General features: G+C 45.3%; 5 protein-coding genes and 1 non-coding gene across 12 annotated transcripts; 3 read left to right on the forward strand and 3 right to left on the reverse strand.

The window, feature by feature from the left end:
* Positions 1-19,698: 19,698 nt before the first annotated feature.
* On the reverse strand, positions 19,699-69,933 carry Maco1 (macoilin 1). The gene is made up of 11 exons (XM_020158762.2): positions 69,628-69,933; positions 53,405-53,546; positions 51,903-52,029; positions 47,249-47,372; positions 45,431-45,609; positions 43,522-44,023; positions 28,744-28,902; positions 27,176-27,358; positions 24,568-24,688; positions 22,027-22,201; positions 19,699-20,156 (listed from the first exon to the last, which is right to left on the reverse strand). The coding sequence occupies exons 1-11, from the start codon at positions 69,705-69,707 to the stop codon at positions 19,954-19,956; spliced, it is 1,995 nt and encodes a 664-aa protein (XP_020014351.1). The 5' UTR covers positions 69,708-69,933; the 3' UTR covers positions 19,699-19,953.
* On the reverse strand, positions 35,801-35,932 carry LOC141425340 (small nucleolar RNA SNORA51). The gene has a single exon (XR_012450400.1). It is a non-coding gene; the product is annotated as a small nucleolar RNA SNORA51 (small nucleolar RNA).
* A 2,691-nt stretch (positions 69,934-72,624) lies between the features above and the next one.
* LOC109683063 (RH-like protein) lies at positions 72,625-109,993 on the forward strand. Of its 4 annotated transcripts, none has more exons than XM_074080959.1 (10): positions 72,625-72,740; positions 88,697-88,883; positions 93,393-93,543; positions 95,039-95,201; positions 96,375-96,541; positions 98,186-98,323; positions 99,354-99,454; positions 103,183-103,262; positions 106,779-106,852; positions 109,735-109,993. In XM_074080959.1, exons 2-10 carry the CDS (start codon positions 88,717-88,719, stop codon positions 109,759-109,761), a joined length of 1,068 nt encoding a protein of 355 aa, XP_073937060.1. In that variant the 5' UTR covers positions 72,625-72,740; positions 88,697-88,716; the 3' UTR covers positions 109,762-109,993. The 4 variants fall into 4 exon arrangements, with proteins under 4 accessions (XP_073937060.1, XP_020014297.1, XP_020014299.1 ...); XM_020158708.2 differs by lacking the exon at positions 72,625-72,740 and adding an exon at positions 78,984-79,171; XM_020158710.2 differs by lacking the exons at positions 72,625-72,740; positions 109,735-109,993 and adding exons at positions 78,984-79,171; positions 104,027-104,143.
* Positions 109,994-112,184: 2,191 nt separating this feature from the next.
* On the reverse strand, positions 112,185-137,454 carry Tmem50a (transmembrane protein 50A). 2 transcript variants are annotated; one of them, XM_020158761.2, is made up of 7 exons: positions 137,289-137,449; positions 135,162-135,265; positions 133,161-133,273; positions 124,672-124,739; positions 122,213-122,305; positions 118,516-118,576; positions 112,185-112,641 (listed from the first exon to the last, which is right to left on the reverse strand). In XM_020158761.2, the coding sequence occupies exons 2-7, from the start codon at positions 135,252-135,254 to the stop codon at positions 112,596-112,598; spliced, it is 474 nt and encodes a 157-aa protein (XP_020014350.1). In that variant the 5' UTR covers positions 135,255-135,265; positions 137,289-137,449; the 3' UTR covers positions 112,185-112,595. The 2 variants fall into 2 exon arrangements, with proteins under 2 accessions (XP_020014350.1, XP_073937061.1); XM_074080960.1 differs by lacking the exon at positions 112,185-112,641 and adding an exon at positions 112,648-117,824 and having other exon boundaries at positions 137,289-137,454.
* Positions 137,455-144,861: 7,407 nt separating this feature from the next.
* Rsrp1 (arginine and serine rich protein 1) lies at positions 144,862-148,639 on the forward strand. Of its 3 annotated transcripts, none has more exons than XR_012450042.1 (5): positions 144,862-145,057; positions 145,248-145,815; positions 146,338-146,891; positions 147,120-147,739; positions 148,198-148,266. XR_012450042.1 is itself a non-coding variant. In XM_020158759.2 (5 exons), the coding sequence occupies exons 2-5, from the start codon at positions 145,290-145,292 to the stop codon at positions 148,309-148,311; spliced, it is 873 nt and encodes a 290-aa protein (XP_020014348.1). In that variant the 5' UTR covers positions 144,863-145,057; positions 145,248-145,289; the 3' UTR covers positions 148,312-148,639. The 3 variants fall into 3 exon arrangements, 1 of the variants encoding a protein (XP_020014348.1); XR_012450043.1 differs by having other exon boundaries at positions 147,659-147,739; positions 148,198-148,216; XM_020158759.2 differs by having other exon boundaries at positions 144,863-145,057; positions 146,338-146,489; positions 147,659-147,739; positions 148,198-148,639.
* Positions 148,640-150,501: 1,862 nt separating this feature from the next.
* On the forward strand, positions 150,502-159,557 carry Syf2 (SYF2 pre-mRNA splicing factor). Its single transcript, XM_020158760.2, has 8 exons — positions 150,502-150,549; positions 152,830-152,908; positions 153,149-153,253; positions 155,235-155,360; positions 156,067-156,184; positions 156,537-156,627; positions 157,600-157,698; positions 158,824-159,557. Exons 2-8 carry the CDS (start codon positions 152,882-152,884, stop codon positions 158,987-158,989), a joined length of 732 nt encoding a protein of 243 aa, XP_020014349.1. The 5' UTR covers positions 150,502-150,549; positions 152,830-152,881; the 3' UTR covers positions 158,990-159,557.
* The last annotated feature ends 127,899 nt before the right edge of the window (positions 159,558-287,456 follow it).

Consider the following 287,456-nt stretch of genomic DNA (forward strand, 5'->3'; position numbering starts at 1 on the left):
ATGAGGCACAGCATTGCTGATGACAGTGAGGACAGACAGGTCACACACCTGATGCTGCCAGCCTGCTGGAAGACAGGGCTGCAGAGGGAACAAAATCAACCAAGACTTTCTACGCCCTTGAAGAGCTCTTGGGCCAGAGAGACAGACAGTCCAGAAGAAATGACTGCATAAAGACCACAGTGGGGCTCACAGTGCTTGGGTGGGGCGGACAACTCCGTGTGTGTGTGTGTGTGTGTGTGTGTGTGTAGCACTGTCAGTCAGAGGATGGATTCACCTAATGTAAACTTCACTACCTTACAGTGTTCATTCACTAAAAGACAGTATTTAGTGTATTCACAGTGTGGCATAACCATCCCCTTTCTAACACTATCACCCCAAATTGAAACCCCAAACTCTACTTTCTGTGTCTATGGGTTTACCTGTTCTGGACAGTTCATATAAACAGAATTATATGCTATGTGGCCTGTTGTGACTAGCTTTTTATGTGGCAGTTTTCAAGGTTCTTCCATGTTGTAGCATGTCTAAGTGCTCCACTCCTTTTTATGGCTAAATAATGTTCCACGGTACAGATAGACCACATTCTGTTGCTCCATTCATCAGGTGATGGACATTTGGGAAGTTTTCACTATTAGGTCCCATCATTTATTGAGTCCTTTTCCATCCCAGGCATTGTTTTAAGAGTCCCCAGCCTTGTATCGGTTAGCCCCGTATACCAATCCGATGAAGGAGGTCCTGATTAGACCCCCTGTATGCAGCAGAGGAAGAGATGAACTTGGATTTGCCCCTGTTCCATGAGGACTCAGCAATAATGAGATTCCCTTCCCTGGTGGAGCTGCCAGAGTGACACCCTCAGGAGGCCAGTTCCCTCAACTGCAAGACAGCATCTTCCTGAAGCCTGCAGTCTCCCATGAGCCCAGCCAGGGCTCATGAGAAGTGGGGCTGCTTATTACTGCAGCAGAGCCTGGTCCTTCCTAATGGGACGGCCCTCCCCAGGACAGGACCTTACAGCCTCCCTCCGTGCCCTGGAGCCCGTCCTAGCTTGCATATGCACACATGCTCAGGGTATTTTTAACATAATTAGTTCTATGCCAAGTTGGATAAAAACCGAGAGCACGCTGCACAGCTTGAGTTTCCAAGGATTGCCATGTACATTTTGGGAGCTAATTTTCATGAAAAACAAAACAAAACAAAAAGCCTCTATGCTGTGGCTGAAACCTCACCCATCGTCCCCTGCAGTAGCCTCATCCACATGGTTGCTTCCAGATAACCTGTGGGCTCCTTGGGAATAATCCCTCAGCTCAACAGACCACTGAAACCCACTGCAAGTCTTTGTTTTTTTTTTTTTTTTCAGTACTGGGGTTTGAACTCAGGGCCTTCACCTTCAGTTACTCCACAAGCCCTTTTTTAGTAATGGTTGTTTTTTTGAGATAGGATCTCATGAACTATTTGCCTAGAGCTGGCTTCAAACCTAGATCCTTCTGATCTCTACTTCCCGAGTAGCTAGGATTATAGGCGTGAGCCACCTGCGCTCCGCCCAGCTGCAAGTCTTTATTGAGACTTTACCAGCTACTGGTTGAGCACTATCATCAATTTTATCCTCCTAACCACCCAAGACATAGGTATTATTATCCCCTGACTTTCCAGATGAGGAGCCTGAGGCTCAGAGAAGGTGAGCGTTCTCCCAACACCCCACAACAGGTGGGTAGAAGAGGGTGTTAAACCTCTAGTGCTCATGATCCACTCATTGTCTTTGGGTCCCCAAGGTTATCTTGATCATCTGTGGCTGACTCCACAGCTACCCATGTCTCCAGCTGAAGTTTGCAGTCGGGTCTTTTAGGTGACGCACCATGGGGCAGCAGACAGAGCCCAGGATTAGAAGTGGGAGTCCTGGGTTCAAGTTTCAGACCCAACTTTAGCTTATTTCATGGTGTAGGGCAAATCCCTTCCTGTGTCTTGGCCACAACCATGGAATGGGACTCTTGGGGTTCTATTAGTGCTTCCCAGCATTGGCTGTGCATTTCAACTCCTAACAAACTAACAAACTGGTGAGAAACAATCATTCCTAGGCCCTGTCCCAGACCTGTGAATCAGTTCCGGGAGCACAGCCTCCACGGGAGGTTCAGAGGTGAAGTACAGCACTAGGACCCTTGCCTCTAGAGACCCTCTGAGAGCTGGGCCTCTGCGAGTTCATGAAGCAGAAAAGCCAGTCCAGGAACATGCAGGGCAGTCTGAATCAAACACCAAAGAAAACAGTCTCTGGGCAGTATGTTCTGGAAGAATCTAGAAGGGAAAGAAGTTGGGTTGGACTGTGAAGCTGAACTAGCATTGATTCATTTTCCCCTTGGAAGACAATCACATTTCCAGCGAAACCCTATTTCCCGAATCTGAGAGGCATCCATGACTGCGTTCTGACTACTGACGTGGGTAGAAGAGTGGAGTGGTAGTTCCAGGACTTCCCCCTTCTGTGGTGAACTTGGGAGTAGGGTGCATGATGGTAGCATTTATGGAGGGAAGGAACTTGGATTCCTGAGGCTGCGTGGAACAGTTGTGACTCTTGCTCTGCATTGTAGGGCTAGTAAGGAATAAACTTAGATTGTGTTAAGTCACTGAGATTGTGGGGCTGTTTGTTATAGCAGCTAGAGATACTTATCCTGACGAATACAGTTTGGAGGAAATAGGAGCTAAGCAGGCTCTTAAAAGTTGAGTTAGGTGACGTGACTCATGCTTATAACCCTCGCTACTCAGCAGGCAGAGATCAGGAGAATCATTGGTTCAAGACCAACCCAAGCAAAAAGTTTTCAAGACTCCCATTCCAGCCAATAAAAAGTTGGATGTTGTAGTACATGCCTGTCATCCCAGCTACACAAGAAACATAAATAAGAGGATCATAATCCAGGGCAGCCCTAGGCATAAATGTAAGACCCTATTTGACAAACAGCTAAAGCAAAAAAGGGCTGGGCCAGGCACTGGTGGCTCACTCCTGTAATCCTAACTACTTGGGAGGCAGAGATCAGGAGGATCGTGGATCAAAGCCAGACCAGGCAAACAGTTTGCAAGACCCTATCTCGAAAATACCTAACACAAAAAAAGGACTGTTGGAGTGGCTCAAGTTGGACAGCACCTGAGTGTGAGGCCCTTAGTTCAAACCTCAGTATGACAACAACAAAAAAGGTTGGGTCTTGTCTATTTAGGAGGCAGGGGAAAAAAACAAAGACCCTCTGAACTAAGCTTTGTCCTACCCATTCTGAGCTGTGTGGCCCTGGGCCAGTGAACCACACTTCTCTGAGCCTCAGAGTCCTTGTCTATAAAATGGGTTCAAAAGAGCATAGCCCTGCTGTTATCCCCGTATCATTGTCATTCCTGTGTATGTGGCAGCCTCCATGTGTGCCTGTGACCCTCCGAGGGCTTCTCTGCCAGGGAGGCCCAGGCCCAGGCCTCACAGAGCAGGGGAGCCGACATCTTTGGGGGAAGTCCTGGATCAGAGGTGGATGGAATTGGTGAATAAATACCCCAGCTTTCTCTTCCCTCAGTTAGGACCAATCTGAGGCACAGTCTACCTGTTTCCCAGATGTCTCTAGCAGGATGGAACCTGGTCATCAGTGTACCCCAAAATGCTTTCTTCCTTTCCTGACTCACTTTCCCACTTCAACACTCTGCTCCGTGGGACCACTGCCCACTCTTGTCTCTCTCATTCTTGTCTCAGAGTTGGCTTCTGGGGGTTCCCAGCCCAGAGAATCCATAAGCAACCTCACCTCTTACACATGCAGTGAAGTCTTGTCTCCCACTGGCCTAGGAGGCAGGCAGTGGGATTGCCCACTTCATTCTACAGATGGAGAAACTGAGGCTCAGAGAAGAGCAGGGATTTGCTTAGTCCAAATCACCCTTAAGCAGAAGATCAAAACTGGGTTGTCCACATTCAAGTCTTCAGCTTGGAGAGCCCCGAATTTGCTGGGAGTGGGGAGGGTGGTCTCCACCACACAGCCTGCTCTTCTGACTGGTCAGGCTGACACTGGCCCTACAGGACCTGGAACAGTGAAGGGCAAATGGGCTGGTGGTAGGAAAGGCTGGTTATTAAATACATCCATCACTTGGCAGGCTTGGCCTCATTCTGTCCTGGCAAAGCCAGTCCTGCCTGGGGCTGGCTTGAGGGGCAGTGTGAATGGGACACTGACCCAGCAGGAAAGGGAGGTGGGGGCTGTGCAAGGCCAGGAATGGCCAGGGTTGTCTGAGGTCAGAGGCAGCTCTGGGTGTCTGTGTCCCTGCAGCATGAAGGCAGTCAGGATCCCAAGGGCAGAGAAAGGAGGAGGCAAGGCCAGGGTGATGTGCCCTTGGACAAGTGGCCAAGAGGGGTCCCTGCCTCAGGGTCTCTACTTATAATTCCTGCTGAGCCATGGATGTCCTGAATCCACAAGATCCTAGAGGAAAGGGGTTGGATTGGCACAGTGGCTATGACATGACATGTGGATGTGGTAACAGGTGCCACACACTTGCGTCCCACTCCACCCTCAGGGCACATGGGGGATGGCTAGGGGCCTGAGTTCTGAAGGGAGGGAGGGAGACCCAGGCTAGCATCCACCCCTGCCCCAGGTGCCTGTGCACTTTGAAAGTCGCCTTTACTTCGTTAACTCCAGTTTCCACATCTATAAAATGGAACGAATAACAGTTCATCTCGCAGGACGGACCTGGCAAGGATTCAGTGTAAGGTCATGCCTAATGCACTCAGCATAGAGCCTGGCACGCGGGACACGTATTAATTGGTAGCAATGCTGGACACAGCACCTACTGTGTGCAGGGCGCTAGGCTGAGCTCTTTCCATGAATTACCTTATTTACTTATGTATGTATTTATTTTTACTTTTTTGTGGTACTGGAGTTTGAACTTAGGGTCTTGTGCTTGCTAGGCAGGTACTGTACCATTTAAGCCATGTCCCCAACACTTTTTGCTTTTAGTTATTTTTCAAACAGGGTCTTGTGTTTATGCCTGGCCTGGCCTGGACTGTGATGCTCCTATTTATACTTCCTGCACAGCAGGGATGACAGGTGTGCACCACCACACCCAAATTTTTGTTGGTTGAGATGGGGTCTTGAGAACTCTTTGTAGGGCTGGCCTTAAACCACAATCCCAATCTCTGCCTCCCAGGTAGCTGGGGTTCTAGGCATGAGCCAATAAGCTTGGCTCATGAATCACCTTTGCAAACACCTAGTCAGGAGGATTAGTGTTAACTCCCTCTTGCGGGTAAGGAAACCAAGGCTCAGAGGGGTGAAGTCACTGGCTCAAGATCACATAACTGCTGGGTGCAGAGTTAGGATTTGAATCCAGATCTCTCTGCCATAGAGACTTGATAAGAAAATACCCCTGGTCTTTCCACTTTTCTGCCCCCATATGTGAGGGTAAACACCCACTAACTCACCTCTTTGGTCCTTGAAGAAATACTGCTGGGTGAGGCTTTATTGGAGGCCCACAGAGGGCAAGGGACCAGCTGGGGCTGCAGAGCAAGATGGTACCAGAGTGGTACCATAGTTAAGTAGTTATCATGTTTATTGTACACAGAGAGCATCCTGGGTTCAAGCCCCAGTGGAACCACAGCATGGTTGTCTAATATTAGCTGCGTGCAGTGGCTCACACCTGTAATCCTAGCTACTTGGGAAGCTGAGATCAGGAGGATCCAGGTTCGAGGCCAGCCTGGGCAAATAGATCATGGGACCATTTCCAAAAAAGCCAGAGCAAAATGGACTGGAGGTATGGCTCAAGTGGTAGAGTGCCTGCTTTGCAAGCGCAAAGCCCTGAGTTCAAACCCCAGTCTCACCAAAAAAATTAAAAAGAAAAAATTAAGATGGTACCAGAACTGGTACTAGTAGCCAGTACCTCTGGCTCTCTGGCCAGGCCTCAGCCCACCCACGCCAGATGACTCAGGACCCCAGATGTCATTTTCAGCTCTGGTCCTATCGCCAATCCTGTCCCCACGTCACCTCTTCTTTGTAGAAGGGCTCCAGGCCCCACAGGATCTTCTGGACTTTTCCTCCTGAGGCAGCTGAGGTGTGAGATTAAGACCCCATTCTCTTCTCTTCTACCTAGAGGTAATTCGCCTAGAACATGTTGAGCACTTTAAAAACGTGGTCGCGTTGCAACGTCTGGGTTACCATGGTGACCTCACTTTGAATTTGCTTCCCGGGGGAGATGGTAATAATTAATACATTGCTTACTGCTGGCTGCCCACAGCAGGTATAGGGGATCAGTGTGGAGTCTCCCAGGATCCACTTCGCAGGGGAAGCAGTGCCTCCAAGCAGGGTCCAGTGTTGTAAAGGTGGCGACAGCCGTTCAGTAGCCCCGCAGCCACTCTGTCAGAGCTATACAACATCCAGAGCTCCCTTTCAGTGATGGACAATCCAAAGTTCAAGGGAAAGCCAGTGACTTGTCCAAGGCCACACAAGGTCACTGCAACAGCATTGGTGGAAGGCTGTGTACCGAGCTTCTGATGGCTCTGGCGGCTGCCAAGGTTGGGGACACCCAGCTGTAAGACTTCTCCTCATCCCTACCTTCGTGAGCCATTCTTGGGGTCAAGCACCACTGCTCTGGGGCAGGACTTTGCAATACAAGTGCCCCATGGCGGGAAGACCTTTGCTCTGTCCTTGAACTCTTGTGCTAAGTGGGTTGAAACCAGGCCGTAAGGAGGAGTGAAGAGGGAAGAGGAGAGGCTAGATGGGGAGAGGAGCCTTAGGAGGGAGACGCAAGGGAGCTCCAGCAGGCTTAGGGCTTCCTCAGCCATCCAAGGGCTGAGCTTCAGTGGAGGACGCTTTCCTTCTCCCCGCCATTTCCTGGTCTCCTCCCACTCCAGCCAGCTCTTGTACAAAGAGTAGCAGGAAGACCCAGAGTGGAAAGAACAAGGAATCTCAGTTTGGATCCAGACACGGTCCACATTTCGGGTGGGGAAACTGAGGATCAGAAAGCCTTAGAGAGGCCCAGAGACCCACAGCCAATAGGTCAACCAGGGTTTGAACCCATAGCAGTCGGAAGGAAGCATCTGCATTTTTAACCATTACCCATCCCACTGACACATTCTCTTTGGAGTTGGCTGCGGGGGGCAGCCATTCGCATGATTCTAAGCTGGAGGGCAGGGTGGGCCTGAGGTTTTCCAGGGCTGGTGAAGGGCAGGGAATGAGAAGGAAAAACAGGTTGGCTTGTCTGCTGGAAAATGGAGACTGTGGCTCAGGCAAGAAAGCAAACTATAAATTTGGGAACTTCAAATTTGAAATTGGTTTTAGAAAAGGGGTGGAGAGAAGAGGAGAGGATGGAAGAATGTCCAAAAATTGGGCTCGAAACGTTTTTTTTTTTAACCTAAGTAAAACAAACCCCTGACTTTAATATGCTGCCACCAGGTGGCGGTGTAATGTGGCTGCTATCAGAGATTAAACTATTAAAATAAAAATTTTGCTCATTTTTTCAAAAAAGATACAAGGCTTCAAAGAATTAGATTAACATATCATTTAACCTGATTTTTAAGAGTTAAGATATTCTAGGGGGAAAATGCCTGATCTACAATTTTGTTCAGTCTTCCCTGATCCTTAACTTTTATTTGGACACTCTGAGGATCTGTCGTCCCCTTTCTGTCTGGCTCTGATCAACAACTAGAATCAATCCTAAATGCCAATTGATACACTGGCAAGATCAGGGGAAACAGAGTCACCTCCCCTCTGTCACCTCAATTACCCCAGCTCTGGAGGTTGCAACTACCATCCCAGGTAGCCTCACTTCTGCACAGTGGACTTTACATACATATATTGAGGCTTTCCTCTTCCTCCTGGTGTTTAATTGTTGACTACCTGCCATACCAGAAGGCCAGTCTGGTGAGGCAGAGACCACAGCTAATTTGTGTCGCTGTCTAGGTCCTAATCACGCCTGGCAGTTTGTTGAATAAATGACTATTTTATAGCTGGGGAAACTGAGGCTTCTGGCAGGAAATAATACTGAAGAGAACAACTGATTTTGCCAGGCTTTGGTGGCTCATGCCTGTAATCCTAACTACTTGGGAAGCTGAGATTGGGAGGATGGAGGTTTGAGACCAGCCCTAGCTGGTCCCCCCATCTCCAAAATATCAGAGCAAAATGAGAGGTGTGGCTCAAGTGGTAGAGTACCTGCTTTGCAAGTGCAAAGCCCTGAGTTCAAACCCCAGTCCCCACCAAAACCAAAATAATAACTGGTTTTGTTGTGTGCCTGCAATGCGTCAGACCACATTCTAGGAGGTGGCTGCCGTGAGGGAACACATCCAGACAGGGAGCAACTGAAGGAGACATGACAGTCACATTCAGTAGCTGAATGTGGGAGCTGAGGGCCAGCCTCATTCATCCAAGCACGTATCTATGCCCAGTGTTTATGGATTCGTAGTCCCTGCGGTCTGTAAGCACATAGAGGGAACAGCTGTCCACCTGTCTCCCCTCCTCACTCTGGCGTACACATCACCTGGGAATACAGGGCGACAGCCTCACAGGGAAGGCTCCCTAGTAGTGCTCCCTGCATCGACCCCAGATGGCCTCCACCAGCTTGGACTTCCATCCTCACACCTGCGGTGTCCAGGCCAGCAAGTCAGCTGAGACTCTCCTCCCATCATTGGCTGGTGCCGGCAGAGTGTCAGTCCTTGGGCCAATCAGGGTAGCTGATTGTGGGCTGACTCCGCCCCACAAGCCCGGAGGTGTTAATTGCACTCACTGGCATGGAAGGTGAGGTGTGTCTCCTTGCAGAGGAGGACGAGGATGAGTGCACCTGGCTAACCAGTGTCTTCTCCGTCCTTTTGCCCAAAGCTGAGAACCTGCAGGTGAATCCCCAGCAAAGGAGGGCTGGAGGCTCCTTGGCTAGCTGGCCAGCCAAGGTCTCACTGAGAAGGGAGGTGAGGGAAGGAGCCAGGCACTCCAAAAAGAGAAGCCAGAGCTGTCACAGCCAAGAGGAGCTTAGTGAGACATGGGCTCCTGGGACAGAAAGAGGACACTAAAAACTAAGGAAATCTGAAGTATGGACTTCAGTTCATAATAATGACCAACATTGACTCATTAATTGTAGCAAAGGTACTATCCTAATGTGATACAATGTTGCAAACAGAGAAACAGGGAGTCTGCAGGACCTCAATTTTTCTGCAAATCTAAAACTGTTCTGAAATCAAATGTTTATACAAGGTGGGGATGAGGGTGGGAGTGGTGGCAGCAAATGCAAAGACCCTGAGGCAGCAGTGGGCCTGGTAGGATTCACAAGGGGAACTGCTCCAGGGAGAGTGGAGAGAGGTGGTTAGCGATCAATTGACTACAGGCTGGCAGGACTGTCTCACGACTGTGCTATGCTCTGAGATGGAGCCACTGGAGGGCTTCATGCATGACAGTGGTGTCATCTCACTTGGGTTCTAACAGCACATCACTGTCTGCCCTGTTGAAACTGGACTGTGTGGGACCAGTGTGGAAGCAGGTAGACCATGGAGGAACCTTCCACAGAAGTCCAGCAAGAGAGGATGGTGGACCAGACCAGGATGGGAGCAGTGGAGGAGGTAAGGACGCTCTGGAAGTACTTGGTAAGTAGACCTGAGTGTATGCTCAAAGTTAGATGTGGGGTGTGAGAGACAGGACTCACAGAAGACCCAGGGATGGCCCAAGCAACTGGAAGGACAGCATTGCCATTAACTCAGATGGGGAGATGGTTTGAGGGAAACAGGCACTCGGCTTACACATATTGACCGAGGTGCCCATGAGCCAGACATCTGAGAGGAAATGTCGAGAAGTATCTGGAATTTCTAAGCTGGAGAAGATGAATGTGGGAGCTGTCAGCAAAGAAGCAGAAATGAATACCTGAAAGCTGGGGTGTGAGATCACCTGGGAGTGGGAATTCAGATGGACACACGTGTGTACACAGCTCACACACATGACCACTGAAATGCACTTAGATTTACATGCACTTGCTCATTTCATCTTTGGTTGTAACAAACTCTCAGCCCTCCTAAAGCAGCTGTGGGATTAGTGAGGTGGTGGGTGAAGTAAGCTTGACTGGGCCCAGAGCCCCCAGCTCTGTGACCTTTGGAGGTCACTGTCAGAATTGGGCAGATGAGGAGAGGGAGGCACTGGAGGTTAGGTTAGGTATGTCGCCAAGCTCTGTGTACCGAGAAAACTTGGGGGTGGGAGCAGGGGATGCTACAGTTCAGCCCCCCCGTCTACACTCACAAGTTCAGCTCACTGTCAGTCAGCCATCTGTGTGCGGAGCTGCTCACTGGGTTGCCCACCACTGGGTCTGAAATGCCTTTGCTGGTCCAGTGGCCTTTGGCTCTCAAGGACACTTGGCTTCCAGTGCTGGCTGCTGGAGTGAAGGGAGGCACTCTCAGGTGAAGAAGTATTTTAAGCTGTCAGTTCTACCTTGAGCCCAGCTATACAGAGGCCTGGGAAGGTGGCACCATGCACTCCCAAGCTATTTTTTGATATTTCAGAAAGCCAGGACCAGGCTGCACAGGTGGCTTAAAAGCTAGATTCTCTTGCTCTTCCTCCATGGACATGTCAGTTGGTTAGAAGTTCCATGGTTAGTTATGCCCTGACTCATGCAATAGTGTTGCTAAGTCTTCTTTGCTGGCAAAGGTGCCTCAATCATGGAGCTTCTGGGAGAGGAAAGTAAGGAAAGGGGCTTTGGTGGCAGAAGGGCCAGGACTCAATAGCTAGTATTACAGGTGTAAGCCAATGGTGCCCAGCTGTGGTTTTCTTTTTTGCAAATGCTCCTGGCTTCTGCATGGAGCTCTGGAGGGGCCACCACTCTGTCTTTCCCCATGAAGCTGAATGTCTTAGTCCATTCAGGCTGCTGAGAAAAACTGCATAGGTTGGGCAGCTCATGAATAACAGAAATTCATTTTTCACAGTTCTGGAGGCTTTTGAAAAGTCCAAAAAGGGCCATCATCTCCAGGATCTGGTAAGATCTCTTCCTCCAGGTATACTAGAAGCAGTCTCTGCTATTTCCTTTATAAGGGTACTGAGTCCATTCACAAGGGCTCTGCCTCCTGACCTAACACCTCCCAAAGGCCCCTCCAATACTGTTACCTTGGGGTTAGGATTTCAACATATGAATTTGGAGGGGGGAGACACAAATATTTAGACCTTGGCAGGTATTGAGTCTCCTACCTGGGCTCCTGCTTTCCAACCCAGGGTTCAGTCAAGGGGAAGGCAGATGACTCCAACTTGGGCTCTATCTTAGTCATTTTTGCCCCCAAATGTCAATGGCTGACACCATCGGCTTGGGTATGGTATATTTCTCACCCAGCTGTGGCCCGACTGGGACGATGGTTTTTCTGGCAGAGGGAAACAAGAGGCTAACCTGAGCCACCTGGGGCCAGCTTCTGCTTAGACCTGGCTTTCCTGAGGTCCTCTCACACTGCACTGACCAGTAGCAGGGTACAAGGCCTGTTCTGTTACTGCAGGGTGGAGGCACAGCCCTCTCTGTGGGAATGGAGTGGATCACTGGGAACAATCATGCATCTACCGCAGCCTCCTGGGAGGCTGGGACCTGGACTCGCTCATTCCAGGGGCAAACCAGCCCCATGAAGAACTCCTGCCTGGGAAAATGCCCCAGTGGCTGGGTGCTTCAGCCTTCTGGACACCCCATGTATACTTACCCTATCCTTTTCCACTTTGGGCTTAGACTGGCTGCAGTTTCTGTGACTAGCCATATAAAGACTTCAGATCGCTAGAGGAGTGGCTCAAGTGGTAGAGCGCCTGCCTAGCAAGTGCCAGGTCCTGAGTTCAAACTCCAGTACCACCAAGAAAGAAATATTAAAGTTAGAAATGTTAGATAAAGCTGAAGTGGCAGCTACTTGGGAGACTAGGGCAGGAAGGTCACTTGAGCCCAGGAGTTCAAGGCCAGCCTGGTCAATAAATCAAGACCCTGTCTCTAAAAGACAAAACCAAACAAAAATCTCAGATAAGAGAACACATGCTGAGCACAAATGGAGGTGACTTCTCACAGAAGTTTTTTGTGGAGATGGAAATGGGAGAGTTAACAGTTGACTCTGGTAAACATCAGTGTGACAGATGTGGCTGGCATGGGAGAATTAGGAAAAGGGCCTGAAGGGAAGCCTGGGGCCAGAGGAAGAAGAATGGACCAAGGGTCTCCATGAGGAAGGGGGAGTCAGACACATCTCAGTCTGACCAGCTAACAACAGCAGCATTGGCCCAGCTCCAATCTCAGGGCCATGAACACCCAGAGTAACCCTCTGAGGCCCCAGGCCCAGCCAGGATAGAGGTTTCAACCCATTAGAGACCCTTGGGGAATTAAAGCAAACAGTGAACAGGCTCCTCCCAGCCCAGTTAAGTCAGGCTCTCTGGGGTGGGCCCGGATATGGGCATTTGGAGAGCTCTCAAAGTGATTCTGATGTGCGCCAGGGCTGAGACTCTGGGCCCTGCTTCTCCCCACTGCTGCAGTGGGGGGACAGGGATGCTGACCTGACTTGTCAGCTTTTCAGATTTTTGAATAGAAAATCCCCAACCCTTGGCCAGATGTGATGATATACACCTGTGATACCAGCACTCAGGAGACAGAGATAGGAAGATGGGGAGTTCAAGACCAGCCTGGGCTACCTAGTGAGACCCTATCTCAAAAAAGCAAAACAAAACAAAACAACCAAAAAAAAAAAAAAACCTAAAACAAACAAAACCCTTAAAAAACCTATGTGAACTCTCTCAATTTTTATTTTTAATTTTTTTGTTGGTATTGGAGTTTGAACTCAGGACCTCATGCTTGCTAGGTAGGCAGGTGCTCTATCACTTGAACCACATTCCTAGCCCTTTTTGTTTTATTTTTGCAGATACAGCCTTGAATTTTTGCCTAGAGCTGGTCTTAGGCTTGATCCTCTTATCTATGACCTCTTGAGTAGCTGAGATTGCAGGCACAAGCTACCACACCCTGCTCATTTGTTGAGATAGGGTCTCTCTTTTTGCTCTGGCTGGCCTTGAACCAAGATCCTCCTGATCTCTGCCACTTGAGTAACTGGTCACACCATGCTCAACAAATCTCTTTTTCTTTTTTTTTTTTTTTCTTGCGGCACTCGGGTTTAAACTCAGGACCTCAGGCTTGCTAGGCAGGTGCTCTTATCACTCGAATCACTTTGCCAGCCCTTTTTAGTGATGGGTTTTTTCAAGATAGGGTCTCACAAACTATTTGCACAGGCTGGTTTTGAACTGTGATCCTCCTGATTTCTGCCTCCTGAGTAGCTAGGATTACAGGTGTGAGCCACTGGTGCCTGACTTCTTTCTTTTTTCTTTTTTTTGGGTGGCACTTAGGTTTGAACTCAGAGTCTTGAGCTTCCTAGGCAGGCACTGAACCACTTGAGCCATGGTCCCAGCCCCCAATTTTTAAATGTTAGATCAAAGTATGAAATTCTACAGGGATCAAACAAAATATGTTTGCAAACCATTAAGTAGGAACCTAAACTCTCTAGGTTTGAGCAGTGTTGGCCTGTTCCCACCAACTTGGCCTGTGGAAGTCCCTGAGCAAGTGACAATAGCTTCTGAATGTGACTGAGGGCTGTGCTTGGGCTGGGGCTGCCTGAGCCCAGACACACTGGGCCCAGCTCTGGTGACAGGTGCACTACAGAGATGACTAGCTAAGTCCTCACAGGTGACCATCTATTCTTTGGTCCCAGTCTTGCTTTCTTGAACATTTGGCCATCTGTGACCCCACTAGATCTCCATCCCCAGAGAGATACCCCAGAACCAACAATTGGGGTGCAAGTGCCAGATGGGGGCTTTCTCTCTATCCCAAGTTGCTTACCCCAAGTTCCTTCTTGGGTCTGTTTTTCCTTCCTTTCTCCCTCCCTCCCTCCATGCCTGCCTCCCTTCCGAGTTGTTTTGACTTTTAATTACATTTAAAATGTTTTTATAATCATTTTTTTAATTACAAAGTAACATTGAGTTTATTTAGAAAATTTAGGGATATATAGTAAAGTATAAAGAAGAAAATGAAACCCACCTACCATTTTTAACTATAAAGATTCCAGGATGTTCTGAAAGAAAATTCCTGCTTCAGAGCAAGGGAGGCCTGAGGAACCTTCTCCAGAGAGGACTGTTGGTTGCACTTCTAGAGAGCCAGGACATCCAACACCCCCAAAGGTGAACCACTTGACCTTTGGTACTTGTTAGGACGGGCTTTGAGAACCCGCCTCATTTGTGACATCTACTTTTCCTCTTCCTAATAACAAAAATTAACATTGCAGTTAGAACTAAATCTTTAGGGATGAGCTCTGCTATCTCATGGCCCTGGTGGCTAGAGGTGAGAGGCTAGAGGCTTTTGGTTGAGGCTGAATGTGCCCTCTGGTGGCAGCAGGTGAGGATGGCTTCCCTCAGTGCTGTGCCCAGGGCCAGTAGTTCATTAGTGGTTCTCAGAGTGGAGCCCAGGACCAAGCCTGACTTGGAAACTTGTTAGAAATGTATCTTTTCCAGCTCTACCCAAGACCTCATGCATCAGAAACTTGGGGGTGGTGTTCAGTGATTTGTGTCTTAACAGACTATGTTAGGCTGTTCTCACAAACCCTAACATGTGAGAACCATCTTCCAAATCAGTATGGGCCTGATATCAGATAACAGTCCAACTACATAGGCATCTTTGATCGAGGCTCCCCAGTCAAGCAGTGGGGAGGAAATGTGAAGAACAAGGGTGCAGAGGTGCCAGGGCTAGGCCAGATTCTCTTTTTAACAGTCCCTGTCACAAGCATCTCAGCTTCCTATTACCCCTAAGGTGTCTAGAAGTTGTAGCACTGGAAAAGAGTGGGAGAATGGACTAGCTCCCAAAGTAAACAGGCCCAAGCTGCTTGGACAGGGTTTAAAAGGTGCCATCGCATTGTGCAATTAAGCCTGGGATTCTTAGGAGAGAAATTAGAGCATCAGAAGGTGACTCCAGGACCTGGGAAAGGCTGGAGATGTAGTCCGGCGGTGGAGTGCTTGCCTAGCATACACAAGGCCCTGGGTTCCGTCCTAGCACTGCAAGAAAACAAAATACTTCTCTGACCCAGCACATGGAAAACCCATCCTGAGACATAGGACTTGGACCTCAGACAAAGGCAGAGGAACTAAAGACAAATGTGGAGATGAGGATAAATTAAAAATGTCCAAAGTAAGCCCAAGGAAGGAGGGAGGAAAGAAAGGAAGTGTGATCCCCTTTGGTCCAATGGAAGGAGCTCCTTGGAGACATTACTGGAGGAATTCCAGATCCTTTCCTGGAGGAAATGCTTGATAACTCAATCACTTTGAAATGAAAAGTCTGTACACTGACTCTCAGTGCAAGGGGTCTGGCTCTGGGGAAAGTCAGGCCTAAGGCTCCAAAGGGGTGAAGAATGGCTAGGTCCCCAGCAGGTTTCCTGTAGCGAGGGTTCCTAAACAGAGAAGTGACTGCTCTCAGTGCATCCAGCTGTTCAGAAAATCTTTGCACCTGGCTAAACCAAGCAGAAAATTTGTAGAGAAAAATCTGACAAGAAAATCAAGGTCTCAGCAAAAACCAGAGGCAGGCAGATGGGAGATGTCATCGCAAACATGCCTCTCCTTACAGAACAATTCAGCTGAGACTTGTCATCCCAGCGGTTCTACTGCAGAGATGCTCTGACGCACTTAAGATTATATGCCCAATCTATTCATTGGTCATATTCTTTCAGTATTTATTGAGTACCTTAGCGGTCATTATTTTGGGTTCTGTGGTCACAGCAGCAAGTAAACAGACAAAAATCTCATCCCTTATAAAGCTTAGATTCCAAGGGTGGAGAAACATAATAAGTCATGCAAAAGGTGTAAGGCTTAGAGATCTTCATCTCTTTCATGTCGCCCTCATCAACTAAGCTCTTTTTTGGGATAAGAGAGGCACTGGAGTTTGAACTTAGGGCCTCATGCTTGATAGGCAGGCACTCTACTACTTGAGCCACTCCACCCGCCCCTCAACCAAGCTTTTAACTCTAAATTTTCAAAGCCTGAGGGTTTTTTCTGGCCTAGAAAAGAGAGGGTGACACAGGTTAGGAAAGTCAGCTTAGGATGGGGCTTCTAAAATAACATGCTGCCTCATTGCCTGGAGACCTTATTAAAATGCAGGGTCTGATGCAGGTGAGGGGCCTGGGGAAGAGCCTGAGATCCTAACGAGGATGCTAGGGCTGCTGGTCTGCAGGTGCCAGTCACATGTGAGTAGCACAGGTTTAGGAGTCAGGTTGTGGGGACAGAGGTGGCCCAAGGAGCAGGAGTTCTTAGCTAGGTCTGTACATATCTCAATTGCTTGCTGCCAATATGAACTTCCATCTGGGGGAGGCCCCAGATAGTTTTCATGTTTTTTTGTTGTTGTTGCAGTACTGGTGCTTGAACTCAGGGATTACAACCCTTTTTTGTGAAGGGTCTTTTTCAAGATAGGGTTTTGCAAACTATTTGTCTGGGCTGGCTTCGAACTGTGATCCTCCTGATCTCTACCTCCTGAGTAGCTAGGATTACAGGTGTGAGCCGCCGGCCCCCCAACTTGGTTTTCAGTGTTCTTTGCATCATGTCACCTAGTCTCCATAGCATCTCCTCTAAGCAGGCAACGCTGCAAGGAATAAGACTCCTCCTAGGTGAGGATAACAGCTCCTCAAAGAGGTAAAGGGCACAGAGCCAGTGGTGGCAAAGCCGGGAGCAGTCTCTTGGCCCTGTCTGGAGGGCCTGGCTATGCCATAAGGTGCTGTGTGAACTAGAGAAGGGCAGAGCCACTGGACGTGGAATGCCTTTAGTAAGTGCTGCTCCGCCTGTGAAAAAGCTGACAGTCACAGACAGCTGGGCATTTACAGGTCTAAGGCCTAAGTGAAACAGCTCACCTGAAAACAGGTAACTAGTTTGACTTCACAGACAGGGGGTTGCTTCTGGGCTACTTCTTCAGCTCCCTCTGGTGTGTGAATTTCACCAGTAGCAAGGGATGGCAGCTGTTAGAAATGTTCAGCTCTCCAGGTGGCTTTCCAGAGCCCTATTAATACAGCCAGGTGAGCAAGGGCAAACAGGATGCCAGGAGCAAGCACTGTTCTCTTCCTTCAGGCCAGGGGTCCTAAGGAACCATTCATTCTTATTTTATAGTACTCTTAGAAAGGTTATCATGAGGAAGATGAACACAAGATAGCTATTCCCTTATGTAAAGTTGGGTGATGTCAATAAAGAGATTATTTTGCCAGTCAAAACACACTCAGCCTACTGTATTTATTTTTTTATTTTTGGTGGTACTGGGGTTGGAGCTCAGGGGCCTTGCACTTGCTAGGCAAGTGCTCTACGACTTGAGCCACCCCACCAGCCTGACTCAGTCAGTTCTACCTGTAAATATTTAACTATCTAGAATAGCAAACCCTGCTTTATGTGATGTAATAAATTATAATGAATTAAGACGTGGAGACACTTTATGATGGGCCTAAAATAACAAAGACAACTGGAGATTCCCTTGGTAGAAAAGACTGTGCCAGTGAAAACCTGTAGGCAGACATATTATTTCAGGCAAGGTGAAGGCAAACACCAAGCCAAGCCAAGCCAAGCCAAGCCAAGCCCAGGCTTTTCCCTGGGGAATTCTACAAATGGTATTAAGTGTAGTATGTCTGCAAGAGACTTACTGGCCAAGACTCAGAAAGGCTATCCAGCAACAAGGACAGAGGGTAAGTTGCCAAAAGCAGAAATTTCCAAAACCAGAGCCAAGATTAATTCTAACAATGGCCAAGAGAGGAAAACGTGGGCCAAGAGAGGCAGCTGCCTTCTCAGATGAAAATAGGCCTCTAAAGACAAGGGAGGCAGATGGAAGTAGTCATCAGGGAGGTCAGTTCAGGGTCTGAAGCAGGTAGGAAACCTAGAAGAATAATGGTCACTAAGTAGCCACAGATCTTAGAAAAGGGCAAGGCATCGTGAAGGAAATTCGCTCTCAAGATCTTCTCACCACCTAGCCCCTAACATGCTTTTTTTTTTTTTTAGGAAAAGGTATATCTGAAAGTAAGATAGCCTTGTCTCTAATCGATGCCAGAGAAGAGGAAAGGCAGGGAAAGAGAAAAAGAGATTAGAAATCAAACTTCATGGAGAGCCTGGATGGGTTCCTCTCAAATCTGTGTCTGTATCCTGCCCAGTGGACCTGCCATGGGGGAGGGGGAGCACTGTCACCTGCCATAGGGCAGAGATGAGAAGTAGATAGTAGCTATCTCAGTCCCACTCAGAACAATCTACCTTGTTGTGCCCTCCTAAAAAGTTAAAAAGGCAGAAAACTAGTTTTATCAGTAAGAAAATGTTTATTCTTTTGAACCCCACAGTGGGAGGAAAAAGAATGCAGCCAAGACCAAGTATTTAACGAAAATAGTGTCCCAAAGGCAGCAAAATGGAGGTAACCTCAACACAAAGTCAGTGACAATTTTCCATGTTTTTGCACAAAGATGAAAAAAGTCTATGACAATTCTGAGTAACACTTTCGTGGTGACAATCACACAAGATGATTCAGAAAGGCAAATGGCAGCAGCATGCACTCCTGGCTAAAGCTACAGCTTGTTTTTAATCCCAACACAAGGCCTGTGACTAAAAGGATGGTTCTCTTTAATACTTCTATTTTACTGACTTGTCTAAATTTGCTTTAAATGAGACATACATGCCAATTAACAGGATATTTTAGAACTATGTCCTTCCAGATCCCGTGGCAAGGAAGCAAAACCAATTTATTTGGTTTCTTAATTTTTTCCTGGTTTCCAAATACAATGTTGCTTTGCCCCTCTCTCCCATCCCTCCCCCCACCCCACCCTGATTCTTAAACACTTCCAAAAGTTGTCTGTGCAAACACTTTTCTACCAATGTATAATACACAGTTGAAATCAACATCTTTGTGCAGAGTTTTGAGTTTAAAAATCTTAAAAAAAAAAAAAAGAGAAAGAAAAACAACCCTCATTGGCATAAGAGCTGAGGAATAGTCACCCCTCTTTTAAATCGTCACACCCAAGATGATGAAAGGTGAAGAAAGCACAGTTAAATGAAATGAGGGGAGGAAAGAAAAAAAAAAAAGCTCGACCACAACTTTTACCAGACACCATTACAGTCTCTCATATACAACACCACCCAGCAGCCTCCTCAAGGTACTTGACTGGCGGCAAGCACGGAACACAGTGAAGTTTTCTGGAGAAGTAATGAAGAGGTGGCATGGTGGTAAGGAACAGCCCAGTTTCCCACCAGCTGTACAGCAGGATCCGCAGTGAGCTTGATACAGATTGAAGACAGATGATGGAAAAGGGGGAAATAGTTTAAAATGACCAAGTTTCCTCTTGAAATGTCTTTTCCCAAGGCACTGCGAAGAAGACTGCTACTCGCCATTTGCTAGGACTAAACACACCTGTGGGAACAGAAGTATTTCAAACACAACCCCCAGTACATTCTTACAGCTAGTCTTATCACTTAAGTCTCTCTTCAACTTAAATAATGCTCCTTGAATCTGCTTGGTCCTTGGAGGGGCGGATTTTGTTTTCTGTAAAATCGGTAATCATCTTTAATGCAGCTATGAGATCGAAGCTGTGTGAGGTTAACCCTTTCACTCTAAAAACTAAGCTTCCTTATCATCCCATGTGAATCCAATGTGCAGCTTTTGCTTCCTTATTTAAGAACAAAACAAAACAAAGGGCTGAAAAACAAAAACTATGCTTTTTTCTTTCTCTAAGAGGAAACTATGTAAGAATACATAAAAGGCAAAACTGGCTACTTGAAATCCAAGAATGGTTTTAATGTGTTGGCCAAAAAAAATAAACTTCAAAGTTCTGTGAGGTCGTCTAAAAATTTACAAGACAACTGATGGGCAGTTCTAATCAGACTTGGATGTTATCTCCCCCCCTTTTAAAAAATGACAACATATACAGTTCCACAAAATACAATATAAACTTTTTTTTTATCTTGACTGCCAAAGATGCTGTTTTTGGAGGCCTTCTAGTAACCAAATGGGCAATCTCAGAGCTGGACTTCATTTCTTCAAGGGCTGGTAGACAGAGGCATTGGGATCAAGTCCAGAGGGGCTGGTCTCCACAAATTTGGAAGAGTAGTGGGGAGAAACAGGGCTCAGGGGGCTGGTGGCAGCACTGTACGTTATGCTGGGCATGACGGCCATGACTTCGGCTATCTTCTGTTTTAGGTCCTTGATTTCCTGGTCTTTCTGAAGGACTTGCCCTGCAATATTAAAGACCCACTATTAGCAAAGAGGGAGGGCTCACCCAGCCCTCTTGGGCCAACCTGTGCAGACTCAGTTCAGCAGCAATAATTTCATGTTTGTTGGTTTATAAGAGCAGGCACAGTTTTCCTGTAAAGGGCCAAACAGTAAATATTTTGGGCATTACACTTTTTCAGAGTCCCCCCCCCAACCATGGAAACTGTAAAAACCATTCTTAGTTCATACTGGTACAAGAACAGGTAACAGGTCAGATTTGGCCTATGGGTGTTTACTGATCCTTGGCATAGAGGTAAAAAGTGATTGTGTCTTGTTCTGACTGGAGTAAAGAAGTCAATTTTCTAGGAACCCCATTTTGAAGGTGGCAGTCTCCTCCTGACAGCCTAAGAGGGGTGCTGGTTTTGAACTACAGCTCCACCTCCTTTCTGGGAGGATGGAGTGTCAGACCCAGAAACATAGAACCTCAGGACTGCTGCCCTGGGGGCAACTCTCAAGTGACCCAGATTACCTATCCCTGCTTCTTGGCACAATGTCCTTCCTTTGCTCAGTGCCCTGTGCAACTGGCTCACACTTAGGCAACATTAGCCCATTCAGCCTTCCCCGACACACCCTCCCTCCCTCACTGCACTTTTGCTTTCAGGTCCCATCAGCTTGGGCTGCTACAGGACCCCTTCCCCTTGTGTGCTTCTCTTGCTTTTCCTGCCTGGCGAGCTCTTAAGCTTTGTTTCTACTTCTTCAGCACAACTTTCCCCAATCCCCCTATCAAAATCATCTCCCCCACGAACTGTTTGAAAGATTTTTTCATATAAAATTCAGTAGTCTAGTTAATTAGCCTAATCAACTTCTTGAACAAAATTCAAATTCATTTTCCTCAGGTCCTGCTATGCCTCTGTTTAGAAGCCTTCTTTCCACAGCCACTCATGTCACTCAGAACCTGGCTGCTGCTATTCCTGCCCTGCCATGCAGGTTGCAGTGCCCCCTCTGTCACCCAGGGCTTTATGTGCACTTGCTGCTCTTTCCCCAAAGTGATTTATTTCCTCCAGCTTTTTACAGGAGCACTCACTCTCTTCCTCTAAGTCTCTGCTCTTCAAGGAATCTTTCATGAGTGCCATGTGACAAGGGCAGCTCTACACACTCATGCTCACACCCTCCTCGCCAACTGCTTTATTTTCATCACTGCACTTATTGTCATCGATATATTCTCCACTATCTTATTCATCATCTGTCCTTCCCAGGGCCGTATCCCTGATCCTCAGAGATTCTCAAGGAGCCTTGCACATAGTAGTCTGAGCGATCATCTGCCAAGTAAATGGTCTGTCCTCCAGATACTCCTCCCTCTGTCCAGCCAGAGCCAAGCAGCAGTGAAGGCATTAGGCCCTGCCTCACCTCCCAGCCTCTACCCACACTCTGTCTTCTGTGAGGAGGTCTCTTGACCCTCACCCCCACTAGGCTGCTTCTTCACTGGGCCAACCCCTTTTCAACATTCAGGCCCCAGTTCAGACATCAGTTCTCTGGGACATGGTCCTCTCTGACTCCCCAGACTAGTTCAGTCCCTGCCTCCCTCTGTTCCCAGTCACCATATGTGCTGCTATGCCAGCACCTTTTGATGACTCTGCAGTTCTCTATTTCTTCAGCAACACCATGAGCAACTTGAATATATAAACTCATGCTCTTTTCTGTTGCCTTGCACTTGACACTCATTTCAAAATGAATTAATGTGAGGATTCCTACATCTCAATGTTGGGCACTTATCAAACCATTTGAAGAGAATCCTGAAATGCCCTTTTGTTCAGAGCTCTAAGTAGAAGTCTGCTCTCTGCAGCCCTGTGCCTGCTCATTTCTGCCATCCCACCAAGCCCTCTGCTCTCCTACCCTGGGCAATCTCCAGCTGCCGCTTTGCGTCTCCCAGTGCGGAGAACAGGTCCAGTTTGATTCTTGTCTCTGCGCTTAGGCTGTTCTCCAGGTGCTGTGTTTTGTCTTGCATGGCGGAGAGAGCTGACATTAACACCTCGGTGTCTTTCTCATTTTCTTTATACTTCCGAAGCTCCTATCAATATCAGCAAAACAGTAATGTTACAAGGTAGTTTTGGCAGTGATGTCTATAAATTAGTCTAAAATCACAAATTAAAATCCACTATTCTTGCCCTGGCCACTAGAGCAGACAATCTTGGTGCTTCATGGGTTTAGACCTCACTCCTTATAGTTAGCAAGGGCCAACTATATTTATATAGTGATACACACATCCGAAAGCATTTATGAGTCATAGGTTGACTGTGTGGGGCATATGGCTAGATGATAATGCACTCTATCTCCAACCAGTCACTTTCTTGCGAGTACAATTTAGAACCACTGGTTAGCCATTTGTAAATGCTGCTCTAATGTTGTAGACAAACTTGCCAAAACTGTTCTCTCAACCTGCAATAAAAATTGTAAAAATGTTCATTATTTTGGCAGGGCAAACTGTAAAAAAGTCCATTTAAAACAGATGGTAATATAGCCAGTAGGTATATATTTGAATTTTTCTTTTAAGATATCCAGCTGGGGGCATGGCTAAAGTGGTAGAGCACCTGCCTAGCAAGCACAAAACCCTGAGTTCAAACCCCAGTACAGCCAAACAACAACAAGAGAGATATCCAAACTTACTATAGGGAATTTAGAAATACAGAAAAGTTCAAAGAAAGGTGAAAATTACCCATAATCTCAGCACTGAAAAATGTGATACATTTTCTTTTAGCTTTCTTTTTTGTGCATTTACATATCTTTTAGCATAACTAAATCAATACTATTTGTACAGTTTTAGACATAAGTCTTTAAAATATCAATGTAAACTCAACTATTATTTGAAAATTTAAAAAACATTTTTTTGAGACAGGGTCTTGCTTTGTAGCTCAGGCTGGCCTTGAACTTATTATGTAGCCGAGTCTGGTCTCAAACTTGTGATCCTCCTGCTGCCTCAGCCTCCTGAGTGCTGGGATTATAGGTGTATACCACCATGCCTGGCTGAAAATAAGAATTTTAATGGCTGTATGATATTCCTGAATGTATACATACATTTAAAACAGATGTCCTATTAAGATTTTTTTCTACTTTTTGCATTTTTATACCACTATACCAAACGTCTTTCAAGTCACTAAAAATGAATAATATCAATCATTGATGAGATCTTTAAATATTTACCTTATAGCTGGATTCCTAAAACAGGAAATATTTTAAAAGTACATGATCTTTTCCAGAAAGTTACATTTCTACTAGCAATGTATGAGGCCTATTTTGTAGCATCTTCACCAAGACTGATATCATTTAAAAAATCTTTGGTCAAAATCACAGGAGAAAAATGATTTTTGATTTTAATCTACATGTCTTTGATGATTAATGAAAACATATTCTTCTCAGTCATTTGTATTTCCTCTGTGAATTATCTGTTCACATCCTTTGCCTCTTTCTCTGCGTATCTGAGCACTTAGCAATTTTTATGAGCTATTTCTATACTAAGAGTATTATTTATAGTTGTTGAATATCTGTACCTTCCCTGTATTTTTTTCATTTGTGATCTCTTACATTGCTTTTATGCTTAGAAAGTCTTTCCCTGTCTCAAGATCAAATAAATACAACTGCATTTTCACCTCTTAAAAAAAAACAAATAAACAAAAAAACTGTTTTCTCTTTCTGCGTTCAACCCTTGATCTAGAATTCCTTTTTGTGCATTATGAGGTGAACTTCTAATTTTACTTTCCCCAGCTGTCATCCTTTAACTGACTCACCCTCACCTTTTCCATCTATTCTGATGCCACCTTTATTGTACACTTCAGATTTTGTCTCAAGTTGTCCATTTTACTGTACTGACTGATAGTAATTTCTTACCAGTTCTACACAATTAAAGTTACTGTAACTTTACAATGTATGACATTAATTTAAATGTCACTTTGAAGAACTGATGCCAAATACTTGGTTAAGGTGCAGATGGCCCCAAACTGGCTAGGTCCACAGTCCTGGCACCTTTCCTCTTCACGTACTGCTCAGAACCACAATTTGCAAGGCTCAGAGCAATCCAGGAGTGTCAGTTCTCTGACAGTGAACACAGGGGTAAGACTAAGGAGAAAGATGTAAGTTCCAAAGGATGCTGAACTATAGCCTGAAGAAATTAAATGAATCTCCAGTAAGCCAAATCCTGGTGTGAAACATGGCAAGGGCTTGTCAACATTTCTGACTTGTATTACAATCTGACCATGTTAAGGAAGACTTGAATGAGCTGGACAAGGTTAAAGCTTTTGATCTTTTTGTCACATACAGATTTTTAGATGTGATGAGGTTTGGTCAGTATTAAAGGGCACTCTCTCCGCACTGAAGCACAGAGCATGAATCTAAGCTGAGAGAAGAAATCAAGTAGGAGAGGAGCCTTCTGTGCCCTATTACCTGGACCTTCAGCTCCAGCTCTCTGATCTGGTCCTCTTTCACCTTCATGTCCATTGTGAGCTTCTTGCCCTCTGCTTCCAGCTCTCTGATCCGATTCCGTAAGGTTTCGGTGCACTCTCCCCTTTTGGGAATGGAAGAGAGGAAATAAAGGGATTTAAGAGACTATGGGTTTATCCAGTCTGTATCTGTGAGGGATTGGTTTCCAAGACCCCATGGATGCCAAATCTAGATGGGCTCAAGTTCCTTACATAAAATAGTGCAGTTTTTTATAACCTATAGACATCCTCCCATATAAAGCTATGTAAAACAGCTGTTATATTGTACTATTGAGGAAATAATGGCAAGAGCAAAAAGTCTGTACATATTCAATACAGACATAATTTATTTTTCAAATATTTTCTAACTGTAGTTGACTGAATTTATTAAGTGGAACATGTAGATACCAAGGGTTGACTATACTTATTTTGTAGGACTGGTATTTTTCCTATATTCCAAGGCTTGTCAGGTTTTTACTTTTGGCTCAATATGTTCATCCTCTCTATTCTTTGATAATTTCAACAATAATTGAAAATAATTACCATTAATTGATTGTCTGTATGAATCAGGCCCTAAGTTAGGTATTTTACTCATACTACCATCAGTCTTTTTAACAACGAGCGGTACCTAATCCTGTTTTCCAGATGAGAGAACTGAGGCCATATATACATATAATAGTAATTCAAGGTCTCCTAACTTTTAGGTCACAGAACTGGGATAAGAACTGAGGTTTTCTAGCATGCTTCCCTTCAGGCCATGGTGATTTGAGACAATGCACACAACATGGAACAGGCAGAACTAAACAGGTACTGCCTCCAGCAGGGGGTGACTGACTTTTAAAAAAAAGCCCTTATTTTCTCATTTTCGAGGGTCTATGCATTGAGAATTTCACTTTTCTTTAGTTATGAAGCTGTTGCTGGCCTGGGGCAAACAGAAAGGAGCAGCATTATACAGCTGTGCAAGGGCCACAATAAGGATGAGCTAAATCTGAGAATGGCTGTGGTCAGTCCAACATTTCAACTGTGGAACTGTTTACTGCCAAGGTTCCAGTAACAGCTTGATGAATAAAGTATGTGTCCTCTGTTTACCAAAGGACGGTCCAGTGAGAGATTTAAGAGTAAAAACAGGTTAACATTAGTGATGGTCAACAAGGACCCTCCAGGGATGAGACCAAAACAAGTAAGCTCAACTGGAAGCAAATGGTCATAGGGCAGATAGAGAACCTAATTCTCAGACATGGGAGACTCTAAATGTTATGGTTAAAGAATTGCCAAATCCTCCTCAGTGGAGTGATCAGGCCACAGTGGAGCCATTCAGGATACAGAACCTCCTACAAGTGCAAGTGCTTCAAAAACGTTTATACATCTTCCAACAAACAACCTCATGTTGGAGGCAGGCTAGTCACGGGCTAGTCACTGTGAGTCTTAAATAGATGCATGTGTGCCATGCAGGCTCACACACCTGCAGTCTAGAGTCTGTGGGTCGAAAAATGCTCATGGGGGAGAAAGAGTTCTCACTACTCACTGTTATTTCCTAAAGGGTGAAATGATTATTCGCTAATTGTTCTACAAATGCCAGAATCCCAAAGAAGGCTATCAGCATGGCAGAGGTTGGCAGGTTGGTGAGTAAATTACTTGTTTAATATACTGAGGGAAAATTCAAGGAAGAATTATAGTTGAATCACACCATGTAGATATAAATTAGGACAAAAATTTTAAGGGAAATAATTTATCCTCACTCTGCATCTGCAAACCCAACCATGTAAATGGACATCACTAATCAAAAAACAAACAAAAAGAAGGTAAAGTAGAAGCAAAAAGACGGGGGGAGGGGGGGCCTCGTCAACATCTTCTCTCCTTATTAGAAGTCAGGTGGCAGTTATAGATCAGTTTTTGGAATACCTGCATATAAGTCACTTCCCCAGTCTTCCTGACTCCACAGATTTAATGGTATCTAATGAGACTTTTGCTGTCCCTTTTCTTCTTCTCATCTGACACTTTACTGATAACCCAACACACATGAGCAGCTAGTCCACAATGTTTTACCAAGGTTTTCCCTTTCTTCCATTTTAGATTAAAAACTCAGTAAAACCTCTATCTAAGAAGGGAGAGCAATGATAAGTCCTATAAAGGGAACAAAACTGCAGATGGAATCTCTCAAAGCATTTAGTGATCACTAGTCTTACCAAAAGTGATTGATCTGTTAAGCAGCACTTGGTGTTATCGTTCCCTCACCCCACTCTGCAAGTGAGGGTGCAGAAGGATGAGGTTATTATGAGACAGTGCAAGCAGGCACAGATGAAGTTGAAACAAGTTAAATAAAACAGTACTTAAAAGCAATCCATCAGGGTTGGGGGTGTAGCTCAGTGACTGTGCTTGCTTAGGATGCATGAGGCCCTGAGTTTGATTTTTAGCATTGCATGAAACAAACACAAACACAAACACAAACACAAACACAATCTATCCATGCATGGCTATTGTGTGTCCAGTCCTGCCTATGGCATCAAATTCATATGTTTGTCTTGGGACCAGGGAAGCCAACCTTGAATTAACACTCAGGTGACATGACATACCTAGATGCAGCAGCAAATGCAACAGCCCGGGCAGCAGTGGCTTCTTCTAACTTCTTCCTTTTTTTCTCTTCCATTAACTGTTTTTCTACAAAACTTCGGGCTTCCTGCTCAGCTTTTAGCTTTTTTTCCAACTGGCTGATATTCTGCTTGTCTTTTTGTTTCATTTGGACAGCATTATGTAACCTATATGGAAACAATTGTCATATATAATCTTACAATTAAAAATACCCCCTCTAAACCTTGAGAAACATGGCTGCTGCTTCTTCTTTTAAAAAAAAATTTTTTTTTTTGTGGTACTGGGGTTTGAACTCAGGGCTTCACACCTGCTGGGCAGGTGCTTTACCATATCAGCCACTATGCCAGCCCCTTAAAATCATTTTAAGGCGAAGTAAACAGGAGGTATGAACAGCAAATCATAAGTATCAACTTCCAGTTGCCTTGGGAAAACACATGGCCACTACTATTTAATAATTCCTAACTACCAATAAGCAAGCTGTCTCATAAGACCCAGAATCGGACCTACACTCTGCTGTTAAGATAAGAGACCTACTGCAGATAATCTAGCATATACGATATAAGAAGTTTCTATCAGATGGCAAGATATTTGTAGAACTAATTCTAGTGACCTATGGCACCCAGAAAGAACTTAGGTGTGACCAAAGAACCACTGATAGGACTAGTCTCACTGAAAGTGAAATAAATAGAGGTTATAGGGGAAGGGAGACCTTTGTTTTTGTGAATACAGCCATGCTGCAGTTTTTCCTTTCCAGTTTTGAGATGTTTCCTCAATGTCCCCATATCTAACTCTTACGACTGTAAGTCACCCAAAACTTTACATGTCAATGTGAGGTGAATTTTACCAGCACGTCCCCTAGGGATCAATGCTAGAACCACCACAAATTTTGGTTAGAAGCAATAGGGAATTTTTTTTTTTTGCCTATAATGCACTAGCTTTGGGTTAACATTTGTCCAAAATGTGTGACTCTTCTTTTAATGGGGGAAAGCCCTGAGCCTATAATAGTAATCACTGTGACAGACAAACATTGCTTAGAGATTAAAAAAAGGACAGTTCCACATTGAATAAACAAGCAATTCCAGAATGAATTAATAGAAAGCTTAAAAGAATTCACCCAAAAGAGCTGCTTTTTGCCTGCCTCTTCAAATAAAACTAAAGTTCAATGTCAGTTTTTAGTTTTGGGAATCAAAGAAAATATAGTCTGATCCTCTGAAAATTTTCCCTCAAAGGAACAAGATTTTCAAATTGTAGCAAAACTACTTATCAATCAATTTTACTTATATAATCACAAAGCTCAATAACTATTTTAAGTTGTTAAATAATAAGTTAGTAAAAGAGAGAAGACAAAATAGTATTATTAATAAACTGTTTTGTTGCAATGAAGTTTTTATAGATTTTATAAAACATGTTGAATATCTGATATTTTAAACATTTTATTTTAAAACTTCTCTGCTAAGTTCCTTTGTCACCATGAATCTTGTGCTCCAACCCTGGAAACAAGACCCAGCAAGGCCACGAGGCTGGATGCCAAAAGCCTGCAAGGTACACATACTTGTTTTGCAGCAGCTCGTTCTCTTGCCGGAGCTGGCCCATTTCTGAGCGGATCCCTCGTTCAGTGCTTGAGAGGGAGCTGATCTGACTGCGGAGCTCTTGTTCCACCTGCCTGCTGGCTTGCAGGTCAGCCTTCAACTTTTTAATGTCTTGTTCCAGCCTACGAGAAGGAGAAAGGCAGCATTTTCACCTGGGAGAGGGCACCCACAGGGGCTTTGGTGAGGAACCCTCTATGAGGGATGCTGGACTGTTAGGTGGATAGCAGAGGGCCCCACTGCACCCTTGTCTGCAATCTGCCTGGTTTTATTGTTCACAATTCTTCCCGCTAGGGATAACTATTTTTTTTTTTTGGCAGTACTTGGACTTGAACTCAGGACCTTCACCCTGAGCCACTCTACCAGCCCTATTTTTGTGAAGGGTTTTTCAAGACAGGGTCTTGCAAACTATTTGCCCAGACTGGCTTTAAACAATGATCCTCCTGATCGCTGTCTCCTGAGTATCTAGGATTATAGGTGTGAGCCACTGGTGGCTGGCTAGGGATAACTTTTGATGTCCCCCAAATGTCTGTGACACTGACAGGTGAAGTTGAAAGTAAAGAAGGAGGGAACAGCAGGGTAATTAAGGTCCCTTCCCCACTGATGACTTTTCCATCCCCCAGCAAAGGGGTCTGTTAAAGCAATTAGCTTATGACCTCCTACTTATTGCTTTGAAATACTTTAGATAGATCAGACTCTACCGTCCTTCCCACCATGGACCTAGAAGAAAACAGTATCTGTGTCAACTGCCTGAAATTGCTAGCCGCCTCCTAAATAACGTTCTCACTTTTGGTGGTCATGGCAGAAGACTTCATTAGACTCAACAACAACAGGGAAAAGAACAAGTTACATGCTCTAGAAACTGTAAGAAAATTGTTTCTGAACTTAAGCCTATCTTACTCTGCAATCTCACTCCTTGCTACATCTATTTCCTTTAATACAGAATTGTTTCATTTTAAGTGATGTGTACTAGGGACCTATATATGCACAGGTAGTAAAGGGTCAATAAAATTTTAAACCAAGTCCTTTTCTTCATGGGAAGGCTTTGCAATTTCACTAGAAGACAAGAAATAGGTAATTAAAATGATTAAACAATAACACCAAGAAGGCTATGAATAAATACACACTAGGGAGGAATAATAAGAGTTACTACTTAATGAGAACTGGTGTCCCTGACACTGTTCTATAGCTTCCAATGGTATGAACTCATTTAACTGGCATGGCCACAGGCCAACTACAATCATTATTCCCATTTTCTAGGTGAAGAAATCTAGGCTGGGAAAATCTTGCAGCCCAAGATATCCCAGGTAGTATCCCGCAGCCCATTTTCTTCCCCACTAGGCCAAACTAGCTGCTTCATTCATGGCATGGGATAGGCAGACGTGCTTCCTGCACTCTGTGGAAAAGAGACTGGGAAAAGAGGCTAGGAATAGACTTGGCCCTGAAGGTTGGATAGGATTTGGAGAAGTAGAAGGGTAGGAAGGGTTATTCTAAATGTGACAGGGACAAGAGGCATGCTTGAAAGCTCAAAGGCAGGGATGGTCACAATATTTGGGAACAAGCTCTCAGTCTGGCCTCTGAGGAAGTACCACCACAAATCCTGCCCCCCGCTCCCCCTGCAAAACCCCCCCCCAAAAAACAAAACCAAGGTTTTAGGGCTGAAGTTGTGGCTCAAGAAGTAGAAAGCTTGCTTTGCAAAGTGGAAACCCTGAGTTCAAACCCCAATCCCACAAAAACAAACAAACAAAACACACAGGTAGGTAAACATCAATTTATTGTGATGAATTTTTGTGTGTGTGTGCTGAGTTATTGAACATAGGGACTCACACATGCTAAGCACATGCTCTACCACTGAGCTACATCCATAGCCCCTGATGAAACTCTTGTGCATGTCACTAATCCAGCATCCAACAGAACCAAGATTTCTGGAGGGCAACAACAATCTCTCTTTGGAACTGTCAGCTCCATAAAGTCCTTATGGATATGTTTTATTAAGCACTAAATCCCCATGGCCTACCACAGAGAATGCTTAATGTTGTACGAGCTCCCCTAGAAAACCAAAGAGCAGCTTTATTCCCCTAGCTACCATAGATAGCTTAAAATCTCAAAACCCCAGTCATGAAACACTGAAGGTCATCTTACAGGTGCAGTTACCAGTCCCCTGTCCAGTGACTGGGAGCATGGCCTAGAAACCTTGTGTTCTAGAAGCCCTGCCGGGTTTCCTGACATGGCTCACTCCCCTGGGAAAGATCACAAGTTGACATCACGCCACATTTTCCCTATTGACAGGGTTATTCCAGTTCATTGTAATCTCACAACTGCTCCAAACAATTACAGACTGGCATTTATACCATTGCCACACTGTCCCTTATTCGCCTGCAGTAACCCAAGGGATGTATTTCAATTCAAGTCAATGCTGTCAGGTTTATTAGGTAATTTATTTTCTTGAGTTGTCAATTTCACAGTCAATGGGTTGCATTTTTGGTAGAAAAGGTGAGGTTTTTTTTTTTCTTAACATGGTTTAGTAAAGGGATCTGGCATCAGAGGTCTAAACTCAGCTCTGATGCCAATTCTGTGACCCTGAGCAAGACATGCACCCTTTCAGGCCTAAGTTTCCTCATCTGTAGGTGCCAATCTCTGAAACTGCTCTTCATAGGTATAGGATTTCAAGGCCTGACACACTTACAGATGGCTGTGCACTTCTTCAGTCTACAACCTCAGCTGTGCCACATGTGGATGCAGAGAAATTGCCTGCCCTCCACAGCAAAACAGGGCCACAGTTGGGAATGAAAGCAAACCATAATCTGCAGAGGCTAGATGTCAGTAAGTGAGTTATTGCTTTCTTTCATCTTCAAATCTTTAAAAGTCTATCTTCTTACTACCAAAATGTTAGAACAAAAATGTTTATTCTAAGCAAAATTTAGAGTTCCTTGAAAATTTTAAAAATTCAAAGAGCTATTGAGACCAAAATGTGTAAAACATTACTTCTGGAGACCACAGAACACAACGATACGCCTTAAAGTCTATGAAAATGCTGTTGCAGATAAATACCACCACTAGACAGCAATAATAAAAGGAAGGTTACAAGAATATGTTCACTTGGCAAAAATTCGTAAGTTACACACTTCAAGTGTATACTGCTGTGTATGTGTTATACCACAATAAGAAATGGATTTTTTAAAAATAAATAATTTACTCTCATAAGACATAGAACTAAAATGCTTCAGGATTTTCCTAAATGCTACCATCAACTTTGTCACATTCTAAATTACTGTTTTTAAAACTGCTGCAGCAAATCTGTGAGTTAGCAAATCTGGTAACTGAACCTTTTAAGATGCAGCTTCACAAACATTCATCTACAGGAACACTGCCTAATCACATATAAGATAACTTACAGTACTACCTGGTAAAATTCTCACAGTCACAATTTCATGGGCAATTTCTCACTGCCTCTTTACAGAAAGCATTAAGTTAATCTTGACAGCACATTGTATGTTTTAATCTTTACTAAGGTAGGTGGAAAAATGATTTACAACCTCATATTAGATTTATCTGTTTTTATTGCAAGAATGATATCCAGTCAGTATCTAAAATAGGATACAAAAAGTTTAAATATGTGAGTAACTCATAATCCTCTCATCTAGACAGAGCCACTTGGTGGCTACTTGCATTTGGTGTACTTCTCCTCTGCATGTCTTTTTCTATTTTTTCAGATATGTAAATATATTTCATGTTGGTGGCAGACTACCATATATACAGATTGTGTATTATAACCACATTGTCACACTAATCAAACATTTCCGTGAACAATTGCTATAAAATATTCCATCATATGCATGTTCTATACAATCCTGTTTCCTAAGACAGGGTTCAAACCTAAGTCTTTTCCTATACAATTAAATACTGATCAGTCACATAATAGCTTGCCTTCTTGAGTAGGATTAAGGAGAAGATAGGATCGGGGGAATAGTTAAGGTTTGGGGTGAGTAAGAGAGATCCTTACTTTGACAAATCTGCTTCAGGTCAGCTTGGCCATCTACTTGGGGACCCAAGGAAATGCTGCTGTAGATGGGTCCCAACTCCTTCCTGTGAGGTAGATAATGTGCTGGGTTCAGAGGGAGCTTCACAGCTTCCCTAGATGTTGAGTGGTATCTTTTCAAATTATCAGCACAGGGAAATGGTTTAGTGTAAAACTTGAAGCACTAACAGTGAGGGCTTTAGGGTCCCATGAGGAGAAGGAGTTTTGGATACCTCATGTACCTGGATCTTGAAGAGTGGGTGAGATAGAAATATAGAGGTCTCTTCTTCCAGAATGGGTCGTGTAATTAAAGGCAGTCTGGCAGCAAGGAGTGGATCATTTTGTTCTGGTGTTTAATTTCCTGCATATGTATCTATCTTATTTCTAAGAAGACTTCAAGTTCCTTGAAGCCAGGAACTGTGCTATAAAATTAGAAACAGGGACTGTATTTCTAAAATTTCTTCCAATCCTTATAGAGCATGCCAATAATCTTCACCCTGTGTCTATCTCCCCAGTGCTCAAAATAGAACAGGGCTGGTGTTATGACATAGGAGGCTCTGCAAACAACCTATCTAAAGAGGGCTTTCCAATTTTTAATTTAAATAAAATTTAATTGAGTGACTGAACCTACACATTTACTGAGTATTTAACATTGCTGAGACGGACAAGACAGACCTACTGTACATGTAGGTCCTCACGCTTTCTTAATCATTAACTTTGAAGAATCTTCCCAAGAATTTAAATCCTAGAAGAGTGCTAATGTAAAGGTTTTATCAGTCTTTAGTCTCAGGCTCAGCAGATTAAACCCAGGACTCTGGTTCTAGGATATGGGCACAAGAAGTCTGTTGTATGGTGTGCTCTATCAGTATCTTAAGTGTAGAGGCTCTCTGGGGAATTGCATAAACCAAGAGGGATAAGATTGGGAGCCAGCCAGTCCTGGTAATTAGTACTGTGAAATGCTCATTTATAGCCAGTTGTCTTTTTTTTAAGCTTCCAGTTCCATGGTAAAACCAGGCTTAAGTATTTTAGAATCTCTCACCTACTCATGAAGTGTTTCTTATCTTGATCCTGTGACCAACAGTTAAGGGTTAAGGGTTAAGACTTCTTACAGTCTAAATCCAGCCCGAAACCCACCTCTTTGTTCAGACTCACTCTTGCTGCTGCTGAGCAGAAAATAGCAGAGATTTATGTCTTAGTCATAACTCCAGTCATATAGCTCTGTAGCTCCATTCACTTTTACAGTTCAAAATGTAGTACTGACTTTGAGGTTTTTCATTTTTTATTTTTCCTGTTAGGTTTACTTGGGAACTTTTGGTAGTTTAAACTCTTTAACCTTTTCCTTGCTGTATATGAGGAAAGCTAAAGCTGTTAGTAACTTCTTAATCTATGAATACTAACACAGATTTTCATGATGTGAATACCCTTTCTAATCAGTATTTGCTTTATGGTTCTATATATTTGGTAACGATCACTTAATATTTTTCATATTTTAAATAAAACCACAATTATTTATACAAAAGAAATGTGTTCCTGGGCAAATCTTTTAAGGACAGCAGTCAAAGTAAACTGCAAAAGGTTTTTACATCATTTCTATATGTATTTGACATATAGATCAATATCTGTACAAATTTAATCTTTTATATTCTGGCAATGTGTGATCATTGAGAAAATATTTGAAATTTTCTTATGAAATATATATACCGGCATGAAAAATTCCTTCAGGGAAATTTTATGTTCCTTTCAATTTTTACCAAATTGCAAATTTTTAGCATGGATGTGAAAGACATTAAAATTCTAACTTTGTGTACAAAATGAAAATAATTCACTAAATTTGCCCTTTTTTTTTACACAAAATAAAACAAATAATGTCTGAAGGAGATAGGGTAAATGGGTATCCGCTTATGAAAAAGGCAGGTGCATGTGAGAATGTATGAAGAACAACTGCTTCATCTTGCTAAGTACCTAATGGCATTGGGATTCCCCTGGTATACGTTACTCATATAAGACAAGACTTGTAGTGGGACCACACAGCTGAAATTTGTGCTCATAAATCAAAGCTCTGTCCCCAAAGAAATACCCATCACCCTCTTGTACCAACCTCCCCTCTGACTCCCAGGTCATTCACACTATCAGGCCAAGTAGCAAGGGTCACCCACAGCAAGGTGGATCAACACTGGCTTGAAGTGAGGCCTACACTGACTTGAACTGCTCCAGCATATTCTACAAACCACAGCTTTGGAAATACCAAAATGAAGCTGCCTCAGGTCTCACTATGGTGATTATAATTGCTTACCAGGTACAAGTATCCAAAAACAGACAACAGACTGATGACCTGATTATTAGGTTAAACCCATGTTATAAAGCACCTTATGTCTCTACTCCAGTCTGTTAGACATGGAAGGCAAACATAATAATTTCCCTCAAGGAATACAGAGAGACAGAAAAAAGAATTCTAGAGACTTTCACACAACGGTTTTTCAGGGAAATAAGACTTTTTAAGCTCTTTAAGAATAAAGTTATAAGTACCAACAACTAGAATTTTTCATAAGGTCCTTAAAAGAATGTGTATTAGATTTGGTAGTTTGTATCTTTTAAAATGTTCGTATCTGTTGATGTAGCAGTTGGAGATGCACATAAAGATGCACTTGAGTATTCAACAGAAGAATGGCTAAATAAGCTATTATTTATTCATGTATCTGATTGCCATTCAAATTAAATCATTAAAAACTTACTGAAGGAGAATATTCAATACTATGGGAGAATGTTCATGATACAGTTAGTAAAAAACACAAGTTACAAGACATCTTATATATATTTTCATAAACGTGTATATGGATATATACAGCTGAACTCAGTTTTGTTAAAACATTATACACAAGGGAAAAATTCTGAAAAGATATATACATACATATAGGGGTCACCTCTTCATCTTCAAAATCAGACATAATAAATATGCAAATATCTGTTAACATTTTCATTATCATTTTATTTATTTTTCTCCTACCCCATGTCTCTCCATTCACAATACAGATCAGGCCCAGGGCCTGGGCTGAGGTGTATATGGGGTAGATTTACTTTGCCTTCTCTTTCTATACAGTCAGTATAAGAACACAGCCTGTGGTAAGCACTAGGAGGCTGAAGAAAGTCACTTTAAAAGAGGAGGCTGTTAACCTGCTTTCTATAGCTGCTGAGTGTTCCCTATTACTCTTGGATCTGCCCATGTCACAGGCCAGTTTCAGAAAGCCTTAGGGAAACCCACCTCTTAGTTCAAAACCTATTTAGGTCACTCCAAAGAAGGGGAAGTCAACTTTCTGAAGCAGGGAATGCTTCAGGTTCTAAATCTATGCCAACTACTTGTTATTCATCAGTTTCTACCAAAACAATCATTTTTCAAACTCTAGAGTCTAGAGCTACAGCTTCTCATCTGTTATGGCTCTCTATGGAAAGCTCTCTTGTCTGCATGTGACACTGGACCTGTGCACACAGAACTCTACCACACATATAATACAAGGGTGCTTGAGGGGTCTAGATTCTAAAGTAGCATGCCTGTGAATTCTGTGAATAATCAGGGGCCACATCCTAAATTTTGATATAGCTTATGCTCCAAGAACATGTCTTCTGGACATGGAGGAAGTTACCAGTTCTAGCCACAGTTGGCCTAAATGGTTCTCTGCACTGCAAAGACTGAAGAGTGACAAAAGGCCCCAAACTTCTTATCCCAAGGCTATCCCCTTCTCCTGCTAAGTGGTCTGAAAGCACACACTTAAGTTCGGGGATTCAACAGGAAAGGGGTGGTCTATAACTCTGGGGAGGCACTGTCAAACTGTGCTTGCTTTCTAGGAACACAGGAAACTGAGGAAGAAGAGAAAGCAAAAATGTCCCATCTGAGACAGCAGATCAGTTCGAAGGATTTACCAGGTATTCCCTAATAGAAAAGCCCAAAGCCTTTGCTATCTGAGAGTCAAGTTTTGATTGGTGGGGCAAGAGGGTGGGTAGGAACAAAATACAAGCACAGTAAGAAAGGTCAGGAGCAGAGGTTGCAAACTAGTGAACCAATCTGGCTCATAAATGTGTTTTGTTTGAAACTCTCCCAACATGATATAAAAAAAACCCAAATGTTTCTTTACCCCAGAGATTTCACAAATAGCTGTCTATTTTTGGCATCTCTTCAAAATATCACAAGATTTGGCAACATTGGGCCTATAATCCCCCATGGCAACAACTGCTGCCCCCTTTGGAAGAGTTTACATCCCAAGCTCTTGGGGCAGCCGGGGTAGGGGGAGTGGTCAGGTGCAACACTGAATGCACCTGCAAATGATGCCAACACAGACCTCAGAGCACTCACCTCTCCTGCTGCACTGATTCCTGGGCCTGTCTGGCTTTTGTAGGCGTCTGAGTCTGCATCTGCTTGCTCTAGAGAGTGTGTATGGCTGGCTGAGCATGTGCATATGCGCAGTGGTCCTTTCCAGTTCATTAGTTTTTTGTTTCTGTTTTGAATCTACTGGAACACTAACAAGAAAGATAAAATGTACCTTATGATGGAGGAGAGTTGTCCTAGCCAGCCAGAAGAAAAGGTCTAACAGGTCCCTAAGAGATTGGCAATGACTAAAATATGCTGCTAGCAAAGTATCCAAAGGGCCAGTTTCTAAATGTTAGAGTGAGTAATATTTCAAGAATATGGTTCCTCTTCCTCGTGGTTACCTCCCCTTCAAGTAATCCACCCCTAATCCCCTTAGATGGAAATCTCAATTGACCATGTGCCAGCAGAGGCACTGACTCAGAATTTAACACAAAGCCTTTCTAAGCTTTGCAGTAGTTCCTCCTCAATTCTAGTGAGGAAATTTTCAGTCCATCTAGGTTATCACTGTTTTGAAAGAAAAAACTCTGAAAACTCAATCTGACAATGTTTCTTATGTGAATGCCCAGTAACTTATAGGTTATTTTATTTTTTATCTACACAACCTTCCTGTTTGACCACCTGGATATGGACACATTAGGTAAACTGCTTGTTTAAATTCATTTATTCCTAGTTTCTATGACATGGTTTTTAGGTCACAAAGTACCCTTGTTTAAGTGGTACTTTGTACTTCTATTACTACATTTCTATTCCAGAATATTATAGTTTTCAATCCTTGCAATGGTTAAAATAAACACACACCACATTGTGAATTAATATAAACAAGAGTTAACTAAGTAAAACTATAGGAATCTAAAAAATTATGGACATAGCAGAAAATGATAGTAAATCAGGTTGCTCAGACATATGCCAGACAAACAAATCAAACACATTTCCATGGAGGCTAAAACCACATAAACTTTCTTAAATAGATATACGATTTGTATTATTTTTTCCACTTAATAATTTCCAAACAATTTAGTAGCAGCTATCTCCAACATATTTAATCTAGTCTGACCCGAACTCCTAATTGTCCAGTTTTCATAGTAATTTTTCTAAAATTTCACAGCTAGCAATGACACCATTACAAGAATTCACTATTACCCTGTAGAAGCAGAAAGACTTGTTTTGGTGGCTGTCACTGGTGGGGGCTCAGCAAGTCAATTAGCAGCAGTAGGTGGCATGCAGATGTTCCTTAGGAAAGGCGGCAGCAGAAAGCCCCCAAAGCCCAGATCATTGCCTCCCAAGATCAGATTTTCTTCTGCAAACTATTCCCGACACATAGGCAAAGTACATTCAAATGGGAAAGAGAACAAAGGAATGTATATTTCTCTCTCCAGCACTGGACATCATCTACTTCCTCACCTGGGGGAGTTCCTTAGAGAGAAGGTGGAACAGAAATACAGAAATGAGCTTGCTCCAGCTGCCACAAAGAGGATGGATGGCCACAAGCCACACAGAGAGAGGGCCAGACCCACCAGGAAAGATGAGCAGCATAAGGCAAACAGATTTCTCTCAGGTTCTTGGCTGACAGAGGCTTGTGCCTCAATTCCTTGGCCCTGGAGCACAACCCATCCACTGCCAGAGCAAACAGCTTATTTAAGAACCCTCAGTCTTGGGTTGTACTTGAGAGAGAGCGCTCTATGCCAAATGCAACAAAACTGCTAATCCTTTAGCCTGCAGGCTTTGAACTTCAGGACAGTAGCAGTTCAGGTGTCACCCTTGACCTGCTTATCTCAAACAGGGACTGCTGACAACCACACAGACTGGTCACTAATATGCCACAGCCCAGGACAATGAGGATGAAGTCAAATTGGAAAGTGATTTTGATACAGTTTAAGTGAAAAAAGGAGAACACAAAAACTATACATACAGTAAGACATGAGGTAAAGATTTGGGAAGCTGGACTACATTAATACTTAAAATTTCTGTTCTGCAAAAGATGGTACAGCTGGGCTGCTAGTTCACAAGAACCTATCTCAAAAAAAAAAAAAAAAAGAAAAAAAAGCCGGGCACTGGTGGTTCACACCTGTAATCCTAGCTACTCAGGAGGCAGAGAACAGGAGGATCATGGTTTGAAGCCCACCCGGGCAAATAGTTTGCAAGACCCCATCTCAAAAAAAAACCCTTCATAAAAAAGGACTAGTGGTGTGTAGGTGTTGAGTTCAAGTTCCAGTACTGCAAAAAAAAAAAAAGAAAAATCACAAAAAAGGATTGGCAGAGTGGCTCAACTGGAAAGAGTGCCTACCTCTAGCAAGTATGAGGCTGAGTTCAAACCCCAGTACCACCAAAAAAAAAAAAAGACTGTCCAAAGAATAAGACAAGTTTCAGACTGAGAAAATATTTGCAAAAAAGACTGACAAAAGTCTGTTATCCAACTGGGCATGGTGGCATATCCCTGGGAGGCTGAGTGAGGAGGACTACAAGAGCAAGGCCAGCCAGGGCTATACAATGAGGCTGTGTCTCAAAGAAAAAAAACAAACAAACAAAAAAACCAAAGGCTACCATCCAAAATATGCAAAGACCTTTTTTTTTTTTTTTTTTCTTTGCCATTCTAGGGCTTGAACTCAGGGACTTGAGCTTGCTAGGCAGGCTCTCTACCACTTGAGCCACTCTGCCAGCCCTGCAAAGATCTTTTAAATCTTTAAACTAATAGTAAGAAAACAGACAGCCTAATTAAAAAATGGATCAGAAAGATAACAAAGATGGCAAATAATATGAAAAGGTGCTTCACAGTGTACATCACATATACACATTTTGCAGCCCCTCCACCATGTTTGCATGAGAAGGAACCTAAGAGACCATATGGTCCAGTCTTTTCCACCAGAAGATGGCAAACTCACTCTCTAGCTAGCAACTCACACATGTCAGGTTTATTATGATGGTGGTATAGCATCTGTTTACAGCAGTTTTATTTATAATTGCCAAAACTTGGAAGTGACCAAGATGTCCTTCAGTAGGTGAATGGAAAAATAAATTATGGTACATCTAGACAATGGAATATCACTCAGCCCTAAAAACAAATGAGCTACAAAGTCATGAAAAGATAGGCAAGAGTTTTACATTATATTAGTAAGTGCAAGAAGCCAGTTTGAAAAGGCAATGATTCTAATTATATGACATTCTAGAAAAGGCAAAACTATAGTCAGTAAAAAAAAAAAAAAAAAAGTAATCACTGCTTGACAGAGGCTAGTGGGAAGAGAGGGCTGAATAGGATTTTTATGCATTATACTATAATGGTCATACTAGTAAACTTTGTTTAAGCCTGTAGAATGTATACCCACCAAGAGTGAATCCTAATGTAAACTATGGACTCTGGGCCTATATAAATAAGTTCCTAAATTGTAGCAAATGTTCCACTCTGGTGGGGAATGTTGAAAATATTTTTAAATTGACCACTAGAAAAAAATTTAAACAAACCAGGCTGGCAGTGTAGCTCAAGAGGTGGAGCACTTGCCTGGCATGGTGAGGCCCTGGGTTCCATTCCCAGCACACCACCAACAAAAACATTTAAACAAACCTTACTCTGATTTATGCTGTTCCTTTCTGACATTGAACTTAGTTAAAATAACTCCTCTTCCTTGCTTTTTCTGCGTTTGGCTAGGATTTTTGCCATGTTAGGAATAAAAACATCTTTGGCTACCAACATTATACATCTGTTTTTTAAAACCTTGGATAAAGAATTAAAAAAATAAAGCTGGGAAAAGCAGGGTAATTTTGTAAGATATGTATTTGTCAAATCGAAAGAGAAGTTTGGACTGGTTTTGGCAAGTTCCCAAACTTCCAGAGAAGAACCTACAGGAAACACTTATTCCCAACTTCCCCACCTTTGCCCCTACTCCTTTAGGTGCAATCTCTCTGGCACCTTCTGCTCCACATCATCTGACCTTTCTGAGAGACTAGAGCCCTTCTCTGTATACTCAGTTCCTCATTTCCATGTTATTCATTTATTCTACAAACATTCACTAAGAACTTTATTTTTATAGAGAAGCATAAAAATGAAGAGACCCCTGGTTCTACCCTCTGGAGTTCACAATCTACTGAAGGGAAAAGATCCTTAAAGCAAGCAAGTACTATATAAGTGGGGTCAGCATACTTTTTCTGAGTAAGGCCAGAGAGTAAATACTTCCGGCTTTACAGGCCACACAGTACCTATCACAGCTACTCAACTCTGCCACTATGGCACGAAAGCAGCCACTGACGTCATGTACATGAATGACAATGGCTATGCTGCAATAAAACTTATATTTATAAACACAGTGGGCCAGATTTGCCCCGTGTATTGCAGTGTTTGCTAACCCAAGGATATATGCATCCTAGGGCATATCCATAGAGCTTTGTAGGAGCTTTGCAGACTGCTGGCCCCATCACACGGAATGCCGTCAAAGGTAACCTGGATAGTCACACCAACCTACAAGAATTCTTGAAAGTCATGGACTAGTAATTCATTTTCCCCCTAAAAGTCTCTAGGTTGATTCCTCAAAAACAGTACTTCTCAAACTGGGGTCATGGAGTAATAACTTTCATTACCATTTTGCCTTTCCCTTCAAAGCCCTTTTTCTGTGTATTAGAAGATAGTTTAATTTCTCCTTTCTTCATGAAACATTATGTCAGTAATATTCTCCCATATTCTTTAATAAGGCTCAAAAATATGACTATAATATCTGTATTAAAAGTCCACAAATAAATTATGATTTATCTAAATTTCTCCTGCTGTTGGAATATTTAGATCATCCTTTTATATTACATTAAAAGTTGAAAATACCCTTATGGAAGTTTGTAAGACTAATCAAATATACTATTTTATATTTATTTGTTTGACAACAAATAGTTCTGTAAAACAGAGTAACTCTTGGGACTCTATAGGTCAAGGCAGTGTACACATTGGTGACCACAGGAAGAGGCACATAGCCCAGGAGTAGGCAAGAGGCACAAAAACTGTAGCCCCATGCCTCATTCACTGATTCTTTGATCTTTCCTAAAGACAGATCAGGTAGTAAAGTCAATCAACATTACAATTGGGGCCCAAGAATAAGCTTTGACTGCTCTTTCTGCAACAACCAACGGAGGAAAGCTATTTTGACTTGACTGCTATTATTAAAACCATACAGGAAAAAGAGGTTAAATTACTTGAGGCAGCTGTTTCATCTATAGCATCTAGTGGATTTGTGGGAAATTTCCTTTGAAATAGAAGGTTCTTTGATAGGTCTTTCTCCCCTGGGTATCTGGAGGAGGGTACTCTGCTGAGTTTCCTCTGCAGCACATAAGTGGGCAAAATGAATGTCATAATAAACGGATGTGGATGCCACCCAGCATCATCAGCAGTGTGCTTCTAAGAGTAGTATAGGGGCTATGAAACCACTAGAGCTTATAGTAGTAGAACAGAAATATACTTCCCTTATTCCAGCTGCCAATCAGAAAGTTAAAACAAATTAATAATCTAGTTCATAACACTTATAATGCTAGAAACCCTCCCTCCTAGAACAAACTGTCCTTGGCCTTTAAGCGAGCCAAAGGAAGTGGAATATAAGATAACTTACTGGACTGGGTGAGTTACAATTGCCCTCTTGAGTTACCCGTAACAAGGAAAGCTTCAGTTCAGATCTCAGTTTCCAGAGTAAAGATCTGAGGTAAAAGCAACATGTTTGAGTTTGCCTAACATAAGTCATACAAAATTCAGCAAAATTAAGTCTGAACCAGTCAGTGTGATACACATTATGCTTTTAATTAAAGATGAGAAAAGTAGCATTTCTTATTAAAATCCACACCTAACACTGTGTTTGTCTATGGAATTTTTAGAAATATGTTATTACTTTTCAAACCTAACTTTTCCAGAGTAACCTATGACTAATTCTCATCCTAAATACAGAAAAATGAAACAAAATAAACAAGTACAAGGTAGAAAAATCAACTTTCTTATCCCCTCTTCCCGCCCCCTGCCAATCTGTATCTGCTTGACAGAGAGTTGCATGAACAGGGCACAAATTCTTCTTTTTTGTGTTTTGCCAAAAGAACTTTGGATATGCAAACATAAAAGCACAAGACTAAAGAAGTGCCCTTCAATACCACCTGAAGAATCAGGTTGCATGTAAATTTGTCAAATGTGGAGAGCGATCACCATTACCTCTTATTCAGAACACCAGAAAATGTTAACTCAATGTGTCAAGATAATGACACAAGATAGCCAACAAACCCAAGGAAAACAAACACCAAAATGTCACAGTATCTGACCAGGAACAATTCCTACAGGCCCACAGAGGAGTGTATGCTTTTTAAAATCATGTAACATTTACTGAAAAGCATTGGTAAGGACAGAGCATGCACACTTACCTTACCAGTGCATCTGGTTTGCTTAGCTGGTTATTAGGAATACAGTTTTCCATTAAGTCTTTGTGTGTACTTGGGCTCTTGCTAGTGCACTTCTGCTTCTTCTCATTTTTACTAGATGAGGAAGGAATGCTCCCATTTGTAGCACTATGACTTCGAGGAGAGGAGTTCACAACTCCACTGGCATTTTTGTAATTTTTTGAGGAAGCAGTGCATGAGTCCTCTTTTAAGAGATTTTCTGTACTTCCCACAAGATCATTATTTAATCTTTTACTATTGATATGGTTTTCCATATACTCAATTTCTTGTATTTTAGAGTCTACAGGTTGTAGAATATTGTTGTTATTTATCCCAAGGTTGTGTTTTTTGGCATCCTTGTCCTTTTCTTTCCCTTTTTCTCGATACTCTATCTCTGGCAAAGTTGTGGACAGTTTTTTGTTGGCTGGGATGCCTCCGTTGTGGTGTATAAGAATTGAGGACTCCATATCAGGTAATCCTTTGGCTGCTACAATACCAAAAACAAACCAACAAACAAAAACACCACACCGGAATATTTAGTTTTTTAAAAATGTAAACTAAGTTGATTCAACAAACTATTAGCTAGGCTTAGAAATTCACTACATTAATTTATAAACTCATTTAGAAGAAATAGCCACAGCACATTATGCTAACTTAAGAAGCAAATACAGATACATTTGAGAAGCTGCACATTTAGAAAATCATCATTTATGAACATAAATCCATTAAAGGCTTGGCCTTAAAATAAGATTAGATTTTTATAATTAAGGCATACTTATTATCAGTCAAATCAAATTTGTCAGTCACTGGAGTGAGAGGACAAAGGCAGATCAGTCTCTTAAAAGGCTGTATTTTAAAAGATACCTGGAGTAAACAAACTGCTAATCATTTTACTGAAAACAAAGAAGTTATTGAAATAAAAGAAGTGTGATTTCAGGATATAGGACATCTATCTTTTTTCTCATCTCCAGTGTTGAAGTATTAAAAAGTCTGTTTCATTTACTAGGCTACTTGTATAAAATTTCCTGTATTGGTTCTATCCATTCCAATTTGTTAAAGGTCTACTAGAGAGATATTTTTGTACCACCCAAGAGAAAAAGTTTCTGACATATAATAACTAAAAACATGATCTCAAACTTCTAACTCCCAAATCCAGAAAACTACTACTGTCAATTCGTCTTTATTGGTTAAATGGCCATGACAGAGGTCCTATTAGAAATGGTTCAATTTATTCACATTATATTATATGAAACATGACAACAGCAAACATTCCGAATCTTTGCTCTATAGGAAGATTTTGACTTATAAAACTCAATTCTACCTTGCTTCTTCCCTTACTTCAATTACAAATTTACAGTTCCTTTTTTTTTGGTGATACTGGGGTTTGAACTCAAGAGTCTCACGCTTGCTAAGCAGACACTTTACAACTTGAGCCCTCCATCAGTTGCTCATACTCCATCAGTATGAGGCTCTGAGTTCAAACCCCAGTACTGTAAAAAATAAACAAACATAAAAATTTCATCCACATTCTGTATTTCATGACCAAACAAAACAATGGTCCTGAGAAGGAATGTCAGAAAACAGGAGAATCTAAAATCTGGCTGTTTTTCCTGACAAGAAAATTCTGAAAGACATTTTACATGTTTCCTCTTGACCAAGGAGACAGGTAAGAAAGCTGAAGCTTAGAGATATGACATGCTCAGCAACAGAGCTATCAGGGGACAGAGCTGAGATTTCAACAGTCATCTGTCCCAAAAGAGAGCTTGTGTTTTGTATTTTTTTGAAACAGGATCTCACTATATACTCCAGGCTAGCCCTGAATTTGATCCTCCTGCCTCAGCCTCCCAAGTGCTGGCTAGCTTATTAGGCTGACAGCTTTAGGGTAAAGACCTACCTTCCTCGGCCTCTTTTTCTTGCTTTTGTAGCATCTGCTGCTCTGGAGGGAGGGCCTGTTGAAGAAGTTGCATATAAAATTCGTTCTCCTTTTGCACTTCCTTTTGCTTCCTTAATCGCATTTTGTAGCTCACATAACTTTTGAAGCCAAAGCCCAAAGTCACCACAGGGTAACCAATACTAGAAAGAAGATAATCCAGCCAGTAATTGAAAGCTTAAAACAAACAAGACATGTATCAAGCTAATGAGGATATCTACAACTTTAAAATCAGAAAATAAATTCTTAGAATTAAAAAACAAATTTTAATTGATGATGAAGATAGCATTCAATAAATGTCACATCTAAATGACATTTTTGTTGTCATTCCACATTTTCATGTGGAAATTAGAAGCAGCTGCATTCAGAACAAACCCCCAGGGAACAAGAGAACTACTAGACCATAAGAGAACACTTCATATCAGACTCTGGTGTTCTTTAAACTAATTCAAAGAATCACAACAGTGATTGAACATTGAACTGCCTTATTATGCATTAGAATTTAAACATCTTTATGCTTATAAGAACTAAAAGGGTAGAGATTTTATGGGTGGCCACAAGTAATCATGCTAACTGATAAAAAAAATCAAAAGGAACTTCAGTTTTTAACACCAAAAGTTAGGGTCAAATTCAGGTGACTAACTTAATCTTCTTACTGCCTAAGTATTGTCAGCAATCCTATTACTGGAAAATTAATTCATAAACGCTATCACACATAAATTCAAGAATCACTTAAATAAACATAGGATAATCGGTGCCAGCATTTGGATTGTGCCACCAAATTAAAACAGATGTATTTACAACTCTAATCTCTGGGATAGAAAGTAGAAATATTTTCATTCACCCCATCAGACTGCCTAATACTGTTTCAAAGCCTCTGTAAACATTGAAAAAACCCATACAAAGCTTTATTAACATCAAACATCAATTTATAATTAGTCTACATGTGGTCTCACTACAAATTTATAGTGACAAATTTTAGTGATCAGGTTTATTTAATTCGTTTATTTGTGAAAAGATTAAAAATATTGGAAACAAGATTTCTTTTTTTTAGTCAATTCCTGTTTTGCTATAAATATTAGCAAAAATTGGTGTTTACAAGAAACATACATTAAATGGTGATTTCCATAATACACATAAACAGAAATCAAGCTCATGTTCATAAATGTTTCTGGCTAAAATTAAAGGAAAAATATCTCAATATTCATTTACATTTCTTAAGAAGAAATAATATTCCTTTAAAAATTATTACTTCTGTAAAAGGGCTAAGGAAATTCTGAGTTCTTTTAAGCTTCATAAAATAGCCATATAGCTTCATCAAGACTTTTTAAAATCATTATCAATTACAATAAAAATAGTTAACATTTACCAGACACTTTATGTGCTTGGTATTAAGTTAAACTCTTTACATGTTTCCTCTTGACCAAGGAGACAGGTAAGAAAGCTGAAGCTTAGAGATATGACATGCTCAGCAACAGAGCTATCAGGGGACAGAGCTGAGATTTCAACAGTCATCTGTCCGAAAAGAGAGCTTGTGTTTTCGTATTTTTTTGAAACAGGATCTCACTATATACTCCAGGCTAGCCCTGAATTTGATCCTCCTGCCTCAGCCTCCTGAGTGCTGGGATTACAGCTGTTCAACACCAAACCTGCCATAGGGGTTCATGCTTTTTACTAGCAAGCTTCCTGGGCTCATGTACAACCTCTAAGAAAAAACTCACAGTTGAACTTGCCATTCTACATTGATATGAATTATACATGAAGAATATAGATAATACTTACCAGTGAGCAGCAAATGGACGACAAAGGTCTACATGGAAATTTTTGAGATCTTTAAATCTAATTGCTGCTTCAATATAAACAAAGAGAATCCAGAGGGACACTGTAGGCAAACACACTCCCCTTTCTGTGGAAAAGCAGCAGAGAAACAAGCATCAATGATACGTTAACACAACAGATGGGTTATGGGAGACTGACTCAACTTTAGTAACTTTCATTAAGACTTTCAACTAAACTAAACTAAAAAGAAATTTGATCCAAACTGAAAGCTTTTATATGACAAACATTTTCACAGAATGACTGACAAAAACAAAAGGCAAACATTCTGGCAGAAAATACTCAGAATATATGTGAGGCAAACGTGATAACCACTATACTACAGAAACAACTAAGCAAAAGATTCATAGTCCTGACAAAGAGCTCCTACAAATGAGTAAAAAGGCAGCTGAAGCTGAGCATGGTGCTGCATGCCTGTGGTCCCAGCACTTGGAAGACTGAGGCAAGAGAACTGCTTGAACCTAGGGGCTGAGGCCAGAATGAGTAACAGAACAAATAAAACATTAACAACAACAACAAGAACAACAACAAAAACCCTGGGGTTTGGGGACTGAAGCTCAGTAGTAGAGTACATTCTTAGCATATGCAAAGTCCTAAGTTCAACCTCCAGCACCCTCCCCAAAAAAGAAAAGAAAAACAAAAGAAGAAAATTTGCAAGTCATAAAAGAAGAAATATAGATTGCTAAAACATGAAAAGCTGAGCATGGTGGTGCATGCCTGTCATCCCAGCTACATGGGAGGCCTTAGGTAGTAAGACTGTGGTCTAGGACAGCCTGGGGAAAAACACGAAAACCTGCCTTAAAAATAACTGAAGCAAAAAGGACTGGAGATGTGGCTCAAGTATCAGGGTGCTTGTCAAGCAAATGGGAGGTTCAGCGTTAACACCCCAGTACCACCAAGGAAAAAAAAAAGAAAAATGTTCAACTTCTTATTGATAAGGAAAATATAAATTAAAACAATCAGATTCCTTTTTAAAAATCTATTAGGGAAAAATGTAAAAGATAATATAGTATAGAGAGGGCATCTGGAAAGTTTTATTCTAATACTTGACAATAATACAAATTGTGACAACCTTTTTAGAAGACAATTTGGCAGTATATTTAAATTTGAAAAACACATACTTTTAACCCAGAAATTCCACCTCCAGGACCTAACCTATGGAAATACAAAAAAGAGGCCAGGAGGCAGTGGTTCATACCTATAATCCTAGCTACTTGGGAGGTGGAGATCTGGAGGATAGAGATTCAAGCCCAGCCTGGGCAAGAAGTTCGAGAGACCCCATTTAACAAATTAAAAAAAAAAAAAAAAAGGCTGAGCATGGTGGTTCACATTTGTCATCCCAGCCATGTGGGGAGCATAAATAAGAAGATCATGTTCCAGGCTAGCCTGGGCATAAAACAAGACCCTACTTCAAAAATAACTAAAGGGGAATAAAAATGAATATGAAAAAGAATATTCACTGTAGTATTACTTGTAATAACAAAAATTTTAAATTAATTTAAATGTTCATAGACAGATTTAATTATAATAAATCTATACAATGAAGTCTGATGCACATTTTCTAAAGAATGAAGATCTGTACAATCATGGAATATTTAAAAAATAAAATTCTTAAGTAAAATGAGTTGTAGGTGCTAGACACTGGTGGTGCTCACACTCTGTAATCCAAGCTGCCTTGGAAGGTTGAGATCAGGTGGATTATGGTTCCAGGCGAGCCCAGGCAAATAGTTCATAAGACACCCCCTCACTCCCTGTCTCCAAAATAATCAGAGCAAAATGGACTGGAGGTGTGGCTCAAGTGGTAGAGCACCTATTTTGCAAGTGTAAGCCCTGAGTTCAAGCCCCAGTCCTACTGAAAAAAAAAATTAAAACAAAAACAAAAAACCAAGAATGAGTTGTAGGATTAAAAAAAAATTCTGACTTTTAAGTACTATTTGAAAAAAATTTTTTCTTAACTCCATGCTCGTACTCTTTTTGTAATTAAAAACAACTTTCAAGGGAAGAAAAAAGAACTTTCAATAGAATAAATAAGATGTAAAAAATGAGAAATTTTTCATTGGCTTTTATTTTTGGCATTTCTAAGGTTTGAACTCAGGGCCTCATACTTGCTATGCAGGTGCTCTACCACTTGAGCCATGCCCCCAGTCCTTAATTAGCTTTTAAAATTAACATCTGGAGACTAGGTTCATCTATATTAGGATATGACTAATAACGAGTTATTTACAAATGTGCACTACATAGACATGAGGGCAAGAAAAGCCAATGACCCAAAGGCTTTTTGTTATGGATCTATGGGATCAAACTAAAGAAAAAACACAGATGTCTGAAAGCAGAAAGAGCATTTAGCCTAACCCTCTTATCTTGTTGACAAGAAAAGTAAAGCCCAAAGTTCAAACAAATTGGGTTCAATTTCTCAGAGATAGTACTGAATTGGCTTCTGAGGAAAACTCAACTACCTTTAAGCCTAGTCCCTGCATTAAGTCTACCCTGGAAGCTCTATGAAGGCAGCTAATGACCTCAATCATTCTTATGGACTTAACATGCAGAAAACAGGTATTTTCACAATATAGGAAGAAAAACAGCAAACCACAATATATTTTTCATTATCACTTCAAAAACTTCTATTCCCTGCTTTCTGTACTACTTTATTATAAACATAAGCAAATTACAGAAAAAAATAGGAAAAATTAGACAAAATACCTGTATTTATATGTCTATTAAATAAATGAAACTACATTGAAAGCATTTTTGAGCAAGAATAATAATCATGTTGTAAATTTAGTTTTATATCCTGGCTTTTAATAGCTATAATATAATTTCATCAACCATTCCTCATATTAGGTAAGAATTTTAATTTTTTAACTGGAAGAATAATTAGCCCAAAATTTATATAAGTTGCATTCATATTTGTCAGGCCCAATAAGAATGTAGTTTTTTGTCTTATTTTGTTTGCCTTTTTCAGCACTAATTGTTCCAAATTAAAACATATTTTACAACTTAAGTTATTTTAATGTGTATTTCTGAGTCTTGGGCTGAAGAGAAGCCAGGATCACTTTGTGACACCACTTCACTGCTGCCTGATAGGTTACCCACTGAACTAGTTACTAAGGTTTCTATTAAGAATTACATGGTCAGTTTCTTCTCTACTAAAACAATATTAAAGAAATATGCATAGTTCACTAGCGTATTTGAGATGGAAGTCTCCCTTCAACATTATTCTTTGTCTTTACGTGACAGAGAAGAAACTGGGACCTAGAGAGGGGGGTGAATGTAAGTGGCATCTCACTTGAAACTGAGGCTCAGGAGAAGGAAATAAAAGCAAAACTTGATACATATTATTAGACAACAGACTAAATCAAGTCAGATACAAGAGAGTAAAGTATGGAGAAAACCGTGCTCACAATGGAAACTCTGAGTAACAGGGCTCAATTGCGTCTTCTTCATGGGTCAACATCACCCTCTATGTTCCTCCAGAGAGCTTTAATTACTTGTCATTCTCTTGGGGGTCAAAATTCTACAGGGCCTAAGAATCAAGTTTCCTGTAGCTTTGCAGACAAGAATTACTATGAGAGGCCATCCTCAAATCCCGGTGCATGTCATGTTCAGGTTTTCACAGTGGGTTGGAACTGTCAAAATATCTCATTTGATCTTGGTTTGAAATTAACAGTGCAGCTCTAAGAAGAAGGGAAGTGACTGTGAAGCCCTTCGCTAGTTAGAACATACATGAAATATAGTACACAGAACCACTAAAAACTAGGGAGAGTAGGATGGTGAGAATGCTTAAAATGCCATATGAGGAAAAGCATATGAAATCAGAGATGTTTTTGCCTACAGAAAAGAAGATATGACAGGGTTTTCAGAACTCTAAAATATGGTAAACTGGGAGGAGATTACACTCATTCAGAATGTTCATCTTGTGGAGGTTGAATGTTTTGGTTTGAGGGGATGGTCCATAGACCCCTTGAAACTATAGGACAAAGTTTTGTATATTCCCATACATTTTTCTAGGAAAAGCCTTTTTGGATTCTCTAAGAATCAGTGAGCCCCGAAACAGTTAAGTCATACTGAGTTAAAAGTATAAGGAGGACGCTTTTGGCTCAGTATGAAGAACAACTTTCTATTATAGCAGCCAAAACATGGTATACAGTGAGTGGCAGAAAATGGCAGATAGGTTCCATGTAGGTACCTGTAGGTTTTCTCTATCTGCCAGGGATGCTCTGGGAATTATTGTGTCAAATTATGCAGTCACCAAAATGACCTCTGACATTCCTCTCAATACTGAAATGCTATGAATATTTTTCTCATTTGGCACATGGCTGTCTTCAACTATTCCAAAACAGCAATCACTTCAACTTAAAAAAAAAAAACAAAAAAAAAAACCAGAATATTTTTGTAACAAAAGTTGAAATGCCTACAGTAGAGATATCAAATTACAAAAGCTTAGGTTTTTCATTCATATAATGAAAAAAATTACATCTGTAGGGAAAGGCAACTTTAAAATGTCTACATAAACTCAACTCTAGGTAATTTTTTCAAAGAAATCGCATTTTGAAAACTTGAGTCGCGATTTCTGTCCACGTAGGAAACCATTAGGACTTACCTGTGTGCCACACGTACTGAACCCACACATATGTGCTAGCAGCGAAAAAAAGCCATTGTATGGGAATGAAGAGCAGACATATTATATTTGATGTAAACGCTACACAAACGAAAAATACTGAGAAGGCCTAAAGGGAAAAACAAAACAAAATAAAAACATACCTTAGAACTTGTTATTTTCAAGCATAGGTTATTAAAAGCTTACTGAACAAAATTACTGAACACAGAACAAGTTAACAAGGGGAAATTTTAAACATTTAAAATCTACCATATGAAAAGCAGTGTTAATTCAACATTAAAGAGTAATATTATAGTTTTTAAATCTGAAGACAAACTGGACCAGAACAAACTGAGGCTGGACCACAGTAAACTCATATGGATCCTAAAGTGGGTCACCTGAAAGAACAAGAATTTTCTCTCTTTTTTTTGGTGATACTAGGGTTGAACTCAGGGCCTCATGCTTGCTAGGCAGGTGCTCTACTGCTTGAATTATTCCACTAGCCCAACTTATTTTCTGTCAAAAGTAAGTTGAGTTTTTGTTTGGGGTCTTCAAAAATAATTTTATCAAGAGAAATGCTAAATATTATAATTTCATATTTTATATAGATTGTTCACCTGAAATATAATAAATTAATCAAAATAAAAGTGTATCTTTTGCCACTGGAAAAAAAAAAGAATTTTTAACACAGAAAAGCTCCCTTTTTCTTCCTATCCATTTCCTAAAGAGTTTTCATGGGGTCTTTGAGGTCAAAACTATTCTCATAATAGGATTAAGGAGTTATTTGCCTTTTGTACACTCGTTCACTAATAAGTATGATGGAATTGTCTAGAAGTTACATTACATGTGATATCAAAATACACTGAGTTCAGAGGCAGTTATGAAGTCTAGCTACTTTCTATGGACATTAGAGAAATTTGAATAAATGGAGCCACTCTTCTACATTTTTTTTGAAAACGTGGTTATTTTTCATCTAAAAATATACTTTATACTAACACGTGAAAATGTTATTTTTCACTGAATTAATAAATATGTATTTGTATATTTTGTTTTAATTTCTAGTCTAGAAAATACAGATAGATGTAACCCACATTAACAAAGAATGTAAAAGGGTCTGGAGATCAAAGTTGAGAATCATTGCTCTAACTTTACTTCAGTAGCTAACCTAGTAGTAGGGACTCCAGAAGCACTTCAGAATAAGACTCGGCAATTATTGCTTCCTCCACTACTATCTTCTCCCTACCGTAGTCCTCCACCCAATCCCTTCTTTCCACTGGAATGAGAGAGGAGGGAAAATAGAACAATTCCATCAGTGAGTAGGTTTAGACAAAACAGCTTAAGAGGCCAGTTTCAGTCCATAGACCCTATCAACTCATCCTAATACCATCACCTTAGTATCATTAATAAACTCACTTGAAACAGGTTACTATCGGCTATTGAAGATTTTCTAAGAAGAGTAATTAAATCTCTCATAGTTGAAAAGCATGTATTATTAGTATACATACCAGTCCCTGATATCTGAAGGAATCAAAGACGCTTCTGAGGAATAGCCAGAATGGCCACAGGTATTCAAATCTGAACTCCAGAACAAAATCTGCCAGGAGGACAAGTGCCCACACTACCAGGAATTTCAGGTATAAAAATGTGCTGTAAAAAAAAATTAATTCAAGGTCATTTTTGAAGAACTAGAAATAGGAAACACACTGTTTCTGTTTAAAAGGGACAAAAAAATAACTTCATTTACCACGAATACAATGAAGATAAAGAGATGCTGCTGTGGCCCATACAATTTTTAAAAGCTCTGGTGTTCATTCTGAGACTCGCAACTATCAGCTATGATGACCAGAAATGCTTAATTCCATTTAAGATGGAAAAAAACCATCTAAATCTTACCACTATTTTAAAAATGTTCTAAGTGTCTAACTTTAAAATACTGCAACTCTCAAAATTACAGCTTTCAAGCTGTTCTTCATTAGAAGAAAATGTCACAGTTGAAAGACTTCAAATGTGCTGCTTCCCCACCCTCTACATCTGCTTGAGAGTCTTTGAAATTCTTGATGCACACCCATACATGCTTGAAGAATTCCATCTTTTTTCCCTTCTCCCCTTGCCTCTCTACATAGAATTCATCTGCATTAACTAAACAAAAACCAAATGACTTCCCAAAATAGTCAGAAACCAACTTAGAGAGCAAATGCCAATCACTACCAAGGACTCTGAGAGCACAAAACTGTCCATTAAAGAAAAAAAATCTTTAAGCACACCAGCCTTATTCCAGCTAAAATGTAAATGTGTGCTCCTTGTTTCCCCTGGACTTATGTTAAACAGACACACTATGACAAGCCAGTGAGGACACATATGTAACCAACGCACTAAGCTCAAAATGAGGTAAGGACATAGATGAAAAATTCTTTTTCATACGATCTGAAAGTCTATTTTTCCAGCTCATTAGTTGCACAATGAATAACAGAAGCCTTCTGATCCCACCTATTAATAAATCCCTATTTCTATGTTCCCAATTCTACCAATTCTGGAGCAGGTCAAATTTAAAGTGTTAAAAAACGTGTTTAAACAAGGTGTGGTACTCTATGCCTATAATCCTGGCACTGGGGAAGAAGGCTGAGGCAGGAGGATCAAAAATTCATGGCCAGCCTGGGCTACCTAAATAGCCAGAGAGATTCTGCCTCAACCTACCAAGAGCCGGAGGTGTAGCTTCATGGTACAGCACTTGCCTAGCATGTACAAGACCCTGGTTTTGATCAACCAATATTTTGGTAAAAGCTAAAATCTGCATATATACTAAAAGTAAAGTAATATGTGAAAGGATAAGTGAATTTTATAGCATATTCATATGGAGAAATACTATTCAGCACTAAAAAGGCAGGAACTACTGATATAGGCCACATGCAGGAAACTAAAAATTATCCCAGAAGAGTGGCTTACACCTGTAATCCTAGCTACTTGAGAAGCTGAGATGGGGAGGATGGCAGTTTAAGGACAGCGCAGGCAAATACTTCGAAAACCCCATGTGCAAAATAACCGAGCAAAATGGACTGCAGTTATGGCTCAAGTGGAGGCCCTGAGTTCAAACCCTAGTACTGAAAAAAATTATTCCAGAAGAAACTGGACAAAAACACAGAATGTATGATTCTACATAAATAAAACTCCAGGAGATACTAACTAACCAAGAAAGTAGAGCAGTAGGTGCCTTGGGGGACAGAGAGGGAATGAAAGGGGGAAAGAGGAACCTTGTAGGGGTAGTGCATATGTCCTTTAAATTGGTTCTATTGATGAGCCCTCTAGGAACAACTAAATATGGGCAATTCATAGCACATCAATTAATACCTCCATAAAGCTTGAAAAAAAATAAAACCTTGACAAATCATATAGTACAAGCTTAAACAAAAGAACTATGGACTCAAGAAATTAAAAAAGTTTCGAGGGCTGGGGGTATGGCTCAAGTTCAAACCCTGACCAAAAAAAAAAAAAAGGTTCAAGTAGGAAGATAACCACTAGGACAAAACCAGAAATAAATATTTCTAAGTAAAAACAGATATTTACACACAACTAAGTAACTATGAAAACAACCAACATAGTAACAGTCAATGTTGTAAAGCAGATGTTCTCAAAGTGAATCCTGAGCAACAGAGCTGCTTCTAAGGGAAGTGAGGTAAAAACTATTTTATCATCTTAATAGCAAGGTGCTACTCTGCCTTTTTAATTCTAATTCTCTGTACATAGTGACCTTTTCCAGAGGCTACATGATATAATTATATCAAACATTAAATGCAGAAACAGACAGGAAAAGCCAGCTGCCTTCAGTAAGTCCATCATTAAAAAGAACTGCAAAAGCAGTAAAAAAAAAAAAAATTCTAAAACATATAGTTTGAGTTGGAGTCAGTGACTACTACACCTGTAATCCAAGCTACTCTGGAGGTGGACAACGGGAGTTCACGAGCTCCCATCTCAATCCATAAAAGCTGGGCAAGGTTGTGTCTGCCTGTCATCCTAGCTAGCAGGAGGTATAAAATAGGAAGCTAGGGATTCTGGCCAGTCGGGCACAGACATGAAACCCTGCTAGAAAATAACTACATTTCAACATCCAATACTGATGTGCTGTGATCAAATTAGCTGTTTGAATAAATAAATACCAACAAAGACCAAGATTTTGGGCCAGGAATGGTGGTGCATACCTGTAATCCAGGTAAATGGGAGACCACAGGTAGGAGGACTGAGGTCCAAGACCAGTCTTGGGCAAAAAGTACAAATTGGAAATCAGCCTGGGCTACTAGTAAGATTCTGTCTCAAAAAAGTCAAAGGGGAAAAGCATGAGGCTGCAGGTTATCTCAGTGGTAGGGTGCTTGTCTAAAGCATACAAAATCCTGAGGTCCAGTCCCAGAACTGCCCTCTCCCCAAAAAAGGCACGAAAATACATTTTTTCCTGATAAATCCTTTTTCTCATGGGACTATCTCTGGACTGTTGGTGAATGAAACATGATGGGTACCTCATGTCTAGTCATTATCATTCCCAGGTGGAAAGGAACAGTTCTACCAACTGCTTTCTGCACAAAATGCCCCCAAGGCATGGCAGGCTAACTGGCACCACTCCATTTCAATATGTAGATAGCATTATCCAAAGAATGGCAGCCTGTTGAATGCTTTTTAATAATTCAATCATTTAAACCTAAGGCAATATAAAAATGATCATCTTTGTTAAGTGACTATTCTTTTTCAATTCTGTAACTTTAAGCGTGGGGGGGTTATTTTTTATACATTTCGTTTTCAAGCAACTTTCATAACTTTGATGTTTCTTGGCACCCAGTTCTTCCTGGATCTCAGTAAGAAGTAAAGATATCTAAGGAAATTTGATCTTCACAAAACATATGCCATACCCTAGGTTCTCCTCAGGCTTCCCCTTCAGGTGGCCCACCTTTAAAACCAAAAGAGACAACCTAATTAACAAAGCTGATTTTCTCTAGAAGTAATCTTGAATTCTATTGAGTCATTTCAGTCTTACAGAGTTTTAGAAAGATTAAGAAAGCTATCTGACTCGGTATTCACTTAGCTGTCTATCTCAGTAAAGCATGCCTCTTATCCTTCTGTAGGTTCCTGTACAAAAGTTAACAGATGGGTAATCTGAAATGACTGTTCATCAGTGTAGAAACCCTGACTGATTCCTGTCCATTCATATTCTGAGAGATTTTGCCAAATTAAAAAAAGATGATATTCTAAAGGGGGATCTAAGCCACTAGGGTGCTCTAAAATATTTATTTTAAACCATGATGAAAATGATTAAATATAAAATATTTGGGGGCTGGTGGAATGGCTCAAGTGGTAGAGCTCCTGCCTAGCAAGTGTGGGGCCCTGAGTTCAAATCCCAGTAACACCAAATAAATAAATAAAATAAATACTTTTATCCATGTGGCTTATTATAGAATTGCCACTCACATCATGCTATTTTAAAGATTCTTATTCCAAATAAATTTGCTAATAATTATAAAGTATCTTGAAAAATGTATAAAGCATAACTGCAAAAATTATAATTTCCAAATTTACATAATTAGAATAAGGACAGACCAATAACATCTTTTGACAGTCTTGTAAGCTTCTATTCTAGGTGCCAATGAAATAAAGAAAAGGCATATGCAATTATTAGACTTAAAGTAGATACTAGCTCAAAGGCATATGCAATTATTAGGCTCAAAGTAGATACTAGCTGTAAGGGTTTTTAATTCTATTCTTAGCCAAGCCATTTACAACCTTTTCCTACCTGAATCCTTTAAGATTCATCTATGGATTAATCACCTATGATTAGTGAAAAATAGTATTAAACATTCTTCTTCCAAGTGCAGAGCACCTTTTCTCCAGTACCCCAGCTGCTTGTTGCCTAGGTCATTTTCTAGAGCCCATATAACTACCATGGAATGACTACCAATCCTCAGTGCCTGACCTTTTCCCCAGGTAACTATGGCCATTTAGTTCACTTGGTCCTTGCCACAGAAATGAGTCTGTGCTAGTAGCCATCTCTCTCAATCCTAGCTTTCTTGTCCTCTTGGTAATGGCAACCGTGAATCACTTTTAGCATTCAGTATGTGGTACAATACAATACTTCCTACACCTAGCCCCTTTGTCTTCTCTGTTACCCAGGACCTTTCCCTACTAGACAGCGCCTCTAGAGTATTTGTCCAGCTCCTCATCTGGCTTGCAATCCTACTAAAGTCCCACACTAACTATTTGTAATTACAGTCTTGCTACTCAAAGTATGGTCCACAGACCAGCAGCATCATATTCATACAGGAATTTTAAAGAAAAGCAGAATTTCGGGACCCACTTCAGCCCTATCTAAGCTTGTGTTTTAACCAGGTCCTAGGCCATTTATGCATACATTAAAATTTGAGAAGAACTGGTGCTATGCCATGGTTTTATTTGAATGTCTTCTCTGAAACTCATGTTGAAACTTAATCCTTAAATTCAAATATTGATGGTATTTGAAGGTGGGGCTTTTGGAAGATAAAGTCATCAGACTGGGTTCCCCATGGGTTCCCCATGACAGGGCTGGTAACTTCATAAGGAGAGGAAAAGCCAAGCTCAGTGGTTTGTGCCTATAATCTCAGCTACTTGGGAAAATGAGGCAGGAAATATTGAGCTCAATATCAGCCTAGGGAACATAGTGAAACCTCATCTCAAAAAAGAAGAGGAAGAAAGACCTGAGCTGACACATACTTGCTCTGTCTTACCATGTAATACCCTCCACCATGTTATAATGCGGCAGGAAGAGCCTTACCAGACGTCAAGCAGATGCTGGTATCATGTTCTTGGACTTCTCAGCCTTCAAAACCATAAGAAATAAACTTCTTTATAAGTTGCTCAGTCTCAAGCATTCAGTTATAGCAAAGAAAATGGACTAAGACAACACTCTGTCATGGAATTTTCACTGAAGTCCACAAGGTCTCAGAAAGAAAACTGTCAGAACAGATAATCAGTACTCATCTCCAAACTGTTGCCTGTCCTCCCCTCAACTGTTCAGGGTTAGTTCTTCCATTTTTCTCCAATTCTTTCTGACTCACAGAGAAGAGCTCTCCATAAGTAAAGTTAAAACTAAATGAAGCACTTCCATTGCTAACTCATCCTTAAGCACACAGCATAAGCATCCCATCACTTCCTCAAGAAAGTACCCTTAATCCCAGGGTGAATGCTGGACCCTGCTAGATGCTTGCATAGGATCCTGTACTGTAAGAACATTTAACCACTATTATAATTAAATATTATTTTGTGTAATTCACTGTTTACATGTGAAGTCCACATAAGGAAATGAGCTGCCCACTTATAAGTGTTACCCAACTTATGCCCTCACTGCTCAGCATAGCACCTGGCACCCTACACTACAGGAAATCAACTTTTCCCGCTTATTTGTTGAGTGAATGGCGTGTCGTGCACAAGAATGTTTAGGGCTGACAATGAAGACAGAAGGCGAGGTGGTGCCCAGGTGACTTGGAAAGGTATCTAAACAAAGCAACAAATACAGCAACAAAAACACTGTTTTGCTGAAATGCAGTTTCTGTATGAAGGATTACCATGCACCTGCTCCCCATCTGTTCTGTTTTTCTCTAGGAAGAAACAAATCTAATCCATCTTGTTCTATATGCCAAACTATCATTCCCTTTGACCCACCTGCCACTGGCTCTGATTACAGCAATGGTTCTAAAGTGTCTTCTAGTAAGCCAGACAATAAAGATACACAAAATGTAAAACCATGCCTCTCTTCTCAGTTGAATGAACTAATATTTTAAATCTTTGTTTTAATTTTTAATATAGTAAATACTGATAAGTATAACTCATATAAGCCAAAATTGTTTGAAGATATTAATCATGTAAGACTGTAAAGAGATCCTGAAGCAAAATAAATAAACTGAGAAATGACAGATGATAAAAAGTAGTGGGCAAGCCTCAAAATAAAATGGACCAAAACCACTGCTGCCTTCTCCTTCTGCAAGTATATCCTGTATAAAACCCAGAGTAGGGGAGAGGCTGAGAAGATCCAAGCTGTTCCACATTTCTCTTTTCTATTCTAGGCTTCCCTGAGACTACAGAGGGAGCCTTTCAGGAGTCAATTACACACACACACACACACCCTGCATACCCAGGCTCACATGCGTACATACACAGCCACTGCAACCACAAATCTAATAGTGTGAGTATATATAACTTAAAGGAAAAAAAAAACCTAGAACAAAAAAGCTTTCATTGTGGGCACTGGTGATTCACACCTATAATCCTAGCTGCTTAAGAGACTGAGATCAAAAGAATCACGGTTCAAGTTCAGCCTAGGCAAATAGTTTGTGAGACTCATGGCCCCCCCACCCGGCAATTTCCAAAACAACCAGAGCAAGAGGGACTGGAAGTGCGGCTCAAGCGGGAGAGCACCTGCTTTGCAAGTGTGAAATGCTGAGTTCAAACCACAATCCCACCAAAAAAAAAAAAAAAAAAAAAAAAAGATAGTACATTTTTATAAAGGACTATGTAGACAACAGAGATATCAAGGACAGGTATTGTATCCTCATGCAAGTGGAGAGTTAGGAATTTTAGAATTTCTGCTTCAATAACACTTTTTTTTAGGGGGCACTGGGATTTGAACTCATGGCTTCACACTTGCTAGGCAGGAGCTCTACTGCTTGAGCCAAGCCTCTGGCCTCATAACATTTTTAGCTGTGGGACAGAGAGAAGGAAAGAAGCAAAATAGGAGACAGAAAACAATGTATAAGTTGTTAAAAAAAAAAACTATGTTGACATTGTATAAACATTAGAAATCCATTTATAAGTGAATCAAATATTTCTATCAATAGCAATAATCTACTTAATCATATCTCACATTTATATCACACTTCTAATTTTTCCAAATGCTCTCATATTAATGATCTCATTTTATTCTCCCAACGGTGAAGAAGGCCGAACAGTCACTGTCATTTTACAGGAAAGAAACTTGAGGAACAGGGAGCTAACAGTCTCTAGGGCACTGTTGAAAGCACTCAAAAAGAGATGCCAGGAGAATGTAGAGTGCTCACTCTGCACGGAACCTTGTGCTGCAGCTAAATTGAATGCTGTGAATCTCTGTAAAGAAGTGAATATGTAAGATAAATCCTATTTTTGTTAAGAAATACACATTCTTGTTTATATCGAAGAAAAGAGAAGCCACATTTATTTATAAATTAAATTACTAAGAGCTTTTATGTATACGTGTGTGTGTGTGTGTGTGTGTGTGTGTGTGTGTGTGTGTATGTATATATAAAACTTTTTTTGGGGTGGTACTGGGGCTTGAACTTGGGGCCTCACACTTGCTAAGCGGGCACTCTATAGCTTGAGCCACTCCACCAGTCATGTATTATTCTTCTTTACTGTCAAATTGCTTTAATTTTTTTAAACAAGCATGTGTTATTTATCCTGAACCATTTGAGCCACTTGGCCAGTCTGTCCTGAACCATTTGAAAATAAAAATTGCATACATAATGCTCCTTTATCCTTAAATTTCTCTAAAACAAGGAAATTCTCTTATATAACTATAATATAATTATCAAAATCAAGAATTTAACATTAAGCTGGCAGAGTGGCTCAAGTGATAAAGTGCCTGCCTAGTAAGCATGAAGCCCTGAATTCAAATCCTAGTACCACAAAAAAAATTAACATTAATATAGTACTATTATCTGAACTCTAGTCCTTATCAAATTTCAGTAATTACCTCACTAATGTCCTTAAAAGAGGTAGATAAATCAATCAATTGATCAATCAATCTCGGTCCCAGATCACATATTCTAATTTTTTAATTTAACAGAGGAAAGAGTCCTATTTTAAGAAGGAGAAAAAGATTAATGGCATTGGCCAAGACACTCCTGCAGGTTTTTTTTTTTTTTTTTTTTTTTTTTTGGTGGTACTGGGGTTTGAACTCAGAATGTTGCATTTTCTAGGCAGGCACCTCTACCACTTGAGCCACTCTGCCAGCCCCGCCAAGACACTCCTGATACTTCTTCCCTTGGAAAATGAAAATGATGCTAGCTCTATATGTAGTGGAGAATGAGAAGATCATACAAATTATGACACATAAGCACCACAATGGATGAGGTGACACAATAAACAAAAAGAGGAGACTCCGGAATTAGATTTGGGTCTCCTTCAAGCAATAAAACCTCTGCAACCTTAGTTTCTTCACCTGAGAAACAAACTAATACCCTTACTAAGACCAAATAAGATAATGAGGATAAAAATATACTAACAATACTAGTAACAGCAAACATTTTTTTGAGCAATAGGTGTTTATTGGGCATCACTTTCCAAGATCCCTAGTGGATGCCTGAAACCTTGGATAGTGCTGAATCCTACGTATACTATGTTTTTTCCTATACGTATATACCTATGATAAAGGTTAATTTATAAATTAGGCACAGTAAGCCAGGTACCAGTGGCTCATGCCTGTAATCCTAGCTACTCAGGAGGCAGAGATCAGGAGGATCTCAGTTCAAAGCCAGCCCAGGCAAATAGTTCATAAGACCCTATCTCAAAAACCCTTCACAAAAATGGGCTGGTGGAGTGGCTCAAGTGGTAGAGTACCTCCTTTGCAAGCATGAGACCCTGGGTTCAAATTCCTGTATCATGAAAAAATACTAATAATAAATAGAACTATAAAAATTACTTCCTGGATAATTTATGAATTGTTTATTTTTGGAATTTTCCATTAAATATTTTTTCATCTGCAGTTATCCATGAGTAGCTGGAACTATGGAAAGTGAAATGGGGGAAAAGGGACTGTTATATCTTTGTAACTACCCCATACAATAGATATTACCCTCATGGCACAGATGAGAACACCGAGGGTTAAAATAGGTAGATGACTTGTTCAAGATCACACAACCCACGTCAGAGACAGTATCTGAATTCATGTCTTAGGACTCCAAAGCCACATGCTTATCTATCACATTTAGTAGTCTCATTCTGTTAGGTGCTCAATAAATATTTTCTTTATAATTCCCTCTATGTGTTTATGTAAGTTACATAATTCTTTAATTCTCCAAGAGAGCCAAGGTTTTATTCTTTAAAAAAATAGCAGATGTGCCTTATGAGAATAAACCCTCTGTATCTTAATTCACAAACTTCCAATTTATAAACTTAATTTGTAAACACACTATGAAACACTGCATACATTTTTAAAATTAAACCTTTTGTTTTGTTTGTAATGCTAGGGATCAAACCCAGGAACTTGCATATGCTAGGCAAGCACCTTACCATTAAACTATAGCTCCAGCCTTTAAATTAAATTAAACATTCTCTATTGAAATAACTATGGCACAAAAGATGGAACAACTCAAGTCCAAGTTACAACAATATTCGCACTTTTATAATGGACATCATTTCAGAGAAACATGTATTTTTATTGTACCTAAAAAGACAGAACTCATTTTTTAATAAAGTCACAAGTACAACGAGCTACGAGCAATACTTCAGTGATCTTTGAAAAAAGTGAGAAACCAATTCATTACATCTGAGAAGGACTCAAGCTTCAGTGTTTCTCTCATCTGAAACAGGAATTCTTGTCTTAACCATGAACATACATTCTCCCCAGTTTTCAAGTATCCTTGCTACAAGACAGGCAGAGTATTCACTTCAGTAGTGAGCCTCTTATTTGCTCTTTAAAAGTGTATGAAGATGAGCAAAGCAATAATATAATATAATTTAAAAACAGAGCAAGATTAGCTCCAGCCACCACTTTTGTGCTGGGATCACAAAAGCTCAAATGCATCAGTGATACACATGGATATATCTAAAGTTCACTAGCTGCACCATACCAATCCACTAAATGCAAAGTCTCTAAAAAAGAAAAGGCAACAGAAGAGTTAGGGTGAGGAATGTGTTACTTCTGATGTCACAAGGCTATGACTCAAAGTAAGCACGTTGTCCTGCAGGGCAGCAAAGAAAAGAATACAAAGGAATAAAGGCCAATGCTAAGAAAGGGCTAGGTTTCAAATGACAGGTACCTTAGAAGTCTGATGAGCTGAGTTCAATCTGATATCAATTAAACTAAATGTCAAATTAGAGATGTTCAGTCTCAAAGAATATTATCTAACAGTTTATTAATTTTTTTTAGTTTCCATTGCCAGGACACATGTGCCTGAAGGTGAGAGAGATTATGAGGAAAAAGTCTAGCAAAAGTTAACGCGTTTTACTTGGGATGATGAAATCAGGAGGATCATAGTTTGAGGCAGCCCAAGCAAATAGTTAGCAAGACCCCATCTCTAAAATAACCAGAGCAAAATGGACTGGAGGTGTGACTCAGGTGGTAGTGTGCCTGCTTTCCAAGTGTGAAGCCCTGAGTTCTAACCTCAGTTCCACCAAAAAAATAAAAGTTTTGTTTTTAGGGCTGAGGTATGGCTCAAATTATAGAGGACTTGCCTACCAAATACAAGTCCCTGAGTTCAGTCCCCAGTACTGGATGATGATGATGATGATGATAATAAATAATAAAGATATTTGTTTCTACTGTCAGTATGTGCCATTTTATTTATGTAGCTTGTTAGGCAGTCATCTTTTTCTTCCGGACCTAATTCTTGAAAAAGGTCCAAGAAAAATAATTAAGCCCAAATTGAGTAAGCCTAGAGAATAAAATAATCAGTATACTGAAGAACACACTAAATCTTATGAAGGATGATAATATAATTACAGTATTCCACTTAACTATGTTTGTGAAATTTCTATCTGACCCTATAGACTCCACAAGATGATGGCAGACTAGAAAAACCCAAAAGGAAAATCTAGGAGAAAGGGCCAAGAAAAAGCCTCTAGAAATGTGTTTCCAGAACACATATTAGGTCCATGATATACATACACATAAATGGTAAGAAAGTAAAATAGTAAGTTACCAAGTCTACAATTAAAATCAATCTCTAGGTTTATCATGGCTCAAGAAAGGTCATTAGGAATCAATGTGAAGATAAAGGGAATATCACTAATAAGACAGGAAACTTCTAAGCAAATAATCTGAAATGGATCACATTCCCTCCTTTACTCCTCAACCAGTAGCAACCAGTTAAAGGGGTTTTAAAACACCTAATAAAACTAACCTGCCAAGGATGCTCAGACAACAAGAATCATACTGAAGGTTGGAGGAAAAATCTTTTTTGTAAGGGAATATACACTGGCAAAAATTAAGCAAAAACATTCAGTGTGAGGGACTGTTTAAATGTATTTTGTAGAAACCTCAAACATAAGGGTTTAACTAAACACTTCAAGTTTTTCATTATACTCAACCCTTCAACACTCCTTTAAAACAATACAGACTCTGTTTCGTGTCAGGTCCAGCATTGTTGAAGTTAAAGCCTATCAAGATTACCGCAATGCTTTCAGGCTAAGATTGCAACACCGGTATCTGGAGTTCCAGTTGCAGAACACATGTATAATCAAGGTAGCTAGCCTCTGGTGATTTTAATAAGCATAGCCCAAAGGGGTCTAAAACCAGGCTTAGACAACATCATTAAGGAGGCAGGACCAGCAGCCAAGTGAAATCTCTGGAGACCAGACTATTTAGACAAGGGTCTGAAAAAGGAAATTGGAAAGATGAGAAGGATGCTAAATTTGATCATTTTTAAAAACACTTCCAAAGAGCTCCAAACACCAGAGAAGTCTTTTTGAAATAAAGATGGACAAAGGTATCACATACTCTAGAGTAAGCCTGAATCCTTACATCTAGTTTTAAGTTGTTGAGCTGTAAAAAATGCAACTATCAGGTACACAACTACACAAGTTTTAGGCAACACTATACGCAGAATTCAGCACAGGGAGGAGTCCTAAGTTCACAGTGAAGGGGTGTTTCCTTTAGTTACCAGTAACAAAGATACAAAATAGTTACCTGACTTTTAAAACATGACTGAGTTAAAATTTTTATTATACTCTTTAAGTAACAATTTTAACTGTAGACATAAAATATACTTTTAATATAAATGTTTCTGCCTCTATCTTCTACTTATCACATTTTTATCTCCTTCCTATTACAAAGTCAGTAATACTTAGGAAGAAGGGAGCAGGGAATATGGCTGAGTGAGAGGCGGGGAGAACTACACAAAACCCATCAAGGCTCAAACTACACAGCACCAGCTCCACATCACCTGGAGAATTACTGCCTGCAGTTACAGGTGGGAGTGTCTGGTGCATGTATGTGAAGGCAGCCTCGGGGAAAGAATCACTGCCAGGAAATCTGAGGACCTCAGAGGGGTTAAGGATAATTCTCATTATTAATAACTTGTTTTCAGATCTCTCTCATTTGAGTTAGAAAGCACTCCCTCAATTAGTGGCAACTGTTTACTTCAAAAAATAGCACAGGGCAAAATATAGCTATTAATGTGTCAAGTGAACCACTAAAACAGAAAGCAAAATTTGGTCCAACAGAAAGATTTTGACTTGAATAGAACTCAAAGTTCTTTGAAATCTCTAAGCCACTGTACAAACTTAAGAGAGTACTACTATTGGCCTACTAGAATGGAAACTCCTTGAAGACAAGGAGCTATGTCTTACCCTCTATCCTCCATAATTCCCTAAACAATGTAGATTTTTTAATGAATGGAATGGATTAACTTACATTCATTTATTCACTAATTTGCTCATTCAACATTTGTTGAACACTGCCTGCCTGTTCTATATCAGGCTCTGTGTCGCCTTAGATTTTAAAGATCACTATTCCTGCTTCCTTTCTTTTATTCTTGATTATTAACTTGACTGGAGTAACATTTCCATAGCGTGCTTGACTTTTCAAATGATGAGCATACATACAAATACAGATAACATTAATATAATGTCTAAGATTAACTTTTCTTGAATCTTGCCCCTGGAACAGAATTCCATCACAGTTCTGATACCAGTAATAAATGGTACCATTTGACAATCACCTTAGCAACAGTTTCTGGACTGAAGCCATGACTAAAAGCATCTCAGCAACAGGAATTTTTTAAGTACAACCAAGCAGCAACTAGCTCTATGTTTTGACAACTCAACTTTTGTTTATAGTTGCACCAAATCTTATAGTCTTTCTTGCCTCCTTAAAGAGTAAACCACACATGCTAAAACTGTGATAGCAACGTAACAAATAATATTTGCATAGCATACTAGAACTTATAAAGAGCTTCACAAACTGTACATATCTGTTTTAGACCTCGAAACTCACTTAACAGATGGTAGAACTAAGACTCAAAGTAGTGGATGCCCTGCCTGCCCAAAGTGGCCAAGCTGGGATTTGACTGTGAACCTAGGTCTCCTGCAGGCTGTGGTCTAGTGCTTTCTTCACCTCAGCTGCCTCCTTCCTATGCCAAGGCTCAAAAAGTTGTCTAGGCCAAGAACATGAACCCGGTAAGCCCATGAAAGGTTAGGATATGAAACTGTAGACAGTGATTATCAAAGTTGTCAACACAGCCTCGGAAATTAAAAACAAACAAACAAAAAAAACCCCTCTCTGTTTAATGAGACTACATTGGCCAGATGTTGAGAAACAAAACAGGCAATACATTGTGTGAAAAACAATTTAGTATAGACTTAAATTTGATTAACAGAAATTTGATATTCATGAATTCTCAAACGTCCTAATTTATAACTAACCCACTCATTCTGTTTGCTTTAGAAATAACTGGAAATTTTCCAACTCTCTTTAAAAACAGAATGGGAGAAAAGATATCTGATCTTGTTCTTCAGTCCAAAACTCCTGTAACACAAACTAAGAGACATGAATTGAAATGCTCATTTGATCTATGATGCTCCAACCAGGAAAGCCTGGTAGAAATGTAATTAGCTTCTTTTATTAACATTTAACTTTAAGAATGCCAAACAGAAGAAAGCAAATTTGAACTCAAGCACTGTTTTTTTTTTTTAATTTTACAGATGAAACTCTGAATAACTTGCATAGTGTATTTACGATTAACATCCGTGGAGCAAAGAAAATTCAAATTCTGAAAGTCATCAGTAAAATGACAGATTTTCATTAAACAGTGAATTCACTTCTTATGTTAATTTACACTGATTGCATGGCTACTGTGGTGCAGTTAGTAAACTGGGGATTTTTTTTTTAATACAAAAAGAAGGTGAAACGCAGCAGAAAGCACGCAAACAGTATGGGGCTCTCAATCTTCTTGCTATAAATGGAGGTACATCATCTTATGTTACCATAAATAGCAGCCATTCAAATGCCAAAGTTGTCCTAAGTATACCAACTCTGTTTAGTACACTCTTTTCCTATGTTACTATTAAAGTACAGTTTTTCAAATCTTTCCAATGGCTAAGGGGAAAAAAAAACCCTTCCCTGTATTCATGAATTTACAGTATATGAAACTTGAAGACACTTTCCTCCCACCCATTAAATTTGTAGCAAAACGCTTTTGCCTTTACAGTTTTACTTAAAATGGTCAGATCTGATTAACTCAGCATGTATTTTTGGTCTGTTTTACTCACTGCTGTATCCTGGTTGGCTAGATGGGTGCTTGGCACATAGTATTTATGTTTGCTGAATGAAAGTAGTTTTCCTATGATCTATGGCTCATTACATAAGACTATATCCAAGAAGTTTTTACTGTAACTTCTTAATGCTTCTAAACTTGAAGAACCCCCCCCCCACAATGTTTACATCAGTTAGCTGCCTGTGGAAAGCAATCATTCCATATGTGTAAACAACAACCATGTGCAAGGTGTACAGTTATGTTAAGACAGCTTGGCTGTCATCAGCTACCTCACATATTTCTGGAAGTTCCAGGGCTAGAGAGGCTGAATTGTAAAGCACCACGGAGGGCCCAATTAAGCTAGATTCTCATGCTGAGAATTCTCCTTTGTAAACTAATTACTTCTCCACTAAAATTCTTTCTTTACCAAGGCAAGTACCATTTAGAATGAACACTCTTGAGAAAACCAGAAAATAACAGTCATACACAAAATCGGCTTGGGGAAGCTAAGACAGTCAGAGTTGCCCGGTGAACCTGTTGTCCTTCTCTCCAGGACTGGATTCAATTTCTATTTAAAGGGACACTGCTTTCCTTTGGGGGAGAAAGAGGGCGGGCACCCAAACCTAGGTTTAGAGAAAATCCCTTTTAAGAGAAAATTATCTGCTTGTATTTGTCAAAATAATGTTTGTTGAGAAGCTAATAGCAGTCCCAGTCTGGAGCAGGGCCACTAGGCATGATTTGGGGGTATCAGCTTCGGCTCTCGATGCCAAGTCCGAGATCCCATAAGGGAAGTGGAAGGAGAAAGAGAGGGCTGCGTTGGCCCCAACTCGGCCTGCCGGGAGCCCCCCGGGGACCGAGGGGGTCACTATCAGCTCCCAACTTTGGCACGGTCCTCGCGCCTAGGGCTCCGGTCGGCAAACTCCCAGGCCAGAGTGAGGCCCGGAGCCAGCGGAGGTCCATCGGGAGCAGTGAGCGCAGCCCGGTAGCACGGACTTGGGGCCCGGGGGCGCCGGGCGGGGAGGGGGCTCACTGCTCCCCCCCAGACGACCGACGCTGCCAACGGCGGCGCCGCGGCCCTGGAGCCCGCGCCCGCCGCGCCCGCCACGCCCCGCGCCCCGGGGCGGACCCCCAGCGGGCCGGCCGGCGGCTCCCGGGCAGCGCTCCTCCGGAGAGCCCCCGGCGCGGGCGTGCGGCCTAGTCGGGGTTACATAACGGAGCCGGGCCCCTCCGGAGCCGGCCGGGCCCACGCCTGGCGGAGGGGCGCCGCCGCTCACCTGCCATAGATGCCCTCAGTGATCCGGTTCCGCTTTAGGGGGCGGCGGAGCTTACTGCAGTCTGCGTTCCGCCGCTTCATCCTCCCGCTGGGGGGCCGGTGCCCGCACCGCCGCCTCTCACCTCAGCCGCCGCCGCCGCCGGCCCGCCCCGCGTCGGGCCTGGACTCTACCCCTGGGGCCGGTCACACAGACATGGAGCCAGCACCCGGGGGGGAGGGGGTGGCACGGTGAGGGGGGGCTCAAAGCCTCCTCCGCCTTCGGAAACAAAGAAATGACAATTCCGGGGCCCGCCCGCCCAGCACCAGCCAGCCGCCTGTCCCGCCTCTTTGGCCCCGACGGACGACCCGTGGGGCCAATCAAAGGCGCCGCTTTGCCACTGATGGCCAATCCTAGGGCCCGCTGAGGCAAAACGGACTCTTGAACCCGCCTCATTGAAGGACAGAGGCATGCGCCAATCATAATGGTGTCTGGACGCGTGGCTGGGCCTATCAGAAAAGATTTAAATAGAGGCTTATAAATAGGCCCTATAAATATAACATCTTATATTATGCCTTGTTGCGAAGGTGCGCCTCATGATTATTGGATTACGACTCATTGTGTGATAATCCATACCGAATGTACACCGTGGTGTATGGCACTGTAGGCTCCCGTGTAGCATGCGTGAATCGGAAGGCCCAGGTTTGTGGCATGTGGGGTTTCAGCCCTGACATGTGCTTCAGTCAGCAGCGTCATTATGTAAGGGAGTGTCCCAGGAGCAGCGCTGAGGCCCCGTCTGCGGGCGCCGGAGCGTTCGGCCAGGCCGGCCGCGTGAGCGTGAGACAGGGGCACGAATGACAAAGCAAACCCCACACGCATACACACACACACACACACACACACACACACACACACCTTGACACACACACACACACACACACACACACCCTGACACACACACACCCTGACACACACACACCCTGACACACGCACACACTGTCAGCTTCCCCGCGACGTGGTGACAGCGCGACAACCAATCGGAGGCGGTGGAGGGTGGAGCCTCTGTGGTCCCGCCCCAGGGTTGCGTCACGGGGGTGGGGCCGCGACATCGCGCGAGGCTGCTGGGGGTGTGTGCGGCGGCGTTCCCCGGCTCCACGTCCGCAGGTTGGGCGGGCGGTGAGTTCTGCAGACGTAGAGTCGGCAGGACTGCGAGGGCGCGGCCGCTGCTCATCCGCCGCGGGGCGTATCTGCCCCCAGGGCCGGCGGCAGCACGGCGGCTGCTCTGTGGTACCCGGCTCTGGCTGGGTTGCCCCAGGCGTCCCCGGCTACCTTTCTCACTGGACGCTTGCTCAGTGAGCACTAATTTTGACCTAGGCACCATGCTGGGTAGTTTACCAGAGTTTGCTCATTCCCTGCTCTTAACTCCCTCCCGTTGGAGGCAAAATAACGATTAGGAAAGACAACAGAGATTTTTTTTGGAAAAAAGAATAAAGAAGAATGTATGTCATTAGAGAAAATTAGGAAAATGTAGGAAAATAACCGGAGGGGACAAAAGCACCCGTGGGTCTCATGATCTTAACACAACCATTGTTATTAGCATTTTACTGTATTGTCACCCCCCACACACAAGTTTTCTCATGGCTGATAGTATTATTAACCACTGTTATTAAATAGAAATTTCATAATCTTTATTTAGTGTAAGTACTTACGTGCTATGCACCCTTCATAAATATTTCTGATAGTTGCAGAATGTCCTAGCAAGTGACTTCATCTCAACAGCATTGGAGAAGTTAGTCTTAGCATTAAAAAAAAAAAAGACTTTCAGGAAGTAGGTGTCATTTTGTTTTGTCCTGGGCCACAGTACGCCTCTCCCTGTACTTGGGATCACCCTCTTAATCAACACCCACCCCAAGGTAGAATCCCAGTCCTCAATCACTGTCCCCTGTTACTTTGTCCTACTCAACAAACTTTCAAAGATCTCCCAGTGCCTGGAAAAGGAAAATCTGTTCTTTATGGCATCCAGACCTGGTCACAATAGAAAGTTACCCTCATCTCCCAAACCTCCCAGGCAAGCAAGCCTCTGCTTTTAAACCCAATGCAACTTAATCTTCCTCCTTCTTCCTTTGCTCCCACCCAGAGCATCTTTGTCAGTGCTGCTTCTTGGGTGAAGCTATCCATCAGGCACAAAGCTTCTTGGGGATGGGATTAATGCACTGTTCAGAAAAAATGCAGTTCAGAAAAATGGCAAAGGTTCCTTCTGCTTTTTCAGGCCAGGGTTGAAATTCCAGCTTGGCCACTTACTAGCTTGGACAAGTTACTAAATCTCTCAGAGCCTCTGAGTGCACCCAGGTTTGTGTTAAGGCTTGGAGGATAATGAGTGTTCCGAGCCAGGCATGCAGTATGTAAAGCAAGTAACTTTTTTTTTTTCTTTTCTTTTTGAGATAGAGTCTCACTATGTAGCCTGGAACTTGCTGTGCAGCACTTGAACCACACCCCTAACCCTTTTTGTGAAATTAGTGTATATTAATTGTACAAAGGGGTTTCACCATGCTGTTTCACACATGCATATATTGTACTCTGATTGGATTAACCCCCTCTATTGCTCTCTCTTTTCCCATCTCAACTCTGATTTTTCAACATCTTTCAATGGGTTTCCTTATACCATCTTCATACATTCACCTGACTACTCTTAACAGTACACTTGACTTGGTTTTCATCCCTCACCTCTATTCCAACATGTTGATAAAGTGACACAGAGTGGACAGGATAAGAAACTCTTTGAGCCCATCATTAAGAAAGAACATGAGTAGAACACTGCACTTGGAGCAGCAGAAAAAGGCTTCAGCTGTCAAGACAGGTTGGTTCATGGAGGAAGGTGTAGGCAGGACCTAAATCAATATGGTTGGAGACTTGAATGCATTACCAGGGAGATACATGGTTAAATCCTGTCTCCAGACTCCATGGGAACACCAGACCTAAATATCCCTCCTTCCCGTGACTGCAAGCACCCAGATTTCCTGGGCCAGAGACCGAAACAGTCAGCAACTCCATGAGGCAAGAGGCTGAATCTGTGATCTTTTCCACTCCCTGCCGTGGCCCTGTTAGGGCAGTGCCATGACACACTGTAGAATGACCAGGTGAGTGACCCAGAGGGACAATGACTTGGGCACTTAGAGCATGTGCCTGATCTCTGAAGCTTACAGTCTAACCTGCTATGAATAGGTTCCAGACAAGGGCTTCCTGTACTGTGGCAGAAGTATATGATTCCTGGAAGAGATGGGAAGGTATCACCAGGAGTTACTGTCAAGATCTAGGGTCATGTGGAAACAGAGACAGGTCAGAGAGAACCTCAGGGTGATGGAGGAGAATAAGCAACCCAAGGGTCTGGAGGCCTGAATTCCAGTGTCAATTCAGGTGACAACTCACTGGTGTCATTTGTTGAATCCACCCTATGGTACTGCTTACCCTGTGCCAAGATCCCTCTGGAGCTGCTTCTAGCCCTATGTTTATAAGCAAGTCATGGAGCTTCATTTTACAGAAGAGAAAACGGAAGCCCATAGAAAACAAGGTCATACAGCTGATGTGGTAGAGCAATTTAGCTCAAGCAAGAGCTGATCAAGAAGGGCTGGTAGAGTGGCTCAAGAGGTAGAGTGCCTGTCTAACAAGGGTGAGGCCCTGAATTCAAATCCCAGTACTACAAAAAAAAACAAAAGGAGCTGAGCAAGATCCAGCCTTGAGACTATAGGCATGTGCTGTGGAACCCTGGGTGACTGTTGATGGTTAAGAGTTGGTGGAATCTAACTGGGGTGAAAAGATGTGATGGTCTTCTTGCCAAGAACCCAAGGACAGGCCAGAGTAGGACTGCCTGCTTCATGTTCTTTTCTTCTCCTCCAGATCACCTCTTTTTTCTTGACCCATCATTATGGAAGCCCTTTGGGACTAGCCAGGTGCCAGCCTTTCCCCTCTGAGCCCTGAGATGGCCTCTTGGACTGACCTGAGGCCAGCCTCCTGCTCCCCACACTTCACCACCAAGCAGCAAGCAAGCAGAGGAGATGGGCAGTGGTCATTGCACTGATGAGAAAATAGAAGGGAGCCAGGGGCTGGTGACTCAAACCGATAATCCTAGCTACTCAGGAGGCAGAGATTAGGAGGATCTAGGTTGGAAGCCAGCCCCAGGCAAATAGTTCTTGAGGTCCTGTCTTGAAAAAAACCATCACAAAAAAGGGCTGGTGGAGTGGCTCAAATGTTAAGAGTGCCTACTTAGTAAGTGTGAGGACCTGAATTCAAGCCCAAGTGCTGCCCCTCCCCCACCCTCCCCCAAAAAAAGAAAATAGAAGGGAAATAATTTGCTCTCATTCAAAAGACCCATGTAGGAATTTAGGCCTGTCCCTCCTAGGACTTACTGATGAGTGAGTAATTGGGATTTGTACAGCTTAGCTCCATAAGCCTGGAGAGAGCTCATGCTTCACAAATAAGGAAGCAGCCTTCCCACCTCCTTTATCAACTTGAACCCCAGCTCCCTTGGGCTTTGTTCCTCCACAAGTCACAGCAAAGCCCAGACCTGAGATGGCTAACCCTTGTATGCGTACCTATATTCCTCAGAGAATCCTGTCAATGGAGGACATTCGCTGTAGTGTTTAGAATGGGGATAGTTTGGAAACAGCGCTGAAGTCCCACAAAGAGGGCTGGTCAAACAGATCTTCATGTGCCATTATTATCATTATTATAATTATTATTATTTTATTGTTTTATTATTCATATGTGCATACAATGCTTGGGTCATTTCTCCCCCCTGCCCCCACCCCCTCCCTTACCACTCACTTGCCCCCTCCCTCTCCCCCCCACCCCCTCAATACCCGGCAGAAACTATTTTGCCCTTATCTCTAATTTTGTTGAAGAGAGAGTATAAGCAATATATTATTGTTATTATTATTATTTTGTTGGTCCTGGGGTTTGAACTCAGAGCCTCCCTTGCTAGGCAGGCACTCTACCTCTTGAGCCATTCTGCCAGTCCTTTTTAATGTTGGGTATTTTTGACGTAGGGTCTTGTGAACTATTTGCCCAAACCACAATCTTCCTGAGTAGTTAGGGTTACAGGCATGAGCATCCAGTACACGGCTCTTACTGCGTCCTTACCATGGAAGTCATGTAACATGAAGGATGATTACCCACAGTACTTACTGTTGCAGTCACTGCTCCAAGTGCCACACACATTTTGTCTTAATCCATGTTACTGACATGGCATTACAGATGAGAAAACTGTGGCACAGAGGAATTAAATCACTTGCCTGAGCTCACACAGTAAGTGAAAGAGTTGAGATTCAAACCCAGGCAATGTGCTATGAGAGCCAGGGCTCTCAGCCACCGTGCTATGTGTTGTAGAAGGATTTTCCTGGCTTGGAAACTGCTCCTACAGTGTGTGCTGTAGAATCCATTGGGTGGGTTGGGAGGAGGCGTAAATCCACTAGGAGAAAAACATCTGGAAGGATACCTGCACAGAAAGCTGTGGCGAGGCAGCAACATCCCGGCATGTCTGTTCACATGTCCGCCAAGAAGCAGACATAGAGCAGAAGAAGCCGGGGACCTTGCAAGTTTCACCCCCAGGGACCTGCTTCCTCTAACCAGGCTCCACCTCCTAGTTTCTCCCACTTTTCAGAAACATCAGGTGATGACTCCATCATTGGACTAACCCACAGATGAAGTCAGACACCTAAGATTCAATCACCTCCCAAAAGCTGACAACCAAGCCTTGAGCACATGAGCCTTTGGGGGATATTTCAGATTCAAACCATAATAGTAACACTGGTTTTTTAGAGAGATGAAAGTCATAGGAACTTTATGGAAGCTGTATGCATTTCTATATTTTCAGTTTTCTATGTAAACACACCAAGTTTATGTGATAATGTAGGATAATAATTGCTAACATTTATATACTTTAGAGATGAGGAAGCAGACTCAGACTGACCATCTTGCCCAAGATCACACAGATGAATTTCAGAGCCAGGATTTCAACCTTGGTGGCCTGACTCCAAAGCTCATGGGTGGTAGATGAATGAATGATTGACTGAGCCCCACTTTAGCCAGGCGTGCCCAGAGCACATGCCTGGGATAGAATGGAGGGCCTACTTGCCTCATTAGAATCTGCCCGCTGTGCTTGACTCAGATGAGGAATGCAGAAAAGGAATGATTCCACAGAAAAGCCATGCATTCTGACTTGCTTTGCCACTCCTGGGGGAAGCTCTGCCACTCAGACCAGGATGCTGTGGTCACAGCAGCCTGTGCCTACTGCCATTTCTGTAATTCAGGTTGCCAGGTATGCTTACCTGCTTTTACACTTATAACCATCCTGGAAAAAGAGCACAGCAGGTCATCTTATTTGACTCATAAGGAAATAGAGACCAGGGTGGTTTAGTAACCTGGGAGGCAGAATGGCAAAGTAGTTGACCGCACAAACTGTGGAGTCAGGTGCATCTGGGTTGGGCCTCAGCTCTGCCATTTATTAGCTGTGTGACTTTGAATGCTTGCATCACCTCTCTGAGCAGCAGTTTCTTCTAGTAAAACAGAAGTGATGGTGCCTATCCTCACAGATGTGCAGGAAGATTTAATGAAGTCACGTGTGCCAGTGCCTTGGCATTTCAGAAATGGTCGCTGTTATTCATTCAACAAATACTGAATACCTACCATGGACTGAGCACCTGATGCCAAAAATACAATAGGGACGACAACAGTCAAAAGTCCCTGTTCTTAAGCCAGGCATGGTGGCCCATGCCTTTTATCCCAACTGCTAGGGTAGCTGAGGCAGGAGGATCAGGAGTTTGAGGCCAGCCTGGCTACACAGTGAGATCTTGTCTCCAAAAAAACCCCCAAAAGTCTGTTCCCATATTTCTCAGATTCTCCTATGGGAAGACAATTAGCAAATGCACAAGTAAAACTATATACTGTGTCTGGTGATAGTAAGTGCTGTGAAGAAAACTGAAAGTGGGGAGAACTTAACCAATACTCATGGGGGAAGGAGTATTAGTGCTGCCTCGATTTATTTACTTATTTATTAGGTACTGGGGATTCATTCCAGGGCCTTCTGCTTGCTAGATAAATGCTCTACCACTTGAGCCACATCCCCAGACTTTGGGTGGTTATTTTGTTTTTGAGACAGTCTTGCTAACTTTGCCCAGGCTGGCCTCAAACTCACAATCCTTCTACCTCCACCTCCCAATTACAGGGATGAACTACCACAGCCATCTTTATTTTATTTTTGAGATGGGGCCTCACTGTCTTGCCCAGGCTGATCTTGAACTTGTGGGTTCAAGAAATTCTCCCACCTCAACCTCCTGAGTAGCTGAGGCTACCAGCTATGCTTAGCTATGCTGACTTTTTAAATAGAGCAGTCAGGGCTGGGTACTGGTGGCTCATGCCTGTAATCCTAGCTTCTCAGGAGGCTGAGATCAGGAGGATAAAGGTTTGAGCCAAGCCCAGACAAATAGTTCCCATGATCCTATCTCAAAAATACTCAACACAGAAAAGGGCTGGGGGAGTGGCTCAAGTGATAGAGCTCCTGCCTGGCAAGAATGAGGCCCTGAGTTCAAACCCCAGTTCCACAAAAATACATAAAATAAATAGAACAGTCAGGAAACTTCCCTGAGAAGGGGAGTGAAGCCAAAACCTCAGAAGGTGAGGGCGGGAGCAAGCAGGTGGCTGGTAAGAGGCGCTTTTCAGGTTTAAGGCAGAGAGAACAGCAGGTTCACAGAGTGCTTTTCTCCAACATTTTATTATGAAAAGTTTCAAACATATACATAAAAGGTTGATGGAATTGTACAGTGAAAAGCCAGGCCTTTCCCAGCTAGGTTCAACAGTTAACATCTTACAGTGTTTGCCTTTTGAACATCTGCCCTCGCCCTCCTGCATTTCTGTTACCAGATGACCTGCCTTGTAGATCTGGAGATAGAACACCTGGAACTGTCATCAGAAAACAGGGGCCTCATCAAGTCAGAGGGGATGAGCAAAAGCTCACTCAGACAAATATGCTGGAGAGGTCAACTGCAGGGCTTGACCCTTCACTAGCTGAATCCTTCTGTTCTGCTGGGGCGTCCTTCCTTCCTTCCTCCCTCCCTCCCTCCCTTTCTTCCTCCCTCCTTCCATCCCTTCACTCCCCTCCCTCCTCCTTCCTTCCCTTCTCCCTCCCTTCCTCCTTCCTTCCTTCCTTCTTTCCTTTCCTCTCCCTCTTTCCCTCCCTTCCCTTTCCCTCCTTCCTTCCCTCTCCTTCCTTCCCTCTCCCTCCTTCCCTCCCTCCCTTTTCTTCCTTCCTTCCTTCCTTCCTTCTTTTCTTCCTTCCTGCTTGATGTACCAGACTTTCTGCAGGACACAAGGACATGGACCATAAGGGAAGTTAGCCTGAGGGTCAGAACTAGATTCCAGCCCCCTAAATCCCATGCAGACTATCCCCTGCTGAGGAATGGGGACATTGAAGCAGGTGGTCTCCTAAAATGCGCTGTGGAACTCATGCCCCAGAGTTCCAGGTAACCAGAGGTGGGGACAACTTCAGCCTAGAATGGAATCAGAACCCCTCTAGGTTTTCACTAGACTAAGACCCAAGCCTCCTTTCTCTTCCCCTACTTATCCTTAAAGTGCTTAGAAATGAGTAGATTTAGATACAACTCTAAATTTGGGTAATATTAACTGTGTAACTGAGCAGTCAGGCCTGCATATGTCTTGTCTACCTCCCTTCCACACACCCCCCCAGGACTTAGCATCATTCTTTGTCTTCATTCATTCACACATATATTCAGTATATTCTCTTTTTTTGGTGGTACTGGAGTTTGAACTCAGGGCCTCATGCTTGCTAGGAAGCTGTTCTACCACTTGAGCCACATCTCTAGCCTTCAATATATTCTTTAAAAGAACTCCCTGGGTGCCCTCTGTATAATGGGGTAAGATTTTAAAGAAAAGTGTTGCCAATCTGAAGTCCTCTCTTAGTTTCAATTTCCCCCTTTGAGAAATAGGAATGTTGATTCATTCCCTCCCTCACCCCCAGTGCTGGGATGGCACCCAGGGCAGGTGCTCTACCACTGACCTTCATTCCCCAACCCCCCCACCGCATCCCTGCCCTTCTTACAAGGACATGGTGAGGATGTACCAAAGGACCAGGTAGAGGATCGTGAAGTCAGGGTGTCAAGTGAACAGAATGCCCTCCCTTCAACTGAGCCCAGTAGGAACTTACAGTAGGAACCCAGCAAGGACTTGCTGAATGAAGTAACAATGTCCCTCTGCTCCATGTTAACTCCACAGACAGGCCCTGGAGCCCACTGTGCAGCCTGAGATAAGGCCTTAGGCAGATGGGTGTCTCTCCTATCGCTACCTCAGTGGGTGTGGAGGACACGGGTGAGGCTTAGTGCTGGTGGAACTCTGCACAGAGACACACACAAGATGGGCTCCAAGTACCCACGGTCTGTCCGCTACTACCTGCCTCTTTGGGCCTTGACGCTGGAGACAGCTCTCATTCTCATCTTCACCTTCTTTGCCTCTTACGACATTCCCTTGAGTGATCGGGAGCAATTCATGGGGACTTATCAAGGTGAGGGTTCACTGGGGTAGGGTCACAGAGGCAAATGGGGTGGTGGGTAGGGGAGGTCTGTGGTTCCCCAAGGAGTTATGTGCCTTTCCGCAAAGTTCCCAAGGACAGGCATTCTGCTCCTCCCCCTCCATAGATTATGCCAAGACCCAGATCTACTATACAGGCTCTCCTTTAGGAGGAGCTTGGGCATCCCCTCTTCCATGAAGCCCATCTGGATTTGTCAGCACAGACAAATCCAAGTGGGCTTTTCTGTGGTCCCTGAATTCCCCATGCCAAATGGTCTTCATAATTGTATGCTTCTCTGCCCTCCCCCACTGTTCTCTCTTGTGGCAAGGACTTCTGTGTGGTCATTGGGTTGGGGAAGGGGTGTTTCCTTTCTTCTATCTCTCTTGGTTTTTTACTGTACCCTTGCCTACTCCCCTTCTTCCCCTGTAGGGACTGGGAAATCTGCATTTTGTGCAAACCCAGAGCCAGAAGGAATGGCTAGAGGGGGTGTAGAATGGTGGTTATTTTATATGCAGCTAAAAATATCTCCAGGCTGTGATGAGAACAACTATATACAAGACAGATGTCCACTGTGGTGCGACTTTGCTTCTTAAAAAAACTTGGGATACATCTCATCCAGCTGATAGGTTGCTTGTGATAGTGGATGGGGGTCCTTGGGGGATGTCCATGGGACAGTGGAGAAGCCTGCACCTGGTTGAGAGCTTACATGTTCCTAAGTGACTTGAACCAGATGCTTAACCAGAAGCAAAGGGAAGGCAGCCCCCCTGGCCGAGGCAATGAAGGCAGAAATGACGTAGGGAGGAAGCACTGCCCAGCTTCGTGGGCTGCCTCAGCCCCAGACACAAAAGAGCTGAGTATAATTTTCATTCATTTTAATTAAATTCTTTTAAACCCAATACAATATTTATTCAGATTCAGTGAATTCCCATGTTCCTCCACTCCATCATCTGTTCTATCCAGTGTAGGGTCCAGACACATGAAGATTAGAGCTGATATTTATGGCATACCTACTGTGTACGGGGAAGTATTCTTGAAGCTTCCCTCCCATTGAGCCCTCACAACAATCCTGTGAGGTGGGTGCTACTCCATTGCTCATACAGGAATTGAGGAATCAAGGCATGTGGACATGAAATAATTTGCCCCAGGCTATTCAGATGGCAACAGCACAGCAGGTTTACAGTCAGTCACTTGTCATCTAACCAGTAGGTGTGGGAGCCACTCACCCAAGCCTGTAGACTGGCACCAGGATCCATGTTCTTCACATCGTGCTCCTAACATAGGTTTATTTATTTATTTATTTTTGGCAGCACTGGGGCTTGAACTCAGGGCCTAAACCTTGAGCCATTCCACCCAGCCTTTTGTGTGTGTGTGTGTGTGTGTTGGGTTTTTTTTTGGGAGGGGGATAGGTTCTCACAAACTGTTTGCCCAGGTTGGCTTTGAACCATGATCCTCCTGATCTCTGCCTCCTGAGTAGCTAAGATTATAGGTGTGAGCCACCAGCGCCTGGTCACTAACAAGTTTAAACTACAGAGCAGGATCTGCAACCTAGGCAGGAAGGCAGTGGAGACAAGGGAAGCATCTGGAGGGAGGTGATTGCCCAGCCAGGTCTGGAAGGCTCAGGAGAAATTGACTATGGGCCCATCAGGAGCCCTTGCGGGTGGAGTAGGCTGGCAGGACTCAGCACTGTGGTGTAACCCCTGCATAAGAGGGAAACAGGGTGTGGTGGACCCACGGGGTTGAGGAAGGAGCTTGGCCTGTGTTCTGCTGAATGACAGGAAGCAGGAGTGTGAGGAGCTTGGATGTGGGTTATGAAGAAAGCCTTTCCAGGGCTGGGGGAGGGACACTGCTTGGGATGTGAGACCCACATGGACGTCCTAGTGTCCTGTCAGCCAGAGGCCTTCAGACTGCTGACTGTGCACGTCATGTTTTGAGCAAACCACAGTTCTGTGTTATCCTCAAGTGTCAGTACACTCATGCATTTTGTACATGAAGTCTGGCGCAGCGTGTGAGCCTGTGGTCCCAGGTACTTGAGAGGCTGAAGCAGGGAGGACCCCTCGAGCCCAAGCTGTTCAGTGCCAGCTGGGCTACCTAGCAAGAACCTGTCTCAAAACAACAGCAACAGTGGGTTAGTATGTTATATTATAGTACATACAAGTCTAAAATTTCAAAGGAGATCAAAATGAAATATAGGATATTTTCAAAGTACTAATTGCTATGGTATCGGTGTCCAGCAGAATCCATCATCACCACTGACGACAGTCAATGCTGCTGCTTCTTTTTTTTTTTTGTGGTACTGGGATTTGAACTCAGGGCCTTCACCTTGAGCCAGACTTTTTTTTGTAAAGGGTTTTTTTCAAGACAGAGTCTCGAGAGCTATTTGCCTGGGCTGGCTTCAAACCCAGATCCTCCGGACCTCTGCCTCCTGAGTAGCTAGGATTGTAGCTCTGAACCACTGGCACCCAGCAAACCACAGTATTCTTGTCTCCACCTCCTGAGTAGCTGAGATTACATATGTGAGCCATCATGCCTGGTCCTCCTCCGAATCTTCTTGACCATATCAAGCCTTGCTTGAGTTCCTGTCAGATCTGATTGGATTAACAACTTTTAAAAATCTGAATGCCACTGACAAAGGGCTTGTACAAGGAGAAGTATGGCTCGACCCTTTTTCTTTCTCTTTTTTCCCACCTGGCTGGCCATTATCGTTTTGCTGCCATCTGGGCTTCTTTTCAGGAGTTAGTCCATTTTGGGAAAGTTAGTTGAGCTAAACTGAGGTAACTTAATCTGTCAATGCACTTGATCTAATCTAGTCCATATAAACTGTGGTAGTTTACTCAAACATGCCAATTCTAAAAAGATATTTTTGAGACAATCAGTAAATTTGAATATAGCCTGAATATTATATGGCACTTAAGACTGCTAATTTTGTTAGGTGTGATAAAAGCATAGTGGGATTTTTTTTAAGCCCTATCAGTTAGAGAAGCATATTGAACTGGTGTAGTCTCTGGATTTGCCTTCTGCCAGAAAAAAAGAGAAAGAAAGAATGGAGGAGGACAATAATAAATTGGTTCCAGGTGACAGTCTTTGAAGCCTGGAGATGGGTCCGTGAAGTCACCATGCTATTTTCTCTGCTTTTAATTTTTTTCATATACTTAAAATTCTCCATAGTAGCCAAAATTTAAAGACCCTGTCATTCTTTGCAATGAGATAAATACGAAAAAAACATGTATCACCCCTCCTCATGGCCCAATATCCCCCAGTATTCCCAGGAGGACTTTGGGATTAATCTGAATATTAAATAGTTGCAGTGTTGCAAACTTCCCCAAACTCCTGGATCAGTGGTTCTCAAAGTGTGGTCCCCAGACCAGCTGCTGCCACATCCCCTGAGAATTTATTAGATTTTACTATGCAAATTATAATTTATTAGAATTTATTATGCACACCACAGAGAAGAAGCTCTGGGGTTGGGGGCCAGCAATCTGTGTTTTATTAACACTTTTTAAAGCATTGTTGGCAGTAGTGGGGTTTGAACTCAGGACCTTGCTAGGCAGGTGCTCTACCACTTGAGCTACTCCGTCAGCCCTGAATGTGTGTCTTACCTAACAAGCCTTCTAGGTGATGCTAATGCACGTGGAAGTTTGAGACCTACTAGAGCTAGATCGATTCATCTTGCTTCTGCTTCTTCTCAGCTGTGAGACCTTGAGAAAATGACTCAACCTCTCTCTGCCTCTTTGCAACCTCTGTCATAATGGTAGTACTTACTGCATTAAGTTATGGAAAGGATTGAAATAATTAACATATATATTGATACAGTATCAATGTTATTAATAAGCTTTCTTTTTTAAGATTATAAATAAATAAAACTAGAAGTGCTAATATATTTTTTCTGTGGTACTGGGATTTGAACTCAGGGCCTAACACTTGTTAGACAGGTGCTCTACCACTTGAGCCACACCTCCAGCCCAGAGATACTAGTGTTTTCTTTCAATAACTCCTGTGGATGTCTGGTATCTTCTGAGGTGTGTTCCTTGGTCTACTGACCTCTGGTCTGGGTGACCAGCTATGGTACCAAATGTGCCAGCAGAGCAGAAGCAAGAGGCAGACTTGAGAGCTATTTAGGAGTTAAAATCAGCTGTACTTGGTGAAATAGAGGGAGGGGTCAGGAACTTGTCCAGATATGTGACCGACTATGCCAATTCCTGAGATGAAAAGCAGAAAGACAGAGCCCAGGTGTGGGGCAAATGATCAATGATGTCCATGCTGGGCTGGGAGTTGAAGTGTCTTTAAGATGCTATGGGAAGCAGAATGTATCAGTTAGCTATGGTTGCATAACAACTATTCCTAACCTCAGTGACTTAAAACAGCAACCATTTAATTTATTCATGACCAAGGTTCTGTGGCTCAGCAATTGGTTGGGTCTCAGCTGAGCAGTTTTCCTTTTGTCTTTATCGTCTGTAGCCCGGACATTTGACTGGGGCGGGGTGGCCTCACTGGCATGATTCCCCTTGCTGGCTAGCACCTAGGCCCATGATTCCAGCAGGCCAGCCCAGAGTTCTTCACATGGGAACAGAAGAACTTTCCACAGTGAGAGGGCAAGACCCAATGTAGGGGTGCTTGTCAAGGCTCTGCTTGTGACATGTTTACTGATGTCCCATTGACCAAAGCCAATTATAAGACCAAATCCAGGGAGGAGGGGGTCTATGCCGGGAGGCAGGTTTCACTGGGAGTCATTTCTGGAACAATCTACCACATAGGGTCTGCCCTAGAGCTGCCATGCAGGGGACCATCCTGAGCCCTGTGCTGCAGATACCACCCCAGTCCCTCTGCCCTCCACCCTGAATTCCTCAGAGGCAGGAAGAAGGGCTATGAGAAGACAAGGGGTTTCTCAGGGGTACAAACCCTGGCACCTCTCACATCTCAGCCTGGGGCTGCCCCTCTAGGAAACCTCTTTTTCTTTTCCCAGGTTGCTGGTGGAGTGAGAGTGGGGTGGGAGTAGAGGCTGCAGGGAAGGAGGCAGTGTGGGCTCTGTGGATGGCCCCCATGGGTGCAGAGGTCCTACCAGCCAGAAGTGGGGAGCACAGAGCCTGGGACCAACTGGGCATAGCTTCAGAGCTGTTAGTGCTGAAGCTTCTGCAGGCCAAGGAGAGGGGCAAGAATGGGGGAGGCAGATCCAAAATGGGGGGTAAGGGGAGGGTTACAGCGGACTGGAGGAGGCAGCTGCCTGTTCAGATGAACTCAGAGGACTGAACTGTAGTTATCCAAATGAACTATTGGCAAGGGAACCAATAGGCCTGAAAGGGAACAGTCTTGCCTAAAGTTACAGCTAATGAATGGCAGGTGCTGGTTAGTGTCTGCTAACTCTGTGCACCCTGCTTTGGGCCAAGTGATTTGCATGAATCCATAGCAATTGTTTTCTATCCATTTCACAGACAGGAAAGCTGGCACACAGAGGTAGAGCTGGGCTCTGAGCCCATGCTCTTTGCCTTTACTGTCCCAGTGCTGTCTGGAGAAGCAGGTGGATAACCATTTACTATCTGTATGGCTTGCGCTGTTTACAGCAGCTTTCTGTGCCTCCCTTTCTCCATCTGTAAAATGGGGAGAATAAATAGCACCCACTGCACAGGTGTTGAGGGCTAAGGCTGTGAGACACTTAGTGCCTGGTAGGTGGAGGTTCCCCATGTGCCTGCTGGTGTAGTGAGATGCTGATGATTGCCTCATCTCCTCCCTTCCAAGTTAGACCTTTCTCCAAGACCTGAGGCTTTCATAACTTCCCGGAAGGCCTGGCAGGCTGTAAAATTCCTCTCTGCGCCCAGCCCCAGGGGCTCCTGTAGCATTTCCTCTCCTTATCACTCCTCAACACCTTGCAGTCCTTTAGCTTATCAGACTGGAGGCTGATGCTGTGCAACTGAGCCAATAAAGGCCTCCTCCTCATCCTTTGACTTTTTGTGTGTGTGATATTGGGGATTGAACCCAGGGCCTCAAGCATGCTAGGAAAGAGCTCTTCCACTTGAGCTATGCCTCAGCTCTTTTGTTTTTGTTTAGTTATTGAGACTAACTTTGACTGGGCTGGCCTCAAACTCAATCTTCCTTGCCTCCATCTCCTGAGTTGCTGGAATTACAGATGTGCATCAACATACCCAGCTCCTGAACTCTGACTTTTTAACCTTTAGGGCCCCACCACTGCCCTCGTGTTGGTTACTGTCCCCACCCACCCTGCCCCCTCCTAGAATATTCCAGAAAATCAAACCCAATTCCTATGTGTTCCAGATGGGGAAACTGAGGCCCAGAAAGGGCAAGAAACTTGCCTAAGCCTCCTTAGCATGGTGAGGTTAAAATGACAACAACAACAAGAAGCCAGCTAGAGATAGCATAGTCTATTGGAAGCCTAGTTCAGAGCTAGGTTTTATTGTAGGTGTGCTGTGTGGCCTTGAGGAAGTCACAGCTATCTCTGGTCCCCTTTGGAAAAATGGGAAATAAGTGGAGGAATCTCCCTACTCATGAAATCTTCAATAAGGCTGGGCCCTGTGCATACAGCATTGCTGCAAAGTGGCAGATGCATCATTTAGCAACAGTGACTAACAAAAGATTGGACTTGAATATTTTGAGTGGGGCATGCAGTTTCCAATTAGCTACAAGCCTCCCTACTCCCAAATGTGCTCTGCCCTTCACATATTTCCTGCTTGGTTTCTGAAGGAATTTGAAAGATCCCAAAAGGAAACTTTATGCAAAATGTGCCCTGCCTACCCCACCCAACCACCATTGCCACACAGACGCAAGCAGGAGATAGAAGCATTTCCTGTACCTCCCTCCACCACATCAGGGGAGAAAGCACAAAGAGGTGATCGAAACCTTCCTACTGCCCACTTCTCACCTGCTCCTCAAATCCCTAGATCCCACTGTGGTCCTCAGGGGCCTCCTACATCCGGGGGTTGTCCGATTGATCTGAGAGCATCAGCACTTACCCAAGTCCAATGTGCCAGACCCTGGAAGTGTGTATTCTTCAATGGTAGTGAATTTAAATAGACTGTGTATACACCAAAGGGACTTTCTGAGACTCTGGAAAGGTTCCAGTAATGGGAGCTTCCTGATTGCCAGCCAGAGCTGAGGCCAGAGGCAGGTGAGTTCTTAGTGAGACGATGATCTCAATGACAATGACAAATAAGTGTTGATGGAGCATTCTCCGTATGCCAGAACTTGCACCAAACAGCATTATGCCTTTCAGCTCTCCCAGCACCCGCAAAGTGTCTAATTGCCCCGTTAGCTGATGAGGAAGCAAGCAACATAAAAGGCTTTTTATGTTGAAAACATAAAAACATGTTTTACATGTTGAAACATATAAATTTATAGGTCAAAAATGGTCGACCGTGGGCAGTTTAATAAGGTTTAACCTTGTTACAGCAGAGATCAAACAGAAATGGATGAATTCCATGTTTTTTCCTGATTTTTAACAAAAGCCATTTATGGTGTACACACTCATTGTAGGAAATTTCAACATGGGAGAATGAATTAAAGTAAAAAAAATCTATCAAGCCCAGAGACAACATCCAGGGGAGGAGAAAAACCCTCCAAGATCTCTCTCCAGGCATTTGTACGTGTGTGGAGTGGTTGGTGTTTATTGCTTTACGTTCTGAACCCTTCATGCTTTTTCCCACTGGGTTATGGCAACCTGATTGAGGAGAATGGTAACTGTTCCCAGCCAACAGATGGGAACAGGAAGAGGAAGGCATGTGGAAGGTAACCGCACACGCTCCAGCACACTTTCTAGGTTGGAACTTGGGCTCTGCCAGAGGGACAAGTTACCTAACTCCTATGGGCCTTGTTTTCACGTCGAATGATGGTGATGTAACAGCTCATACTTCAAATGGTGGTGGTGAGGACCAAAAGACACGGTCTATGTAAAGTGATTCAAATACTGTGTGTTAGACTTTTGTTGTTGTGACAGATGCCTGAAAGGAAAAGTTTAAAGGAGGAAAGATTTATTTGGGTACATGGTTTCAGAGGTTTCAGTCTATGGTCAGCTGGTTTCGTTGTTTCTGAGTTGTAGTGAGGCAGGACATCATGGAGCCAGGGCATGGCAGAGGAAAGCTGTTCACCTAATGATGGCCAGGAAGTAGATAGGAGTAACGGAGGAGACAGGGTGAAGATGTATCCTTCAAAGCATGCCACCAGGGAACCACTTCCTCCGACGAGGCCCCACCTTCCACAGTTCCACCATGATTCAAAATGTGAGTGCAAAATTGGTTTTTTGGGGTGGGGATAGGTCTGGGGTTTGAACTTGCTAGGCAGGTGCTCTACCACTTGAGCCATACGTCCAGTCCTCGATTCAAAATCTGAGCATTCATGTTTTGTATCTGTCAATGGATTAAATCATTGATTATGTTCAAAACCCTCACAATTTATTGGTCTCTGGAAATATCTTCACAGAAACCTGGAGGTGTGCTTGACTAACTTAGATGTCTCTCAACCCAATCAAGTTGACAAATAAAGATTAACCATCAAGCCAGATGCAGGTGGCTTATACCTGTCATTCTAACTGCTCAGGAGGCAGAGATCAGGAGGATCGTGGTTGGAGGCCAGCCCTGGAAAATAGTTTGCAAGAGCCTATCTTGAAAAAAACCCATCACCAAAAAGGGCTGGCAGAGTGGCTCAAGTGGTAGAGCACCTACCTAAGAAGCCTGAGGCTCTGAGTTCAAACCCCAGTGTTGCCAAAAAGTAAAATTAAATTAAAAAGAAATTACTTGTCATGCACCATTAGCATATGGTAAACACTTAATAAGCATAGGCTGTTATTAAAGCTCAGAGAGGTTGAATTCTAGATCCAAGACCACACAACTAGAAAGTGCCAGTTTGTCTGGTTCTGGAACACAACCTGCTAGTTATTTTTCAAAACTGGAAACACATAAGTGCTCCTTCTTCTCCCTGCCATCAGGTGGGACTTTTCCTCAGCCTCCCCTGCTCAGGCTCTGAAGATAGGACGGATGAGGGCCACCCAGGTGGTCCTGGTACTGTGGCAGGTAGCTAAGGTAGAGAGAGCTGTTTTCTATGAAGAGAATTTGGTTCATGCCAACAGGAGCTCTGGGCCTGCCTGTGCCTTCTCTTTGCTGTATATCTTGGGCCAGGCCACTGCTATGGCCTACTTACATGCTTGACCAGGCAGTGGAACCTGATCCCCAATAACTGTGGCAATTACCTTTACTGAGCATCCATCATGTGCCATGCACAGGTCCTGACACTCTGCAGTCGGTCATGTCATTATGCTTCCTAACAACCATTGCTACATTTCCCGAGCACTCATGTGCACCAGGCACTGGCTGAAGTCCTTAGCCAGCATCAGTTCAACCCTGTGTGATATGTGTGTTATTCAGATTAGAAAATTGTGGTCCGAAGAGGCAAAGCAGCCATGTAAGCACCCTGATGTGATCTCCAGTGTCCTAGATGCTATTCTGTCATACTCTCACTTCATACCTCTCCCTCTTGTCTGCTTCTTCCTCCTCTCTCTCTGCACCCCTCCTCCCTGTGAAGTCCTCCAGGATTTTACCATCATGGCAGCCCTGGGCTTGGGCTTTCTCCCCTTGTCTTTGCGGAGGCTCGCCTGGAGCAGTGTGGGCTTTAACTTCTTCCTGCTGGCCCTCGGAGTGCAGTGGGCAATCCTGCTGGACGGAGTCCTGGACCAGCCCTTCTTTGGGAAGGTGATCATCAAACTGTCCAGGTAACCGATGTCAACGGGGGCCCTATGGGACCTTGAGAGTGTGGGGTCTGAGAGGCAAGAGTCCTTTTTTTCTAGCACTGATAGATGGAATATTTAGGACATACTCATTTTAAAAGATTATGCATTGCTTATCTAAAATCTAGCCAGGTATTTTATCTGACACCATTACTCCGTGGTATCCCAGGCTTCCAGATCTACAGCCTTCCCTGGATCCTCCTCTTTATTATTGATTATGATATATAAAGTTGCACAATCAACAAAGGTTCATAGAAAAAAGAGGTTAAGCAAAAAGAAGTAGAAATGTCACACCAAGAGAGACAATTTCATGAAAAGAAGGAAGGAAGAGCTGGGGATATAGCTAGTGATAAAGCATTTGCCTAGATGTGAGAGACTCAGGGTTCATCCCCATACCGCCAAAATAAAAACTAGAAAAAGGAAGGAAGTACTCAGTTTTTAGATGCTGGTAGACAAGATATAGCCATGCATTTATTTTCTCGTTCTCCTTCTCCTTCAGGGCCTTGCACTTGCTAGGAAGGCACTTTATTACTTGAGTCATGTTCTTAGTCCTTTTTGCTTTAGTTATTTTTCAGATAGGGTCTCACACTTTTTGCCAGAGCCACTCTCAGACTGAGATCCTCCTATCTCCACTTCCTGAGTTGCAGGGATTACAGATGCTCATCATCATCACACCTGGCTTATTCTTTGAGATTGGGTTTCACTAACTTTTTGCCTGAACCACCATCCTCCTATCTCTACCTCCCAGTCTTTTTATCCTTTAAACTAATTTTAATCCATTTAGATGAGGTAGTATGAACTAGCAAAACTAAACCATGTGCTGGAAGTCAGTGTTACATGTTACATAGCAACAGTAGATATTGACTAGGCAGGGACACAAAATGACCTGTGGGGTCAGTAAATGTTCTCTGCTAACCTGGGTGATGGTGATACAGGGGGAGACAAATGGATAGATAGAAACATACATACATACATACATACATACATACATACATACATAGTAGACAGATATGGATGCACATATGTATGGAGTTATATACTTTAAAAAAGGCATCAGCAATTGATAGGAAGAACCAGGAGACATTTTCCCTTAATTTATTTCCTTGAGCTGGGAGTGTGGTTCAAGTGGTAGAACACCTGCTTAGCAAGCTCAAGGCTAAGTTCAAACCCCAGTGCCACACACACACAAAATTGTTGTTTTATCCAACTCTTGATCTCTATCCTGCCCAGGTGAGGGTAATTTCATCCCAGGCACCTTGGGGACCTCTGGAACCCTCTCAAGGCTCCCTTGCATCCCTCTGAGGCCCCGCTCAACCTTCTAGACCCCGCCATTGGTCAGGTGTCCATGAGTCAGGTAGGGTAGGGGGCACTTCACAAATATTTGTTTTAACCCTCCCAGGCTGAAGTCCAACCTCATACAGGTAAGGGAATGAAGGCTCAGAGAGGGTAAGGCACTTGCCTAGGGTCACATGGCTAAATGGTGGAGATTGCTTCAGCTTTCTCTGTAACCCTTTCCACACCCTCAAGAGTGGTCATCACAACAATAGGGCCAGTTTCCCAGTGGCCCTATTGTTCCTTTTTTAAAAGTTTTTAGATTAATCCCTGCAGGGATTGGATACCCCCTGGCGTCTACCTGGGAAGGGCAAAGGGCACCCTGGGGGAGTTGTGACAGTGGCCTCCCTAGTCTTGGGGGGTTTGCTGCCTTGGTTTATGGTCACATAGCTGTCACCCTTTTTTGGAACCTGAGCAAGCCAGCACAGTGGCATCTCAGGGCAGTTCCCTCTGACATCCACAGGGGCCCATTGGTTCCTGACTCAGTCCAGGACACCCAGAGGGGGCCAATGGCAGCCTGAGTGAAGTCCCCTGCCCCTCCCTGGGTCATTTGGATCCTCCTGGTGGGGACCCAGGACCTGGCTGTACTGACTTCATAGATTTGAACAATGGCTCCCTCCTGACCGGCCAGGCCAGAGCTAGCCTGGTGGACTTTACCAGGGCCTGCCACTGGGACAGCATCCTCTCCGCTCCCTGGCCACCTGGCTTGGCACTAAATTGGTTCCACCTTAAGTCCCTGCAGGGTAGGGACTTGTCCTCCTTTGTTTTCCTCACTACTGAGAACTTGGTAAGTGGTTATTGAGACAAAAAAATGAAAACAAAAGGATCCCTAAAAAACTCATTTGAATGATTGATTGATTGCAGTGCTGGAGATCGAACCCAGCTCCTCATGCAAGCTGGGCAAGTGCTCTATCACTAAGCCATACCCCAGCCATGAGTGATAGTTTTAATGCTATATTTTGAAAGGTTCCAGAGGACTCTCTGGGGTACTAACCAAGCCCCTTGTTGTACTTGACCTGTATTAACTTGTTTTGCACTGACAAAAGCTCCAGAGGTGTTGCCTCCACCTTTCAGACAGGGCACTAAGGCACAGAGTGGTTAAGTAATTTGCCCAAGATTGCACAGGCAAGAAGTGGCCAAGTCACGTCTCTAGTCCAGGCAGCCTGGACTTGACATTACCCTCCTAACCGTGGTACTTCACTGTTCCAGCACCTTCCCAGCTCCAGCTACCCCTTAGCTCTGAGATCCCACCATTGGCACATATCCTCTTGAATTAAGCCTGCCCATGCAATGACCACTCACTTCAAAGGCATGGCCTGTACAGGCCAAGAAGCATCGAGTTACCCTGGTCCCTGTAGGACCCCTTCCTCATGCCCTGGGCCTTTCTTGACCTTCCTCTGAAATCTTCAAGCTTTACACAGGACACTGCGCCGGCAGTGAACACCAAGGACGCTATGTCCACACTTTGAATCCAGGTCAACTGGGTCTGAACCTCCTATTTGTCAACAACTGGCAGTGTGGCCATTGACAAAGGAAGTGAGTTCTTCTACTCTCAGTGTCCTTTTGGGCATAACAGATTACTGAATGGTAACCTGGTGTAACGACTTTTTGGTCACAAGCCCAACTCTCCAGGTTCCACTTGTCAGGTTCAGCCACTCACCCTAATGTGACATATGAAGAGATGAGCAGTGGTGAGGGGTAGAGAAAGGATTTGCAGGAAGATGCAAAGGCAGCACTTCAGGCTGCCTTCCCCATGTGGACATGAACATAAGGTTTAAACAGAGGAAGAATTGGGGGCAAGGGGGGAGAGGTGGGCAAATTATTAACCAGCCCTGTGGCAGGTGTGGTCTGGTGCTGGTGACCAAAGGAGTCTAGTTGCTCCTTATTTCAGGATTGGTCATGCAGGGCCTTGAAGCAATAAGGAAGTCATTGCTGCCTGGCAGGGGGTAGCTTTGTCTCCTCTCACAGGATGTTTATCAGTCTGTCCTTCCTGGATTCCAAGGTGGTTGCAAAGTGACTGTAGAGAGAATGGCTCAGAGCAAAGAACACAGATACAGAATGGGAGACTGGATAGTGACTGGGTCACTAGTTACCCTTTGGACATTTGTAGGCCCAAGTGAGGAGGCAGTGCTTGCTTTTCAAGAAAAGCAGCTTCTAAGGACCATCTTACAGAGGGCTAGCATATAAACGAGTGATATCATTATTATTCTAGTCATGGTTGTAGATTGTCACAAGGACACCAGAAAGTACCAGGGGTAGCCCAGGGTCCAGGGGAAAGTAGATAGTTCAGCTCAGTGCTACCTCCTCCAGGCAGCCCTCCCTAATGAGTCCAGTCCTTACCACTTTCTCCTTCCAGTCAATCCTCCAGCCTCATGCTGGTGTAGATGTTCTGAGTTGATGGGCTCTCAGTGCAAGCCCTGTCTGTCTCACTAGCCAGATCATATGCATCTTGAAGACAAAAATGTTTTTTCTCCTTTTGAATGGCCACACTGAGCATGCTCATTTGTCAAGGGAAGGAAGGCGTCAGTGACAGTGTTCATGATGCTAGCTTCTATTCACGAGTGAGTGCTCTGTGCCAGTTGCAATCTCCGTGTACTACCTGGAGGTGCGTGTGATTTTCATTCTTATTTTACAGGTGGAGAAACAGGCTCAGTGAGATTAAATATCTGCACAGGTGGCAAAGCTGAGATGGGAAGCCAGGCTTGTCCTACTTCCAAACTCAGTCTCTTTCGGCTACCAGGAGAGGGAGCTGAGGGCGGCAGTGCCCAGATGGCGAGTGGGCCAGCAGGTGCAGAGCGCCCTCTACTGAGCATTTGCAAGTGTGACTGCAGAAAAAGAAATCCGTTCTCAGGTCGCAGCAGAGACTCTGGGAACAAACAGACTCTTTAACTCATGGTGACACGTGTAGGACAGACTATGACCCTCAGCATTCTCGGTATGATGAGTGTGTGCAGAGCAGTCTCTAAGAGTGAGAATGCTACCATGGTGGGGGACCCCAGCCTTCAGTAGGGCACAGCATCCCTCCTGTGGGTGGAACCTCATCTGGTCCCCTCACACTACATCCTCAGTGCCTTGAGCAGTGCCAGGCAGAGTTGGTGCCTGGCAAATGAATGAATGTGAGATGTCCTGCCCCTTGGTCATCCTGGTTTTCCTCTCCACCAGTCTCCAGCTGGCCACCATGAGCGCCATGGCTGTGCTGATCTCGGCAGGTACTGTCCTAGGGAAGACCAACTTGGTGCAGCTGATGGTGATGGCACTGGTGGAGGTGACAGCCTTTGGCACCATGAGATGGATCAATAAGCAGTTCTTAATGGTGAGTCATGGGGCTGTGAGGGGACCTTGGAAAAGGGCAAGGAGGTAGGTGTTACTGGAGTTTAGTGTTGGTATATGCCTTGGTTCTTGTGTTGAGGCAGGAGAATCACACATTTCTGGTAAGCTAGGGCTACAAAAGAAGGAGGGGGAGGAAGAGGAAGAGGAGGGGGAGAAGAAGAAGGAAAAAATTCACTATAAGCTGTACATTTTAAACCTCTTCAACTTGAACATGGTTTTCATAACAAAGTTTTCAAAAACTGCATTGGACTGGAGGTGTGGCTTAAGCAGTTGAGCGCCTGCTTTGCAGGTGTAAAGTCCTGAGTTCAAACCTCAGTCCCACCAAAAAGTAAACAAAAATACAAAATAAATAAATAAAAAGCCGCATTAATTTGACATGACAGACCACTGCGGGGTGAGGGATGTAGATTGTGGTTGCCCGGAGCCTCTTGTATCACTGATGCCATTTAGAAGTATTGTGCATGATGATTATAAAAAGCAGACACTCTTCACTGGCTTTAGCTGGATTCGAAACTCTCTACAGACAGTGCGTTCCCTGCTTGCTTGCCCCCAGGGTAGACAACTCCCTCCTCCCTGCCTTCATCTCTGCCCTGCTGGGGCGAGCATTCCAGGTGGCCAAATGACCTGAAGTGGGAGTGCTGGTGGGTATGAGGAAGACGGGAGCAGGTGCAAGGGAAGACGCAGTGGGAGATGAGGTCAGAGAGGTTAGGATGGAAGCAGATCTCCCAGGGTTCTCCTTTGGGTCATAGCAGGACTGAGGACTGTGACGTGAGTGAGATGGGAGCCACTGGAGAGTCTGAATAGAGAAGTGACATGGTCAGACTTAATTTAACAGGGTCCCTCTGGCTGCTACCAGAGGACTAGTTACTAAGGGATCAAGGGTGGAAACGGAGAGTACAGTTGGGAGGTTCTATAGGAATCTGGGATAGTGGTAATGGTGGCTGAAACCAAGATGGAGTCACTGGGGAGCCATGGTAAAAATTCTGCCAATTCTGGAAATTTTTTGGAAGGCCCAGCTGACGGCCTTTACTAGTAACTCATTAAGTGAGCTCTTAAGGATTGCTAAATTTGATATTTTCATGAAGCAAATTAGCATATATCTAGAATCTACTAAAAAGTTTAATTTGGTATTATAAAAATCTGGTTGATTCATGTTGCAGAATCATGTCACTTGTGACTCCATACAGAGTTAAAATTCAGCTGAAACTTTGGCAGAAGGAAGTGTGTGTCTGTGTGACTTCTTGCCCCACCTTGCACCTTAGAGCTATTATAAAAGCCACTGAGTGACCTCCCTGGAAGGGACACCAGTTCCCCAAGGGCCCCTCTGAAGGGCAAAGTTGCTGGCTGGGCTGAATAAGCTCTAAACACCAGGCTCATGAGCTCAAATCATGAATCCTCCAGAAAGCCCAAAATGTTTTCAAGGGGTATCAGGGCTGGCCTGTGGTGACACTAACTGCTCCCGCTGGGTTTTGTTGCAGGTGGACGAACATGTGGGCATGATGTACATCCACGTGTTTGCAGCCTGTTTTGGGCTGACTGTGGCCTGGTACTTCTTAAAGCCTTTGTGCAAGGGATTGGATAAGAAAGCTCAGAGAGAGAGAGTCCAGATGGCCACAATTCCCAGTCTGTTTGCCATGCTGGGTAAGAACAAGGTGGATGGGTGGGCTCCTGCTTAGGCTGAGCCAAGAGGCTCCAAACTTCTCTGTTGAAAAAAAAAAAATCTGTCCTTTAACCCTCACCCTGAGTGTCTGAGGCCCTTCCATAAGATCTACTGCAGCTGGGCACCATAGACTCATGCATGTAATCCTAGCTGCTTGGGAGGCAGAGATAGGGAAGATTATGGTTTGAGGCCAGCTGGGCAAATAGTTTCTAAGACCTCTTCTCCAAAATAACTGGAGCAAGATGGCCTGGAGGCGTGGCTCAAGTGGTAAAGTGCCTGTTTTGCAAGTGCGAAGCCCTGAGTTCAAACCCCAGTCCCACCAAAAAAAGAAAAAAAAAAAAAAGATGCATTGCTTCCAATAATGCTTGAATTATGCATGTTCTTTTAGGGACCTCCCTTCATTAACAACCAATGGAGAGGAGAGGCTCATTATGCTTGAGTTTAAATAAGTTTATCCAATCCTTTGGTCCTCAACTAAAAGGAAGGATTGAGCAAGTAGAGAAAAAAGGGAGGTGTGTGGCTCAGTGGTGAAGCCCTTGCCTGGGCACTGGTACTTAGGAGACTTTCAAATGGTCACAGGCTTTCTGGGGATGTGGGTGGAGAGTGATGACATTCATCCTGTTGTCATCACACAGGCCCATGTTTGAACCCCATTTTGCTAGTGATTAAAGCTAGCCATCATAAGCAAGAGTCAGCGGAACAGACTAGGCCTTTGGTTCCATCCCCAGCATTGAAGAAAAGGCAGTCCTGTGAGTGGGAATGGGGTGGGAAGAGAATAGCCATACTGTTTGATTTTGAAAAGCTGCAGTGAAGACGATAACTTGGATGGCTGGGAGAAGCTTGGAGGAAATCAGGCAGCGAGCCCAACATGTGAATGAGTATCAGACCATGGGCATCAATCACAGGCTGGGGTCAGGAGGCCTGGGCTTTGTAGATTTCAGCTTTCTGGGATTTCTTTCCTTGCCTGGAAAATATGTTAGCTATTTCCTACCAACCAGAGACTTCAGCAGGGAAGATGTACCCAAGAACATGTGGCCAAACAGTGACCCAGCTAAGATCTTCTGGCTCTAGGCTTCCCCTCTTCTGAGCTCCTGGGGGCTCAGGCCTTTGGAGCAGGAGTGTGACTCTAGCCAGTGACCCTCTTTGGCCCCCAGGCACTCTCTTCCTGTGGATATTCTGGCCAAGGTTCAACTCTGCTCTGCTGAACATTCCAAGTGAAAAGAAGAATGCTGTGTTTAATACCTACTATGCCCTTGCAGTCAGCACGGTGACAGCCACCTCAATGTCGGCCTTGGCTCACCCCCAAGGGAAGATCAACATGGTGAGTAGGGGCTGCTCCAGACCTATCACACATGTTCGCTCCCACTCCTCCATCCCAGGGTCACCCCAAGGAGTAGGGAAAGCTTGGGTGGGTGGTGGAGCCTTCCTTATCTACAGGTTAGGAAGCATCTAAGAATGATGGGTGGTCACATGGGCACCAGTACTTAGTACTTAGGAGACTTTCAAAGGGTCACAGGCTCTCAGGGCAGAATGATTACATCCATCCATGTTGACATCGCACAGGCCCAGGTTTGAACCTCATTTCTGCTAGTGTCTAAAGCCGGCCAAGAGTCAGTAGAACAGACTAGAATTAGTCATCCTCTCCTCTTCCCCCAAAGAAGTTTAAGAATGGAATTTGCATAATCAGAAGTAAAAAATACATTACACTTAGCCAGGCAAGGGTGGCTCACACCTGTAATCCTAGCTACTCAGATGGCAGAGATCAGGAGGATTGTGATTGAAAGCCAGCCTGGGCAAATAGCTCATGAGACAAACTTGAAAAAACCCATCACAAAAAAGGGCTGGTGGAGTGGCTCAAGGTGAAGGCCCTGAGTTCAAGCCCCAGGGCTGCCAAAAAAAAAAAAAAAAAGTGAAGTAAAGAAAATACCTTACCCTAGACACTAGACCTTGGTTTAGCCACTTCAACTTTTTGAGCCTCAATTGCCTCATCTGTAAAATGGGAATTAAGAGACAATGAATGTAATGGGTGGTGGGGGGTACAAGGCAAACATTAGCTCTTTTACTGATGTAGTGGGGGGACAGTGTGTGTGAGTTTTGTGGAAAGGATGGAAGAGAAGGGAAAGGCAAAGACAAAGCAAATTTCCATGATGACTGAGCATGGGGCCAGCCAGTCAGAGATACTGAGGAAAAGTTGACAGAGGGGCCTGGAGTAGCAGGAATGGGGCCATGGGTGACAGATTCACAGCATAATCCCATTGCTAAGGGGAGGTGAGTGTTCCCACAAGTGAATTCCATGCTGGCAGGAGATCTAGGATCAGACAGGGTGGGGTCATCCAGGGAGGCAGGAATAGGTATTAGGTAGGAAAGCCCAGAAGCTGGGCCCAGGGCTCCAAGACCTAGTTAGAGTTGAAGGGTCAAAAAAGATAAGGGTAAGGCTTCTCCAGTTCTAGTGGAACAAAGGACGATGTGACCCAAGAGTAAGGCCACCTAATTGGAACTGGATCCAGTCACACAGGGTAGCCTAGGTAACAAGTAGCCAATAAGAATAAAAAAAAAAAAATTGGCTGTATTTCTTAAGCATTCTTCATGTTCTAGTCAAACCCTGGACTAAGAGCTTTATCTGTGGTAATTCAGTCCTTATAAGAACCCTGTGAAATTGGAGTAATCAGAACTCCATTCTTCTAAGGGCCCAAGGATACATCACCAATGAGCCTGAGGGGTGGCCTGAATGCTGGAAACTGTACTTTCTAGCTGGTTCCCTAAACGCCTCCCAATCAGGGTGACTACTCCCTGAGCCTGGGTGAAGGTCATGTAGTCCCAGCTGAGAGGAGAGTCTGTCTTCAGGATTCAGGAACCAGGAAGATCATTACAGGGTTGCTTTGCTGCCAACTTCCTGGGAGACTCTGAGCAAAAAGGCATCCTCTCTGTGCCTCACTTTATTCACCAATAAGCTATTTCTTTGCAGATTCATATCCACAATGCAGTTCTGGCAGGAGGTGTGGCTGTGGGCACCCCATGCCACCTGCTTTCTTCTCCTTGGCTTGCCATGGTGCTGGGCCTTATGGCTGGGCTGATATCCATCTGTGGAGCCAAGTGCCTGCACGTAAGGAATTAGACAACTAACACACTCTGCTTTGGTTTAGACAAGTCCCTGGTGGGCTATTGTTCATGCCACAGTTGACGTTAGGCAGGTGTTGGCACTTTCTTGGGTTGACTTCAAAGCCTGGGTGAGGGACCCACCCTAATTGGATGGTGCATTGAATAGGATCATGAAGAACAGGTAACATACCCCATCCAAGTTTGCTCAAGCATAAGTTAAAAGTCTACTAGAGTGTCACAGAACCCAAAACCCACAGATGCCACAGGATACCCAGGAATGGCTGGCACCAGGGACCAGTATATGGGGAGATGCCAAGAATCCTTTATTTTTCCTGAATATCTGATTTATTCTTATTCTGTGGTTCATCCTCCTCTTCTCCTAGTCTACATGGTAGAATGTGGACTTTTCTTCAAGAGAGCAGCCAGGTAGAATCTGTGGTCCTAATTCCAACCTCTCTGGAGAAGAGGCTCCTTGGATTAACTTGGCAATGTGTATCATTCTTGGCTGGTGGGGGAGGTGTTCCATACACACATAGCAGTCTGCTTTTCTTCTCTGCAGTGGGAACAAATGTCTTTTTATCTTCTCTGGCTTTGAAACCTAGAGATGAAAGGAGTGTGTCACAACAAAGAATGCATGACAGCTTCCACTTGCTTGGTGACATTACGTTCTTGGTGCCTCAGTTCCCTTGACTCTATCACTGGTGGGAGGGACACTATTCAAAGATCATTCATTCACCAGTGACTCACACCTGTAATCCTAGCCACTGGAAAGGCAGAGATCAGGAGGATCGAGGTTAAAGCCAGCCCCGACAAATAGTTCATGAGACCCAGTTTAAAAAAAAAAACAAACCAACACAAAAAAGGGCTGGTGGAGTGGAGGGGCCTAGCAAGACTGAGGCCGAGTTCAAACCGATCTTTGGGAAAAAAGGTGAAACTTTGTGTCCATCCCTTTTTGGTGTCAAAGGATCTGTGCAAAGGGTGGAGGGGGAAACCGTCTCCCTTGTGGATCTGCTTATAATGTCATTTGTCCCCAGGTGCCTGAGATTCAGGTGCTCTCCACCTTTGGCGTGCCAGGTCTGCTCGGAGGCTTTGTCTACATTGTGCTGATGGCGCTCCAGGTCTACTCAACTCCTCAGTAGGCTTAATTGAGTATTTACTCATACATTCTTCTCGATCCCTACCTCATATGGCGTTATCACCTCTTCAGGTCACTTCTTCCCAAAAGGGGCAGCTTAGGTGCAGGGCAGACAGAGGCACAGTCAAGAGACCCCACAAATGCAGGCAGAGTAGGTCAATCAGGTCTAAGTTTACTGGGTCGGTTTTATAAACTGTGGTGTTTGAGGTCAAGGTGAAGAGCCCGACTGTGGAGGCAGACTGGTCTTGAAACCATTCCCATCACTTCCTGGCTGGGTTGTCAAACCTTTCTTGGCCTTGCCGCCTAGATATGAAGAAGACAATGATGGCGCTGCCACTCATGGGCTTGTTGGAAGTCACCTGATCTGTGCACCGTACGGTTAAGAGGATTTACTAAATTAATGTAGGAAAACGCTAGGCCCAGCCCGTCATCCTGAGGCCAAAGAGGGAAGGGGCTTGGCGGAGGTCATGCGGTGGGTGCAATTGTGGGACTGTGGGGTCCTGTGTCTCCCAGAAATGGGGCAACAATGATTATTTGACACACCAAAGCCCTGGCCACTGCACCCTGGAGGCCGGGTAGGTTTTTTTCTGGACATGGTTCACATAAAATGAGAGAGCGACGGGCATGGTACCAGGACACATTTTTATAGAGGAACTGATACAGGGATGATAGTATTACTGATAATCACTAATCATTGTTTATTAACTGCATCCTAAGTACTAGGCCTTCTGGTAAAAGTCTATCTCATTTAATCTTCACAGGGCCTTGGGAGATATTATCACACTCTAAGAGATTTTGCTTAGGGGCAGTTATCTGTCAAGGTTACTTGGTTGGAACTTGGCTCCTTAGGTGGCTGAAGTGGGTTCCTGGTGTTTGGAGGTCTCAGAGAGTACATGAAGAGGCTGGGACCTCCACTAGCTCTTGGATCCCTTGGAGTTCCAACAATTGAGATGACCACAGCCCCAAATGATAGACACCATGCATGGGTGGGCCATCCACCCTGATTAAGCTGCTGAGCTGAGGAGGACCCCCCTGTTTGGGATGGGGACGGGGTAGTTCATGTGAACAAGACACCTCAGTCATGGGCTCTAATGATGTATTTGCCACTGTTTTAATAGCTGTGCAACTCCAGGCAAATCACTTTCACTGTCTGGGCCTTAGAGTCCCCTTGTGGAAAATGAGGGGTTGATCTAACAGGGTGCCCAACTCAGATGCCTGTAGGAACCAGGCAGACAAGGGAGGCTGATAGTCGCTCTCCAGGTCCAGGCCACCATCACTATGAGGAACTCAGGCTCAGTGTCACTAGAGAGAGAAGCCAGAAGTCCAGAGTTTTGAATGTACTCTCCCAACACTGATAAACATTCAAAATCATTAATAACATTGGGTGGACTGAATTTTGCTTGTGGGTTGCCAACCTGTCACCTGTGGACCGTCTGCCCTTCTAGGTGCCCAGTTTTAAGGCTCTGGGTTCTCTTAGGGCAGTGGTTCATCACCAGGGAACTTGTTAGAAATGGAAATCCTAAGGCCCCACCCCAAATCTACTTAATTAGACATTTGGGGGTGGGGCTTAGCCGTCTTCTTTGAAGCTCTCCAGGTGACTCTTATGAAAGCTTGAGTTTGAGAACCACTAGCCTATAGCCAAAAAAGGTCATCAATGGTGTCCTTCCAGCTTTCCAGGAAAACAGCCTTCACTAGCATTGACTGACTGATGTGGTGCAAACACTCCCACCTTGCCCTGTCAAGGTGGTAGCACTGAACACAGCTTGGCAGAGATGAGAGCTATGCAAGTTACCTTCATTCGGGTAGTTCAGTGAGGACCAGGACGTAGCTGTCCTCTCAGCTCTGCATGAATCTGGCAGAGCAAAGGGCATAGTGACTGCAATGACCCCTTTGAGAGAGGCCTTTGGTCTGCTGGAAGTAAAGGACCCAGGCTTCAGAGAGAGAGAGTCCAAGGTCATGTTTACCAATTGTGTAACCCTGGCATGATACTCCAGCTCTCCAAGTCTCAGAGTTCTTTCTTTCTCTTCCTCCTCACCTCCTCCTTCTCTCTCCCCTCCCTCCTCCTCCCCTCCACCTCTCCCTTTCTCTTTTTCTCTCCCTCCCTCCTTTTCTTTCTGTTCTTGCAGCGCTGGGGATGGAACTCAGGGCCTCACATAGGCTGAAGTGCTCTACCTCCAGCCTACACTCCCAGCCCTAAAGTCTCGATTTATATCTGTAAGATGTAAGATCTATGCTGCCGTGAAAACTTAGCCGTATGTAATAAAGGCTCAGGAAAGTGCCTGCATGGGGTAGATACTCAGCCATGGCAGCCTTGTTTCTGAGGATTGGTGATTCCACAAGGGGTGCCTCTATAATGGAAGGGTGGGAGAAGACTGAGCTCGCAGTCAGGATACTTAATGTGATGCGTCAGATACTTTACTAGTTTAGTGACTCTGGCCAAGTCAGTTGACTTTTGATTCATTCTCCAAACAATATTTGCCTGTTTCTTCCTCCCGAGGAGTGTCTGTGATGGACGCTGTACATGTTATACCCAGAGATGGAATGGAGTATTTTTCATGAATTGTGGAATTTTAAGTGATGTGAAGCTACACAGAAATAATACTGAGTCATGCAGTGCACACATTCTTTTTTCTTTTCTTTCTCTTCTTCCCTTCCCTTTTCTCTACTTTCCCGGACTTGCTATGTAGCCCAGGCTGGTCTCAAACTTGGGATCCTACTGCCTCAGCTTCCTGGGTGCTAGAATTCTGTTTTCTTTGTTTTCAAAATGGGGACACCAGTTGCCTACCTGCCTGGGAAACTGTTGAAATGAGAAACAGGAACAGCTTCCAAACTGGCTTGCTTTGTACAGCTGTCAGTAGTGCTGCACGGAAGTGGCTAACAGTATCCACGTGTAGGCTGAACCCTGGGAAAATCACACTCATCCTCCCAGGGTCTCTTTAATAGTTTGATTTTGAAAGTGATGCCCTGGGTGACCTTGAGAAGGGAACAGACAGAGAAGTATATCCTAGGAGTAAGGATGGGCAGGGGAGATGGATCTAAAAGCCAAGTTGTACCCCATCTGCCCTGAAAGAAATGAAACCTTACCTTCAATTATCTAATAAGGAAACTAGAGACCCTGAGAGGTTAAGTGACTTGCCCAGGACATAGCTAGTAAGTGACAGATCTGGGACTCGAACTTGGGTCTCTGACTACTGGTTTAGTTTATCATCCATGGGTGGGGAGGGGGCAGAGGAGTTTAAGGAATAAAATATGCCAAAGAAGCTGAGTATAGTGGTACATGCTTATAATTCCAGCTACATGAGAGGTGGAGGTAGGAAGATCTCAGTCTGAAGCCAGCACCAGCAAACCCGAAAGACCCTATCTGAAAAATAAAACTAAAAGCAAAATGACTGTGGGTGAGCCGCAAGTGACAGAGCACTTGTCTAATAAGCAAGCATGAGGCCCTGAGTTCAAGCCCAGTATTTCATATATACATTAATTTATATATCTATACATGAATATATATGTGTATGTGTATGCCAAGAAGGTCCTGGGACCCTTGTCCCCCCACCCCCACTTCTTCATGGCTCTGTAGGGAAATGACAGGGAAATGCAGCAGCTGGGGAAAGGACACTTGGTCTCCTCATGGTCCTTCTTGGCATGGCACTACTGATGCCAATGGTCATTTTTGTCCCTGGTAACTTCTGCGGCCTAATGCCCAAGTCACCCTTCTGCTTCTTCATCTGTAGGATCGGCTACCAGGTGCTCAACGACACTGGGGCTCTCAGCTTGGCTGTGGTGATGGGTATGGCGTCTGGTCTCCTAACAGGTTGGTGTGACATCACCCTTCTTCCATCAGTGCCCTGGACACAGGACCAGGGCCAAAGCACATTCTGCCCTGTGGCTGACTGTGTATGCACTTGTCCCCTGACCTGTGCGCTGACACTTAGCTCTAGCTCAGGAAAGCAAAAAATCTTGATTTTTAAAAATTGAAGAATTGGAAAGGCCTCCAGGGGTCGCCGGCTGCCAATGTGGACCCTGAGGCTGGGGAAGGAGGGGACCTCCCTGAAGTCCTAAGTGAGGGTGGGTGGCATAGGTGCAGTCCTTCAGCCCAGGACTGCACCCAACTTTGCACAAAAGGCTAAGATTTCCTTTATGCCAAAAGCCTGGTTTATTTCCTGGGGACAATCTAAATGCTACTTTATTCAACAAGGGTTTATTCACTATCTACTATGAGCCAGGTACTGGGGACATAACAGGGAACAAAAGAAATTCCCTGAATTGACATTCTAGTTGGGGAGTGTATTGAAAACAGAGAAAGAAAAACATGCTATGTTGGACGATGATGAGGGCTACAGAGGCAAAGCAGGTAGGGAGCTAATGAATAACGAGTTCTGTCCGTGAGGGTGGGTGTTCTTTTAGAGGGCTGGTCAGGGAAGGCTTATCTGAGAAACTGACCTGTAAGTAGATATCCAAATCAAGAGGAGTAAGACATGCCAGGTGTTTATTCAGGGGAAGAGCATTCCATGAAAAAGGGGACAGCAAGTGCAAAGGCCCTGAGGCAGAAATATGCTTTGTGTATTGGGGGAACAGCAAGGAGGCCAGTGTGGCTGATGTGGATGGAGTATGCAGGGAGAGCACATGGGCTGAAGGCAAGAAGCACATCATTCTGAGGAGGGAAGCCATTGGAGATCCTGCAATAGGAATGCGGTATGTTTCTGCTCCAGTGATATGAAAGAGGGGCAAAAAGGGGGCTGTTAATTAGTCTCGCCAAGTATAAATATGCATTCCATCCAGAACCGACAAGCAAACATCTCTTATTGGTTAGATATCCATATATTGTGTCACTAGGCTGGAGGTAAATGCTGAAAGAGAGACAGAGATAAATAACTAATGAGTTATTTATGTGACATTGGGCATGTCAGTTTACTTTTTCTAGGCCTTGTTGGCTACGCCATAAAATGAAAGGATTATAGAAACTAATCATTCAGCATCCTTCCTGCTTTAAAAAATAGAAGAAGGTATTTCTGAAGTTACCTGGGTGATGTTAGAACGTAAGATAAGATTGGCTGGAATTACCTGAATGGACCAATGTGTGCCTCAGTGTCTCACAGTCAGGTGATCAAGTGGCGGTGGAGTCCAGTGGACTCCACAGTAAGTGTTCTGTTTGTGGTGGGTGGTCGTCCAACTCTGGCTAGGGTTGTCAGACTTAGCAAAGGAAAACACAGGCAGCCCACGTTTATCTGCAGCCCTGGACCTGCACTCACACCTTCACCATCATCACTGGTGCTGTAGGTGGGGTGCTGACTTGGGCTTGGTCTCATCAGCACCTGGGGTGCCCCTTACATGTCACTGCAGTCAGAACAGAGGAGAAGACACCATATCACTTCTGTGGGTCTTCCTATGACATTAGGGAACAGTTGCTAAAAACACCATGGGCTGGGCTGGGGCTGCAGCTCAGTGATAGTATGGTGGCCTGCCGAGTGGCACTCTGGGTTTGATCCTCAGCACTGCAAAAACAAACAACCAACACCCCCAAACCAACTTGGACAATAGAATAGGGGGAAAATCCTCATAGCAAACAAAGTACCCCAAATTGACCTCCTGAGCCAGGCATTTAACTTGTTAAGAGACTTCCCTGTTTGGAGCCTGTCTGTACTTACTCAGGAAACTTTTGTTTTTTGTAATACTGGAGTTTGAACTCAGGGCCTTGCTAGGCAATCTTATCTTATGCTCTAGCCACTCTGCCAGCCTTTTTTTTTTTTTTTTTTTACACTGGGTTTTTTTCCAAGTTGGGGTCTTGCAAACTATTTACCCTCCTGATCTCTGCCTCCCAAGTAGTTAGGATTACAGGCATGAGCCACAGGTACACAGCTTCAGGAAACATTTTTATCAAGCATGGTCATTAGATTTTTTAGCTCAGGTAGATGCAAACTAAGGTGTTTGGGGCGGGTGGGTTTCTAGAGGTAGCACACACTGGTAGAAGTTATAAATAGAATCCTAGAGCCCAACAGAGGAGAAACAGTTCTTAAGACCAGACACAAGAACACCAAAGCCTGGGCTGCTGAGGGAAGAAGTCCACTGGCCCTCAGCATCTGTCTCTGCACTTCTCCACATTACAGAGTACGTTTCATAATGGGTGTTCCCAGTGACGGCTCTGGTTTTTCTTTTTAAGTCTCTAAATATGTTCAGTGTTGTTTGATAAGACAAAACAACATTTCAGATGGATATTCATCAGTGGTGAGTAAGCCTCAGCTAGCTGGAAAATTCGAATAGCAGACAGATTCTGAATAATTCTAGCCATTGAGGTGCAGTTATAGGCAGGCCTGTGAAAGAAAAGCATGTATTTCACTAAGCATACCCCTACCCTTGCTAATCCTATGATTTCATACACTGGAACCAATTATCATTAAAAGCAGATAGACTGCAGAGTGCAGTGGCATGCATCTGTGGTCCCAGCTACTCAGGAGGCTGAGGCAGGAGGTTCGCTTAAGCCCAGGGGTTCAAGACCAGCCTGGGAAACACAGCTAGACCCCATCTGTTAAAACACACATGCATGAATGCACACACACGCATAAACACACATACATGCACATAAAGGCACACAGATAAATGCATCAGGAACATTCCTTTGCTTCATATGAAAGCTCCCTTAATATATCCTGGGAAGAAATTCAGTTGACTATGTGAAGCTGAGGCCCTGCGTAGGGTTGAGCTATCTGGGCAGAGGCTGGACGGGAAGAAAGAAGAGTGGGAACAAAAGCAAGTCACTATAAACTTCTCTCCTCACTGCTCCAGTGGGAGCTTGGGCTGAGGCTGCCCAGTAAGGTGTACTGAGCCAGTGCAGACCGACCTGTGGGCGCCTCCACCTCTCCATGGTATTGAATGGACCGGCTTTGCATTAGGTCCTTCTCTGCCAGGACCCTTTTGCTGTTTGCTTATGTTTTGAGCCAGGGTCTCCCTATGTAGCCCAGGCTGGCCTGGAATTTGCAATTCTCCTGCCTCAGCCTCCTGGGTGCTGAGATTATAGGTGTGTACTATCACACTTGCCTCTACCAGGGCCCTTCTGTTGTATCTTGGGAAGGTTGTCAGACCTGTACCTGTTGGATACTGCTCAGTGCAATCTCAGTCCTTTGGTGAACGTTGCTGTCACCAGTTCATTTAGAAGATGTGTGTAGAATTTGTGAAGTGGTCCAGGACTGACAGTGCTTCCGTTTGTCTCCTGGTTGAGGGAGACACGGGATCACTGTTGAGATACTGTAGTCTCTGTGCCATAGTTTGATGAAACCTGAGATAACAGAGGCTGTGCTCCAAATGTTCTCATATTTCATTATTATTTTTTAAGGTATGCTCTTAGACCTCAACATATGGAGAGCACCTCATGGGGATAAAGACTCTGATGACCAAACTTTCTGGAAGGTAAGATTTTTAAGCTGGTCACATGACAGAGTTGAGTGCACAAACATAAGATACCTGAGTGTATACAGGTGTTTGTGGGAGCAAAAAGAAACAAATGAAAATGACAAAAAGGGCACCAAGGAGAAGCAAATCCAGCACACACATGCGTGCGTGCGTGCGTGCATGTGTGCTGGTGGAGTGGGGAGTTGTATCCTTTCCCTGATACATTGAGGTCACTGAAGGTCAAGAGATGAGAGAAGTCCACTGGTCACACTCCCCTCCCCATCTGGAATCTGGAGTTGTCAATGTGGGCAAATGGCCTGACAGGAACATGACTGAACCCTGTAGTGTGAGCGTGGAAGAAACCTCGGGACACTCAGTCCAAACCCGTTGACAAATGCTCAGTGAGGGGCCCGAGAGTCCAAGATCACAGCTGAATCTAGACTGTGCCTAGTGGAGCAGAGGTGTCTGGGGTCATTTAGCAAAGGGACATAGCACTCAAACACCTTGGCCGCTGCCAAGGGTACATTGTAGCACTTGTGGTCACAACTGGGCTAGAGAGGTCAGGGCTGGTCCCTGATCACTTCACTACTCTCCTCCCTTGACTGAGCTCAAGTTCACAAAGCACTCTGACAAGTGTCTCTCTCTCTAGGCAGACATGCAGGGATCAATATGGCCAAGGGAAGTTGGCTGACAGAAGTCAGGTTAAGGCCCAGCCTTGTATCTTTGTGAATGGAAGAGACAAGGCTAGGAGCCAGGACTTCTGAGTCCTAAGCCAATCCTTTTTCCAAGGACCAGCATCCAAGATACTGACCACTAAAAGAACAGACACAGGCCTGTTATAGCCTGGGGACATGGGCCAGCAGAGGCCAAGCAGAGGAACTGGAGAGAGAACTTACCTCTTCTCTATTTACTTCTCTTCCTCCTCCTCTTCCCTATAAATGACGTGCAATGTATTGCACATAGTTAGAGTATATAGACACAGTTTAACATATGTATATACACCCAGGAGATTGTCACCACACTCAAGACAAGGATCAGATTACCACCCCCAGACAATTTCTGTGACTCTTTGAAATTGCTCTCTCCATGCCATGGAACCATCAAACTACTTTGTGTTATTACAGATTAGTTCTCATTTTCTATAATTTTGTATAAATAGCATCATACAGTGCATACTTTTTTTTTGGTTTAGCTTTTTTTTGAAGTTGAACTCAGGGCCTCCAGCTTGCAAGGTAGGCACTCTATCACTTGAGCCACACCTTCAGTCCTTTTTGCTTTAATTATTTTTCCGATAGGGTCTCACTTTATGCTCCCAAAAGCCTGGACCACGATCTTCCTATTTACCCTTCCCGTATAGCTGGGATGGCCCACTACATCTGGCTAACAATGGTAATCTTTGTTCTGGTCATCTTTGTTTCTTCTTTGCTGGGTTGTTTTTAAGCAAACAGAATAAAATGCGAAAGTTTATTGCAAGGGGCTAGGCTAACCACAGACGAATGTGCAAATGTTTTGATTTTGCGCAAGATGCTTTGAACGTTATCTGATTTTACTTACCCTCACAACAATCTTGCATGACAGCAAGTATCCCAGTCCAAGAGATAAGGACATGGAGACCTATGGAGATTAAGTAACTTGTCCAAAGTGACAGAGTGAGTAGATAGGACAAGAGGAATTTAAACAGGTGTCTGTTGCTCCAAAGGGACACAGGGCAGCTACTGGAGAGCAGTAATTCTGTCCCCACCACCACCACTGGCACCACTTGAGCAATCTTCTCATTATTCACTTGCAGCTGAGTAGAGCCATGTACCCAGCAGTCTACCTACCACTCGGCCTGCACCTGGAAACCAAATAGCCATTTGAAATGCAAGGGGTCAAACTTGCAGAGCTGATAAGCCACCCAATAAGAACATTTAATCACCAAAACATTCCATTAGCTGAGCACCAGTGGCTCACGCCTGTAATCATATCTACTCAGGCAGCAGAGATCAGGAGGATCATGGTTTAAAGCCAGCCCAGGCAAATAGTTCATGAGACCCTATCTCGACAAAAAACCCTCACAAAAAAGGGCTCGTGGAGAGGCTCAAGTAGGCCCTGAGTTCAAACCCCAGTACAGCAAAAAAAAAAAAAAGAAAAAAAAATCCACATTCTTGGAGCATGTGCTCTGGGGCCAGCCACCTCTGGGTTCTCATGCTTTCACCTGTGACCTCTCAGAAATCCAGTTTCCCCACCTCTAAACTGCAGATAGCACTAGTAACCATCACTGGGTGGATGTGGGGGGATTACAGGAGACAATGATTAGGAATGCTAGTGCTCTGACGGACAGGCCCATAGAAACACTCTAGGTGTCAGCTGCCCTGATTTCCAACCCCAGGATTCTGTGACCCATGTTTATTCAAGCTCACAGTGATGCTGCACATCATACACACACACACAAAATGGTATCAGAAGACCCAAAGGAGACCTGGGAACTCCTCTTTCAAACACTTGAAACACTGAGAAATAGGGTCATATGAACTATTTCCCCAGGGCTTTGAACACAATCCTTCTGATCTCTGCCTCCTGAGTAGCTGGGATTACAGCCATGAGCACTGGTACCTGGCCCATATCCATTTCTAACAGATTGAACTGTTGCAAAATGGAATGAGCACTCCGTTAAGAGGGAGACCCTGCCACTGGAGGCATTCAAACAAAAGCCAGATTACTATTGGACCACCCATGTAAAGAACTAACAAAGCAAGATCTCTTCTAAGTCAGATTTTATAAAAGAACCTCGCAAGTCTTTGTGATGAGACTTTGAGGTTTGGGTAAGTTTCAAAGAACTCAAGCTAGAATCTGAACGAATGTAGTAAGAGTAGTATACGGGCTCGTCTGTAGTAAGAATGTTTGTTTTGCTTTTATAGTTTCCTCACTTGGCTGATGAGTTTTAAGCGAAAGCATCCAGGAATAACAAGGCTGATGATCTTAGAAAGAAGACAACTTCCTTCCCGGTTGCCTACCTATGTATGTGACAAGTACTCATTATAGCAAAGTCTCCTATGTACAATGAATGTGGTCAGAGAGGTTTGATACTAACAGACTGAAAACTTGCTTGTCTAAGTGGCAATTTAGTAGTACTTTTAAACAACGTGTTTGGTTTCATTAAAGATGATGCTATCAATATTTTGGGTTGCAGACACATAATTAAGGTTCGGGTCAATTCTATTGACCATTGTTAGTCTTTCTCTGGCTTAATAAAGTGCGCCACTCAGTTAACTCCTGTCTATAGTAGCAGAACTCAGAATACCAAGTAGGGGAATGAAGAACTTAGGGCTGGAGGCGTGGCTCAAGTGGTAGAGTGCCTGCTTCCAAAGCAGTGCAAGGCCCAGAGCTGAAACCCCAATGACCCCTGCATCTCCCCCCAAAAAACCTCACTTATATTTGTCCCTTGCTGACTTTTTTCTTTTTGGCTGTACTGGGATTTGAACTCAGGGCCTCATGCTTACAACACAGGCATTCTATTTGAGCCACATCTTCAGTTTTTGTTTTTATTTCTCAGGTAGGGTCTTCAGCTTTTATCTGGCCACGATCCTTCTGCCTATGGCCTCCCATGTAGCTGGGATTTATAGATGTAAACTACTATACATGGCTTATTGTTTGAGATGGGGGTCTCATTAACTTTTTGCCTGGGCTGGCCTAGAACTGTAGTCATCCTGATCTCCACTTCTTTAGTTGGGATTACAGGTATAAGTCACCCTGCCTGACCCCAGATCAGGCAGTTTTTTTTTTTTTTTGAGACTGCAGTTTTATAAGGTGCTTGGTTTTCCCTGAGCATATACTGAATTGCACTGTGGGGAAAAAGGTTGGAGCCAATTGTGGGACAGGTATGTACTGCCTCAGGATTGAAAAACTAGTTCTCTGATCCTGAGAAAATCATTTAGGCTTCCATGGTCTGGGTACTCTAAAGTTAAAAAGGAGAGGGTGGACTTCAACTTCCAGTTCCCTGTGATTTTTACCTTCTGTGGATCCATGCAGAAGATACATGTGTGACTTCATGGGGGATGACAGTAAGTCATTTCTCTGAGTAGTGTCCTGATGGCCAGGCAATAGTCAAACCTGATGACCTGTGTGGAGTCCCTTGCATTTCAGTCATCTAAGAGTTTGTTACATGGAAGGCTAATTGCAGCATGCTTTATGCAAGACAGCATTTCAAACTGCAGTTCTGAAGAACACATACCCTATTTAGAGAGGCAGGGAGTCTAGGGGAACAAGAGTTCAGATGATGGGAGCTCCTGGCAGATAAAGCTTGTGATTGGAATTGACCTGGCTGCTCTACTGAGCTTAGTGGTCCAGTTCAGAGATAAAATGAAACACAAGATATAATTTATTATTAGAATAAAGAAATGTTGTCACCTGAGTGAGAGACTGGATGGTTATCAAGTCCCTGTTCTTTAACAGTGACTGTGGAGTGAACCATCACAGGACCCTGTGTCACTGCTGAGTTTTATTCTTTTCTCCCTGAATCAGTGGTACAGCAAGAGATCCCTACAGAAGGGACACAGGAGGTTGTGGGCCTGGCCCTGCAGTTTCTGGGGCGCTAGAGAGGTGGTGGGAAAAGTGGGGCCTTCTGCCAGGAGAAAACATCAATGTGAGCCTGAAGAAAAAGCAGCTTACTCCCCCTAAGGCTTGGATGGCCAGGAACACAGTTGACTTTGGGGGCTCCCTAGATACATACAGATGCTGCCATGTGTGGACTTTTTATATGGAATGATACTGCTTCACAGAACTTATTAAAGTGGATAAGGTAAAAATTGTAGCTTGTGATGATAAAAATACTGGTTTCAATACTACAGATTGGGGAGGAAAAAGTGGCTTTCTTATGCCATCTATTTCTCTTTTTATTTTCGGCAGAACTGGGGTTTGAACTTCGGGCCTCACACTTGTTAGGCAGGTGCTCTACCTCTGAATCATACACCCAGCCCCTACTCATTGCTTTTAAAGAGACAAAAAAAAAAAAGAGACTTAAGAAAATTTATTCTAGCATTGTAGAAGTGACTTCACTGTGCTCTGCTATCAGAAAACATCAGTAGAAAGCTTATAAATGTATTCTCTTTTATTATACACCATAAAGAAATGTTAACTTTTTAAAATGACAAATCAAAAGTGGTTGCCTGCCCAAGAACATTCTTTAATAAACTCATTTTAAAACTCAAAAAAGAAAAAAGGAGGTGGGCACAGAAGTCTGGTGGGTGGGTCACTGGCTTCTCTTTTCTGGAGACCCTCAAATGCTGCTTATGCTGAAATGTTTACAGGATTTTTTGATAAAACCGTATATACCAAACACAAAGTATAATAAAGAATTCTGACCACTGAGTAGTTTTTAAAAACAAGATAATGTTTATATTTAACATATGACATAGAAGAAGCCACATTTAAATAAACACATTTAGCTCTTCAGAGCATGTTCATTGCAGGTTTGGACCTCAGATCAAACAAACATCCATACCAACAAATCCACTGTTTCTTTTTTCTGTCTTTTATTTTTACAAATCATACTTGATAGAACTTGACAGAAGTTACTCACGTGCAGCAGTTCCTTTAACATTATCTAAGGTGATCAAGTGCATACAGGACAGATCGAGTTGCTGTTGCTGTTTAAGTAGGGACTTCTCATGATTTTAGCATCACGTAACTTCAAGTTACAAAAGAGACGGCATTACAAAAGAGACGGAGTGAGCGGTAAAAAACCTATGCAGGGCTGCTGTGCTGCCGGAAACCCATGTCTTCACTGCCACAAATCTTCTGTGCGACCAAACTTAAAAACCAGCCCACTGTGGATAGAATAAGAAGCATCAGGTGATTGCCTGTGCTTGTGAAAGAAAGAGCATGTGAGATTTTAAGAATGGAGGGAAGCAAGCAACAAAGATGAGTGTATAAAAAGCATTTGCTATGGAACATATCTCTCCAGGGCAGTGAGTTGTTCCATTAGGATCAACGGGGCTATTTCCATCTCTTCTCCCCTAGAGATGCATGTGACTTTTAAAAAGATACACAGCCCTCAAATCGCTCACATTTGATAATGCGATGTGGTAAGCGTAGGGGGTGGGGAGAGGCATACATACCAAACATTAAAGGAGCAAAGAAGCACAGAATCATTCTGCCTGAGTGGGTTAGAAAAGGATTTATAGAGTGGGAATATCTGAAATGGAATTGATGGACAAACAGGATCCCGAATGAGAGGCTGGTTGGAACGTAGCTAATGAGACAATGAAGGAAGATATTTCAGGAAGAGGAAATAGGAGGCAGAGGCTTTTAAAAGCCCATGGGATCAGGGCTGATGGTGCAGCTCAGTGGTACAGCCCATGTATATGTAGGATGCATGAAGCCCTCGGCTGCACCTCCAGCCTCCCACCCCAACAACAACAAAAAGTCTTACCAGGCACAGTGCCACCTGTAGCCCCAGTTACTCAGGAAGCTAAGGTAGGAGAAGCACTTAAGCCCAGGAGTTTTGAGGCCAGCTTAGGCAAACACAGCAAGAACAACGCCCCCAACCTCAAAAATAAAACCAAACCAAAAACGCAGGGGGACCCAGGAAAAACCCAGACAATTGGTATATCACGGACTCTGTTCTCCCAGAACTTCCCTATAGAGTTTGGGGAGTGTCCACAGCTGTCCTCTAGGCATTGAGTTCAGAAGCACAGGAGGGCAATTATATGCATAAAAAGCTATCTGAGGGGTAGTAGAACAGAGAAGACTCCAACATGCTAGACCGTAGCCAAAGAGAAAGGACAGGGAATGGAGACAGCCAGGCTTTGGTGGGCCAACTGGCAGGAGGAAGCTTCCCAGAGACCAGTCTGCAGGTCCTGAGGGGCAGCTGGTCTGCAGCCTCAGCAGAACATGAAATGGGGTTGTCAGAGAGGCAGCCCCTATCTAAAGGAATAACAATTTGGCCTTTGCTGACTGTTAATGTCTGGGGCCCAGGGTTGTCAGCTCTCCCAGTTTCTCAAGTAAAGCTAAAATTCAATATATTCTTGCCGGGGGCAGGTGGTGGTAGTGGAGGGGTATGCGGGGAGGGAGGGGGTTTGGAGTTTGAACTCAGGGCCTCATGCTTGCTGGACAGGTTATCTACTACTTGAGCCACATCCCAGACCTCTAAACTCAGATTTTTATGACAACTCTCTCTCTTTTTGGTGGTACTAGAGACTGAAATCAGGGGACTAAACCATAGGTCACTTGAGCTATGCCCCTAGCCCAAATCTTTTAAATGTTGGCAAAATAACATAACATAACATAAAATAAAATACTATATAGACAAAACAAAAAGAAAAAACAACCACTAGAACTATGGGTAGTTTGGCTGGTTGGTCACTTGTTCTGGTCTCTTCTGTGGACGGCTCAGGGTTTGAAACCCTTAAGTCAGGAAGTGGCAGGACTAGAGCTTTGTTTCAGAAGGAAAACTGACAGTGGGAAAACTGGATCAGAGGGATGAGAGCTGCCCAAGCAACAGAGAGGATAAACATAAATAACAAAATGGGGAAAAGAGAAGAGGTTTAAGACAATTCTTAGGCAGATTCAAATGGACTCAGATGGTGGAGTAAGTGGGAGGGAGAAACTGAAGACAGAAGCAGACATTTTAATGGTACACACTGCTTTCAAATTACCAGTATACATTCAAGGTTAAGCCCAGTTACAATGACCAATTTGAAATGGCTTCATAAAGCCTTTATAAAGGCAAACACTTCAATATTTTTTAAAAATGAAAAAATACGCAATCAGGAAGTTAATCATACCCTTACTTGGACGTATATTAATTTTTCCTTATAAAAGGATGCAATAAACCCCCCAAAAGTGACTCTACTTAATACCAGAAGTTTTGTGGTGAAAAAGAAAAAGAAATTGGTTCTTAGAGGTCTCTCTCCAGACAGCTGAAGAGACACAGTAACTTCAACCTACCAGTTAACAGATGTGAACCAAAATCAGAGTTTCTTGAGAGAGAGCCAGTCCTGCCCACATTGTCAGATGGTCACCTCTAGTACTGGTATTTGTCTTCTCTGATTTCTAACCTGTGCTAAGTACTGCTCGTCATAAATCAGAATGGTAGGCAATCTGTTATAATTATTTAGTAACAGTGTCCATCAGTTGAACTTCATTTCAATTTGTTTATAGTATTTTCATAAAACCTAACTCATTTTAAAATTGAATAATAGTAACAAATGAGAAATTAACAAAACTTGTTGCATATGAAAGCAACTTATCATAATTCCTGTGGGGCAGTGACAAGTTAACAATCAGTTTCCAAGGTTCATGAAATGTGATAACTACTGTGTGAGTTGTATATTTCTTCCCTCACTGGAAACAAAACTTCCCCATAAATTTTCCTCTCTCAATCCTCTGCTTCCCTGCTGTGACACACTAACTTAAAAGCAGCATCCCAAGGTGGCACTTACTCTGCCCTTTCTGCAGGGGATGATTAAATAAGCTGCTCTCAGTCTGCCTTTCCCCCCACTCCATCCTGGAGTGTATCTCACCCCGCCACCCGCCATGTGACGCCACCTTCCTTTGGCTGGCATTGTGGGGTGCTAAGTCCCCCAAAGTACCTCTAATCCTGAGGAAATACTAAAAGAGGATACCTGATTCTTTAAAACACAAACCTCAGTATCCAACATAAAAGGGAAAGAAACCCTTAGCACCCAGCACTGCAAAAAAGAAAAAAAAAAACTTAATTTTAAGGCTTTCTTCCCTCTCATCAGCACACTCCACACAATCCCACAGAGTAACAGACGTACTTCATTTTTAGGAGTGGGGGGGGGGTGAAGGATTATTTATCATTTTATATTTTCCAAGTACAGTATTGTAAGAGGTACTTAAAACTGCTTTGGCTGAAAAATGCCATTTCTTTACTTGGCCTACAAATTAACTAAAAACAGGAGAGAAGCTTGGTGTCTGTCTACATTTTGTGCCTGCTGTCCTTTCCGCTGAGCCATTCTCTCCAGCAGCCACCTTGGAATTGGGAGGGACAGAAATGACCGATAACATCTTTTTTTTCTTTTTCTTTTTGTAGTGCTGGGGTTTGAACTCAGTCTGCACCTTGTGCCACTCCACCAGACCTTTTTTGTGATGGATTTTTTTCTTGAAATAGGGTCTCACAAACCACGAGCCTACCACTGGGCTGGCTTCAAACCATAATCCTCCTGATCTCTACCTCCTGAGTAGCTAGGATTACAGGTTGAGCCACTGGCGCCCGGATGGATCGATAACATCTTCATGACAGGGACCAAAACTACTCCCAAGGAACAGGTGAGCCATGTAGGACAGGCCACACCCCCAAATGAAGAAAATTACCTAAAATGATAAGGCTGCATGCTGGAGCTGGACTAATCATCTCATAGGAACCAGACTGTTCCCGACAAGTGATGACAGCCATATAGCTATCTGGAGTCTCAGAACCAGAACTGAGATAATGACCCGTTGGGCTGTAACAGGACTGTTTAACTATTGGTAAGGAAACCCAGAGAAAGATCAAAGCTAGGAAAACAACCAAAGACAAGTAAAGCCCTTCCCCTTAGCTGGGGCCCCTGCATCCAGCTATCTTGTTAGAAACTGCCGATGGCCTTCGTCCACAGCTGTGCTAACATGATATATTGTAACCTTGAACAGCTAACCGCCAAGTCTGCTTCTGCACTCCCTACTTGTTTGCTGCTGTTTTTCTCAGTATAAAAACCACAGCCACCCTGAACTCGAGGGCTGCGCCATTTTGGAGATATCCAGGTGCTGGCCTGTTAGCATAATAAACCTTCCTTTCCTCCAGCCACCTGGGTTTGAGTCTCATTCTCACTGGTCAGTCGTACTTTCTGTACTGTTCCTGCAACACTATGCATATTTTGACCCTTGCCCCAGCTCACTGTCTAGTTAAAACTAAAGCTCGTCTATATCCCAAAGATGGCTGAAGACAGGCTGAGTTCTTTGCCCCTTCCCATGGTGTATCCTGGGCCATGTAATAAACCTCCTTTCTCTGCCCTTCACTATTACTGTCTCTTTCTTTGACATATAGGGATGAGTGGCCAGACCTAAAGTGGAAATCCAGGAGTTTGAGCCTGGGTTCCAGAACTCTGGTTTCAGTATTAACAATCTTAAAAAAAGAAAAAGGGGCTGGCCGCCAGTGGCTCACTCCTGCAATACAAGTTACTCAGGAGAAAGAGATCAGGAGAATTGCGGTTCAAAGCTAGCCCGTACAAATAGATCATGAGATCCTATCTTGAAAAACCCCATCACAAAAAAGGGCTGGTGGAGTGGCTCAGGGTGTAGGCCCTCAGTTCAAATCCCAATACCAAAAAAAAAAAAAGACAAAAAAAAGGGCTGGAGGTGTGGCTCAAACAATAGAGCAAGCATGAGACCCTGAGTCCCACTAAAAAAAGCCCAAAACAACAACAACAAAAAAACCCAAGGAGAAAGAAGAAAAGGGAAGGAAACAACTAGTACTGAGCAGCTGGTTGGAGACTCAGCAAAAGGAGAAAATGGCAACTGAATTCCTGATTCCTTCATCACAGCAGCCAGCGCCTGTGCGTATGTGTCAGGCAACCTGGGTCTGAACTAGAACCTCGCAGTCTCCAGGCGGTTGCCTGACTCTTCCAAGCCATTTGCTCACAGAAATGGGGTAACAGCGGAGCCACCGTCACAGCACTAAGAATGAGGCCCATCACGCAGCATCTGCTCGATCAACTTTGATTGCTCTTACTTTCTGCATAAGTCAATGGCTTAACCTTTTTTTTTTCCCTGAAAGCCCTCAGGGCGTACAGGTGAGGAACTCCCGAGGGGGGGGGGGCATGGCAAGGCCAGCACTAAGTTTCCAGGAAGAATGAACATCAGAAGAGATCAGTGATGAACAAACTGGCGCGGGGGGTTTCTATAATCTTTTCATCTGCAGCTGCATCAGAAGGGTAACATCTGTTAGAGCTTTTCCTGCACAACTCAAATTTCACTCACAAATCCCAATGACATCAGGAAAGAACCACACCTGTACCAAAAACCAACATTTAGGAAAAATGGTTTTAAAAAATTTTATTAGCGTACGTCGGTTGTACAAGGGGATTCAATATAATATTTACACACTACAAATAGTGTAGCACAATCACTCAGTCCACGCATACGCTTTAACTCCCATGTCCCCCTTTAAGTTTTTAGCGGGTTTCATTATACTACTCCCTCCCATATATATAATGCATTTCTATCATAGTCACCTCCATCACGCCTCCTTACCCCCGCCTCTGCTGCCCCCAGCAACAGTCCTCCCTCAACAGTCATATTACTATTTATTTTTTTAGGTCTAGATTCCATAGCATTTGTCCTTCTGAGCTTGGCATATCTTGCTCCCATAGGAAAATGGTTTTAAAAGCAGATTTTTTCACTAAAAGCAACATTAGCGATCTCCATTTAAAGTTAACATTGTCAGTGTTATGAACCCGAACCTACAAGAATCACAGTGTTCATTAAAGGAGGGGGAGGCAATTTAAAATAATTAACGTTCCCAAGGTTGGTAACAAACTAACCCATGTATTAAAAATATCCTTCTTAACCTCATTCTTCGTATTTTGTAAAAATATTTTATGAAAGAGGGATATCAGACGGGTAAAGTAAGCAACTAAATATAGTGAATAACATAAAAGAAACTAAAAATTTATAAGATGAAGAATGCAAGACAAACTTACCCAAAAAAGATGAAGGCATTTTGGAAAAATACTGCAATTCCAGGATATACTGGGTGCTCTTCTGCAAAAACAATGTAATGGTTACAGGCTTATGATCTTGAAACACTGAGTTTCAATACATTGGTAAACGTCAGTTTTTCGGCCTAACATCACTTATTTTTCCTGGTAGCTATGGTTGTTGTATCAAGGTAATCCTCATAGCAGAGTCTAGCACTGGCTTACAAGTAGCTCCCTTTGTTCATTTAACAAATATTTACAGAGGGCACACTGTGCATTAACACTGGTCAATGTGTTGAGGATATAGCATAAACAAACAGGCAAAGTTTTTATCCTTGTGGACAGGACAAAATGCAGAGTAACAAGGAAAGAAAACAAAGCAGGACAATACAGGAAATGTAGCAAATGAGGACATTAGACACAGGTGGCTGGGCAGACCTTATGACAAGCTGACACAGAACAAGGACATGAAGCAAGTGAAGGCTGGTGGGAACACGCAGAAGTGCAGAACAGCAAGTGCAAAGGCCCTGAGGTGGGTGCATGCTGCTACAGTAGAGAAATGGGCCCTTGGATGAAAGTGAGAAGTGTAGGAGACCGATTAGAGGAGTAAAGGGGCAGGTTGGCAGTGAGGGTCCTGTCAAGCCTTACAGCTACCATGAGGACTCTGAGTAAGATGAGAAGCCACTGGAAGGCTCTGAGCAGAAGAGTGAGATGGGCTGACGTATTTTAACAGGATCTTTCTGGCTGCTGTGCTGAAAGAAGATTAAAGGTATTGGGGGGCAGTGAAAGCCCTTTCAGGAGGCCCTTTCAGGCTATCAGCCAAGAGACTGTGGTAACTGAACAACAGCAGCAGCAATGGATGGTACAGAGTGTCTAGACTCAGGGTACTACACAGCACAGTCCACAGAGTTAGCTAAGGAACTGGATGGATATGGAGGGCAAGAGAAAGGTGCTTTTTTTTTTTTTTTTTTTTTGGCAGTACTGGGGTTTGAACTCAGGGCTTCACACTCTCTGGGCAGGCACTCTTACCACTTGAGCCACTCCACTAGTCCTTTTTTGTGAAGGGTTTTTTTCTGAAACAGGACCTCACAAACTATTTGCCTGGGCTGGCTTTGAACTATCAGCCTCTTGATCTCTGCCTGCTGAGTAGCTAGGATTACAGGCATGAGCCACCAGTGCCTGGCAAGATGCCATCTCTGGCCAACACACCTGGAAGGACATTGTAGCCTTTAACCAAGGTGAGAAAGACAACTGCAGAAACACCAAGCTCTGGCTGTATTTGGGACTGAGAAGAGAGGCTCATGCGTTTCTCCCACTGGGGCCATCAAGGAGCACTCAACAAACAGATTCACTGTCCACTTTCTTGCATCTCAAAACAGTTACGGTTAATCTGATTAATTTAGCAGTTGGTTTGTCTAGGTCTTTCACTATTCCACATTAAATACACATTGCCTCCAAAATGGCTCATTAAAATGAAATAAATAGCAACTTTATAAATTACAGATCTGGCTAATAATTCTTACAGAATAACCTCATTAAAGAAGTCTTTAGGAAAATAACTGAAAGTTCTATAAGAAACAGGCTCTGTGTTAATAGTTGCATCTGAGAAAGAATTTATTTTTCCTTTTAATTCTTTTATATTCTCAGTTTTCAAAAACAAACAGTATTATGCAATTCACGTAGGAAATTTTTTGTATTTAAAATAAAGATTTTGTGGCAGCAAGAGACAACTGATTATATGTTAAGTGCAAAAAGCAGGGGCCAAAATTATACTTTTAATATGATAACAGCTACATAAAAACAAAAAGGCAAACGAAAGGAAACACAATAGAACATTTAAGAGTGGTTAAGAAAAATGCCAGTGGTGATTGCCACGCTCCCAGGCTGCCATGGCCCAGCAGCCTCACCATGAGAGGAAGAGTGTACACATGGGCCTCGTTTGGAGCCAATAAAGTGTCCAGGGCTTTTTTTCAAGTTCTGCTTTCACACGATCACTGGACACCAACACCAAGGGCTTCCAGTCAACACTCTTTAGCGAATACTGTAACACCTCCTTTTACTAACTTGAAATGAAATTCATGGGTATTAACCCATGAATTAATTATATTTAATTATAATTAACCTAATTAAATATATCTTAACTCTAAAAAGGGAGAAATAAAATGAAAGGATTTTGTTATTTAAAAAAAACAAACAAAGGGACTGGAGGTAGGGCTGAAGTGATAGAGCACCTGCCTAGCAAGGGCAAAGCCTTGAATTTAAACCCCAATTGATGGGGGGACGATGGCAGTAACATGATGGAAAGTCATGATGGGGACCAGTCAGGTGTGGTGGTGTACTTCTGAAATCCTAGCCCTTGAAGGCTGAGGCAGGAGGATCAAGAGTTTGATGCCAGCATGGGCTACACAGCAATATCCTATCTCAAAAAGAACAACCCCCAAACCCTCGCCAAACCAAAACCAACTAAGCAAACAAGAAAGAAATTGAATCTAGGTGGTCCAACTTTTGCAAATCATAAATGCTATGTTTTTACTATGATAGGTACACAGTCAGTTTTACCTGAATCATTAATTGGTTTCCGTATTTTTCTGGGGTCCCTCAAGGTGATATTTCAGCAAGAGATCTAACAATATGCCTTTTCAAGCTTGCCTTAAACTGGCGGTAGGCAGATACAATTAAATGTTAATTATTCTACATAATGGAGATGACATTCTACCAGGGAGGCTTTAAGTGAATAAATTTCAGTTCTAGGCTGGGCATGGTAGTGCACACCTGTAATCTCAGCACCCAATAGGTGAAGGCAAGAGGATCTCAAGCTCCAGGCCAGCCAGCCTGGACTACATAAAAAGACCCTGTCTCAAAACAAAACAAAAACAGAAAAACACAAGGGCTAGGGACACAGCTCTGTAGTAGAGCTCTTGCCTAGCAGGCACAAGGCCCTTTGAAGCACTGCAAAAAAAAGGAAAAAGAAAAATCAACCCAGGGTGGGACTTTGCAGAACAGGGGGATGTTAATCTTGACTGCAAGCTACACTGGCCTGAGATGCCTAGAAGATTAGTATAGCACACCTTCGGGTGTCTGTGAGGGCATTTCCCGAGGTGACTAGGTCACGAGTGTTCTGAGCTAATCAGTGGTTCAATTCACTGATAGACCATAAGTGGGACTAGACTACTGGGAGGTGGTGGCACTATGGACAGTGAGGCCTAGTTGGAGGAAGTGGGTCCCTGGGAGTAGGTCTATGAAGGGTGTGTCTGGCCCCTGGCCCCTTCCTATTACTCCACTCTGCTTCCTACAGCCATGAGGTGACAACTTTGATCCTCCAACCCCTTCCCACCATGATGTTCTGGCTCAACATGGCCCAGAAACAATGGAACTGGCCAATCGCGAACTGAAAAGTCTAACACAGATACTATCCTGGGAGTCAAAACTTGCTAAATAGGGGAAGAACATATATTCTGCTTTTGAGATTTTTGGAAGCAAACAGAAGCAAGGTTTGGAGCCGTGCCCCGTTCCTTTCAGGCTCTAGACGAAGAAAAAACAGAAGGAATGCCAAACATATAATACAAAAACCAACCACTAATGGGCGAGGGGAGCCCCCAGGTATAACCCATTTTATGGAAAAAAACTATTCTAAAATAGCCAACTTTAAAACAAAATCCCATATTCCATTGGAATGACTGCGCCCAGTGCTTTCTCTTACCCTTAGCAACATAACCGCCGAAGAGAATCCACATAGATGCGATCAGAGACCCAAAGGCCAGCATGAAACCAATGAACAGCCAAACGCGAGCACCTTAAAAGAAACCACATTTACCAGAATCGCTGATCATAAGGGAACAGTCAGTTGAATTAGCTTCCAAAGGAAAACAAAACCCAAACAGAATAAAGTTAAAGTCTAAAGAACTGTGAAAAGAAGATGTGGTAAGGGTTTTTCATCAGTGGAGATGGTGGCCTTTTTCTTCTGGCTTAGTCTGTGGGCTTGTAAAGACATTTTAAAAATTAGTATTTATTGACTTATATACTCTAAGTGCATATATTTCCTTTCTTCCAGTACTTACACTGAGAAAAACTGTACTCATCCTTCCTATAAAACATTTCATAACATCTTTCACCACATTTAGAAGCTCATTCTCCATATATTTTTAGAAACTGCTCCAAATTTGAAAGTCCTCCAAAAGCACTTTCGAAAGATAACACAGATACATGTTTTAAAAATTCACATTCAGTGGTACAGAATCAAAAAGCTACTTTTAGGGAAGTCAGACAAATTCAAGCAAATTGAAATTGACTGTGGTTGGCACTTAGGAAAGTTGCATTAAAATTATGTTAACAGAGGACAATCAACTTTTAAATCACCTTTATATGATACTTATAAAGATTTGCTATAAATAAAATGGAATCATTGGACTGGCTCAAATGAATACTGAGATTGAGTCTCTTTGTTGAATTAGTAGAAATACATTTTAACAAACCAGTGCTTCTCAATAAAGCACAGCAAATAAAATACTAAGCTGTTATGCACAGATGTGATATTAAAATAAATACAACTAGTTCCAGACCCCAAAGCTGTGCTAGGTAACAAATTTTATTTATACAAAGACATGACAGCTGGTTCTAGGTATTGCTATCACTGGCTTATTACATCCTTCAGAGTTTACAGGGTTATGGTAGAATAGTGTTTTTCTCTTTCTTTACTTAAAAATAAAAAGTCCATTGAAATTTGCTTATATCTAGGAGTTTCCCCACCCCTCTTTTTTTTGGCAGTACTGAGGCTTAAACTCAGGACCTCATGCTTGCTGGGCAGGTGCTCTACCATTTGAGCCACACCCCTCACCTTTCTTTTGCTTTAGTTATTTTGGGATAGGTTCATGGCCCAGGCTGGCCTGAACCATGCTGCTGGAATGACAAGGCACATGCCACTATCCCACGCATTTTTTTATTGGTTGAGATGGGATCTTGTGAACTTTTTATACGGGTAGGTCTGGAACCTTGATCCTCCCAATCTTCAAAGTAGCTAGGATTATAGGGATGAGTCACCAAACACAGCCTCTAAGTTTATTTCGTATGGATACAGTATTTAGGTTCATCATTTAAATTACAAATGATGAATAGTTATTTCTTCAAACCTTTGAGTAAACTAGACTCTGTGGAAAGCTGTGCCGCATACTCCATATTGTGTCACCCTCAGGTGACATAATCATTGAGTCCAGGGGCTCAGAGTCCCCACACAAGAAGGGGCTGCAACAGCCCAAGCACCAAAATGTAAAACTCTTGAGATGTGGTCACCTCTGCAAGGTCAGAGTTCTGGAGACTGGTTATGCAACAATTTGGACGAACTGAATACATTCTTAATGCTGAACTATACATGCATAAGTGCTAAGATGACAAATTTATATTATGTGTATTGCACCACATTAAAAAAAACCAAAAAACAAGGCCAGGCAAAAAAACAAGGTGCCTCATGCCTAAAATCCAAGCTATGAGGAAGGTAACGATCAGGAGGACTGTGGTTTGAGGCCAGTCCAGACAAAAAGTTGGTGATACCTCCTCTCAACCAGTAAGCCGGGTATAGTGGTACACTCCTGTCATTTCAGCTATGTGAGAGGTTTAAGTGGGAAGCTCACCATCCAGGTGAGCCTGGGCAAAAATGAGATACACAAGAAATAAATAAAGCAAAAAGAGCTGTGGGTATGGCTCAAGTGGTAGAATGCCTGCCAAGCAAGCACGAAGCCCTGAGTTTAAACTCTAGTACCATCAAAAGTCAAACCAAACCAAAACAAAAAACCAGCTCTATCATTCTAAAGTATGTCAAAATGCTCATTCAACCAAATACGGTTGGCAAAAAAGAGAAGACAATTGTTTACCTGGTGTAGTCTGAAGTACTTTATGATCTACTTTGCACATGTGGTATTATCTACTGCTCTCTCTGCACCCTGTGGACACTCACAGTGACCTATTATTGCACAAGGTCATACACTCAACACTGGGCATTCTGCACTATCCAGCAACTTTGACCAGATGTGACTTGGAACTCAACACCTATGCCCTAGATCCCTCTCCATTCTGTCCACCCTGAAAGAGTGAGACAGGTGCCCTTCTATGTATGAACTTCATTTCAAAGATGGAAACATGGTAGTTAAGATGTTTGCAGCTCTTTACCTGTTTGGCCCAGGCAACCTTCACTGTAACTATCACCGCGGACTTGTCCATTCGATACTGCGTTAATCCTGTGTGAAGAAAAGAAAATCGAGAAATCAGACCTTTGACTCGAAGAAGCTGTCCATGACATCAAATTATTAGATACGGTAAGTCAGAGTCCACCAAATTCAAGGTAAGGCCTCATTAGTCTTGAGCAATGGGTTCACATGACCTGAGGCAAGATCCCTCAATAGGACACCTTGAAGCTGTGGTTGTGGGCCCTAGGCTGGAAGACACATAATCACCCAGTAACTTGTTTGAAAAGAAAACTCCTGGTCTCACCCAAACCTACTGAAGCAAACCTCTGGAGCCCAGAAATCTGAGTTCTAACAGTCATCTGACTCTAATGCTTGTTAAAATTTGAATACAAAATTTTATTTTGCTAAGACTGAAACAGTGTTCAACATGGAACCACGTATAGCAATGGCAGACATGCTCTAGTCAGGTTGAAAAACAAAGGTGGCTTTCGAATAATTCCTTATAATTTTGTACTAATGTCTGATGTTTGGAAAAATAATTGCATTCCAACAAAACAATAGTGTTTTACAGTTTGTGTGTGTCGCTAGGGATGGAACCCAGCGCCTTGCACATGCTAGGCGAGCTCTCTGCCACTGAGTGCCATCCCCAGCCCAAAACAAAGAACTTCTTGCTCTGAAAATATCATCAGAGAAAAGTTCAGGTGTAAAGTCTTGTTTTCTGATCATTGCCTGACACATGTTCTATACCTGAGAAGTCTTCTCTGACTTTCAGGAAACACAACGGGAAGTTGAGATGGCCTCACTCTCTTTAGGAGCATCCCATGAATACTTCTCAATCCCACAGGGGAAATGACCAAAATGAGTCAAGCGGAAGTTATAAAATACTGTCTATATTTTGTTTATACCCATTTTGGTTGCATGTGCATACACAGGCACTAGAATATCAGGAACTTCACGAAGGCAAGACCATTTTTTTCCTTGTGGCACTGGGGGCTGAACCCAGGGCTTCCCATGTTTATTCTCAGTGCCTAGCACAAGATTTGGAAAATGACAGGCATTCAGTAAGTGTACGGAATATATGAACCTTAAGTGTTTCACAAAAGTCATCTTATTTATGTTCTAAAATGATGAAAATACTCCATTATTTCAGGGAAACTAAATTATCACATGACCCAACAACCCCACTGACTACATACCCAAAGGAAATGAAACCAGTATGTTGAAGAGACACTGGCACTCACATGTTCACAGCCATACTGTGCACAACAGCTAAAATTCAGAATCAATCTAGGTGTCCATCCATGAATGCATGGGTAAAAAAAACATGGTTCATACACATGATAGAGTATTATCTAGCCATTAAAAAGAATGGAGTTCTGGCATTTGCACAAACATGGATAAACTGCAGAATGTTATGTAGAACAAAGTAAGTGAAGCAGAGAAAGCAGATGCTGCACGTTCTCACTTATGTGGGGAAGCTAATAAGTTGATGTCATAAGTTGAAAGTAGAACAAAAGTTATCAGAGCCTGAGAAAAGGGCGGGGTGGGGGGAGATGAAGAGAGGGTCATTAAGGGCACAGGCTGCAGCTGGACAGGAAGACTAACTTCTAATGGACACAGTAGAATAACTTAATTGTTTATTTCAAAATAGCAAGTAGAAAGAACTTCAAATGAACACAAAGAAATGATAAATATTTCAGGTGACAGATATACCAAGTACCCTGACCTTATCAATATACAATGCATTCGTATATTGAAATGTCACACTGTACCTATTAAGTAATACAATTATTACGTGTCAATTAAAAATAAAAAAACAAAGCCAGGCATGGTGGTGCACACACGTAATCCTGGTACTTGGGAGGCTGAGGAAAGAGGGTTATGAATTCAAGTCGAGACTGGGCTACACAGCAAGACCTAGCCTTGAACAAAACAAAACAAACAAACAAAATATATACAAATACTCATAATTATTTTCGGTGATATCTATATTAAAGTATTTTATATATAAAATACAATTTTAAAACCAGCATATTTTTTTAAAAATGCAGACATTCTTAAGTTAGTGGTTCTTAGCTCATTTTTCCTTGTTGAGTCGTTTGAATAAACTGCATAGCCCTCTGACAAGACACCATGCTTCTCTCTCCACTATTCGGGACATTCTGAAATGAATAATCTTTATGTATTCTCTAACAGTATTACTTTTATATGTACTTTCAACTTTATAGAAAAGCTACAAGTATGAGCAGTTTGTCTCCTGAAACATGATGCCCCAAACCTCAGAAGTTTGTATTTCCTACAAACAAGATTGTTCTCCTAGTGGAAAACAATCAATTATGACCCATGACCATCACCTTATCTTCAGACTCTACTCAAGACTCCCCCGATGTCCCACTCCTGTCCAGAATCATGAGACACATTTTGTTTTCAGGTCTCTTTAGTCTCCTTGAGTCTGAACAGTCTCTCAGTCTTCTTTGACTTTTATGACCTTGAAATTCTCAGCGTTCAGGCCAGTTATTTTGTAGACCGCCCCTCAATGCAGGCTTAATGTTTCTACATAATTAAGTTCTGGTTATATATCTATGGCAAAAATAACACAGAAATGACAATGTTTTCCTCAACGCCAAGCATTTCGGCAGCAGAGGCTTTTGCTTTGTTCAATCCATGGTGACTTTCACTTTGACTGCTTGGTCAAGGTGGGCTCTACTGACTTCTTTACCATAAGTTATCCTCACTGTGATTAGCTAATGTTCTGTGGGGAAGCACTTTGAGTATATATATATATTTTGCTTCTCATCAAACTTTACATATTTTTTTACATCAGTATAGATTCCTGTTTTATTCAAAAGGTCAAGATTACTAACAGTAATCTCATAGGACTATGAATTTCAAGATGTCTTCTATGTCCTTCTGACATACCCCACCATTCTGTGAGCATCTTTGCTTTCGTGCACAAGATGGTCCAGTCTGCTCATGTGCACCTGTACAGTAGCTCTGGAATCAGTCACATCTCTGAAGAGCTGTAATTTCATTTAGTCTTAGTAAGACCTGGAAGCTAGCTGTGCTCTTTGTTTCGGGGTATAGTTGTTCTTGGACTGCTGCTCCTGCACACTATGGACAGCCTTCTGACCCTGCTTAGACTTCTACATCCCACGAGGGTGGCCTTCCCTCCACCCTTGCTGCACAGACCTCCTCTTCACCCTGTCCAGATCCAGAGCCCATGACAGACTGCCCTCCTCTGGGGACCCGCTTCTCACCTTGCCTCAGCTCTGCCAATCTGCCTTGCCCTTCTACCGAGGACGCCTGTCATCCCTCCCTCCACCCAACAGTGGCCCGGTTTTTCAGGAAGAGAAGAGTGGATATGTGTGAGAAAGAGAACAGGAAAAGAAGACTGGTAGGGTATAAATCAAAACGCTACAGTTTGGCAGGGTTATAGGTAACTTTTTTTTTTTTTTGCAGGACTGGGGTTTGAACTCGGGGCTTCACACTTGCAAAGCAGACACTCTACTGCTTGAGCTATACTTCCAGTCCATTTTGCTCTGAATATTTTGGGGATGGATGTTTCTTGAACTACTTTCCAGGGATTGTCTTGAGCAGTGATCCTCCCGATCTCAGCCTCCAAGTAGCTCAGATTACAGACGTGAGCCACCAGCAGCAGGCTAACTTCCTTTTTCCTGCTTATTAGCATATTCTACATTTTGAAAATAAAAATATAGACTAACCGGCCAGGCATCGTGGCTCACGCCTATAACCCTAGCTATTTGTGAGGCAGAGATCAGGAAGGCCAGCCTAGGGAAACAGCTCTTGAGACCCTATCTTGAAAAAGCCAACACAAAAAACAGGACTGACAGAGTGGTTCAAGTGGCGGAGCACCTGCATAGAAAGCATGAGGATCTGAGTTCAAACTCTAGTACCTCCAAAAAAAAGAAATACACAGAGAGAGAGAGAGAGAGAGAGAGAGAGAGCGCAAGAAACACACAGAACACTTATTAACACTAAAAGTAAAAAAAACATATCAAACTGTTTTTTGAGGTACTGGGGCTTGAACTCAAGGCCTCCACCTCAAGGCATTCCAACAGCCCTTTTTTGTGATGGAATTTTTTTTCCGAGATAGGGTCTTGTAAATTATTTGCCTGGGCTGGCTCTGAACCTGATCTTTGCTTTCTGAGTAACTAGGATTATGGGTGTGAGCCCCCAGTGCCTCAGCATGTTGAACTTTTATAGTAACAGAAAGAATAAAAGTTATTAATGAAAGAGTAGCTGCTTTGACTCCTGTCGGAATGATAACTGTTTTAACTTAAAGTAGGTTTGCTGGGTTATGGTCTGACACTATCATGAAAAGAAATAAGTTGAAGCCAAATAGATGGCTAATGAAAACCTGAGAGTCAGACCTGCCATGGTTGTGAAACCAGAAACCCAGCAGAATATGAGTCCAGAGCCAGGTGTGATGGCATATGCCTGGAATCTCAGCACTCAGGAGGTAGAGGCAGGAGGATTGTAAATTAGAGGCTCTCCTGGACTACATAGTTGAGACCCTGTCTTAAAAAAGAAAAAAAAAAAAACCCAACAAGTTCAATAGGAAAACCTGTCTTGCACAGAACATTCATTCTCATGCATGGCACACTTCCCTCCAGAGTCAGGGCTCCACTGCTTCACAAGGGAACAACAAAATTTTTTAAAGATCTGATGGCAACAGCAGGGTGAAATGAGTAAATAACACCACAAAAATAAAACTTTTAAATTTGAACCAATGTTTCTCTTTTTTGAGGGGGTGGGGAAGAAGGTGAGGAATACTGGAGTTTGAACTCAGGGTTCTGCACGTGCTAGGCAGGTGCTGTACTGCTTGAGCTATACCTCCAGCCTAGAACCAAAGTTGAACTTTATAAATGTGTCAGCTTTCCAAAGGATTTTGACAGCATAGTTATTTTAATAAGGTAAAATGCGACAGAATGGCAGCTTCCTAGCTTACGAGCTTGGCCTTAATGAAAGCCTTTGTTATCAGGTGGCTTCTGAAATGAGACCTTTGCTCTGTGCACAAATAAGCATAGCAAAAATTAAAAGTGGGAAATTTGGAACCTGGACTAAGTGAAACAGGAATGACCAAATTCCATGTTAAATGTCTGCAGAAAACCTGCAGACAGTGGCTGTGTGGAGTACTGACTGGGAAAAAGCAAGAGGGAACATTCGGGTGTGATAGAAACGTGGCTTTTTTGTTTTATTTGTTTTTTGGTGGGACTGTGGTTTGAACTCAGGGCTTCACATTTGCAAAGCAGGTGCCCTACTGCTTGGACCTCCAGTCCATTTTGTGTTAACTATTTTGGAGATGGGTGTCTCTCAAACTATTTTCCTTGGCTGGCCTCAAAATTCTCCACATCTTAGCCTCCCAAGTAGCTAAGCTTACAGGCTATTTATATGGCATATACATAAGTAAAAATTATATGGGGGTGTAGCTCACTGGTAGATGCTTGGCTAGCATGTACATGGCCCTGGGCTCAATCCCTAGCGCCCCCCCCCCACACAAAAAAAACCCCACAAAAAGTTATGGAGATGTATGTATGATTTGTGCACTGTTGTAGGTACTTCACTGAGTATATTTTATAGTAAAGTTTAAAATAATAAATAGAGCTGGGCACCAGTGGGGCTCCCACCTGTAATCTTAGCTACTCAGGAGGCAGAGATCAGAAGGATTACAGTTTGAAGCCAGTCCAGGCAAATAGTTCAAAAGATCCTATCTTGAAAATACTCAACACAGAAAAGGGCTGGTGGAGTGGCTCAAGATGTAGGTCCTGAGTTCAAAACCCCAGAACTGCCAAAAAAAGAGAAACAAACAAACAAAAAGACCCTGAGAAATAGTAAACTGGATCCAGGCATGGTGGTGTATGCCTATAATCCCAGCACTTAGGAGGCTGAAGGAATATTTCGAGTTTGAGGCTAGTCTGAGCTACATAGTGGGACCATCTTAAAAAACACAAACACAACAAAACAAACAAACAAAAACCTCCAGATAGTTAGCCCCTTAATGAAGCAGTAACAATTAAATAAACATGAAGGCACCTGAAACAAGAAAAAGCCCTTGGAATTGAAGAATGAGAACAGGGGGCGGTAAAGGACAAAGAAAAAAAAAAAGGCAATGAGAACAAAAATGAAAACATTCAACAGGCTGGAAGATAAAGTTAAGGTGATTTCCTGGATCATGGAACAAAAAGACAAAAAGATGAGAATCTAAGACAACTTATCAAAGACACAGAGGATCAGTCTGTGCAACAGCCAATAAGAGTGCCAGAAAGAAAAAACGGTGTTGTTACCAAGGATATAATCCTAGAAAATCTTCCCAAGCAAAGGCAACATGAATCTTCACAGAGAGCAGAGAGGAATAAAAATCTGACCAGCATCAGTTACTCATCCACCACACTGGAAGAAGATGCCAGAAGACAACAGGGCAATGACTCCATTTTCTGAGGTACAGTGACAAGGAACAATGTATGAATCAAGCGTGAGGGAAAAATGGAGACATTTTCAGACAAACAAGGGTTAGAGAATTTATCTTCCTGTACTATTTCTTAGAGTTAGGTGAGGATGGGGTCCAGCAACACGAATGTGAAAAGAAAGATGAAGATGTTGAAACTAGGAAAAAAAAAGTGGATCCTATCCCAAAAGGGAAATTCCATGGTGACAGCTCTGTAGTTGGTGTATACAATAATCAATTCCCACCGAAACAGACAGAGTGGGACTTCTGGGATGAAGAATAAGGCACATAATAATACAATAAAGAGTATTATTGAAAATTTGGGAAAAACTAAGGGATGTGATAATGGCAGAAAATACAAGCAAAACAAGGCTGTTAGAAACTCTAGGGAAAACAAAGCGGAACAAGGCTATTTTAGTGCACATAGTAAGCAAGTGTTCAAACTAAAACAGCATTTAAGAATGAAATGGGTCCTAAAGCAAAACGTATACTATATCAATAAAGAAAACAAACAAACAAAAAAACCAAGGAAGGCAGGCACAAACTCCAGAAATAAAAAATACTAAATAGGAAAGGCACAGTCCAAATATGAAACAAACTGAAGTATAGCAGGAACGTGGGAAACTGGTAGAGTGCAAGAATGTTCTCAAAATACATTTGGAAAAGTTGAGAAGTGTGGGGTCATATTAATGAAACTGCTACCATAAAAAACTTTACCTTTGTAGTGAATTTCGCTATTTTTTTTAAAAGCAGGAATATTCCTATTAAATAAGGTAGTATCACTCATCTGCTCAAACCTCTCTCATTACACTTAAAATGAAAGCAAAGCTTTCATCACAATGTTTTACAAGGCCCTATGCCATCTGCACCACCCACCACCCCTCTGACCTCATCAGTTCCCCTTTTCCCTTGAACAAACTACTCCAGCCATAATGGTCTCTTTGCCTTTGTCCAGCACTTGCTGCTCCCCCTGCCTGGAATGAATCCTCCCATACAGCCCCACAGTCAGTGTCTTTGTCTTTTCAAGTCTTTACTCAAAAATCACCTCTTAGAAAGGCCTTCCTTGACTCTACGTAACACTCCTCTACCTCCTGCTGACATGTCACAGCTCCCTTTTCTGCTTTATTTTTCTTCTTTTGCACTTACCATTCATGCTATGAATTTCTCTCAGGTTACTGTCTGCCTCAGTCATAGAGTATAAATTCCATAAAGCAACAGATTTTCTGTTTTAGTTACTACCATTTCTCCAGCATTGAGAACAGAGCCTGGAATATAACAGCTTAATACTTGTTGGAAGAATTAATAATAATCTTGGACTGGGGGCCATGACTTAAGTGGTAGAGCACTTGCCTAGCAAGCTCAAGGTCCCAGGTTCAATCCACAACATCATTAAAAAAAAAAAAAGAATAATCCCATAACAAAGCACATGGTGTTTTTTTTTGGTACTGGGGTTTTGAATTCAGGGCCCTGTGCTTGCTAGGCAGCCACTCTACCGCATGAGCCATGCTGACAACCTTCTTTGTGTGGGGCTTTTCGAGATGGGGTCTCATGGAACTAGTTCCCTGAGTTGGCTTCAAACTGAGATCCTTCTGAACTTTGCCTTCTGAGTAGCTAGGATTACAGGCATGAGCCACTGGCACCTGGCTCAAGGCACATGGTTTTTATCTAAATGTAAAGCTGTCAACTTGGCAGTACAGAAAAAAAAAAAGAAAAGCTGGAAGATAAGTGATGGGAGAAGAGAGATGGAAGGAAGACCAGGAAAGAGGACTGCCACTTTTTTGGGGGGTAGTGGGGTTTGAACTCAGGGCCTTGTGCGTGCTACACAGGTGCTCTACCACTTGAGCCATTCCACCAGCCCCTCCTCTTTATGCCTTTCTCTACTAGTGGAATTTTACATCATTTCTGGTATGTTCATTTGATAACATTTTAAAATCTGAAGTCTTACAATTACGCATAAAACAGTTTTAGTTTGTGACTAGGCAGGCAGGGTCAGTAAGAAGACTTACATTAAGAAGGCTATGGTTGCTATGACACCACAGGCATGGTAGGAGTGGTTGAAATCTGCCATTGAAGGATACATCACAGCGGCATCTATGATAATCCACCAGCCAGTGAAAAACTGCAAACAGACAACAAAAACGGTGATACCAGGGAGAAATGACAGCATCTGCTGTTACCAGCTAAAAAGGAGGCAAGGCACCTAAGGGAAGAGCTCCCTTCTGATGAATTTCAAAATTTTCTTAAATGTCCCAGCAGCTTCATGCATATTAACTTTTGCATGGTTTATTAGCAGATTAAATACTAGGTACCCTAAGCCTACTTCAACTAATATCTTATATTGTCATATTAAATTCTCTCTGATCTAATCTTGTAAAAAAAGACTCAGATTCCAACTGACAGAAGAAATGCCCTGCAATGGATATATTACAGCCTCTAGAAAGACATATTGAAGATGAGGAAAAAATTACTCAAAGGGCAGGCATGGAGAACAATTATCATTGGTATTTTTTTGTTTTTGAGACAGGGTCTCTGTAGCTCAGGCTGGCCTCAAACTCTTCATCCTCCTCCTTAGCCTCCTGAGTGCTGAGATTACAAGAGTGGGGCACTATGCCTGGTTTATCATTGGTAGAGGTTTAGCTATGCTCTTGATGCTGTGAAACAACAAGCAGTAACAAGCTCTGCAACTGTTTTTCCTTTTCATGAATTACAGTGCAATGCTATGAAGGTTTCAGGTGTGATTTTTTCTTATTTCTTTATTTTTGAGTCAGGGTCTGTCTATGTAGCCAAGACAAGCCTGAGACTTGCTATGCAGAGTCAGAACTAAAGATTCTCCTGCCTCAGCCTTCAGAGTGCTGGGATCACAGGCATGAAACACCATGCCTGGCTCTGGTGCAATTCTAAATTCAATTTGAACACCACATTATAATTTATCTTAATGAATTTGGTTCAGCATATTTTCAAAGACACATATATAATGAAACAAACTGTACAAATATTTCTCATCTGAACAGAAATTTACAAAATTTTATATATGTGTATATGTGTATGTGTGTATATATACATATATGTATTTTTCTTTTCTTTTCCCTTTGGTGTTACTGGGGTTTAAACTCAGGGCTATACTGGAAAAAGATGATATTAACTAAATTCTTACAAGTACTCTATTAATGACATATTTTTATTGGCTAGTAGGACTATTGGCTTACTTTTTTTTCACTTTATTTTACTGAAAATAAATCTTCAATGTATTAACAATTTTATTCATAAACCTAAATTTAAAGCTTTTAAAGATATTTATAAGAGCAGGATTTCTACAATGGAATTAAATGTTGCCACTGTTTTGGAAAAATAAACAATAATTATTTTTCATAGATTACAAAAGTCAAAAATTAGATGAAGAGATATTTAAACTTGGATTTTTATTTACCCAAAATTTACTCTTTAGGAGTTGGGGATGTATCTCAGTGATAAGAGCACTGCCTAATGTGTGAAGCTTTGGGTTGGATTCTGGGCACCTCCCCCCCGCAAAAAAAATTTTACACTTTAGAGTATATGACACTTAAAATCATAAACCGCAGTATCAGATTCCACGAGGAATTTGGAAAGTAAGTATGAAGTTTATTCTACAGGTTACTTCTAAGCAATATATTTTAATGAGTTTCCTGCTATTTTTCTCACGAGACTGAGAAGGAACTCTGGATTACAGATAAATGCAATCACATCTCTTGACTGGTCCTGACCCGATTGTTTCTTCAACACCCACTGTAACATTCAGAGGAGGCATAATCCATGTAATGAATAAATATATAAAGTTTTTTTAATGTCATTTTTACCATACAATTACAATGGCCTAATCAATCTATCAATCAAATTTCAAACCCTTAACAAAACAAAAAATCATTTGCTGAAATTCAGTGGGCAAAGAAAAAAAAAATGCAGATTTCAAAGCATCACATAGAACTTGAAACACACTAAAATAACGAAGGCCCAAATCATCCGACACTTACTAGAACACCCGCAGCGATGGAAGCAATAGTGTTGCGCTTTTCTCCCCAGTCAATGCACTCAGAGCATCTTGCACCTTCTAGAAACCCAGACATTTTTCAGGTCACTTAAAAACAAAAGAAATAGCAAAATAAAGTACTTCCATTTACTTGCTTCACACCTGGCCTTTGTTTCTGGAAAATAACAGTTCAGTAATAATTTAATACAAATGAAGCTACAGATGCTTTATTTTGGCTCCATATACTACTTCAGAATATTTGGTTGGGCTTTGGATGAATTGCCACATTATAACTCTGGAAAACAAAATTTGGATTCCTTTAGTTTTTTTTAATTTAAAATATGGTTTTGATATACTGACATAATATGAACAAAGGTGAGCATCCAAAGATAGAAAAAGTTTTAACTATTGGTTGACTTCCTAAAAGTTGTCACACCCTGTTATTTCCGAGTACATTAACAATGTGATCCTTCAAATAAATGAGTATAATGATAATTAATACACAAGAGCTCTTTAATATCATTTAAATTCCAAACTAAGTTATTTGCTTTTGGTATTTATAGTCCAGGAGCACTAACACAGTGTGTGTGGGGGTGGGGGGGTGATAAACTTTGGCTCTAAGCTAAAAGCACAGACTTGGATGAAAAATACTTCTCTTAGGAGTTTACATATTTATAATAGAATATGTTTCTTTATAATAGGGTTAAGAAAATAAACACTACATTGTGTTTTTTACTTCTCTCCATATCATTTCCTTTTATCTCATTATTTTCCTTCTCTAAGCTTGCATTCTGGTCTCATTCTCTCCCCCCTCCCCCCCACAGGATGCTGCTATGTAGCTCAAGCTGGCCTCGACAGAAGTGAAGATCCTCCTGCTTCAGTGCTGGGATTGCAGGCCTGCTGCCATTGACACTGTGCCTGGCTTCTGGCATCTTTTTTATGTAAAGAACACCCACCTTAGTTCTATCCAAGATGTCTCCCCCTATCACCCCTCCCGCAGGGCCAAAAAAAGCACAGAACTGAGATCAATATTAATTCAGAATAAAAACAAATAATTCACTGCTATTTAAATTACTATGGGCAACCTAAACTATCCTAATAAATTATAAAAACCATTCCTTCAAGCTGAGTTGTGCAGATCTGGCCTGAGATACATCATCTCTATTTCTGAGACTGAAAAAGCCTGAATTATATAAAACTTGTTAAAAAAAAAACAAGAAACAAGGGCTGGCGAAGTGGCGCTAGTGGTAGAGCAATGGTGAGGCCCTGAGTTCAAACCCCAGTGCTGCCAGGAAAGAAAAAAAAAAGGAAGAAACAAGTTGCCAGGCATGCTGGTGCACGCCTGCAATTCCTGCATTCAGAAGGCTGAAGAAAGAGGGCGGCGCCAGTGGGTTCCAGGCCAGCCAGGGCTACATAGGATGTTGTGACCCTGTGGGAGGGAGGGAGGAAGGAAGGAACTTCTACAGGGCATCTCTCTGAACCTTTCTATTAAGCTACTTTGTACTCAGCAATTGTAATTGTTCAAAAACATGATACCTTAGAGAGTGCAACGACTTTAACTTTAAACGTCCCTTAAAAAATTAACTATTAAAAATTATGGTTATATTCCTTTGGAATGAGCTCAATTTTGACAATTCATTTTATTCTTCCAAGGGAGGAACAGCAACCCACTATGTGTTATTTTCGGTTCAGCACAACGGCCCCGCCCCGAATCCATTTTTCTTTGCACGATTACTGACACACTCAAGCCTGTGGGAATTTTAGGTCTTGAGAGTGGACCGGGGCTTGGAAGATCTGGGAACTAGTTTTACTCGAGATGTGGACCAGTCCGGCTACAATCCCTCTTCGGGTCCATGTGTCCAACTCTTAAGGGGGATCAGAGGATTTTCAGGGATTTTGGGGGATGTCCCACGGGAGGGCCGCTGTCCCCACTCGTCGGCCTCCCTACTAGTCCGAGCCTGGCGGGTCTGGATGCGACCGTGCTGTCCTCGCCGCGCGACCCAGGACAGCAGGAAGTGGACAGGAAGGGTCCGGCGAGGCATAGCTTCCCGGACGCGTCCGCCACCAGACGTCCCGGGTCCAGACCCTGCCCACCCGTGGCCGCTCTCCTCCCTTCCCGCCCCGCACTTACGTCCAGCCCGGTGCAGAAGGTCCAGACCCGGTGTCACACTGCGCCGGGCGGCCTCACTTCCCCCTAGCTCAGCCAAGAAAACAAAACCACCGCAGGCCGCCAGTCGCCCGGATGTAACTGTTCCGCCCCGGGTCAGTAGCGCACCCAGAGGCGGGGCGTAGGGGAATAGAGGCGGCAGGGCGGAGCCCGAAGGAAGCCACGCCCATCATAGATGCACAGTCTGCGCATGCCCGGGCGCGCTTTGCGGGCTTCCCACAGCTCTGGATTTGCTCCTGGATTTGGAAAGTGCTGAGGCTGAGCACGCTCTTTCAGGGTAGGTGTGAGGAGTCGCTTTCTCCTGTGCTCTCGAAGGGTGGCATCTGTCGGGCCTTATTATACGTCTTTAGTGAGGTGGTGAGCAATCTCAGATGTGGGTGGCAGGTAAAGAGGAGTGGTGATTCACGCATATAATCCCGGGAGTATCTCAAATTCGAGGCCAGCCTGCGGCTTCGTAGAGAGTTCATGGCCAGCCTGAGCTACTTAGCGAAACCTGTCTCAAGTCAACAACAAACAAGAGTCGGTTCCGCGTGTTGCAAAAGATAGGTTCGGGCTCTCTGCCTCGAAGCACTAAGTACTCAGTGCTTTTAAATACTCTTTGTACTTAACAGTAAGTACTTAACTAAGAGGGCGGGCTCAGGCTCAGGAACCGGGCATCCTGGTTAGGCGTGCGTGGTACCACGGGTCCCAGCTTTCTCGCGGTGACCCTGTTCTTGAGTAGCCCTTTCTTTACCTTAGTCTAAGGGGAGGAAACATTTGGGGCTGGATGAGTCTGTTTACGGGGGCTGTCCGGTGCATTGTGGGGTGTTTATCTGCATCCCAGTCTTGGATGCAAGCAGTACCCCAGTTGAGACAACCGAAAATGTCTCCAGGCTTTGCCAAGTATGCCTTCCTGGGGAAAATCGTCTCGGTTGAAAACCACCGTATAGGGGATATCCTGGGTTTAGGGGAAGTGGCCCTTTTCAAAGAGAAGGAAGATGAGCAGCCGGCAGCAGGGATGACTTAGCCACGGGAAAGATTTGTGGCCGGGCTCGCGCCTGCTGCAGCAGCTGTCAATTCGGGTCCCACGGTTCTAATCCATCGGCGTCCAGGAGAAGACTCAGTCAAGGTCAAGGTCAAGGTCCTCCAGAGGAGGTGCAGGTGCTGCTCACGGTTTTACCACAGAGCCGGTTGCAATCCCGCAGCCGCTCTCCTGTCCTGGAGGTATTAACCGTTTCCTTTTCCAAAGGGATCCCGGACCTGGTCCCGTATTGGGGGAGGTCGCTACTATGGGAAATCCAGAAGAGCAGAGCAGCTGGAGGGAAAGATGCAGGAAGACTTAGCGAGGGCGGAACCTCCCCGAGAGTTCAGTGTCGTGGGCTAAGTAGTTGTGTTGTGTGAAATCCATGTAATTTGGTTTCAAGGAGTCACTAACTGGTTAGTAGGTAAAACTATATATAGTACAATCCATAACCTTTTTTTTTGGTTCTGGAGATTGAACCCAGGACCTCATGAGTGCTAAGCAAGTGCTCTACCACTGAGCTGCACCCTCAGTCCATAGCCTGTTTTTAAATAGGCATGATTCTTACCCCTCAGGAATGAAGGTTAATTGTGATTGTTTAATGTTCAGGGCAGAGGAATTGGTACAGGTATTTTTCTTTTCTTTCTTTCTTTCTTTATTGTAGTACTGGGACTTGAACTCAGGGCCTTCACCTTGAGCCACTCCACCAGCCCTATTTTTGTGAAGGGTTTTTCGAGCTAGGGCCTGGCAAACTATTTGCCCAGACTGGTTTTGAACTGTGATCCTCCTGATATCTGTCTCCTGAGTAGCTAGGATTAGAGGTGTGAGCCACCGGCCTCCAGCTCTATGTTTTTTTGCTCAGAACTGCTGGGTGACCTTTGAGGAAGCCATACAGAGCCTTGAAGAAGACAAACTAACCACACCTGAGTTGTTTGATGTGATGTGTAAATTGTAACAGAAACTCAGTGAAAAAACAATTCATGTTTTGGAAAGAAAACTGCTTTAGAACTCAAAAAAAGATCACCAGAAATAAGCAAGGAAGTTAAACAGGATTTTCTCAATTTCTTTAGTGGAATTATAACTTTATTGGAATCCAGTTTCATTTTACTGGTTCAGATGACCTCTGTGTCTTAAAACTATTTTTCCTGAGGGAGGTTTAACTTACAGTGATACCCATTGTGCTTCAGAAAGTTCGAAAATGGATGTTTTAGACATGGGTCACCTCCACCATGAAATTCTAGATGCACAGTTTATAGAAGTGCATGAATTTATAGATGCATGAATTTGTGGTTGACAAACAGGTGGTCGACACAAACAAGACTGTCAATAAGAAACAATAAAAAATTCTGCTGTTGCTAGTCAGCAAAATCCTAAGAGTTCCATGCTCAGACTTCTTTGTTGAGAGGATATTCCCCCTGGTGTCATCACACTAGACAGACACTAGGAGTCAGTGTAAAGTGAGCATGCTAAAAGCACAACTCTAGGTCAAGGACAATTTTACATTTGGCTGCACTCAGTTTCACCACTACATAAAAGAAAAGGATACCCTGAAGGCGGCAGGCAATTCAGAGGAGTATTATTGGAAAACAAAGCAGGAAGACTAAAAATATCTTGCCAGTGCCAGTGGCTTACACCTGTAATTCTAGCTACTCGGTAGGCAGAGATCAGGAAAATTGAGGTTCTAGGCTAGCTTGGGCAAATATTCGAGAACCCATCTCAAAAGTATCCAACACAAAAAAAGGACTGGTGGAGTGACTCAAGTGGTAGAGTGTCTGCTGAGAAATCGTGAGGTCCTGAGTTCAAACCCCAGTACCATCAAATAAAGAGCCTACCTAGCAAGTGTAAGGCCCTGAGTTCAAACTTCAGGACTTACAAAAAGCGCAGAGGCTCTGCCAGAAAGAATGTATATGTAATGTATTATATTTATTTATATGTTTGAATTTATTAAAAATTGTAATATTCTTCAGTATTTTTATGATTTTATTAACATATATTAGTTGTACAGGGGAATACATTAAAAAATATATCATAGTTGGATTTATCCCCTCCATTGTTCTCTCTCTTCTCCTCTCTCCCACCAGTGCTAATTTTATGTGACACTACATGCTACCTCATTCTCTAAAAGAACTGGTTTAAATAAAAGTATATCTGCTTCTTCTAAAAACTGTAACAAGGCATCTCGGAAGCCTGTTTGGCTTTGACCTCTGGTACCTCAGCTTTTATCTAGATTTCCTTGATTTCAACCCTGCTGGCCAGGGTGGAAACAGAAACTCCCACAGTGAGCAATTCCTCAAAAAGTCAAAGAAAGACCAGCACATGTTCCAGAATGAGAAGTAGGGAAGAAGGGATGTGGGCAAAATCCTGGGCCTCGTGGATCCTAGGCTGTGCTGCTCCACCCTAACCAGGACAGTTACAGCATGAGATGGAAAGGGAATCCCCTTTGCTTACTGACATTCATGTCCTGGGATGGCATGTGAGATCACTGCTTCGGACATCAATGTTCCACTTTGGGGAGTTATCAGCCCCAAGCCCCTCAGCTACAAAGGGAATTCCAGGTTCCTTAAAACCTTCAGATGTTCCCCAGGTTCACATAGGCATTTCATTGCTGGCCTGTCACTGGGCCCCAGAGGACTATGGAAATGTTGAGTCTGCTGGAAGCCTGGCTATGTGGAGACTTACCTCTGAGAATGGCTCAGAGATTGTGGGGGGTGGGTGGGATAGCTCCCAACCGGAGGAATCCACACTGCTGTTCTGTTCACCTGATGGCACAGCCTGAACTAGGGACTGAAACAGGAGAGCTGGCTGCCTGCCACTCTCCCAAGCTATAGGCAAACATGAAGGTCAACTTCACTTCCCTGTAGCAGCCTGAGCCCTGCAGCCTTAGCCCCTAGTTCACGTTTCTTCAGGAGTGCCACCGCAAAGGTTGTGCCAGTGCATGCTTTGGAGAGTATTTCCGTGGTGTCCTTTTCCTTCCCTCCACTCTTGTTACCTTTTTCCCTCTTTTTTGGCAGTACTGGGGTTTGAACTCAGGGCTTCACACTTGCTAGAAAGGCACTCTACCACTTAAGCCACTCAGCCTGTCCTTTTCTGTGATGGGTATTTTTGAGATAGAAACTCATGAACAATTATTTGCCCTGGCTGGCTTCGAACCACGATCTTTCTGATCTCTACTTCCTGAGTAGCTAGGATTACAGGCGTGAGCCACTGGTACCTGGCCCTATTTCCCTTTTGATACATGTCTTTAATAAGTTATACTAATAAAAAAATACACAATTTAGATGCTTGTGATGTACTTTGTGGTGGGAATCACATGGAATTTAGTTTTGCTTTTCCTGTAACTGATAAAGAGGAGACACTGAGAAAATGTCTGCTGAATTAATAATGAGCGGAGAGTCGAGCATATCAGAATTTAGAAAGCAATTCTTAGAAAATGAATACTTCTTCATTAAAGAAGCTACCTTTACTCCTAGATTCCCCCTTTCCTGAAAGAAACACATAGATGGACAGATTCAAAAGTTAATTGAGTTTTACATTCTTCCTTGTGTACTCAGCAGTATCATCAGAGAAATAAAGGCACTAATGGAAAAATCCTTGTCCTATTTGTCTTGATTTAAAAAAATGATCTAGAATGTGCTGGTTGGCTTGTATCTGAGATACTTTTTTAACAAAATGTATTATTATAAGTATCAAATGAGAAAATTACTTCTGTGCATGCAACATAAACTCTGGAATAACTATCTTCCTAATTTATTCATTCAAAAACCAAAAACCTCTCCCACGGAGGCTGAGGCAGGAGGATCGTGATTTTGAAGTGAGCCTGTGTTACAGAGTGGCTGGAAAGGGAGCGAGCATGGTGGTGCAGGTTGTAATTATAACACTTGGGAAGGAGGAGGCAGGATGATTTCAAACTCAAGGGCAGCTGGGTTATATAGAGAGACCCTGTCTCCAAACAAAACCAAAAAGCAAAGAAAAGAACACCTAAAATAAAAATAAAAAAATAAGATAAAGTGGAAAAAGAAAAGTATAATAAATTGATGTCAATGGAAGAGGTAAAACCAACATTTCAACTGTTCCTGTTTATACTTATGGAAAAAGTCTTTCATATTGGTATAAAAACTCAACCAGGTGTTATTTATGGAACTCAGCTAGCTATTGTTCACCTGTTGAACAACGTGAACATGTGATAACAAAAAAGATCCTATTCACATTTACTATCATTACATTTACAATGTCATTAAGATATTTCATAATGCACCTAGTAAGACATAGGCAAGCTATCTGAAAAGCTACCACATTTTACTGAATGTATTAGTTTCCTATGTCTAACCACAATCTTAAGTGGTTTAAAACAACCTGAATGTATTATCTTACAGTTCCATGAGTGAGAAGTCTCACTGGGATAAAGCAAAGACTCACAGGGCTGCATTCCTTTTTGAGGGCTCTAGGGGAGAAGCTCCAATACTTCTCATTATTCAGGGGTTGGCAGCTTTTAATTCTGTGAGGCTGTAGGACTGAGGTCTCTTGTGTCCTTGCTGACAACTGGGAGCCACCTTTAGCTCACTACAGGCCTCTCTGGTTCTTGCATGTAGCTTGTTTCATTTCAAAATTAATGACAGGGCATGGAATTCTTCTCATGCTTTGAGTCTCTTCTGTGATTGGATTGGGCCTACCCCTATTCTTCAGGATGGTCTCATACCCATCCTGAATTACATCTGCTGCTAAGGTGATATATTCACAGATGGGGGAATTATGGCATGAATATCTCTGGGGAGCTATTAGGGGGGCTTTTAGTCTGTCTACCACGGTGAAGCACATAAAAAACAAAGCAAACAAAACTTTAAAAAGGTGAATTGTCATTTTTAGGTGAGAAGATTCCCTAGTGGAAAGGTGCCATTTTTGCCTAAATTAGCTTAAAACCTCAGTATTAGATGTGCTAATGATACAAATGAAGTTGGACCTTTTTTTTTTTTTCAGTATTGAAGTTTGAGTTCAGGGCCTACACCTTGAGCCACTCCACCAGCCCAGCCCTTTTTTATGATGGGTTTTCTCAAGGTAGGGTCTCACAAACTATTTGCCAGGGTTGGCTTCGAACTTTGATCCTCCTGATCTCTCCCTCCTGACTAGCTAGGATTATAGGCGTGAGCCACTGGTGATGGGCTTGAAGTTGGATTTTTCTATCAGGTAAGCAGATTGATGCTCAGAGATTGTATTTCTTACACAAAGAAATGTGACAGCACTGCAGACTTTAACTCGGGTAGACTGCATATTACATATAGTCCAGAGATAAATACACGAGCATTCTGTACAAGGACAAAGTAATATTTCCCAGTTTCCAACATCTGTCCAGGAATTTTCTGGTCTTTATTTTTTTAAGATAGGGTCTTTCTCAGCCCTCTTGCCTCAGCCTCCCAAGCACTGAGATTACAAGTGTGACTCACCATACCTAACTTTTCTGGTCATTTTTAGGTACACATTTGACTGATACTGTAACTGACCAGAGGTTCCTATCATTTCTTCCTTATTCATGACCAACATTCAAGACTTCATTATAAGCATAGTTTCACTTTATTTCCCCCAATATGTCACTTTTACACGTGTCCAATGTCAAACTCATTTTTTTCTGTCCACCCACATAGCTTCATAAGAATGTTCAACAAAAGTTCCTGGTGGGTGAGCACTGTATTTTGGTTTGGGATGGCATTTAGAAAAGAACCATATCTTAAGCTGTTTTCATCCTAATATGTCTTCAGAGATGTGGATGACACTGGACAGTGTGAAAGTAAGGCAGGTCACCTTGGTGTCTTGTTTTACTATATTTCATCTTAGCCAAAAGGCTAAGAAATTATTAAGCTTGTATTTCTCAATTTCTATGTATATTTGGGGAATGTGGGCTGAAGATGAGCAAAAGATGACTTTGTATCTCCCTCCAAAATTAGGACTTTTGTAAAAACGCCCTTCTAAAGGCGTGCATACTACTAATTCTCAAGTAGTTACTTCATTCAACTCATGGTGGTCTCTACATTTTCTGTAAAACAAAACAAAAATAAAAACCTAATGAGGATTGTATATTCAGGGACCCCGTACTGTCTCTGGGAGAACCACAGTCCTCTCTGGATGTCCCTCCTATACCGACCCAGGCCGGTCTGGCCGCCGGACCTAGGACAGCCGGAGGTGGCCAGGAAGTGTCCAGCGAGGCACAGTCCGAGCACGCAGCTTCCGGGAGGGGGAGGCAGCGTCAGGTCGGCCTCAGCCCGCCCGACGGCCGCAGGCCCAAGACCTGTCCAACCTGCGACTGCACTCCCGAACCTCACAGTACCGAGCTGAGTGACGCGCCATATTGAGCCATGCCATAAATTTTCTTATGCCTGGATACATCAGAATGGAAAACAAGCAGCCCCAGGATACCCGGATATGACAGCACCGCCCCTGGCCTAGTCGTGCATGCGCATTCTGGAACTGCCAGGGCGGGGCGAGAAAGCAGGGTGGCGGTTGGATAGGAGGAAAGTCACGCCCACCCTGCCAACGTTTCTGCGCATGCGCAGAGCGTCAGCGGCGCGTACTGTCAGCGCGTCTGCGGACGCTCGGCTCAGTTCGCGCCTAGGCGTCGAAGGTGGCGATTGTGCTCTCGCAACGCAGCACTCGCGAAACTCTTCCCCTCCTGGTCCCGAGCTTCGAGAGGAAGACATCTTTCGGACCTTTCTCTCCGTCCTAAGCGAGGCGTCGGCGGCCTGCGGTGAGTTTTCCGCTACCTCGGGTGTGAACGGGGGTGGAGAGGTGGCGGGCCTGCTCGGGGCGGAAGTCGCCACTTTGGCCTGGCGCCAAGCGTGCCCCTCAGAGCCCGCCGACTGGCTCCGCCTCCGCGGGGCCCGGTCCCGCCCGCACTTCCGGGCCTGACTTGTTTTCTTCCCCTGGCTGGATTTCAGCGGAAGGTGCTTGATACCGGAAGCAGCTCGGCTGCCGCCGCCATGCCCAACTACGTGAACGACTTGTGGCCCGGCTCCCCGCAGGACAAGGACTCGCCCTCGGCGTCGCGGTCGGGCCGCTCCAGCCGACTGTCCTCGCGGTCCCGGAGCCGCTCTTCGTCCCGGAGCTCCCGGCCCGACTCCCGCGGCTCGAGCCGCTCTTCGTCCCGGAGTCGCAGCCCGCCCCGCCCCTGGCGCCGGAGCCGGTCCAGGTCGCGCTCGAGGAGGCGCCAGCAGCGGAAGTTCCGGCGCTACTCGCGCTCGTACTCGCGGAGCCGCTCGCGCTCCCGCAGCCGCCGCTACCGGGATCGGCGCCCGGGCCGGCTGCGGAGGCCTCGCCGCTCCCGCAGCAGCTCGCGCTCGCCCTTGCGGGGACGCGCGTACTGCCGGCGGCCCGAGAGCGCGCTCGCGCGGGGCCGCCGCTACTACGGCTTCGGCCGCACCGTGTACCCCGAGGAGCACGGCCGCTGGCGGGACAGGTCCCGCACCAGGTCGCGGAGCAGGACCCCCTTCCGACTCAGCGACAAAGGTGGGCAGCGGGGACCCTAGCTAGTGAGAGTTACGGCCACGGCCTTAATTGGTGGCTCAGTTGGAGGAAACCTTTTTTTCTGCGCGGCTGTTACTGTAGTCTTACAGGTGCCGCAAAATGAAAGGTTAGTGACGTAGTTGTTTGCCCGAAGCTTTGAAATTGTTGGAGTTAATTGTTACCAAAATTGGATTGCTCTGGCGTTTTGTACCAAGTCACTGTTACTCTGGACAGGATTGTGAACTAGAAATGCAGTTTGGACGTTAGAAGTACATGAATAGTGCTTAAGAAGCTAAGGAAATTGTATCATAAAATCTGCAGAAAAACTTCAGATAACAAAAGAAGAGAATGCAAAGTAATAAGGCTGTTGGTCAGAAAAATTGAAAACTGTTTTAGGAGTGCTGCTTTTTCTCAGTTAAATTTGTGGTAGAGAAGTCTGTTTGAATGGAGCCGTGAGAAAACAAGTTTCTGTGATTGAGTTCTCCGGGAACTGTTGCAGGTTAACGGATGTGTTACACTTTTTAGATCGAATGGAGCTGTTAGAAATAGCAAAAGCCAATGCAGCGAAAGCTTTGGGAACAACAAACTTTGACTTGCCAGCAAGCCTCAGAACTGTTCCTGTAGCTAAAGAAACAAGCCAAGGAACAACTGCACCAAGTAGTGGGGCAAAGTTTAAGGTAAGTCATCGAGGTTACCTGAACAAGTTCTTCAGAAAGATCGGATTTGCCCTTGTATTACCCTTCTTGGGAAGTCTAGTTAACCTAATTTGCCAAAAAACAAAAATGGCAGATCTACAATATTACACAGTCACACCCATGAAGTTGGGAGGTGATGAACTTCTCCATTTGACGCTGTACTAGTCCTTTCCTAACACCGTGAATGGAATGTATCATTGCTGGTATTTAGTGATTTCTTTGATCAGATCTGTCTTTATGGACGGTATTTTATCTGTAGCTTTCAATGTCAGCATTGTGTTCCCGCAAATCTTTTATCAACGTACAGTATAGTTTATCTGCTTTATTTCTGTCTTATAGAAATCATGAATGTGGTCTCCAGACAATGATGAAGAAAATCTATTGGTAATTGATACATGGGCCAAAGCATCAGAGGTTTAACTTAAGTTTACATTCACACACTAAAAGATTAGCTTTTTTGCTGGTAGTTCCATGTGCATGCTAGAATTTGGGACAGGTTCTATTTGCATAAGGCACTAAAGACAGTTTTTAAATTAAGCAAAGGCACATTTGGTAATGGTGGGGCATCTGTGGTATAGATGTCCTTTTTATAATATATGCAATATATTCCAGATGTTTTGAGAGATTACAGAAGAGGAATCGTACTTCACTTGCAGATAAGTTTATTATAATTATCCAGAAGTATGCAGGATGTGCATTGGCAAATTGCACTGTGCTTAAGTTAATGTGAAATCTAAAGCTTATAAAATTGATAGCTTTACAGATGTAAGGTCGAAATTGATAGAGTTAACACAGATAACCTGTCTAAATATAAATGAATGTAACATTGGGACCCAAATACAAGTTTGCTTAGTAGACAAATAAGGGCTTAGTTATTTTTCAGTTAGGTACCCCAGCTGACAAATGCCATAGTTTCTTGAAACTAGGTATTTTCGTGTGACTTTATTTTCAAAAGTCTATACTATTAAGTTATTCTAAGTGGAAAACTCAACATTGGATGTTTAGACTGTTAAACTATATGGTGTTAGATCCAAGATCCAACCTGATTTGTGTTCTACAGTTAAATTTATATCCAGTTGAGATTCTTTTTATGCAGTATTTAGAAATCCAACAGTCCTTTTTTTTTTAAAAAATACTCTTTCTCTGTCTAGCTGTTGGAAAAGCAAACAGAAGATGGAACTAAAAACCCCAGTGAAAAATCACAACAAAGAAACATAACTTTCAGCGTTAATGTAAGTATATTCAAAAATGGTGTTTAGGATGTTACTTGCATTTTGTAAGCTTTTAAAAATTTTTTATAGTTTGAGGCCTGCTTAGTCTGTTTATAAATAGAATCAGTCTCTTTATGCCATTTTTGCAAGCAGCCATTATAGTGGGCTCCTGCCACATCTTATTTATAACGTAAGTTTGGACCATTTTGTTCTTTTAAATATTACCCATTTTTATTGTAGCAATATTTTTAAATAAAAGAAATGCCAGAATACCCTTTAATCAGAACCCTTTAGAATAAGGACTGAAAAGCAAAACCGCCTGTCTATACCCTCTGTATGCCTGATTTCTTCTGAAACCCCAGGAGTTTCTTGGCCTTAAGTCTTAGGGTCCTTAGATGAAATTTAGTGTATTTTGTGAAAAGCAAATAATCAGTACGTAAAGTTTGTGTGGGAATCTGACTTAATTTATTGTCTTACAGAATTCTGTAGCAAAACCAATACAGAAAACAGCTAAAGCTACTGAAGAGACATCTTCAGGATTGCCAAAAATAGATAAGAAAAAAAGTCCTTATGGACTATGGATACCTGTCTAAAAGAAGAAAACTTCTTCTGAGATTGCTTAAAACTGCACTTTATTGCAAGTTCCTATTTGTAGCATTATCTCATCCCCTCGAGTCATTTAGCAGTAATTGTTGGAATGAAAAAACAATACAAATACATATACATAATAGTAAAATGTTAACATTTTAGGTTTTTCTTGAAGCTACAAGACCACAAGTGGACCAGAGATTACATACAGGTGGGAGTTTGTATATATACTTGTAAATATTGTATGATATTGGTTATATAAAAGTGAAATTTTTAAGACATAGTGACTGAACTGTATTTTTTGTATATTTGTTAATAAAGTTTTTACTTGTCTTATGTGTGTACAATGTGTAATTAATGGAGAAGGGTGAAGGAAGTGTCTTATATTTAAAAACCTTGTTCATCCTAAATCCAAAACCTTGTTCATCCTAAATCCAAGTTCATGGACTGTCAGTATAGGACTCAGGCCTGAATTCATGTGGATAATTTTTGTTTGTGTGTATGATGAGACCTGCCCAGGCTGGTCTCAAACTTTTTTGGGGAGGTTTGGGGGGGATGGTTGTTACTGGGTTTCGAATTCGCTCATGGCCTTCACCTTGAGCCACTCCAGCCCTTTTTTGTGATGAGTTTTTTCAAGATAGGGTCTTGAGAACTGTTTCCTGGAGTTCTTCCTGATCTCTGCCTCCTGAGCAGAGATCTTTTAAAGTGCATGACACTTTAAAGTTTGAGCGGTTGGTCATAATTTGTGCTATATACTGTGAGCTTCAGAGCAGGAAACTTAAGCCAGAAGTGAGGTGGAATGCCTTGTTAAGTTGTAAAACTCTGAGGTACTAGTTTCTTTTAAGAGATTCTAAATGTTAAGCCTGATCATTTTGAAATTCCTTGATGCTGCTGTAGCTGTGAGGGACTTTTATTAAGCACGTAATTTTAAAAGTGAACACTACTATGAGTTAATCTAGACAGTTGGTCTAAATCAGCTGGTGATGCTCTTGTAGTTTTTAATCTGTTGTTACATATTAAAACATTTGGCTCCTTCGACAATACTGTCTTGGGGTTATTGTGTATTTTGTCTGGGTTTTATTTTTTAGTATAGGTAATGTTTTTCTTGTTTCCTCTTTCTCCTGTCTTGAACACCATCTTAAACTCAGAAAATAATGGAATAGATTCCCAAGAGGCTGAGATAAGCTAGAGGTAATAAGGGCAGAATATTAGAAGCAAAATAAATCAGGAGAGGACAGACGGAGCAGTTACAATGAATGGGTGTGTAGGCTGTACATAAAAGAAGTACTCAGTTATTTAGAAGTTGACTTTGAGGGCTGGTGGAGTGGGTCAAGTGGTAGAGAGTGCCTACTTAGCTAGTGAGAGGTCCTGAGTTCAATGCCCCATGCTATCAAAGTAAAAAAAAACAAAAAAAAGTTGACTTGCTTTTAACATAAACTGGATTTAATGCCCACACTTTTAATCGAAGTACTCAGGAGGACTGTGAATTTAAAGCTAGTCTGGGCTACATAGTGAACCTGTCTTCGGGTATGTGTGTGGGGAACAGTTGATCCTGAAAAGGAAATTCACATTTGACACTGAAGGTGGATTTCCCACACCAAGCAGTTTTCCTTATTCTCTGCCTGTACCGAGTGTCCTGTGATTCAATTAAGATAGTGTGGCAGGAAGGCAGGGAGGGGGAAGGGCGATTGAGTGCCACAGTGAAACAAAAACGAGAATGTTACCTAGAGACCAGAGAAGGATCACCTCACGCCAGAGATTAAAGCAGCTAATGAAATAGCTTGATTATGTATGGAACAAGCTGTTATCTCCCCACCCCCCACCCCCCAATTTCTTTAACCTGCTCTAAGTGGTATGTAAGAAGAGCTGCCTTTGTTCTCCATGCTTAGCCTTTGGACTTAATAAACTTGCTTCCTGAAAGCTTTGGTACTCTCAGTCTCTGAGCCCTCCAACAATATGACTGAAGATAGGGATCAAGTTAAGGGTTCAGTCCTACAAGACTGTCCACCTTATTCAGGTGCCAATGGTAGGTAATGGGGTTCCCATGTTTCCTGCACTTAATTTCAGCTTGTCTACATGTTGGAGGTTCCCATGACCCCTTTTGTCCCTTTTTGGTTTTACAGGTTGCCTATGAAGGTTCAAAGAAAAGGGGAAAATAATTACTGGCTTACAAAGGATATATATGAACGGCCAGATGAAGGGGTCCAACTGGGGTGAAATCCAGAAGGGAGCTTCTGTCTCAGGTTTGTATCCCTGCCACAGGGATGCATACTCCCCAAAGTGAACCCTGTGGTTTTAGGAATTTTATGGCCATTCCATTACAGAGGCATGATTAAATCATTGCCCATGACTGACTGGAGTCACCATCTATTCATCCTTTTCCAAGGGTGGGGGGAGATGAGGCTGAAAGTTTTGACCCTCTAATCATTTGGTTTCTCTGGCAGCTGGGTCTTATCCTCCAAGTTGCTCATTAGCATAGGCTCAGGTATGGGTTTGAGGGCTGGAGGTGGTTCAAGTGGTAGAGCACCTACCTGCCTAGCAGGTACAAAATCTTGAGTTCAAACCCCAGCAATGCTCCATCCTCCCCAAAAATACGGTTTCAATAGGGATTTATTGTGAATAATATTCTTTATGCTTATCACTCAACGATTTTAGGAGCTTTTCCAGGAATTAGGGATAAAGACAAGATACATATCACAGACCTCAAGTAATATGTAAAAGTTGTGTTGTCCGTGGCAATTGTGGTGGCTCAACCCTGTAATATTAGTTACTTGGGAGGTGGAGATTGGGAGGATTCCAGTTTGAGGCCAGACTGTGCAAAAAGTGAGACCCACATCTCAACCAATGGCTGGGGTAGTGGTACACACCTGTTATATCCAGCTATACGGTGAAGCACAAATAGGGCTGCTGTTCAGGCCAACATAAAAGGGCTGGCAGAGAGGCTCAATGGTAGAATGGCTGCCTAGCAACCATGAGGTCCTGACTTCAACCCTCAACACTACCCCCCCCCAAAAAAACCCGGTTTCATAAGTTAAAGCACACACTTTAAACACAAATAGAAAACAGACTTTTCAAAGACCTAAGTGAATAATATAAAAGTGTGAAGATACAATGAACACCTCTACAAATTACAAAAGGAAAGAAGACATAGAGTCTTGGTTTATTTGTACAATCTGGCAGTCAAAGCAGTTCCTGGAGGAGGTGAGACAGCTGCTCTTTTCATGCTTTTCAGCTGTATTCTTCCCATAGACACCTGCCTTTCTGTTGAACTTTTTCTATTAATGTAGTCACTAGCTGTACCACATAGGGCCATTTCCTGCTGTATTTGTCATGTTTTTCAATTCTGTAATGGACACAAAAACCACAGAATTAAGTTTTCTTTTTTGGTCATCACAGTTAAGATTGAAAGCTATCTTTAGAATTCTACAAAGATGTTCATAGATCTCTCCCGACTTTACCAGCTAACAGTACTGTCAGATGATCTGGTTTGGGACGATTCACATTGAAATATGAGGGTAGGGTTGGGGATGTACTTCAGTGGCTAATGGCCTTGTGCTCAAACCACAACACCAAGGAAAAAATCAAGACAGTGGGAAAATCATTGTCTCTGAGTATCTGTGAGCCCGGCAAACAGAGCCTCTGGACATGTTTAACTCTCCTTTTCCCTTCTGTTTCTTCCTGTTTCACCCTGGGCACAGTCAGTTACACTAGAGGGCTAAGGTCCCATCCTCAGGACATACTTCAGAATTGTCTTTAGTATAGGGGAGTTTTATGGGTTCTGAAGTAATCTACCACCAAACAGAGTATCACCTTAGTTCTTATCCCTTCTGCATTCATTTTTTTTTTTGTGGTACTCAGGTTTGAAATCGGGGTCTACACCTTGAGCCACTCCATCAGCCCTTTTTTGTGATGGATTTTTTTCCAGATAGGGTTTCCTCCTGAACTATTTGCCCAGGGCTGGCCTTCAAACCGATCCTCCTGATCTCTGCCTCCTAATCGAAATCCTAGATAGGATTACAGGTGCCAGCCACCAGCGCCCAACATGTAAGGGACTAAATGTCAATAGTACTAAAGATCTACATGAGAACAAGGAAGTCTGGGAAGTCCTGTCTCCCAGCCGGTGACATAGAAGTTAAGTACTGAATGAAAGTACTTGCTACTAGTGCAAGGCCCTGAGTTCAAACCCCAGTACCACCAAAAACAAAAACATCACAACCATAGCCATAAAGTAACCTAATTACTCTTGTTGGGCTTCCAAGAAGTTCTATTTAATTAATTCATGCTAATAAAAATTTAAAAAACAAAGACAAAAGCAATGAAAACACTTGATTTTAGGAACAGCATGCAGATTAGGTAAATTTCCAACCTCACTTCTGCAGCCTTCTGCGGCTGCGCAGGCTTTTGTCCAATGAGGGAACACCTCATCTCAAAAAAGGGGCAGGGATTGGTCCTATGTTCCTGAGGCCGTCCGGAAGGGGCGGGGCTTGAAGTAGTTTATTTGTACTTGGCCCGGCTGTCCACAGGCCGGCGGAAGTGTTCCGCGTTGTTGCCGGAAGTAGGAAGAAGAAAGCTGTAATGGCGGCTGCAGTTGAAGTCGAGAGGGTAAGTGTTCTCGGCCCTACCCAGGGGATGTTGGTGAGAGTTCCAGGAGAGACGGAAAGAGAAAAGGAGGCAAAGTCAGGGCGAGAAGCCAGGAAGGCGCACACTTCATGGGTTTGGGTCGGCGGTGGGATTGGGTCCGGCCTGTCGGAATCTTCCTGAAACTCCCGCCGCTCGAGAGTCTGCCTGGGCCAACTCTCGGGAGACGCGAACCCTGCCTGAAGCCGGTTCTCTTTGTTGCAGGTGCCAGAGGATGGCGCGGAGGAGCTCCGCACGGCGACCGAGGAGCTGGCTGATCAGAAGCGCGAACAGAGACTGCGCAAATTCCGGGAGCTGCACCTGAAGCGGGTGAGTTGCCCTGGAGGTCCGCGCAGACCTGTCACCTGGCCAGGCCAGTGCGTGTGGTAGAGGGACGAGGTCGGGGACCCTGCGCACCTGACCGCACAGCTGGGTCAGCTCCGGATGGAGGATCTATCCCCGTGGTTCTCAACCCCGGAGCGCATTGAGATCACTTTGAGAACTTCCAAAGATACACCTGCTCGCTTTATCCCTCCCCCCCAGTCTGATTTAATTTATTTGGGCTAGATTTGGGAGTCTATTACTAACAGCCCTCCTGCTTTATGATCCCCACATTGGGAGAAGCTTGTGTAGTGTCAGTAAAAGAGGTTCTTCATTTAAAAAATAATGAGCAGACCTCTAAAAGTCTACAGTGTGGTGGTCTAAGCAGTTGGTGAGGAATCAGATGTTTAAGTTTATGGTGTCTGCTCCGAAGTGGAGGAATAACCTTATAACCAGAAATTCCATGTGATAAATGCAATGCTAGAGGTAGGAACACAGTGCCCTAAAAGTGCAGAGAAGAGATCAGTGCAGTATGAGAAACTCTAGGGAGTGCCTCATACAAGAGGTGAGTGACATCTAAGCTGTTGTTTGAAAGGTAAGTATATTATCAGACGAATAAGGCAGAGGGAACAAATGCAGAGGAAAAGAATTTGTATAAGGGATGAGTCCAGTAAGCAGCTGGCTGCAGTTGGAACTGAGAAAGAAAAAAGTAACCCTGACTCTTTTAGCTTGGAATAGCCTATCTCACAGCAAGAGCGAAGTCCCACAAAACCCAGACATCACTCAACTATTGGAGTGAGATGAAACCAAGAAGAGTCCTCAAAACAACTAATCACACACCCCTCTTCCTGTTAATACCCACTGCCGCTATTACCAATTGTTATAGTCTCAATCTATGACGTCTCCCTCATAAATATTTAAACTACTTAATCATAGAATGCCTTGCTTTCTGACAATGCCGCATACAGAGCCTTGGATCTTATCCCTACTCTTCTGATACAAACTCAAATTTTGTAACTAGCCCCTTTGAACACCCTGCCACTGGAATGTTCTGCATGGGTTGCCTTCTCCTTTAATGCAACAAACCCAGCTTTGTTTGACTGCAAACTGGAGGGCATTGCCAGAGCCCAGAGTATCTGAGGAGGGGTAGTTTAAAAGAGTATCTCCCTCTCTGTTCCTTTCTTTTTGAGGTACTGGGCTTCACTCCCAGGGCTTCACACTGGGCAACATCTTTAGTCCCAGAAGCATCTCTCTATCAAGAAAAAGTTAGTCTAATAAACAAATGTGCTTAAATATTTCCGTGGGAGATTATGTAAAGAACACATGCCTGGAATGTAGGAAACATGGCTTCCTGGACTAACGTCCCCCAGCCTGTGACCCAAGAAACGTCTTGCTTACATGTTCCTTATGATGCAGTACTCATTTCGTGCTTTTATGCTTATCTGAAAACAAACTATTTAGCAGTACTTCAAGTAGAGAGTTCCTTTCACGTGTCACAGGGTAAATTATTTACATACTTACGAGACTAGGAAAGGGTTCAAGATGCTAAGATAGCTATTAAAACCCTCCAACCCCAAGTTGAGGCTTTCTCTTTGAATTTGTTAGCGTTAAAAGTAAAACATCTTCCAATGCCACTATGTCTGGCTTGACTTTTTAAAATCTTTTTTTTTTAAAAACTCTTTTCTTGCCATACTGGAGTTTGAACTCAGGGCCTCACACTTGCTAGGCAGGTGCTCTACTGCCTGAGCCACTTCACCAGCTCTGTTTCTGTTGAGTATTTTCAAGATAGGCTCTCGAGAACTAATTGCCCAGGGCTGGCTTTGAACCCCCGTCTTCCTGATCACTGTCTCATGGATAGCTAGGATTACAGGTGTGAACCACTGGCACCTGGCCAGGAATTCTGAGGATCCTTCTGCCTCTGCCTCCTGAATGCTGAGATTACAAGTGTTTGTCACTGGGTCTGACAACTTTTTTTGTTTAATGGTTTTAGAATGAAGCTCGTAAATTAAATCACCAGGAAGTTGTGGAAGAAGATAAAAGACTTAAGTTGCCTGCAAACTGGGAAGCCAAAAAAGCTCGTTTGGAATGGGAACTACAGGAAGAAGAAAAGAAAAAGGTTGGGAACTACTCCACTGTCTTCAAAAGTGATTTCCTCCACCCTGTTCTTATATTGAGACTGAAGAACATGATAGTTGAGTAGGCTTTGGAGCCAAACTGGAAATTGAAATCTGCTGCTACACTGTGGGCTGTTTAACCTGTGTGCCTGTTTTCTTATCTTTTTAACCTATAAGACAGGATTAAAGTAGTAATTATTTGAGTGAATTATGAATTCAAGGAGTTAATGCATGCAAAACATTTAAAACAAGGTCATCTGGTACAACACTCAGTTTCATGTGCTCCCTTCTAACATACCTTAGTAGGTCCTCAAATTTCCTTCATACATTGTTTTTCAAAAAATGTTAATATTATAGCCGAATGCCAGTGGCTCACGCCTGTAATCCTAGCTACTCAGGAGGCAGAGATCAGGAGGATGAAGGTTCGAAGCCAGCTCGGACAAATAGATCCTACCTCAAAAAAACCCATTACAAAAAGGGCTGGTGGAGTAGCTCAAGGTGGAGGCCCTGAGTTCAAATCACTGTACCACAAAAAAAAAAAAATTGGGCTGGAGGAGTGGTAGAGCACCTGCCTAGCAAGTGTGAGGCCCTGAGTTCAAACCCTAGTACTACCAAAAAAAAAAAAAGTATCTTTATTGGCTCTTTCTTGATTTAAAATAGGTCAGTCATTCTTATAACTGTAGGTACCAGCTTTGTTCTTCTGTTTAGGAATGTGCAGCCAGAGGGGAAGACTACGAGAAGGTGAAGCTGTTGGGGATCAGTGCAGAAGATGCAGAAAGATGGGAGAGGAAGAAAAAGAGGAAAAACCCTGACCTGGGGTTTTCAGGTAGAACTGCCCTTCCCTTTACTGAACCTGATTGTATAGACTAGTAGATAAGTGTTGCCTTCAGAGTTTCTGGTTTAATGAAAGACTGTGTCCCTTGTGTTTCCTTCACAGTACATTCTCTTAAGAGGTCAAGAAAAATGCAAATATGTCTCAGAGGGCAGAAGCTAAGAAGGCTGCCCTTTAGTCAGCTGGCTTCTTTTATTTTTTTTTGAAAAAATTGGTTCATCTTTTTTTCAGCACATTTAAGAGTGAGACTGTGCTTAGGTTGGGATCATGTGCGTGTATTCCTCAGTAATTTTGATTTTCTCTGGATAGTAATGGCCAAACATATATCATCCCATTTTATTTTTAGATTATGCTGCTGCCCAGTTACGCCAGTATCATCGGTTGACAAAGCAGATCAAACCTGACATGGAAACATACGAGCGGCTGAGAGAAAAACAGTAAGTGTGTAGGCTTAAGTCCGTCCTGAGGTGATGGCGGTATATTCCTGCGTGTATCTCTACCTGTATGTACACAGGTAAGTACAGACTCATGTTAATGGTGAGGTGTAGGTTATCAACAGCTGTCTAAGAATGGTCTCTGTTTGGGTAAATCTGTTGCTCACTTTATAGCAGAAGCTAACCATCTGGTTTTCTTTATAGGTGGGCATTTTAAGACTGGGTGTTTATTCTAGTTAGATGTTATGTTAGGAGGTAGAATGCTTTAGTGCTGCTGTGGGGGAGTTTTTTCTCTAAAGAACCAGACAGTAAATATTCGGGGCTTTGTGGGCCACATGTTCTCAGTTGGAATTGCTTACCCGTGCTGCTGTATTATAAAAGCAGGCACAGAGGACACAAAATGAGCAGCTATGCCTGTGTCCCTATAAAATGAGTGTTGAAGATAGGTAGGATGAGGGCTGTAGTCTGCAGAGCCCTGTTCAGTGGGAATAGAAATAACTTGAACTTAGAAATTCTAATCTCAACCTGTGTGACCTCCTAAGTCCTTTTTTCTGACCATTGACTCATTCATCTGAAGAATGAAGGTGGAGTGGGTGGATTTCTTAGTTTTTAAGTTCTTTCTAGTTCTACATTGGGTTTTCTTTGTTTTTTTTTTTTTTTGACCTAGGATTTGAACTCAGGGCCTCACACTTGCTAGGCTGGTGCTCTACCACTTGAGCCCACTCCACCAGCCCTTTTTGTGTGTGTGTGTTGAATATTTTTGAGATAGGGTCTCACTTTTTGCCTGGGCTGGCCTTGAACCTTGATCCTCCTGATCTCTGCCTCCTTAGTAACTAGGATTACAAGTGTGAGCTCCCACCTTTTAAATATATATGTATATATTTCTATTTGGTTGCTCATCATGAATGGTAGTATAGTTTGAAATTTGAAATGGAGCACTTGTGTCACTGAAAGTCCATTTTACTGTCTTTTCAGTGGAGAAGAGTTTTTTCCAACATCGAATAGTCTTCTTCATGGGACTCATGTGCCTTCCACAGAGGAAATTGATAGAATGGTCATTGATCTGGAAAAACAGTAAGTACTTAATAGAGCAGCTTGCAATGTTAAATGCTTAAGGAGAGAATGGACTGAGAGTGTGCATCTAAGTCTAAAGTGCTTTGGTTGAGTTGGACAGACAGAAATGTTATTTGCTGGGTTTTGACCCAGTATCTATGGTGTTGTTGGAGATAGAAGCAAGGTATGGGTTGAGTCCATGATTTGGAATGGAGATGCAAAATAATGATACAATTGCACTGTTACTGTGTTAGTCAGCTTCTGTCTCTGTGACAAAGTACCAGAGATGAACAACTTACGGGGAAAGGTTTATTTTGGCTTATGGTTTCAGAGATTTTAGTCCATGGTTGCTGGGCCTGTTGTGGTGGCACAGTCATCATGGTGGGAGCACATGGTAGTGGAGGCCTATTCATTTCATGTGGAAAAACAGAAGAGGGAGGGGTGAGGGTCCCAATATTCCTTTGAAGGGCACACCCAAGTGACCTAACTACCTCCTGTTGGGCCCCACTTCTTAAAGGTTCTACCTCCTCCCAGTAGTGCCATAGGCTGGGGACCAAGGTTTCAACATATGGGGCCTTTTGGGAATATTCCAGATCCAAACTATAGTAGTTTTAATTGAAGGAGAAAGGTTTAAAGAAAATTCTTTAAGGGCCTTTAACAACCACCCCACTATTTGAAGAAGCAAGAATGTTCTAGTAAATGTACTTCAATTATATTTGTTTCTTAGCACTGTTAGAGATGAATACGAGGTAGAGAAGAATTTGCATTTTAGGAGTTAACACATGTAGAGTGGTGTCTGACATATACTTTGCACTGTATTTGCTATGGTTGCTATTATTAGTATAGCACTTATTGTAATAATTATCTTCTAAGTCATACTTCATTTGTCTTCTTCCTAACAGTGTGTCATTGCTCTTTTAGAAGCATTGTGAAGTGTGTGTTTACTGAATTTCATGATTCATGCCTGATGTTCTGCTGCTTATTAATAGTTTCAGCTCAGATTTGATGAAAAGTAACCTTGCTTTTTTCCCCCCCAAAGTGTGCTATTCTGAATGAACTGATTCTGTTCTGAACTATTTGGACATGTTTTATTAAGATCAAAAAAGAAGGCAATTTTAAACTTTATAAATTACTTCCTTCCCCCAGAATTGAAAAACGAGACAAATATAGCCGAAGACGTCCTTACAATGATGATGCAGATATTGACTACATTAATGAAAGGAACGCTAAGTTCAACAAGAAAGCGGAAAGATTCTATGGGAAGTACACAGCGGAAATTAAGCAGAATTTGGAAAGAGGAACAGCTGTGTAATTCCTTCAGGAACCGTAGGTAGAAGAAGCGTGAGAATGGAGAGAGTTCTGCTAGCAAATTGAATTTCTCTTAAATTGTACCAGTAAAGCAGAACTTAGTCATGCCTTCCCAGCCAGCATTTCTAAATAAACGTCTTTCCTTGAACATACAACGTCCATGTATATTTCCACATTTTCATGCTTGGATTTAATATGTATTTCTTGTAGTGAAGTTGTTTTGTAAAAATCTACTTTGTATAAATCCTAATTATATTATTTTTCTATGTATTTTAAATGTGCATAACTTTAGTCTTTGAAGCATTTTGGACTTAAGATTGCTGGCATGTACACAAATGCAGTCACTGCTGCTTGAATCTTGTTAGGAATTTGACAGACTCCACAGCTGGGCTGTGCAACCATTGGGGATTGAGGACTTGGAACTGAGGACAGTGAAGATGGCAGTGGCTCCTGGAACTGTGTCTGCCAGGGCTACGTGTGACCACATTCAGGGAGTCACAGAACTTCCTCTATGAATATTGACCATGTATCCATTTTCTTTGTAAAGAGAAATAAAATGCTTTGGAATAGAATTCCTGCTAATTTGTAACTTAAAACAAGTATTTGTATATATACCTTTGTTTATACATACACAAGCCTGCATGTTTCTATCTAAAACATGAACTTTTTTGTTTTGAATATTTCAAACATATTCAAAAACAGGACAAGGGGTATAGCTCAGTGGTAGAGTGCTTCTCCAGCACTGGGGAAAAAAAAAATTAAGTGGCTAGACTGGGCACTCACCCCTATAATCCTAGCTACTCAGGAGGCAGAAATCAGGAGGATCAAGGTTCAAGGCCAACCTGGGGCAAAATAGTTGGTGAGAACCTACCTCAAAAAACCCAACACAAAACAGGGCTCTTAATCCCAAGTAGAAGGGCTGGGGGAAGTAGAGGAGGATTGCAGTTCAAGAGTAGAAAAGGATAGGAGCAGGGCTCAAGTGGTAGAGCCCCTGCAGCAAGCTTGAGGCCCTGAGTTCACATTCCAGTACTGAAAGGAAAACAGCCGAGAAAATCCCAAATACCCAATACCCTTGTTGAACATCTTGTTCAGTTTTGCTTCATCTTTATTTCTCTCCATTTTCCATAATGCCCATGTTATTTGATGTGACTAAGTAGTTGAGTATCTCTGAAGGAGAAAGACTTAAAAACTATTATCACAGCAATAGCTCTATTTTTTATAAGAGATGGGGGTTATTTGTTGATTAAAGTGCTAAATAGGATATTCCATGTTAAATCTGAAGCAGTAAATTTCATGAATACTTCACTCAGTTTTGGTGTTTGAAGATAACATTTACTATCTTTTTCAAATTAAGGTAGCATTTTTTTTCCTCTTTATTTCTGTTTGCACTTGTTTCAGCAAGTCTGAGAAAGCATATAAAGGGCCTCAATGTCTTGGTGCAGAGTGGGGTGGTCCTGATCTGCCCATGGGCCTGATACAATTGGGCACCTATGAGAGGAAACAAGGCCTACTGGGGAGACTTGTGGGAGGATGTAGCAGATAGAGGGCTGTTCTTTCTGTCCAGGTGGATGTGACTGAGGGGCAGAGACAATGTTAGTGACCACCTTGGATGCTCACCTCACTGCTACTGAGCCTCCAATAGCCATTGCTATTCAAAGGGAGACGGGGGTGGTGGCCCTCTTGTCCCTGAGGCCTGGCTGAATTACACTTCTTTCCTGCTCCTAACCACCAGGACAGGCAGGGCTGCCTCTTCACAGGTCCTTTTCCTCCAAGACTGATGTCTTGAGGGTAGGAGGTAGGGAGACCATCCTCATTAGTTCCTTCTTTCCTTCCTTCCTCCATCCCTCCTTCTCTTATTTTTTTGGTGGGACTGGGGATTGAACTCAGGGCTTTGCACTTGCAAAGCAGCCACTCTACCGATTGAGCCACACCCTCAGTCCATTTTGCTCTGGTTATTTTGGAGACTTGTGAACTATTTGCCCAGGCTGGCCTTGAACCTCTGTCCTCCTGATCTCAGCCTCCCAAGTAGCTGGGATTACAGGTGTGAGCCACAGGCACATGGCTAGTTCATTTCCTTCAAATACCTCCTCAAAGAAGTTGGGGGTTTAATTATCACCCCATGATGTTCCCCCTACTGGTTCCCTGCTTAGGCTTCCTTATGAAGACTTAAAAGGCATTTTTTTCTAGTTGTAACACTAACCCACAGTTATCATAGAAAATTGCTTCCTGCAATTTGGTAGGGGTGAGGGGTGGGAAGTATAGGATCTTGCTGGTTTATGAAATTTTTAAGAATGGAAATCACAGGTCTACATTCAATATAATCTTTTTTTTTTTACTTTTTTTTTCTTTTATTTATGCATACAATATTTGGGTTATTTCTCCCCCTTCCCCCCACCCTCTTCAATATAATCTTGAGTGGACATACTTAAGACCTGGCATCCACCTAGAGGGACTCTTCCTGGCCTCTCCCAATCAAACCACCCCCAAAGGTCACCTTGGATTAGTTCGCCAGGTTTCGAGCTTTCTATAAATAGAAACATATTGGTGTTTATTCTTTAGAGTCTGGCTTTGTTCATTCACCATTGGGTCTGGGAGATTTGTCCAGCTGTGTGTAGGACTAGTTACTGCTTTTACATTGTGTACCTTCCTCTATAAAGGGGGGCTAGTGGGGGGAGGATAGAATTTGAGAGAGATCCTTGATGGAGTTTTAGAGTTGAGGTTTCAGGCTTTTCAGGAGAATGATAATTGCTGTGGAAGGTGAACCTTTCAAGGGTTTGTCTCACCCTTTTGTGTGGCTGGTGAGGATCAGAAACTTGTCTCTTTAATTGGCAACTCTTCAGATTGATGGGAGCTGTGTTCTTTACCTGTCTTCTAGAAGTTCCAACCTGATTTAGATGATGAGGTTCTGGACTTTGAGCTGTAATGGGATGAGCCTGGGAGGTTTTAGAAGATGGGGTGAGTGTATTTTGCAGGTGGAAGGGCTGTAAATATTTGGGGCCAGTGAATGGGAAATAGCAGGTTTCAGTTTCCAAAGATGGCTATACCAATATCTGTTCTATTTCTCTCTCTCTCTCTCCCCCGCCCTCTCCCATCCTCCCTGTCCCCACCTCATGCTGGGGATGGAACCCAGGGTCTTGCCCATGCTAAGCCAGCACTCTACCACTGAGCTGCATTCCTAGCCCATTTTCTCTTCTTACAGTGTGGTGTCGATGAGCCTTCAGCGAGAGGTGGTGCATTAATTTGCTAGGAACACTGTAAGGAAGTACCACAACCTGGGTGCATGAGACAGTGAAGTAGATCACCTCATAGTTCTGGAGGTTGGAGTCAAAACCAAGGTGTTGGCAAAGTTTGTTCTGTGTGAGGGAGCTCTGGTAAGGGAGACTCTGTTCCATGCTTCTCCCAAGAGGTGAGTGGTTTTTCTGGAAATGTGTAGCATTTCTTGGCATACGGAAATACCATCAGGCCTCTGCCTTCGTGTTTTCATGGCAATGTCCTGGTACACACATCTGTCCGCAGATTTTCCCTTTGGAGCAGCACAGCACTGACGTGGGATCAGGGCTCATGAATGTCTCATTTTAACTTGACTGTCTCTTTCAAGATCCTTTCTCCAGAAAAGATCACACCCTCCAGTCTGAGAGTTAGGAATTAAACTTAGGAATTTTGGGGGTACATAATTCAATCCAAAATAGGATTGGATCTGCGCTTCCCTTGACCTTAAGTGGGCCTTTTCAACCATGATGAAGTGATGCTGAACTAGTTTCAAGGCTAGGTCACAAGAGACAATGTGACTTCTACCTCACTCTCTCTTGAGAGACTTGATTTGAAATCCAGCCACCATGTTCCAAAGAAGCCCAGGCTACACAAACAGGCCACATGGAGGTCTCAGTCGACAGCTAGCATCAACACCAGATAGTTGGGAATGAAGCCTTCAATTAATTTAAAAGGCTTTAATTAAAGCCTTCAATTAATATGAAGTCCTACAAGGGAGGCACCACATGCTGTGTGACAAGAGTCAAGTCTGTCCCTGGCTCTCATCCAAATTCCTTACCCACAGAAAGCTTGAGAGGTAGTAAGTTATGGCTGTTGTTTGACGTCACCAAGTTTTGGGATGGTTTGTAACATGGAGGTAGGTAACTAGTACACACTACCTCTCTCATAGGGTTTGTGTCATTCAGCTGTGACAAAGCACCCATGAAAAACAACTGACAAGGAGGAAAGAATAATTTTGACTCATAGTTTCAGAGACTTCAGTCTATGATTGCTGGATCCCATCACGTGGGCTCATGGCGGGAAGCACACAGCTGAAGGAAGCTGCTCCCCTCATGGCAGCTGGGAATCAGAAAGAGAGGAGGGCTCGGGTCCCGATATCCCCTTCCAGGACACATTCCTGACCTAAGTTCCTTTCATTAGTTCCATATCCTCAAAGTTTCATCATATCTCAATGGCACCACAGGCTGGGGACAGGGACATTTATAATCCAAACTATACAAGGGTTCTTGTGACATTTAAATGAGCCAATATTTGGAATAAACCTTGTATAAAGCTTGGCACATTGCTACTCAAAAGAACCAACTTACCAGCAGATAATATTGTGCAATGCATACTTGGGTCTGCCCACAAGACAGAGTCCTAACACCTGTATCGTTAGAGGTGCTAGGAGTGCTTTTTGTGCTAACATTAGGCCTTCGATTCCAGTTCCTGATGCACTCATATTATTTTTGTCCCTTCCTGAATGATAAGAGTGTCTTTTGTGCTAACGTGGACAGTCTTGAGGGGCTTCTGGACAGCCCCAGGTTGGGGCTGGTTTTCAGGGGAACCAACCATGTAATTAGAGGAGTGAAACTTCCCCACACCCCCTAAGCTCCAGAGAGAGAGAACGACTGAAGGTTGTATTGACCGATGGCCAATGACGTAATCAATCATGCCTTGGTAGTGAAACCTCCATAAAACTCCAACAGGGTGCAGAGGGCAACCTGCTAGCCGAACAGGTGGAAGTTCCCACGGGTGGGACACGGAAGCTCTGCCCCCTTCTTCCACTCTCCGCCCTCTGCATCTGTTCCATCTGACTGTTCATCTGTGTCTGTCCTTCATCATATCTGTATCCTTTGTAACGCCCTCTGTGATATCCTATATAACAACCTGGCTAAGGTAAATGAGTGTTTCCCAGAGTTCTGTGAGTCACTCTAGCAAAAGGAGATACAGCTGCTTGGTGGGAATCGTAGGCAATAACTTATGACCAGAGGCTCATGTATGAAGTGGGGCAGTGTTGTGGAGACAAGCCCTCAACTCATGGGATCCGACAATCTCTCCAGGTAGATAGTGTGGGGATTGAGTTAAAGACAGATGTCCAGCTGGTGTCCAAGGGAGGACTGATTGGGTGTTGGTGAGGAAATCCCTACATATTTTGGGTGACCAGAGGTGAGGCTGAATGACTTGGTGTGAAAAGAGAAAAACCGTTTGAATTTCATCAAGTAGATCGACAAAAAATGGGAAGTTGTATTTGGAAGGTCCTGTCATGTGTCACTTAATGACGGAGCACACCTTCTGACAATTGCGTTTTCAGCAATTTCACCGGGGTGAACATCGGAGAGCACACTCACCCAGACCAGGCTGGCTAAGGCATCATAGGACATCATCTCAGTGGCCAGTATTATGTCACACGTGACTACAGCTAAACATAAAAGAAGAAAAAGGAAATTTAAAAGTCATTTGAAATTTAAACTTTACCTAATTCTGATTGCACTTTTGCTCAACTAGACTGATTTTTTTTTTCTGTTAGATATATCAAGAGATGGGACTTTAGTGGCAGGGAAAGCGGAACCATCTTTTTTCTTTGCTATGGATTCAGGCATTCTAGATCAGTGACGTTCTAGTTAGTCAGGTTTTAATAATTCTTGTTCATAAAGAAAAATATTTGTGGTTTCACAATGAGTCCTCACCAAAGTTTTCAGCTAAATTAGCCTGTATAAATAAGATTAAATTTATGCCTGTACATTTTTCTTTCCTCTATTTCTTTTTAAATTTATTTTTGTGGTATTGGGGTTTGAACTCAAGGTTTCATACTTTGCTAGGCAGGTGCTCTACCATTTGAGCCCTTTCTTTATGATTTTTTTTTTTGAGATAAGGTCTTGCCAACTATTTGCTGGGGCTGACTTCAAACTGCGATCCTCCTGATCTCTGCCTCCTGAGTCCTGAGGATTACGGTGTGAGTCACTGATATCGGGTTATGCTGTACATTTTTTCTGAAGAAGATATAGAAATGGCCCATGGGCACTTGGAAAGATGTCAGAATTATTAGACTTTAGGGCAGTGCAGAGTGAAATTATAATAAAATCCCATCTCATACCATGAGGCTAGCATGACTCCAATAGAAAAGACAGCAGATGAGTGTCAGGAAGATGTAGAGGACCTGGACCCCATCCACTGCTGGCGGGAATGCAAAATGGTGCAGCTCCCTAAAAGATAAAGCCAACAATGCCTCTCCTATATAAAATGTACCCAAGAGGACTGAAGACAAATGGCCACACGAAGACTTGTAAATGAATGTTGACAGCCACATTATTCCTAAGACAAAAAAACGGACACAACCAAAATGTCCATCAATTGATGAATGGATGAATAAAATGTGGTATATCCTTATCATGGAATATTATTCAGCTAAAAAAGAATGAAGTACTGATACAACATGGATAGCCCTTGAGAACATTTTGTTAAGTGAAAGAAGTCAGACACAAAAGACTACACAGTCTACATGACTCCATTTGGATGAACCGTGCAGGATGGGGAAATCCACAAAAACAAGGCAGATTAGTGGTTGCCAGGGGCTGGCGGGGTGCGTGAGGAAGTGATGGGAAGTGACTCTAGTGGGTATGGGGTTTCCTTTTGGGGTGATGAAAATGTTCTAGAATTATACTGCAGTGATGATTGTGAAACTCTGTGAATACTGGAAACCACTGAACTGTGCACTTAAAAGGGTCCATTTTATGGTCAGTGAATTATATCTCAATAAAGCTTCTATGGTTTCTGTTTGTGACCATAGCCTGAGAAGGTTTCTACTGAAGTTGGAAGGCCTTTTTGGTGTGTAGACCGTATGGCTTTTCACAATCCACTTGGGTGTTATTTCCGGGGGGCCCCTTGAGAGAATAAAGCAGCCGAAAGGATTCCAAGAGACACACGTGATTGGAGAAATAGAAATCAGTTAAATCATTCATTTAAAGATACATTGAACAACATCCCATGCTGGGGAGTGTGAGAGGCCTGGCTATGTCACAGAAACACAATTCTGTCTTTTGCTTACATTGTACCAGGGGGAGCAAACAAATATAAGACAAGTATAATAAATATGTAAGTTATGTACTATGTCAGAAGGTTCTAGAAGCTGTGACAAAACAAGTAGAAGAACATGAGGGGATCAGAGTTTTGGGGGGAGAGAGGTGTGCTTTCCAATCGTGTTTTCAGAGTAGGTTTCGCTGTGATGGTGCATTGTGAACAAAATCGTGAAGGTCAGGAAGCTGTTGTCTTAGTCAGCTGTGCATCACTGCAGCAAAACACCTGACACAGGATATTTGTGAAGTAAGAGAGGTTTATGTTGGCTCACATTTCTGAGGGTTTGAATCTAAGATTGGGTAGCCCTGTTGGTTTGATGAGGACAGCGTGTCATAACACGTATGTCTGTTGATTGGAGTGAGCACTTACAGAGAGAGAGGAGAGAGGAGAGGGAGGGATGGAAGGAGGGAGAAGGAGAGGAAAAGAGAGTCTTTTGAAGGCACACCTCCAGTGACCTAAGGACCTTCTCACCAGGAGGTCCACAACACCTCCCATTACTGCTACCCTGGGGATCAAGCCCTAACATATGGACCTCTGGGGCGTGCTATCTATATTCAGACCATCGCACTGGTCATGGGAAATATTGGTGGGGGGAAGGGCAGAGGAGCAGCCTAGCACAGAATCCCAGAGGTAGAAATGGGAATGTGCCTGGTGTGTTTGAGAAACAGCCAGGGGGCCAGCATAGTTGGAGTGGAGCCAGAAAACAAAACAATTTTGAACTTGAGCTTCAAGCAGAAATGCAGAGGCTCTGAATTCAAGAGTTGATTTTAATGCAGCCGCTTCTCACGTGGACAGCTTCCTGAAGGGCACAGGGCAGTAGGTCCTGTGGTAGAGAGAAAAGAGACATAGGCAGGTATAGGATTTGTAAACATTTTTGCCATTCTTAAGAAAGTCAGTGACCGTTAGGAATGACTTTGGCTGTGACTAACAGAAAATCTCAACTAACAATAACTCCAACAGAGTTTTTTTGTTGTTGTTTTTTTTTTAAACAAAAATGTGGAAACCATTGATTGATTCAGTGGCTGGACAAGGTCAAGTACCTCTTTCTGATTGGGCACTCTCAGTGTAGTGGCCTTTTCTCTTTGTGTATTGTAGACTGTGGTCACCAGCTGATGCCCCAGTGCCTGTGAAGGAAGAGAAGGGCAGGACAGGAGTGTTTTTCCTCTGGAAACTCCATTGATTCTGGAAAACTTTCCTGAATCCCACAGATTCCTGAGCTGTATCAGCCCAGGCCGAACAACCCCAATTTAGGTAGGGTCTGCTGATAAAGACCGTGCTCAGCTGGGCGTAGATCTAGGCATCGGGTCCACTTTGGGTGGGTCCACCTGTCTCATTCTGGGTCCATAGCACAAAGAAATAACGATGGTGCAAGCACATTTCAATTCATCCTACTCCCTTGGGCCACTGTGAGACTCTCTTTGGCCAAAACGGATCACCTGGCCAAGCCCAAAGTCAAGGGGCTGGAAATCCACTTTATCTGCCAGGACATCATATTTAGGGTTGCGGGAATAATCCCACTTTGGAGGAATGAAGGCTGCATGTGCTGCCTTTCCATATACAGTCACAGGATCTGGGATGGCCACTGATGGCCTGGACCAAGCACGACTCATGAAGCTATCCAGCGTAGTGTGTGAGGACTGCAGAGGGTCTTCCAGGGTCATTTTATGTCCTTGAGCTTGGATTCTTTGCCTGTAAAATGAAGGTCATTCTCGTGCCACCTCATGGAGGTGCTAAATTACATGGGTTTCTTTTTTTGTGGTGGTGGGGGGGTTGAACTCAGGGCCTCACACTTCTAGGCAGGCATTCTACCACTTGAACCCACTTTTTTTGAAGTACTGTCTCTCACTATGTAGCTGAAGCTGGTCTCGAACTCCCTGTGTAGTCCAGGCTGACCTCAAACTTGAGATCCTCCTGTCTCAGCTTCCCAAGTGGTGACTTTATAGGCGTGTACCATCATGCTCAGCTTTAAACATGCTTCTGAAATTGCCTGGGACACAGTAGGGTGCCACGTGTTAGCTTGGGTCCGCTGGGGCCAGGGGGCAAGGGCTCCATGCTCCTGTGGCCCCTGAAAGCTGTACACTGGAACCAGTAGGAAGGAAGAGAGTGAAAGAGTCCCAGGGCAGGTGGAACCACTGTGTCTGCCTGGATGTGTGTTGCCTCTTGTGCCATGGGCGTTCCATCCCGTGCATCTTCTCATTCCTTGCAAATGGCTCACCAGCTAATGTACCACAACCGCTTTTTCATTAATAGCCACAGAATTCACATCCAGTAGCTCTTGACCACTGAGGTTTGCAGCTAATGGTGGCCTTGTACCTTGAAACACGAAGCTGAACAATTTCCTCCGGCTTTGGTAGGATGGAATCAGCCACTTGAATAAAAAATGCCACTTCATTACGTGCTTTGGGGTCAAGCAGGAAGGGAAAAGACTGTCTCACCAGATGTTCCACGTGCCGGGGCTCCAAAGTTCATTCCAGAGAATTCTCAAAGTTCAACCCCAGGGAGACACGTTTTCACACTCAAATGCCCACAGCTTGTGTGGAAGGCAGGGCAGCTCTGCGTAGATCTGAGTCAAACTAATTAGCTGTCAGCTGCATCGCATCTGGAGATCAAATATAAGCTGTTGGCATCAAAAAACCTTCCCAGTCCTTGTCATTTCCACTCTCCTGGTACCACGCTATCCTTTGTAGCCTGGTCCTAAGATGTTTCTTCAGGCTGACAAAAATCCAGCAGCTGCCACGTGTGGAATCCAAGTCATCTGCAACTGTGACTGTAGGTCCCTTTATTTTGTGTTGAGTGGACTTAGAGAGGACACAGGTCTTTGGCTGGGCTGGGGAGTGGGCAATTGCATTTCCAGTGTGTTGAAATGCAGTTTTCTGGGGGAAAACAGAAGTATTCATGTGGCAATGCTGGATGTATAGTGGGAACTGTGACATATTTAGGTCATGTACATAGGTCCTGAGAAATGAAAACTACACATGATCAGATCTCAATTGTTTTTCTTTTTCTTTTTCTTAGCAGTACTTTGGTTTAACTCAGGAGCTCATGCTTAATAGACAGGCGCTGTACTGGTTGGGCCACTCCTCCAGCCCTTTTTTGTGTTGGGTACTTTTGAGATAGGGTCTCTCAAATTATTTCTCTGGACTGGCCTTGAACTGTGATCCTCTCTAGTAGCTAGAGGACTACAGGGTGAGCCACTGGCATCAGGTTAATTTTTTTTTTGAGACAGGTTCTCGCTGTATGATCCAGCCTGGCCCAGAACTCACCATCCTGCTTCAGACTCCGGAGTGCTGGTATTACAAGCTATGCACGGTCACATCCAGTTTAGCAGATTTAATTTTAAGAGGAGCCCTTTATTTTCCCTGCCATGTTTGCCAAATATTTACAGAGTTGCTTATTAACAGGATCCCTTGGCACTGCTATGGTTCCATGTGTGTAAAGATCTTCAGCTACTCCAGGGTCTGAAATGAGCATGTCATAGTCCATCTCCTGCCGCATCTCATCTGCTACACCCGGTCAGGGAGGTTGGCCAGTAGGGGGCTGGAGGGCCGGTGCGTGGGTTTGCTTTTCAGAAGAGCTGTGCGCATCTGGCGATGGGGGAATGGCCAGAGAACAGAGCCAGCAGCAGTTTTAGTCTAGATATTTAAAGTATTTTTTTCCTGGTGGAAAATAAGCTGTTTCTGGTTTAAGTTGATTTAAAACCACTGCCATGTTATTATAAATACTGTGACACCCCCTTTCTTTAAAGAAGCTTGTGTATGGTTATCCCAAGAATACAAACAAATTAGCTTTGTGAATTTGATTCTTCATGACAAAAGATGTGTAATTTTTGTGTACACTTTAGAATTAAATGAATTGTTGGCATCGGGTACTACTCACATCTGTCCACTAGGTGGCAGTATATCTTTAGGGTTTTTTTTTTTTTAAACCTGTGGTTCCCAGAGCCCCAGCCTCTGCATTCTCCTTGCCTGCCTTGTAGAGCTGGGACTCCTCTGACTCCACCCCAGGCCCCTGAGTCAAATCTCTGGGAGTGGGGTTGACAGTCTAGGTGATTCTTCCCCACTCTCAAGTTTGAGCAATGCTCAAAGCCTGAGGACTGTGCAATCTGAAAATGCCAGCAGTGTAGGTGACACCGGTGGGCTTTGGGGGCCTGGGTTGTGACTGAGACACTAAAAGACACTCATGTCTCAAATGTCTTTTATTCTGGATTTTCCTGAGTATCTAAAATGTCCCCCAGGATTTATGACTCAGGGATAAAAGAGGGAAAGCCCCAGTCAGAACAGAAAGTGAGTCTCTAAATCCAAAGCTTCACCATAATGATCCAATAACATTGAGAATTGCTAGATTTTTGCACCAAATCTGCCTCATCACCTGTTTTTGCAAAGACAGTTTCATGGGACCGCAGCCACACTTATTTGCATAGGATCTTCAGTTGCTTTCATCATACCGTGGCAGAGTGGAGTGGTTTGATAGAGACAGCATGGCCTGCAAAGCCTAAAGTAGTTGTTATCTAGGAACCTAGATGAAGAAATTATTTAACAAGGCCTTCAGGGATTGAGTCATGAGGATCACGACAGCTGAGAGGCCCAAGGTGGGCCACCTGGAGTAGTGAAATGTCCAGGAGTTTTGGGGAAGGAGAAGAGAGAAGGAGCTCTGTGGGGGACATAGAGGCCTGGGCAAGGCAGAGAGAGCTACCAAGACACTTGCTAGCAGAAGTTAATGTGCTTGTTTGTGTCCACAAAAGCAAAGAGCAGCCAGCACCTGGGCTGCCTCCAATCCCCTCCACTCACCTGTCAGACACCCGCTAGGCACTCACCTGCAAGCAGCAGCTCTTTTCTTCATTCTCTCTTGTTGGGATTTTAATTTACCTTTATTTAACATTTTCAGGCTGGACATGGTGGCATTTGCCTGTAATCCCAGCATTCAGGAGGCGGAGGAGGGAGGATCGTGAGTTCCAGGCCAGTTTGGAACTCACAGAGAGATCTTGTCTTAAAAAATGAAAACAAAAATCCATACACTTGCTTTCAGAGGACTTGAGGAGAGGGTGCAGATTAAAAGTATAGAGAAAAGACATTTGCCAATGAAATCAAATGGGCCTCATTTGACAAAGTTCTTTCCATTTATTTCCATTTTATTATTATTATTATTATTTTTTTGCGGTACTGGGATTTGAACTCAGGGTCTCACACTTGCCAGCAGGCACTCTACCACTTGAGCCATTCCTCCAGTCCCTTCTTGATTGGGTATTTTTCGAGATAGGGTCTCACAAACTATTTGCCCTGGCTGTCTTTGAATCTTGATCCTCCTGATCTCTGCCTTCTGAGTGGCTAGGATTATAGGCGTTAGCCACCAGCGCCCAGCTGTTTCCATCCTTAGAACTAGCATCTGTGCTGGAATTTCTTAAGCAATTTTTCCCATGTATCTTAAGCTGTCAATTATCTCACATTGCATCTCCTGAATTTCCACAACAGCCCTGATAAATATACACCAACACTTCCATTGATATAAAGAAGGAAACATTTCAGAGAAGTCAGATAGCTCTCTTAAGAGGACCAGCTGGACCTTGGACTTGAACACCCTGAACTGAGCTGGTTCTAGTCAGAGCCCCACCTGCTATTCCAAACTCCCTCCATCGTGAATGTCTTTCTAATTGTGCTGTTCTTGGTGTTCTTTTTATAGGCTGGCAGCTATGCCTTGCAGTCTTACTTAAGTTATTATATTATTATCCTTCCAAGAGGATCCTAATTAATTAATCATGCAAAAATGGTTCCTCATTTAGTCCATTAAGTTAAATTAAGGGCTTTAGTAAGAGAAGCTGGAAACTTTGGCTGAGGTACGGCAGTGCCAGGTTGTGAGCTCTGACCAAACATCGGTGAGATCAGGTGTAGCTGTGACTTGTCACCATCAGGCAATGGGAAGGAAATGAGACAAAACAAGCTCTATGGTCAGGGTCATTTGGAGACCCTGCTCTAGGTCTTTGCTGTCAGCCTTGGCCGGTAGAAGAAAAAGTTTGTCTGCCTGGGGGTGACCTCCTGAGCCCCACCCTGAGCTGACCTTGGCAGCTGAAAGGGGTCTGTTTCGTGAGCAGAATCCTGTGAGGGCATCTGGAAATATATGTGACCAGAGAAGGTACCTTGCTCTCTAGTTTTAGGTTTGCTGTCTTGGGAATTGTTGACAGGTGTGTCCAAAGCAGAAATACCAGGGAATGTGCCCCTGCAGGAAGACCATCCCACAGGCTCAACAGGTCCCCTACCACCACACCTTTCTGCTCACTATACTCAGTGTTGAGGGTGGAGCAGGGTCATTGATCACACAGTGCTGGTCATTTGATCCTTCCATGGCCTAAATTCTTCCTTCTCTTTCCCTATCAGCCACACCACTGGAGAACAAAGGGATGCAACAAATTCTCTGGGGTCACATTACCTGTGGGAAGGAAGCCATGTGCTCAGGGGACACAGTCTCTGGGGACTTACTGGTTGAATAGGTCTCTTGGAAGGCTCCTAAGAAACTGTCCCCAACAGGTGGCTTCCAGCTCATCTGGGTGAAGGGCTTAGGGGTGGCAGGTTTCTGCTGCAAGGGCAGGTCTGTGGGACATGGGGTGACGCACAGGAATCCAGACATAATTTTGATGGCGGGCAGACTAAAGATGGCATGGGAAGAGCAGAAACTTAAGAAAGATGGAGAGGATGGCTGAAGGGGCCTAATGATCACTGCACTCCTGTGGAGGAAGCTGGACCTCGCTGAATGCACCCGGAGCCCAGGAGGGTGCTGGGCTTCCCTTACCCAGGTTTGTGCTGCTGTCCAAGAAGCTTCTCTGTGAAAGGCCAGGCTTAGATGGGCAGGCCTTCATCAGCTTGGCTGGGTTGACCATTCACTCACCTTGTCCTGGGTGCGTGCTGACTCTGGAGGCCGCTGGAACACACTGAGAGCAAGTCAGGGTCCTTGGGGGCTCACACTGCTGCCGCCTGCCACAGCTGGTTCCAAACAGCTGTCAGGTGGCAGAGGCAAGGAGTGTGCCTGCCAGCGGCAGAACTCAGGCTGGGCCAGGAGGGCTCAGCTCACAGATAGAGGCAAATTGCTTCTGAAAGAAACACACTGCAAATGACTGGTAATGACTATGGCTGGCCCTGCCGGCTTCACTCTGGATTTGGTGAGATGTCTCAAGGCAGGTTTTCAAAGGTCTGGTTTTGGCCAAACTAGAGTGTCCTTTGCCAAAGGCTTTCTTTGCCTTCATTTTTAAAGTCAGGAGCCCTTCTAAGGTGACCTCCTTTGCTGTTTTGGATTCTGTGCTCTCCACACAGGAGAGGGCTGAGCAACAACAGTTTACAGGAGCAGATTTGAGGACTCGGAGGTGGAGCAGGAGAAATTGGGGCTGTTCCAAGAGTGCTGCGTCCCTGCATAGGGAGAAAGCCCTGGAAGGTTTGGGATCCCTAGTGGCAACTGGGTGAGTGGGTGATCCTCAGTCACCCCTCAGGGACACAAAGGAGACTTTTTGGTTTCTGACCCTTTGTCCCCTGGGGCTTCTTGCTTGACTCTTCTCTTGGATTCTAGAAATGTTCCAGAATGCAAATCACAAATTCCCAGCGGCCAGTAATCCAGGAGGAGGACGGAGTGTCTTGGTGTCACACTGATGGGGTCTTCCTCCTGTTTCCCTGCCTGCCGGCCCCTGACCTTGGGATGGTGCCCTGACCCAGGTCTTTTGACTTAGCCCAGGAGGCAGAAATTGAATCCTAAAGGCTTTGGAAGCTGTGATCTCCAGCCTCCCACCTCCCCATCCCCCACTCCACTCTCTGCAGGCCCCGAATCCCCCCCGGAAGGGCGCACAGTGCACCTCCGGGCTTCTCTGTTCACCACAGTGGCTTGGAGTTGAACTTGGATCAATACCTCAGGGTTTGCTCCTTAACAGCCACACTGGGCTCCAGACAACTGAGAGTGGCGTTCCCAACCTACTCAGCTTCTTTATTTTGGCCTCATGTTGGGAAAATCTGCAACAATGCCTTCTGGGTCAATTCCACTGGGGCTCTGGTGACAAACCACTCTGGCTGTGTCTGGTGGTTTACAGTGTCACCAGAGCCCTTTGATGGAGTTATGTGCTGTCTCTCTCCACACAGAAAGAGCTGGAACCGGGCCAGAATGTGTGCTTGGGCTGCCGTGGCCCTGAGTACACATGTGCGCTGTGTCTTGGCATCAGTGGTGGCACAGCAGTGCCTGGCAGAACCAGATGCACGAATGGGTGGTTAAACGGAGGGCTTCTCTGCTGAGGCTCACTTCCCGGATCCACATTCGTCACTTAATTAACGGCCATTCACAGGCTGCCAAGAGGTGCTAGATCTCTTTCCTGAGCCAACAAGTAGTTCATACAGTGTCTTCTTTCGCCCTTAATTCTTTCTGTCTCTCTTTCTGTTTTTGTCTGTCTGTCTGTCTGTCATACACACACATCTTAGATCAATTAAGAACCCTACCTTCTGAGTAATCTTTGAGATTACTTTGTGCTTAGGACCCTGAGAGTTTTGGCTACTACACAGGCGAGAGGGTTAGGCCCAGCCCTTCCTTTCAGTGGCCATTCAACCAGCTCAAGGTTGGGACCCAGGAAGGGAGGAGTCAGGGACTGGTGGCTCTAGCTGGGCTGGGAGTGGGGAGGTTGCGGGGGGAGGGGGGGAGATGAATGGTCTCTGGACCTTTCTATGTTTCTGCCTCACTGCCCACCCCCTGCTTGACTTCCCCATTCCTTTTGTCTTGCCCCCTCTGAGAAGAGCCTGTATGCTTTGGATCACAGCACATTATTGTGCCAAACACAATAAAAAAGATTGAGAGATTTGGTAACTGTCACTTCCCTGTGCTCCAAGTTAGAATTCAACGTGTGTGTTTGGAGAGCTGCAGCCAGATAGAACAAAACACAAACAAAATAGAAAAGGATCAAGAGAAAAAAAAAAAAAAAAAAGGAAGAAGGCCAAGATTAGGCACCCCAAAAGAAGGTGAAAGGGGTGCCTTTTCCCTCAGCTCCCAGGGCAGGCTTCAGGCTCATCCATGGCCACCAGGGGTTCTCAGGTTATGACCTCATCATCGTGGCCATTAGCCAGAGCCAAAATGACCCACAGAGGACCCTGGCCCTGTCATGGTGCTGTCACCAGCATGCTTTATGGCTTCTAAGCACTGGGACCCTGATGGGCCACACAAGTCCCATCTTCCACAGTGAATCTGGACTTCGGAGTTCATAAACTTCAGGCGTCTCGGGCTGGCTGATGTCTGCGAGTGCTTGGTGGGGATATATGGACCAAGATGTAGTTTTGGGGGGGTCACATGTGCAGGGCAGAGACCTCAAAGATGCTGAATTGCCAAATGGGGCCAAAGATGGCTGCCAGGGTGGTTTAGGCAGAGAGGTACTTATCAGCAGGGGGGCGAGGTCTGCCATTCACTGCTGAAACCCACGGCAGATGGCATTTACTGGGGTGCTGGGTGCTGGTTTTCTATTCCCATCTGTTTTCCCACCCTCAGCACTTCCAGCCAGGGCCTGACTCTGCTGCTTCTGCCCAGCAGGGCGGAGAGTATCCTTAGGCTCCCACAGGTTCTGTCCAGTGTGTCACTGGCCTCCACTCCCGCTCTGGATGGTTCTATTAGTGAAGAGATGGCTCTTTATGGCTCATGAAGAGCAGGAGCAGGGGCTGTGCCACACCCAGACTCCATCTGCTCTGTGCCACCTCCCCAATTCTTGTCCTTGCTGGTGTCCATTCATCCTCTGGAGCCAGGTGGATGTCTCCTGTAGTCCCCAGATAGGCATCATGTGTAAGAGCACAATGATTTCAACGGCACCTGGACCAGGAGTTGGCCCCAGGTCTTGCAGCCTGGGAGGATTGGCTGGGTCTCAGGCAGTGTGGCTCTGCTTCTGTTGGGATTTGAGGCCACGTAAGAAACCTTTTTCCTGAAACTCTCTCACGGTCATTTACAGGTTGGAGGGTGTGCCCTCCTCTTCTAGGGGCATGTTGGTGTCACCCTGCACATGGAGCTGTGTGCACCTGTGCTCCCCTCCCCCACGTCCTGGGGAAGGAGGCACCAACTCAGAGGTTTGCCAAGTTCTCCTGTCAGGGTGGGCCTGGGTGGGCTTTTGCTTCCGGCCCATTCACAGACATTGTTCGGGTTGACAAATGAGAATAGGGTTTTGGTTTCAAGGTGTGATGGAGCTCTGCACATCCATCAGGCCCTGCCAGTCCTCTTTTTCTCTCCCATTCTCATTTCCACTGTAGGTTGTGGAGGGGAAGTAGCAATTGTGAAAGAGCCACTTCTCAAGATAAAAATCACACTACTCAACATTGCTGCCACCCTGGCTACTGACAGCCTCATGGATATGGCAGGGGCCCTGATCAAGGTCCCCCCCCATGGTGGAGATGGAGTCAGCCAGCCTGGCTCTAAGGCCAGCCCTGCCTCTTTCTGGCTGTGTCACTTAAGCACTCTGTGCCTCAGTTTCTTTGCATGACAAATGGACCTAATAACAACTCCCACAGCTCAGAGCTGGCAGGGAGGGTTTTCCATGTACCATGCAGGAAACAGTGCCTGGATAGTGTAAGCTATTGTCGGTTATTGTCACACGAACTGGGTGGAGTTTTGGAAAGAAAATTCTGTGTCCCCTGGGAGTTTGGGTGACTGAAGAGTCTGCCATCTGGGATGGAGATTTCCAAACCCACCTTTTCTTCTCCCACAAATCTAAATTGAGTGCCAACTGTTTCATTCATATGCAAGGTGTTTAGCAGTTCCGCTTGGGAGTGGGCTTGCATGGGCTCAGCTCTGGGCTCCCCACTTGGAAGCTGATTGCTGAACAAGTGACCTGGCCTCCCTGAGTCTTGATCACAGCCCTGCTCCTGAGGGTGCTGCCAGGAACAAGTGGGAAGATGGAGCCGGGGTTTGTGGCTTAGTTCTGGGCTTGGTTCTTCAGCTGTGTGCTGGGGCCACAGCAGCACCCAGGGCGTGGAGTGAGGATGGGCAGCAGACAGGAACAGGTCACAGGCCACAGCTTCTGCCCCTGTTCTTTCTGCAGAACAGAAGTTGCAATGGTGTTGTTTCTCTAGAGGTTTAACTAGTCACTACCTTACCCTGTCTTGCAGATGCCTCATTGGTTTACAGTTGCTGTTGTATTAAGAACAAAGGAAACAGTGGCTGTGACCTTGGCAGCTCCCTCTCTCTTTCTGGATGCTGTTGGGGGAGTGGGGAGAGCTGACTCCATCCTCTTCCTCAGGAACCCGCTCCCAGGACAACGACATGCAATTTTTCAGAATCATTTCATTCATTCTGCATGATTAATTCATGTAGAGCCCTCACAACTAATCCCTCTGGCTGATCCAACCTCCTAATACTACCATGATGACAATTAAATTTCATCATGATCTGGAAAGGAACATTCAGACCATGTCCAAAGGAAATACAATCAGTATGTCAAAGAGACATCTGCACTCCATGTTCATTGCAGCGCAATTCACAATAGCCAAGACATAGAACCAACCTAAGTGTCCATCGGTGGTATCTCTATACAGTAGAGTACTACACAACTTCAAAAAAGAAAGAAATCCGCTTTCTCTCTCTTTTTTGGTGGGACTAGGATTTGAACTCAGGGTTTTATGCTTATGCTTGCAAAGCAGGCACTCTATCACTTGAGTCACACCTTCAGAACTTGTCATTTGTGACAATGTGGATGGAACTGGAGGATGTTATGTTAAATGAAGTCAACCAAGCACAGAAAGACTCAGCTTGCTTGTTCTCCCTTATATGCAGAACCTGATCTCATGGGGACAGAGGAGAAAGGGAGGAGGGGTCACCAGAGGCTGGAAGGGTGAGGAGGGACAGAGAAAGGAAGATGCTGACTGAGCAAAGAGCATAAAGTTTTGGTCACACTGCAGGCATAGGTGTTAGTGACCCTGTGCCCTGACTGGGGACCACAGTTAGTAATAATGTATTGCATCTTGCAGTGGCTAAAAGAATAGATTTCTATTGTCCTCACCACAGCAAAGTAACCCGTCGGTGAAGCGATGGATGTGCTAAATAGCCTGAAGGACTCTTATGCAGATACAGATCAAAACATCACATTGCACCCCATAAATATACACAACTACTATTTGTCAATTAAAAATGAGTAAACAGGAAAGTAAATTATATCAAAACAGCTGTTTGCACAGCCCCGAGGAGGCGTGACTGTGGACATGGGGGACACAGAGGCCTGGCTCTCTCCCTGCCAACTTTCTTTATTTCTTTTGCCAGAACTGGTACACAGCAGGTTATTAGAAATAGCAAGTCACTCCAACTGTCAGTGTTACCCCAGCAGGGCCTGTGTCTGCATGGCAGGAAGGCCTGTTCCCTAAGCCAGGTTAGTTTGCGGCAGGGGAGGCCTTGGGGTCCCCCCAGTGGGGCTGTGTGAGGATACACGCAGGGCCTGGTGTCTGGGGACATGCACCAGATGTTTTGGTTGAAGAATTGATCCCGGGTTGTCTGTGGAGTAGGGTGTGTGTGCGTGAGTGTGTGTGTGTGAGGGTGTGAGCATTGTGTCAGTGTGAGTTTGTGGGAACAGGAGTGAGAATGTGTGTGAGAGGGTGGGGTGAGCATAAGGGTATGAGGGGGAGTCGGGGGGTGTGTGAGGAGTCGGTGGGAGGAGAGAGAATTTAACTGGAGCCCTGAGTTCTGGGCTCCACAGCTGCCCAGGACTCTTCCCTGGCCTGTGCTCTCTCTGGTCCGCTTCTCCCGCCCCTTGTCCTGATTTCCTTGTCAAGTTCTCAGGACCACCATCCCTCCCTAAGCTCCCAGGGCCACCTTCTCACTCTCTTTTGGGGCTGAAGCAAACCAGCTTCAGAACCCCAGGGGGAAGAGGAACAGGGGTGTGTCTCTGAGGAGGGGCGAGGCCATGGGCACATGTTTGAGAGTGGGTCAGTGATGGAGAAGGGGAAAGAGGTTCTCGCTGAAATGTTTTTTTTTGGTGGTGGTATTGGGGTTTGAACTCAGAGCCTTGTTTTCCTAGGCAAGCGTTCTACCACTTGAGCCTTGCCCCTGGCCCTTGGATTTGTTTTTTTAAGGAGGGGGTGAAGTAAACACAGAAGAGGCAGGTGTCCCTGTGAGAACACACCACTGAGTGACACCAGGACCCCAGGGCATTTGCCAGGAGTGTCCTGATCCAAGGGGGGCAGCTTGTGTTTGGGCTCTCATGGGTTAGTAAAATACATTTCTTTCAGGTTCTGGACAACTTGGGGTGATAATCTCATTTTACCAATTGAGGTTATTAAAACCTGTGGCTGAAAATAGCCACTAGCATGTCATAAAAATGATATTTATATATAAAAAAAAGGAAGTGACATATCTCAGGTTACAGAGCAGTGTTTCCAAGAGAGAGAAGTTAGTATCTTTATTAGAACTTTTTTTTTTGGACCAATGGACTAGGGTCACTGGGGTTGGGAGCCATAGTGGAGTGAGCCCATCCATGGGAAGGGACCACCGCCCTGCTCTTTCCACCCTGGGGTCATGGGGTCTCAGGTGGAGCAGTGTGTCCCATTGGGGTCTGTAGGAAGTGACGGGAAGCCAAAGTGGGGCACCTGAAACCATCTCCAGGTGCTCGGGCTGGAGTGTGATTCCCCCACAGAGGTTCTGGGGCTGTGACTCAGTGACTCTGTGTGACTTTGAGAAGTTACTCAATCTTCCTGGGCTGAAGTTTTCACTTACACAACGATAGCACCATTTCCCAAGGTTGTTGAAAGAACTATGAATGTGGACAGCCTCAAGTGGCTGTCCCTGGAGCCCGGGAGTTTTTCTGCGTTAGTGATTGTCATTACTGTTATGAAGGGGACTGCTTCCATTCTTTGGAGGGCTGTCATGTGCAGAATTAATCATATCTTATGCCCCTTTGGCATAAGCAAGGCCCCACGAGCCAGGCCCCGTACGAGACACCTCTAGCATCATCTTTTGGAGAGACCACCTATCAGTCCCATTTTACAGGTGAAAAAAACTGAGACCCTGAGGCCGCACAAGTAGGAGGAAGTGGAGCTGAGAGCATGCCCTGCTGGTCTGACTCCAAAGCCCCCCAGTGTCACTCAGTAGCAGTAGGAGCAGATGTAAGCTAAACACTACTGAGAGTCACCATGTGTGGTCACACCTGACACTGCCTGGACCAGCGTCAGCACTCAGTACATTCATCATTACAGGAATGAGGAAGGAGGGACATAGTGAGGTTCCCGTTGCTGGAAGAGTTCAAGCCAAGAGATTTCAAAGATGGCAGACCTGTATGAGGGACCCCTGGTCTAATGGTCCTTGTTGGCCCTGGGTTCTGAGTCCTGTGGCCGGAGCGTTTCTGAGACGTGTATCAAGCTGGAATACATGACTCCCCCTTCCTGAGGCCCCCTGGGGTACCACTAGCTCCTTGTCCCTACAAAGTCAGGGACCCCTACCTTACTACCCCCTCCCCCTGTGTCCTATCTCCATCTATGCCCAAAGGCAGCTTTGGTCATCCCCTTCTGCCACCCAGCTCTGGTCTCCACGTCCAATCTCAGGGCGATGGGGCACATGGGGACTTTGGCTTCAGTCATACCCCTCACTTCTGCCCTGTGCATGCTGGAGCCAATTGTTAAATCGTCAAGAGTTTTATGAGCCAGCATTATGAAAAATCAAATTATATACGCTTACAATTAGATTAGACTTAAAAAGACAATGACTATTCAAAACTCACCACTTCCTAATTATTTTCTAACATTTTGCTCTACTTACGCTCTCCAGGCGTTGGCGTTATTGTTCTGTGGGGTGGAAACTCTGCGTCCTGTGACTTCACATGCGTAGCTTGGACTTGGCTGTGGTGGGAAGAATTTACACCACAGGAACCGGCACACACCGCCGGATCAGGAGGCGCCCGTTCCCCTAAGAGCTGCGTGTCACACATTTGCCAGCAGGCCACAGCTCCCGGCCGCACTAACTCTCAGGAATCTCACCGACAGTGACAGTGACAGTGGGCGAGCGGTGAGCGGGTGCCGGGCTGGAACCTGCTGGTTTGCCTTTCTAGCTCCTGGTCCCTCAATGGTGTTAAAGTCATTTTTTTCTCTCTCTCTTTGCCTTCACTTCTAGAAAACTTTGAGCCATACATTCTGCTCCAACTTCACTTCTAGCACCCTATTTTCCTATCTGTACGTCCTCTTTGCCTTGTTACACCCTCCCCTCTTTTATTTGAAAAATTGGGCAGCCTTCTTGAGGTGTAATTGACATATAATAAACTGCACATTTAAAGTGTGGAATTGGACGAACATGCCTGATAAACACCTGTGCAGCCATCACCATAATCAAGGCAGTGAACATCTCCATCGCCCCAAACGGCTTCCTCATACCCGTGGTAATCCCTCCCTTGCACCCCCGCACTACCACTGACTTTCTAGAACCACCTATTTGTTTGCATTTCCTAGAGTGTTGTGTAAATGGAATCTGTTCTATGTACACTTTTTCCTGTCTGAATTTGGTTTCTTCTATTTGGTATAATGTTTCTGAGAGTCATCTATGCTGTTTATACAGTAATTTGTTTCTTTTTTTTTTTTGCAGAGTAATATTTCATTGTAGGGATATATGCCACAATTTGTTCACCCATTCACCTGTTAATGGATATGTGAATTATTTCCAGTTTGGAGCTATTGTGAATAAAATTGCTATAAATATTTGAGTACAAGTCTTTATGAGGCATATGATTTCATTTTTCTTGGGTAAATACCTAGGAGTGGAATGGCTGGGTTGTATGTCAGTTGTGTGTTTAATTTTTAAAGAAACTGTCAATTTTATTTAGTTTATTTATTTATTTACTATGCTGTGTGACCTTAGAAAAATGACTTAACTTCTCCGGACCTCAGCTTTGTTACAGAACTCAGTGATACAGTCCCCATCACACTTGATCCTCATAGAACTGTTGTAGGACTTTCAAAATAGTCTCTGTGAAAATGTGAAGAGCTCTCAGGAAGGAAAGAGACTGGAGGAGGCAGAATGCTGTTGCACCCTCCTCACACCTTCAGAAAGCCCTCCCCAGGCAGCCCGTTCCCCTGCGGCCCTAAGGAAGATGGGGAGGGAGGAAGAACATTTAGATCCCCGCCTCATGTTGTGGATCGTGGATTGCCTGCCTTTTAGGACAGTTGGGATCCCCTGCTAGTAGACTCAACCGTGGTTAAGGTGACAGCCGACCTGTGATGTGTGAAACATCCCCAGAGCCAGTTGGGGACTCTCATCCCCAGACTCAGGGCCATAGGTGATAATAAATCACCCTTTGGGCCACTTTCCACAGTAAGCCACTTAGCTGGTGAACTCTGGTGGAGGGCTGGGGACAGAGGGTGGGGATTTTCTTGATTAGGTTGACTTTTGCAGGTCTGTGGCTTTACTTGGAGGCCTTGTTGCTTTGGACGCTTCTATGTCTGGATGAGGTGGATGGTGGCCCTCGCGGCAAGTCTATGTGGGCTGGAGATGAGGGGCATGTTGTGCACCTGACACTAATACAGTGGGGTAGGGGACAAGGGTCTGTCACGGGGTGGGGAGAGGTCACTGGGCAGGTGTGTCCTGTGGATTTTTTCCAGCTGAGGGGGACCTTACAGCGTGAGTGGTCTTTGTTGGTGCCCAGCAAAGACCAGCCAAGGCACTGCTGTCCCCACACCCTAGGCCATAACCTTGGCAGGTGAAAGCAGATGGGAGCTTCTCCACAGCAGCAATGTCAGAAGGAATGTCATTTGCAAGATGAGTCAGTCTGTCCAATCCACTGCCACTGCAGCTTTTCTTCCCCGCACTGGGTGTTGGGCGGAGGGGACCGTGAGGGCAGGCACTGGGGAGGGAGGAATAACAGAAAAAGGAAAAGAAAAAGATTCATGTCAGCAAAATGAAAGAGCCAAGTTTTTCATGTGTTTCTGGGGAAATGAAACAGAATTCGCAGCGCTTATACCAGACTGTAAATCATGGTGCTGCTTGCCCTGGTTGGCTCTGCGGGGATGGGACTCACAGCCAGGCAGAGCAGTGTCCTGGCACGGGGCTGTACATGCTGGACATAAAAGCAAACAGGAGCTGGCCAATAAATCAGGCCGGAGGTGGGGGTGACCTGGGCTGTTTGCTGCCGACCCAAGGTAGTTCCTTTTGTGTCCCCTCGCACACCAGGTCCAGACTCAAGTTCAAGTTCTTTGCTGTAGGTAGTGAGTGCTGGAGACTTCTCTTTGTCAGGTGATGTGGGGAGAGATTGGTGAGAGCTGGGGAGTGGACAGAGTGAAAGAGAAGTGCTGCCAGGGCCAGGGGAAGAAAAAGTTTTACAGGGCATGCTCCACTCCAAAGGCTGCTGGGAGGTGCTGAGCCCCAGCTGTATACCTGGGCTTCTGGGATGGGAGGAGAGGGAACCTCCATCAGGGTTCCCTCCGTCGCCTCCTGGGTCTATCTCTCTGGAGTTGGAAGCGCTCTGGGCCCCTCACCTGTTGGATGGTCTCCATAGAACTCATTTGTCCCATGTGCACATGTGCACACATGCTGGTACACCTTCCCCAAGTGTGTGGATGTGGGGAGAGGGTTAGCCTGTCTGCCACCTGTGAGACTTAGATAACCAGCTGGGCTCTTGGAACCCCGGGCCTCAGGCAGGCTGGTGAAGGAACTGACTTCTTTGGACTGACAGGCCTGTAAGATGGTGTCACTGAGATTTTCAAATAGACAGACAGTCGGCTGCTCTGGTCACAAAGTGTCTCCCACTTCCTGAGGGCCACTGGGGAGATGAGTCAGAGCCCTCCCTCACCTGCCCTCCTCCCAGCCCTTCCACGTCTGTGATTCCATCCTAAAGAAACAAGCAGGTGTGTGCGTGAGCCCTGTGAGCCTCAGATCTGTCATCTGTCAACAAGGCCTCCTGCTTCCCGTCCCAAGAATTGTCACGAGAACAGGCCTCAGCACCTGTCAGTGGCCACCTGCTGCCAACAAGAACCTCCTGAGTCCCAGAGAGGCCAAGACCTTGCTGCAAGCCACGCAGCAAAGCAGCCCATGGCTGAGTCGAGGGTAGTTGGACCAGGTGCCCAGGCCATGGTGGGTGTGAGAGAGAGGTCGGTTGTTACCCACACACCTTTCTTCAGGGTCTCCATTTACCTAGTTAGGGCCAAGGCCATTGCCTGCTCAGGAGGGAAGCATGTGTTTGTAGGTGCTGGAACTCTCTAGGTGGTTCTGGACCCTTCCAGAAACCAGAACCAGCACTAGCAGGAGCCCCTGCCGCGCCCACACAAGGTTCATCTCAGACTCCTCCGAACACAACACTGGAAGGGTACGGGGTGCACACACATACATACACTTGCACTCACATAAAAAATCATACACACTCAAACACACTCTCATATATTACACTAAGCGCACACACTCACACATACATGCATGTATACTCACAGACACATACACTCACACATACACACTCACACAGCACACACACACACACACACATGCTCCCACAAACACAGACACATATACTCATACACGGGCACACACACATGACACGTTGATACCTGCATACAAACTTGCATCCACACCCTCACACAATCACACACACTAGCATTGTTATTCTCACATGTACACTCACACATACATGTGTACACACACACAGTGACACACACAAACTCTCAACTCATCCACTCACACACTCATCCACTCACACATGTATCCACTCGAAAGCTCACACACATCTTCACATATGCTCACACACAACCACGCACACACACCTTCACACACTCCCACACGTACATACATGCACACACTCACACATAGCACACGTGCACGCTGTACTCACACACACACGTGCACACATAAAACCATACACACTCAAACACACTCACACATTGCACTAACATATGCACACACACCACACACTCACGCACACACGCATGCTCCCACAAACACAGACACATACACTTACACACGGGCACACACACAGCACATGGATACCTGCACACAAACTTGCATCCACACTCTCACACAATCACACACACTAGCATTGTTATTCTCACATGTACACTCACACATACATGTGTACACACACTCACACACAGCAACACACACTCAGAAACTCAACTCATCCACTCACACACTCAACATACACTCATGCACAAGCATGCACACATACTTTCACACACTCATATACACACACACTCACACACATGCATATATGCAAATACTCACACATAACACACATGCACACTGTGCTCACACACATACACACCTTCACTCTCCCCTCTTTCTGCTGCTTATGACACACATCTATGATGCATGGCCTGCCCAGTGTGAGAGGTTCCATTCCTGGCTCCCTAAATGACCCCTGATGGGTGAGGGGACACAGTTCCTATGCAGCTGGGAGGTCCCAGGGGGCTGCTGCAGAGCCCGGGGCTCTTCCTTAGCTTTGCCCTGACTGCAGCATGCTTGCTGCAGTATCCCAGCTGGGCTGTGCACAGGCAAGCCCCGGCGCAGCTGTCATCTGGGCATGAGGCCATCAGGGCTGGGCTGTCTAGGATGAGGCTGAGCCCAGGCTGGAGGAGCCTGGCCATACGGAGACCCCCTCGGAGGGGCCAGACCTGGAAGCTGTCCCCGATAGTTGAGACCAGTGGTGGCAGGTGGCAGGAGGACAAGCAGACCTGGCAGGAAAGAGGTTGAGAAATGCAGCCAGTAGGGAGGGCCCTTGCCCGGGAGGGGACCTGAGGACGGCAGGAGGGGGAGATGCATGCAGCAGGGGCAGCCATCGGGACCCAATGTGCTTTGAGGCCCCTGCACTTTGTGGGCATCAGTTTCCTCTTCTGTAGACCAGGAAGATACAATACCACCCCATGCACTGTTGTGAGGGTTAGTGGAGTGGTGCAGGCCAGGTCCTGGCACGATGCCTGGGACAGCGAGCGTGCTGCTACCTACATCCTGTGGAAGGAGCCTTTGCCATGTGCCAAGGGCCCACAAAGAGTCCCAAACCTGGGTATCTGGTTAAATCCTCGCACCAGCCCAGGACAAAGGTTGGATTGTTATCATTGCTAAGACACAGTAACTTGCACGTGGTCGCCTTAAGCTGGGCCTGTGCACCTGCCCTTGGTGCTAAGTCGCTGCTTCCCTGCCTCTCTGCTTTTTGGAAGGCGAATATGGAGAATGAGGTAGAAATGGCTCTGCGGCTTGAGTAGGTGCCCATGTATCTTCCTCCTGTCACCTCATCAGATGGCATAGTCTACCGCTTTCCAGAAATTCAGGGAGGGCCTGAGGTCCCGCTTCCTCCTGGCTAGCAGAGGGAAGGGTGGCAGCAGAGTGCATCTTACACTGAGAGACGATGGTGCTTAAAAGAGAACAACGTACCCGCCCAGGCCTCTCCATGAATAGCATGTTCCTTCAATGTGCCCTGGGTCATAAAAAGGACTCATTCTTACACTGACTTCGTACTGTGGGGTAGGGGTGGGAAAGAGGGTGGGGTGAGCGGGATGGGGAGGTGGAGTGGAAAATTGTCCCCAGAATTCCCAAGACAGGTAAGGAAGCAGCTGCCTGGAAGGCTGCGCAGAGTTCAGATCCAGCAACCGGGTTCACAGCCCTGTAGAGGCCCCAGCTCCCAGTGACGGCACTCAGAGGAGCTGCTGGCCCCTATGAGGTGGGTGACTGTCATCAGCCTTTCAACTGCACAGTTACCAAAGGACAGGAGCGACAGTGAAGTGTTTCTCTTCCAAAATGGTATTTTGTCCCAAGAGTATAATACCATCATATTTGGTATCATACGCTTAACATAATTAAAAAAATCATAGTTTCTAAATATTTATAAAACTTATCTAAAATATATGTCTAATGTTTCTAACTATTTCTAAAAGGTGTAAATTCCTTTTCTAGACTCACTATGGTCATCTCAGACAGAACAGGATCAATTCTCTCTCTCTTAACAAGGTATGTAGCCCAAGCTGGCCTCTGAGATTGCAATCCTCCTGCCTCAGTCTCATGAATGCTGGGATTGCAGGTGTGCACCACCACGCCCAGCTCTTCTCTTCTGCATGAAGTATAAGGGTGTTTTGGGTCCTGATTCAGATGCAATGCTTGGGGAAGGCGGTGTGCACCCGCTGATCTGTCTGTGTTATAGCAATGCTTCACCCCAGAAGCTGCTTTTATAAAGCAAGTAACCAGTAACTTCTTTCTCATGCTGGTAAAGGGAAGGACTGTGTTTCAGGCCACAGAATACGGATGGGGCTGCCTTTTGGCAAGGTTAGCTGTTGGTCCAAACAACAATCCACACTTTTCTCAGCTATCTGGTGGCTTCATAAAAAGCTTTTATTTCTCCCTAATGGAAACTCGTGTCTTTTCTGTTGTTCTGGGGAGCAGAATTATCCCAACATTCTCAGCCTTACCACCCCTTCATCTTCCTTGTCAACAAAAGCTTTTTTAAACAAAACAAAACAAAACAAAACTACAAGAGACCATCCTGGTTTTCCATCTCTTCTTTAAGCTCTGTGTGAGTGTGTGTGTGTGTGTGTGTGTGTGTGTGTGTGTTTATGTGGTGGGATTTGAACTCAGGGCCTCGCACTTGCTAGGCAGGTGCTCCATCACTTGAACCATGCCCCTGGCCTTTATGCTTCACTTATTTTTTGAATAGGGTCTCATGCTTTCAGCTGGGCCAGCCTAGACTATGATCCTCCTATTTACACCTCCTGAGTGGCTGGGATGACAGGTGCATAACCACACCCAGTTTTATTGGTTTAGATGGGGTCTCACTAATTTTTCCCTGGAAAAATTTCCAAGTAGCTAGCATTACAGGCATGAATACCATGCCTGTCCTTTTTTTATGCTTTTTGGTGGGTCAGTGTTACAGAGACAATTGTTGGACTGAAAGAGGCACAGAATAGATAGGTGGGACAGGGCTCAAACACCAGCACAGGGTTTATTTGGGAAGAAACCCTGTGAAGGGGAGTATCTAGCCAAAGCCAGAACCCCGCTGCCACTTACAGTGTTGGAGGAGGGGTCTGCAGGTGAAGTTTAGCTGGCCTGGAAGATTTTTTCCCAGGTTAACAGTTACTAGGGGAAGCTAGAGGAGGTGGGTGTTCAGCCAGCTCAGACCTCCCAGGGAAGCTCCAGAACACCTGTGTCATTCCCTTGAGGCTAGGTTTGGTCCTTCCAGTAAGTGATGGGGTGTTTCCAGTAAGCTGCCTGCAATGGTGGGGTGTCTGGTCCTAACATGGCTTCCCTTTTGTTCACCCTAACAGCAAGAAGTGCCATTTAGTATCACCACCATGTGGCCATTGTGGGAATCAACTAAATTGGGTCTTTTCTGTCAAAGAGCTAGCTCAGTTGGTAGAGCATGAGGCTTTAATCTCAGGGTCGTGGGTGTGGTCCCCTTTCCCCACCCCCCAATATCATACTATGGACTATGTCTGTCATTGTGGCTATTAGCTAATTTCTCCAGTTGTCTTTGTGCTCAGTGGCACGTTGCCTGGCTGTAAAGTTTCTGCCTTTAAGCAGAGAATTTTTTGTCATCCAATGTTCTAAAACTCAAACAGATAGTTTTAGGATAATCATTCATTGTCTAAAGGAATCTCTGCTCCAAGGTCCCCTTGGCCCATGGGCTAATTATATACTTGGTGCTGCCATTTCAGGTCAGATAGTCATTTCAGGCCTCAGTTTCCCAGAATCCTAGAATTCTTGCCTTATGGGTCATCTTTTTGTCTATGAGTACACCAACCAAATTAAGTTTCTGTCCATGCTCGCCAATCATGTCTGTTCTTCCCCTATGTCCTCCCCTAAACCTCAACCTTAGTCAGTTGGGAAGATGGTGAATCTGAGCTCCCTCGTCAGGGATAAAAACAGTGAGGGTCCTTCTGCCCCTGTATGTGCTAGCTTGCCTGATTTAGGTGAGAGACATGCACACCCTTTCGCAGAGGTAGATTTTGCCTTGCCCATAAGCTTTTGAACAAGTGTCTGACTTGTGATTGTGGCAGTTCCTCATCATTTCTAACACCATCTCTCTCCAAGCTCTGTGCTACAGTTTTCTTGGGACAAACTGCTCAGCAGATACAAAGCCAAGTCACAAATTTCTGTGTTCTGGGCAAATCATAGCTCTTAACTAAACTTAGAGATTAAAAACACCATCTTTCAGGTCTCTTGTGAGAATCCTAGGTGTTGCACCCAAGTGAGAGTATGCCTGACACCTAACAATAGCACTAAGTCATTAGTGCCATTATTATTTCCAGGCAACAAAGTGTCCTAACTGCATCTATATGTGTGACTCAGTGAAGTGAGAAGTCCTGTCTAGTATAGACTCCCGCGCTGTTGTAGGAAATAGTTCAGAAGTTTCAGTCGCCTATACCCTTCCCCCTAAGGGTAGCATCTTGCATACACTGTCATCCAAGATCACAATGAGAACATTACACGAACCGCTCCATCCATCTACTTTATTCAGGTTTTGTGTACTTACGAGTGTATGTATTTAATTTGCATATGTTTCGTATTACAGTAAGCCCATCTTATGTGTGGATTTATTACACACGGCTTTGGCCAAGAGCAGTTAAAATCAAACATCAATCAATCAATCAAAAGGACTTTCAAAAACAAAAATTCAAAATTCCCATGTGTGCATTACACAGCTCAGTTGATTTGGAGAAGCGCTCACTCAATCCCACGTTGTCAGCTGTATTTAAATCATTGCATGATCTGTTGAGTGTTTTCCTGCCCTTAATTTTGTGAAAATATCCCCAAAATAACCCCAAAGCAAGGTAAGTTATGATGATCCTCCCAAGCAAGAAAGGGCGTGTAACGCGTTTAATGGAAGTGGTTGGTGAAAGCAGAGACGGGTTGGAGGGCGCCCGTCTTCCATGGAAGGTGGGCGGTGCTTTGGGTGCTGTGAGAAAATGACTGAAGCATCTGCAGTGCCCAGCTGAGCTCTCTGCATCCTGAACGGGTGTGACTTTTCCTCCACAGCAGGCTCCTTGAACCATGTACCCAAGGATGCCAAGGGCTGACTACATAAGGCATGCCAGGATCTCATGTTTTGGTCAAGGTGGCATTTTCAAATTTCTAAAACTTACTGGGCTGGGACGATCCATTTATCCACTTCCTTGCCAGCCAGCCAGCCAGCTTTTCTGGGGAAGCCCAGTGTTCTACTCCTCTAACTCAGCCAGGGCCTGCCTCAGATTGACACCAACACAACAAACGTGTTAAGCCCCTGCTGTGTGCCAGCTGTGTGTCTTGCATCTTTTTTCCTGCAAGGCCAGTTCTGTTATTCTTATCTGCACAGTACAGGTGCAGGGGAGGAGGCTGAGAGGAGGATGCTAGGGCTCAGTACACATTTTGCTGAACGAATGCCAGCCTTGTGACACCAGCGGCAGGTGCTGGGAATGCCTTTTTCCTCAGGGAGGGTTCCAGGCTCCTCAGTGTCAAGAGTTCCGGGTGCAGGTTCTGGAGCCAAACTAGGTGAGTGCTAATCTACCTGTGCAGCTTCCTGGCTTGAGTAGGTACTGAACCTGGGGACCTGGAACTTTCCATCGTGGGCTGTTGTGAGGATGAGCAAATATGCATAAGGTGCTTAGTGTGAGCCCCTTGGAACTCTACCTCCTTCCTGAGAGAGCTGAAATCTAGAGAGAGCAACATGGTACCGATGGCAGGTCATTTGCCCTGCCAATCAAACTTCCCATTTTACCCCAAAGCTTGCGAACTGAAGATTGGTTTTCAGGTTGGAGTTTGTTCGGGAACCATGACATTTCTCTTGGGGTGGCTGTTCTGGTCATTGCTAGCTTCTCCTCTTCCTTTCCTCCTGCTCCCTTTTCCTTTTCTCTGTCTTCCTTCTGTAGATGTTTATTGAGGCTTGTTAGACCATGAGCTGGGCCACAAGGGACACAGTTGGCATTCCAGTGGCAAAGAACAGTTGCTCTAATTGCCACACAGTGGTAGCAACATGGTAACTGCAAAGGACAGTGGAGTCTGAGACCCCACTGACCCCCACTTACCAAAGGGGTGAGGGGCACAGCTTGGAAGCTGGTAGAAGCTGCTAGGTCAATACCCACTGATTGACCAGGCCGTTCTGGAAGGTTCTCTGGGAAGAAGACCCTGGTTTACAAAGTAGTGAACCCCTTACATCAACCTGTGAGGCTGCTGGTAATATCACCCCTTTTTGCAGATGAGGAAATCGAGCCCCAGACTCAGCCACGTGTTCAAGTTTACGCTACAGAATAGCAGAGCCAGAGGCTCAGTGTAGGATAGCCATGCTGCACTGCCTTCTGCCTGGACATCCACCCCATAGTTAGCATGGGGGTGCTGGGGGAAGGCGAACTCTGGAGCAGGAAGCTATCAAGGGTGGCAACGGGGAGAGGGTAGCTGCCCCAGCCTGAGGCAAGAAGGCTGATCCCTCTGGAAGATTCCAAGGAGGCCTCTCTCCTTCGTTCCTGGGTTGGAAGGCAGAAGCAGTGTCTTCTAAGCCTTTCTGCCTCCCTCACCACCCAGCAAATGCCGTGCACTTGGAAGAGGTTCAGTAAATAGTGCCTGCATTGCTGGTCTCCAATTGTTTGCACTGACAATGGAGTCTGACCACATTGCTAAAATCCTAGCAATTTTATTTCTAGGTATTTACCCAAGAGAGATGAAGGCGTGTGTCCACACAAAGACTTGTACATGAATGATCACAGCAACTTTATTCATAAAACCTCAAACTGGAAACAGCCAAATGTCTGTCCACAGGTAAATGAGTAAACAACTGTGGTATGTCCGTGCAATGGAATATTACATGACCATAAAAAGGAATTATGCACAAATACCTTCTACAACATGCCTGTGCCTCAAAACCATTATGCTAAGTAAAGGAAACTAGAGCATGGGCTGGCAGAGTAGCTCAAGTGATTAGAGCACATGTGTAGAATCGAGAGGTCCTGAGTTCAAACCCCAGCACCACCAAAAAAAAAGTTATACCACATATTGTATGATTCCATGAATATGAAATGGGCAAATCAATAAGAGTCACAAGATAGATAAGTGGTTGTCTGGGACTAAGAATGGGAACCAGATTAACTATGAATGGGCACAAGGGATCTTATTAATGTCATAAAACTATCCCAAGACTAGATTGTGGTGATGGAGGCATGACTCAGTAGATGCATTAGGAAGTGTTGAACTGTACTCTTAAAGTGGGTAAATTTTAGACAATGTAAGTCATACTTGACGAAGTCATTTTGAAAAATGAGAGAGGCTAGACAGACCTGCTGCTTACTAAAAAGGCAGTTACCTTAGCTGGATGTGGGTCTGCTCATTAGTTTATTCTGCCAAGCTAGGATCACAAGTTTTCTTTGGGACTGAAAAAGTTCACGCTGTGTCATTAAATGAGCTACTGGAGTAAGTGAGCTGGTGCTGGGTCCACCAGAGTGTGTTGGGGGTACAGGCAGGGTCATGGTTGATGACCCATTAGTTCTCATTCATTGGGAATGGTTCCTGGAGAGGAAGGACTGAGGGGGTACAAGCTATCCCCTGCCCCAGGTGGTCCGATGGTATTGCATGGTGACACAGAGCAGGAAGATCAAGGGACTCACTTTTCTAACAAAGCTGCTCCCTCCATAACCCGCTAACTCCCTAGTGCATAGAGGGACCCATCTGTTCCTGAGGGCCAACCCGCGTGACTCAACCACTCTCCAAATCCTGCTACCATGTGACTTTGGGGGTTAGGTTCCTGACGCATGAATTCCAGGACACAACCAAGTCATAGCACTTAGCATGTGAAAGACACTGTGGCTTCATCTTCATGACCCTATGACTAGGTGTCCTTGTCACACCCACTCAGCAGGTGCAGAACAGATGGAAACCCAAGTGTGTGGAGCAGAGGGGAGCAGGAGCAGGCATGTTGGTCCTGTCTCTGGAAAGCCTGAGGCCTGCACTCAGGAGGACACAGGAAAGGAAGGCTGGAGAATGTTCCCTGTGCCATAGTGAGTAGGGGCACACACCTCCAGGCACTGAGCGTGACTTGGAATAACCAGCAATATCCAAGGCTGGGGTCTGGAATCCCAGCAGCTTCTGTGTTTCTGTTCCATGGAACAAAGGGGCCCTCGGTCCCCCCACCCACCAAGGCTTGGAGAGATGCACAGTGTGGGTGTCTGAAAGAAATAGCACCTCGTTCTCCCTAGGGACGGCCTCTCATGCTGCCCTCGCTCTGGCCCTTCAGCCATTAATCATGACAGGATGGGAAGGAAGTTTGGCCCAGCAGCCAGCAGGTGGGAGTCCAGCAAGGCTGCCGAGCGCTCTGTAAATCAGCCTGGTCACTCAGCGGCGTCTCGCTGGATTGCAATTACAATCCTTCAGGCCCGACACAAAATCATTGGGCTGGTGAGAGGAGAGTACCTGGCTAATGTGTTTAACAAAAATTAACCTGGTTAAAGCCTGACTCCATTGAAAATGAGAAAGTGGCGATGAGCCTGATCGATCCATCCACAGCCCAATTTACCCCAGAGCAGGCTTTGGGTTTCAGTTAAGTAGGCCGGCCCGAAAACAGGGATACTGAGTTTATTAAATTACCCCTTGGGTCAGAGAGTGATGATGATGGTGGAGTTTGTTTTTGTGCTGGCCATGGGGGCTGGTGGACAGAGCGGCCTTGGTGCACACGCATGCTGGCACACACTCGCACCCATGCATATGTCCCTTTGCACACAATGAATGTGCAAATAAACCTGTCCAGAGTAAGAAGGGTTGATATTCACTCTCTTCCTCTGGGAGTTGGAAATATAGATTTGATCAAATACTCATTTACTCTCTGCCCACTGCCACTCCCCACCCGCTGGCCTCTTGGCAGATAAATGATGTTATTTGAAGGTATTTTTGCGATTTCTGATGGAGACTGTTTCTTAAGTGCTTTTAGAGCAGGCCTATACTTTGTAATACTTGTCAGATTCTGGCTAGTAAACTCCTGGCCTTTAAAAGCCGGAACCTTCCCCTGTTTCCTGAATACAAGGGAATAGGTCATTAACTGTGAATTTCAAATGAAGCGGATTTACAGTATCTCTCACAGAAATATGTTTCTGAGAGACAGCAAGTCCCAAGGAATCCATGGAGCAGGAAAAGCCAAGAATCCAGAGAAAGATCAGCTCATCTGGGGAGCAGGAGTTGTCTTTCTTGGAGGGCATTGCAGCTCATTTGGCCGAGTCCAGGTCTCTCGTTCCAGGTTCTCAATAGAAACTCTTTTGGCTTCCATTCAACTCCCATGTTGGTGTGGCTGCTTGGATGGGTAGTTCTCTGTCTAGAGAGGCTATAGGACCCCAATGTTCCATCAAACCCAAATTAGGTGGTATTGTGAAGGTGTTTTGTGGATGTGGTTCATATCTGTAACCAGTGGACTTGAAGAAAAGGAGAAGACCTTCCATAAGGTGGGTAGGCCCATTCAATTTCTTAAGGTTGAAGACCTTAGGAGTATTGCTGAGGCCAGGCTTGGTAGCTCACAACTGTAATCCCAGCTGTTAAGGAGCCAGAGATCAGGAGGATTGAGGTTTGAGGCCAGCCCAGGCAAAAAGTTATCAAGACCACCATCTCAGCAAACAAGCTGGGTGTGGTGGTATGCACCAGTCATCCCAGCCACATGGGAGGTGTAGGTAGGAAGACTATGGTTTGAGGCTAGGCTCAGGAAAAATGTAAGACCCTATCTGAAAAATAAAGTAAAGCAGAAAAAAAAAAAAAAAAAAGGGCTCGGAGCATGGTTCAAGTGGAAGAATGCCTGCCTAGCAAGCATGAGGTCAAACCTCAGTACCTAAAAACAAAACAAAGCAAAAGCAACACTGAGGTTTCCCAGAGAAGAAGAATTCTCCTTCATGTAGCATCAACTCCTGTCTGAATTTCTGGCCTGCTGGCCAGCCCTGCAGATTTTGGATATGTCGGTCCTCACAATTATGTGATCTAATTCCTTTAGTATCTACTATCTGTCTATCCATTCATCTATCTGTGTGTCCATCCATCCATCCGTCCACTCATCCAGATCTCAGTCTGGGAGCCTTATCCCAGCCCCGCAGACCAGCCCCATAGGAAGCAGGGCTCCCTTTCCTCCAGCGAGTGGTCCTGGATGCGAGGAGATTTCCCCTTCTTTTGCCTTCTATTCCTTCCCTTTCTTTCCCTCACTTTCCTCTCTTTCTTTCCCTCCCTCCTTTCTTTCCTGCCTTAAAAGAGGATAATATTTAATCAGTTAGGTAATTAGGTGTTCTTTTAATCATTGCTCTCTCTCTATCTAATCCATCCATCCATCTGTCCATCCATCCATCTATCCATCCATCCTGTCTATCTACCTGTCTATGCCTTTAGGTAAGAATTTAGAAAAAAGAACACATTCAGAGGGCTGCTTCAGTTTCTTGAGTCTGGCCCTTTATTTTACTATGAAAAGGAAAGTGGAGCGTGGATTGCAGAGGGACTCACCAGCATGACAAGAGGGAGCAGGTCTCTGACTGGAAGCAGTCACTGCAACGCGTTTAATCCCAGGAAAGCTGCCCTGTGTGGCTCTTGGTTGGCCTCTTCGTGTTTCAGTCTTTGCCACCTGGTGCAGGTGAGCTGTCTTTGGAGCATCACAGGAGGAAGAGGTAGTACTAATGAAATATGTACCACGTGTCAGACATATCACTTAGCTTTCTTGGAAGGTCAAGGTAAGGGAGGTCATTGCCTGCAACTAAGTAGTGCAGTTGGGGGTCTCATTCAGGTGTCTCCATTGGTCAGATGGCAGGGTGGGGGAACTGGGAGGGTTTGTGCCTCTGGGAGGGCTGATGAGCAGGGAACTTGAGGCCCTGGTGACCCCAGCATGCTCTGTTGTACTTCCTTAGCTGTCAGGACCAAACCTAAACCGGCCCAGTATTGGAAATGCATACTCACCCATGTCTTGGCTCTTTTCCCACGGGTATGCAGATAGTGCCTACTACTTACTGATCATTGCTGCCTCCATGATCCTCATCTCTGAGACCACCTTGGCACCAGGACTAGGTTGTGTGCTGAGGGTGCTGGCGGAGTTTTGACTTTGCCACTTTGATGTGGGGACTGTGGATTAGGTGGGGATCCTGCTGGGCCAGGACGGTGTACCAGACAATTGGGCCTTTGTGGATCTTCCCGGATGTGGACCTTCCCCGGGGCATCTGCCCCCAGAAACCTGTCGGCTCTTGAGAGGAAAGCAGCCTCCAGGAAAGGGGGACAATGCGCTTGTCAAGTTCAGGAGAGAGCAGGACTGGCATTGGGGCTGGACTGGATGATTTAGGAGGCAGACTCAGGAGCCCTGTTAGTTCCTTGAGAAAGCTTTCGGCTGGCAGGGGTGGGAGCCTCTGGAATGTGCGGGAAGGGCACTGTCTACTGTGGCTTTGGGATCGAGTCCCACCGATTTCTCTCATCCTGTGCCACTTTGTCATTGCTCCCTGCTCCCTGGCTCACACTGGCTATACTTTGTCTTGCCTCAGGGCCTTTGCCTGAGATTTTAATTTTTCAAATATGAAGACAATTCCAGAACATGGTTGTTTGGATTCTCATATCTGGACAGACATTAACATCTTGTCATTTTTGCTTCAAAACACTGCTTTTCAAAAAACCACTGATATTCAAATTCAAAGGGTAGAACAGCCCAGAGGGAGATAAGGTGACATGGGGACTAAATATAATGTGGTGTCCTGGGTGGAGTAGGAAATGAGCCTTGGGGGGAGAAAAGACGCCAGCACCTTGACCTTACACTTCCCATCCTCCAGAACTGTAAGGTGGCAATTTTCTGTTCTTTGTAAATCACCCAGTCTGTGGTGTTCTGTTCTAGCAGCTCAAAACAGACTAAACAAGGAGATGACATTGACCTTGTCACTTGCCTTAGTTTCAAGTCTCTTCTTGTTTGCTGTCCCTCCCAGTTTTCCTCACCTCTGCCTCCTGACACCCTCAGAAAAGGGAACTCCTGACCCGCCTTTCTTCCTCCCGGTGAAGACTGACTTGGAAAACCCCCACGTGACTTATCATCCCTCTTTCCCTTATCACCTGCCAGCTTGTAAAGAAAGACAGTTTTCCTGTCACTTTTGAAGTCCTTTGTGTGTCTTTCAGTCTTATCTCCTTATCTTCCCCCTTAGAGGTAGTTGAAGCAGATGTGTTTCTAAGAACAAATCTTGTCTGTGTTTTGCTGTTTTGAAGCCTATGAACCTGATGTTTTTCCGTGACTTACTTCAGTCTGCAACATTTCATTCCCGAGAGCATCTGTGTTGCTGCACATAGCTGTAATTCATCTGTTTTCCCTGCATTATGGATGTCTCACATTGACTCACACTTACTGATGCATTCTACAGCTGCTCAGCTTCCTAATTGCTTCCAGTTTTTGCCATTACAAACAGTGCTGCAAACATTTTCTCCATGCCTTTTGATGTGTGCGTGCAAGGTTCTGCAGTAGGTGCCCAGGACAGGAATGGCTGCTTCATACAGAAAGCATATTGTCTGTTTATTCATAGGATGCAAACTTGATTTTTAAAAGGCTTGGATCAATTTACATTCCAACCAGGGGGACCCCAGCAAAGGTATCCACTCTGACCACCATTGTTCAAGGTCACACTGTTGCATGGCCTTGAGTACATTCAATATGATCAGATTTTTGATTTTGTGAACGTGGTAACACATTACAGCTTTATTTTGCATTTCTTGAATTCTCTTGGATATCTTTTTTTTTTTTTTTTGCACTTGAGTTTGACTCAGGGCCTCATGCTTGCTAAGTAGATGCTCCTACTGCTTAAGCCACTCCGCCAGCCCATGAGGTCAGATGTCTTTACCTGTGTATTAGTCATCTGGGTTTTCTCTTGTGAAGAACTTGCTTTATGTCTTTTTGTCTATTGGATTATTTTATCTTTTACTTCCTGGTAGGAATTCTCCATATTATTTTTTTTTGAGTATAATGGCATATGTCTTTGCCTAGTCCTTGGATTTATAAAAAAATTTTGTCTACTCTGTGTATGTTGTGATTTGATGAAATAAGTTCTTATTTTAGAAAATTCATTCTTTAAAAGGAATGAATTTATTCTTTTTCTTCACTGTAAATTCTTTTACAATTTGTTTAAGAAGGCCTTCCCTTATCCAAAACTCATAAAAATTATTCACTTTTGTCTACTAAAAAGCTTTCTAAGTCTTTAATCTAATTGGGCCTGATTTCTGTTCGTGGTGTGAGGTAGGGATCTGGTGTCACGCTCACTCCCTACATGCATAACCAAGTGTCCCAGCAATCCAGTCTTTCCCCATGGGATTTTGATGCCATGGGGTCCTAATTCTAATATCAACATTTGTCCTTTTTTGGTCGGTTTCTAGGCTTTCTATTCTTTCTATTGATCAGTTTGTCTCCTCCATGCCAGTACTTCATGGTCTTAGCAATCAATAGCTTTACAATAATCCTGGTATTTTTAAAGACAACCCTCCAGCATGTTCTGGAGTCTCTTCATGTTTTGTACTTCTACATATAATTTAGCATCAGCCTGTACGCTCCAAAAAAGAATCTTGCTGAGGGTTTGATTGGAATTGAATTGGATTGAATTTGTAGGTCAGTTGAGAAAAAGCTGCTACATTTGTTTTATTATGTCTTTTTATCCATGGCACCTGTCTCCATTTATTTAGGTCACCTTTATTTTCTCTACAAAGGATTTGCACAATTTCTGTTTGATTTAATTCTGGTAACTGTATTTTATTTATTTATTTTTATTCATTTATTCACATGTGCATACTGGTACCAATATTTTTGATACTATTGCATATTTGATTATATCATATGTATTTTTAGAATGATTTTTTTGTGTGTGTGGTGGCACTGGGTTTGAACTCAGGGCCTCACGCTTGCTAGGCAGGTGCTCTACCATTTGAGCCACTCTGCCAGTCCAGAATAAGGGCCTTCTTTTCGTACTTTTCTAGTTTTGATGCCCTTTGTTGCTATTTATTGTGCAACTTCATTGGTCAAGAGCTCCCGAATAATAATGAGTAAGGGGTGAGAATTAGGCTTCTCCTTTCTCTCTGTTCATGTGGATCAAACCCAGGGCCTCACGCTCTGCCACTGAGCTACACCTCCGGCCCCAGCTCATGATCTTGAAGAAAGTGCGTTCAGTATTTCATAATTGGATCTGTTTGATGTAGGGCAGATTCATTTCCGCTGTCTGTCTCTTTCTCTCCCTTTAACAAATTAAGAACTCTCCCTTTTATTTCTAGTTTGCTTTGTTATTATTATTATCCTGAATGGGTGTTGAACCATACCATATGATTTTTCTGCATTTGTGAAATGATTGTATTATTTTTCACCTTAAATCTGCAGAACTATTTTCATCATAGTGAACTTTACAGCTGTTTTCTCTCTTTTAATGAGGATTCAATCAATTTTTTTCCTTTTTTTTTTTTTTTTTCGGTGCTGGGGACCAAACTCAGAGCCTTGCACTTGCCAGGCAAGCGCTCTTCCACTGAGCTAAATCCCCAACCCTAATGAGGATTCAACCAAGTATCGCATCTGCTCTTGGTTGACCTATCTCTGCTCTCCTCTAATCTGCAATAATCTGCCAGTCTTTTCTAAGAGGTTTTTTAAAAAAATTTTTTTTTTATGACACTGACTTTTTTGGGGGAAGAGGGAGAGAGTGTCTCATTATGTAGCCCAGGTTGTCCTCAAACTTGTGATCCTCTTCCTACTTTAGACTCTATGTGCTGGGATTACAAGCATCTGCCACCACACCCAGCTGACATTGACATTTTTTTTCCTTCAGCACTTTGAATATGTTACATTGACATTTTTGAGGTACTTACAACAGTTGCAGAATTTCCCTCTGTAGACAGAATAATGGCCTTCCAGAGATACCTGTGCCTCAATCTCTGCCACCTGTGAGTAGAAATGTGATTAAGGGACCTTGACCTGGGAGAGTGTTCTGGATTCTCCTTGGCCCCATCTAATCATACCAACTTTTCAAAGCAGAGAACTGCTACCAGCTGGGTCAGAGAGTGAAGAAGTAGAAGAAGGAGGAGAAAGATTCCAAGCATGAGAGCTGCTGTTACTGGCTTTGAGGATGGAAGAAGAAAGAGGCTGTGAGCTAAGGAGTGTGGGTAGCCCCTTAGAAGCTAGAAAAATCGTGAAGTGATGGGAGATTTAGGTCCACCCTGAGCTGAGCTGTGTTCTGCCAACAACCTGAAAGAGCCCCCGTGCCCCCTGCGGCCTACAGAAAGCAATATAGCCTACCAACACCTTGATTTCAACCTGGTGAGACCCGTATCAGACTACAGAACTTCAGAGTTATAAAGTAATAGATCTGTGTTGTTCAGACAACACACTTAAAAGTCACTAACTTTGTGGTAATGTGTTACAACAGCAGTCGAAAACTAATACACCCTTAAATTTTTGCTTGATTACTTCTTCCTGATTGAATTCAGGCTTATTAGTCTTTGCAAATAATGAGCTTTTGTACTGATCTATTGTAATACATGTTTTCTGTCTCACTAACTTCTCTTTACTGTTTCCTTCAGTCTACTTTCTTCGACATTATTTAAGCAGATATTGAACTCATTATTTTTCATTCTTCATTCTTGTAATATAACCATTCGAGGCTATAAATTTTCCTCTTGCTGTATCCTGCAAGTTTTGATATGAAATATTTTCATCAACATTTTATTCCAAATATTTTCTGATTTCTATTTTGATTTCCTTTTTTGATCCATGAGTCAAATAGAAATGTGTTTTTAGTTAGGAAACATGGAATTTCTCCAGTTATATTTTTATTACTGATTTTCTTATTTACCTTGTGCTTAGAGAACATAATCTGTATGGCAAGTGTTTGAAATGTTCAAGGGAATCATTTCATGTGTGTATGAAAGCATGTTCCATACATGTCAATCAGATCAAGCTTGTTAATTATATCTGTCAATATTTTTCTAACCTACTGATTTTTTTTGTGGGAGTTGGGACTGGGGTTTGAACTCAGGACTTCACAGTTGCAAAGCAGGCACTCTACCACTTGAGCCAGACCTCCAGTCCATTTTGTTCTAGTTATCTTGGCAAACTAGGCTGGGCTTGAACTATGATCCTCCTGATCTCAGCCTCTTAAGTAGCTAGGATTACAGGTGTGTGCCACTGGCATCCAGCCTCCCTAACTGATTCTATCTAGCAGTTACTGAGAAAAGTGTGTTAAAATCTCTATGATGGTTGATTTTTCAATTCCTCCCTGTAATTCTGTTAATTTTTCCTGAAATGTTTTTAAGTTGTGTTATCACTTGCATGTGGGTTCAGAATTATCATATTAAATGGAACTCTTATCATTAGAGACTTTCTTTATATTTAACAATACCTTCTGTGTTAAAGTCTCTTTTTCTGATGTTTATTTAACTACCCCACCTTCTTCATTTTATTAGTACTTGTCTAGAATATATATTTCTATCATTTTAACCTTCTGAATACTTTTGTTTTTGTTCTTTCATAAGTGATACCTTGTTTTAAAAATGCACTTAGAATAATTTTAAGTAATCAGTGGTTTGTTTGGTGATCAATAAAAATGTGTTTGAAAATTATAAACTTTGGTGCTATTCTTTTAGTCGTTACTTACACCCACTTACTTAATCAAATTCTGAAATTTACCTTTATCTTTCTCTCCCCCAAGTAAGAATCTTCTAAAATTCCACTATCTCTGACACTTTACTGTTGTCACATATGTTAGTTCTACCTCGCTTTCCTGATTCACGTGGTATTAATGGTTTGGTCCATGTATGGTGCCTCGATTTCCCCTCAGATGGTCATTATTTGTTGTTCTCACTTCTCAGACTCCATCTTGTGTCACTGTCATCCTGCTGAAAGAGCTCTGCAGCGATTTCTTTTTAAAATGAGAATCTGTTTATGGCAGACTCATTAGTTTTTATTTGTTTGATCATGTCTTTGTTTTAGTCTCATTGTAAAAAGCATTTTCTCTGGATCTAGCAAAGGAGTCATGTTCTCCCAACATGTTGAAGCCTTTGTTCCCCTGAGCTGGGTGTCTCTTATGTCCCTGACAAGTCACTGACATGGCGGCCATCTGTCTTATCTCCTTGGCTGCTTTCTGTAAACTTTTGTTTTGTCTTTCCACTCTGATGCATCTAGGTGTTAAAGTTGCTAGAAAAATTATAGAATGCCCAGTTAAATTTGAATTTCAGATAAACAGCAGGTACATTTTTAGTATTGGTATGCTTTCAATATTGCACGGGGCACACTTATGCCAAAATATTCTTCACCATTTATCTAAAATTTGAATTTGAGTGGGAGTCTTATGTTTTTATATGCTAAGTCAGGTAACCCTAGCAGGTGTTAACGTTTTAAAATTTATCCTGCATAGGCTTTGTAAAAAGCTCTTTTTTAAAAAAAAAAGCTTTCTTTTAAAACACTTTTTTTTTTTTTGACAGTGCAGGGGTTTGAACTCAGGGCCTTGTGCTTGCTAGACAGGTGCTCTACCACTTGAGTCACGCCTCTAGACCTTAAAGTTCTCAAATCTGTGATTGTTTATTCTTGTTATTTATGAAATGTTTATGAAATTTATGGGCAGTTTTCAGAGCTATTGGTCAATTCAGTGAGCACTAGCTCTTCAGGTATTGTCTCTGCCCCATTCTTTCCGCCTCTTCTCTATAACCATTATTAGATGTATGTTATAACATGTATCTTAATCTTTCTTTTAAAATTTCTCTACCTCTATGATTTCTGTGTCTCATTCTTCTTCAACTGTGTCTAATTTACTGTTAAGCACATTTACTGAATTCTAATTAAAAAGAATTTTTTTTGGTGGTGCTGGGGATCAAACCCAGAGCCTAGCACATGTTAGGTGAATACTCTACCACTAACCTACACCTCCCAGCCCTATGTCTCAGTGAGCTTTAAACTTCATTCATGTATTTTCTGTCATGAGAAGGTGGCAGGCACTCTACCACTTGAGCCATGCCCCGGGCTCCTTTTGCTTCAGGCATTTTTGAGATAGGGTCTCGCTTTATGCCTAGGGACAGACTGGACCATGACCCTCCTAGTGATGCTTCCCGAATGGCTGGGATGACAGGTGTGCACCACCACACCTAGCTTTTATTGGTTGCAATGGAATCTCTCAAACTTTTTGTATGGACTGGCCTGGAACTACAATCCTGATCTCTGCCTCCTAAGTAGCTAGGATTACAGGCATGAGCCACGGTGCCCAGTGTAGACATTTTTTCTTTTTACTCCATGAAATTATTTTTACAGAGGTTCACTCCGCTTATGTTCTAATAGCCCCCTAAATATCTCACTAGATATCTTAAAATCTTACTAGATATGTTAACGTTATCTTTAATTCCACTTCTGATGAGGCCTGTGTTGGAGGTCTTTGTGGGTCTGAATGTACTACCTGTTGTTCCTGCTGACTCTTGCTCATGACACCTGGGTCCCTTGTGTGTGTGTGGTTCTTGTGTCTGTGAGCTCCTATATCATAGTGTTACCTTGAGGCAGCCTCGGAGACCACGTTGAAGGTGGATTCCTGCAGAGGGGATTTGTGCTGACTTCTGCCAGGAACGTGTGGTCATTACCAACTGGGGACCACTTTAAACTGAATTCCTGGCGTGGTATTTAGGGACCACCCAAGTAGAGTGAATTCAGGCTGCAAACCCTCTTATTAGGGTTGGCTTGGGCTACAAATTCTCGGGGAGGGTTTTTCCCTCTTAAATTTCTTGCCAAGGTTCAATATAAGCAATTTGCTTGATAGCCTCCAGGGAGTAAAGAAGGGTGGTTTTGTTCAGCTCACCTTCACACTAAAGTGTGTAACTTTTTGGGGTCTTGGTTCTATGCAGAGGGGCTTTTCTATTGGAATACTCACCTTGGGTGGGCTCTGAGCTTTCCCTCCAGTCTCCCCTCCATGTGGCTTCAGAGCACTGGGAACAGCTCTGAGTTCCAGTCTTCACTTAGTGATTGGCTCTGATCCTGCCTCCTACTTTTTAGAGTGATGCATGCAGTGAAAGTGTGTATTTTTCTAGCGAGTATTTGGTTACTTTTGGTGGAGGGGCTAAAGAGTATTTAGGACAGCATCCTGCTGGAACATAAGACACCCCTTTCCCCTGCTAGCAATTGTTTAGTGAAAGCCCATGGAATCAGCTGCTAAGTGTTTTTCTCTTAACTTGCTTTTGGATTTGGAAGTAAGGAACACTGTAAGATATAATAACCAGCACTGAGTCTTTACTTTGGGCTGGTATGTTCACTTTTTCACTCTTCCTTTCATTCACTTGTCAACTTTTATTGAGTCTTCTGTAAAGGCTGGGCTTTTTCTTAGGTGTTGGGAATTGGGGTGGACAAGGTGGACTCAAGCCCTCCCTGCCCTCCGGAGGCCCTCAGGCTAGTGACTTGCGGTTACAGTACAGGGCTGAGCACTTTGTGTATATTATTTGATTTAATCATCATAACCACCCTGTGCAGTGTATATATTGGCTGATACATTAGGAAAAAAAAGCATGGAACAGTTTATGTAAATTACCCAAGGTCAGACACCTTATAAAAGGTGGAACAGAGGGCTGGTGGAGTAGCTCAAGTGGTAGAGCGCCTGCCTAGCAACCCTGAGTTCAAACCCAATCCTGCCAAAAAAACAAACAAACAGAGACTTGACCCAGGTCTCCTTGGCTACAAAGTCTTTGTCATTCAGCATTGTGCAGGTGGTTATGCAAAGAGAGTACGGTTGGCCATGCCAGGGAGGAAGGGTCTTTCCTTCCTCCCTTCCTTGACCCTCCTCCAGCTTTGGGTTCTCCCTGCCTGATTCTTCCCCTAGCTCCTGGCCTTCCTGTCCTGCTAGGCCATCAGCTTCCTTGGGGTCAGGTCTGGGACTCTTGTACCCAGGGGCCCCTCAGCATCCAGAGCCATGCCAGTTAAGTGCACAAGTAAAAGACAAGTCAGCGACTTTGTCCTAATCACTTCTACTGAAAGGCCTAGATTGAAAAGTAGGCATGAAATAAAACCATTTTGTAGTACAGAAGCACATACACTTAAGATAGTATTTCTATGGCCTTTTCATACTCATGTTAGAGATTTCATAAGTGTTAGAACAATGTAATGATCTAATAACCACTGTCTGGTCACCCAGGGAGACTCTGGTGGCTGCTTTGGTGGTGTCCATTCTAGTTTTTTCTGCATGTGACAATACTGTCATCCTGCTGTGTAGAGTTTGCTTCTCTGTGCTGATGGCTCAGGAGTCTTTCCAAGGCTCTCTGGTGTCCTTAAATACTCTGGGAATAGAATAGCATGGCAGTGGGTGTTGCGTGATGAAGGTTCAAGATGTAAATTGCTGAGGGGACACAGAGGATCCTAGCTCAGTGCTTCCTAACAGGAGGCTCATGGGATCCTTGAAGGTGGGAAGTGAACCATCTCCATCTCCCGTGGCCACCATTCATGTGTCCTCTGGTACTGCGTGGTATCCTCTTACCTTCCTACTAACTCTGTGAGAAGACTCCCGAGACAAAAGCTGCGGGGGGTCAGAGGTGAGGTGGCTCTCTGGAAGCAGCCAGCAGACAAACGGTTGGTGGATGGAGAGACCCATTCTCAGGCCTCCTGCAGTTATTTACCACATGGGGACTGGCAGTTGAGGCTGCTGTGGACACAACAGGAAGAGGGAAATAGAGCATCTGAAGCAGTACTCAGTGGTGGGCCACTGCTGTGAGTGACTAGCCTCCAGGAGGGAGTGTTGGAGCCTTCTCTCTGTTTGGGTTTTGGCTTCCAGGACCTCAAACTCCTGGGACCCTTTGTCTCCCCTTTCTGGCTCCAGAAGCCGCCTGGAATGTTGCTCAGTACATTAGCTGGGAAGTTAACTGGCTTCAGATCACAAGTTCACAGCTCAGGGTGGCAAAGGAACTGAGTCTGGTGGCCAGAGCCCAGGGAGAGCACAGAGGGAGGCTGGGGACCCCCAGGAAAATATGTCTGATGCTTCCTTTCCTTAAGTCTTCAGTGATTCATTAGCATGCAGAAGAGGATAATTGGTTAATTATAAAGAGGGAAGGAGAAAAACAAAACCCCAAGTTATTCCCAGTTTCATAAACACTGTCCCTTGGAGAGCCCAGGGCCACACAGAGCCCTGCCCTCCCCCACACTGCTGCCACTACCGTGCTTGCTCTGCACTCAGGCTTCCCGCATGAGTGATGAAGGCTTCTATCTGTGCTGGTGTGTATGCCACTTGTCACCCTCAAAAACTGGGCCAAGAACACTGGGGAAGGAGGGGTACACTGTGGGGTGGCAATGGCTGTCCTATGATCCGGCATTCCTTCCCGCCCACGTGCTTGAAAAGTCCCTGGTATAATTGGAACCATTTCGGGCTGTCCTGACACTTTGAGGAGGCGGCCCCAGCCCAGGCTGGCTGTGGAAGGCAGGGCCAGCAGCCAGTTCTAATCTCGCCCTTGCCCACGGTGGTCATTAGCTATGCTTAATTGAGAGTTCTGTGGCTGGAAGTCCTTGGACCATGACAGAGAGAGCCACCCACCTCCTGCCACCCCCTGGTGTCCTAATTCTGCCTTCCAGGAGTGGGGGCACTTGCGGGGGGTGGGCAACTGTAACAGCCCGAATCCACAAGGCGTTGGGATTTTAATTTTCACATAAAATTAAATTTTTAGGCAAAAAGAACTTTAGAAATGATTTCCTTGTGTGGTTTCAACTCTTGTGGAGACTTCAAAAATGCACGTGTCAGGCCTTACTCCAGACCTAGTGATTCAGTCTTGCAACTCAGGGGGTGTTTTGAGTAGGGTTCTCAGGTAGGTTTATTTATTAATTTTTTTAATGAAAAATGAATTCAAATTATTTTTGGTGGTACTGGAGTTTGAACTCAGGGCCTCACTCTGGCTAAGCAGGCTCACTACCACTTGAGCCACTCCACCAGCACTTTTATGTGAAAGGTTTTTCAAGATACGGACTTTGGAACTATTTGCCCAGGCTTGTTTTGCACCTCAATTCTCCTGACCCCTGCCTCCTGAGAAGCTGGGATTACAGGCGTGAGACACCGGTGCCCACTGAAAAATTAATTTTGAGGCTAGGGTGGAGCTCCATGGTACAGACTTGCCTCACATGCACCAGGCCCTGGATTTGATCACCAGCACCGAAAACAAATTTAATTTTGGAATAATTGTAGATTCCCATGTAGCTGTAAGAAATAATACTGAGAGATCTTATCTTAACTTTACTCAGTTCCCCCCATGGTACTGTCTTACAGTAGAATATAACAGTCAAGATGCTGACAACACAACAGCAAAGATGTAGAACATGCCACACCTACCCCCAACCCCTGGCAAACACTAATCTTCTCCATTTCTATTTCTATTTCTGGTTTTGTCTCTGTGAGACAGTCTATAAATGGATGCAAGCAGTACTATTGTCATTATTTTTATTATTGTGGTGCTGGGGATCAAACCCAGAGCTTTGTGCATGCGAGGCAAGCAATCTACCATTGAGCCATGTTACCAGCCCTAAAGCAAGCCCTATTTAACCTTTTGAGTTTGACTTGCTTCAGTCAGCATAATTCTCTGCAGATTAACTCAGAATGTTATATGTCTTCATAGCTGTTCCTTTTTATGGCTGAATTGGATCCCCTTGTATGGATGAAACCACCTACCCACCAAGGGCACCTGGATAGGTTCCAGTTTTTGCCTAGTACAAATAAAATCACTATAACTGTTCTTCACAGCTCTTGTGTGCGATCATACATTTTCATTCCTCTGGGGTAAACACCCAGGGGTGCACTTGCTGTGGTAGGATAGTTGAATGCTTCCTTCTGAAGGAAAGTGAACTGCCCAGCTGTTTTCCACAGCAGCGGCACCATTTGACCTCCCCCAGCAGTGTCTGAGTGATCCCGGGTCTCCAGATCCTCACCAGCATTTGTGCTGTCATTGTTTCTGACTTTGGCTGTTCTGCTGGTGTGCAGCGGCCTTCCCTTGTGGTTTTGTTTCAGTGGCATTGGTGTCTCTCATGTGTGGATTTGCTGTCTGTGAGTCCTTTTCAGTGAGATTCTGGCAGGTTTGGTGGGCGGTGCTGGTCACATCCCAGGTTGGTGAGGCTGGGTTGAATTCTCTGCCCAAACCCTTCCACAGCAAGGAGCAGACAGTCTCCTTCTGGAAGTCCCAGCTCAGCTAAAACTGATGCTTTGGGATTGACCTCTCTGCCATTTACACGGCTCCTTAGTCATTTCCCCTTCAACTATGCCACAGACAGTGGACATAGTGGCCGTGTCCCTCAGGTGCATTCACCTGGCACTGGCATCTCTGGGCTCTCAGGCTCCGATCTCTGAGGGGGCCCCCTGACTGGCAGTGTTGGAATTCAGACATGGGGTAGGTGAAAAAGCTGTCCTGCCATGGTTGAAGTCTGGATTTGGCTGCTGGCCCAGGAAGGCCCTCCTGCTGCTGGGGTGAAGGAGATAGAATTTAATAGAAAGAACTGTGAACACGGCAGAAAGCTGTTGGTTGAGTCACTATGGGTCCAAATTGGACCACCAAGGCATCCTGGGAAGACCTGGTCCTGAAGCCAGGAGAAGAGAAGGTGAGGTGGGAGTTATTAAGACTTGGAAACAGGCCTCATTGGCAGCTGGTGTTTTGGACCTGGATGAAGAGCCCCAAACCTTCAGGGAAGAGGTGCTCTGAGGCCGGGCTAGGATCTCCCATGGGACATGTTGGAACTAGTCTGGAAATAGACAAATGGCCAAACAGTGCCAGCTGCTGCTCAGGAGAGAGAGCTGGGTGGGCAGGGTGACTGTGATGTTGGGGTGGCCCTCACAGGACCAGAGTGCATCCTTCCTTCTCCAGTCTGCAGGTTTCCCCATAGCCTCCCTGTAGGCAGAGCAAACCCAGAGGCAGCGGGCGAAGCAGGAGCCTGGCTTGTGGCGCTCTCCCCAGACTTGCAGAGCAGACACCCAGGGCAGCACTGGAGGTAGGGAGGAGAGCCCAGTTACTGGCATCACAGCCACGACTCCAGGCTCTGGAGCCGGACAGCTTGGATGCCCTCCTGGCCCTTCTCAGCTATGGGGTGTTGAGCAGCTCCTTCACCTCTCTTGAGGCTCAGTCGTCCAGAGATGGGATGAGGGTATTGCTCACAGCAAGTCCCTGGGATTCGGTGGAAGAATGCATTTACAGCAGTGAGCCGTGAGTCCAGCACAAGGAGTGGTCAGGGAATAAAACTTTTTAACCCACATACAATTGGCACAGAGTGGTTCTTTTTGAACTTGGAACAGGGGCCTGTTATAATGGGCAGGGCAGTGGTTAAGATGCCACCTGCTTTCTGTGTGACCTTGGACAAATCACTTACCCTCTCTGGCCTCAGCTATAAAAATAGGTTGATTCCAAGGTGTATGTCTAGGTCAGACTTGGCCACTGCAATCAAGTGTGCAAGACACATTTGTAGGAAATCATTATTTGCTCAGGGAAGGAAAGTAAGCTGCTTGAGGACATTTAGTGGGTGAAAAACAAGACTTAGTACTTGCAGGATTCACACAGTTGGGTGGGAGCTGCCTGGAGTAGTTCTGGGGACCAGTAGAGAGAGCTGCAGAGGGAGGTGCAATATGCTTCAGAGGAAGGGAGGAGGGAAAGGAAGGAGAGGAAAGGAAGAGAAAGGAAAAAGAGAAGGTGGGAGGGACCCCCCTTATCTTTGGAATCATAGCAGGGCCCACCCTCTTATTTGCTGGGGAAACACCTGGTATAGCTGTGGGGGTCATTGAAACCCCGTGGACAGGCTACAGGAACCTTGATTTCTGGGCTCCATCTCAGAGATCTGAGGTCAGGAGTCCAGGTGGACCTTGGTGGCTTCTCTAGGAGATGCTCCAGGGTCTTCCCAGAGGCTTCTTCCCACAGCTTGATTTGGTCTCTGTCATAACAAGCGATATCCTCCTAGGCACATTGTCACAATCACACTGACATCAGTAACAACAACTAACGTTTGTTGAGCACTAATATGGGATTTCTCTGAGCGCACACTCCTTATTCATCTGCATGATGGATGAGTGTATGTACACAACCTTCCCAAAGCCGCATGGAGTGGTGCTCTTAACACCCCCACTTTACAGATGAGGCAGCTGGATGATGGTGACACTCAGTAAGTAGCAGGTCTGCTCGGAGCTTGGCCACCAGGTCCTACTGGACAGGACCACAGCACAGGTGCCCACAGAAGCCTTTGGTTGCGCAAGCAGCACGAAGTCACAAGTGTGGCGTCAGGAGACATGGTGCAGTTCCTCTTGCCTTGGACACACCTGTTGGGCACTGGCTTCTTTCCCTGTCCCTGCAACTTCTGCTTTGTTGATGTGAGGCCTGTGGCAGCCTTCAGACCCTGGACCCCAGGGACTGAGCCCCTTCTGGGAGGGAAGTCACTTCGTCCTGCCCTCTGTCCGCAGGGAGTTCCATGCTCCCCAGGGCTCTGCAGGGCTCCAGCTCTCTGACAGGGCTTCAGTGTCACTCAGACCCCACCTGGCTGGTGGTGTGGGAAGAGGAAGCAGGCCAACTCTGTAGCAGGCGCGTTGCATGGTCACACATGAGGGGCTTTCTGAGGGGTTTTAAGGAAGGAGGCTGGCCCACAGTCAAATCAAGAGTCTGTGACCTCAGGCAAGTTACTCAACCTCTCTGATCTTCACTTCCCTAGTCCTGAGAAAGGGATGATGACAGTATTCCCTGGGCTTCCTGCAATGCACAGTGCGTCAGAGGCCCTTCACACAGGCCCATTTATTACAATTGAAAGGTGGTAAGGGCACCTTAGACTCCATCCTGTTTTCATTATCTGCAGCCCCAGCAAGGTGCTTCAGGAACTCAGCTTTCATCTCTTCTTTTATCTGCTGCTCAGCAGTCAGCCTAAGGATACAGTTGTGACAAGATGGGGGATGGCAGCAGTGACATGATCTGAGCTCAAATGGGACATACCTCCCCAGACACTTAACAGCAGGAGCCTCATCTTGTAGGGATGGGGTGTTTTAAGTGACTTCCCAGGGTAACACCCAGCTCTCCACGAAGGATAGAAATGAGCAATGGATTGGGGTGGAAGTGGGGAAGGGAATGGTGTGCCAGGTGCAGGGAACTGCAGTGGCGAAAGCCTGGGAGGGAGAGGGAAAGCATGGCTCTCAGGATGCCCTGAAAACCCAGGGCTGGTCCTTGCTGTTGGCATGGCCCTGTCACTGGAGGCTGCCTCTTGTTGCTGCCTGTGGGCCTGCAGGGGAGGGAGAGGCCGGCAGTCCTGCCAAAGAGTGGAGGCCCAGGGCACAGCTCTTGCCTGGTGACCATTGCTGCTTCTTTGCGTCACTTCTCAGGATACAGACAAGTCCTGGCCTGTGCCCATTCCTCTGTGTGACTTAGGGAACTGTGGTGTTCACTGACTGCTGTTTTCTCTGGACAGCGTTTCAGGTCTAATAGCCCTTGGCATCCCTTGGCTTACCCATCCCAATTATTTAATTTAGAGCCATTCATCTAATTAGCATCTGTTGGGAACGGATTTGGTGTGGTTTTGCTGGAAGGGCCGCATTTGTGACATCTTGGATTTCCTTGTGGTGCCAAGACTCCAATGGGGTTCCCACGTTTACTTTGGCCCAAGAATGTTCCGAGGCAGAATCAGATTCCAGGAGTGTGGGAGCCCCTGCTGTATCTGGGGCTGACAGTGGGAATGGGTCCTCAGCATGACCAGCTATCCCTGCACTGGGGACAGAGCCACCCTGGGTGCCCGCCTGACTAAGTAACTTAGGGAGCTGGGGCCGCTTGGGTCTGTGATGGGTTGGATCTAAGGAACCTGCCATTCCTTAGCTGTGGCTCCTCTCTGTCCACTGTCTGTTCTTTTCTTTTCTTTTTTTTTGCGGGACTGGAGTTTGAACTCATGGCCTCGTGCTTGCTAGGCAGGTGCTCTACCACTTGGTCCACTCCTCCAGCCCTACCCTGCCTTTTCTAATATTCCTTTGCAGTTTTGTGTCAATAAAGAGGAGAGACAAGAATCAGGGCTCTCTCTTGTCACCTGGCTCCTGGGTGGGTCTTCTTGCTGTGACAAGCTTTCTTGAGCTTCTCTGGGTCTTCATTCTGGACCTCTGTGCCCAAACTCACACAAAGACTGAACTCTGCATTGTCGAATAAAAAGTTTGCAGGATATAGAATCTGAGAGATGCATCTGCCTATGGGACCCTCCAGATGTCTGTGTGTCTCCTGGGAAGCCCCTTTCCCCCCGAGCCTCAGTGTTCCCATCTGCAAAATGGAAAGCAATGATGCCTGAAGTCCCCTGCACCCACTCTGCCATTTACATGCTGGTGGCAATAAACTCTTACATCAAACTTGCTGCTGTTATCATTCCCATTTCACAGATTCAGAGAGTGAGGCTTAGAGGTGACGTTTATCTGAAGTCACAGAGTGGCAGAGCCAGGACTTGACCCCAGGTCTATGTGCTTCCAAAGCCCCTAGGATATCTGCTGTAGTGTTTTGAAGGATAAGGGGGTCATAAGTGATTGAACACACTTGGGCAACCTTCCAATGAGGATTCAAAGGAGGGGTTCAGAAGACTGCGGAAAGGGAGGTCCTTGTCTCGAGTCTCTGGCATTTCAGTATTTGTGGCCCACGGTAAAGTGCACTGTGGAAAGATATTAACTGAGTGTGAATGAGTGAGCAGGAGAAGGAAGCTAAGCAGTTTGAAAGGTTGTACCCTGTGGTGGTTTTGCTGCAAGTCCTTGGGTTTGCCAGCCTTTGACATCATCTGGAATGTCACAGCAGGATTATTCTTTGCAAGCTAATGCAAGGGTTGGATTTATTCCATTTCAGGATTAGACTAATGGTCGTTGGTAAAAACATTTTTCTGGGAACTAGATATTTGGATTTGTTCTTTTTAGGATCTCAGGAAGGGGGAGGTAAGGGATAAACAGTCACTGGAAAAACATTGTTCCTGGCAGCTGGTTACCCTCCAGGCCATGAAGACCCTGCCTTTGGGTCAGGAAGACCAGTGGATGTGACTTGTAGACACCATAGAGTAGCTCTATTGAGTAAAAAGGACAATTGAGACCCGGCCATTTTCCTGACCACAATTCTCTCTGAGAACACTGTGGCTCCTTAACACTGGCCAAGGTGTGGAGCCTCGTCCAAGTCCTGTGCTCTGGGTCCCCAGCTCCTTCTCCTGCAGGGCCTGCCGGGTGGGAAAGAGTTACAGGGCAGGGAGGCAGGACGCCCCAGCCTCTGTCCACTTCCCCAGCAGGAACAAGAAGCCCACCTCTGGGTGGAGGAGGGCTGGGGACAGGGCAGGGGCTCTGGGCTGTGTGAACATGATCGTAGCTGGGCCTCGGGACTCCTCACATCTAAGGAAGGAACACTGAGCCCTGGGCAGTGAGAACAATGGTTCAGACTGTGATGGAGAATCTGGCGGGAGCTGGCTTTTGAGGGGATCCATTTTGGGGCCCCATCCTTTGTACACGGTGCACAGAGTAGGATTAAATGACTGGTTGACTCCCCATTTGGGGAGGTAAGAAGCAGCAGGTTGCAGGGCCGGTTGAAGTGGTGGCCTAGGGATGTGGGGGCTGGGTGGCAAAAGCCTTTTTGGAGGAAGTGAGACTTGAACCTCAGGAAGGATAGCAGAGCCGCAATCTCCCAAATCACTTTCCTTCTCAAACTCCCAGAGCGAGCATTGCCTCTTGTTTATGGTCACGGAATTATCTCCCCTGACCCAAGGTTTCCCCAAGTACCCTGGGACCAGCAGCCAGGAGACCTGGTCTCCTCCACCCCAGGGAAAGGAAGGGAACCCACCCCAGCTGTAGCGTTCTGCAGCCTGGGGTGCTTTACAATTCCCTTGCAGCAGAATTCAATGCTATTTTGGCCAGCACCCCACTTTAGAGAGTCAGGATTGGGGTGGGCATGAGATCCAAGGTCCCAAGCAGAGCCCCTACACTCCATGCCAGTGGGACCCAACCTTGGCTGTTCCTCAAAATGCCCCAGGGATAAGGGAACCCCTGCAGGCAAGAGTAAGAATCTGGGGGCCTGGACCCTGAGTCAGGCCCAAGGGAACCCCTTTCTGGGCCATTTGGTCCACTTGTAGAATTGGGCTCAAATTTTGGAATTTCCCCATCCGTCACCACATTCGATATGGTCCTTGATTTGGGCCCATGGCTGGGCTGTGGTAGCCCTCTCCCCACTCTTGTGTGGAACCCCCAATCTTGCATGGCAGCAGCTGTGGCCCACAGGGAAGTGGCTCCCCCAGAATGTCCCTAGGCTCTTCTCTGAAGCTGGAACCACTTGGTACTGATGTGTCCTTTGTCCCAGTGGAGACAGATCAGGTCATGAGTAAACGCAATTGTGAAAACCACTTTTCTCAGCTTAGGGACATAGAAGACAATTCCTCGGTATTCAAATTATTCTAATGAGCCAAGTTCCACTTCAAAGGGAGCTAATTTAATAAGAGGAAGAGCTGGGGTTCCGAGGGATACTAATTAGATTTCTTTCCACACCCTCCCGGCGTTTTTTTCTGAAGAGAAGCCAGGCTGCTAGATTGTGTTGTGTTTGGGTCCAGAGCGGAGAGAGCTGGAAGCCAGGCCTGGCCAGGGAAGGGGATCCATCTACTGATCCTGACAGCCCAGATCCTGCTCCCAGCAGGACAGGGTCCTGGCCATCCCTGAAGTCAACAAGGTTTGGGGACAGTGGGGCGATGAGATGGGTGAGCTGGAGGCGGAGGGCTTCCTGAGGCAGTTGGATGAGATAGGTGGTGTGGGTCCCTTCCTTTCCCAGTTGTGTGAGCCCCAGAACAAGGTATTGCCTCTCTGTAGCTCAGTTTCCTCATCTGTGAAATGGGTGAAGGCGAGACCCCACTGTCAGCCATTGGGAACAGCAGCCAGAAGATTTATGATTGCTTTCTAAGGGAAGGAAATGGAAAGATGGGAATGACTTTCCAAGGTCAGGGCTGGCTTAAGTTTGCACAAACCTTTTGGACTCAGAAGCCAGTTCAGAGGGAACACTGGAGAAAGGCCCCATCTCTTCTTTAGCAACAAGATCAGAGATCTTAGTTAAAATTCTTCTTTTGCCACTTATTAGCTGTGTGACCTTGTACAGACTGCTTCACCTCTCTGAGCTTCGGTGTCTTCATCTATAAAGAAATAGTAGCAATAACAATCCAGGGGGAAATAAAGGACAACATGGTTGTGGGAGGGGTGGGAGATATAGTGACTCTCCATACCTCCTCCTCAGCCCCCTCCCAGACTTTGTCCCTGTCCTGAGTCTCCCCAGAGCCTTGGAGACTCAGCATGGCTTTGGAGAAGCCAGAAGCCAGTCCGTGGCCGCCAGTGCCCTCCTTGGCTTACAGAGACCACCAACCATTGACTTAAACCGTCTAGGTAGCGTGCAGACAAGTAAACACCAGCTCCTGCATTTTTGATGAAGTCGACTTTACACACACGCTCGCAGCATTGAGGGGCTGAATCAATAATGAAACAGCGGGAGGAATAAAACATTAAACAGGGTGTTCTGCAAGGCAAGCAGCTGGGGGAGGGGGTCAAGTCAGGTGACCTGCAATGGCCCATGGCCAAAGGCTGCTGGGCCCAATTGTCCTCAATCCTTACAAGTCTGGGGAGGCTGTATGACTTCTTAGGAGGCCTCCAGGCCTAGGCTGGAAGCCCAGAAAAATGGAAATGGTATTAACTTTGTGGCCTTGGGAAGGTTATTTTTTGCCTGTCTGCCTCAATTGGGAAAATAAATCCTTGAACAAGGATAGCAAGGTCCTTTCCCCAATGCACTCAGCATGAACTTGGGGAGATGTACAATCCAGAGATCCAGACATAAAGTATATTAAAAGTCACAGATGAATAGGACCCAGGAAATTCACAGGGCCTCCCGCTTGCTAGGCAGGTGCTCTGCCATGTGAGCCTCGCCCCAGCCCTTTTGCTTTTCGTTTGTTTTTCAGATAGGGTTTCATGCTTTTGCCTATTAGTCTCAAACCATGATCCTTCTCCCTGCCTCCACCTCCCGAGTTGCTGGGGTTAAAGGTATCTGCCACCACGCCTGGTTTCCTAGCTCGTTTTTCATTTGGGAGAGCACAGTCTCCTTGTCCCTGCTCTAGAGAAAAGCCCTGCTCAGGTCTCAGCTCCATCCAAGGATATTTGAAGATAATGCTCTTCAGGAAAGGGGACCCCCCCCAAGCCGCCAGATTTCATCTTTCACCCAGCCCCCATCTTTGGGTGCCATAAGATCCCCGAGTTTGAAACAGGAATCTGTCTCCTTACAAAAGAGCAAAAGGCTGCTGGAAGCATGGTTCAAGTGGCAGAGGACCTGCCTAGGGACTCAGGTGAGTCCCTGAGTTCAAACCCCAGTGCTGCCAAAAAGAGAAAGAGGTGGGAGCTGGATAGGAAAGAGGAATCGAGGGGTGAAGCCAAGGGGAGGAGCCAGGGGGAGGAGTTAAGGCGGAGGCCCCAAAGGAAGGAGCCAGGTTAACTCAGCAGCCCAGTGGGGGAGGAGACCGCTTCTACTCCAGTACCTTCCAGCTTTGCTTTCCCAAACTTAGTACCTGACACCTGGTCCACTGTGGACCAGAGGCATCTGGTAGGCCTGGAACTTTGCTCAGAGCGCAGCCTCTCAGCCCACCACGCAACCTTCCAGAGCAGAATCAGCTGCTCAGCCTCGAGGCCCTAGCGACTCTGCTCTGGAGGGTCCGCCGGCCAGAGAGGACTGGTGGCACATCACTGTGCACTGGCCTCCCAACGACAGTGGCAGGGACACTGGGAAATGCCTTTTCTTGGAGACAGTTTATGTTTACTTTTGAAACTATATTGAGTCAAAGGGCGCGTAGAGTTCCATCTGTTGTTTTAATGGTATTTCAAAGTACTGCCCTCTTTACTTTTTCTGTTGAGAATGTAAAAATAACAAATTCAGTCAAGGTTCACTAGGGCCTGCTGAGGACCAGATCTTAGACCTGGAGAGAGGGATACAGACCTGCGCATGAGGCAATATCAGGAAGCTTCCCAGGTCATACACCGTAGCCAGGTGGATCCCCACGAGGCCTCCAACTACAGAACGGGACTCCTGGGACCCTGGATTTACTCGTGCACCCTCATTACCAGTAGATCTTAACCACAGTGGAATCATCCCAGGAATTTATTCGAATGTGTTTGCCTTCCAGAGTGTCTGATTCAGAATGGCTGAGTCACACAAAGCTTCCATGGTAACCCTGAGTCTCAACTTTGCCCACCAAGAATTACTGCTTTATAGAGTGGTTTAATTATTTCCAGTCCTTCAGGAGCTCAAGTGGCCTCATCCACAGTGATCATAGTCTCTGTGGGAGATGCTGCTGGCTGGGTATCTACATTAATTCTACTCTTCATGGGTACCACATTTGGACTACAAGTCCCAGCATCCCTTGGGGTTGAGAGTGGTCATGTGACTAAGTTCTCCTTAGCTGGATGTGTTGCAGGCCTCTTGAGCAATGGCTGGGTCTTGTCCGAGAGCTCCACTCATTCCCATCAGCTGGGACCCAAGGGAGGCAGAGCTGTAAAGTAGAAGGAACTGGATCCCTCCCTGAGTCTCCACATGGAGTCGAGCTGTCTGCAACTGTCAGCATTCATCTTGGATATGAATGAGAGACAGAAATAGGCTAGTTTTTGTTCTTAAGGTCATGGGATTTTAGGGTTTTCTTATTTTGTAGAAGTGTACCTTCGCCTAAGGAACACAGCATCTTCTGTCCTGCTCACTTTCCCCTGATGTGTTTATCTCAAGGATCGAAATTCAAGGTTAGCTTTTGACCACTGCACTACTGTCTTTTTGGCCTTGACGGGCTTTTGCTGAACTTAGTATGAACTTCAGGATAGACTTGGGATCTTCTGCACCTGAGGCTAGCTAGTCTTTTGCTTGAGTATTTCCATTTGTATGGATTGATATTTTAGGGCTTTTATCCTTCCTTCAAATTCTTCCAAAGAACAAAGAGATTTTCATACTTGCTGTTTTTAAATAGAAAAATTATACTATGTTTTGCAATTACCACACAGACTTATTGGGCACTTTAATAAATCTAAGATGTATTTTGTGATTTTATTGGTCTTATTTTTCCTATCTCTTGAAAATTTTTGCTATTTCCTCCTCTTGGAATTATTTCATCTTTACTTATCCTTATGCCAAAATAATACGAATGGAAACAATGATGGCATCATGGAGAAGGGTGATGTAATAATGACATATATCATCACTGCTGCCTCATTCTAGTTTTCTGATTGTGTTGCTGTTGTGGGCAGAATAGTGCACTCCCAGAGATGTCCTTGTCCCCATCCCTGAAACCTTGAAACATGTTTCCTTGCACAGCAAGAAAGATCTTGAGGATGGGTGAATGCTCTTGATTCTCTGGCTGAGCCAGCGTAGTCATGGGGTACCTAAAAGACACAGAAGAAGGTGTGATTTTGAATGTAGAGGAGAGGCTTGACTGGTCATTGCTGATTCTGAAGGCAGAGGAACGTGAGTGGCCTATAGAAGCCAGAGAAGGTGTGGGAACAAGGAATGCTGTCCTGCTGCCAGCTTGGTTTTAGCCCAGTGAGATCCATTTCAGATGCTGATTTTCAGATGCTGACCTCCAGAACTAGACTACATTTGTGTTGTTTAAAGTCACCAAGTTGGTGGTGATTTTTACAAATTTTTATTTATTTATATTTATTGTTGTACTGGGGGTATATTGTGACATTTACCAAAATTCTTGCAATATATCATAGTTGAATTCACCCCTCCATCATTCTCCTTTATACCCTCTCTCCTGTGTTTTTTTTTAAACTAGCAGCAACACGAAACTAATTCAGTTGCCCAAAACATTGCATTGTCAGAAGACACAAAAAAAGAAGACTCATTTTTGCTTTCATCAAACACAATAGAGAAATCAGCATTTTTTTCCTCTTTCCTCCATAATGACAGAGAAGAAAGCTGACAGGGAAAGATGTATCACAGTTACCAGGTGATTCAAGAAGTGGAGGCAGGGGCAGCCTCACTCTAGACTTTGGTTAATGAGGACAGTGAAGGTGACCACACAAGTGAAATCTCACACTGTGAGTCTTCACATGACAAGGCTCTAGACGAATTTTCTCAGCCTCGAGGATCAATGAATAAAGAATGTAATCCTAAGGAAAACAAGGAAATGCAGTGTCATTCAGCAGGAATGACTTTAGCATGAAAGATTTTGGGATGAGAATGTGGGTGTCCGGTTTTACCAAAGGATGTGTAACAGTGTTCATTCATCTTTGACAATGCCTGTGTTTCCAAATATACTTAATTTAGTTCATACATGGACATACGCACAGACAGGTGTCTTTATAGGCAGTTGGAAGGAAATAGCTGATACGGAAATGAAGAAATGTTATTGGATTGTTCAATCTAATCCATCTTTGTAAATATCAAAATATCATTCTTTTGCAATTGTGGAGCAGAGACTGTTCTGTCTGCAAAAAAAGAAAAAAAAAGAAAAACCATGAAAGGTTTCAAAATGTCTTCAAATACTACATTTTGAATTTGCAAGTGCAAGAAGGAAATGAAAACTAGGATAGCTGGGTGCCAGTGGCTCATGCCTGTAATCCCAGCTACTCAGGAGGCAGGAGAATCTCGGGTCGAAGCCAGCCCAGGCAAATAGTTTGTGAGACCCTATCTCAAGAAAACCCATCACAAATGGTAGTGTGACAAATTTTGACCGTCAAATCAACACAAGATGATGAATGAAAGTGACTATTTTTTTGTCATACACTGAAGACTAAAACAACTCTCTGTCCCTTCTTCTTGTTGTCATCATGTCACAAGACTATGAAGCTCCATGAGCTGAGGTTCCTGGGGTGCGCTCTGAAGATGTGTCTTGGCACCTCCAAAGAGGACCCCGCAGTGGTGCTCATGTGCACAAGTGTCTGCCTAGTGACAGTCAAACCAGGACCCCAGACCAAGCTCTCTGTGCAGAGCTGCCCTCTGCCACTCTGGAGGGCCCAGGCTTCCAGAAGACCAGAAGGCTCAGAGCAGGCAAACTGGGCCTTCCCTCTCCCTCTCTTCCTCTACTCCTCCCTCATTCCTTCCTTTGATCACTGATTGTTTAGCTTTCCCACTGTGCAATGTCAGGCAGTGCTTCTCCAAGCGCAGTCTGGGACCCCTGGTGGGGCACCTGAGACCCTTGCAGGAGCTCTGCAAAGTCTGAGATTTTTTAATCATCACTTAAGATGTGATTTGCCTTTTTCACTGTGGTGACATTTGCATGGACAGGGCCAAAGCAACAGTGGCAGACGCCACACTCCCAACTGTGTTAGGATGGTTGCCGTGCACTCACAGGAAGACCAAATAAAGCCAACAAACGGAGGCCCTCTTTTTAGTGTTCTCCCACATGCAGCCCTTCCACTGCACAGATGGCACATGGCTGGCTTGAGGAGACACTCAGGTTCGATTGTTTGAGCTGTGCACTGAGCTAGGCAGGGAAGGAAGGAGGGAGGAAGGAAGGAAAGAAGGAAGGAAAAAGAAAACAAACAAGCCTGTTGCTCGCTGAAAACAGCTGACTATTTGGTGACAGTGATAAATAGTGAGCTTTCAAGTGAAACAGAGTTTTGGAAAACTATCTGCCACTGTGGACTTGACAGCGTCCTGCTACTTGAAGACATTCTGGAAAGGTCTGTGACAACATTAATCAACATGATTTAGGGCATTGTAGAAGGAGATGCGTCAGCATTTTGAAGATCTGCGTAATTCAATGAACCAGTTTTCCAAATGACAAAAGCACAACATGTTCATTTCCTACGGTGCCCATAGCAGAGCACCACAAACTGGGTGCTTAATAACAGGGCTTTATTCTCTCACAGTTCTGGAGGCTAGAAGTCCAAGATCAAGGTGCTGGCAGGATTGGGTCCTCACACTAGTGATCCTCCTTGCTTTGCCACCTGAGTGATAGGATTACAGGCATGTGTCACTACACCCAGCTCACTACGAACTCATCTTAACTAGGCTAATTACATCTGCAATGACACTGTTTCCAAATAACATCACAACTGGAGAATCCTGGGGGTTAGAATTTCAACATCTGAATTTGGGGCATAAGAATCACAATGTAATGCATAGCATAAGATGACTAAAAAGTTCTTTCAAAGCCTGGAAATAGATTTTAATATGAGATGGAAAATTTTCAAAAAACATTATTGATGTTAATATATAATGGATTTATGATCAGTATTTTAAATAAGTGAATAAATATTTAAATTTTTTCTCAGTGTAAATTTCTAATAAAGTTTTTTTTCTCCCCCTTCTCTGCTCTTTTATAATTAATATAGTAAACTTCTATTTGTTTGTTTGTTTGCTTATTCATTTACTTGTTTAGTGGTACTGGGGTTTGAACTCAGGGCTTTGCACCTGCAAGGCAGACATCCGACCACTGTAGCCGCTCCTCCAGCCCTTTTTGCTCTGGTTACCTTGGGGATGGGTCTTGCTTTCTGCCCAGGCCAGTCTGGACCATGATCTTCCTATTTTAAGTTTTCTGCTGTAGCTGGGATGACAGACACATGCCACCACACCCAGTTTTTTTTTTTTTTCCATTGAGATGGGATCTGCCAAACTTTTTGCCCAGGATGGCCTGGAACCATGGTCCTCTTGATCTCAGCCTCCCAAATAGCTGAGATTAAAGGAGTGACCACTGTGCCCAGGTTGATACAGTAAATTCCACAGCAAGGTTTCTCCACCTCAGCACTATTGATGCTTTGCGCTGAAGATTGTTTGTTGTGGAGGTTGTCCTGTGCACTGTAGGATGTCAGCAGCATCTCTGATCTGCACCCATTGCAAGTGAGGGTCACTTCTCTCAGCAAGTTGTGACAATCAAAAATGTGTCCTGACGTAGCTAGATGAGCCCCAATAGTGAGGCAGGCTGGAAGAAGGAAAAGTTTGGGATGTAAAGTCAAGAGAAGATGTGGGTGGGCTGGGTGTGGATGAGAAAAGAAAGGAAAAATATTCCAAGATGGTGACTAGAGGGAGGAAGCAGAAAGCATGCTTCCTAAAGTAAAATCTTGGAGAGACACTGGAGATACACCTTGCAGGAAAAACCACCAAGAAGAGGTAAAACTCCAACACCACCACACCCTCAGCCCACACATCGCATCTCCACTCCACTGTAAACGGAGAAACCAGGGGGCTCCTGCGCCGTCAGATGCCATCTTCTACCGGCTCAAGAGAAGCAGACCACCAGGTGAGCTAAGCAGCACACAGTACTCCCACAGACAGCCCTCGGCCAGATCAGCATGGCCCCCTGGACAGATCAACCCTACCCAGGGAAAATAGAGAAAAAAACCAAACTGAATAATAAACAACAACAATAAAAAAGACACATAGCAAAGAGGGCGGGGTGCCCTGAGCACCAAAGCGGGGGAGGGCAATCCCTCACGGAACTGTAAATAAATGGAGAAGGCAGGAGCAGCGGCACACGCCCAGAAACCAGGAGCGGGAAAGCTTGTAAAACTGGCGGTGGGAGAAAAACTCCACAGAAGAGGGGGGAAGGCCCACTTCCCACATGAACTGTAAATAAACACGCAAGCCTGAGAATGTGGGTGTAGCGCCACCTCCCCTAGTGTGCTTGGAAAGGGGAAAGCTTGTAAAAGTGGCAGTCACACTTAGGAGAACTCTAAGTAAGCAAAGCCTGAGGGGCCAGGTGAGTGTTAAGCTTGCTCCTGAGATCTGCATAAATAAAGCCTCCAGCAACAGCAGGCTGACAGCAGCAGGCAGGTGAGCTGCAGCCTCAGATAGCCATTCACAGAACTGTCTCCAGACTCTTTTTTTCTCTTCCTTTGATGAGACAACAACTGAACTACAACTGCATGCTGAAAAACTTACTGAAACTGTATTGCATCTGAACTTGGGACTCTTTGTTGTGTTTTTGGGTTTTTTTTTTTGCTTTTTTGGTTTATTTCCTTTTGATGAGACAATGACAGAACTAATTCTGAGAAACCACCTCCAGGATTGGAGGCTGAGGGATTAACACCAAAATTATTATTATTTTTTTTTAATTCATATTTGTATACAATGTTTGGGTCATTTACACCAAAATTATTAAGACTGAAACTTTATTGCATTTGAACTTGGAGATTTTTTAAAAAATTATTTTACTTTATTTTATTATTTTTAAATTTTTATTTATTTATAATTTTTATTTTATTTATTTATTTTTTCTTTTATCCTCTCTCTGTCTCTCTAATGCCTGTTTATCTTACTGTTGATTAGTATACTATCTTTCCCTGTTTATATCTTTGACATGGTTTTTTGTTTGTTTTTTTACTTGTTTATTTGTTTTTCCCTTTTTCTTTACTTTCTTTGCTTTCCCTCTCCTCTCACCCTTCCATTCTAAATATCACCATTGTTACTATTACAAGCTAGAAAATACTTAATTGCACACAGTACAGGGACAGTAACAATACCAAGGGCAATGATGGGAAGACAGAAAAAACAGGGAAACCAGTTTCCCCACAGCAAAAAATTAGTACAGGAACCAGAGGGAAATGAAGAAAACAGATACTCAGATCCAGACTCCAACAAAATGAAGAGAAACTATGCCAAAGAACCCAATGAAGCCCACAAGAATAATCTGTAAGATGAAGTACTACAGGTAATCAATGAGAATTTTATAGAGATGATACTGGATATGGTCAACCAAAATGTACAGGAGACACTCGAGAAATTCTAAGACAACAAAAATAGAGAATTTGAGAAAGCACAAGAAGAAATGAAAGAAACCATAGAAGCACTGTATAAACACCAAAGTGAAACAAAGAACACAATTAATAAAGAGATAAATGAACTCAGGATGAAAATAGACAACATTAAAGAGGAAGGGACTCAGGATAAGGAAAACCTCAGAAAAAAGAACAAAACAGAAATGCAAAACAAAACGGAAGGCCAATCCAGCAGAATAGAACAAACAGAAGACAGAATCTCAGAACTCAAAGATGAAATGGTAATTAAAGGAAAAACCGAAGAACTATTAGTTAAACAACTCAAGACCTGTGAAAAGAAAATGCAAGAACTCACTGACTCCATCAAAAGACCAAACCTGAAAATCATGACCATTGAAGAAGGAGAAGAGGTGCAAGCAAAGGGAATGTGTAATATAGTCAACAAAATAATTACAGAAATTTTCCCAAATCTAGAAAAATCTATGCCCATACAGATGCAAGAGGCCTCCAGAACACCAAACAGACCAGACCAAAATAGAACTACCACAGAAATAAGCATAGGCTTCGGATGAAAGGCTGGAAGAAAATTTACAAAGCCAATGGCCCCCGAAAACAGGCAGGAGTAGCAATACTTATCTCTGACAAAATAGACTTCAAACCCACATTGATCAAACAAGATAAAGAAGGACATTCCATACTAATAAAAGGGGAAATATACCAAAAGGAAATAACAATTGTCAACCTATATGCACCCAATGTCAATGCACCCAATTTCATCAAACATACCCTGAAGGACCTAAAAGCATATATTAACTCCAACACAGTGGTTGTGGGAGACTTTAACACCCCATTATCATCAATAGGTAGGTCATCCAAACAAAAAATCAATAAAGAAATCCTAGATCTAAAATATACCATAGCTCAAATGGACCTAGTTGATGTCTACAGAACATTTCATCCAACTTCTACACAATATACATTCTTCTCAGCAGCCCATGGAACCTCCTCCAAAATAGATCATATCCTAGGGCACAAAGTGAGCCTCAGCAAATATAAGAAAATAGAAACCATGCCATGCATTCTATCTGATCACAATGCAATAAAACTAGAACTCAACGACAAAAGTAAAGACAAAAAACATGCAAACAGCTGGAAACTAAATAACTCATTGCTTAAAGAACAATGGGTCATTGATGAAATAAAAGAGGAAATTAAAAAGTTCCTGGAAGTCAATGAAAATGAAAACACAACTTACTGGAACTTATGGGACACAGCAAAGGAAGTCCTGAGAGGAAAGTTTATAACCATGAGTGCACATATTAAAAAGACTTAAAGATCCCAAATCAATGACCTAATGATACATCTCAAACTCCTAGAAAAACAAGAACAAACAAATCCCAAAACAAATAGGAGAGAAATCATAAAAATAAGAGCTGAAATCAATGAAATAGAAACCAAAAACACCATACAAAGAATTAATGAAACAAAAAGTTGGTTCTTTGAAAAATAAACAAGATTGACAGACCCCTGGCAAACCTGACTAAAATGAGGAGAGAAAAAACCCAAATTAGTAGAATCAGGAATGCAAAAGGGGAGATAACAACAAACACCATGGAAGTCCAGGAAATCATCAGAGACTACTTTGATAAACTATATTCAAATAAATTTGAAAATCTTAAAGAAATGGACAGATTTCTAGATATATATGATCATCCACAACTGAACCAAGAGGATATTAATCACCTGAATAGATCTATAATACAAAATGAAATTGAAGCAGCAATCAAGAGTCTCCCCAAAAAGAAAAGTCCAGAACCTGATGGATTCTCTGCTGAATTCTATCAGACCTTTAAAGAAGAACTGATACCAACCCTCCTTAAACTGTTCCACGAAACAGAAAGGGAAGGAAAACTGCCAAACACATTTTATGAAGCCAGTATTACACTTATCCCAAAACCAGGCAAAGACACCTCCAAAAAGGAGAACTATAGACCAATCTCCTTAATGAACATTGATGCAAAAATCCTCAACAAAATAATGGCAAACCAAATTCAACAACATATCAAAAAGATCATTCACGACGACAAAGTAGGCTTCATCCCAGGAATGCAGGGGTGGCTCAACATACGAAAATCAATAAATGTAATAAACCACATTAACAGAAGCAAAGACAAAAACCACTTAATCATCTCAATAGATGCAGAAAAAGCCTTTGAAAAGATCCAACACCATTTCATGATAAAAGCTCTAATAAAACTAGGAATAGAAGGAAAGTACCTCAACATCATAAAAGCTATATATGATAAACCTACAGCCAGCATTATACTTAACTGAGAAAAACTGAAACCATTCCCTCTAAAATCAGGAACTAGACAAGGATGTCCACTATCTCCACTCCTATTCAACATAGTACTGGAATTCCTAGGCAAGAAGAAGGAATAAAAGGAATACAAATAGGTAAAGAAACTGTCAAAATATCCCTATTTGCAGATGATATGATCTTATACCTTAAAGACCCAAAAATACTCTACTCAAAAGCTCCTAGACACCATCAATAGCTATAGCAAGGTAGCAGGATATAAAATTAACATAGAAAAATCATTAGCATTTCTATACACTAATAATGAACAAATTGAGAAAGAATATATGAAAACAATTCCATTTATAATAGCCTAAAAAAAATCAAATACCTAGGTGCAAACCTAACAAAAGAAGTGAATGACCTCTACAAGGAAAACTATAAACTTCTGAAGAAAGAGATTGAGGAAAACTATAGAAAGTGGAGAGATCTCCCATGCTCATGGATTGGTAGAATCAACATAGTAAAAATGTCGATACTCCCAAAAGTAATCTACATGTTTAATGCAATTCCCATCAAAATCCCAATGACATTCATCAAAGAGATTGAAAAATCTACCATTAAATTTATTTGGAAGCACAAGAGGTCACGAATAGCCAAGGCAATACTCAGTAAAAAGAACAACGCTGGAGGCATCACGATACCCAACTTCAAACTATACAAAGCAATAGCAATAAAAGCAACATGGCACTGGCACAAAAACAGACATGAAGACCAGTGGAACAGAATAGAGGACCCAGATATGAAGCCACACAACTATAACCAACTTGTCTTTGACATAGGTGCTAAAAATATACAATGGAGAAATAGCAGCCTCTTCAACAAAAACTGCTGGGAAAACTGGTTAGCAGTCTGCAAAAAACTGAAACTAGATCCATGTTTATCACCTTATACCAGTATTAACTCAAAATGGATCAAGGACCTTAATATCAGACCCCAAACTCTAAAGTTGGTACAGGAAAGAGTAGGAAATACTCTGGAATTAATAGGTATAGGCAAGACCTTTCTCAATGGAACCCCAGCAGCTCAGCAACTAAGAGATAGCATAGATAAATGGGATTTCATAAAACTAAAAAGCTTCTGCTCAACAAAAAAAATGGTCTCCAAACTGAAGAGGACACCCACAGAGTGGGAGAAAATATTTGCCAGCTACACATCAGACAAAGGACTGATAACCAGAATATATAGGGAACTTAAAAAACTAAATTCTCCCAAAACTAATGAACCAATAAAGAAATGGGCAAGTGAACTAAACAGAACTTTCTCAAAAGAAGAAATTCAAATGGCCAAAAAACACATGAAAAAATGCTCACCATCTCTAGCAATAAAGGAAATGCAAATTAAAACCACGCTAAGATTCCACCTCACCCCTGTTAGAATAGCCATCATTAGCAACACCACCAACAACAGGTGTTGGCGAGGATACAGGGAAAAAGGAACACTTTTACACTGCTGGTGGGAATATAAACTAGTACAACCACTCTAGAAAAAAATTTGGAGGCTACTTAAAAATCTAAACATAGATCTACCTTATGATCCAGCAATACCACTCTTGGGGATATACCCAAAATACTGTGACACAGGTTACTCCAGAGGCACCTGCACACCCATGTTTATTGCAGCACTATTCACAATAGCCAAGTTATGGAAATAGCCAAGATGCCCCACTACTGACGAATGGATCAAGAAAATGTGGTATCTATAAACAATGGAATTTTATGCAGCCATGAAGAAGAATGAAATCCTACCATTCACAAGTAAATGGATGGAATTGGAGAACATCATTCTGAGCGAGGTTAGCCTGGCCCAAAAGACCAAAAATCGTATGTTCTCCCTCATATGCGGACATTAGATCAAGGGCAAACACAACAAGGGGATTGGACTTTGATCACATGATAAAGTGAGAGCACACAAGGAAGGTATGAGGATAGATAAGACACCCAAAAAACTAGCTAGCATTTGTTGCCCTCAACACAGAGAAACTAAAGCAGATACTTTAAAGCAACTGAGGCCAATAGGAGAAGGGGACCAGGAACTAGAGAAAAGGTTAGTTCGAGAAGAATTAACTTAGAAGGTAACACCCACGCACAGGAAATCAATGTGAGTCAATGCCCTGTATAGCTATCCTTATCTCAACCAGCAAAAACCCTTGTTCCTTCCTATTATTGCTTATACTCTCTCTACAACAAAATTAGAGATAAGGGCAGAATAGTTTCTACCTGGTAGCGAGGGTTAAGGGGGGAGTAAGGGAGGGAACGAGGGAGGGAGTAAGGGAGGAGGTGGCGGGAAGGGGGGAGAAATGACCCAAACATTGTATGCACATGTGAATAAAGTAAAAATTAAAAAAAAAAAGAAAAGAATGAAAGAAAGACAATTGGAAATTCTTGATTTGAAGGTGGGACTGTCATCTGCAGAGACGGGCGGGAGAGAGGGAGGAGGAGACTTGCTCAGGGAAAACCCAGAGTTCTAGTTGAAAGGATTCAGTTCAGATACACTTCCAGGTGAGCATGGCAAGAAGACCATGGGATGGAAGAATTTGATTCAGAGGCAAGATCAAGTCCAGAGACACATGTGGGAGTCAGCACAGAGGTGGCATTGGAAGGACAAGTTGTCCATACGCACCTCGACACTAGGATGGACCCAGTGCCAGGTGGGCGCCCTTGGTGTTTGGAGGCAACGCCTAGCCCCCCGTGCTTATTAAATGCCTGAGAAGGTTGCCAGTTAGGAACGGGTGGAGAGCCTGAGAAAGCTTCTCGGTGAGTCAGGTGGGTCCTGGGCCCAGTGCCCAGGGCCTACAGTTATGTTAGGGGCCCACAAAAAGATCTTAACTTAAAGTCAAAAGAAAAATGAACGCAACAATGAGTCCACCCTAGATCACGCTGGTCATCTGTCAACAGAGTCATAAATATAATTACAATATTTTGTGGTTCTGGGGACAGAACCCAGGGCCTCATGCATGCCAGGCAAGTCCTCTCCCACTTGAGCCACTCCCCCAGGCCCTTGGTTTATATTTTGTTTCTGAGATAAGGTCTCTCTAACTTTGCTGTGGCTGGCCTTAAACTGCAATCCTACTGATTTCTGCCTCCTAAGTAGCTGGAATTACAGGTGTGCCCCACCACACCTGGCTAATTATTCATATTTTTAGTGAAGGGAGGGGCCCACAAAGACAAGAATGCCTAGTGCCCACTAAAGTCATAATGCAGCCCTGATAGAAGGTGCTCTGTTGTATAGGCCATGTAATCCAACCCATCTGGTGATATTTGAGGGGTTTATGATAACTCAGGATACCGTGTGCAGTTTCCGGTGAGTTCTCTGGGACCATCAGAGAGCAGATCCCTAGGGTTCTGCCTCAAGGCCATGTCCTCCCTGGCAGAGAGCTACTGTCCATTTGCAATTCAGCTCCTGTCACCACACTAAACCTGAAAGAGACGTGCTTGACCACAGATCTGCATGTCCACTTGAGCTGTGTATTGTCACCACGCCAGTTACAACGTTTGCGTACTACAGTTTACTTTGGGTTGAGCCCAAGCAAGTCTGGAATGTGCAGTAAATTATAAGAACATGTGACAGGGCAGGACCCTGTGGAACTACCATTTCCAAGCTGACGCCTCTCGCGCAGTCACACATGTGGCCTCAGGGGGTTCCTTAGGCCCAATTGCCGAAAAGAACTTGCCATGGCTCCCAGGTAGATTGAAGTAACATGAAGTTGTTCCTCCATATCCATGGAGACCCCAGCAGACAGCAAAATGTGAGTATGCTCAAGGCCTGGTCCTAACTGGTGTGGCATTTGTGTGTAATTTCACAGCTCTCCCCATACTTTGAGTCAACCTCGATGACTTGTAATACCTAATGCCACCTCCATGCCGTGCAGATAGCTGTTTAGGAAACAGTGACAAGAGAAAACTCTGTCCAGTACACATGCAGCTTCCACTTGTTTTTTGATATTGTTCATCTGTGGATGGGGGACCCTAAAAAGGCCAATTTTATGGTACTGGCCATTATGAATTGTTGCTGTCCGCTCAGCGGTGGCCCTAAAAACAACAGTGACAAGAAATCCTTATGAATAGGCAGAGCCGTGAGAAGCATAGAACCTGGTCCACACTGCACGGAGGCGTGGAGATGTGTGGACTCTGGGGCCTGCCTAGTGGCTTGGCTCTCTTTTCTGGGGAAACCAGAACTAAGACACCAGGCTTACCTTCTCCTGAGCACTTGTTCAGTCCTTGTCCAAACTCATCGGGCGGGCATCTTTGATACCCCCATTTTACAAGTAAGGAAACCGAGGTACAGAGGGGGTTGATAACTTTCTCAAGGTCTCACAGAGACTCGCTAAGGGATTGGAACTCAGACAGCCCAGCTTTGGACTAATGTTCGTAAGTAGAGTCAGGACCTCTGGGTTTGAATCCCGCAATGGCACTGATGTCCCATGGCCTCTGAGCAAGCTCCATCTGTACTCTAGGGCTGGCTCCTCTTCTAAAATGGAGAGCTCAGTGACATTAGCGCTAACACCTCTTGTTCCAAGTCACTTGATTCTGCTGGGCCTCCCAGGGGCTCAGCGTGGGCTGGGCACAGGGCGATACAGATATGAATAAGCCACAGTCCCTTCTGTAAGCGACATCCATAAAGACCACATTTTTTACCTGCCTGGGCAACTGTGGGTTTGGAGGGTCTTAAAGAATGACTTCAGCATGTGCTTTGTATACACAAAGGTTGGGGCAGGGGAGAGGAGGGGAGTGAGGGCCTGGCTCATTTGCACAGCTATAAATAGAAACGTGAAAGTCCTATAATGATGAGGCAGAAACTTAAAACAAATTTCTCGGAAAATTCCCTCCTGGTACCACACGGTCCAGGTATCCCCCCTTTCCGCCTGGTGCAGATGGGCGAGGGAAGTGGGTGAGGGGCGTGTGTCATAACACACACTTCCTTCCTGGCGCTGGGCAGGGGGGCTGCGGGCGGGGCTGGGGAACAAAACGTCTGTTCAGGAGGCTGATTCAGGCTGACATGGGCCTTTGAGCTCCCTGAGTGGCATTTACTGCCGCAGATATGGAAAAGAAAATAAATCTCCCAGGCTCGGCATCTTGCTTTAATTAATAACATAATCAAGTTTCTGGCCTCGTGGAATGGAATGATTTCAACACTCAAGGCCCCACTGGCAGCCAGGCAGGACGCCGTGGGCCCCCTGGCCGCCGAGCAGCCCCCAAGCAAACGGCTGGCCAGGCAGGAGAGCAGGGAGGGTGTGCTCAGGCCTCCAGGCAGGCCAGTAGGAAGTGGCCGGGGAGAATCGCTGGAGAGGGCGGCGAATTGGTGGTCAGGGCCTCTGGTGTTTATGCTGGCATATTTACTATGTCACCCTATTTTCTCATTTGATTTGATCCCTTCAGAAGCATTAGGGAGGTTGTTTTCCCCCATTTTCCAGATTGGGAAACTGAGGCCCAGAGAACTGGATGGATTTGTCCCCAGCCCACACAGTTAGAAGGTGGCAGAGCTGGGATCTGAACTCAGGGCTGTCCAAGTCAAGAGAGACAGAAAATGGAAGATGCTCACTGAGGACAGAGCACTTGTGCCCAAGCCTGGGGTGGGATGTAGGGACAGTGTCCCTCTCAGTCATGGTCACGCTCTTGTCCCGCTTTGCAGATGGAAGTGTCTGAGGAGGTTTGTGGGGGAGGCACAATGGTCAGGTTAGGTATTTATTCTTGCATGGTATTGAACCCAGGGCCTCCTGCTTGATCCGTAGACGCTCTACCACTTGAGCCGTGCCCTCGGCCCTTTTGTTACTGTTTTGTGTTTGAGAAAGCCTCTCGTTAGCCTTGCCCTGCTTGACTTTGAATTCTTGAGGCCCATCTTCACAAAGTGGACTCACCCAGAGCAAGCAGTGGGTGGCAGGAGCCTGGTCCTAGACAGAGAGGGCCTGGCACACCCTCTCTGGGGGTTGGACTGGGTGCTGCACACCCAGAGGTGCCGCCAAGACACACTTCCCCACAGTTGCACCAGCCAGGAGCTGAAGGAAGAGGCCAGGCCCCCAACCCCTTGGGAACTTGTGGTCCTCTGGGTGCTGAGCTGGGCTGGGGCCAGGCCCTGAATCCTGCCATTTCCTCTGCCAGGAGGGGCTGCTTTGGTGTCTCCCTGGCTCCCATGCTTGGCTCTCTTTGGAGGCCCCTGTGCGTAAATAAACACAGGAAATCACCAAATCAGCATCTGGTCGCTCTGCCTTGATCTCCCTTCAGGAGCTCAGCTCCACGCTCACACACTCAGCTGAGCTGGGACAGCAGGTTCCTGGATGGCCTGGGTCTGCCTGGCTCATGTTGTTCTGTCCTCACCCAAGCAGGGAGGTTCCCTGTCATGGATGCCAAAGGCCCCTCCACCTTTCACTGGCCGGTTCAAAGCCGCCTCCTCCAGGAGGCCTTCCTTTCCTGGCATCTCAGCTACAAATCATTTTCCCACGTGCAAGGCCCCACCGCACTTTGCCCCCTCCTCACTATGGGGGACTTTTTACCTTATGAGTGGGTCACAAATGATCTTGACACCTTGGAGTAGGAGTTGTTTAACGTCTAGTGTTTTTCTGTCTGTGTCCTCTCTCCTGGAAGTTTCTGGAAGCAGAAGCTGCTTGGAGTGATTGATAACAATGACAGTAGTTCTCTGTTGCTGAATTTTCTCGGTGATCAGCACATGTACCTTGAGGTGACTTTCCTTTAATCCTCACAAAACTCTATGGAGTTGAATTTTTATAGTCCGAGTTTTATAGATGAAGGATCTGAAGGAAACAGAGGTTAAGCTCTCGGTTCCATGTCACCAGCTAGTGAGTGCTGAAGCCAGAACTCGGACCCAGTCAAACTATAACCACGGGTTTAAGTCCTGGAAACTGTGAAGTGCCTGGCCCAGTGCCTGGAGTGTAGCCACAGATTCCCCAGTGTTGCTCAACTGTGAACTTCTCATAGGGCGCAATATTGGACTTCGTGCTTACCTGTTTCCAAGGTGTGTTGATTGAATCAATGAAAAAAGTCTGAGGGAATGAACTCATGGTAAGTTCTGCTGCTGATCTACTGCTTTCTAACACACCACTTCAAAACCCAGTGGCCTAAAAAGACTGTTTCTTACTCTCTCTCATGGTCCTGAGATGGACTCTGTGGGTTGACAGGGCTCAGCTGCGTGGTCCCGGAAGTACCAGGAAGAGTAATTCCCAGGGCTGACTATCACAGACGAGGCACTGTGGTGATGGAGCAGGAGTCATGATGGCACTGCCTGCTGGGGCTGAGGATGGCAGGGGCCACAAGCTGAGGACAGCTCCTCCCTGGGCCTCACAGGGAACACAGCCCTGTTGACACCTGACTTTTAGCCCAGTGAAGCTTCTGACCTTTAGACCTATAAGACAATGCATTTATATTGTTCGTGCTACTAAGCTCGTGGTCGTTTGTTATAGTGTCAATAGGAAATGAACACATTTTTATTTTAGTGACAGTGGGGTTTGAACTCAGGACTTCAAGCTTGCTAGGCAAGTGTTCTATCACTTGAACCACATTCCTAGCCCTTTTAGCTGTAGTTACTTTTTAGACAGGGTCTGGAGGTTTTGCTAGCCTACCTCAGACCTTGATCCTCCTACCTACATCACCCTTGTAGCTGAGATTATAAGTGTATGCCACAACACTTGTCTTGTTCTTTGAGATAGAGTCTCACTAACTTTTTTGTCTAGGCTGACTTCAAACCTCCATCCTTCTATTTCTACCTCCCCAAAGGGAATACATTTTAAAGCCATATAACCTTTTTGTCAAGACCAATATGTGTTTTCTGATTAGTCAGAAGCAGACAAACTCATCTGTTTTATTGTGAGAACGAAGACAAGAGCTTTTAAACACCGACTCCCTCAAGTCCTCATCTCTAGCACGTTGTTCTCACCAGGAATGTTTTTGTCTTAAAACTACTCAAGGGAAATTGGAAGAAGCAGTCTGATAAACTTGCCCAGAAAACCAGGAGAGTTGCACGAGTGTTCGATAAAGGACAGGCACCATGTTTTGTTCGTGAGTCGCTTTCCTGAAGTTCTTGGTCTTTTAGCACTATTTAACTCTTTAATACTTATTTCATCATTGTAATAATAATGTTATATTTTTCTTCAAAAGAAGAATGGAGTATAAAAGGCTGAGACCATTAGCCCGGCTCCCATGGCTCACCTGCTTACAGCGTATCTTAATTGCCGCAAGTCCCTCAGAGGAAATAAGAAGCTTCTCTCTCAATAATGTCCAATCAATAGTGACAGCCACGTCACTCACAATATCCAGAGAGCAGAGTGAGATGGCCGCGATCCCGGGTGAGAGCCAGAGTGCCCAGCTTGCCAGTGGGAACACTGGGAATTCACCACAGTGGCATCTTGAGGGAGACAGGAGGTGGCCTTTGCAAGGGGACGAACACTGGAGTGCTCCCCTCGGTCTCACCTCTCCCAGATGCACCCCGATTTCTCTCCTGAGCAGCGCAGCAGATCAGAAAGTAGAAGCGACATTTGCTTCAGTTGTGAGTCCACGGATCGCCACGTTGTCGCAAGCCCAGGCTTCCCAGGTGGAAGCCCAGGCTCTGGGGACAGGCGGGAAGCCGAAGTCCAGAAGAGGGACGCATCTAGGACCCCCCACAAGCTGATGGCTGCTTGTGAGCTGGAACTAGCCTTGCTTCACTCTGGGAGAAAAGTGGAGAAGGGAAGGGAGAAAGACAGGCGGACATGAAGAAGAAAAGGATAAGGGAAAACCCAAAGGCCAAGGGAGAGAATGATCCAGAGCTAGGGAAGCAAGCAGTTTCCAGACGGGTGGACCCCAGGTGCCACAGCACTGGCATCTGGCGAGATCAAAGGAAAGACACAATTCCCTAAAGTAGATGTGGGCAGGGGAAGGACCAGAGTAAAAATAGTGGAAAGTCACTTTATAATAAGGCAAAATAAGATGATGGGCTGCCAATGCTACACGTTTGAAAAGGACTGAGAGAGAAGAAAGAAAGAAACGTGCCTGTGTGAACTGCAAGCCCCCTTGGCAGACACTTGGCTGTGTGACCTCAGGCTAGCCACGTCTCCTCTCTGGGCCTCTGCTTCTTCAACTGAACAAAGAGGGTTGAACTCAAGTAGCAACAGCATATTCTATGAGCAGCTCTGAGTATTGGGCAAGAACTGAAACGGAAAGAAATCTTTCTGTTCCAGAAACTCTCTCCCCATCTTCCCCATGGCCATCATCTCCTCACCCTAGCTACAATGGAGGATTGATCTGGAAAATCAGAGCAGAACCTCTTTACCTTATTGTCCGGGTGCTGGGCACATTGCATCCCTGTTCTGCCTTTCCTGCCAGACCAAGGTCCTCAACAGACAGAGTCACAAGATGGCACCTCTGCTAAAGACCAGACTGGGCAGTCCAATTCCATTTCTGGCTCATCAACGACTCATTTTCAGAAGTCACCCCCTGGGGAGCTTGTTAAAAGGCCATGGGCGCCCCCAGGAGGGGGGCTCAATTTGCCTTTATGAATGAACTGCTGCAGAAAATCAATGGCCATGTCACTCAGGTCAAGTAAACAAATGTGCCTTCTCCGTGGGGCCTAGAATGGGCAGGGAGCCTCCCCACGGGCAGGGGGTTCCGAGAAGTGCTTTGTCTGGGCCAAGCCCTGGCTTCGGGTCAGCACCCCAGGCAGATCCAGGCCCCCTGAGAGCTCCTAGCAAGCTGCCCATCCCATCTCCTTTTCCCCATGCCCAGCTGGAAGGGCCGGTCCCAGAGGGAAGCAGTGTCTGGTCATTTAGGGTTGAAAAAGATCTGTAGAAACCAATTCTTGACATTTGGGACCTTGGACTGGCCGTTCACGTCTCTTAGGTCCTAGACCATGCCATTTCAAAAACTGACTTTAGGCATTTATTTATTTATTTATTTATTTATGTTTTGCGACAGGGTCTTGGTAAGTAGCCCAGGTTGGCCTTGAATTCGTGATTGCCCTGCCTCAGCCTCCTGAGAGCTGGGATTACAGTGTGAACCATCATGCCCAGCATTGACCTTTTGCTTTTAAACATGTGAAGGGTGAACTTAAAGAAAGATCCCACAGACTTTACCAACACACTTTATACAACCCTGACCCAACACTCAAAATGGGTTCATGGCGTTCCTATGACAGTGGAAATTCTTGTGCTGCTTTCTGGGAGAAGATTGGGAGTCAACGTTTGAACTCAGTTTGGGAAAGTGAAGCAGCAGGTTCTCTGTGTGTGTGGCGGGGGGGGTGTCTGTGTATCTCAAGATGAAGTTCCCTGAGGGAAGTGAGGTGCAGCAGAGGTGCTGGCTTCCTCCACAGCACTGGGCAGAGCTCTTACGTCATGTGGTCATTGTGAAAAGCTCCCCCCCACACCTTTTTTTTGTGGGACTGGTTTTGAACTCAGGGCTTCATGCTTGCAAAGCAGAAACTACTCTTGAGCCACACTTCCAGTCCATTTTGCTCTGGTTATTTTGGAGATGGAATCTCGAGAACTCTTTGCCCTGGCTGGCCTCTAACGGACTTTCTTCTGATCTCGGCCTCCTAAGCAGCTGGGATTACAGGTATGAGCCACCAGCACACAGCTAAAACCTCCCCTTATTAGCCACACTTAGCACCTCCAGAATGTGACATGGGAAGCACTCAGAAAAGGGAACGGACTGGGTGGAGGGTGTCGCTCAGAGGTAGAGCACTTGCCTAGCACTCTCAAGGCCCCGAGTTCCATCCCCAGCACTGCAAAACAAACAAACAAACAGAAACAAAACAAGAAATCACAAACAAAAAGCTGGAAACAATTTTTCCAGTTCCTTGAGGTTTCCTGGGCACACACTTTGTGCTCTGGTAAATTATTCACAGTACAAATTAGTTTTAAAAGTCCTTCAGTACAAATACAGTTATAAGGCTAAGAAACGTATTCGTTGATTCCTTAAGGTGTGATAATATTTAATTTTAAAAATAATCAATTTCATAAACCCTACTTTCTGTGATTAAAAATAAATAAATAAATAAAAGACTACTAAGAACCCAGGCATGGTGGCCGTGCCTATATTCCCAGTGCTCGGGAGGCAGAGGGAGGGAGGAGAATGAAGAATTTGAGGCCAGCTGTATTACATAGTGAGACCCTGTGTCAAAAAAAGAAAAACCAAAACTAAGCAAACAAAAAGACTTCTAAAGATTTAGTCCCTCAAAACAGACACACCATCAGGGTCAGAGAAAAGCTCAACAAATCTAACGTCCCCAGTTCCAACTGTTCAGGCTGGGCCATTTTTCAGCTGAATTTTCTGAGATACTTTAAGTTGAGGTTCCCATGACTATTTGTAAAGACAGTCTGAAAGGATTCTACTTTTTCTTAGCGTAATTTGAGTGCTTTTGGTGACAGGTAACTGAACACTTAAACATGAAGAGGTTTCACACTGAGAGCACCCCTTTCATCTAACAGGAAGTCTGGAAGATTCTTCTACAAGGCTCAATGGTACCATCAAGTTCCAAGCACCAGTGCTGGCTTTTGTCCTCAGGATGGTTCTTCTGTGGTCACGAGATATCTGTCACAGATGCAGTCCTCACACATCCTCCTAAGCAGGAAGGAAACTTACTTTTCATCTATTTGTTTTTAAACCCATAAGGAAAAACTTTTCCCAAAAGTGATCTCAGCTGACTTCCTCTCAGGACTCATTGGCTGGAATGGATCACATGACCATCTCTAGCTGCAAAGGAGTCTGGGAAAGAGTGGCCATTTTCAGCCTCTGTGATAGAGGCAGATTGGCAACTAACATTTGCTATGCAAATGACCATTATCATGACCCACGCATACCCTCAGGGAAGATCTTCCATGGCTGCCCAGGTGGGCCTGGTAGCTACGAATCTGGGCCTGCCCATGGCTGTGGACACCCTCATTGAACAGTTAACAGAAGTTTTGGGTTCTGCTCTTTGCTTCCATCCCTCCAAGCTTCCCTTCATTTGGCTGAACTTCTGCTCACTGCCTGGTGACACAGCAGAAATGCTGAGAGAAAATAAATGAATCCCTGGTTTTGAGTTTCAGAAGCTTAGACCAAGAATGACTCTCAGGGATGAAAGAAAAGGAAAGCCACAGAGGAAGAGAGGTGGGTGGGTGGGTGGGTAGGTAGGGGGACAGGAAGTGGCCCTGGGGAGACCACATGGAACAGTCTCAGTCACCAGAGCGCTAATCTCTGTGAGCCGACGTGTGGCTGGGTTGTTGCTCAGGAGGTCCTTCCACAAATGGCAGTCAGCTGGCAGGGTGCTGTCTGTGTTCTTGGCTACAATTGTCTGTTTTGCTATCCCAGGACACTCAAGCCCTCAGACACAGGGTAGAACTAGGGTTTAGTGGGGGCAGGATGGAGTGAAAGGCAAGCCCCAGCTCCTGTTCCTGTCCTCAAACTCGATTAGGACTGAGCAAAACCAGCTTGGGGAATGTGGCCCTGAGTGGCTAATCTGTGAGTGTCTGCATACTTGGCTTTTGGGGGAAATGCAAGTCCTTATTCATTGATTACAGCAGTGGAGCCTTGTTCCAGCTTGGTGTTAGGGAAGTGAAGGCCTGCTGTGGCTTCCCACTGAGTTCTTGTGGCATCTCAGCCCTGGCTAATGTCCTTCACGAAACATGTGACTTCTTTTAGCTCTTACAACAATCCAATAAGCCAACGCTGCTGCTAATTCATTTCCTAAAGAGCATCGAGGCTCAGACAGTTTCAGCAACTTCTCCAAGACCACAGAGAGGGCTGCAGAGCTGGGGCTCAAACGCTGGCCCTCTGATTCCTGCGTGGTTCACCAGTGTCCCAGTTAAATGACTGGTCCACAGTCACCCTGGAAATGAGATCCTTTGAGTCTCCTAGTCCAGGCTCCCAAGCATCCCACACACCTGTGCCTATCACATACAAAGGTGCCAAATGCGACTTGCCCAAGGAGCGGGGAGAGGGCGACAACCATGCTGTCGTGTGTGCACACCTCCCTCCGGCCCTGTCCCTCCCACTCTCTGGCTGTCAAGGGGGCTGGAGGCTGCACGTGACCCTGCTCAGCTGACCCCACTGTTTACTTGCCCCCGAGGAGGGTGAAAGGGAACAGGGGACCTGGAGGGGAGATACCTGACTCCGGCCATCACCTGGAATGTGTCACAGCAGCTGTGACTAATTACATTTTGATGTCCTCAAATTTTGATCTTCTTGGCTACTCCTTCCGAGCGGATGGGGATGATATTCAAGGCCATGGTGGAAAGTGAATAGCGGAGGAGCCAGGATCGGGGACAGCCATTCTCCACCTGCCCTCTCCTGCTCTGCAACCCGCGGTTTTTCCTGAGTCTTCAGAACAGGTGATCCCCATCTGCAGCCCCCAAAGCTGATTTGGTTGCCACGGGGTGAGAAAGGGCCCCCCCGTCCTCTTGGGATGGTGAGGATGTAGATGGAGGGGTCACATACTCCCCCCCCCACCCCGGGCTGCCTGCAGACAGGAAACAGCCATATGGGTGGGTCCTGGGGTCATGTCAGGAAGCCCAGTGTCCTTGATCAGTCAGCTAAGCAGTGAGACCCAGAGAGAAGATGCCACTGGGGGCCAGAGGTGGAACATGACTCATGAGCGGCTCAGCTCAGTGGCTGGATGTGGGAACCTGGGCTCTGCGAGGTGTCCCTGCTGCTTCCTGTCTGCTCACGGGAATTGAACTAAAGCTGATGGTCACCATTTATTGCTTATCTGTTATGTGCCAAGCCCTGTGTTAGGTCATTTATGTCCCTTCTCCCCACTCTTCACAGCACAGGAGGCTGTAGTGCTCTGTTTTACAGGACAGGAACCTCAGATCAGGGAAGGTAAGTCATTGTCTCATGGCCACACGGTGAGAGCCAAGAGTCAGCCACTGGTCCGTCTACTTGAAGACTGGGCTTAAGTTCTTTCTGCCACATCACACGGTCTTTCTGGAAAATTCTCTCATCTTCCCCCAAGGCAGGGCTTTGGAGGGGGAGGGAAATGGATGGGAATGGCTTACCATTTCTTTTTAAAAGTTAAAGGAATTTTAATTTTTTTCTTAATTGAAATGCATCAACAAATACTTCTTCAGTAGAACAAAATTGGAACATACAAGTAAGGAAAGATGAAAACCAACATCCACAACCCCAACAAGCTGAAGCACATCTGTTCTCCTTCTGGTTCGGGTCCTTTCAGATTGAGAGTGTGTCTTTCGGTCACTTTGAAAATATTCAGAGAGTGTGTGCAGTGGAACCCGGGGCTGTGCAGGGGTACACAGTCTGCAGGGGAGTGCTGAACTGGTCGAATCCCAGCCCTGCCATTCATTAACGTGACCTGGCAAGTTTCAGAACTCCCTGTGCCTCAGTTTCTTCATCTGCAGAGTGGAGCTGATAGTAGTGTGTATGTCCCAGGGCTGCACAGAGGAGTCAATGGGGTGATGCATGGGAAATGTCCATGTGTGTATCATGGTCAACACTCCATAAATGTCAGCTGTGACTATTTGTGCCAGGCTGCAGTGCACACTTGATAGGTCTCTGGCTGCACAGAGCCATTCTGACTAGCAGTGGGAGAGAGACATTAATCACATCATCACACAAGCAAATGTCAAGTTGCCACCTAAGTGCTCCTGTGGAGAGAGAGACACAAGCCAGAGAACCTGAGTCAGGGAGGGAGGCTGCTCTAGGCTGGGAATCCTGGAAGGCTTCTGAGCAGAGGTGACACTAGAGGTGCAATCTGAAGGATCAGGGAGTGGAGTGGAGTGGACTAGTCCTGGTGGGGAGGGAAAGGCATTCCAGGCAGTGGGAACAGCATGCACAAAGGCCTGTGGTGGGGCAATATGGCCAGTATGAATTCTGAAGGGAGGCCAGTAGCTGGAGTGAACACTAGGGGCGGCATGGTAAGAAGCAAGAATGAAGAGGGCAGCGGGCTGGGCCTGGGGGCCTCAGAGGCACCTTTGACGAGCTTTGCATCTTTCCTAAGAGCATTGGGGAGCCACTGAAGGATTTAGAGCAAGTGAGTGGAACATGGTCTTTAGATTTTTGAAAGATCCCCTTGGCTGCCTGCAGTAGAGGAGAGACTGTGTGAGAGGTCAGAGGTCAGAGTGGAGGCGGACAGCACTGTGTACCCCGCCCTGGGCAGAGCAGAGGGCCCTGCTCTACCCTCTCCCAGTGGGGAGAAGAATTTTGGGCAAAGGGTATTTGAATCACCCCAGGGCTTCTCCTATCCCTCCTCCAGGAGGCTTTTCCTCATCCCAGACCCTCTGGAGGAGACAGTAGAGGGGAGGAGCTGCTCCCTGTGTGAGCCCCAACCCAAGGGTGGCAAAGAATCAGCCATTTTCAGGGGTGTGGCTGGAGCTGGCTGTGCAGGGGTCAGGGTCACACTTGCCCTTAAGGTGGGATGGAGCAGGGATGGCAAGAGGAAAGGGAGGGCAGGCATCACCTCCCTTTCTGAAGGGTTGGGCCAGTGTGGAGAGACCCAGGATGGGAGAGAAGTGGTCCAGCTCTGGAGGCAATGTCAGGAGATGGCATTGCTGGGAGACAGCAAAGGATGCGAAGGGGAGGTGAGGCTGGGGGGTGGACTGCTGCTGCACACTTGGGGTGCTGAGAACCCCTAGTTTCTGAGTTGGGTTTGCACATGCTGAGGCCAAGGGTCTCTTGGGACATTTATAGGATGCTAGACAAGCAACCCCCCCCACACACACACAAGTAAAACTCATTTCGGGTTCTGCCTGATTTTCTTAGGGTAATGTGTTGGAGGCTCTGACCTCAGAACAAGTTGCTCGCACATGAGGCAGGGTTAATCTACCTCTTTCATGGACATGCTAGCATGAAGTAGTGACTTGGTTACTTGCAGCTTGGTTCCTGCTGGAAGCAGTGTCATTGTGTGAACCTAGAACAAGGTGCCCTGCATGCCCTGTCACTGGAGAGGCTGGGGAGTCACCCTGGTTCCCCTTGTCATCTCCTTCCCCATGGGTTGGCTGTGGTTCTGGCCCCCAGGCCTAAGTCAGGTTCCACCTGGGCCCTCTGGAGACTCCTCCGGGCTCTGGGCTCAGCAGCTCCCGCCGGACCCCTGGCTAGAACAGCAGGTCCCCTTCCAATTCTTTCAGATCTGCCTGCCCTAGCTCTCTGTCACACGTGGCTCTGAGCTGAGGCCTGTGGCCTCTGGGTGGCAGCATGCCCGGTGCTGCCTGTGCATCTGGACTCTCATGGAGGCTATCAGGCAGGGCTGACTCCAGCTGGCACCAGCACCACGGTGGAGCTGCTGAATCAAATGACCATGGGCAATGGCTGTGTGTCTCCAGCCTCCCAGGGTTGGGGGGCGGGGCTGGGGTGGAGGAGACACAGACCAGCTGCACTTATCCTAAAGGGAGTGTGAGCCGCCAGCCTGGGAAGTGGGGCTGCTGCTCATCATGCCTTCCCCTTCCTTCCCAGAGGGAGCCACAGAGCAGGAGAAATGAGAAACCCACCTCCCTCTCTTCACCATGTCCCACAACGGAGCTGCACTGGGCGTAGGGGTAGGAGGCTCTGAGGTTTGCCAGGTCAGGCAGCCATGGGCTGTTCAGGTGTGAAGGGATCCTAGAATCAGAAATATTAAGGTTCAAAGAGATTGTGACTTGCCAAGGTCACCTAGTAGCCGAGGTAGTCTCAAACCTAGATCCTTGAGCCTCTGATTCTCTGTCCAGAACTCTCTTCCTATCTCTTTTTTGAGATATTATTTGTTAGTTTAGTTGATAAATATTTACTGAGCGCCTGCTGTGTGTTCATTCCACAGGGGCCTGTGGGAGTGCGGGGTCATCCACAGGTGGTGGAAGAAGGATCTTGGTAGAGGTGACAGTTGAGAACAGCAGAACAGAATTAGAATGTGAAAATATAGGGCAGGAGGTTCCACCAAAGGTTACAGCAAGTGCAAAGGCCCTGAGGTTGGAATGAGGTCTCTATGACTGGAGCAAAGTAAATGGTGGGCAGGAGAGGGGAGATGTGCTCAGAGAAGTGGGTGGAGGCCAGATCAGGAAGATCCTGGTGGGGATGGCAGGAAGCTCCCAGAGTTTACACTGCAGCACCACAATGGCACAGCTCGAGGCAGACCCCTAAACAGATGAGGCCCTTGGAAGAAACCACCTGGTCCTCCCCGGCACAGGGCAGCTTCTTTTCTATCTCATCTTTTTGGAGCAGAGGAAGGGGGCTGATGTGTCAAATGGTTCAGCTTGGGAAGTGTGGGTTCCTGAGTTTTGCTGTGACCAGTTGTGTGACCTTGGACCAGGCCCCTTTCCTCACTTTGTGTCAGTCTCACCAGCTGAGGAGTGAAGATTGGACCAGAGAGCTCTTAGGTCTGTGGGTGACCACACAGAGGAGAGGGGAGAGGAAAGAAGGAGAGAAACCAAGCTCCAGGTGGCTTTACCATGACCACATGTGTGACATATGGCAGAGCTGCAGCTAGACACACCAAAAGCTGCCCAGTGGGTTCTTGCAGGAGGAAGTCTGGGTCCGTTTGTAATGGGAATGATGTGGCTGGGTCCTTAATGTCCACAGTTCTTTATGGTTGGGAATGGAAGGCCCTTGCAATAGAGCCAGGGGGACAGCAGAGGGCACCAACTGAATGGCCAGGAATCCTGGGAAGAAGGAAGTAGTTGGTCTGGAGTTGGCACATAATGGTTGGTGGCTACCAAAGATTGCTCTTTCATAGTAACAGGTCCTTGTGTGGAGTCAGGTAACAAAGACTGACTGTGGCCACTCTGTTGAGCATTGTTCTACAAAAAGGGAAATAGGGAATGATCCAGGGCAGCTTTAAGATAAAAATTACATTTTTATATTTAATTTTTAAAGTTTAAATTAATCAGTTAATTTTAATAGCTTTTATTTGAATGTTTGCTTTGATTGGAGCACTATGCTTGTAGCAGAGGGCTAAGAAAAATTCAGAGGCTATCTCGTGGCTCCATGGCACAGGATGCTGATTGATTACAATGCCTGTCAAGGTGAGGCTAGGGGAGATGCAGTATGAGTGTCAGATATTTTGCAGTCTGTTCTCTAAGGCAACATCAGTATTGCACAAGTGAGTAAAAGGAGACACAGAAATGCCGGGTTTATTTGTACAGGGTTTTACTGCTGGGAAGGGTCAGAATTCAGACAATTATACAATTGGCTAGCCATGTCCTTGGGCCTGAAGAAATTACATCTCCAGAGCCTGCACGGACTCTGGACAATGGTGTCATCCCCAATGACCATGCTCCATGACGAGGGAGGGCACTTGATGGAGAGCCAGCTAGGGTTGTGCTATGATATTGGGTGCTGAAAAGGGTTAGGCTCGTGGCCACCAGGAGCAGGCTAGGTCACTCCAGAGCCTGTAAAAGGGACCAAACAGCAGCCAGGCAGTGGCAGAATGTGGACTTGAGCCAGGGCTCTGGACTGGGAAGTCACGGGCACACTGTGATGCTCCATGCTTTGTGAGCTCCCCCTGGCTTCGAGGGGGTGGGGAAAGGCATGCCGGGGGAGGGCCTGCACTGCCTGCTGTAGGACCAAGTGTGGAGACAGAGTAACTTCTACATATGCAAGAAGGAAAGAGCTAAGCCAAGGTGTGGGCAGCGGTGGGAGACAGGGGCCAGCCAATTCTCACAGGGAGGCTTCAAGGACAAGGTATTTAAATATTTTGCTCTGATTATAAGAATTGGTCATGCTTATTGCAGGCAAATTTGAAAATATAATAAGACAAAAACTCAAATGATAAAAAAAAAAAAAAAGCACCCTGTAATCAGCCTCCTTACACAGAGATGACTGCACTGCATTGTTTTCGTGTATTTGCACATACCCAAAATGATGTCCTGTTGTATATAGTTCTGAATGGCCAGTAGCAGTGGTGCCCCTGGGAACTGGTTAAAATGCAAATTCTTGCCCCTCTCCCCACCCACTTAGACAGAGACCCTGGAGCAGGTACCATAATCTGTTTTTGTTTTGGTTTTTTTTGCATTTGTTTTTTTTGGCAGTACTTTGGTTTGAGCTCAGGGTCTTGCATTTGCTGCTAGGCGGATATTCTATCCTTTGAGCCACACCCCCAACCCTTTTTTGTTTTAGTTTATTTTCCAGATAGGGTCTTGTGCTCTTGCCTGGGGCTAGCTTTGGACCAAGATCCTCCTATCTCCCTCCCAAGTAGCTGGGATTACAGGCCTGTACCATGGTATCTAGCCCCACAGTCTGTTTCCCAAGGTTTTGGGGTGGGTCTGGTCCTGGAGGGATTCTGAGGACCACTGATTTGGTGTGTCAGTCGGTCCCTGCCATCAGATGTTCTTGGACTATCTCATGTTAAACTTGGCGTGATCTTTTATGGGGTCAGCCTGGTTGGGCCTCTAGAGCAATGCTGTGATGACATCTTGCACACGTATATCTTCGTGTGTGTACCTCAAGTCCTGAGCTACCACCTGGGGCTGTGTGCAAACAGGAGGGACCAGAGCCTTCCTTTCCCATCTTCCCGTCCCTACAGTGGTCTCAGCTGAGCACAAAGAGAGTGGGGAAGGTGTCAACAGCAATGGTTAGGGACTCTGGCAAAGGGGTCCACGTCTCCCGAGGTCAACAGTCCCTGCCCTGCTGTGAAGCAGACAGGAAGTCACTTTATGTGGCACCAACCCAGAAGAAAGGAGTAGCTAATGAGATGCCTCAGTGCAGTGTGTGTGTGTCTCCAGCCTTGGCTTTGTGTATTATTGTTTTCTTTGTGTATGGGGAGGAGATGGACTCTGTCTGTCTGAGGATGTCCAACTCTGCAAGCCTGCAAAGCCATCATCCATCCACCCTTTGTCCTCTTTCCTGACATAAGTAACAAATTTCAAAGTCGCTCTCTGTGGCTCCTTCCCCTAAATTTTAGCAGTTCTCCCGCCCCCCAAGCTCCTCAGAGAGTCCTCAAGTTCTCCCCCTCTTTTTCTCCTGGGTGATTTTGTGAGGCAGGAATGGGTATGACCATGTGAATAAGGGGCAGCTGTCATGGGGAGTGACTGGACGAGGTCACAGTGCCAATGCCCAGTGGAGGGGAGGTGCCAATTGGTCAGTTTCCCCGGAGTTCCAGGGCACTGCAGAGGGTTGGGCTTTGGAGAAGTGCTGCCTGTAGGTCAAGGCTAAGGCAGTGCCTGTGGCTGGGAAGGGGTTGGATGGGGTCCTGCTGAGATTGTAGTCCAGGCTAGCCCACCGATCCCCCTGCCTACTGCTCAGTAACTTGCTATGGCTCCCCAGGCCCATAAAAGTGCTGAAATTCTAGCTATGGCCCCAGAACTCTCCAGCTGTATTCTCTAGAATAGTTCCTGATAAATCTCGGTGGGATGGATGAATGAATGAATGAACTCTTCACCCTCCAGCCAGGCAGCAACATGTTTATATTACCTTGAAATAGAGGTTATGCTTTTCTGCCACTTGCTGCTCTCCTTACCCAAATACTGCCTGTGCCTCAAGGCTTACTCTATAGTGAGTGCTCAGTAAAGGTGTGAAAATGAAATTTAGAATGTGCAAATGAGTGAGAAGACTACATCATGTTCCAGACACCAAATGACCTCGCCTCTGCCCCCTTCTGGTCTCCTGTGTTATCCATCTCCTGTCGATTCCCTTCTGTGGCCCCGGTAGCTTGGTTTCCACTGTGTCCTACATTCTGTATGCACATGCTGGGTGGTGGGGTTCATTGCATGCCCCCACAGGGCACAGGACTCAGACCAGGGTCAGGACAGGCAGCAAGAAGGTGAGCGTCCAATGGGTCTGATATTAGATCCTCCCCATGTGGATTAGGAAAACGATGTCTTTTTGTAGGTTGTGCATATTCATTGCATTTTATTTCTGGAAAGGTGGAAGATGTGAGGACATTAGAAATCACTGTTCAAGGCTGAAAGAAGAGCAGAGAAGGGAACTGAGGTTCTACCAGAAAATATGGCCGAGCCTAACTAGACCTTAATCACGTCCTTTGTCACAAGACTCATAGGACTTTTGGATTTGGACAGGACCTTGAGGGTCACCTGTAGGGCATGCAGCAGAGGACAAAGCCCACCCTCTGAGCCAAATTCCATGCCCAGCGATTCTTTTTCTGGAGCTCTGTCCCACGTCTTCATATTTGGAGAGATGTCAGCCTCTAAGACATAACATTTCTCTTCTGCCCCTGCTGCTACGCCCTCATTCTGAGACTCTGATCACACATATAATAGTTTGATCTCGTCCAAAGGTCCCTGAGCCTCTGTTCACTTTCTTTGGGTTCTTTTTTTGGTGGTAGGGGGTGTGGAGAGGGTTGGGCTCTGTTCTTCCTGTTGGGTAATTTCTACTGATCTGTCTTCAAGTTTACTGACCCTTTCTCCCTCCACTTCTAATCTGCCATTAAGCCTACTTAATGAATTTTTCATTTCAGTTGTTATACTTTTCAGTTCTAGAGCTTCTGTAAGAGATACTTAAACTGCTTTTGCTGAAAAGCATGGATTCCTTACTCAGGCCCATGAGTTAACAGATAGCAAGAGAAAACCATGCCATCTGTCCTCCATTTTTGTGTCTGTCTTTGCTCTACATCATTCTCTCTGCAGTCACTTTGCAATCATCTTGGATTCCAGGAAAGACAGAAAACATCCTTTATGACAAGGGACAAGATCTACCCCCAACAGTAGATCTTCCTTTGGATGGACCACATGCCTGGCTCTAGATAACAACTCTAGAACCTCTCCCAGAACACTTGATTGGAGATAATGGTCAGCCAGAACACACCCGTGACTGGGACTGTTTAACTATGCTTACCTTTGTCCCCTGCCCCCAGTTCTTTTGTGTACTCCAACTTACAGTTCATGTTTGTACCCCAGAAAATGACTGAGGATGAGCTGAGTGCTTACTCTGCCTCTTCCACGGAGTGTCCCGAGCTGTGTAATAAACCTCCTTTCCTCTGCCTTCACCATTCCTCTTTATTTGGCGTTCAGAGATGGGTGGCCAGATCTGGCATATGGAATCTTGGAGTTTGGGCCTTGGGCCCAAAACTCTGGTTTCAGTTCCAGGTTATTCTTTCAAAAATAGTTTCCATTTCTGTACTGAGGCAGGTTGTTTTCCTGTTTCTTTGTATATCTGGTAATTTTTGCCTTCATGACATGGATAATTCCTTGTAAAGACTCTGGATTTAAAGAAAAAAAAAAAACTTCCTCTGAAGGTTGTTGGGTTTTGTTCATTTAATCAGTTTAATACCTGGCCAGTCACCTTGAGTGTGTGTGGGAATGGTTTCATACTTTATTAGGGTAGACTCATGAAAGCCCAAAGGCTTTTTCAGGCATTTCCACCTTGGTGGGACTCAGTCTCCAAGTTCTTTCTTCCCTATGGCTCTTACCAAAGTGTAGTTTTAGGTGTTGTAAGAGGGGACCTACAGGAGCCTTACCTGAAGGCAAGGCTCACACTTTGTTGTGTTAATTCTTTGTTGTAGGGCTATCATGCGCCTTGTAGGATGGGTACCACCCTCTCTGGCCTCTATTCACTCTGTCAATAGCAACTCCCCTAGTCACAACAATCAAAAGTGGCTCTGTTCCCAGGGGACAGAATCACTCCTGGTTAAAAACTATTGCTCTAGGATGTGGTCCTCACTTAGAAAAATTTGGGAGGAGCATCCCACTAACTTTTTTTTAATATTGCTGTGCTGGGTGGGGTATATTGTGGTCCATTAACTTCTGATGTTCTTTTCAAATATGGTTACAGTTCCATCCCACAGGCCACTTGAGAGAAACCTGCCCCATTACTGCCCTCACTGTGAGGGACACTGAAAGTTCACATTCAGTAGCTTCAATCTCAGAGCAATTGGGATTATCACAGTTAAATTGCAGTGTGAGTTTTAGGCTGTTAAATTAGCTCCATGTCAATATTTGAAATAGACCTTGATATTTCCAGCTGTGGCACTTTCTCCCACCTTTTGATATGCTCAGGTTGCCAGGGTGGAAGCTACAGTGGTTCTCTTGCTCTGTGTGAGCTGCATGCATATACCCCCACTGTCTGTCTGGTCTGTTTTCAGCCATGTTTCACCTAGGTATTTCTTGTTACCTTTCCACAGGGGGCCTCTCTTTCCTCCCAATCTCCTTACAGTCTCTACGGTTAGTGCTCAGCTGATTTCCCACCAGGGAGGAGCCCACTGTCTGGTGTCAGTGGTTCCGGATGAGGGCTGGGTGGCCTCTCCAGTGAGCTGGTGGGGCAGGCGCAGGCAGAGGCTGCAGAGAGAGCTATACTCAGCCTGCTTCAGGCTGAGATAGCAGCAGAAACCTTAGAGGAAGAAGGAAGTCCGCTGGCTGCTGTCTACACCCCACTGGGGCTTTACTCAAACCACACTGGTTTTCTCTACTTGGTTTCTTGGCAACTTAGAGACCAAATATGGTTAAGAAGAAATGGAGCCCAAGATAGGTAAGGATGCCTTGGGAGAAGACTAGGGGAGGCTCTGCATGAATTCAGATCTGCAAGTCCCACCCGAGCCTCCAAAATAACCTCACAATGGCCATTGTCACCCTGAGAAATGATGACAGGGAAACATTAGAAAGCTGGTGATGGGCATAGGGCCTTTTTATATCATTTCAAAAAAGAGGAACACTTGGGAACATTCTGGGAAGCCACTGACCAACTATGAGGCACAGTTTTACAATGCTGGAACATTCCAAAACAGACCACAGTAGTTGAAGGCAATGACTTCTGGAAACAAAGTCTTGACAAGCTAGCTCCATTTTCCTTTTTGATATGGTGACCAGGGTAGGTGTGGCAAGAAGCAGGAGGACCACAGCTGGCTGAACAACCTCCCCAAAGGTTCTGCTCCTCTTCCTGAAACTGGAAGCAGCCATGTACCCCACATTTATTTTACTTGCTTGGGCTTCTCCCTCTCCCTCTCACCTCTGGTGATTCTAGGTCTTCTCTGTTGCTCCATTCACCTGGCATACTATTCCCTTCACCATGTCCTTGCCAGGTGTTCCCTTCTTCAGTGCCAGCTGAAACATCACTCCTGCCCTAGGACTCTGATGCCACCTGCATGTTACCATTCCTCCCAGGTGGAGCTGCAGGGCCCAGTGAGAGTGCACTGTGTGACCACCCAGACCATATGCTCAGGTGTCTGCTGCTGTGTCTGTGTGTTGAGACAGGGTGCAGGCACCCTGTGAAGCCCCTGGAACAAATCTTGGCCCAGGTCCTCAGAAGGAGTTGGAGGACCTGGGAAAGCTACCTAGGAAAAGGGAAGGTTCAGACAAAGGCTACCAATTAGAGGACAGAAGTTACAGTTTGCAGACTTTGTTCCAAAGGACAGAACCAGGACCTGTGGGTAGAAGTCAAGGGGAAATTTAACTTTTGCTTCCTCTAAGTGAATCCCATCTCCGGCAGAGACAGCTGGGTGCCTGCTCCTTTCTTAATAACAGAATCCCACTTTTACCCAGGGAAGCCCCGTGTCTATTCAAAGACCACATTTTCAAGCCCATCTTGTGACTCAGTGTGACCATGTGACTGAGTTGGTGGCCCAGTGGCAGTTGCATGGAACTATTGGTTAAGCTCTTAAAGGTGGCTCACACAGCTGTCACATGCCATTTTGGTCCTTCTGTTTCCTACTTCACATGTGGGATGCAGACTTGATGGCTAAAACATCAGCAGCCATTTTTATGATGGAAGCCATGTGCCAAGGATGGTGGTGGGGGAGAGAAAGACAGAAAGAGCTGGGGATACTGAAAACACGGCACAGCTACCACACATGGACTCCAACTTCCTGGCTCACGTGAGAAATAGACCTTGTTTAATTCACTGTTAACTGGGCTTTTCAAACCAGGCTTAGCTGAATCACCGGGTGTTTTGCTTCTCTCTTTTGGAGGGTCTTAGTCCTCTGGAACATTTGTAGAGAAGGCCATTTACTCTCCTCATTCTGTACTGTGGCTTAGACATTCCAATAGTCCCCTGTCCCTGACCCATCCTTGCAGCCATGGTGGCCTCCTCTCTTACAGTCCTCTTTGCCTCACATTGGACCCTACCCTCTGCCTTCATCCTCCCAAAGCTTCCCCTACAAGCTGCTGGGTACAGCAGGCCTTTCCTGAAGGCTGGAGAGGGGCGCTGGGGGTAGTTGCAGCACAGGTCAAGTCCAGTTTCAACCCTTCTAGAAATGTCTACCGCCCCATTCCATGGACAAGCAGTGATTTCTTTTTGGCACTGTCCCTCCTTCAACCCTTAATCAAAGAACTGATGCCTCTCCTCTTTCTCCTCACCCCAGCTGCCAGCCAAGGGCCCCCAAATTCCAGCTCCTTTTCTAGGAGGAGCAGCTGGCCCCTGGGCCTCTTTCACACATAGCCGCTTGCTCCTGATCTTTGTCCGTGGGTGGCATCACATGAAATTATATATTTTAATTTGTCTTGGATCAAATTTTTAGATAGCATCTATTCCTTCCCATCAAGGCAAACCATAAGGCTAGTTGGGTTGGGGCTGTTTCTTTTCAGACCTACAGAATCAGAATCTCCCAGGAGAGGCCCAGAGAGGGGAAATAGCTGAGAGTCACACAGCAAATTCTGAAGGCTGTTTCACATCTGCTAATGCCTCTTACAGGACCTGTAAACGCTCTGGGCTGCAGTCAGGACTCTGGGTCCTCTGAGACCACAGCAGGCCTGCCTGCCACACAGACCTCAGGCTTTCTTAGTGGTGTCTATAAGGATCAAAGCCTCTGCTTCTGACCTCACAGAAGGGAAGCAGACCTTAGAATTTGAGACAGGGAGCTTCAAAGAGAAACCCAGGGGCTCCACGGGTATGCTCACAGTCTGGAAGCTTCCCTGCCCCAGGCCTGTAGGGATGGTGGGAGCGAGGAGACCCCTAGCCTAGAGGGGAAACTGAGGCCTAAAAAGAAGAGATGAGCTTTGATCATCATCTACAATGTCCATGCTGCGGAAGCCAGTGAGCTGTGCCAGTTGGATGAAGGGTGTGCTCAGTTAGTGCTTCTGTTCACACAAAAATAATGAACCTGACCAAGAGCTCAGACGAGGTGCACAGACAAAATACTGAATGTTGTCTCTGCTTGTCAGGGCTTCTCACCGGTGGAGGCATTGCAGTAGTTCTTTTTTTTGGTCTTTTGAGACAGTCTTGCTATGAAGCCCAGGCTGCCCTGGAACCCCTGATCCTCCTGCCTCAGCCTCCCTCCCTAGTACTGGGATTATAGACATATACCACCATGCATGGCTGATAAGTTTTTGTTTTTCTGTTCTGAGTTTTCTGTCTTACTAATAGAAGTTTGAATTCAGAGTCAAAGGGGAAAAACAAACCTTCTAGGGCCTCCTGCTTCAGAGACTTCCCACTGTCCCCTGCTTTGCTAATGGCTATGGGCTGCTCGTTTGCCTCTGGGACAGGTGGGCCAAATAGTTACCTTCTTTCCTGGAGCTCCAGGGAGGCTCTTGTCATGGGGGGCACTGATCTGCCCCCTCACCCCCAGGCAAGGTGTCCACCTGGAATTGGGTGCAGGGATCTTGCTTGTTGGGCTTGAGCACGGACTGTGTGCTACATGAGTCTTTGCATGCCCAGCGGTAGGTGGACACGGTTCTGATTACGTAAGACACACTGGGAGCAGGATCTGGTTTGGGAAACACGTGCGAGTGTCTGGCCCCCTGGGCTGGAGCAGATGAGGGCTCAATGGCCCAGATGTGTGTGGCCTTGCAATCATCCCTGAAAAGTCTTGGGCAAATAATTCTCCCCACCTTACTTCCCCAGGCAGAGTCCTTGCGGAGATCACCACAGGCGAAAGAGGTTGGGGTTCTGTGTGTATGCAATCTTAGGCAAGTTGCTTAACCTCCTGGGCCTCAGTTTTCTCACCCACAAAGCCATAGAGCAGAGAAAGTCCACTTCTCAGGGCTGACATCCTGAGATTCTATTTGGCCCCTCCCTGGCAGCCCACTCTGTCATGTGTAGAGCCCCAGGGAGATCTGGGTGTCCCTGGGAGAGGGAGAGTGGCAGGACCTAAGCTGTGGCAGCCCTCAGTCCCTTTCATAGTGGCACTTTGGGGCAACATGGGGTAGCACTGAGGCAGGACTCTGTGGCAGATTCCTGCCTCTGGTTTCAGAGTCAAGCTGGGTGGAGCCTCGCTCACAGGCAGCACATCACTTTCTCCCCACCTGCCCTGCATCTGCTCCCAGGAGAGGCTGCACCTTAGGGCTTATAAGGTGTCACCCATGTGGACACTCAAGGGCCCCACATGGGATACCAACCCAGCTGCCGTAGCGACTGTCATACAGCAGTGACTGCCACCTACCCAGCCAGGCTCATTTTGCAGAGGATAAACTGAGGCTGGGAATGGGGAAGTCACTGGCCAAGGTGACACAGCTAGCTGGAGGCAGAGTGGAGATGGAACCCAGGTCTTCTCCCTACAGCCTGAGCTCCTTACCCCTCCACCCTGCTGTCCCCATCCTGAGTTGCTGATGTCCACTCAGCTGGCAGGATGCTCACTGGCCAAGTGCTCGCCCTGCCTGCCCAGAGGCCGCCCTGCTGCCCGGGCCTTCCTGGCTCGTGACCAGTGGCTGCATAGAAACCCTGAGCTCGATTTTTCTGACCACCCGATGGCCACCGTTACCTCCACTTAATAAATTGCACGAGACCGATGGGTGGTCGACCGGCGAGGCCTGCGCGGGCCGAGTTGGAAATTAAAAGCGGCGGCCAAGTGTGGGGAGTGAGGGCAGCAACAGGAACCATGAATATTTTACAAGAAGCCGGAATTATTAATGTTTCAATCAAAACCCAAACCCCAGCGTCCATGTGATGATTACATGTGACTTAAAGCCTTCAGCAAACCATCGTGGTCCTCTTCCTCCCTCCCTGAAGCCACTCAGCGTGGTTTCGCTTAAACCGTCCCCATCTCCCCAGCCCTCAACCCACCTGCTCTCAAGGGCGGGTGTGTGGGGGGAGCTGCATCCGCCCAGCCGCCCGACAATTAGCACAGCCCTCCCCACCTTCCTTCGGAGCTGTGCACGACCAGAGAAATATTTCTGGAAGACTATTTTCGAACTTCTCCATAATCATCAATCATCCGGGGAAGAAGGAAGAGAGCAAGGTCCCTACCTCAAGAAGTCTCTAATGCAGAAAAGCTATTTACTGGGCACGGAGGGGCTAAGATTTCTAATGCCATCACTATGGAATACATAATAGCATCAATAATTAAGTATAAATTGGGTTTAATATTTTATGCTGGCGACATGTAATTTACACTCTACCCGAGAAATCAAAGGTCACGTCTGCGATAAGTGGGTGTGGGGTCGAGCCTCCAGCGGCATGAACGCATGGCCCCCTCGTGGCAGCTGCAGCTGTTGGTGGAAGAGCCAGGAGGTGACCTGGGTGCTGGGGGGCCTGGGAGCCTTAGGGACACGCTGGCCTCCCAAGTGGGACTCTTTAGAAGAGCCAAAGTCAGGTGATGTTTTGGAGGGGCGCTGGGAAGGTCAAGTCCATCCCGAGACAGAGGGTGAAGTAGGGTTGTAGCAGCTGGTGTTTTTCTTATGGGGAAACTGAGGCCCAGAGAGAGGGTAAGGGCTCACCAGGCTGATGCAGTGACTCCATGGCAGGGTCAGAATAAGATCCAGGGCTCCCAGCTTTGTCAAGTCTACTCTGACCTGTGAGGCAGGGGTCGGCACCCCAGACCACTGGGTGCCCCAGAGGCATGGTATCTCTGCTGGCTCTGTCTGCTAGGTGCTCAGAACTGGTTGGCTGCTTCTGAGGTGGGCATAGGGAACCTGGTCTTCTGAGGTGGGGTTGGGCCTGTGTTGAGTTGGGGGTAGACAGGCATGGACAACCCCTGTGAAGGGGTCAGGAATCTGGGTCACTGTTTGGTGTTAGCATACGATTTTTAGCTCACTAAAATCTTCCATAGCTCCCTGTGCACTCAGCAGAAAACCCAGATCCTTCTGCTTGCCCACAAAGCCCTCCGTCATCTGGCACATGCTCTCCTCCTCCCCATCTGCAGCCCAGCCCCTCTCACACGCCATGTCCTAGCTAGGAGAATAGCTCACACTGTCCCCTGTGGCTTCTGCTGCCTGGCATGCCCAAACCTAGGCTCCCCCTGTGCCCTCTGCCTGGGACACCTTTCTTCAGATACCCACCAGGTCCCTTTCACTTCTCCACGTCACACAGAGGCCTTTCCTGACCCCTCTACCACACATGGCCCCTGTTTGACCTCCTCCTCCCTCCCACCACCAGGATGTCACCCAAGGAGCCTTGTCCATTTTGATCTGTGCTTGGCTCATAGAGTGTGCCCGATTCACATCTGTCAACTATAAAGAATAAAGGAATCTGGTTATCGCCAAAGCATCTTTTATGCCTTCATGAGGCTATCACCAGCTAAAGGGAAGGCTGAGCTGCCCCCAGCCACCCCAGCTGCTCAGGCCAGCTCAGGTACTTCCTCAGCCCCCTGGGACCATAGGCTACCCCGTCATGGGGTTACCCATCTGCTCTCTGTCTCCCTGACTTGTGTTCTGTTCTCTGAGCTTCCTCAATGTCCAGTGTAAATCTTGCATACAATAGGAGCTCAATAAATGAGTGCCAGGCAGATATATCCACGCTCTGGACCAAAGATGTGGGGGGCTCTGGCCCAAACCTGAACTCTAGAGCCTGCTTTGTCCAGAGGTGGCTCCAGGGAAGAGGCAGGGGAGGGGCTGACAATGCAGACCCTTGCCACCCTTGTGGTGCATGGGATTGGGCGGGGGCTGGGCAGGGCTAGCACAGGGGCTGTTTCCTCCTCTGGGTCTGGCCGAGTGGACTGGCTAGACCCACAGCCTTCCTGGATGGCTGTGACCCAGGTATGGGGCAGGCCAGGGGAACAACCAGTCTACAGGTTGAAGGCGGTCACCACTTTGGAATTTTGTACATATCAGTTCATGCATCTTCACACAGCCCAGGAGGTGGGTGTAGCTATTGTCTCCTCTCACAGAAGAAGAAACTGAGGCACAGGAGGCCAAGTCACTTGCACATGCTCCCGTGCAGCTAGCCTGCAGGGAGCCTGGGGTTGAATCAGGCCACTGGCTCTGAGGTCCAGATGGCCACCACCATTGTCCTCTTTGAGGGCTGAGGTTGGACCCCAGATGTTAGGCTGGGGTTGAGTGCAGGAAGGGTTTGTGTGGAATCTGGTGAGGGGCAGTGAGGGGCTCTTTAAAAGCCGAGGGCCCTGGACAGGGGAGCAGGTGCTGCTGTGTGTGGAGCACTTGCTCTGGGGTGTCCAGGTAAACTTCCTGCCCTCCCTACTTCCAGATGCTTCCCATCCTGGGAACTAGCCCCTGCCCACAGTGCGACCTTGAGCAGGTCACCTTCCCTCTCTGTGCTGCAGAAGCCTCATCTGCATCTGACCGGTGGAGACTGGTTCTCAAGTGTCCTTGCAGTGTTCCTGGCATCCGCCATGAGCTGCTCCTCTGCTTCACCCAGTCCCTACCGGGATGCCCCTTGGATTCCACAGGAGCTTAGGGGGCAGACATGTCCCTGTCATTCATGCAGTCAGCTTCTTGAGCACAGCAGGGTGTTGAAAGGGGAGCAAGCCAAAGGGGCAGCCCAGCCCACAGGGAAGGTTGGAGAAGGAGCTGGGGGAGGGGCTTGCCAGGCACCTTGATGTAGGCTGGCCTGGTACTTCTGCCTGGTGGAGGCTTCTGGTCCTGAAGAGTGCTCCATCCAGAGAGTGGGGCCGGACTGCTTAGGGGACATGGAGGCCAGCTTTGGCTACTCTGTGGTCCCCAGATCACTAGTTAGGCCTTGAAATCCCAGAGACAGACTTCCCAACAACCCAGGCTGAGAAGTCTAGAAGGAGGACAGGATAGCCTTGTCACCGTCTGGCTCTGGGTCTCAGCTTCTCCTTCTAGAAGGCAGACCCCAACCACATCATCATCAGGAGACAGAACCTCATGAGGACCTGCATGTGTCTCCCATTTCTCAGATGAGAAAACTGAGGCTCTGCCCATAGACACACAGCCAGGGATCAGTAGCAGCAGAATGAGGCCTAGGCCTGGGTGCTCACCGTGGGCCCCTCTGCTCCCTGCCTCAGCCTGCGCAGGCAGCTGTGAGATCTGCCTCCATTCCTGGCCTCCCCACACTGGCTGTGCAGCCTTGGGCAGGGCACACACTTCCCTGAGCTTGTTCTGTCATCTATAAAATTAGGGTGCATGATATCTACCTGTAGGACTGTTTATGGTAAGACAGGAATACACGCCAACCAACCAATGGTAGGAGCTCAATATGGATTTTTTTAAGTGGTACTGGGGTTTGAACTTGGCTTCACACTTGCTAGGCAGGTGCTCTACTGCTTGAGCCATGCCTCCAGCCCCTTTTTACTCTGGTTATTTTGAAGACAGGGTCTTACATTTTGTTCAAACTGGTCTGGACCACGATCCTCCTATTTTAAGCTTTCTGCAGTTGCTGGAATGACAGATGCATGCCACCACACCCAACTTTTTTTCAGTTGAGATGGGGTCTCAAAAACTTTGTTTATCCCAGTATGGCCTCAAACCATGATCTTCCCAATGTCAGCCTCCCAAGTAACTTGGATTACAGGCATGAACCACCAGAGCCCAGCTCAGAAAAGAATTTTGATAAACCAGAAATTGATTAGTTTTCTAACCTTTTTATTTTAGAATAGATTATTATTATAATAGGTTGGTTTTTTTTGGAGGCAGGGTCTTGCTATATACCCCAGATTGTCCTCCAACTTGAGATCCTCCTGCCTCAGTTTTCCCAGTGCTGGGATTATAGGCATGGGCCAGAACAGTTTTTCTTTTTTTTTTGGTAGCACTGGAGCTTGAACTCAGGGCCTACACCTTGAGCCACTCCACCAGCCCTTTTTCGTGATGGGGTTTTCCAAGATAGGGGCTCACGAACTATTTCCCTGGACTGGCTTCTAACGGCGACCCTCCTGGTCTCTGCCTCCTGAGTAGTAGCTAGGATTACAGGTGTGAGCCACAGGCGCCCGCTCAGAACAGTTTTAGATTTACAGAATTCATCTGAAAATCACTCTCCCAGACCCATTTTCCTTAACTATTATCGTCATTAGTGTGGAGCACTTGCCATCACTCACGAAAGTCCCTTTTTACTTAGGTTTCTTCAGTCTCTGGGAAATACGTTTTGGCAGGAGCTGTGGGTGCTTTGGCCCTAGCACTCCTCCCAGCCCAGACCTAAGGACATGGGTGTGGTCAGCAAAGGATGGAGGAGAGGGAGGGATAGTCCAGTGTGGCAGTCCCTCATCCCTGTGATGAAGGTTTGCACAAGCCACTTGCCACATGTCCTGGTTGTCCACTGCTGCATGAGGCGCCATCCCTGCTCAGTGACTCAGAGCACAATGGTCATTTCCCTGTCATCTCTGTGCAGTGCTGCCTGGGCTTCGCTGGGCAGTCCTGGTCAGATGATGGCTGGGGCTGGTGGCATCTCGAAAGCATCCTTGATTTTGCATCTGATAGTCAAGGTTGTTGTCAGCAGGGACCTCAGCTGAGCCTATGACATGTGGTCTCTCTAAGGGACCTGGGCTTCTGCAGAGCATGGCACAGTCACACGGTGTCACTCCCACCGTTTTCTCAGGCCCACCCAGGATCAAGGGAGGGAAGGTGGAGGAGAGGCCACAGTGTGAGAAGAACACGTGGGGTTGGACTGTTGTGGTCACTGTGTTTGGACAGTATAATCTGTCACACGGATGAGGCCCCTGACCGGGAGCGTCCACCTGAAAGGAGCTTTGGCCGCGTTTGTTTTCTGCCGTGTTCACCAAATGGCCTCTCCTCACAGCGGGTGGAGCAGTCAGTCACAGGTGGGCATGTCTGTGGGGAGAAGGGTAAACTGAGGCGGAGCAGTGTTTAGTAAACCTTGGCTGGTGCATGTCAGATCAGCTCAGGGTCTCTGCAGAGGAGCTGCAACCTGTGACCACCAGCACAGAAAGATCAAGAGCCTTCCTGGGTCCCAGAGCAGGCCATGTGGACGGACAGGAGCAGAAGTTGGGCCTCTCATCACCAGCTCAAGACTCTGCCTGGACTGGGTGGCCTGAGAACTTGCACAGCAACCCCCAGGGGCCAGGAGTCTCAGCATCTGAATGAGAGCCCAGACAGGGCATCGAACCTCCCTCCAAGGCTGAATCGCCACTCCATCAGGTGCGGTATGGACAGAAGACACTCCACCAGCTCTCCTTTCCAGGTGGCATTGCCCTCCTTCCAGCGAGAGGTGGGTCTTCTCCCTCCTTTCTGTGTGGCATTGTCACTATGATTCCTAGATCCTCATGTAGCTGAAGGCCAGAGTTCACCCTCCTCCCCTCTCTCTTCACAGGCACCAACCAGCCTCGCAACTGGAGCCTCTGCTCGGGGTTGAGACCTGGATGACGGAGAGGGACTCAGACCCTAAAATATGTTCCCTGGGACGCTACGCTGAGGCTCCAGCATCTCGTCCAGGCCAGGCCAGAGAAGGTGTTTAGCGAACCTTGTTCTGCCAAGTTAAGGGGAGGGCTCTGGGATCAAATCAGACTGCAAAGTGATGGAGCTCTGTTGCAGGACTTCTCAGAGCATTTACTGACCTCGTCACTCCCGAGCCTCCTTTCCCGTTTCTGTGGCGCATCTGGAGAGACTCATGTTTCCTGGAATACATTTTAGGAGACAGTGTTTAAGGATACCTTGTGTGTTAGGGAGGGCCATTTGTAAATAGCAAAAAGAAAGCAGCAATGCTGCACGGATGTGTCACGTGTCAGGTGACCAGGGCACACTTGGAGGACAGGGTCCCTCTGGTTCTGCCGCAGAGCCCAGACAGGCTGTTCTTTGTGTGTTCCAGGCCTTCGAGACAAACCAGGGCCTGTCCCTGAGTGGGTTTTCTGAGTCTGTGGCCTGGGCTCCATGGGTGTGGCGTGACCTGAGGACCCCTGGGGCTCTGGGCCTGGAGGAGCCAGCGGGGAGCCAAGTCCCCAGGCCCTGGACTCTGGCGGCTCCTCCCCCGCCAGCCTGGCCTGCGGGCTAATGTCGCCTTAATGCTGTGGTCAGATGGCCACGTGGCTGGGCTCCCCAGGCGGGTAGGCCTGCATAATGGACGGTTCAGACCCGCCCGCTGACGGCTCCATTAAATGTGGTCGATGTTTTTTTTTTTCTTTTCTGGTTCCCGGTGTTTTAAGCTGAGTGTCTCTGGGCAGCCATTCAAAGCCCTGTTCCAGGGCTAATCTCAGAGGCAGGGCGGGAGCAGGCCCGGCTGCATTAAATGGCTAAATCTGGCTGGGGGGTGGGAGGGCGGAGCTCACTTCAGGAAAGAATAGCAACTGTGGTCTTGGACATTGGTCAGCGGGCCTGGCTGCTCTCCCTGTCCTTCAGGCTATAGGGGGAAGTTGCCAGGCAGTGGTGGGATGCTGGGGAGGGGTCCCAGGTGAAGATATTGAATTTTGGTGTGTCATGCCTTTGCTGTGTGACCTCTAGGCAATTGCTGACCCTCTCTGTGCATTAGGTTTTGTATTGGGATTCCCTTCTTTGTAGGGTTCCCTACAGCATGGGACTTGAGTGTTTCGGGGAGCTGGGCAGTCTCGGTAGTTGAAGGAAACCAAAACGTCAGGCTTGGGAGCAGCTCAAAGGCTTCTCAGGCCTTAGAAATCTAGGCAGCCTGCTGGCACAAGAGCTGAAGGCTGGGGGAGGTCACAGCAGTCTGAGAGGAGGTCAGGATGGGCAGTGAGGGGAGGTGAGGCAGGAGAACCTCAGGCATTGTGATCAGGCCCCTTTGGCCCCTCTCTATCTGGGAATCCCCAATTCTGCTGTCAGGACCTCAGGGAATAGTCTAGAAGCCCAATTATGCTAGCTCCTAAGGAAGCAGGACCTCAGGGAATAGTCTAGAAGCCCAATTATGCTAGCTCCTAAGGAAGCAGGTGGGGCAAAGGTTTGCACAGGTGTGAAACACCTATGTCTGAGCCTTGGGTCATTGACTGGGCCACTGTTGTGCCCTTTCCCTCTCCCCTGCAGGAGCTTGGAGAGGAACTGGGTTTGCTGAGAAGCCAGGGTCCCCAGCTGGGGACTGGGGACAGGAGCTAAGGGCTGATCGCATGACCCAAGAACCAGAAAAGCCCTTGCAGGTCAAGTTCAATCCTTTGATGGGGAAACTGAGGCTCAATGAGATGAATTTGTTGAAAGTCATATGTCAGTGGAGCTGGGACTCGAGCCCAGGGCTCCCATTCCCTATCACCTCTCCCATGGCCCCAGCCCACCTACTGGCTGCCCCAGCCCGCAACCTGTCAGGGACTCTGTCACTTCAGATCCCCAGATGAGGGACGTCTTCACCACCGGGCTGGCCAGAGGCACGGGTGCGAGACTGGCCGGGGGAGTCAGGCGGTGCCATTTCTCTTCCTAGCTGGGCCACCAGTTTGCTGAGTGACCATGGTCAAGGTGTTTTCTCTCTCTGAGTCTCACATTTGCAGATGTAAACAGGAGTTATCGGCCTAGCTTGGGGACCCTGCCAGCAGTGGGATATGAGTTCTCTGCCTCTCCCCAGGGGTCTCCATGCCTGCATCCATTCCTGACCCTAGCATTTGGGGCCTCCATGCCTGCCTCCTGCTTCCCACCCCTGTCTGTCCTCACCCACAGTCCTCCCAAGCTCTCTACCCTTGTACTCACCTTGAATCCCTCTCACGCCTGCCAGTCCCACCAGGTCATTATCGCTTGCCTGCTGTATGCCTCACCACCACGTCCTGGTGTCCAGTGCAGGATGTGTGCAAGTGTGTATGTGTACACATAGTACGTGTGTGCTATGTATTTGTGTGTGTGCACGCGCACATATACGTGTGTGTACATGTGTGTATGTGTGTGCCGTGTGTGCGCACATTTAGGTGGCACTTTGGGGCAGAAGCTTTAAAGGCTCTCCTGATTTGCAGCACTCTTTTTCCTTCCTGCAAACAACTCTAGTGCTGCTTCCACCTGGCTTCAGGTTCAAGATGGCGTAGATCACAGCCACAAAGAGAAATGAATCTTTGTCCTTGGAAGCCACCGAGTCAGCCCACCCTGGCCTGGCCTGGCCACTACTAGGGCTAAAAGTGGCCCTCAAGAGACCTGCAAAGAGCCTGTCTCTCTAGTTGAGGTGGGAGCTGGGGGCAGAGTGTGGACCCTCCTCTCACTGCCAAGTCTCTGTGAAGCGTGACCTCTGCTCAGGGTGACACTGGGCAGTGTCCTCTCTGCTGCTGAGTCCACAGGGACTCTGTGCTTTGGCCTTGGCCAGGGAAGCTTTGAGGTCTCAGAAAAGCCAGCTGATGGGGGACATGGCATGCTGACAAGGCCAATTTCAGGACCCTGGCATCTTCTGAGAATGTGCACGCCAGTCTGACTCCCATTTTCTGAACCTCTTCTATAAACCAGCTGCCATGTTAAGTGCTTCAATACATCGCCTAGCTGAAGCTTCATGACAACTGCAGGAGGTGAGAATGAGTCATGAAAAGTGGCAGCGTGGTAAATGGATGGAATTGGAGAACATCATTCTGAGTGAGGTTAGCCTGGCCCAAAAGACCAAAAATCGTATGTTCTCCCTCATATGTGGACATTAGATCAAGGGCAAACACAACAAGGGGATTGGACTTTGAGCACATGATAAAAGCAAGAGCACACAAGGGAGGGGTGAGGATAGGTAAGGCACCTAAAAAACTAGCTAGCATTTGTTGCTCTCAATGCAGAGAAACTAAAGCAGATACCTTAAAAGCAACTGAGGCCAATAGGAGAAAGGGACCAGGAACTAGAGAAAAGGTTAGATCAAAAAGAATTAACCTAGAAGGTAACACACACAAACAGGAAATCAATGTGAGTCAATGCCCTGTATAGCTATCCTTATCTCAACCAGCAAAAACCCTTGTTCCTTCCTATTATTGCTTATACTCTCCCTACAACAAAATTAGAAATAAGGGCAAAATAGTTTCTGCTGGGTATTGGGGGGGAGAGGGAGGGGGCGAGTGGGTGGTAAGGGAGGGGGTGGGGGCAGAGGGGAGAAATGAACCAAGCCTTGTATGCACATATGAATAATAAAAGAAAAATGAAAAAAAGAAAAGTGGCAGCATAACAAGTGCCATCACCAGTACCAAAACGTGGAGGACGATCCACTGAGTCATTCCAGGCTTGTCCATGAATGTGTCCATTTCATGGATGAGAAAACAGAGACTCCAAGAGTGGAGGTAATAATGGAAGCCAACATTTCCTGAATGTTTAGGATGTGTGGGCTCTACCAGGCCACTTGCCCACATCATCTCATGGACTCCTGGGAGGAAGGTAGGTGAAACCTCAGCCCCCAAGAAATGGAATGTTCTTTCACCCCATTTGACAGATGGCATATCGAGTCTTAGAGGTCCAGTCGAATGGCCCCAGCTCACACAGAAGGGAAGAGGCAGAGCAGGCATTTGAGGACAGTCTGTCAGGACACATTCATCAGGAATCTGCTGGTCACCCCTGAAGTTCCAGGCCCAAGTTGCAGCTGGATAGATGCGTTCCTCACATTCCTCTGTGCACCTTGACAGCCACCAAGGTGACTGTGTTGGTCACTGTGTGCTGTCACTATAATGAGACACTTGAGGTGATCAACTTACAAAGAAAAAAAGGTTTTTAGGGCACATAGTTTGGGAGGTTTCAGTTTACGGCTAGTTGGCCCCATTGCTTGCTTTTGGGCCTGTGGTGAGGCAACACATCATGGTGGGAGTGTGTGGTGGAGCAAAGCTGCTCCCCTCATAGCCAGGAAGCAAGAGAGAAGAAGAGGAAGAGACAACAGTTCCACAATCCCCTATGAGGGCGGGCTCCCAATGACCTAGTGACCCCTCACTAGGCCCCACTCTTAGTTCTAGCAACTTTCAATAGTACCACTCTGGGGACCAAGGCTTTCACACATTGGCCTTTGGAGGACATTTCAGACCCAAACTATACCAATGGCACAGGCCCAATCTCTGCCCTGACTCACACAGCATTGTGGGAAGCAAGACCTTGGGCGGGTGTGAGGACCCTTGTGAATGTGGAAGTGAGCTCATACTCCTACTGTGGCCCTCTCTGGCAATAGTCCTTTCCTGACTCCTTCCGTCTCAGTGTTCCAGTCCCATGAGCCTTCTCTCAACTTCCTGGTGGGCCAAGTTCCCTCCACCCACACGGTCTTTGCTGTGCTCCTTGTGCTTTTATTTCAGGTCTCAAGTCTATCAACGTTTTCTCAAGAGAGAATTCCTGACTCCCATGACAAAGTCAGGGCCCATCCATCACATCCTTACCACACTTAAGGCTGTGCTGTGAGTGGGAACCTCAGCCCACAAATCTAAGTGTGTAAGAAATGAGATAGTCCTTACTTTTATATTCCATCAATCTATTGTCTTAATTAATTGCATTCATATCATTCTTTTGTAATTATTTTAGTGTTTAAGTAGGTCTTATTATTTTTGGTGGGACTGGGGCTTGAACTCAGGGCTTTGTACTTGTAAAGCAGGTGCTCTGCCACTTGAGCCACACCTCCAAACCATTTTGCTCTGGTTGTTTTGGAGATAGAGATCTCATGACCTATTTGTCCAGGATGGCTTCAAACCATGATCCTCCTGTTCTCAGCCTCCCAAGTAGCTAGGATTACAGGCATGAGCCACCGGCACCCAGCCAATCTTATTTTTATTTTTGAGACAGGGTCTTACTATGTAGCCCAAGCTGGCCCTGAACTTGCAATCTTCCTGCCTCAGCCTCCCAAGTATAATAGGTCTTGATATAGACTGGTTTAAATTCTCTTTTGGGAGGGTAGGGTGAGACAGTGTCTCACTCTGTAGCCTAGGCTGGCCTTGAACTCAAGATCCTCATGCCTCTGCTTCCCAAGTACTGGGATTACAGATGTGCACCATATGCCTGGGGGTGTAACTATTCTTCAGTATTGTCTTGAGGGGGCTGGGGATGTATGTCAGTGGTTGCTTACCTAGCATGCACAAAGCCCTGGGTTCAATCCCCAGTACTGCAAAAAAGAAACATGACCAAAAAAGATTGTCTTGGATATTCTTGACTCTTGCATTTTCATAAACATTTTCTTTTAGAATTAATTTGTCAGTTTTCAACAAAAAAAAATCCTGCTTGGATTTGGATTGAATCTACAGATCAGTTTATGGAGAGTAGATGACTTTTTAGTGTTGAATCTCTAATCCATGAAAATGGTATACCCTTCCATTGGTTTAAGACCTTACTTTATCTGAATAATGTCTTATAGCTTTGTACTTAGAGGTCTCATATATCTCATTTTAGATTTATTTTAGTTAGTTGATATAAGTATATGTTTTTATTTAATTTAATTTAATTAATTTATTATTTGTTTTCACTACTGGGATTTGAACTCAGGGCCTCATACTTGCTTGAGCCATTCCACCAGCCTTTTTTTTTGTGATGGGTTTTTTCAAGACAGAGTCTCACAAACTGTTTGCCTGGAGCTGGCTTTGAACTATCATCCTCCTGATCTTTGCCTCCTGAGTAGCTAAGATTACAGGAATGAGCCACTGGCACCTGGCTATATTTTATTTTCTAATTATTGTTACTAAATACATAAAAATATAGTTGTTGCTAAATTTTCCAATTAATTCCAATTATCTATAAATTATTTTAGATTTCCTGTGGACAAACCACATTGTCTCCTGCGTCTTCCCCTATAATCCTTAGGTCTTCATTTCTTTTTCTTGTCTTATTGCTTTGGCTAGAATCTCTAGCACATTTTAAAATAGAAGTGATGGTAGACATGGCTGCCTCATCAGCAATCCCACTGGAAGATTCTCAGTATTTTACCATTTAGGGATAATGTTTACTGTGGTTATATGTACATTTTTATTTGTTAAGGAAATTTCCTTCTTTTCTATATTTTAAGAGTTTTTAAATCATGAATTTTATCAAATGAGTTTTTAATCTATTGAGATGATTATATAATTTGATCCTTTGTTCTATTAATATGGTCAATTATAATTGTTTTGTTTTTTGAGACAGGGTCTTACGATATAGCTCAAACTGACATCAAACTCATGATCTTCTTATCTCAGCCTACCAAGTGCTGGGATTACAGATGTGAGCCACTATGCCTGGCACAACAACTCATTTTAAATGTTAAACCCCTTATTCTTGCAAGAAAACTCAACCTGGTTATGACTATAATTATGTTTATTTGTTATGCTTAAATTTTAGCTAGAATTTTTGTATCTTTTGATTATTAATTTAGTCATTTAATACATACAAAAACTCTCCAAAGAACAGAACAACTGTTATTTATCTTCATTTTACAGATAAACAACTAAGTCTTAAAAGAGTTCATTTATCATGAGAGGCGTTGATCTGTAAAGTTCTTTTTTGGCAATATGTTGCTATCAAGGTCATGTGGGCCTTGAAAGTGTTGTTGGAAAATGTTATCTTAAATATATTCTTAGCTGGGCACTGGTGGCTCATGCTTGTAATCCTAGCTACTCAGTAGGGTTGCAGTTCAAAGCCAACACAGGCAAATAGTTCTCGAGACCCTATCTTGAAAAAAGAATCACACACAAAAAAGGGCTGGCTACTCCAGTGGCTCAAGCTGAAGACCCTGATTTCAAGCCCCAGTACCACAAAAAAATAAATATGTACATACATTCTTGGAAGTTTGTGGAAGATGGTATCATTTCTTCTGTATGTGTTTGCAAGAATTCATCAATGAAACCATCTGTGCTAAAAATTTTCTTTATGAGACTTAAAAAAAAGGGTATGTTTTCTTTACATAGATTTATAGTACTATGTACATTTCTATTTCTTCTTCTGTAAGTTCATTGAATTTGAGGAATTTTCCCAGTTGATGTGAATTATCAAATTTTATCAATGTAAAACTTTATATGGTACCTTCTTTTTTTTGGCAATACTGGGGTTTGAACTCAGGGCCTCACACTTGCTAGGCAGGCCTCTACCATTTGAACCACTCGGCCAGCCCTATATAGTACCTTCTTACTAATTTTAAAATATTTTCATATCTGTAAGATCTGTAGTTATGGCTCCTTTTTTCATTCCAGATTTTGGTTATTTGTACCTTTTACACAAAACCAGCTTCTGGAAGCTCAATGAAGCTAACCAAGGTCCTACAAGCCTACACACCACCTGGCCATTTACACCTGCTCTCTAAGAACTCTCTGCAAGTGAGACTTAAAAATTTCTTTTTCAGATCCCACAGGCTTATCTGTTGTTCTCTCCTAATATTTGGTCTTGGGAAAATGCAATGTAAGGTCCACCTTTCTTAGGGAGCCACAGTCTCTACTCAACTCCCCAAACTCCGTACATCACCTCACTACACATGTGAGCACCCACATCAGCCCAGGAATCCTTACACCATCTGCGGAATGGGAGAGACTGCTCTCAGTGCTTACATGAGCTCCACAATTCCTCCATGAAATTCGTGAGGTTTTAACTCCTCTTTTGGGAATTCAAAAGCCAGAAAGTGATGCTTACTATTTCTTTCTGCTGTCCCATGGCTTCCTTGAGCTCAGTGAGGCCAAAGCATAGGGAGGTGGGGGAGTGACTGGAGATGAGGCTTGGGAAGCAGGAATGTGAGCTTGAGCAGGTCACTTAATCCCTCAGAGCCCCATTTCCCAGGCATGAAATGAAATCAAAGGAGGACGCTATTCTGCCTTCCTCACAGTATAGTGATAATCAAATGAGTGTCCAAAGCAAAGGCACTTAAGAATGCTTGTTTTATTGTGAATGCTATTATCCACTCAAAGCTCAGAGAGACTTCTAAATGCACAGGTACAGTTTAAGTGACAATAATTATGGTAAAATGTGATTATTAGCATAATATCTACAATAATAGTAATTATACAGCAGATGCTTGGGTCAGTACCACCCAGCTCAAGAAATCACTCTTATCTCATAGGTCTTGATCTCCTTATCTGTTTGTATTAATCACTGTCTTTTTTCTACTTTAGAAGCCCTCAACTATGTGGTTTAAGCTTTTCCTATTTTTGAGCTTTACAGAAATAAATACTACTCTATGTCTTGGTATGTCATTTGCTTCTTTCATTCCACTGTTGAGTTATGAAATCCGCCCAGGTGTTTGTGTAGCGGTAGTTCATACATTTCTCACTGCTGTATTATACCCCAGGAATATTCCACAAAAATGAATCCACCCATCCCCTATTGATGGACATTTGGATCATTTCTAGTTAATTATTTTTAAAAAATACTACCAGTAGCACTTTTGTACATGTCTCCAGACCACAGCTATGTCTTAATGCAGATGAAAGTTTTTCTTTAGGAGTGACATTGCTAAATCTAAGAATGGGTGCAGATTTAATACAAAAAAATTATTTTCTGGGCATGTTAGTTTTCTATTGATTCTGCAACAAATTATCACAAACTTAGTGGCTTAAAAACACATGTATTATCTTACAGTTCCAGAGTACCTTTCTAGCAAGCCTAAGGTCCTGACTTTGAAACACCAGTACTGAAAAAAAAATTGTCTAATAGTCCAAAATGGGCCTTACTGGACTAAAACTGAGGTGTGGGCAGGGTTGTGTTCCTTTTGTAAATCCTAGGGAAGAATCTGTTTCCTTGCCTTTGCAAGCTTCTAGAAGCTTCTGACATTCTTTGGCTCAGGACACCTTCCTCCATCTTCAAAGCCAGCAATGTAGAAACTTCAAGTCTCTTTCGGACTGACTCTTTGCTTTCCTTTTCTATTGATAAAGGGTTTGTGATCACACCAGGCCCACCGGGATGATCCAGAATAATCTCCCCATCTCAAGGTCAATGATTGGTGACTTCAATTCCAGTTTGCCACAGAACCGAACAAACTCAAAGGATCCAGGGATTAGGACGTAGATCTTTTTGGTGGTGGCAATGATCTTATTCTGCTCACCACACTGGGTAATGCAAAACTGGTAAAGCTGTTACACCTGCTTGCACTTCCACCAGGGGGCCATTCCCTCTGCTTTTGCAAGAAGTGCTATAAAATTTTTAAGCTGGGGTGTACCTCAGTGGTAGGGCACTTGCCTGGCATGCTCAAGGCCCTGGGTTCCATCCCCAGCACCACAAGAAACAAAAGAACAAACCCCATGAGAAGCCCTTAATAGTTTTAAATTTTATTTTCTATTACAATGTCTTCTTTTGAAATAGTTAAAAATTCCTAAGAAGTTGCAAAAATAGTATAGAAATGTCACCTTGCCTGGTTCTCACATGCACATTTTCTTCCTGAGTACCTGTATAGGTCTATGACATTGTATTACATGTGTAGATTTGAGTAACCATCACCACAGTCAGGATAAAGACTCTTTGAAACCCTAATCACGGTACAAGTCTCAGCAATCACCAAGAGCAGGCTGGCCCTGGAGATCTCGTGTGGCAAAGGAGGGTGGCTCAGAGCCAGGGAGTGTGCTGGGGTGAGACCGCAGAGGAAGATAAAAAGAGGGCCCAGGCACCCGAGGTGCTGATGCCTTGGGAGGTGGCCCTGCCCACAAGGGTTCCAGTGAAGGTCACCTTGGCCAAATCTTTCCCAAAGTACCTGAGCACGTGGGCATCAGGGAGAAGCACCGACTTTAACTCTTCCAGATTAATCCTGCTAAGTTGCAACAATATTGATATGCTATTATTTTCCATCTTTATTCATCCCCCGGCGAAGACAGAACGACTCCCCCCAGGCCATTCATAATTGAAAAATGCTTTTAAGGCCTTTGTGAGTTGAATACTAAATTTTGAGAGGTGCCTGCGTTATTGGGCCTCCAGTCACCAATGATACATTTGCTCTCTAATGTTCTTTAAGGAAAAGAGCTAGAGTGGGGTGATGGATAGCACGATCAGAATCAACGTTCATTAGTGACTCCAGTGGCCAGGTGGGCGAGCGCTGCTCGATGGGGCAGCTGGGCCAGGCAGCAAGAGCAGGGCTCTTGAGCAGGCTGCCCTTTGCTTTGACTGTGGCTCAGCATTCATTCATTCATTAACCTTGTTACTGGATTCTTCTTCTGCCCACTGTGTGCCAGGCCTGCTGCTGGACACAGGAATGGATCAGACTCAGGTATTGTCCTCAAGATGCTCCCAGGACGCACATACAGACAGGCCATGGAGGTGCCTGGGTGCATGCTGAGAGAGTGATGGGGCTGGGAGGTATGAAGGGGGGAGAAGAGAGTGTTGCACAAAGGGCTGGCGGTCAGGCAATGCTTCCTATCCGAGGTGACATTTTAGTGGTGGGCAGTAAATGTGTGTGTTGTAACTGAAAGAACTCGCCAGGGTAGAAAGGTGTTCCCGGCAGAGGGTGACACTGGCAAAGGTGAGGAGGTGTAAGTCAGCCTGGGGCCAAGGAGCCATCCACATGAGTTCTCAGATAAATCCTTGATGGCTTCTGAAGTGGCCATGCTGCAGTCCCACTGGTTTGAACTGACTGGCCTTTATTTTTTTTTTTTTTTTTTTTTTTTTTTTAATAAGCAATCTTGAAGCTATATTTTAAAATGTGCTATATTATAATAAAGAAATTACCAAATAGATCTCTGTGGGAAACAAATTAAGTCTTCACTGGATTTCAATGTAAAGAGAAAATTGATTCTTGACAGAAGAGTTATCATACATTGGTGGCCAAAACAACAAACACTTTAAAATGAGACAAGGACAAATCCAGGTTCTACTTGAAAACATGCTTTCTATTCTCATCTATATCTTGGACAATAGGACATTTGAAATGGGAAACAGGAGAGATAAAATCTGAACACTTTCACAAGTATCATTTCACATGTTTTTCATCTCAGCATTTGGAAAACAGAGGTTGGAATATCCTAAGCTCAAAGTCAGCCTATTATACATATCCCTGACTGGCCTTTAACTAAAGATCCTCTTGTGTCAGCTTCCCAAGTGCTGGGATTACAGATGTGTGTGGCACCATACCCAGCTTCCCCCTCCCTGTTCTCATAAAGCCACCAATCTTATGATAAGGAGCCACCCTGAGACCACATCTGACCCTAATCTCTTCCCAAAGGCCCTGTATCCAGTCATCATCACATTGGGGGCTATGACTTTGGGGGGTCTCAACGTATCCATAGCAGCATCTGATGGAAGGCTGAGGGCTAAGCAGAAGCCCATGGGTGCTGAGAAGACCCTCTGTGGCTCTCATGTACAGTGCCGGCTCCATGAAGGCAGGTCTAGGTCTGTTCAGGTCCCAGAACATTGTGTAGCTTATGGTAGGTATTTGGGATGTATTTGTTAAATGGAAGAAGGAACCTAGTGCATGCCCATCAGATGGGGAAACTGAGGCTGCATTGGAGCCAAGGGCATGTCCAGCATCCCACTGAAGGCCAGTGGCCATGCTGGAACCAGAACTGCCCTGGCTGAGCTCTTCCTTTAGCTCCATCTTTGTCCTTTCATTAAGTACCTACTGTATACCAGGGCCCATTCCAGTGCAAGAGAAAGAGCAGCGAACAAAAGTGAGTGTCTGACTTCAGGGAACCTTTTCTACTGGGGACAAGTAAACAATAAACATGATAAATAATTAAAACAGAATGCTAGGTAATGTCAAGTGCCACTCAGGAAAGCAGGGCCAAGCAGGAGACGAGAGAGGATGAGCTGTCGTGACATCTATGAGGCTCCCATAGCTGGAGTCTCAGTGTCTCTGGGAAGGTGATACTTGGGCAAGGCTTGAGGGAAGCCTCAAAGTGGAAGGGTTAAATTATGTCCAACATTCTTTGCTGTTCCCCTCTTCGAAGATGGAGTGTAAGTTTTCTTCCTTTTAGTGTGGACTGGACTTGGTGACTCAATTCAAATAAGTAGAATGTGCCAGAATGGTGGCATATGCCTTCTAGGTCAGGTTCCACCACACTGGGGGTCCTGCTCTGCCCTCTCCCTCAAGTTGCTGCTCTGAGAGCCAGTCACTGTGCCAAAAGTCTTCTCAGGCAGCTGCACAGAAAGGCCCAGAGCAAGGACCTCACCTCTCCACCTGCTGGGAATGCACCACCTGGGAAGGGGGCCTGCAGATTGGCCAGCCTCAGTCAGTGCAGCCCTGTCCTGTCTAACAGCAGCCTCTGCAGAAGGCGGAGCTAGGAGCAGCCATTCATTGTTGAGCCATAGAGACCATGTGCTAATTTCAGCCACTGAGTGTGGTGGCCATTTGTCAGCAGCGATGGATAGACATACAGAAGGACAGGAGGGTGACCCAGCAGGGGGATGGCAGGCAGAGGCTCAGCCAATTTGTCCTCCAAGGGAGACAGCAAGGCTCCCTCACCCCTCTCAAGGGTTATTCTCAGATAGAAATCCAAAGTCAAACCCGGACAGGCTCAGAAGGCCAGGGACTTTCCCAACCACATAGCCAGCGATGGGCAGCCTGGGATGCAGATTGTACCACAAAGCAAGTGTTCTTCGTGCTGTGGCCTCAGACCCCACCTGACTGCTTCACAGAGAAGGACCCTGCCATCCACATTCCATGTTCCTTCTGGGAGGTTGGATCAACACCCACAATGAATGGACTGTCCCCACCCTGTGTCCTCTCTGCAGGCCTTGACCTCCCTCCGGGCCAGGGTCTTCTAATCCTTCCAAACCCACCCCAGGCATTGCCTCCTCCAGAGAGCCTTCTTCCCCTCTCCAGCCCTGTTCTGACTTCTCCTGAAGGAGGTGCCATCGATTGCTCAGGCTGTCATGAGCATTGTGTTGTAATTACTTGTTTAGATGCCTGTCTCTGAGGTTGGGGAACGTGTATAATATGCATTACATAAACCTAGACGCCAGGGCCAGGAGGTGGTTCATGCCTGTAACCCCAGCTACTCAGGAGATGGAGATAGGAGATTGAGGCTCAAAGCAAGTCTGGGCAAAAGTGTGAGACCCTCTCTGAAAAACAAACTAAAGCAAAAAGTACTGGGGGTGTGGCTGAAGTGAGATCCAGGAAGTGCAAGGCAAGCATGGAGCCCTGGGCTTACACTCCAGTACTGCCAGAAAACCCCACCAAAACCCCAGAAACCAATGTGGGCCCTCGTGCCTAGGAGATGCTCCATAAAATGTTCTAGATGGAAAAGGAAGAAAATTAGAAGGGAAGAGAGGATAGGAGGAAAGGAAAGAAAGATTGGGAAGAAGGATAGGAGAAAGACAGGAAGAGCCAGGATGAGGGGTGGGAGGAGCAGCACGTGAAGAAGCAGGTGAAGAAGCAGGAAGGAGAAGAAGCAGGAAGGAAGGCTTGGAGGAGCATGAGGAGGGGCTGGAGGCGTGAGATGGCAGAAGGGCTGTGCATGGCACATGGGTGGGCAAATGCAGCTCCTCCAGCCACGTGCTGCATGCTCCATTCTACCAGACAGGAGCTGCAACCTGTGCAACTCCCGGGGGCCCGACTCAGTTAACCAGGCCTCTGTTTCACTAACGCTGTCTTTTGCAGCAGAGGCAATTAGAAGTAACGGCTGGAAGCTTCTCCCCAGGCAGCTCCACCTGCTCTGTCCTGTCCCATTAACTTCTAATTCAACAGCCATCCCCGACCTGCAATGTATAATGAAAGACATTCGAAATCTATCCAAATGGCATGAGTATTGATTTATTAATGCTGGGGAATGTTGCTCTAATTGAATTGAGATCCAGGAAGTAAGTTAATGTAGCTGACGATGCTACAGGAATTGAATTACCCCAGGGCCTAGAATTATTACCTTTTCACTCTCTTTGTTGTCAGTGGGATAAATAACAAATCAATTGACGATTCACCCTGGTGGCAAGAAAAAAAAAAGATTCCACTGAGCCAGGACACGGGGCTGGAATGGGCAGAGAGAGGTGAGGGGTGGGGAGCTTCTTGGAGGAGGTGGAGTTGGAAGGGGGGAAGACAGGAGAGTCTGTCCCCAAGCTGAGCTGAGGACCCTCCCTTGGCCCTCTCCTCTGGCCAGCATCTCTAATTCAGGCCAGAAGACACCAACCGCACAGCCTGGACCAGCCATAGCAGCTCAATGAAGAGCTCACTGCTCTTCTCCAGTCCCTGGATGTGTTAGGCCCAGAAACGGGGAGGGATTTACCCTAAGGCACATAGTGAGCCTCCTGGTCACTCTCCTCTCCCTGCCTTCATGGCCTCTGCTCATTCAGGGTGGCAAACACTCCAGGGTGGCAAAGCTGCCCCAGGTGTGGCCCCTGGCCTTTCCTTCTCTCACCCGCCCAGGCTTCTTCAACCAGGGGGTCTTCTGAGGCTGGAAACTTCAGCGGGGCAGAGGAATTTGTCTCTGTAGAAGGCTTGATGTTCCCCTCACCTGACTGTAGAGGGATTCCTGCAAGGATTCTGGAAACTTCTCAGAAGAAGTCTTGCTTGCTCTGTCATGAGGAAGAACTGGTGTGGACAAAGCCAGGGGTTTGTGACTTCAACCAGCACCTTTCTCGGAATCCCTCCTTTCCTCCTCCCCAGCCAGACAGCCTCCAGCTGCCTCCCTGCCTCCTTGCAAGGGACACCTTGGGGAAAAACAGTACCCAAAGCAGAGGACTGCGGACACAGGTCTGCCCGGCCTGCAAGCCCCACTCTGCTCTTTGCTGATTTCGTGACCCCAGGTAACTGGGCTCACATCCCAGAGCCTCAGTCTCCTCTCCCTCACAATGGAGCCAGCCCCATGGAGCCTCATGCACTGGAGGCTCCAAAGTACTCCTGAGGACACTGAGCAGCCACCATCACAGGGGATGGCAAGTGTCCGCCAGGCCTAGACACACCTGCCTTGTGCCAGCCACCTCAGCCACCGGCCATCAAGTAGGTGTCTGCACAGCAGCCCGTTGGTCTTGTTCTGGTCAAGGAAGAAGCTGGGTTAATTAAATCAACAGCTCACAGTGCAGGTTACCCACAAAAGTGAACTTCAGTGCCCCTAAAACCACTGACCAAAGGAGGGCTGGGAAGAAAACGAAACCACAGTGGGAGTAAAATGGAAAACGAAACCATCAGCTCTGCATCACTTCAGCCGGCCACAGGTATCAGAATATTAATTGGTCTTTGACTCGATTTGGCTGTGGGAGTCAGGGCAGGCTGTGGCTTCAGGGAGCCCGACAGCGCCATGGGGCTGGCGCAGGGCGTGCTGGGAGCGGGAGCAGGCCACGGGGTGGAGGAGGAGGAGAAGCAGGGGGAGAGGGATGGGGGAGGAGGTGGGGAGGCATGGGGTCTCCTGGGTCTGGGAGGGCCGTTGGTTGGTTGTGGGTACTTGTGTGCAGACGGATGGGGCAAACGTGAGTGAGGGTGGGTTGGGTGTGGGCACCCTTGTGGGTGTGAGGAGTGGGTGTGCCAGCCCTGTTGCACACAGTGTCACATGGAAGAGAGCTCCACCTGGGCGGGACACAGAAAAGCTCTCAGTGCACATCTGTTACCATCCGATGCTTGCAACAGCTTTAGTGAGAAGGAGGCCATTTCGTGAAGGAGGTGGTGAAGGCTCACGGACAGAGTCTCACCAGGCCACTCAGGACGGTCCCCGCTGATCAAAGGTCATGATCATGATCATCTCCCACCAGGCAGTGACCTGTTGGACTCTGAGCACAGTGTCCGGCATAGAGGCCCTTGAAGCATTTGGGTGCCGTTTACTCTGACAGAATCAATGCTCTAGGCCCGCCCCACCCCTCCTGATGACTCCTGGAGGCCTGCCCTGCGGGAGGCTGGCTGAAATATTAAAATTCTACCGTGGCTAGTAGCTCTCTTCCTTCCGTTCACTAATGGCCTGGGGACACAGAGGCTGCATTCCGCTCTTTCTCCTGCTGCCCACGAGCTGGCCATGTTCATGGAGGCTTGGGAACAGTGAGCGTTGCTCTGAGGAGACACCCCTGCTTGTCAGCTGTCAACAGGCAGCTATGGAGGAGCAGTGGGTGCCCAGTGGACACTGCAAAGCACCTCAATTCACCTCCGTCTTGAGGGCAAGGAGCACTCTCTGCAGCTGTGTTCTGTTCCTAGACATTGGCTCACACCGCATAAGGCCTCTTTATCAGTTCTGGGACAGTGTGGGCTAGAAGGGCTCTGGGTCACCTGGAAGCAACCCAGGCACAGAAAAGAGAAGGAACTTGCTTGAGGTCACACAGCAAGAAAGAACCCAAGCTTCTGGGTCTCAAGCCCCAGACATGTTCCTTGAAAACTCTGTGCTTCCAGAGGTCAAGTGCAAGCTGCAGAGGTCAAGTGCAAGCTGCAGAAGTCAAGTGCAAGCTGCAGAGTGGCCTCTGACATTGGCCTCAGTGTCAGGGAAGCCGAGGGAGCACTGCAGACTGTGGCAACTAGCAAGTCCACGTCCCATTCCAGGGCCCAGCCGCACTTAGCCCTATGCAGAAAGAGGCTGCTTTTGCCAGAGCTGCCACTTTTCAAGGGGGGCTTAACATCTGGGGTTTTATGTGGTAAGAAGTCTTGCAATCGTTAGATGTTGACAAAGCTCAAAAAATGTAAAAGCATGGTGACATACAGCACAATGACAAATTTACCGCTTGTGGGCTGCAAGTGGTGACTCCATCATGGTGGGCGGAGCGGTGGGAAGAGGTGAAAGGCCTGGTGGTATGCAGAGGATTTGAACCCTGAGCTTACTGCACCCCATCACTCCCTCACCCCCTCACCCTCCTGTCCTGGGCAGGTCTGGCTTCCCTTGACAGAACAAACCTGTCTGCCCTTCCTAACATCCAACAGCCAGTGGGTTCTGGAGGACACATTTGGGGGGCCTGCTGGGCCTCTTCCTGTACCAGGGTCAAGGGTTTCCTTGGTGGAGCAAGGAGCTGAACTGCAGAGCCCCCTTCAGATGCAGCCTCTAGTCCTGGTCATACTCTTATCCTAGGGGTTAAAATTTGGAATTGGATTAAGCTGGATTCAAACCCTGGCTCTCCAATTGAGAACCCTTGCTCAAACCCTTGCTCTCCTTGAGCAAGTGGCTACTCCTTTCTGAGCCTTGGAAAGAGGACCCTGCCGACACCTTGCCTGTGACCCTTACTTCTTCACACTCAGAGAGGTTTACTGCAAACCCCGGGGCTCTCTGCCCAAGGGCTTTCCCTGGCAGGGTGAGGGAGACAGGAGCTCACAGTCCAGCTGCAGGCTCTGAAGCTCCCATGGGCCTGGAAGCAGCCCCTCAGACAATGAAGCCCAGGTGACAGAGGACAAACATCCAGGCTCCTTCGACCCTGGCTGGGGCGAGTATGAAGCTTGTTCTACACAGACTCCCAGTCTTCCTCAAGGGACCAACCCCCGGGTGCCACAGTGGTAGTTTGTTTGATGACTCACTCTTTAGTGACTTTGTTCTCTCTGTTCTCATTTCCCCACTTGCTTACCAGTGTTTCCTGGTACCATCTAAACAAGGTGAGCCCTTGCCTAAGGTCTGCTTCTGGGGAAAACCCAACAAGAACCCCAGATTATTCAGCCATCAAATGGGTATGGTGGACAGGGCTTCAGAACTGCTGTGAGTATAACAAGTCACCATGTACTCAAAGTGCCCAGATGCTGCCTGGCACACTGAGGGCATTTCCTCGAGAGGCAGAAGCTTCTATCATTACTGAGGAGGCTGTGATGTTAAACTGCCCCTAGTCCCAAGGCCAGTTGTAAGGTGGGAGCCTGGCTGCCCCAGGATGGCCTCAGAGGTTGAATTGAGGGCTCAGAGTGGGAGGGGTGGGGAGACTGCCTCTGTGGTGGGGAGGGTGGAGCCTGTGTTGCAAAGAGGGCTGGGCCCCCGGGGAGCCCATCACACCACCCCAGACCTCAGGGCTGTTAGTGGAAATGGTGCTAATGGGGCCAGGCCAGCTGTCACCACTGGGGGACAGCGGGGGAGGGGACACTGCAGCCCAGTGTGTCCAGGGGTTACAATCTCCAGGAATGGCCTGAGTGGAGTGACTTGTGCAACAGGGTGGGTTGTACTCAGTACAGATACGCTGGGGAGGCTGGTACCCTGCTGTCTCCTTGTGAGGTCACATACAAGTCTTCTGCCTTTCCAGCTTCCTGGAGGCCACAGGGGTGAGGTCACCGAGGTTTCTAGGCAAGACACTTCTCCTTTCTAAACTGATTTTGTCTTTTCTTTGTCTTTAAAATGGAACTGTGGAGGCTGAGCAAGGTGGTTCTCACCTTTAATTCAGCACTTGGGAGGGTGAGGGAGGACGATCACAAGTTCTAGCCCAGCCTGGGATATAAAAAAAAACAGAAAACAAACAACAATAAAAGGAACTATGGTGTATCCACACCCTGGAGTTGTTTGGGAACTTCAGTAAAATAAACTTGGGAGAAGGGTGACAGCCCTTCTCCCTGCCCAGATCCTCCCTTTGTCTCCATCTGGCCTTGACCCCTCCCATCCAATCCCACCATAGCCCGGAAGCAGACATATATATGCTGACTTTTCTGCCCTGGGTTTCAAGCAGCCTGGGTCCCAGGACTGTGGTTGCTGCTGAGTCCTCTGGCACAAGGGAGGTGGCCTCTGGGATAAAGTGCCTGGCGACCTGGGCAGTGTGAGGGAGCCAGGCCCGTTCTACTGATAAGACACTGAGCAAGGCTAGGAGTCAGTTAAATAGGTGAGGTGCCGGGGTACAGAGTTCAAGGAGGTGCTTATTGTGCAAACACCCGGCACTTGCAGGAGCCAGGAAGTGAGCATCCAGCATACAGTGCTTGGCTTTTCTTAGTCCTTAACCCTAAAACAGAGGCCGTGGGTCCACAGGCACTGCCCAAAAGTCTCAGTGAGGAGTTTCAGTTCAGGACTGTCCATCCTTCCTTCCTTCCTTCTCTCTCTCTCTTCCCTCCTTCCTTCCTTCTCTCTCTCTTTTGCTTTCTCTTTCTTCTTTTTCTTTCTCTTTCACTCTCCCTCTCTTTCTCTCTCTTCCCTTTCTTCTTTCTCTCTTCCTTCCTTTCTTTTTCATTCTCTTTCCCTTTCTTTGTTCCTTTGTTTCTTTCCTCCTTTCCTCCCTCCCTCCCTCCCTCTCTTCCTTCCTTCCTTCCTTCCTTTTTTCCTTCCTGCCATACTGGAGTTTGAACTCAGGGTCTTGTGTTTGCTAGGCAGGCATGCTGCTGGCCCTTTCTGCTTTAGTTTTTCAGATGAGATCTCCAGGGCCAGCCTTGGACCATGATCCTCCTACTTCCACCTCCCGAGTGGCTGGGATCACAGGTCCTCACGTCTACACTCAGGGTATTAGTTAAGATTGGTTTTTGCTAACTTTTTGCCTAATCTGACCTCAAACTACAATCCTCCTGATCTCTGCCTCCCAAGTAACTGAAATTATAGGCTTGAGCCATCACACCTAACCTTCTTTTCAGGTTTTTGAAACAGCATCTTGTTATGTAGCCCAGCTTGGTCTTGAATTCAAGATTCCCTTGTCTTGCCCTCCTGTGTGCTGGGATTATAGGTGTGTACTACCACACTCAGCACCAAGATCCATTTTTCCTGACCCCTGGGCTGGTCTTTTCCTCTACAGCTCAACAAGAGAATTGTGTTAGATGGAGTAAAATGACCCAGGTAGAAGGTGGATGTGTCTACATGTCTGTATGAGGTTTGGGGTTTTGGTTGAACACTGGGCCTGAAAGTATAGACACTTCCTAATTTGTAACAGGTCCAATGACAGTTTCCCAACTTTATGATGGCGTGGAAGAGAAATGCACTCAGCAGATGCTGTTGTTCAAATTGTGAATTTCCATCTTTTCCCAGGCTAGTGGTGTGGGCTGACACTGTCTCTGGGTTCTGGACGGTGACAGTGAGTACAGTTCCCAGGCCACCCCAGGATCTCAGGGACCCAGCTCAGACTCCATAGCATGCCGTGCTGCAACTAGGGTAGTCTGGTAGCTCAGATGCATTAAAGTCATTCTTGACCTGCTTCATCTTAGCACGTATTGATGGGGACACAGTCCCTCGGTGAACTGAGCAGCATCTGTCTACGAGGAGTCTGTCCAGGAACAGCTGTGCAGGCTTTATGGAATCCATGTGAATAACAGCGGGAGGGTTTGCAGTTCTAGTGATTCATATTAACCTTCCAGAAGGAAGTGACAGCCCAGCAAGGGGTGGGGGTACCCTGTGCTAGGAGGTGGGGTAACAGGGCTATTGGGCAAAGTCTGGTAAAAATAAAAAGCACACCCACCCCAAGACCCAGCCATCCTATTTTTAGAAATAACCAGAGCAGCTGCAGGCGCTTCCCTCCGTGCTCCAGTCCCACGCGTGCGTATATCCACACTCGTGCTCACTGCCCACCCCAAGGGCGCTGAGATAGAGGCTCTGACCTTATCCCTACCGTCCAGGTGAAGGAACTGATGTTGGAGAGACTGACCTGTCTAAGGTCACGCCAATGTAAGTGGCAGGGCTCTTCCCGGGCCTGTTTCTTCTTTGCAAACGTTTGCCTGAAGTCTGCTTTTTTGTTGTTCAGCTCACCCTTTGGGCTGGGACAGCCAAGGTGATGAGCTATGGTGCCATGTCTTCTGTTGATGACCTTTGGTGGCACAGGACTGTGGACCAGGAGCTCCTTTTCACCATTCCCAGGACCCAGCATCCCCCTCTGTCCTCCCAGCCGACATCTCTTCCGGCTGGGAAGTGGTCAGGTCCAACCCTGATCACTTGTGTGAGCTTGGGGTTATTGTTTTCCTCTGGCCTTGATTTTCTCACCTGCAAAATGGAATCATATTCCTTCCATACCTAGTCTGAGGAAGAAATGGATTGCACTTGGGAACAGCCAAGAAGGGCAAATTTAGGGGAAATTATCCTTTGTAGTTCATAGTAACTTTTTGGAGCAGAGCGTTCTGGATTCAGATTCTAGTTCTACAGTAGGCTAGCTGTTAACAAGGCCTCAGACCTCTTCTTCATCCACAGACTGAAATAAAAGCAGATTCTGTGCAGCTGAACTAGAAACCCAGTGAGCCAATGCAGGAAAGAACTCAACATGGTCCCTGGTACACAGAAAGTGCTCAATAATGGGTTGTCATGAGACGAGGAAGGGGTCCTGGGCTCAGTGAGTCCCGAGTGATGTTAGAAGTGAGCTGGGGAAGCCAAGGCCTGGAGAGAAGAGCAAACACTTGGGAACCAGGACCTCTTTTCTGCCGTGACTTCAAGAAGGGGAACTGGGACTGGGGTTTGGCAGAGAGAGCACAGCCGCTCTGGTGAGTCCCACAGCCCCAGCTCGGGGCTGCTCTCCCACCACATGGCCTGCGCGGGAATGGAGAAGTATGAGCTGTCTCCTGGGGAGGGCCAGACGGGCCAGGCAAAGGGTGGAAAAACCCTCTGGTCAGCAAGGCCTGGGAGGTGGGAAATGCTGGCAACAACAGTAGCCTCAGGCCTCACCCTCACTGCCAGGGACCTGCCAGGCCCACTGGGCGCAGACTGGCCTTTCGGGGACCGGCTCAGGCTTTAGTGGCTCCCAAGTGTCTGCAGATCCAACGCTTTACCTTGGTCTTCCACATTTACCTCAGTCTGACCTAAGTTTGACCCCAGCCTTCCCAGTGTGGCCTGGAGAGTGCAGTTCAGCCTGGCCCTGGAGTCCTCCCAGGCGGATGGTGGGGCCGCCCACCTTCCCCCAGCCTTGCTTCAAATTCTCCCCATTGGATTCTCCCCTGGGACCTCGCCTCAGTGCACACCTCACCAGGGCCCAACACTTTCCAGTTACAGCCCAGTGCACAGCAGGGGGAGAACAAGACCCCTCTGGCAGAACTGGGGATGTGGTTCCACAATCCCCCTGGAGACACCGCGATGGGGAGCACAGTGAATAAGGGCCCAGTGCCCCCTCTCCAGATTCACCTCTTCCCCAGGGGTGCACTTCCCCAGGGCCTCCTACCACACCTGAGCAGGAGAGTGCCAGACCTGTCCCTGCTCTGGGGCCCTCCCTGTTCTCCTCCCCACACACCTCCAATGTGCCTCCTGCATGTCTAACCCCTTCCCAAAGTCTGCTTCTCAGCATCCCAGCCCAACACGCCCATTTTACACGTGGGAAAACAGATTACAGTGGCAGGGGACTTAGACATTATAGCTAAAGCCTGGTGTAGAGCTCAAACTTCTTCCTCCAGCACTTCCTCCCATTGCTCCCCCTGCCCTTGATCCAATGTTGGGTTCAAATGCAGAGCTTCCCCCTGCATCCAAGGCTGACCTTGGATGTGTTTGACCCCGAAAGAGATTCTTACCTTGGCCTGGAGGCCTCCTGCCCCAGGGCTTCTCTGGCTAACTTTTCACCAGGGTCTATGTCCCCCCAGCAGTGGTGGGACTCAGGTCCCACTGGCCATCAGAGGACCTGTTGGAACTTTGTGGGATTCTCTCCAGGGACCTGAGAGCAGCAAGCACTGGCTTTTAAAGCAGTGCGACATGATTACATCTGTAAGGCAGAGCGGGGAGGGTGGGCACTGGGGCAGGAGTGCCTGGCCTTAATGGCTCAGGCAAGACTCTCTGTCGCCATTCCCTACTGCTGGGGGCGGGGCAGGTCGAGGTTGGGGGCTCCATCATGGGGCTGGCTGGGGGCGGAAGCGCTCTGCAAAGCCTGATCTTGGACTTGGTGAGGAGGCCTTGTGAGGATGGCTCTGTCCGGCCAGTCCACCTTTCATGGATTTCAGTATAAAACACTGACTGAGAGCCCCTGCTACATTCTACAGAAAGGGAAACTGAGGCCAGATGGGTAAAGGGTTTTTACTGAAGCCCACAGCTGAAGCAGAATTTTCCTGCCTGCCTTTGCTCCTCTTAGCAAAGCCCCTCATGGCCTTCAGCATCTGCTCCCCTCCCCCAGCTGGCCATTTTCATCACCACCCTGGGGAAGAAGATGACCCAGGAGATGTGCTGTGAGCAGGTCTGCGTGCAGATTCTTCAGTTCAGTGGGAGTTGGTATTTAGCACATAGCTCAGGCTTTGGTATTGGTAGCATGGCGTGATTTTAGCCTCTGTGCTCTGGATCAATCACAAGCCCCTCAAGTGTGTTGCAAGGGTGGCCCTGCCCACCTTCTTGTCACCTCTCTGGGGCCACCTCCCCCTCAGCTGGGATGGCATAACAAAACACTGCAGAGTGGGTGGTTCAAACCACACAATTATTTCTCACAATTCTGGAGGCTGGTTAGTTCAAGGTGAAAGTGCCGGGAAGGTACACTTCTCTTGCCTTGTAGTGGCCGTCAGCTGCCTGTGTGCTCACGTGAGCTCACAGGCTCCCTGCCTGTTCTTCATGTGCAGGGAGAAGCACTTGTCACACAGGGACAGTAATCCTATTGGAACAGGGCTCCATTCTTATGTCCTCATTTAACTTCCTTACAGATCTCATTGCCAAGTGTGACCACTCTACAAGGTTATGGTGTGTGAATCTGGAGGACACAAACATTCAGTCTGCAGCAGCTAATAAGGGGCCACATTGAGATGTGAACCCAGATCATCTGTCCACACTTGGGTCCTTAAACACATGCATCATGGGGAGTGACAAGAGCCTGGAGCCAGCCATGAGATCCAGCCAGGACCAAGGAAAGTCTAGAGCCGGAAGCCTTGACAGCCCCAGAGAGCAGGAGTGGAGGATGGAGCTTTCCCTGGAAGGTCAGGGATCAGTGGAGGGAGGGGGAGTTGGTCTGGCCAGGGCTCATTAGTGGGGAGGCCCAGCTGGCTGACTACACCAGACCATGAACTTGGCAAAGGGCAGTCACCAGGGGCAAAGAGTGACCTGTCCATGTAGAAGGGGCTCCCAAGGGGGTCTTTGCTAGATCGATGAGGGCAGCCAGGTCGATGAGAGTTCAGCAAGCCCTGAGTATGAGACCCCAGCTCAGGCAGGGGAGTGATGACTGCTCTCCCCCTCTCCCCTCAATACATCAGACCATGTGCCAAGTACTTCCCAGTCATGGGGACTGTTGAGGAGACACCAGTCAAAGCCATTGCCTCCAGTGATCTCAACACCACTCTGAAAACTCTCATTATCCCCATTTTACAGAGGGACACACTGAGGCTCAGAGAAGTGGAAGGAACTTACATAGCAGTGGTGGGTAGACCCAGAAACCTGGACTCCATATCCAGACTTTCACTTTCTTTCTTTCTTTCTTTCTTTCTTTCTTTCTTTCTTTCTTTCTTTCTTTCTTTCTTTCTTTCTTTCTTTCCTTCTTTCTTTCTTTCTTTTTCTTTCTTTCTTCCTTCTTTCCTTCCTTCATTCCTTCTTTCTTTCTTTCTTTCTTCTCTCTCTTCTTTCTTTCTCTTTCTTTTCTCCTTCCTTCCTTCTTCCCCCTCCCTTCCTTCCTTCCCTTTCTCCCCACTTCCTCTTCCTTTTTTGGATTGAAACCAGGACCTCATACATACTAGGCAACTGTTCTTCCGCTGAGCTAGGGCTGCAGCCCCCAGACCTTTTATTAAGTGAGCCACAGTAATTGTACATATTTATGGGGTCCATGGAGATGGTTTGATACATGTGTACAATGGACAATAATCAAGTCAGGTAATGGCATTTCTGTCTGCTTGGGCATTTATTGTTCCCCTATGCTGAGAACCTCTGAGCTCTGCTGTTTTAGCTCCTCATCAAATACCTGACAAATTGTTGTAAATCCTGTCATCCTCCTGTGCAGCTGCACTTTGGAGCCTGGTGTCTGATTTCCTCTTCCCCTCCCCTTCCCCTCTGCAGCCTGTCCTCTACTTCAATGAGCTCAACTCTCAAGCTCCCACATATAAGTGAGAATAGGAGGCATTTGTCTTTATGTGCCTGACTTGTTTCTCTCAACATGAAGTCCTCATGCACCATGTTGCAACTAATGACAGGATTTCATCTCTTTTATGGCTGAGTCACATTCTGTTGTGAAAATATGTTTTTAATCCATTCACCTTGGTTGGTTCTACTTCTTGGCTATTGTGAACAGTGCTGCAATAAAGATATAGACTCAGACTCTTGAAACTCCTTGCCCAGATCCCTGGCACCTCCTTCACCTGACTGCCAGGTGGCCTTTGTCTCTCTACTTTGCAGTCTTAGGTTTGGTTTCCTGAATGAAAGGCATATGGAGGTGAGCAGGGAGGTAGTAGGAAGGCAGAACTCAAGCTCCAGCTAGTGGAGCCCATAGGTGAGGCCAAGGCCCCACAAGAAAGCCCACAGGGGCAGCCATGCAGGATCCACAGTGGCCACTGTCTTGTTGGGGTGGCACTAAAAGGCTTCACTCCCAGACTGTCTCCATGACATTGTCCCTTCAGGGCACTGAGCCCTGGACCCTGAGCTGATGGGACAGGGTGCAAGCACCATGTAGACTTTGGTGTACCTCCTGTGCGCTCCATGCAAGGGACTCAACAGCAAGTCAAACCATGCAGCCAGTCTGACATTTATCACCTAATCACACACAAGGTCAATTGCATCTGGTACCAGCAACAAGGAGGTGCCAGAAGACAGAACAACAGTGTTGTGTTGTGGGGCTGACCTAGCAAGGATGGTTAGGGAAGGTCTTCCTGAGGAAGTGTCAGTAAAGTGTGCTCTTCAGGATGAGTTAGGTTAAGAAGGAGAAGAAGTGATAGCCTGCACAAAGGCCCTGTGGTGAGAGGGAGAAGGAGGGTGCCTGGGCGGCCAAAGGGCAGGAACACAGAGAGGCAGGAAGATGGTTTGGGAAGGTGACTGCAGAAGTGGGCAGGGCCTGAGCACCCAAGGCCTTGGGGTCCTGTGGAGGAGGTGAGAAGACTTACATCACTGAAGAACATGGCTCCAGCACACTAGTTTGTGGTTCTACAATGTACATGTCACCTTTAACATGTCTGACATTGGGATGTGTCTCATAATCTATGGTTTGTGTTAGTGAAGCAGCAGATGGACTTTTCTTCAGATCCATCAAACCATTGCCCTGTGGTCAACTGAAGCTGTCTTCCACAGCATAAGGAGAGGTCAGGAGCCTGGGGTCACACCTGTGCAGCCCCCTTGCCATGAGGGAGCCCTGGGCCCTCTGTACCCCATAGACTCCAAGGGACATGGTTAGGCTGGGCTTTAAGGTGCTGACCTTGGATAAGGTTTCACAGCACACCTGCCCAGGCCCTACTCCACACATTCTGTCCAAATGCCCAAGGCTCTGTTCTTCTCTCTCAGTTCCCAGGACCCTGAGGTGCTGCCAGCTCAGAAGCTGCTGGCCCAGTTGCCTCCAAGGCCCGCCTGACTCATCAGGACTCTTTCTGGAAAGCAAGTGTCTCACTTGGGCAAGACACTCTAAGGGGCTCTGAGTGTGCTCTGAGGGGCGACATAAGCTGCATACAGGAGGCTGGTTGCCAGGACTGTGTATGGGCACAGAAGTGGCCTGAGTTGTCCCTGAGACCCGAGGAAAGGGCTGTCCCTCCCCTGTTCCTCCCCTGTTGCTTCTCTCCTGCCAGCAGCTCTCCCCACAGTTTTCTGGGGGTGAAGGCAGGGTGCCACCCCGATCCTCACTCCTTCCTCTGGCTTTATCCTCAACCCCCTTTTCATGTTGTGTGCAGCAAACAGGGTAGAGTGGGGGACCCAGCCTCCTCAGCTCTCTAGCTGGGCAGAATCAAATGCACACGTGAACACACGCACACACACACACACTGCTTTCACAGCAGTTGCTCTTGGCTGGCTTGTGGCTAACACAGGTCACAGAAACCAAGTAAGCAAAGACAATCAATAGCAGAGGCAATGTTTCTGCATCAATTCCAGGGCATTTTAGCTCACCTTGGTTTGATGCAATTGGGCAGAAAAGCAGCCTAGTGGCAGTTCGGACCCCTGAGACCATGTCCAGAGCCTCTGCATGTCTGGAAATGAATCCACAGAGTTCTCTCTCAGATGGACCTCTGAGCCTGTCTAGAGGCTTCTGGTTCCCCTCCTGTCCCAGGTGATCCAGGAGGAAGGGTGGTCAGGGGGTGGGGGTGGGGAGCCAGGAGAGGTAGAAGACAGCTGGGAAAATGCTGCTTCTTACCTCACCGGCAGGTGACCAAGGCATGTGATCACCGTAGGTGATGTAATTCTGTACCATGCTTGCTAAATGTGGCCAGAGAAGCTCACCTGCTTATTTTTAGTGCCTGGAGGCTTGGTGAGTTCCTGGAATTCATAACACTTAGCCTACTTGGAGGAGGAAGAGCTCTGGGCACGCACAGGGTGGGAGGTGTGATCTTAGCTCCTCACCATCCTGGCCACCACCAACTATGCCCAGCTCCTCCGACATCACACCTCAGAGGGAGGGTAGAAAGACAGGAGGAGGGGTGTTTATTTCCATGCAGGACTAGATGAAATGTCCCACCAAAGGGGAATAGTGAATGAGTTGTGATCATCCATAGGACAGAATAATATTCAGCGTTTGAACACAATCAGGAAACATCAAAATGCACTGACTACAGAAATCTTCAAGACAGAATGCTGAACTGCAAAGTAAGTTATAGAACAACAGGAAGAGCCTGATCCCACTCTGTAAGAATGTGCGTGCGTGCGTCTGAAGGACCATCTGCCTTCCACACAGCTTTGCCACCATTGTCTTACGGAAAGGAAAGGAAGGACACACACCGTATTTGTGAGCCAGAAGGAAAGACCCCTGAAAACCTTCATTATGACCTCCCCATGACCTTCAAGGGTGGAAAGAAGGAAAGGCAGGGTGGACTGTGTGAGGATCAGGACCAACCAATCAGAACATTGCACACACAGCCAACCAAAGTGCTAAGCACACCTCATTAGCATAGAGATTAAGCAATGCCCTAGAC

Source organism: Castor canadensis, chromosome 7, assembly GCF_047511655.1.
Source record: "Castor canadensis chromosome 7, mCasCan1.hap1v2, whole genome shotgun sequence".
Lineage (NCBI taxonomy): Eukaryota > Metazoa > Chordata > Mammalia > Rodentia > Castoridae > Castor > Castor canadensis.

What these genes read in the sequence shown, in the direction of transcription:
- Tmem50a (XM_020158761.2), bottom strand. Translation starts at nt 135,254, where the DNA reads ATGTCTGGGTTTCTAGAAGGTGCAAGATGCTCTGAGTGCATTGACTGG. An exon ending in AGGTTGCCTGGGCCAAACAG is followed by an intron (nt 122,306 to 124,671) that starts GTAAAGAGCTGC and finishes GTTTCTTTTAAG; the next exon opens with GTGCTCGCGTTTGGCTGTTC. An exon ending in AATGCCTTCATCTTTTTTGG is followed by an intron (nt 112,642 to 118,515) that starts GTAAGTTTGTCT and finishes TTCTATCCACAG; the next exon opens with TGGGCTGGTTTTTAAGTTTG.
- Rsrp1 (XM_020158759.2), top strand. Translation starts at nt 145,290, where the DNA reads ATGCCCAACTACGTGAACGACTTGTGGCCCGGCTCCCCGCAGGACAAG. An exon ending in CTTCCGACTCAGCGACAAAG is followed by an intron (nt 145,816 to 146,337) that starts GTGGGCAGCGGG and finishes TACACTTTTTAG; the next exon opens with ATCGAATGGAGCTGTTAGAA. An exon ending in GTAGTGGGGCAAAGTTTAAG is followed by an intron (nt 146,490 to 147,658) that starts GTAAGTCATCGA and finishes TTCTCTGTCTAG; the next exon opens with CTGTTGGAAAAGCAAACAGA.
- LOC109683063 (XM_020158708.2), top strand. Translation starts at nt 79,024, where the DNA reads ATGGGCTCCAAGTACCCACGGTCTGTCCGCTACTACCTGCCTCTTTGG. An exon ending in CCCAAGGGAAGATCAACATG is followed by an intron (nt 96,542 to 98,185) that starts GTGAGTAGGGGC and finishes ATTTCTTTGCAG; the next exon opens with ATTCATATCCACAATGCAGT. An exon ending in GGCGTCTGGTCTCCTAACAG is followed by an intron (nt 103,263 to 106,778) that starts GTTGGTGTGACA and finishes TTATTTTTTAAG; the next exon opens with GTATGCTCTTAGACCTCAAC.
- Syf2 (XM_020158760.2), top strand. Translation starts at nt 152,882, where the DNA reads ATGGCGGCTGCAGTTGAAGTCGAGAGG. An exon ending in CTGCAGTTGAAGTCGAGAGG is followed by an intron (nt 152,909 to 153,148) that starts GTAAGTGTTCTC and finishes TCTTTGTTGCAG; the next exon opens with GTGCCAGAGGATGGCGCGGA. An exon ending in GGGAGCTGCACCTGAAGCGG is followed by an intron (nt 153,254 to 155,234) that starts GTGAGTTGCCCT and finishes TAATGGTTTTAG; the next exon opens with AATGAAGCTCGTAAATTAAA.
- Maco1 (XM_020158762.2), bottom strand. Translation starts at nt 69,707, where the DNA reads ATGAAGCGGCGGAACGCAGACTGCAGTAAGCTCCGCCGCCCCCTAAAG. An exon ending in TCAGTACGTGTGGCACACAG is followed by an intron (nt 47,373 to 51,902) that starts GTAAGTCCTAAT and finishes GCTTTTCCACAG; the next exon opens with AAAGGGGAGTGTGTTTGCCT. An exon ending in AGAAAAAGAGGCCGAGGAAG is followed by an intron (nt 44,024 to 45,430) that starts GTAGGTCTTTAC and finishes TTGGTATTGTAG; the next exon opens with CAGCCAAAGGATTACCTGAT.